Source organism: Coturnix japonica, chromosome 8 (genome assembly GCF_054131305.1).
Source record: "Coturnix japonica strain WE chromosome 8, WE-NBRP24, whole genome shotgun sequence".
In the NCBI taxonomy this organism is placed as follows: Eukaryota; Metazoa; Chordata; class Aves; order Galliformes; family Phasianidae; genus Coturnix; species Coturnix japonica.
Genome location: NC_140670.1, coordinates 24745190 through 25000046, shown reverse-complemented (window position 1 = coordinate 25000046; position 254857 = coordinate 24745190). Strand labels below are relative to the sequence as shown.

Below are 254857 nucleotides of genomic sequence, written 5' to 3'. Positions count from 1 at the left end.
ATATAACTCTTTCTTCCCCTTTCTTAATGTGTGCAATTGTGAAAGAGCAGCACTGGAGGGATTTAGTGGTTCTATCTCTTTATGAGTCTGAACTGTGACATGGAGAACTCAGTGAGTTTATTGATTTTAATTTCTTATATTTGGGATTTATCCTCTCAGTCTTTATTTAATGGCTAGGAATAATCACAGTGTTGATGTAGGACATTGGCTACCCAAGGGCAAATTTCAGAACCTCACTTCTTCACCTGCATTTGTTTGTTTGCTTCTGGATGGATACCAGCTGCCGGGCTCTGATCCAGGCTTTGATCAAGAGTGGCTAAAGGGTGCACCGTGAGAGAGCAGTCCTCATTCAGCCTCAATACCCAGAGCTGAGAGTATCAGGGCCCTTAAGTGGATTTCCCTGAGCATCAGAGTGAAAGATCAGGCATTCCCTTTGAAGATCCTTTGTTATTGAAATCTAGATTCTGATCCTTGATTTGGTCTGAAGACCCTGAGCCACAAGGCACACAGTAGGGTCTCCTAGAGTGTGGAGGGATTTGAGAAACTATGTTTGCTGTCTGTGGGTGGTTGGTTGTTTTTTTTTCCCTAGGAAAACAGTTGGAATAGCCCTGAATGCAAAGGATAAAAAGTGTGGTGAGAAAACCCACTTCTTTCTTAGGCTGTTTCATAAATACCAGCATCCTTCTTTGTAGTAGTGAGAAAAAGCTTACAGAGTTATTGGTCTAAACCAGACTCAGCATTTCTTGGGCTATTTCAGTATAGTAGGGATTGCTCAGCCAGGTTGTTTCCTTCCTGGAGCATTTAAGGACTGAGCTAATAAAGTGCTTTATGACTGAGAGTTCCTGTGGCAACACAGAGAGGATAAGCTATGAAACAAGAGATGGAGAGTATCTGTCATCCTTGGAAGAGGTGTTTTCTCCTGTGGATGCAGCACTGAACTTTGGTGCCAGGAGGATTCATCTCTGCCAACAATTTGCTGCTTCCCCTTTCCCACTTAACTGTTTTCTTTCCCATGGTACTGTTTTTATCTTCCTCAGTTTCCTTAACATAAATAAGGCAAGTATTTGTACCCTATTACGTCTCTTCTCTGCATTCCAGCATGCAGAGCTCTAGCCACAAGCTGGACATTGCTATAAGGTATTACTGGCAGAGAGAATGAATTGCCATAGGTTGCTAGGAGTAATGAACTCTCATCATGACTTTTGTGCTTGACTATGCTGCTCCAGTAATACAGGGACTGATGTAAACCTTTCATTAAAGACCGCTCTCCTTCTGCCCTTTCTTGTTTCTTTCTGTCTTTCTATCCTCTCTTCCTTTCCCTTCTTTCTCCCTGCACTCACAGGGAGCTTGTTACAGCTTCCTCCATCTTCTACCTAGAGACAGGATCAAAAATAGCCACTTAAACAGCAGGGCTATGTCCAGTGCCCATTTTCAGTTCCCCCACACATGTGAAGGGCCAGCATACATTCATGACCACTCATTCATGGACTTATTTCTTTCCACTGTGAGATTTCCTTGCTCAAGCATTCTGTTTTCCTTGGCTCGGGGCATAAGACAAGAAGGAATCTTTACATGGAAATCTCTCACCACATGTCCTAGCAAGAGATCTACTGCATCCATAATTGCAGTCAGCACTTGGAATGTGGTGACAAGTCCACATTTCATGACCAAACATAGCCTTTGCCATTGCTGAAGGATAAAATAGACTCTAACAACATTAAACTATGGCCTCTTATCTACTGCTTTCGTCAAGCTGTCCGTTTGTATGTATCTGGAGAAAAGTTTTGTTGCCTGCTTCTCATGATGCCAAGTTGCCTGGCAAAGGAGTTTCGTTGTATTTTTGGCATTTTTGCTCTTGGCCTTCCAGTTTACAATTTAGTCAGTGTTCTGCTCTTTGGTTCTCAGCTCCACAGCCCTTTTAGTCTTGGAGAATACCTTCCTAAAACCCAGAGATGCCCACTGCACACTAATCCATAAGGTGCTTGGTGTTTACTTTCTTCCAAGGAACATTTAAATGAAGACAAGGCATTGACTTGTCCAATGGCAGCATAATGCACATGGGGACAGTTCTGCCACACTTTCTTCAAGCCCAGATGTCACACCTGAGGCCTGTGTCCCCTTAAGCATCTTGTCAAAAGTGCCAGAATATGCTCTTTGAGCAGTAGCTTTGGATTAATCCTAGTATTAATTAATCCTGAAATCAACCACAGGATATTTTAATTAAACAAAGCACAAGCAGTTCTCAGAGTAGGAGGGGAAGCGATGAGGATGATTTCATCCTTTCATGTCAAATACAAATATGACAGGTGGAGGAATCAAGGGGAATACTAATGAAATGGGAAAGGATAAGATTGGTTCCTTCACTGCCTGGAATGCCAGACCACTTGGTTATCCTTCACCCCAGGTAGCCTCTCAGGCTGTTTAGCAGCACTCACTTGCTTTTGCAGCCACAACCTCAATCAGTTTCTCCCACAAACTGGTTGCATTTCCAGTATCAGACTGAACATACTCATTGCCCATGGGCTGAACTGTAGAACTGCAGTGAATACTGTCTGCTGATTAAATACTAAAAAAGTAAAGTATCCTTTTCACTCAAGGACTACAAAAATTGCAATTATAAAACAAGAGCCTTCTCTTCACTCCTGTTGTTTTGTTTTTTTCCTTAAGATTTGTCTCTGCTGATCTGTTTCTAGAAGGGGTATATTGCCCTCTCGCAGCCCCATGGTAGTTTAGCTAAACTGCTTACTGTGCTGGCTAAATTCACTTATGGTTAGTTTGATAGGACTCTGCTACACTGTGCAATGTAGATATAATTCAAGACAGTGGAGCATCATTAGCCTTTATGATTGCACTTGAATCAGATCGTAGGTGAGTTCATGGGCTGAAGTCCACAGAAAGATAAAGCAGGCAGCTGGATGGGGCAATAGGGACACACCATTCTGGGAGGGTTCTCAGAGGGGCTTCTAAAAGAACAAAGGAAGAGGTTTGGTAGCCAAGAAGAGAAACAGCTGAAGGCTGAACAAAGAGAAAACAGCCACTGTCAGGAACACTCTTATGGCTCATAAGTCAGGCATTCTTCTTGCATCAAGCCTCAGTACCTTATGTCACATTTTGATAGAATCATAAAATCATAGCATGGCTTGGATTGGAAGGGACCTCAAAGACCATTTAGTTCCAACCCCCCTACCATGGGCACCAGATGAGGTTGCCCAAGGGGCAACCCGCTTACAAGACACACCTGAGAGAAGCAGCTGTACACGTGCACCAACAGAGAATCTTCCTTAATACAGTCCTGCTGGGACATACCCAGCCCTGACTCCCCCACAGGGTTTAAGCCCCACAGCACAGCTGGGGCAGCCCAGAGCCCCCTGCCCTGCAGAGAGGACATTTCCCTGCATCAGCAGACCAGACCAGAGCAGGTCAGCAGTCATGCAGCAGGTGTATTTAAAACACTAAGCAATGACAAATAATTGCTTCAAGAAAAAGAAAGAAAACAAATAAACAAAAACAGATTAACAGATCTAGGAGATACAAAGCTAAGGCAAAACAAACAGCCCCTTGGTGCCCAACATGACAGAGTCAGATGCTATCAGGTGCATAATAATAACCAATTCCTTTATTTGACCACTGTTTTGCACTCCCCAGTATTTACATCTGTGCATTTCGTCCACCTCCCAAGCACTCTGCAGCCCAGCTCCACATCGTGCTGGGAAAGAAATATTCTTTGCAAACAAAACCAGGAGTTCTGCTTGTGAGCTAAGCTCAAAACTGACCACTTTTTTTATTTGTTTGTTGATGGTTTTTTTTTCTGATATGGTAGATTCTGGGGCAGCTTAATGAGTTGAATCAGCATAAAGGGAGTGCTACAGGTGCCAGAACTTGCACAAATAACTGGCAGCATCTTAACAGCCAGTTTAAAGATGAAGGATCAGTGAGCACCAGTGAACAAGATGATCTTACCTCATTTTATGGTACCTTTAGCCTGTAAACCTGGTGAGGCAGTGGCAGTACTTCAGCACTTCTTGACCTGAACCTGCATATATAGCAAACAGAATTCATTCATTAGCTGTAATAAATTATGATCTATGAGATGTACAAAACAGTTTCTACATACAGGAGCATAATATAATCTAGATACATATATAATGTATTGTATAATTGTATCTATATAACCTACTGTATATTATGTATGTGCATGTGTGAAGCAGCACGTGGCTGGTCACATCATGAAGCCCAGCCAGCAACCCCACGGTGCAATTAACCCTGCTAATTAAGGAGTGAGTCACAGCCTTGGCCATAGCTTCCCCTTCTTCCAGAGAACCCCACTGTGGAAGTTCAGTGCTTGCTGTCTGGATTCTTCTGGATTTTCTCCCTTTCTCAGTCTTTTCTCCTTTTTAACTACACAGCAAACCATATGGTACATCGCCATCTGATTAGCTAACAGCTTTGGAGCCTGTGGGAATTACTGCATCCAGTGCTTTTACAGCAAGTGTTTGCACTACTTTTACCTGCCATTCTCCACATTGATTAATTCCTGCCCTCGGGATTTTATTTACTTTACCTTTTAAAATAAATTTCTATTTATTTATTTATTTAAACTTTCAATCCACTCTACCTACTGGATACGTCTCAGCAAGAGAAGTGTGGGTTGTGTTGTGTTTTCTTTCACTTTTATTATATATTAAAAGAAGATTGATAATAATGGCTGTTTAAAACGGGGTGGTACAGCAAGAGGACTTTCAGTCCTCTTAAGATAACCTACTTAAGGCTACTCCCGTCATATTCTGCATTTTGCTTGCTTGTTTTCTCGTCATTTTTTCCCTTCAGCAATACATCTTTCTGAAGAAGTCTCTGCTGGGCAGCAGCTCTGGAGCCTGCAGGATAACGTCTGCAAACCAGCTCTCCCTCACTTACCTCTCAGAACGTGTCTCTGCAGGAAGGTGATTGCTGATAAGTGCCATCCTGAGGAAGAGGGCAAGGTGCCTCCCCCAGACCCAAAACTTGGTCAAAAAGAATGGTGACTTTACTCCAAGCCTGCTTCTCAGTACGTTCTAACACTGAAATGTGTAAGCTTTTCTCTTCAGCTTTTAAAAACACTAATAAAGACATGAAAGACTCATGAGCACAGCTATTACTGCTTGGCCACTCACCATTCTAGGCAGAATGTTGTTGCTCAGAAAGGAAGACTTAAGCATTGCAGTCACACTGGCAGGAGATGTTTGTCCAAGGCGTAGACCATCCTGAAGCCAACAGCAATACATCAAGGATAAATTCATCTGTTGGACAAAGAGTTTGACAGCCCTGGCAGGCTCTGGCAGGGAGCTCCCAAGGACTCAGCGCTTACCTCATTAATTGTTCTCCTCTTGGTATGAGCAGCAGTAGGCTCACCAAGCATGAAGTGGAAAAGAAAGGTTTGTAAAACACCACACTCTCCTCAAGTGGAAACATGGAAAATTGCTGGCTTGGATTCATATCAGAATGTGTGCAAAAATCTGGTGTAAGCAAGATTTCACATTCTGATGAAAAGCAAAATAAGCCAAAACATATATATATACATATATATACACACCCAGTAAAAAATAGCTTAATTTTAAAACTACATGTAAAATTTATATATGTAAAAATTGAAGTCTTGGAAATATAGTAGCTTCCAAGCCAGTTATTGCAAATAAGCCAAGTGTAATTGCCTGCAGAGTATCCAGGATATTTTGTTTTATTTGTTGATGTTAAAGAGAAAAAATCCAACAAATTGGGAGCATGGTGCAGAGAGAAACTTCCTGGGTCATAAAGTCCAGACTTCTAGTATCCCAGGCACCACATAATTGACTCCTTTTCATCTGAGTTATCTCCGGTCTACTAGATGGATGTGGAAAAAAAACACAAAACAAGTGAAGTAATACTAGCAGTCAGAAAATAAAAAATGACAAGGTTTTCTTTTTCTGTGTCATAAACAAATCAACATTAGCAGTGGGAGCAGCTGTAAACACAGCAATCTGTACGGCTCCAGTAGATAAGGCAAAGACTAAAGGATTGTGAAGGATCTGATTAATTTTTGAACAAGTGGTTGTAGTCCTAATATACCTCTTTCACAGGAGGGGCTGAGGGTCCCCACGATAGAGGCACTGATGGAAAGGGCTGCAGGCTGGGGGCTGCTGTGCTCAGGGTTTTCTCTCTCCTGCCTAATGCTATGTGAATATGATCTTGTGTTCAACCTATGGTGATAAAATTCCTAGTGCAATGCAATCAGAGTTACATTAATACAAATAGGAACACATCTGTGTCCTGCAGGGGTCAGCCATATCTGACTTTCTGATTTACAAAGCCTTTCCAGACTTATGCTCAGTCTTTAAATATAGAAAAATTCTTAAACAGATGCACACCTGGAAGAAACTGAGATTTGGAAATCACTGCTTAACTGTGGCTGCTAGCTGAAGTGTTGCTTTAGGCATTAGGAAAGCTAGAGCCCAGTTCTCTCTGCAACAAACTTTACAGGTTATTTTTGACAAATAGAGTCATTATCACTTTCTCAGACCCAAATATGTTGATGTGGGCACATAATGACCGTACTGGAGAAAAATAAGAAAAGGCACTGATCTTCCTCTTCCTTAATTTGAGCTTAGTTGCCTTCTCCTTAGTCTCTGTGCACTGCTTGGTGCTTTTGATGAGCGTTCATTTCCATAAGTTGTTCCTGTTAAGCAGGTGGGTTCATGTGGGAGCTGGCTGTGTCTCTTTTCCAGCCCACGGGGGAGATGAGAATCAGCCCCATGTCTTTTACAGGAAGGGAAAGGAAAGGAGAAGCAAACTGCACGAGGCAGAGAGAATTGATTGCAACCAACCAGATATAATTACATTGTGGAGGACATTTAATGTTTCATCTTGATCACTGCTGCATCAGGAGAGGAAAGAAAATCACAATATGAGGAAGAGAGGCTGCAACTTCTCTTAATTTGAATTGTAAATTCCCACAAGCAAACCCATGAGTTACTTTCAGACAATCTGAACAGAATGCATGTGACCCAGATTGCAGGGAGAATCAGAAAGCTACTCCACCTGCTTGGAGACAACAGTGGCACTAAGCCGTGATGGCAGGTCCCCAGCACAGCAGGTATTTAATCCAATCATACTAATGAATTTCTCTCCTCCCTTCACTCCTGGGTAGCTACAGTCATGCTGGCATAAGGCTCTTTGGTTAACCACTGCAAGGAGAAAAGAGCTTTATATCCCACAATCTTAAATAGCTCTTTCCTCAAAGCCTGACTTTTAAAAAGCACAGTATGGTTTTTGGTAATGATCAGTGTAATTGAGGTGCACACACCTATATGTAGAGACTGCAAAAAAAGAAGCGAATTTAGTGTTGAAAGAAAGGCCAACGCTTTGCTGAGCTTTACTACACAACAGAGCATCCCCTTATAACTCTGACTGGACCAACTTGTCTCCAGCAGCTCAGACATCCACCTCAATCCAGACCTTGTAGCAAAAAGGGGAAAACTGTCCCAGCAGCTCCATGTGTTTATCCTCCTGCAGCCTTAAGGTGCCAAACAGGTCTCAGTTTGCCTTGATCGCCTCCACCCTCAGCCAACTGTGATCTGGCTCTACACATTAATTATCATAAAAGAAGTGGAAGATTTGCTCATTGCTCCAGATGATTAATCAGCTAGTCAGACATAACACCACCCATGCTATTGTGATTGCAGTCAAATAATGATGTTATACACACTGTAATCATAACCACCATCAAACACCAGAGGAGCCTGGTAATACAAGCAACATGGTCTCTTCACAGTCCATACAACCAGTAATGATCTGCAGTTGGGAACAAGGCCTTAAGGACAGCTCATGAGGTGCACCCTGTATTATTTTGATCTTACACATACTGCAAGTTTGATCCAAGTCTTTGACCTTGATCTCACCACTCAAGACAAGCTACACAGAAAACATTTTGGCTATCAGCCTCATAGTGCTAATTCCCACCTCCTAGCACTGAAGCCAAAAATGATGTGGCCGGAGCCCAGAAGAAAGGATTTAACATAAAAGCAGCATGAGAACTTAAAGTCATTTTGTCAGCTGTAAAAAAGTCTTGCTTTGTTTTTTTTTCCAGAATATATTTTGCTCTATGTGGGTGGTGTTCACTTGTGGAGCAGCTCTTTAGCAGCCTGTGGGAAGCTGATCGGTATTCTCAGTAGGGCAGTTTTGGTTCAGAAGGGATAATTTAAGACAAAGGCTATCAGCCTGTTGTCCGTCCTAGGAAAAGTGGCTGAACCCTCCCAGGGGCTGCCTTCCAGTGGAATGAGAAGCTGCTTGACATAGGGATCTTTTCTTGGGTAAGTAATGAGCTGTATTGATTTTCCTCAAAAAGAAAATTGGACTTTTACAAACAACACAACAAGCTGCTCGAGTTGCTGAAGTGATCTTGTGACCACTACAGGTTCTTGTGCTTGACATGAAAGAGAAGAAAAAGTCAGTGAGGACAGGTTTATCCAACAAAAAACAACTCTCCCTTCAAATACATTTAGCAAATATGGGACTAACATGCCCTACAGAGGCAATGGACCTACCTGGGAAACAGCTGCACGGACAACCCCTGTACTTGTTCTTGTGGCTGGAGGTCTGAAGTCTGCAGCAGAAGCCCACATCTCTTCCCTCACAGTCTCTTTGAGGGGATCATATGGATGCTCTCGCTGCCATCAGATGCCAGTCCAGCAAGGTGCTCTAAGCTGTCCTTTGGCTACCCAAGGGCACCCGGTAGCTCACTGCTGTCACCCAGGGCAAAACAACCCCAGAGCAGAAAATGACTCTCCTCAATCCCAACCTGACCTCCTGAGAACGTCTCACCATGCAGCAGAGCCCGTGGGTTCTCCTGTGAGTTCTCCATTGTGGAGCTGTGGATCAAGTTCTTCAGAACTGCCTGGCAGAGGTTTAGTTCCTATGCCCTAACCTTTAAAATGATGAGATATAACCTCAATCCCAATTCCCATACCTGCTGCACATTCTTGAAGTTGACCTGACAGGAGAAAAATATTCAGCCTATTTCTAAGCACTCAGTGGAATGCAATTCCTTCCCTGACACCTCTCCAGAGGTCCTGAAGCCTGGCTTTGCTGTAGCTGGCTTGGCAAAGCTTCAGTCCTACCTGTCCCAGAGCAGTGGGGGAAGGACACAGCTCCTTCAGAGCCTCCCACACTGCTCTGCAAGAAGAGGAGCCTCCAAAAGCCGGGTCTAGCACCTTGACTGGCAAAGATGGGTCAACAGCAAAGGCAAATTTTCATTCTGTAGTCAAAATGGACCATGGCAGAGCATCTGAAAGTAGAAACCTAACCATGATGCCCCCAGAAACCCAGCTCTAGAACAGTCTGTGCTGAGCCCCAGCCCCCTGGAGGCATCCAGCTCCCCAGTCAGCAGCGTCATTCCCAGCTACACACTGCAAATCCCATCTGGAGCCCCACCAGCACCACAGCAGACCCAGTGCTGGAGGTGTTGCTCCCTTGATGCACCACTCCCAAGGCTTTGCCGTGCCCCAAAAGGCAACTGACACCCACACTACCACCAGCTCTCCAGCAAAGCAAGAGCATCCCAGACCTCGCACTGCAATATCTAAGAGTCTGACTGCTAAATGCGATCACATCCTATTACTCTTGATAGCTCGATTCAGAGATCAAAAGATCTTTGTCTCTATTTTCAGTGAGATTGTGGACTCTGGTACGAAGCAGTTATGGGCAATAATTTCTCACCACGCTCGAACTCTGGCCACCGTTTGCAAGATTAGAAAACTGGAGGGGGAAAAAAAATCAACAGCAGTAAGCTCAGCAGGGATGAGGAGTGTTAATTTTGTGTTGGTAAATGTGAATTATCAGAAATGGAAAATAAATGCAAATTGAAAGTAATAAAAAAAAACACAATTAAAAAAAAAAAAAAGCAGCCAATGTAATTTTCTGAATCAGAAAGAAATGCAATTATGATCATGGAATGGGATTTTCTAATATTTTTCATATCAGTCATTTCTGTGTTTTATTTAGCGCATTATAAAATTGGGAGAAATGTGACAACCTCTCCAGTAAGCCAATGTTTCATTATTTAACTTAAAGAGTGGTGAGGCACCAGCACAGGTTGCCCAGAGGGGTGGTGGTGCCCCATCCCTGGAGACACCCAAGGTCAGGATGGAGGGGCCCTGAGCACTGATGGAGCTGTTGGTGTCCCTGTTCAGTGCAGGGGGTTGGACCTGACAGCCTTTTAAGGTCCCTTCCAAATCAAAGGATTCTATGATTTAATGTTATAGCTGAACTAGGTTTACACAAATTAGACTTGGGGATGGGTGTAAGGAAGAGGGGCACTCGAAGTTCCTCAGCTGTGTCCAGCATATCAGCCCAAAGTAAAGCAGCACTGAGTGCAAAAAGTGCATGCCAAGGGTAAGACTTCTGTAGAAGCTAATAGGAGCAGAGAGCCTGGTTCTTTCCCTCCCAGACCTCTCAGCCCCTCATGGGCAGGTCTGCAAGGGTCAGGGATCCCCCTCTGCCTTCCCCATGGTGTCTGAGATTTGCATCACCACAAACACTAAATGAATAAAATGAAAGAAAGAAAAAAAAGATCAATGACAAATTTTACTCTCTGCATGAGATGCCTACCGTCACCCAGCCATGTTCGTACAACATCCGACCTCCTTCCTAAAGAGGGATAAAATAAGAAAAATCTCTTCTTTTCCCCCTGCTCTCATCCCTTTAATAATTTGACAGAATTAAGCTGAATGTGCTGATTATTTTCCACGTGCATTAATCATGGGCAAATCATGTTAGAGAGGAAAATGCACAGCCTGCTGTTCCCTCTCAGCACCCTCCTCTCACCCTGCTCCCAGAATAGCCTTCAGCCTGGAGGGCATCCTGCCGGTGCAATTAGCAATGTGAAATGGGGAAGAGAAGAAGATGGGAAGATGCAGGAAAAGGAACTTTTCTCAGAACTTAGACGTGGCTTTTAGCTTATCAGAGCAAGCAAGAAAAAACTGAAGAGCACAGTATACTTGCACACTTGAGCTCATGAAAATTCAGACAAGTGATGAGCAACTGCTGTCATCTTCTGTGGTCTTATTCTAGTCCCTGGCCAGAGCTCCACTCCTGACCGCTCCCCATCAAGCTGGCCAGGAGGTTTCCTTCACCACCTGCCAACACGGAGTGCTCCAAGTGATTCAGCTTGCCTTCCTGCTGACAGCTAAGGCTGAATCCCTCAAGCCCTGGATCAACCCATCACGTCACCGAGGAGGTTTCTTGAAAGAGCATCATCCGCTTGGCCAGGATTCTAGAGGCAAAGTGAAACTGCATGAGTCTAATTTAAAGCTGTGAATGTCACATTTCAGGCTTGATTTGGCCATCACCATAGGGAGGCAGCTTGTGCTACCAAGCATGGGTAGAAGCACAAGCTCTGATCCTCAGCCTACAGACTCCTCCAGAGAGAAGCCCTGCTGTGAGCTCTCCTCTCCAGCAGCTGCTACATCTCACGAAAGGATTCTGCCAGGAAGACTTTTCCTTTCTTATTTCATTTTGCCAAAATCCATGAGGGTACTGTCACTTTAAAAAAAAAAAATTCCTCCAGAAGGAAGCAGATACAAAGCAGAAATGACCTGGCAGAAGGGATTTGGTGACAAGGCCAGGAAGCAAGCAGTTAGAGCTGGGCTGTTTCCAGAAGCACTGTGGCCATGCCATACATTAATAATCTGTGACATGCATAAAGATGGGCGAGCATCTGAAGCCAGCTGCTTCATGCATGGATACAGCCACTGAGAACCTCAGGAGCACATTTCTATCCCCTGCCTTTGCAGAACAGAACCACAAGGGGGGAAACCCAGAGCTCAAGTAAGAAAACCCCAAGGCTCCTAAAGCAGCTGAGCACACACATTCCATACGGAAGGGGACAAGGATTAAGATGTCAGCATGTGAGGAGAACTGAGTACACAACACTCTGTCCTACCCAGGTAAGTGCAGAAGCCTCTTCTCCTGCAGTCAGAGTCTGAGAAAGGCCAGGCTTCGGGGATGTTTTTGCTGAAGGATGTTTCTCTCCCTCCCACCTGGAAATCCATATCTCATAAGGATCAGGCCAGCATCAGGTAAGCAACACAACCTGACATCTCAGATGTGCAGCTTTGGTTTTCTGGGCAAACAGAAGCACACGGCAATCTGCTGTGACAGCAGGTGGCTCAATGAGTATTTACTGAAAGATGGATTTTCCTCCCCGTCATGCCCCAAACAAGGCACAACAAAGCCATCACAAAAATTACACCCAGCGACAAGACCAAAACATGTCACAAGAAAAATGCCTTCTGGCACTGTTTTGTTGGTTTAGTGAGGGTTAGCCCAGCTGGGCTCTGAGAGTCTCCCAGCACTTCCATCAGTTATTCGATCTGTTTAAGACAGCTTAAAGGAATATTGCAGCTTTCTCCCTACGATCAGGCGCGGTTTTGGCTGAACTGACTCTTCTCCACAGGAATGAGAATTTCTCCGAGGACATCCAGCTCAAAGGATGTGGGATGTTCCAGGGTCTACTTAAGTCCCATGCAGGCGCACCTGGGCCAGTCACCTGGGGACCAGTATGGCAGGCAATGACATGGAGCATGCTCTGAGCTGCCAAGTGAGAATGTACTTTGCTTACCAACCTCAGCCCAAGGAACTGGGTAAATATGGCAGCACAGTCATTCCCTTTCCACCTTACATCTCTCTTGCTCTGATGCATGTTACCAAAGGATTTGTGTAACGGTCTAACCAAGGTGAGACCCTGATAAAGCCCCTTGGGAAATGCAGCTGACACCTACAGACCTCCTCCATTAGATTATATATTACTGACTCTTGATGCCATCTGGACCACTCAGTCCCATCATGACATCACCTAAGTTTTCACACAGGCAGAAGCAGATAATTTAATTCCATCAATCAGGACTAAGAGAATATCCTCCCTCTGGAGCCATACTCTGCTCCAAGTCACTTAGGAAAGCCCGCAGTGCCATGATGTGTGTGCTCTATGGGCTTGTGGCCTCAATTTCACCTTGTCACCATGTTCTCCTGCTGTAAAGGCAGCAGGCAGGACTTTCCCTGACACACAGAAGATGAAATGGAGCCATCAGGGAGGGTTGAAGAAGTGTGCGCTTCATAGGGTGTGTTTTTCTGCCCTGCTCAGAGTGCTCAGTACATTTCAAATAAAACACACTCACATTTGTCAGCTCCAAAGGAAAAAAAAATCCCCTGTAAGATTTTAGGAGACCCACAGGACTTCTGGATCACTGCTTGGAAAGGGCAAAACTGTAGCAGAGATTAATATTGTATTAGTGAGAACTTCAGACGGAAGACACTCCAAGCCCACTTGTACACTCTCTGAGTTAATACCAAAGGGTACCCTGCAGGTTTCAATCATTCGCAGGGCTTTAGCACCAGCATCTGTGTTTGCAACCTGAATTCACATTGAACACTGTGTTGGCAGCACTGCTGCAGCTACCAGCTTAGGAAGGAAATTGCTTGGGAAGCTGAGGCAAAGAAATATATGAAAAGGATGAAAAAACCTACCTTGTTGCTTCTGCAAGTCTCAGGCAGGGCACAGAGAGGGAAGGATGGCAAAAAGGAGATAAGTGGTTGTGAAGAAAGACAGCTCTTGCAAGGATCATTCCTTCTTCTCCCCCATCCACTGATATTGCTTCTGCTTTAAAAATAATAATAATTAAACAGAATTGAACAGTGTGACTGCTCTTCTTGAGTAAGCAGAAATCATTGTCTATGGGAACCCATAGCTATCCACATGCCATTCTCCTGATTCTGAGACACTCTTACATATACTCCAGATGGTTCCACCTCACAAAGTGGGAGCCTGCACTTCTGCTGCCTGTGCTCGCATCCCCGTTTCTCTCTGAAGCTGACAGCCTTGGGCTGTGCCCACCCATGGCTCTGGGTGCCCATAAGCACATCTTCTGCCACAGTGAGGTCCCCCATCTCCTCCTCATCTGAAGTGGCAGCTAAGTGGCAGCTGTGTTAGACTGTTCAGAATCACATTTGGTTCACATTCTCTAGCAGGCATTCAAGATAATATTTTTAGAAGAAGCTATACTGCATCTCTGAAGGTTCACACACACATGCTGCAGTGTGGAAATGCCCACAGGCCCATCAACTCCTCCGGTGATGTTGTAAGCCTTGGGATCACCCCTGCTACACCATCTCCTTGGCCCCAGTGTCAGGGATGGCACTGAAACTCCCTTAGGAGCTCAGACAGCTCCCACAAGCTAATCACATCCTATTACTTCTGTGCCTTGCATGCTCTTTTAACATCAGTCTGTGAGGATCAACCTGCTATGGCATGTAAAGGGACACTTCCATCTGATGTGTGACAAGGAGTGAGACCTCACAGGCCCAGCGTTACCCCTGTGTCAGCCACATGCAGGTGGCATGACCCCATGGCACGAAGCACAGTCAGACATCATCCAGCAGAAGGTAAGGGTGACTGTGGGACATAAAACCTATATATCTTCCTCTACGTTCTAAGTGGCTGAAGAGAGGCCATGGCTGCCCATCCAGCATGCTGTAACTTGCATGAAAAATTCTAAATAATTTAACTAAGTACCCTTGTGCTAACAAACGAAACCATATCTACTCCTGCAGGAACAGAGTGGATTTGTCACTCTAGGTTATAAAGCAATGCCAGGCTCTTACAGATAAAGCAAGGTGCTGCAATATTTATAAGATATTTTAATTCAGTTTATGTGGAGTATGACATTAATTCCTCTCTCTTCCATAGTGAACTTCAGTCAGCATGGAGGTGGGCAGCACCCTCAGATCCATACAGACCTTTGGTTTGACCAAACCATGGGCTCTCTATCAGCCTCCTCTCACCAGCAGGTATATTTTAGCTTCCCTGTAGGCCCAGCAGCTGATTTCTGATAGTGACATACAAAGGTCTGGGCAGGGTGAAGGTAGAGATCATGGTCCTAATTCTTCCAAAGGCAATAAAGTATCACAATGCAAGTCAATAAATAAACAACCCAACCAGCATCAACTAACCAGCACAAAAGGTACAAGAACACTCTCCAAGGGGCCCATGCCTAATTCACAAGACCATTCTCACAGTTCATTATGAATTGCCAGATACTCTGGTTTACCACTGGCCTTTTCAAACTGTGCTGCAAACAAAAAGCCAATGTCTGAGAGCTTGGTTTTGCTGTGGTTTTCTTTCCCAGGTCTGACAATGAGGGAAATGCCAACTACATTAAGTTTTATTGTTTTCTTCCCCAATTAAGCCACAGCCACCCACGCAGGCCATTCCTGGGGACCTGCTGGCTGGCAGCAGTGCCACCAAGAGCAACGCAGCTATTCACATGACCACATTCACAGTCATGCACTGAGATCACCAGCAGCCACAGGGGAAACAAAGCACAATGCATGCTGCAGGATTTCCTATCACAAGGAGAAAGCCCATTCCCACCACGAAGCCTTGCAGCTGGTGCAAGAGGGACATGGCAGAAGAGCAGAGGGACAAGCACTCATATGGGACCTGAGGTCCCACTGTGACAGAGCTCCATAAGGACAGCCATATTCCCATGCAGACTGATAAGGATCCCAGAGTAATGTAATTTCCATCTGCAGGTGATGCTCCCTTGCAGGGTCTTTAACACTCCCCAGTACTCAGAAGATGCCCACACAAACATCCCCTGAGACTGCAGTCTGGGGGGGAAGAGGGAGCTAAATATTTAATTTCAGGCTCTTTCATCAAATATTTAATCTATTTAATATTAATTAAATCTTGGTCTGAATAAACAACAGTTAAAACCTCACCTCTTCCTCCAATCATTTGATAACTTGAACATGACAGCTTACAACATCCCAACTGAGATGGCAATGAATAAGGGCTTTTTTCCACCTTCAAGATCTTAACAGAAACAGCAGATACCTAATCTCCTTGTTGGCCCCCTCTAGCCCTCCAAGGCAGGATCTTTTGTGTGTGGATGTACAGTAACAGCACCTGGTTTACACCAACATTTCCCCACCCTCCTTTGTAACCTCTCATTTTTCAAGAACTCCATTTGTACCCCTCACAAACGCACACTCCCAGGCAATGCAGCAAGAATCCATAAAGCTAAGCTGGAGGAAGAGGAATTCTGGGGTGAGGTGGAGATGAGGGAGGGCTAGAATAGGAACAGATCATTTCCACCCCAGAAGATTTACACCACTTAACACCAGGCCATGAAGTCAGCTGCCACCATTGCACCTGCAGCCACAACTGCTTTATATTACAGAAGGAAACCCTATTTGGATGAAGGTCCATTCACACCAACTGCACCAAACAGAACTCATTTTCTAATTAAACCTGGTAGAGCAGCCAGTAATGAAGGATTGCCCTGCACAGAGCACTGCTTACCTTGCTTTCCTCAGCGCTCATCCCATTGAGCAGAGCAGCTTTGAGCTTCTTTTCCTCTCTGCTGCGCTGCCTCAAAGCCATCCCACTCAGATGGTGGGAAACAGCAATGAAAACATTTATACTGCTGTTCAAAAGGAATGAATGCATCTCCACCATCCCAAGACAGCAGTGCTGAAGGCCTTGATCCCAGTGGAGATAAAGCGTTTGGTGTAAACAAGCCAGGTTATTCCGCTTATACAGGTCACTTTAACTCCTCTGGCCCTATAAAAGCTGCGGTGTAAAAGTCAGTCTTTGAAAATAATAAGTGCAGGATTGGTTTTAAGTAGCTGAATGCTTTGCAGCAACTCAATGCATGCAGATGAAGGCAAGGCAGCCTCCAGCAGGCATCGCTTTCTCAGAGATGGCCATGGTGCAAAGCTCTTTCTGTTTTCCTGTAGAGAGTAATTGAAAAGCAAACAGGAAAAAGGCCATAAAGTCATGGCCCAGCAAATCACCACTGTTTCAATCAGCAAAGGAGCAATCAATTCTCCATCTAGTAGTTGATTAAAAACAAGTTTCTCATCTCTGGGAGCAAACTCTACAGCAAGTGAGTCCCACAGCTCTGAAGGACTGCAGGGCTGCCTCCTGCCAATGCCACATCCCAGCTGTGCCTGAGCCAAAGCAGGTCAGAATTGGGAAGGAGGGATGTTTAGGTCAGCTCAGCTCACCTCCCCTCTCAATGAGCCCTGCTTGCACTGTTACTCTTGCATTTGACTTAAAACACATTTCTGAGAGCCTCACCTCCTGACTGGAGCAGTGCTGAAGGGAAACACATGTTGGTGGAATTTCTCCCTCAGCACAGAAAGCAGCTCTGACCCCAGGAAGTCCCTGAACACCCAGCAGCCCCTGAGCTCCCTGGGAGGGGTCCTTGTTCCTCTGCGTTCCCTGACATCAAAGCCATGCAGGATTTCTGAGCCTTCCCATGCATATGATGTCCCCTAACCTGATCAATATGGAGTTGACCACCACACAGACAAACCCAGAGCCATCTTAAACGCTTTGAAGCCAGTAAAAGCCAGCAAGTTTATGCCTTTGCTGACAAACACTTATGCCTCTGCTCAAGTAGTGGAAAGGACTTCTTGTTCTACTTCCAGTTTATACTCACATTGCTTTGTAGAGTTTGGGTACCACACGCCCCTCACCTTTTCAGCCCCTGGCATGAGATGCTGGCTTCACACACTGGTGGTCCCATGTAGGAAATCAACACTGCTGAGGAACTGAGCAAATGCCCAAGGAAGGTCCCCTCAGAAGGAAGGGATGTTGATCAACCAGCTACATGTCAGCATCTCCATTCAACACCTGGTATCTCCACTCCAAGCAGAGGTTGAGACCAGCTGCCATGAAACAAACCTCATGTTCAAGCCAAAGCAGATCTGAAAAGCTGGGCACAGCACAAGGTGGGAGAAAACCCAGAAACCATCACTGCATCAGCAGGGCACAGTAAAATCCCTGGGCCCAGCTCCCTCCCCATGCAGAGAAAGCCAAAATCGGGGCTGTGCTGGGCACCATGGCCATCTGCTGCACAGGTCTGTGGGACCCTGGGACCAGCCAGGCTCAGGAGCCACAGCCCAACCCAAGAGAGGTGTGATTTAAGGTTTTCTCCACAGCTGCAATCTCACCTCGACTTCTGAGGCTCAGCCCGCTGCCCGTGCAGTTCACAGAGCGGTCAGCATCTGCTCCATTTGTAAGCTGAGTGCTGCTGGGCTGGGCTGTCTGCTGACCTGGCAGTAAGGCTCAGCAGCTGCACAGACCTGGCACCTCACAGAGCATCACCACAAACCAGCTGCACAGTGAGGTCTGCAGCAGGAGCAGTGCCACAGCTCCATGCACTGCCTGTAACCCAGGAGCAATCTCTGCAGACTCTGATCTTTTCCTGCAGCAAACAAGCAAGGCCACAAGGAGAGCTTCCCAGGCTGCTTCCCAGCCACCCGACCCAAGAGGAACACTATGGGGCACCAGCGAGCCCTGGAACAGGAGATGCTGCATGGGGAGGGGCGCTCGTGGCACAGCACGGTTGAGGGGCATGGGCTGAAACCCACAGGAGCTCTCTCAGGCCTGAAAAATGCATGATTTGCAAGTAGAGTGATTGGGACCAAGTTCAACTCTCCTTGAATCGCCACGGAAAGGCTCCTCAGTACCCCTTGTGCCTCAGCAAATATGGGCAAAACCCCACAGCAATAAGTGTAAGTGCCAGAAGAGAGAGGGGTCAGGGACAGGATCTGGGCAGGCTGTCAGCTGGCTCTGCAGCTCACCCATAGGGACATCCTGGAGCTGGCATTACCAGCTCCAGTGCCTCAGGACCATTCCTCATCCACCACAACACCTTCATGACACAGCCTGCAAAGCCCTGCAGCTTGGACACATCCCCCCAGCCAACAAAATGGGCTCAAGACATACCTGAAAATAACTGTCAAGCAGCTCAGGGAAATGAAGCATAAAGGAATCAGCAGGTGGCAAAGGCAGCGGGATGGTGGATACCGAGACACCAGCCACAGGGATGGTCAGACTCATGGCATGGCAGGTGATGGAGTCACTGCCTGCACCCACTGCAGCTCCTGGGGTGTTTTAATTGGCTGGGCTGAACCACAAGGGATCAGGAAGTACATAACCCCAAAAGCACCTTGCTTTTGCATTCGATGGAAAACTGGGAGCAAGCAGCCATATTTTAGCTGTTCACAGTGACAGCTCATCAAAGCCCCGGCCCAAAACCCACCAAGACACTGGCTCTGTTAGAGACTTGGCCAGGAAGCCAGCAGACAGACAGAAGAATGGGGAAGCGTGACTGATGACCACTCAATTGCCAACCCCTACATCTCCCCTGGGGTCTGCTTGGGAAAACCTGCCAAAGCCAACAGGTGTACCTGCAAGCCAGAGCGGACAGCAGGACACCTGCCTCCATCACACCCTCCAGGCCTGTGAACCACTCTGGCCACGTGGGCACTCCTGCATACATGCAGAAATATCTCCTTCCAGCCCAATCACTTCTAATCCCATCTGTGACCTCATTATTACAAACCTTCTCAACCAATCAGCTATAAAGCTTCTGCAGCCAGGCAGCCCCACCGAGAGGCAAAACCAGGGCCAGGCTGCATTTCTGAGGAGCAAATCACATCTAAAATCACATCTAAGCTCTTTTCTCTAAGAAACACATGAATGCTCTTACCGTGCCATGAAAGGGGGGAGGAGGGGAAAGAACAAGAAACACCAAGGACTCATTTGTTGCTCTGCCCCTGCGCGATGAAGCGAGCCATTGTTCCCTACCTGCTGTCACAACGCCTTTCAGAAAGCACCGCTGCTTTTCCCAACGTGTTCATGTAACAGTGCAAAGCAGCCTGAGAATGGGTGAGCAGCTGGATAAAATACAACACGGCTAACAGATTATTCAGAAGGTTTTCACGCTTGATCTGTAAACACTCTTTTATTTATTAAAAAATAATCATCCATTGCAGCAACCTCTGCTTTGTGTTTTCTGCCTTGTTTTTACAGTAAAGCATGGTTTATTTGCTTTCCTCACCTTTTTGAGGATTCAACTCTGAAAATGCAAGTGAATGTAAACACTGCTGTCCAGGTCCCAGGGTGCATCCGGGCACCCTCCGAATGAATACAAAGTCAGGAGAGAGCAAAATCAACAGAACACATCCAAAAGTAAAAAGGCGCTGCTTTAAAGTCTCTTCCTGTGCACCACACAACTCTACAGAAGGCAAATCCATCCTATAGGACAGACTTAAACTTTGCTTTCTCCAAGCAGTTCCTACGATCTGTCAGCACTGAAGAGCTGTATGGGTGGCGTTAGGAGGCTTGCAGAGCCGTTTATTAAGAGAGATCAGGAAGTTTTTCCTTTCAGCATTCTCAAGGCATTTCCCCATGGCAGGAGGATGCGACGTTTGTTCTGTTCGTGTTTTTAGTTTTGTGCAGAAAAAGCCAAAAAGACATTTCAGGAGAGGAATGTAAAAGCAACATTAACTCCTGCTCCAACCTCACAATATTTACACTTTCTGATTTTGGTTTTTTTTTAATTAAAGAAAAAAAAAGAAAAAAAAAAAGCTTGCTTACGCTATAAAATACCAGGGAACCTGCCGGGAAGTTCCCCATTTCAAAGCTTTGCCCTGCGTGAGACTGAAGGAGGGTTGCTTCAGTCATTTCCTAGGACAGATGAGAGCAGCAGATCGCAAACTTAACTCTCCCTCGCTCAGAACGGCGGAACTGCTGTGTGCACAGAGCCACCAAACCTGCAGGAAACGCAGCGGGAGTTAAAACAGCAGAAAAAAATCAATAGAAACAAGACAGTGTGATGTACAGAGCGCTGACGTTTGCTCTGAAATGTTACCTATGTACAGTCAGGGGTGGGGGAACCGAGTTAGCATTGAACACACGTTGGAACTTTGATACGGTGTTATATCAGCCGAGGGGAAGTTGCTGGGAGCTTGGCTGGATCCCAAGCTCTGCACAGCATGAGAAAGAGCCCTTAGCAGCCCTTGGGTGCCCGCCTGCACAGCAACCACCCCTTGGCTCTGCTGCAACTGGTAGGGATGTGGAAATTACAGCTCTGCCTTCTTATATCATGGGCAGCGCTGAATTCAACAGAACCAGGTTAGGACAGAGAGAAAAGGGGAAAAAAACATGAAAGAAAAGCTAGCCTGGGGGGGAGCAGGATCCTCAGCTTTAGAGCCAAAAAAAAAAAAAAAAAAAGAAAGAAAAAAGAAAAAAAGGAAAAGAAATAGAAATAGAAAAAAGAACAACAACAGGACACTGGAAATGGAAATGTTGGTGATTTTACCCACTTGCCAGGCAGGAGAAACTGCTCTAACTCTTTGCTGGTTTTGAGCAAAGGGGGATTTCAGGGAGTGGGAAGAAAGGGAGTTTTCAGGTGTCAAACATAATTAAAGCATTCACAGTTTCGAAGCTGCTTGCCTTACAAAAATTAAGACGTTCAGATTCAGAGATACAACACTGTATTTTACAAGGGGGTTAAAACTAATTACATATACAACAGGAGGGGGGGGTGGGGGGGGGAGTGGGGAAGATACAACAAAACAAAAAGCCAACACCTCTGAAGGGGGCATACTCCCGCTTTGCTGTTCGCTTCACGGAGCTGTGCGTCATCTGTCTTTAAAGAGTCAAACTGAGCAGTCATGAAAACATCCACTGAGAGACTCTGTGGCAAAAGAAAGAAACCTCACAAAGTAAACCAAGCGAATCGAAAGCCATCCTCCCCTGGGAGCTGAGTGCCAGGCTCAGACCTCCACTTGCCTGCCGCTCCTCGCTGCCGCTGTTGGGCATTTCAGTGGGCTCATCTCGGGTTTGGAAGGCTTCCTGCTCAGAAGTTGAAGGAAACCATCCCATGCAAGCACAGCCCAAGGACAGTCGTGCCTTACTCTCTTGCAAAGTCTTGAATTATTAGTCCTGCCCATTCCTGTGGGTCCTTCAAACGATCCTTTTCCTCTCTATCCTGCAGAGGATCCTTTTGAAGGCCCGTCTGAAGTCATGGTTGAAAATGGTGTAGATGACGGGGTTCAAGGAGCTATTGCAGTAACCGAACCAGAAGAAGAATTTGAAGAGGGTGGGAGGCACAGAGCAGCTCTTGCAGACTGCAGTCAGTGTGTAGGTGAAGAAGAATGGGAACCAGCAGATGACAAAGACCCCAATCACCACTGCCAGCACAAAGGTGAAACGCTTCTCCCGGTTCTGCCGGCCCCTCCACCGGGACCCTTTGGTGTTCCTCTCCTCCTCTGTCTTCCTGGGCAAAGCGTCCCCAGGCTTTATCTGGCTCAGCTTAGTCTTGGTCTTTCCCCGCAGGGGTCTCTCTGCTTTCTTGGGCTGGCTGTTCTCCTGGTGCTCAGAGGAGGAGGTTTCCTCCATGTCTATGCCATTGACCTCTCCCTCCTGCCCATCACCAGCTCCGGCTGCTTTCTCCCCATTGAGCTGGGCTGAGGCTGGCAGGTCCTCCTTGTCGGCCAAGCCGTTCTGCTTTTTCTCTGGGCGCTCCGCCCTCTTGTTCAGCGGGACCCTGGTTCGTCTCTTGGCTATCTGATAGATGCGCACGTAGACCAGGATCATGATGAGGCACGGGGTGAAGAAGGAGCCGATGCTCGACGAGATGATGTACCACTTCTCGTCATTGATCTTGCACCCTGATGCCCACTGGTTCACCTTCTGCACACTTTTCTTCTCTATGGAGATGAGCGGTGGGAAGGAAATGACGGCTGAGATGACCCAGACGATGAAGATGATGCACTTGATGCGGCGCGGGGTGCGCTTGAGGTTGTACTCGATGGCTTGTGTGATGGACCAGTAACGGTCCAGGCTGATGGCGCACAAGTGCACGATGGAGGAGGTGCAGAACAGCACATCTAAGGCCAGGTAGATCTCGCACCAGACTTTGCCAAAGTACCAATAGCCCATCACCTCGTTCGCCAGGGAGAAGGGGATGACCAGTGTGGCCACCAGGATGTCGGCTGAGGCTAAGGACACCAGGAAGAGGTTCTGGGGGGCCTTGAGCGCTCGGCTGGTGAAGACGGCAATGATGACCAGGACGTTGCCGAAGACGGTGAAGAGCATGAGCAAGCCCGCCAGGCTGATGAGGGTGATGGTGGTGTGCAGGGGGTACGGCATGCTCCATCCCAGCCCGGCCGCGCTGTCGTTGAAAGTCCCGTTGGCGCCGGGAGGCGGGTAGCCCTCCTCCTCCTCCAGCTGCCGCTGGTACTCCATGGAGGAGAAGAAGTGGCCCCTCTCCGTGAACGGGCGCTCCGGGTTAAACATCAACCCCGCTGCGCGGACACCCCCCGCCCTTCGCCCCCTGCCCCACCCGGCTCTCCGCGGGGCTCCGCGCTCCTACAGCGGCGCCGCCCGGGCGGGGGCTGAGAGGCGGCGGCCGGGGGGGCGCGGGCGGGCGCGGCTCATGCCGGGCTCGGAGCGGAGCGGGGTCGGGGCTGCAGCCGGCGGAGGCTGCTCTGCTTCGCTCGTCGCTGAGCCGTTTTATAGCCCCGGATCAGGCCGGGGCTGCCGCGTCAGCCCCACGTGGGGAGCTGCCCCCGTTGCGCGCACACGCATACACACACACACACACACACACACACACACAGAGACGCACACACATATCGCAGCTTCACCTCCAGCGCCGACAGGTTCAGCCCCGTCCGCGTCCTGCACGCTGCCCCCGCAGCCCCGCGACCCCCTCGCCCCCCAGCCCCGACTCCCCCCGAGTATCGCAGCCTTACGGCGCGGTGCCACCCAATCGCGCACTGGCTCCCCTCCCCTCGCGGCCGTGTCCCGGGAAAGCTCCCCCCTCTCTTCCCCCCACCCCCGCACACACCCGGCCCTGGGGCAGCTTCAGACCGTCGCGTGTTGGGGGAACGCGAAGTGGGGGGAGCAGCCGGGCGGCGGCAGCGGCCCCAGGCAGCGCGGGGGGGCAGTGGCACCTGCTGGCCGCCGCACCGCACTGCACTGCACGCAGTGGCCCACGAGGCCGCGGCACCCACGCGAGGTCGCGGTTCGCGGCACCCGAACCTCAGCAGCCGGCACCAGGGGGTCGCCGCCCCAGCCCAGCTCCCGCAGTGCCCCCTACACGCAGGAGGATGGAAGGCGGGCGGCAGCCCCACGGAAGAGAGCAGCCTCAGACCCCCGTGACTTTGCCCCCCTGAATTGCAGCAGCATCACAGAACCTCATTAACAACAAAGAGCAGTGGTGGCACACCTGGTGACGCCCAGCTCTCAGCACGCACAGAGCGGTGACCGCTACAGCCCCTGCTTTAACTCTCGTGGGCTCTTTGCTCTCACTTTTAGATGTCCCTAAGGATGATCAGGGTTCAGGCAGCTCTCAATTAATTACCACACCAGGTGCTTGAGCTAATAAAGGCATTTGACGTGCAAGAGGGACAAAGCCCTTTTCCCTCATCCCCACACTGTGCTATAAGCAGTGACACAAAGCAGGGCCTGGGATGTGGGGTGTGGGAGCTGCTAAGTACAGCCTGCAGGGCTGACACGGGTGATAAGGCAGTGGGGGGAGATGCCCATTTTACAGATGCCATCTGCAGAGAGTGCCTTCAAGTCTCTAAACTGAGGCCACAGTGACACACACACACACACACACACTTTCCTATGCACACTGACCTCCATCAGAGTAGGTGCAATCTGTAAAATCTGACTTCACACCACAGGGCACATGGAGACAGGGTGCAGGGACTCACCTGGGGCTGCAGCAAGGCTGGGGGTGCTGTGCTGGGACCTCGTGCCTTTCTGGTGCACCCAGCGCATCTTCAGAGCCACATTCCTCAACTTAGACAGAGTGTAGATGTAAATGATGAAACCACAACAGCTGCTTTGATTTTTCTCTCTCCTTTTGTAGCTGGAAACTCCTCAGTCCATCTGAAGCTCAACCCAGCCACATCCACGCTGAACCGTGACATCAAGAAAGCAGAGCTGGAGCCCCAGCAGCACCTGTAAGCACCTCAGTAGCATCTCATCTCCCTTTCAGCCTCTGTCCAGGTCATCTCACAGCTCTGCCACGACAGTGGGAAGCACCAGGGCTGGTGCAGATCCCCAGGATAGCCCCCAAGCACACCCACTCCTGCAGGAGGGCTGTGGTAGGAGTCCATCCCACGCGTTATGGTAATGTTATAAAGCCTCAGCACTCAGAGTCCTGGGATTTGGTGAGAAATGTGCATTTGTAGTCTGTGGAAGACTGTAGAGAAAAAGCTTGAGGGGGGGGGATGGGGGGAAACAGTAAATAAAATGTTGATATCAGCCCCCTGGCGCTGGCATCCAGCTGCTCAGCATTTGGATGCTAACAAGGCTGATGAGAGCAGCCAGGGCTCTGCAGCCCCAACTCCATCAGCACGTGCCAGGGGGACAGCACAGGAAGAGGTTCACGCTCCAAGAGCTGCAGACCCCAGGGCACAGCTGAGCTACGCCACAGCAAACACTGCTTTCCCCTTTTTCCTTTGCTCTGATACCTCAGAAGGTGCCATGGAAGAGGCACAGACCTCCAGCACGCAGACCTGGTCCCGATGGTTGCATTGCTGTCCAACAACACCATCAGCCGAAGTGCTGCCCATTTCCAGGAGGCGCTGCGAGTGCTGTGATTCATCTTTTCCTTCTTTCAAAGGAAAAAGAAAACACACTTTATAATGAAAAAATCATCACAAGTGCAGCAGGCCTGGCCACCCCCTGTCCATCCCTACCAGCTGCTCGGGCGCTTTGCCATACACACACTCACAGCCTCACAGCCCTCCCCTTCCACACCCACTGCTGTGCTGCAGATGTGCATTTTGCTCTCTACCTCACAGCATTGCCTTCTGCCGAGCTTTGCAGCGGGGTTTGCACAGCCTCAGCTGTGAGCTGTGCTTCCCTGAGTTATTTGAACAAATGGGTATGGATGGAGCTGCAGGGACAGCACCCTGCTGCTGGCTGTGCCGAGCAGCATGCTGAGCATCACCAACCATAGCAGATCCTCACTGCCTCACAGCTGGCTCAAACCAGCAGGAGACAACCCGCATGCAACCACCCGCTCCTTCCATACTGTTTTGCAAACAGCTTTAAAGCCCTGCTTGCATTTCCCCATGGGTTGCCAGCCCTGTCAGGCAGGATTCTAAGCAGCAGGTCGGGTTGTGCAGCCCAGTGCTGACAGCCAAGACAAACATTGCCGTGCTACCAGCTGCAGCGTGGTGGAGCTTGGGGCACAGGCACAGTGCTCATGTGAACCTCACTTTTGTCCACTGCTCTGTCTTCCTGTAAAGTGCCCACTCAGGCACTTCATGCTGAGTGGGGAGAGTGAAGAAGAGAGGCCAGATGCCACCAGCTTTTCCTGCAGCCTTCCCTTAGTAAGAGCAATCCTGCCCCAGCAGCTCAGCAGGCCGCCTTTCACCAGCAGAGCAGCCTGTGTTTCAGTTAACACTGAGCCTAACTCTCTATAAATCCTTTTGTTTCATAACTGGGAGAGGTTCACACTCAATTACTCAGCTGAGAAGCCGTAACTCAGTCCATCAAGTTGCTCTCCCTTGGGTCCCAGCCACATCTCTACCCTTTCCCCCCCTGCTCTTCACCATCTCCATCCAAAGCCATGACAGTGATGCTCCCAGCTGCAAACAGCAGCACCCTGAGGCTGCACTGCCCACCTGGCAGGTCCCCATATCTCAGAGGTTACTGTGGAGAGGGAACTGCATCCCCCACCCCTTCACACCCCAGGTGAGCTGCAGGTGTTCAAGCACCAGCACTCCATGCACACCCATAGCAGGCAGGCTTGCTCGGTTTAACCCAGCACGGCCAAAATGAACCCAGTATAGCAGCGCTGCAGGCGGGGATCAAAGCGCTCCGGGTGGCAGCAGCAGCACTTCTCGAAGGCTGAGCCACAGTGAGATAATTGCCTGGAATTGCCAGGTTCCCAGAAAGCAGAGCACATTGGCACAGCTCCACGAGGAGGGAGGCCGCCAGGGAACACTGCGAGATTTGAGGTGCTTTCGTTTATTACTTACTTCACCATCTAGTGGCAAAAGCAAATAGCGCTGAGGTATCGTGCAGGAGCTGCAGCTGGACTTGCAGGGAAGCTTCTCTCTGTGTCAGTTTCTGTCCCTTTCCATCTCCCACCCCCTTGTATCAGAGAATGGGGACAAGGATGCAGGACAGCATCCAGAGCTGTGCTGTTCCCCCAGTCCTAAAGCACAGCCCTGCACAAAACCCCCTGTGCCCAGGCTGGCAGCCACCCCAGGACACAGTTCAGTGGGCACAGTGGCAATGGGTCAATGATTGGACTAGATGATCTCAGTGGGCTTTACCAACCGTGACCCTTCTCTCCAGAGGTGGGGGCTTCCATCCCTGTGCTTGGTTTGCGTATCCTGCGTGCAGCACACTGCAGAGGGCAATCCATCATCCTTACTGAGCCCATTCCCTCCTTGGCAACAATACAATTAACCCCATACAGATTGCAACGTATGACATTTTTCTCCTGTTAGGCTCAAATGAAGTTTAAACACCAGTGGGTGATTTATTTGCTTATTCAGCACTACGACCTGCTTTTCAGCTACACAACGTCTCTCTCTCTCTCCCCAGGAAACATTTATCCTATCTGGGAACTGCATGCTGAGGGCTGTAATGTGTAACCAGGATAAAGCTCTCAGAGAAGGCAGGCTGGTACACGAGATACAGAGAGAAGAGGTATAATGCATCTGCACTTGTACCTTTTTGATTCCAGTTTTCTTTTTCCCATGAACACCAAAGGCAGCAAGGTAAATTATCGCCACACAGAATTAAAGAGCAAAATAATCCACGAGTTGTTCAGAAACATCGCAGCAAACTCAGCACATGCAAACACTCTTCCCTGCTTTGCTGAGAAGACAGAGCAAAGGGAAAAGAGAAACCAGCCGTTCAGCCTTCAGCACGAATTAATGAAGGGCAGGATTATAGAAACATAGAATATCCCACATTCGAAGGGACCCAGCAAGGAACATCAGAGATCCAGCTCCCATCTCCACACAGGACCACCCATAAATCAGATCAGATGTCTGAGAGCGTTGCCCAGATGCCTCCTGAACTCCAGCAGCTCGGTTTCCTTGGGTGCCTGCCCTGTGTCCACCAACAGCTGGTGAAGAACCTTTTCCTGACATCCAACCTGACCCTCCTCAACACAGCTTCATGCCACCGGGTGGAAAGGGAAAGCAAATTTGAAGAGATGCTCACAATCTCCCAAGAGACGGGCAGTACCAAACCCATCCTGAACTCCAGTTTCCACTGGTTAAGCCCAAGCAGTTTGCTGGGTCACACCCACAGAGAAGTGGAAATTGCCACATGGTGCCTAAGCATTACCGGAGGCGTATCCCAACTGCACCGACAGGAAAACTGCAACCAGAACCAGGACTTCAACTCACCCTTCCAGTTCAGCCAGGTTAGAGGCAGCCCCCAGAAAGACAGCTCACTGTGCATTCCAGCTGGCTTGAACCAACAGCCCTGCATACCTCGCTTGGCCACACAGCCAAGAACTGAGCTGGGCCATCCCGGAGGGCTCTCAGGTCTCCAAGCACCTTGCAGTACAGCGTAGGCCTCAGCAGCTGAAAACCACCTCTAATCCACCGGTACCATCTGGTGTGAATTGTCCTTCAGCTGAGCTAGAGACATGGGTGGTAAGAAGCAACGCTTTCATACATATCTTGAGAAAACCTAATTTTTGAAAAATAAATATTTATGGGGAATTAAATGTCTCCATGAAATGAGGATGACATTTTCTCATTAATATTTCACTAACCGTTTAATTGTGGGAGCATGTGGGTTTTCCTAAAGCAAAAGCGATGAGCATTAAATATGGCACATATTCCAGAACTCGAGTGCTGCTTAGTGCCGTGCCATCTCAAGATCTAAGATATTCTTCCCAAAAGGTTTGGACAAAGATCAGCCACAGAATTTCTGAATCCAAACACATTCCTATCTGAGCCTCAAGAGATACCCCAGGACAAACCATCCATCCTGTAGGTGTTCAGACACCAAAACCCTCCAGCACACAGCACTGGGGAGGGCTGCCTGCATGGATCCAATGCACCACTTGGCCCAACTTTCTTCTAGGGGATTTCCTCCAGCTCCTCTCACCCCTTCTAGGCAAACTTCCAGCTGCCTGAGGCCACTGGGAAGTGCTCAGGTCCCCACACCAGCACCACGTGGGACTCCACATCCTGGCAGGCTGGTGCAGCTCAGTAGACCCAAAATGCGCTTTACTTGAAGACTAAAAAGCCTGACAACAGAGCTGCCTCTTACCAGCAGCTTCCTGACCAGCTGAACTTCTCGCCCTTTGCTTGCTGGCAAGAACAGATGACTCAAACTTCTTAGTTGTAACTTCCCACCCAGTTAACATACTTGGCAAGGACAAAAAATGAAAACAAATTGAAGGGCATCCAACAAAGCTTAGGTCATAAAGAACGAAGCTTTTGCAGCGCTGTTTGTACCATGCCTGCTTTCAAACAGTGTTTTGAGATTTTCTTTTAAAATAAGGCGTTGCCATTAAAATGGCACACACCAAGCTTGGAAATCACATAGCACAGCTGTAACAACGCAGGGCAAAAAGCAAAGCAGCCACTTGGCCAACTGAAGAAACTACCGAAGGGCAGCAAATGAAGGATTCGTTATGAGCTTTAACAAAGAAATACTTTACCAACAGAAAGAGAAGGATGGTGTTGTGGAAAGGGCTTTTAAAACGGAACACTTGTGTGCAGTTCTGCAGATAGCATCTTACTCAGAGGGAGCGGGGTAGATTGATCTCTAAAGACTCTTAAAAGGTTTTGCAGTGGAAAAATAGTTGCAAGGCATACAAGTCAGATAATTAACTGTGCAGCCCAGGCTGCCAGCTGCTCACTCAAATACTCCAGATGGCTCCTCCTCTAAAACATCATCATTTGATCTTGGTAATCAAATTATCTCCCACTCTTACAATCCTAAGTGAGGCAAGGCTGCTATGAAGAGATGATATATTTTATTCGACTGGAATGGCTTGCAAAAGCAAAATAAATGAGCTTTCGAGGCACTTTGTCTCTTCTAATCGTATCAAAGCTCACCATCTCCAGCCCTTTAACACCTTTTTGTTGTTGTTTTCCCTGGCACAGGCTGCTGTTGCCACCACAACCAACCCAATAGCACTATCTGTGTTTGCATGCCAAGCACCGAGACACAGACATCCACAGCTTCCCAGTGGTAGTTGGGACATACCACTGGACAGCCGTGTTGGGAGACTCAGTATCCTCACGCACATAGGCAGGAATCATTACCCCAAACGCAATCCATTTGTCTCACCAGTCGCTTAAACTGGTTGCTTGCATACTTCTTGAGGCCTTAATACAGACCTTAGGATACAGCGCACAGGGAGCAGAAATTTTCTTCCCTTTTTCACCCATTTGGAGCTCAAATGTGTTGCTCTTCTGAGGCCAGGCCCATCTGTGGATGCACCTGAATAGAAACTGATCGTGGCTGGCAAAGTCCCACCCTGGGATAATGGAACCCAAGCAGTGCAGTGCTGATCTACAACTGAAAGTACAAAATAAACAATGATCCCAGAAATTTCTCAGTGCTTTCAGAAAACATTGAGCTTGGACAGTTTAAAAAAGCCAGCTGGGATACTCAAAGTCGCACCTTCCCAAACAACGTTCTCTTGCTACTACAAACAGAGTTTTAAATTCCGGCAATACTGAAATCAACTCACCTGCATAAAACTTAATATCACTTTCGCCTCTCAAACCTACTTACAAGAGATGAAGAACATCAGCACTACAGCTGATCAGAGGAAACCACGTATTACAGCAGTAGGTGGTTGGCATCTGCAATCTAAACCCCAACTGGATCATTCTGTAGTAAGATTATTCCCCACTGAAATTTTGCACTAAATTTTATCACCCACTCAGTTCCAGTTTTTTCTAACAGCTGCATTTCCACGTCACAGACTGGGATGCAAAGAACAAAGCAGCTTGCTAATGACCACTAATGGGGAAAAGGAGCCAGACCTGGACTGGAAAACCATGGATGGGGTTTTGTTAGAGCATCATTATACAAAACGAGAGCCATGACTTGATGGAAAGCCACTCCCCTTCATGAAAAACCATTAAGAACAGTACGAAGCAAATGAAGAGGAAAGATCCTTCATAAACTTCTCAGAATACAAGAGCTGGGGACTCTCCAAATGCAATCAGGTGGTGTGGTTTGAAACAAACAGAAGGAAGCACTTTTTCACCCAGCACATAATTATATTGTAGAATTATTAGACGCAGGATGTTGTAGGGGCTAAAAAGTAAATAGATTTAGGGAAAAGAAAAAAAAAAAAGAAAGAAAAAAAAGCACTTCTGTGAATTTGCCAAATTTATCAAGGGCTGCTGAAGCTGATTCTTCTATTGGCAAGCTCAACCAGCTCTGGCTGGCAAGCTCTGAGCAGCATTCCAGAGGTGAGGAGAGTGCCATCACAGCCCTAACCACCACTCAGTGCTGTTAGATGGGAAGAAGTGGGACACAGCCATCACCGTGGCATGGGGCAGCCACTGCTGGGGTGCAATAGGGAACTCCTTGGATTCACCGCACTCAGATCCCTAAATCACTTACAGCAACAGGGACGTCCTCCACTTCGATGTTTCACTCTTCATGGACATGGACTGCTGGGCAGTTGGATCTTATTCCATACTACCAGAGCAAGTACTTTGGTGTCATCCTCATCACTGCTGCATCCAAAAAAACTGAAGCCTTTATATTCTGATTTCAAAGGATATCAACCTATTTTTTTGTTCACAGGACTTGACGTAGGCTTGAAACAGCACCTATCTTAGTGAGCTGTACAGAGCACAAAAATGCATTTCAGAGCTCTGTCACGTCAGCTTTGACATACCACCTTCTATTAAGCCAGAAGTTTAAATGCAGGTGGCTGCCTTGCAGATATTTTATACTTACTTCAATTTTGTCATTGCTCAAGTGCATTTTGCACTAAAACCCAAGATTTATTTCCCTTTTCAGAGAAGTTATTTTGCTTTATGCCTTCCTGTACCATAGGAGGGTAAATATTTTACCAACGCCTGCTTTGTAAGGGTGTATAATTCATATCTCTTACCAATAAAGTAGTTACTGTGAAGCAATCCGTTAAGTTTCCTCTAATTGCTAAGCATGAAAGAAAACCAAGAAACAACCTCTATTATATTTGAAAAACCACCTTGTGAAGAGTTACAAGTATTGAACGAGGAAGCATTTCTTGATCACGAGGAAGCATTTCTTGATCATTTGGGGCACTGCAAAAAGACAACACACATCCAGCTCATGTTGGACCAGAAGTACTAGAAAACTTCCAAAAGACTCAGTGGCAGCTCATTTACAAATATACTATTTATAATGAATGCATTGATACAGAATGACTCTTATAAAAAAGCAAGGCAATCTTTTATATAGACATAACAATCAACATTACAATAATTCAGATTAAAAGTACATTTTTGTAGACTGTTTACACTCTTGTTTTAGCTTTTAACCACAAAATTAGCGTGGTCTGGTATATTTCCACAGTAAAAGTCCTGTGCAGTCCTGGTTAAGACCTAAACATCAGAATATTAAACATCATTTTCTGACCTTCGCCAACATAAAAACAAAAACCACTTGTAGATACTATCAGTTGTTTGTAATTGTCCTCACCGTGCCTTGAAGTTTGTGTTGTGCAAATTACTGCCAACTGCACATCTAGTTGGAAGCTATTCTCAGCATGCCAATTGGATACAACCGAGGTGTGATCTGACCATACGAAGGTTCTTAGCCGAACCCAGATATGAAGACTCTTCAGCTAAGTCTGCGCCGATTCAGAAATTTAAATTCAAAACAAAACAAACAAAAAACACTCTGGTAAAGCTCTGTGACTTTTAAATAAAAGCTATTTTTTCCAACTCCCAGGATCAGAGATGATAACTGAATTTCATGTGATACGATGGGTGCCAGCAGACAGTTTGAATACTACTTTACTAAATCATGTACAAACACGACCTTCAAGAAGTCTGAACATGCACTTTCTCACACAACATTAGCAAAAGATGGACAAACTGCAAGGAAAAACCTAAACCCAAAAGAGGCACTGAAGCAAATATCTTACAGCGTAAATCTCTTTCCAAAAAGGGGGGAATGAATTTAGAAGTCTCCAATAGCATCTGACAAACTACCAGGTGCTGATCATTAGCTCTGCAGCCCAGTTTTACATGCAGCCCTTCTGCTGCCTTTAGACTAGAAAATTTGTTCAGGAAGTCAAACAGGGGACAAGAAGAGATAGAACTTTAATGGTCTTATACACTCTAAACTTAATGAAAACATTTTTGCAGGGAGTGATAGCTTTCTATTTAGCAAATTTAAATGCAATACAACCGAAATGAGTCATAATGGCAATAAAACCTTCTTTTTGTTATTTAACAAAGACCTAATCTGTTTTATGCCTTACCAAATTCCATTAACACTACGTATTCTATAGTACAGTAATTCAGCTTCTGCTACGTCAAGGCATGATTCAGGACAGTGTCTTTATAGAGCACGTGTATATGCACATATTTTTTATGTACATTGGTGGAGACACATTCAAAATAGATATAAAGGTCATTATTTTCACCCAAAGTAAAGATTGTCACATTTTACCCCTGTAAATTATTTGAGAGATAACAGTAGGACAAGGGAGATGAAATATTTCATGTGAGTATTTGGGAACGACCTGTTTCTGTACTGTTTTGGAAGAAGCCCTAAAGAGTTCATCTCACCACTCTGTCGATGCTTTCACACAAACATAGATACATATATACACATGTATGTATGCATACATACGCTTGTCAGGATGAAGTTATTTCCATTCATATTTTAACTGATTAGGCCCAACAAAATATTTAAAGATGTAGAAATAAACTGGCATGTGTCCAATGTCATCAGGCATTAAACATCATTTAAAACCCACACCAGTTAACAACCCAGTAGAAGTCTGTTATGATCAAAACAGCTGGATTTGTATGGCTCTATGAATAGATCTGGATATAAAACCACATGTGCACACGGAGATTTACATGTACCTACTCCCAGTCCATTCCATATGGTTAATATCTAAACTTTGGGATAATTTTAAAGAACCTTTCAAATTTTTCCCTTCAGAATGTATAAAATTAAACTTCTAAAACAGGGCTTGGGATTATCTGGCATTGCAACAACCGTACTAATACAAAGAGTTTGAAAAAATATCCTGTTTTTGATAGAGTAGTGAATTAAAACATAGCTTTATTTATCCCTATAAGTGTAATGAAAAGAATACTTTGTTTTTAAGCGAGTGTAACGAGCACTATTTCAGTAGCCAACCCATCCACAAGAATTTACGTGAGAGAGGGTGAGCTGCAATCATAGTCATGAACCATGTACCTTAACAAGGTGAATAATCAATGTATTTACAAGCTAAGCAAGTTTAATCCTGTCAGCTCTAATAAAAACGAAATTGAGGAGCAGACATGGAATGAGGCCAAGATGCCAGAAAACACAAGGGGTCGCCACTTTTGTTTCATAGAACCATATTAAACCAGTTTCCCCCAGTGACCCGAGGGCACAAATGCAGGTTTAGCAGTATATTCCCATGTTAGATTACAGTCTTGAAATTATGCATCACAGCATCTTCATATTTTAACACCTTAATGCTGAGAAAAGTTAACTTCAGGCAGAACTGTAAGAAAACAGCCTTTCATAAGCTAAATTCTAAACTGAAAAGCTACAGTAGATGTAAAAAAGACAAAAGGGGGCGAGGGGTGGGGGCAGAGAGTGATTGTGTGAGAAAGGAAAGAATATTACTTAATAAAATCCAGTGACATCTACAATAGTTTTACAGCACATTTAAGCCCTCTAAGGTTTTATATCTCCACCTGCCTTCCATTTAAAACTTACTCCTTGTTAATGAGAGACATAGGACAAAACAGAATGCAACTGCAGAAAAAAAAAACAAACAAAAAACCCACTAGATCAAGGCAGTACACATAAGTAAGCATGCCCGAAAGCCAGAAATAACATTCCCCAAGCTTCTGCACGTGGAATAAATTTCTCATAGCATCAGCTGATTTAATTTTGTTCGAAAGATAAAGCCCTCTAAACCACACTAACCCAGCAGCAACTCCAGCGAGTACAAACCGGACAGCTCTTTAGTAAACGTGGAATGCAACTGCCTCGAGCTCCTGCCCTCCTGGAAAAGGACAACAGGCCCAGCAAGTGCAGCAACAGCGTTCATTTCCCTGAAGCATCTTCTGCCTTTTGAGCAACCAAGGAAGCTGCAGTAAAACTGAACGTCCACTACTTACAGTGTTTCTCTCGAGCTATCGACAGCGATGCACAAATGAAAAAGGTGCCTCTTTTTTAACAGATCGGTTTAATACTGAAACAGATAGGATGAAGTTTAAAAAAAAAAAAAAAAAAGAATAATCAAGATACTGAACTGAATATTTTGAAGCAAGTGCCCCAGCTGTGGGGAAAAGTGCATTTAGTTCAGCAGCAAAACAGCACAGTGTGAAGATATTGTGCTTGGACACAGAAGTTCCATAATGGAAGGAGGTACAAGGCAAGTCAAGATATAAAACCATAGTACATTGTTACCAACTTTAAAACTTACATATATTGCAGTGTTCAAAAGTAAGACACATTCATTTATTGTACAAGGACTATAAGGAATCCTTAAAATTGCCTGTTGTAGTTCATGACTCAACACTGTAAGAAAAATGTACATATATATTATTTCCTTGCCACTTAACTGTACTGTTAGACCTCGTGGAATCGTTGCTTCACAAAATGAATGAAAACCGCTTCTCACTGAGTACACTCCATGTTTTTACCAATCAGAAAAGGTTTACTTGTGCTAGAAAAGACCAATCACAAAAGGCTCAGTTCAGATATGTTATGCCTGCAACTGATAATTCAGGGAAGCAAAGACTTAAAAGAATTCAAGCTTTTTTTTCTTTTTTTTTTCCTCCTTTTCTTTCATTTTGACTGCATCCTTTTCACCTGCCAGTTGTTCTGATGACTACATGTCTTTAGCATACAAACCAGTTGATAAAAACTCATCAGCAGAGGCATATAAATTCTAGATATGATTGATTAAAACAGAGCAAATCAAAACGAAACAAAATCCAGTGATTTACTCTGACTGTAAACAATATAAAGACACCATTTGCTTCAAATCTCAAAATAAGTTAAAAGAAAATCCCAACCTCAGGACACCTGACCCTTTCAGGTTTTTGACACAAAAAAAAAAGAGGGATTGAAACAGAAAAGTTCATTACATAAAGGCTATATGTTTCTCTTAACTGAAAGTAAATCTAAGCAAAACTATCTTCGTCCCTTAAATTTAACTTTGAGTTCATTGGCAATTGCTTTAAATGAACTGGCATGTCCAGATTACTCAACTTCCATCGAATTCAGCAAAGAAAACTTAGACAAGCATTTTTACAGATAAAAAAAAAAATCTAAATGGCTATGATTCCCCTATTAGCAGAAACACATAATGCAGTCTTAAATTTGCCGTTTTATATTATTTATATATTTATATATATATAATATAATATAAACCACATATATTATATTATATATACATATGCAGACAATTAAAACATTAATGCAGTTTGTATTTTGTACAGTGTATTGGACAATCCAATTAGCATCAGACCATGGCACGGTATGGTCCCTGCATCTTTAGGAACTGAATGATGAAAGAAGGTCCTCCTGCAACAATCTGAGGCGGAAGGTGGCTGAGTGGGCAGTTCTCAATACTCATTATTGACAGTTTGCTGCAAAGAGCCAGCTCAAAGGGAAGGCTGTGCAGATTGGGGTTGTCATTCAAATACAGTTCTTCCAGATTCTCCAGTGTACCTGGATAAAATAAAACAAAATACAGAGAAATATGTTTTAGTTCACACAGTTTTTAGCTATTGGACAGAAGCTTTAAGTCCACTTGGAGACCCTTCACAATATAAAACCTAGAGTCAGTTACTCATCTAAACTCCTATTTTCAAGCCTAGTAAGTTTTCTGTTTGAAAAAGAGCCACGTCTGCTCTTGTTTTCCTGTGAAAAGGGCCATTAAAACATTGCCTGTAGATGGCATTTGAAAATAAGCAGAGTAAGAGAGCAGATAGGGATTTTACCTTAACTGTTCTGCCCAGCACATTGCAAATGCAGGCAACGGTGAAGAGCTACCAAATTAGAAGGGTCTAGTAAATACTCATACTACATGGTATCTATTATCCCTAATAAAACATCTATTATCATAGCTTTCACATTTATTAGAAGCTGAAGATATAACTGTGACATGCCACAGGAAGAAAGCAGGAGAGATCAGCGGTGGATTTACTAAATGCAACCAACCCATGCAAGAAATTCCTTCTGAATTCAAATTTTACTATGCCTGTCCTACAGATACTGTAATACAGATAACCAGATGTTTGAACATGGAGTAAATTTTCTAAAGATTTCAATACCTCCACAGCAATCAATTATAAAAATAAACATACAACTTTGAAATACACTGCAAACATGGAAGTGCTCCTCACAACCTTCCCCCCGTCTTCCCATCTATCACACCATAAATGTCTTCTATGCCTTGATAGCCTATTTCATCTCCCATAAGAGAAGAGCAGAAGCCAGGGCTTGATGTCTGACTGAATAAAGCAATCCCACTCCTCCCCTTCTTTCCTTACATCTTTTTCATTCCTGGTCTTATCTCCTCAAGACAAAAAAAAAGCAGTACGGTGCTTTACAAACGGACTTGTGTGCAGAGGGACTATCAGCAGAAACATTTGCTCCAGTTGTCTACAACTTGCACAAGCTTTTTGTTTACACCATGCATTTAGAATAGGACTTGTACATTTTCCTCCTAACGCTGACCACTTTTTGAGAATAAGAATAGGCTTATGATATGATCAATACTATGTAGAAAAATGGCACCACACCAGCCCAACTTAGGTGTGTGTTTGGCAGCTCTTTGCAGAGCAGCTGAAAAAAGCTAGACCATTCATTTCAGTGCAGAGAGATAAAGATCACACACTTATAGTGCTGTATCAGAGGCACATATTTCACGTCGGGCTGTGTATATCTGGAAGTTTCACATGAATTTTGTGGTCTCTACTTGTGAGTACAATAGATGTCTATCTCCCATGCCAGTAACTGCTTTGGTTCAGCTACAATACACAAAAAGAAAAGAAACATTAAAGAAAGAAAGAAAGAAGGAAAAAAATCTTACCAATTTCCTCAGGAAGGTGTGTGAGAAGATTCTCTCCAAGCCCAAGGTGAGTCAGATTGGTAAGGTGACCAATACCTCTGGGAAGGGTGGTCAACTGATTATTAGTCAGAACCAATTTCTAAGGGAAAAAAAAACCAACGCATATTTAAAAATCAACATCTGTCTTCAAATAACAGCAAATAACAAGATATATCACTTACAAAGCGATGAGTTCTACTCTCCTGCATTTGAGCAATAACAACAAAAACTTCTGCTCTGTAATATTTCAAACCTTTTCTAAACATAAAACAGCACACAGTAAAACATACGCCTTTTATCTTACATATGTAAGTTTCATGAACATGACCGAAACCACAGAAGCTATTCCTGTGGTAGAAGTGCACTCATAGTAAAGCTTGGTTAAGCTCTTGAAAATGTGTTTGTTCAAAATTAACGGATTAATCTGTGGAAAGAATTAGTGGGGACAGACTGCAGAGGAAGTCATACAAGATTCTTAACTCTTGGTTCTATATCCAGTCCCAAATAGTTTCCCTCATCAAACTCGCTGTAATTAAGTTAGTATGGTGTAAATAAAGGACACAAGATGTTTATCTCTGCCAATTATTGTTTCACCTGCAGATCCTTGAGGTAAGCTATTTCATTTGGCAAGGATTCCAGTTTGTTTTCCTCTAGATCAAGTTCTCGGAGTTTCCGGAGATTTCCAATTCCATGGGGTAGTTTTTTAAGGAGATTATTTGACAATATAAGAACCTTAAAAAAGAGACAGAATTTCAGCAATTTCAGTAAATAAGAAGTGAGGATGTGCAGATATATAATATACACACACAATCTTTAATTGTACAAATATATAATTCTATGACATAATTCTTACAGATACTATTTTACATAATAATAATGAATGTAAGCCAAAAATAAAGTACATCTTATCTGTTCAAGGAAACTAAAACTATTTTTTCCTGTATTTCCCTATCACCTTGTTGCCCTTTCTCACAGCTCTTTCAAAGCCATATTTTACACAGTTTGTTGTGATTGCCAGGTCCTCCTTGAAAAGCACCGTGCTTCCTCTTTTCCCTGTGTCTCTTTGGGTTGGAAGAGCAACAAGTAAATGCATGGATCAGTGCAACTAAGCAGTACATTGCAAAAATATTCACTGGCTTTCTATAAAGTTCTCCTACTACACACTAGAGTATTATTTTCTCTTGTTTCTCCTTTCTAAATTGGAAATCATGTGTTCAGGAAATGTATTCTTATTTGCAATGTCAATTAACAGTTACTTATCAAGCCACAGGTCATACTATTATACAGGTTGTTTGTTTGTTTTTACCAAAGAAGTCCAGTAGTTCTCATCAAGCCTCATAACAACACAGCAAGCAAAAACATAATAAATCACTGTCTAAACAATAGTATTATCTAGTGCTCTAACAAGGCACACCTAGACACCGGTGCATGAAAAAGCACCAGTGCAGACACCCATCCTGACTAAGGCAGCCAAGGTTACAGATGCTGAGGATCTAACTATCCCAGTTCTCACTAGCTTCGTGGATACTGGAAACACTGAAAATCCAAGTGAATAGAAATAAAAAAATTAGCATTAGCAGAAGCAGTATTATGGTGGCTTTCCTTTATGTGCTAAGACAAATAACGGTTAGAATAATAATGCTATAATTGCAAATGAAGAAACAAAGGCGGGAACAAAAAATATTACCTACATGCAGCACAGCTGATTCAGCACTGCTGTGGGAACCTTCACTTTACAGCAAATATTGCCCAAATAGCTTTTTGTATTTGACTCCTTAATTACAGAGAAAGTTAGCACTAATGGCTTTGTGGACAGCACAGCTCTTCAGCTTCAGTGGCTGGCAGAGCACTTGCAAATCCAGCTGTCAGGGGTTAACACCTTCCCCATCAAATCCACCAGAGCCTTAACTTGAAGAAAGCTGAACAGCTTAATAGCTACTGTTCTGTCATATCCTTTTGCCACAACTCTAGGAATTATTAATCACTCAGAGCAGCCACTGCACTGGAAACCTGCGATTTCAAACATGATATTTGCTACTGTCCTTTAACAGACTTTTTCCAGTGACTCACAGAGGCTGTGAAGTCCCCCACTGACGCATCAGAGCTACCTGAACAAGGACCTCTGTCCTTATATCCTTCCAAGATTATTATGTTGGACTGTCCCTGCTGGTGTTACCTTGGGAAACAGGACTAAGAGACAAGAAAGGTCTAGTTCATGATTTCCACCTATAGAGCTCTTCTCTCACTAGGGTTGAGGAGATTTCCCACCCAACTGCTTACAGGGCTCACAATGCAGCCGTTTCTGACTGAGACCATTTCATTACATTTTTCTGATCCCCTTTGTTTCCATGCTGGTGTCCCCAAGAACCAAACCCAGCTCAGTGCTCTTTCACTTCCAGCACTTTTCTTTCCTCACAGTTGAAAACATGCTGGCACTTCACCCTTTGTGCACAGACATTCACTTAGAGCCTGAAGAACATTCAAAAAGCCATTCACAACAACCACAGACAGATTAAAGACATCCATTCAAATAGCATACCTGTACATGTTTTTTTTGGCCTTATTTAACTAAAAAAAAACCCACTTAAACCTAGAGTAGAAAACGCCTATTGGTAGGGATTGAAGTAGTTGTTTTTGTTCATATTCTTCTCACCTCAAGAGAAACAAGCCCAGACACATCCTCAGGGATCTTTGTGAGTTGGTTAGTCGCTAAGTTCAGTTCTACCATACTAGTCCAAGTGCCAAAGTCCAAGGGGAGAGAGGTCAGCTGATTGTCCTGCGATGTAACATAGCAAACAATTAGGGTCTGCATTTGCAAGAGAACAACAAGGCATTTAAGTGATTAAACTTCAAAACAAAATAGCAGCTAATTGCATTAGAATAAAATGGTGACAATTGGTCAAATATCTTTTAATTCCTCAGAATGTAATAAGCATTCCGAATTTACAGCTGCGGAATTAATTTTGTGTTACCAACAAGGACTGAAATGGAAAACTAAGAAGTACATAATTCAAAACATTTCATGTTCCAGTAGTTAAAACATTTTTCATTTTGTTACAGAATACAATGGAGAGAAAAAAGAACTGCAAATTCACCACAATGTACAAAGCTGCTATCGGTAATACTGAAATACTAAGAATACGAAGAGCTTGCTAGCAAAAAGAAAAATACAAAGAAATCCACCTCTTCCTATCTGTTAAAAAGATAAAAAGTAGATAAACAATATAAGCAAAGATATTACTCAAGGCTCTGATTCGGCTGAGCTGAGGCACAAGGAACAGCCAGCAATGCTTCATAGCTTAGTCTGAAAACAATTAGATACGTGGGGCTTAGGGGAGTAAAGAGAGAGAAAAAACACAAGGGAAATATACCTTAATGGCTAAAGCATCTTAAACTAAACATCCTTGTGCTCAAAATGCTGCTCTATTTGATCTAGATCAGACACCATGAAGTAATATACATGTAGGTATGCATGTCATACAGAGTCCTGGTAAATGTGAAATTACGGATGGTAATAAGGCAAACTGAGAATCCACACGTGCCAAAAAAATATATTTTAAAAAAAAAAAGTTGCTGAGCATAACTACTTCTCAAACATACTTTTTTTAATAACTTGGTTTACAAACTTAAAACAAGGCCACTCATTGAAAGATGTCACCTCTTTCTCCAGGTTCTCATCACTCTGTGCGTACACAGCACACACATAAAGGTCCTCTCTCCTATGTGCTCTACAGCTACTGCCAAAATCCTCCAAACTTAGACTTTGAAATAAAATATTCCAATGATATTTTACATGATTTTGTTTTTAGCCTAGACCACAACAGTGCAGAGGGAAGAAATGCGTTCCTCTGCATGCTCATGCCCTATTTGAACATTAGAGAACATTGCAGCCCACTTTGTTGCTGCTTGCATTCCTGCAGACATGACAACTGTGTAAGCAACAAAAATGAAGACAGACCAATAACAGTGTGACAGAACATTTCTTAAACTAATCCAGAACTGCTTCTATGTCTAAGGGCAGCAGTGTCTACTCCATCACGATAAATTCATTCCTCAAATCATTACGCTTGCCAGAATTCATGGAATAGGAAACAGTGCTTCTCATTGATTTTACAAACAGTAGCATGTTTCTGTGCCTCACCTTCATGTTCAGCTTACTTAATACTTTAGCTCTAGAGAAAATTCCAAAGGGGATTTTATTGATGCGGTTGTGCTCCATGTTGAGAGAGTAGATTGTGGAGAACTGGGACGGGCCACCCACAGGATAGGACTGGAAGCAGTTCCTGGCCAGCGTTAAACTAGTCAGCTTGACAAGGCTGGATAAAAGACCCTGTAGAGAGAAGAAAACCACCCAGGAACTTAGGACAGATTTATTTGAATACATCTCTTTTTCCTCATGGGTCTAATTAGGAATGCTATCCCCCAAGTCTAAATGAGCATTGCAACACTCAAACCACTGTTAAATCTGATAAAACTTCCAAGAGCAGCAATCTCCCCTTGCAGCTGTCAGCCTTCACCTTGTTTCCCCTGTTCTGCTTATATACTGCCAGATATAAAAAAGCAAACACACCTGAAAGCTCAGGAGGTTTTGTAACGTTCTTCTCCTCTAAATGGAATTTTTTAATAACACATTGCTACATCTTGGGTAACTCCGGAGCAGACAGGGTGGCAGGCAGGCAGCAGTGTGCCCATCCTCATATCCAGGCTCTGAAAGAGCACAGCTCACGGTGCTGCACTTTCCTTAACCTTGACATCTGCTCACAAATAACAGCAAGGCCCAAAGAACCACCAAATGCATCAAAAATCACTTCAACAAGGTGTATTTAGTACTTCAGATTCCAATCTTCATAATTTAATAACAACCCATACTGCGAATGGATCTGGCAGAGGTTTCCTTTTAGGCTACAACAGTTTCAGATAGCCAGACAGACTAGAGAAGAATGCAAAAGCCTTTGGAAATTCCCTTTTTTTTTCCCTTTCCTGTTTCCAACATGGCCCTAAATAGCTGTTACTCCACCTGCCTTGTCTTCAAAAATGAAAAAGTAAAAGCCTGGAGCCAAACTGGATAGCAATGGCTGCCCACTGAATCCACACGCTCATCGCGCCCTCTTCATAATCTAAGCAGACTCTGAAATTTCAGCAGCAAAGATCACAGAGTTTATATTAGATACGTGCCAAGCACGTTGCTGGAACCATAGGGATGAATAATGAGAGCTAAATTACTGCTGAAGTGTCACCTTGGCTTATTACTATGCCAATTTGAATTCAGCTCCATTTGCTTATGTATTACAGAAATTGGAGATTTATGCGTGGCATTACATACCATAAATAATGCAACATCTGCAATCAGGAAAGAACGGTAACAAGATAATGATTCCAACTCTATTTCCACTATCAGTATTTCTGAACTGCTCTACGTGCACTGGAAGAACTTTAAGGATATGGTTTTGTTGCTTTGATCAGGGAAGGTTGGGTAATTTTTCTGTTCCACGTTTATTAACATTACTGTAAGTAAAGTGAGATATAATAGGATTTTTCTACATGTCATGGCTAAAACATTTTAGCTCTGAAATATAATTCTGGGGGCAACTCAGTAAGCACCAATGAAGCAATTCTTCCCCAAAGACAAAATAAAGGGTTGTTAAATCAGTATTAGTCATTAAAATCTAATCATTAACTAGTATAATCTATGATTAGGAAATACTCCTTCTAGCTGTACTTTCTTTAATTAACTGATATTCTCTGTCCTAGGATTAAGCAGTCCCTGAGCTCTGTCACAAAAACATTTTATGCCTTCAGATGAATCTTGGCATTTCCAGAAACCATTTTCAAAAGCCTGCATCCATGCAAAAAAATGTTAGAAATATGTTAGCTAATACACTCTAACAGCCTAGAGTAATTAACCACATTTGAAGGAAAGTAAGAGAGCTTTGGCAGTGCAAAAAGACAGTGCTCTTATGTCTATGAAATCTGCAGTGCTGCCTTCTCCCAATCCATCCTTTTAAGATAAAATATTTATTAGGCATTGTGTCAGCAACCTCAGTTATGTTTGGAAATTCCAAAGTTTCTTTTACAAACGCAGTTCTTTATATTATAGCAAGGAATGTTTTATTTTAAACAGATTACAGTATGAATTATAGACTTCTGCAAGATAGCTGCTTAAATGTTAACATATTGTTGGCAAACACATGAAGAAGGCAGCATAGTCTCTAAGATTTTTGTATTAGGATTGAACACACTTTAAAGCAAGTAGTCACCCCCACATTATCTTTCTGTGATTATACTGTAGTTGCTTTTAAAGTATGTATGGGTGGGAAGGGATAGCTTAGCTCTCATATTAAAAGCAGCCTGGTGGCACTCACTCATTTGCATTTTCCTAGATGACAGTTTTATCCAAACACTTATTAAATTCTGTTTCTCAGTGGTGTGTTTCAGGGAATTCCTGAGGAATAAAGCACAACAAAGATGCACTCTCCACCACAGAGTAAATGTGTTGCTTGAAAATAGAGAAAATGTGGCTCCACAACTTCTAAATCTACGGTCTTTTTCTTTGCTCATGCATTAAAACAAGAGAACAAGTAAAACAACCAAGGGCAGCAACCATGAAAAGAAAAGCACATAAACTGATTGTCTTCCCCTTTCTCCTGAGATCCTTGCAGAGACACTGCAAGCTGAAAAATTGCAGCATTTTTATTTCTCATAACTGATGAGATGAGCATCAACAAGTTGCTGGATGGTATCAGATGCATGTCAACAGCATACTCCAGGTTAAAATGAGAATGCTAAATATCTGTAGCAGGCTTTATCCACTCTTTCAAAGGTCATTCTTGCCTTAACTAGATGCCAATAGAGATACCCCTTTTACTTTTCTCTACTTCTACATCTTCCCCACCTCCATGAAACACCTTGTATCCAGCTAAAACAATGGGAAGCTGGGCCCCTTATTTAAGGTTTCCTGAAGCTACTCAGGATAGGAAATACAATCACATATGCTACTCCCACTTCTGACAGAAGTTGTATTACATACTTTCTTCCACACAAGTTAGATATATCTAACATGTACAGAATTGTTATTTTTCATTTTACACATGTAGATTTAGGAGGAAGTTTTACTCTCAGAGGGTGGTGATGTACAGGAACATGTTGCCCAAAGAGGCTGTGGATGCCCCATCCCTGGTTGAATTCAAGGCCAGGCTGGACGTGGCTCTGGGCAGCCTGGTCAGGTGGTTGGCGACCCTGCCCATGGCAGGGAAGTTAAAACCAGATGGTCATTATTGTCCTTTTCAACCCAGGCCATTCTATGATTAAAACAAGTGGTATTTCTCAGAATTGCAAGGCAAGATGAAGTTATTTTATATGTTTCAATGCCTCTAAAAACACAGACCCCTTCCAACACATTCTCTCCCAAACCCACTTCATCTCTCACCTCTGGTAAAGTAGAAATATTGTTGTTCTCCAGGTTCAGTTCATCAAGTTCACTGCATTTTGCTAAAGACTTCGGAATTGCTGACAGCCTATTGTACCTCAGGCCAAGACGACTTAAACTGGATAGATTTCCTGCAGAGAGGAAGCAGCAATTAATACATCATTATATTAACACCAAGGAACAGAACAAGGTTTGATTTCTGATTCTTCTGTTGTCTCACACTCTACATTTCAAAGCTTTTCAAAGGATGAAATGGGGCTATCATTCCCAAACAGGATGCTCACAGTTTACAGTGCTTTCCAATGCTAAGATAGATGCAGTAGAATTGCATTGTTCATACCATGTATTCATAACTTGTGCATGATCTGGTAAGCAAGGAGTGCCTACATCATCTTGGAGAAGTCTACCCTCCCAATCTTTTCAGCAGCAAAGAACTCTAAATAATTTTCCAGATACCCCAAAATAACTTTACCATCCTTCAGAAGCAACAATCTTTAAGAAGTGATAGAAAAAAAATTCTTCCAAGTTTTTCAGATCATACTTCAGGAAAAGTCCGGAGGATGTCCTTAAAGTCTGGACAACAGGATATTTTTTAAAATATATTTCTGAATATGTGAGGTAAAAAAATAAATCTAAAGAAGTTTGCAACTTAAGGATGTCTTCAGCGTTTCTAGTGCTGGAGCATTTGATACCCTCCTGCAGGTAAGAAGGTGTTGAATTTCACTGAAATTCACTGAAATAGACTGAAGAACAACGCAAAGTTTTCTGGCTCAAACATATATTTAGAAAGCATTTGTGCACAAGTGCATGTTTGAGCAGCAGGAGGTTCTAAACAAATCCACATCATCAGTCCTTGCAGAACATTCCCTGTTTTATATTCTTACAGCCACTCGTGAGACAGTGTATTTCTTCCACATATTGAAGTACCAGAAAAATAACATGAGGAAAGAACTAGAAGATTTAACAGCAGCAAGAATAATCAGAAATACTTCTATAAAAATATGAAGGGAGATTTATATGTATAATTTAAGTAGTTACACATTAACTGAAGGATATACTAACATCTATACATACACACTTCTACAGAGGTTACTGGAATACAGCAAAGGAATAAACAAATGTAGCACACAAAACTTGGAAGCAGCATATTAATCTAACTATATGGGAAATAGAGAATGAAAAGTAATACAAACGATACAATGAGGAGCACTAGACAAAATATCTTTCCTGAAGTTCCCTGGACTGGTAAAAATGTACTGTAAAAAATGACCCTGCATTACTGAGTAGCAAGATTAGGAGCATAATAAGAACTGAACTGTGGGAATGTTTGCTGGTTTCACAGCTACTAGTTGTCAGTACATCTCTGATAGCGACCCAACTGGCTTCACAACAAATTTCACTTGGTATTGTCAATAATGAAACCAAAATTCAAACAGCTACCACATCAGCTGCTTACCCAGTTCTATTTCCCACTGGGATTTTCATTTTTGAGTGCTTTCTTTCTAAGCAAGAATGTAATTTGCTTTTGCAGAAGCAGCAAAGTATTCCCTTAATCAAAAAAAAAGGCATTTAAAATCCAAAGCTATCGATATTGCTCTCCAGTACACAAATATTTATCTTCTGATGTTAAGTCCTGGAGTACATATACGTACAAGAGTAATTAAGAGCCGCTTTGATCCTATAATTCACCAATATTCATATGCATATTTGTATATAAAGTAGGATATCTTATGCCATATTCAGTATGATCTGTTTGCATTGGAACTTGTCCTCACTTTGAGAGATGCACATTCTATTGTAAGGAATGGAGAACATGAGGATTCACTCATCTAGAAATGACCAAAGCCCACCTCTGAATTAGCGTCTAAAAAACACTTTGCTTACTAAAAAAGTGACAAGCTTTACACAAATAACATAATAACCTATTCTTTTTCAGCATATAAACGAGCTATGCTCTGGTATTGATTTCTCAGGCTCCCCCCAGGAGTACAAGCAGGGCTCTAGCAGCCAGCACGCTGCCAACTGTTGCTTAGCAATACAACATCGCTGTGCCGACTCCAGATTGGAGCACAGGTTGTATGGCTACAGCTCTGCTCTGTTCTACAGCAATGTGGCATTTCAGAAAAAATGCAATGAGAGGCAGCCATCACAGAGTCAGGCCCTTCACTCCTCATTGGGAATGTAGCACAGTGAGCAATCTTTTCATGTCCAGGCATTCACTTTCACTGCCCAAAATTGCACTGTTTCTAGAAGGGGCCCCAGAGGAGCTGAAGAATGCTGCCAGATCCCCTTCAGCCTGCCCTGCAGTCACATCATTGCCCCCATGCTCCTCTGCCTTCTCCAGTCAGGTTACTGATGTTTTACATGGAGCCACATTAAGCTCTCTTTCCACTGACACGCAGTCAGGTTGCATATTCTGCAGGGTTGGTAGGTAACAGCTGGTCATGATCCATTCCATCAGTTAGATGACAAGGATCTTCTGCAGTTGTGTTTCTGCTGCTGAAACCACACCTGAGTGGTTGCTCTTCAGCAGCAAGACAAAGAAATCCAAATTCCTATTTGTCCTACTACCACCTTCAAAGGAGGTAAAACATGCTCTCTTTGTTTTTCAAATTCATCATTCTTCCTCTCCCTCCCTTAGATTAAATAAATCTTCAGATTCCCTGTCCTCAGATGAAGGTTCATTACTTAGCGCAAAATACTACTGCTTCAGTAATAAAAGATGGAGTCAGCATTCTGATTTATGCAACTTAGCTCATCAAGCTAACTTGCTAGTTGCTTTTTCCTAAACTTACAGATCAATTTTAAATCTGTTCAGTAGAAAAAAAGGAAAAAAAAAACATTTTACAGGTAATGTTGACACACAAATTGGACTGACAAGAGCTTGCACCTCAAACACCCTTAAGGTTATGATAAAATGCACATCATGGAGCAGATATTCACAAGAACATACTACAAACATGGCAGCAAAAAGTACTTTTCTGATCTGATAAATATTCTTAGATTTTTATTTGACTAAACCCTGCAAACCCTAAGAAAGAGCTTACTTTCTATTACTATCTGTCATTTCATAGAGCTCAGTTGATTCCCCAAGGACTTTTTCTGCTTGGGAAGATTAATTCTTTTGCATACAAAAGGTACCAGATGTCGTTGATTAACCTTAAAACACCACATGGAATTAATTTTGTATAAAATAACTACGACGACAGTACAGAAGAAAAAGCCACAAGAGGTTCAGTGAGCATGTTAAAAGTTATTATAAAACCCAAAGCAGGTGGGAACAAGGGCCACCGAAGAACTGAAAACTTCACAGGAGAGATTGGGCATGCTAGAGATGGCCAACTGCAGACAGAGATTAAACACTGTGTTCAAATATTTCAGCAGTGCTTGGAACCTAAAGCAGCAGCAAGGCAGGCTAGAAGGTGCCTGTATCACACTTTGCACTTATTATGTATTAGTTTTTCCAGATGTCAGCCATACTCCATGACAACTGTTGAACAGTTTCACAGATTTTTAGGTGAAAGGAGCAGTTGACACGTTTAATCTAATCTCTTGTCAGAAAGCAAAACATTTCTATTGATAGCTACAGAGTAAAATGAAAGGCTTCAGATAAAACCTTTCAATCTCCACTTGAGCTCCATGAGTAAAGGCCACACCACTCGATGTCCAGCACTACTCCAGCAAGAAGCTGGCCAGATGAGATGTCCTGGATGTGAGCTCAGTAAGCACACTGCAGAGGAACACAGAACAAAATCTCATAGCTGTTCTCATCTAACCTGTGGGCAACTCCTCCCTAAACCAAAGCCCATAGATTTGTATGAATGTAAATGCACTTTACACAAGGAAGGTCAAATCCTTTCTATAACCTGCAGGGTTGGAACGTTCCTCATGTTTAAGATACCTTCTGCCTAATTACTGATGCTTTAGGAAAACTGCAGAAGCAGAACAAAGGTGATTTAAGGGGTGGGGAGGTTAGGGTAGCAGTAGTGTAGAAGAAAAGAGAATCCTTCCTAATTACTGTTGCCAATTATCAAAGACAAAGCAAGAAATGTAGTTGCATTTTTCAAAAAATGGTAGAGTGAGCTTAAGACCACTGAGCAACACACAGTTTGACTTACAGACTCTGGATTTTACTGGCTTAATAGCAACATGATTTGAATGTATTGTTATTTTTCTTTCTAGCCACCAATGTCACCTGATGCATGAGGACAGTGCAGGAGGCAGATTCAGGCTTCCAACTTACAAAGTCAATGAGGCCCACTGTTTCTTGTTCTGCTCAAACCAAAGCATATTATCCTATTTATAGGAAGCGTAGAAATTCTATAAAAAGACAATCACCTATTAAAAAAACTACCTAACATCACTTTAAAATGCATCTCTACCATCCTTATCGAGTTAAATGCCATTTGGAGGGAGCAAAGAGATTCCTGTCTACTTTCAATCTGACAGTATCCCCCGAAGACAAGTCTCCTCATTATTTCAAAAGTAAGACAAAAGCATGATCACACCACCAGATGTTTCTAAACTGTGATTCAATACCATAATCATTGCAAACTGCTTGTGTGAAGAAACCGAGTGACAAAGGCTGAAGCACTGACACGTTCCACACACAGCACCAGCATAAGGCAGAAGAACACAAATTTAGTGACATGCTTCTGGAAATTCAGCTTTCTCAGCACGTGTTCAAAATGCACTTAGCTAACAGACCTGCCTGTCTCCATTCTGATCGGCTCCTTTGAAGCACTATTCCCACACGCCTGCTTCTTACACATAAGATTATGGGCTTTTTTTTTTCCTACAGTATACAAATCACTCTGAAAACGCTGAGCTGCAGTTACAACCCATCTCTGCATACTGGTTTCTGCATCTAGCGGCTGTGTGATGGCACGTGCATTCACTAAAATAAGCATTCCCATCCTAACAGAAAATACACCTAACTAAAATACAATGTAAGAAACATCTTCATAAATACAGATCAAATCAATAATCTCAATTAATAAGCCAAAAGAAGTAAGCTTCTATTTTTTTTTATAACAGAAGGGTAGGTATGTGTCTCAGTAACTTATCTCTAATTTCATGAAAAACGTAAATCACCAAGAACAATCCATACCCAGATCACAAAAATCTTCTCTCTTAGAAGTACCCAACAGCCAATGCCAACAGAAACAGCTGAGGAAAGGGAAAGCAGCTCCTGACAGCGCTGCAGGAACCTGGGAGGATTCAGCAGCACGTGGCTCAATGACTGCCTGCATTTAGAAGCGACTGATACAGTTTTCTTCTGCAAAATTGTCAAGCTGTCCTTTGAGCTTTGGCATCCACCCCAAGCTGTGCAAATACTGACGCCCAGGCGTTACCTGCGCGCCGCATTAAGGGCAGCCTGCTCTTAATGCCCAAACAATGACGTTTTGAAGCTGCCAACTCCCAGCTCTGCTCTGTACCCTCCGGCTGTGCCATTAAAGGACGCAGTGAGCTGTCATGTCCCACCTACCACCTCGGTGCCACCCAGGATTTTCTGGGCTTTCTATTGATTAAACCTAGAAGCGAAGCTAACAAGATCCAGAAGCTCCCATTCCCTTTGTGAGAACGCTATGAAATCCAAAAAAGACATAATAACTCAAAAACTAGAACAAAAGAGTGGGAGCCATTGTTTTCAAGGAGGTAAAGAAGGGGCAAAAAGATTACTGTGATTGCCAAATAGTAACAGAATCCAATTAAAAATGCCTCATTGACAGCACAGCCCAAGAAGAGTAAAATCTGACCAGACCTCTCATTCTGAGGCTGGAAACAGGCTTGATCCTTGCTTGCATTTTAAGAATACAAACATTGCCATCAAAGCTGGAGTCTATACCCAGCTCCATCGGGTCTTCATTAAGACCAGCACACTTTTCTGAAGCTTCACAGTAAAACTTCTCAAGCTTTTGCTAAGCCTGCTATACTTAAAAGCCCATTTACAAGTAGTTCCACTTTCTACAGAAAAATCTTTATGAGGACTTGTGGGGACTTTAAGCTCTCAGCAACAATTTGTATGATCTCAGCTGTGTCAGTTGCTGATGTCCAGCCCTGCTCACAAAGGTTTCCATTTTATCAAGTATATGGCATAGAACTGCAACAGTGCTCTGAAAGGTAAATGAAGCTAAAGCAGCAGCAGCACAGTTTGTGGTGCAATGTCAACCAACGCAAATGGCAAAGCTTCCCCAGAGAACATTTGCTTACACGCAAGTTGTGATTTCAGTTTCTGAGCTCTCCAGTTGAAGCGAAGGGCATGAATTGTAGGCTCTGAATGTGCATCTCATCTTGCTAACCATCTTTTAGGAACGGTGCCATGGCAGACACTGGAAAGCGTGTCCAGTGACAGAATATTTTGTGCTTTTAAAGCATCATTTTGGAACATTTACAACTGACTATTCTTTTTCTTATTAAAACGTCTGTTGCCTTAAATGTCTATGAATATGCCACATTTGACTATAATCAAGCTGCAGACGTAAACACACAGGAGTGGAAAATTACAAAACAGTTGAAGAATCTGATTTTTTAGAAGTCAAAGTTGTGTTGTTGTTGAACTTCCCTCTCAAACAGGTGCTGCTCAGCTTTTAAATAAGGAATTGCAAACATCTATAAAGGGTGCTAAAATAAAGCTTTCAAATGTGAGAGCTCTCAATGTGCAATTTGCAGCACATTTTCTAAGCTAGCTGGTGATCCAATGAGCAGCTAACAGAAATGCTTCACTCCACCCAAAATTTCCTCTCTTTTAGAAGTCCAATAACTAATTTTAATAACTTATCTCCTTTTCTATATCTTTCGGATTTTTCTTCTTGTTAGCGTGCCAGGTAAGCACACAGAGATAAGACAACAAAAATACAAGCATACCATAATCCACACACACAGCAATCTGGAGTGACACCACTGAGAAGCTAAGATTCCAACTACGATTTTGATTCTAGACTTGAGACTCTTGGAATGTACTAAGCTGTTCCACAAAGCTCATTTTTCTTACAGGAAGTGACCTAGCATACAAAGTACTTCACGGTTTTCCATCAACAGAAATACAGATATGAATGTATTAAGCCAATATCTATAAAGCAAGACATGAGGTCACTTCCTGACAACTAATATCTAAAATCGACATTTGTTACTGCAAGAAGGCGTGCTTATGAAGTGTTAGTTGAAACAAGAACTTTGTATTTTTACAGAGTGGCTATGTTGGCTGTGCTACCTCTGTAATCATTGCTGATGCATAATCCCTTCCCTGCCACTCCCCTGCATGTCACCCTCCAACGTCCCTGCCTTCCAACACTGCCTCGTTCCAGTACAGAGCTGGGAATTAGAAAACAAGCTTTAAAAAAATAAATAAATAGAAGAATATTGTCACATTTAGAAATCTTTCAGTGGGAAAACCAAAACTTATTTAGACAGCGCAGCAGAATGTAAGCATTCTGTAAGTTTGCTTTATTTTTTCCCCTTCCAACAGCAGGGAAGGAAGGAGCTGCTGGGTTTTCATAAGAACGTGACAAAACCCCCCTCACAAGCTGAGGCTGGCCTCCAGCAAAGGTATTGGTGCAGGAGGAGGGGACAGCTCTGGTGGCAATGGAAAGTCATCTCCATTGCAGGAGGCTCACAGGCTCAGAGTAGTAAGTATTTACAACGTGCAAAAGAGTCTGGTCTCTTTTTGTACCAAGCGTGCAACCTCCACAGAGCTTGGAGTAAACTGGTGAAACACTGACAGCGCTTCTACATGCAGCACACTGAAAACTGGCAGTGCTAAGTGTTGTGAGCAATGCCAGGCTGACCTCAGTGAGAAAAGGAAAGGCCAAAACCTGAGAGGGAGTGTGAGGCTGGAAGACGTGCCAGCCCAGCCCCACGCAGCGGCAGCAGCCGTGCCCTGGGTGTTTTTCTCAGTGCTCGCATTCTCTCACTGAACAATCGTAACCACAAAGAAAGCTGTAATACAAAAATCAAGCCACAACTTGCTTTAATGTTGAACCAAAACTGTGATGACTAAGAAATAAAGCCAATGTTGCTGAACTGGCTACGACTGCCTTTTCTGTAACAGGCAGAAATGTAGGTTGATCGTTATCATTTACTCTGGAGTTCAACATTTTTCCCTTTAAGTTTCCAAGTCTGGCTGCTTGGGGACTATTTGTGGCACAAATACTGGTTTCTGACTTTAAGTTTTCACTTCAGTGTTCAGCTCCTAGGTGCATTCCTCAGTACAGACAGGGGTTCTCCAGTGGCACACACATTTAGCTGGTGTGCAGAGACAGGAGAGTGCGCTGTAATTATTCGTCTGCCTTCGGTGGTTTGCTGAGCTGCACAGCAGTGATGTTCAGCTCCGATAAGCAATGCAAAGAGACAGTGTACACATTTAAACATAATTGACTTCAAAACCTTATGAGAACATTGCGATGAGAAAACAAAACAATGAAAACATGCAGAAATCCAGTCTGACTAGGTACAAACTCAACTCAGTGCTAGGCTTACTGTAACTTCCTAGAGAAACAGAAGAGGCCAAACTTGAGAGTCAGCAACCTCCTATGTATCGCAAATGGCTCAACTGCTTAAGTAACTCTGCCTCTCTTACCCAGAAATCCTTCCTGTAAGCACAGTCACACAGCATATTATAAGCAAGATCTTTCATGTCCTCTTAGAAGCTCAGTGACTGCCAGTCACTCAGCAGCTGGGTACATCTTCCTACCAAGGAGCAACAACAGTGGTCTGTAAGCATTGACGATGGAAATCAGTTTACTCACAGAATTTTTTCCCATAATTAGCACTTTACCCAGAGAACTTTCTCCCTCAATATGAAACTGATAGTACACACAAGTGTTTTTAAAACAGTTTTCAGTAAGATTAACAAAACTGACACAAAAACAAAGGCTGTGCTTATGAAGTGTGTAAGTTAGATGCAAACTCCAGATAGAATAAGACCTCCAGGGACTAAAAATATCAACAAAGCAGGAAGGAAATTCAGATACATTGGATAGTTCATCAATTTAAACTAATCAAACTTTCTAAAGAAAAAACAGAGCAACTCCACACAGAAATTTCTATCCATAAAAGAAAACATTCAACAAAGTTCAGTATTAAATATGGTCTAAGTGATAACATACACTCTTGAGTACATTGCGGTGAAAAATAAGGGCTTAAAATTATGACTGTCTTGGTTTTTGTCTTTTCAAAACCACAGCACGCATCTTTTTCAGCCATCTGTTTAAAACAGATTAAAATTAAATAAGTCATGTTTTGTTGTTTCATCTTACATGAGATTCTGAAAATGACCAGGAACACATTTATTTCAGTCTGTTACTCCCAACCTATGTCGCAAATTCTCTACTGTATTGCAGCAGGATTACTTTATGGACAAGGAAGGTTTCCAAGTGTTTAAAGTAAGACTGTTTAAAAATGGGAGCCTTCTTTCTAATTTCAAGTGTGAAGATTCCTTGAGCAGAGCACCAATCATTCTACAGCCACCAATCAACTACTCATTCTGAAATTTGCTCCTCTTACCAAACACTTTGAATAAGCCATCTATTTTCCCTTCCCCAACCTCTTGACATACCTATGGTTTCTGGCAGGTCCAAGAGCTCATTGTGCTGCAAGTCAAGGTTGGTGATCTGCGTGCAACTTCCAATCTCTTCTGGAAGATGTTCAAGCTGATTGTGCGCTACATCCAGCGTTATGAGGTTACACAGCTCACCTGAAAGCACACAGGAAAAACCAAACATCAAGATCTCCAACATACAGGTCTAGTTCCATACAACAGTGATAGTAACAGAAGGATTTCATTATATGAAAAAACAAAAATCACCCATTGCTACCATAAATTTATAAAATAAGGCCTCAGGGAATCATAATTTTATCAGTCAGCTCTAAAACCTGATTAGCAATTTGTAAAAACTTGGATAAAGCTTTTTACTGTCTCTGAAGAAACTTCATTGTTTTTCATTTATTTATTTATTGGTCTTTTGACAGTTCAACCTGTAGGATTTAGGAACAAAAAAAATCTATACTGCACACCTTTTTCATGCTGACCAGAAATGCTGAACCTTGGAGTGAGTGGCTATATGGAATTAGAAGAAACCAAGATCTGCTCGTACAGCATATATTACTTTCAGACAGAAAATCAATACTTAAGAGACAGCAAAATTATTTGGCTGACATTTTTCATAATTTCTGGTCATCAAAAAAAGATAACTGTAAAACTAACCATACAGATTATTACACACCATATATGTAAGCATAGGTATAGCTAGTGGAAGTTTGAAACAAAAGGTATCTTCTAAGCCTTAAAAAGGTCTGGACTTGCTTAGAGATCAGAGCAGCTTTACACTGAACTGTTTCACCTCTGAATTCTATGTAACAATCAAAAAGTACAACTAGGCACAGCTCTCTAAGTACAGTATTTCCACCTGTTTTAATGACAAACACACTGCATTCTGAGCAACAGTTTGTTGGCATTAAGAAAATGTGTACATGCATGAACACGGGTGCAGCCATTTGTATTTGTTGGAGCTGACAGATGTGAAATTAATGCAAATGGTTTGAATGACTTCAACTCTATTGAGCAAAGATTAGGTCATTGTTTCTGCATATCAGAGCATCACTCAGACAGCAACAAACTTGGAAAAGCAGTAAATTCCTTTTGAGGGGCGAATGTCTATTTTTAAGTTTGATATCTTCGGCACAATCCTCTACGGATTTTCCCACAAGCCTGCAAGTTCTGGTGCATGGACTGTTCGTCCAATAGTTCAGTGTGGGATCACAAAACAGTGATTTATTAAATCATAACAGATTGATGAACTCAGACCCTGTCTGAGCTGCAAGTGGCATTTACCCACAATACTTACTACGTATAAGACAGTTAATAAAGACCAGCCAAAAAAAAAATAAAAATGTTTATGCAAAACTTATCATATTTTCTGTATTTATTGATCCAAATACAAATGTCTTTTCCAGAAATTGGGCACTTGAAAATGTAAAGGCGACACTTAAGTACCACCTCCATCACTGTGCGTGCTCACCTCTCAGGTGAGATCAGGTCCATTTAAGTGGATTTCAGGTCAGCCACAGAGTCAAAAGTCAATCCTGCTACACCCAGACATATGCAAATATAAGAAAAAGGCTGAGAAAGATTTAACGTTCTGTGGTAGCAGCATCTGCTTGATATTCATGAAAACGAGCGGGTAAAACATAGAAGGAGCAGGAAAAACTAGAGGAAGGCTTCAACTCCTCTTTACACAAACCAAAAAGAACTCGATATGTCTTTAATAACATAATCCAAACATTTTCAAAGTGTTTTCAGGCAGTAGCTTTCACACTGCAACTGCTGAATTTCAGTCCTGGCGATATTGGTTTCATTTGTTTTCACTGCAGACCTAAAGCAATGATGTCAAACTCAAGGTGTGGCACAAACTTCATTTCATCACACCGATTTCTCATTTACTCAACTCTTCCCACTCCACATCTATTGAATAAAGACATGGATTTTTCGCAGTAACATTTGCTGCACTTCCCTTTCACACTTGCTAAAAACTTTGACAACAGTGAGATACACGTTGCTACAAACAGCTCATTGCTAATGTTGGGAAGGAGGAGAAAGAAATAAAGAGACACTTGTAGGTCAGCTAACAATTTGTCTTGATTTGGACAGGCACACTTAGTATTTCCATATTGAAGATGTAGGCACGGCAAACATATTTAACAGAAGTATTAAATGTTAAAATAGTTTGGGGATTGCCCAACAAATTTTAGATTTTAAAATGTTAACCAGGGAAGAGTTAAGGCCTGATCACATTCAAGTGATACTGTATTATTGTTCAGCTTATAGTTCACATTGCTCTGTAAGGAATCTTGCTCTTGGACACAGCGATTCTTGTGGTTTGACAGCATCTCTCCAAAATGTCCTTCCTAGCCCACGGGCAGGAGAGTGGAGGGGAAGCAGAATTCTTACAATACTTTATCTGAGATTGCTGAGACAAAACTGATAATGTCCAAGTTAATAGAAAACATGCAAGGTGAATTTACCCTGTGACGTGAATTCTTACATCAAATATTCTTCTCTTAGAAAGGGTAAAAATATTTAGGCAATGTGGTAGAGGCTCACCTGCATACATAAAGGCACACAGAGATCCAGCACTGGATGGGGAAACCCAGTAGTGCTCTGTCACTTACCATGGATGCAAGGAAGAGCACGTGGGGACTGCAAGACTTACCGTGGGATCGTTAGGGGTAGGAAAAGGGAGGAGTCGGCATAGACTGGGAAAAATAAGTGTGGGAAAAAAGGAGGATAAGGAAAAAGAGTCTGCTTTTGCCCTGCACCCAAGGAGGAGAACCTGGCCAGTCTTTTAGCTGACCTCGCTTCACTCTCTATGTCAGGAATCAAAACTAAAGTTTTCCTAAAAGAATGATTATATAAGCACAAAAACCAAAACAGAACAAAAACTGCTAATGAGAGGAGCACTCCAGATATCATTCATATTTAAAAAAAAAAAACAAAACAATACAACAAATTGTTCCATTCTACTTCACAACATCGATGAACTTTGCTGAAATATGTTTGTATCTCGGTTAAGAAAAAAGTGCACTTCCCACAGCTGGAAAGAAGCCCCAGCAAGCAGCACCTTACCACCTTACCCATTCCCTGTCCCACTACAAGTAACGTCCAAAATACATGGATTTTAACCTAAAAGTAGTGAATAAAGGATTCTCCTGAGACCACTTGCAACTGCACCGTAGAACTGGAAAACAAGCTAGGGAGTTACACAGTGCTGGGGTTGGACTGTTTGTTTAATTTAGTACTATATTTTGGTGCAATTGACACATGAAAAAAAGAAAAGCTATCTAAATAAAGTCTGCCGAGACAGCAGGCAGAAACTGCACGTACTAGCTGGTTTGGTAATAAGAAGCTTTAAATTAGGGGTACTGTACAAGTGAAGCACATAAAAGAGATTGCCCTTAAATAGTCTTCACGGAATGGTTAATTACACCATATTCTGTAGTTCTTAAAATCTTCTAAGATACAAACGGCAGACAACTCACATGCACTTTTAAGAGAACGTTTTTGTAGTCTCCACTTCTGGTTAAAAACATGGCTAAAAATACAGCTAAGTGTGCAGCTCAAAAAAAACCCTCAGCAAGGTGAGATGAGCAATCACCTCACTACTACTGAGAGGTACACAGAGACAAAATGTTACAGCATGACACAGCTAAATATACCTTCTGGAAAAACACAGCCTGATGAAGAGACAGCCCGGTGTTTTCCACCCAGTGAGGCAGAACAGCAGCCCCGTAACACAGCCAGCCTCAAAAGCCTGTTGTGACAAGAGGACCGAGCTTACGTAACCCAGTGCTCCTCTTGGCCATTTAAAACCAGCGTTCAGCTGCATTAAAAAATATCAAAGGACTCACAGATTAATATTAACGTATGCAGACAGTATAGGGCAGTATCAAACAGGCTTCGGTGCCTCCAACCACCAACTCACCCAGTAGGCAATCCTCCTGGATGGCAAACGCAATTTGTAACAGAACCTGTTTTCCAGCAGATTAACTCCATGCCTGCCCATGCTTAAGCAGATTGAAAATTGTGAAATCCTTCACAACATGATAAATCCTGGGCCAGACAGCAAGAGGATAAAGGCTTGCAGAAAGCGCAAGGAAGAGGAGGACGCAGGCAGTTACGGAGGTGCACACTGGTGTGTGTCAATGCTCTGCCTGCAAGCTGGTCTGTAAGGGCAATCAGCTGCAATCAGCTGCACTGTGAACTAATTTCAAGTATTTCCCATTGCTGTGATAATTGTTCATCTCTCACTGTGATCCAGGGGGAAAAAAAAATAGACTTTCTAAGCCTGTCTATAAGTCTATTTGAAGTAAGCATTCTGATTTTAGAAACAGAAAGATTACAATTTCAGAGCCTTCTACCTCCCTACAAGGGTTGAGTGCATCACTCTGACAGACAGAATGGATGTTTTGCTGCACAGAACCTAACTGCTGTTAGGAAGTCACGGTTATTTTGCATTATTACTGACAACACAGCTTACAAAGAAGAATTAGAGAGCAGATAGAATGAAATCTTAACAAGGTCAGAAATCACATATCGAAGTCAAAATATTCGTATATATCAGTAATAAGCATGGTGAAATATTTAAACTTCGCAGAATGTGTAACAGAATCTTGCTATGGGAACCAAACAGACAGAAGCTAAGCTGAACCAAAAAGAAACCCTATAAATCTGGTCTAAAACAAGCTCTGACAAGACAACAGCAAAACCACTTCTACTTACTTTTAGTTATAAATAAAGAAATACAAATGAAAACAAGTTCAAACACCATCATGAGTGAGTGCACGAGACATGCAAGAGGGCTACAGATGGGCTTTGGGATGAGCAATATGAAGCAGCAAAGGATGATCAGAACAGCCCCAGCCCTGCAAAGTGGAGCATGAGCCTTGGAGTGCTGAGCATTCAGAGTGAGGAGCAGCACGGTGCTCTGACAAATAGTAAGGGCTAACCACGTAGCACTGCATTAGCAAGGGCAGGCATAGAGAAGTTGAATATTCCCCTCTGCTCAGCACTTAAAAAGTGTTCAATAAGTTCAAATAATTGCGGCTCTGATATTAAAAAACTTCCGGATTTCTAACAAGCTGTCAACATTCACTGGAATAACATCCAGAGCATCAAACCAATAAAGATCAAAGAGGCAAGACTACTTAATCTTCATCATAAAGCCAGTCCAAAGAAAATGCAAGAACAAATCTGACTGGCTGACAGCAACACCAAGGCCCCACAAGGGTCTGACAGGAATTGGAACCCAGACTCCAAAGCTGAAGCTAGTCAATAGCAAGTGGTTCAGCTTTCCTGCAGCTCAAGAAAGCAACCAGAACCGCATCAGTCATTTTCTGACTCCTTGGGTACACGTAGCAGTGCCTCTATTTATTACACTCTGGTTCACAGCTCCAGGCTTTAACCACATTAGAATACAAACATATGAAAATATTCTCAACCACTGCGTTCGCAGGTTTTAGCACGGCAGGCAAACCCAGGAACACAGCCAGGCATCTTTCAAACTGCTGAAACTAAAGAAGGGGCTTTTAGATAAAACCACAATAAGTATTTCTCTATATTGTCAGATCTGTGAAAACAAAAAGGGGAAATGAAATTAAGAGCATCACTGAGCAGCTCTGCAACTGAACAGCCATTGAATAAGGTGTGCGATAGATAAGATGTAACGCAGTTGCACACATCTGGTTTGCTGCCCATGCTACTGAGAACAGGTGCAAGTCTTGTGAAAGCGTTTCAAAGTAGTGAGGAAACCACAAATGATCTAAAAATTGGGTAGATGGGGGAAGGGAAGAACAGAAGAGCCTTAAGAGACATTCCAAGTCTGGTGTAGGCAGATTCCCTGAATTACAATCTAAAAATATTTCCCTTGCAGAACAGCCCTGGCCAGATTCTCCATAGAATAAAAGTTGCATTCACAGACAGAAAACACAATATTTAGAGTGTTAAGTAACTTGCAGAAGCTTTGTAGATGCAATTTCAACCCTGTTGACAACAGTATTTTTATTTGATTCCTATGTAAAAAAGGGGGGAAAAAAATCGAACACTTGTACAAGATGCAACAGCCTTTGCAAAGAAAATATCAACTTGACTATGCAAAACAAGCCTTTCAATACAGCGTGGGGGAATGCAATAAAATCTAGACACAAGAAATGCAAAATGCAAGCTCAAGTAACAGCCTGCAGATTGAAGCGTTTGCTTGGCTTCAACCCAGAGCAGTTCCTCTGGCTTTCATCCTTCTCATGCTCACTGTCTGACTCACGACAGCATTCACATTCTTCCATTCTAAACTTCAACTTTTGATCTCCCTGGAAAGGACAATTTACCAGATATGGTGATGAAGGCAGAGTCCACCTTGTGACCTCACTTCCACATTTATTCTTGGAGATTGTTTATGGCAAAGCTTCCATGTGGAATCCTTCCCATTAACACTTTTTCCTATAGATGCGACCAGATATTCAACAGCAAAGTGAACAGGTAAGTTCTGCTTTTGCACTTGGAATGTATATGTGTTCAGCAAGCATAGGGCTGAGCAGCAGAGTTAATACCAAATTATTTATGACTATAAGGACAAGAGCAAGGTCAAACACTTCAAAACTTCAACAGACAACATCACTGAGCAACCAAATGACCTACTGTAGGGAACATGCTTTAGCAGGGGAGTTGGATGTGATGATCTCCAGAGGTCCCTTCCAACCCCTACAATTCTGTGATTCTGTAAGTGCAATCAGTGTGACATCAAGTGATGCATATGGGGGACCAGGAGAAGGACACATCTAGCTTCACACATGGAGTGATCAGCTTCAAACAACCCATTCGTGGTCAGAAGCAGAACTTGGAAGAACTGTTTACAAACTGTAAATGGCATGGAGATAAGGATGACAGCTGAGCATCTCCTAATGCAAGAGTTGGAGTTCATTAAATGAAGCAATCAAAAGCTGCACCCAAAGCAAACTCGTGGACTTTGCCAGGGATGAGTTTAAAGGAAAAGAATGGTCAAGCCCCTGGACAAAGAGTCTATTGAGAATTCCTAAATAGAAAAGCTGCACCAGACTCAGGAAATCCCTGATATGAAAATAGTTTGGATCCGGGAAAGAGGTCAGGTTAAGTCTTGTATGTACACTTGCTCTGGGCTTATGCAGACATTTTATTAGGGCCACAGCTGGAGCAGGATGAACCATAAAAGAAAAAAAGCATAGCTATTGCTACAAGGATTTCCAGTGTCACACAGGATTTTCTGGATGGATGGGATGAAAAGGAAGAATAAGATTCTGAAATGATAAACTGGTGCATTTTCAATGTTTCAGTAGGCAGTAACCCATCCATCCTCAAGCCACGTGCAGTGCATCTCACCTGCTGTCATATAACCCATGCAATCCTACCTGTGAGATTTCCAAAGCTGATCTATTAGCTGAATGCCACCAGAAGCAGTGGTCCTGCTCTCCAGCCCCAGGCCATGCTGGCCCACTGCTCCTACACCAGTTCTGCTTTGAGTGAAAACTTCCTTGTGCTCAACTAAACTAACAGAAAACAAAAGTAGAGGAATTACTAGTATTTCTGTTGGTTTAGTAAGATACATCAGCTGACCAAAGAGGCAGGATTGAGCACTAATTCAGTCACTTTTCAACACAGCCTTTAGCTAAACCTGCAAAAAGAGAATGAGTTAAAGAGAATGTTCTGAACGCTTTCAGTCAAACTCACTTCAAAGCGTTTTTAGCTCTCATTCAAACAAATCCATTTATATTTTAAAAATAAAACAGTGCATAACAAGACTTCAGTTACTATGCAGCCAACCAAAATCACTTGCATTAAAAATGTAGAGGCGATATACACGCTGCTGGTAAGAGAAATCTAACAAATGACTGCTAGTGATGACTTGCTATGTACCTCAAGCCTGAATTTGCTGAGTTAGTAAAAATCTTCCAAAGTACAGAGAATATTTTTACTATTCATTGTTTTACTGTGTGAGTGAGTAGAGTAAGCTCTTATTTGAAGTTAAGAAATCTTCTGAATACTGGAAAGACTGGAAAATTTAAATCATCATCCTCTCTATTACAAAGCAACTGGATGCAAGGGACCAAACTGGTACTACATTCTGAAGGGAAAAGAGACCAGAAATGCACACATCTGTTGACTAACTACAAATGGTAACACTTCGCTTTCATATAAAGACATTTCAAATGCAACTTTTCCCCCTACTGTAGTCACCTCATTAGAGTTTGTACTGCCTAATGACTAAGGACACCTTAAAGTCCAAAACAGAACCAAATACTAGATTGTATCCCAACAGCTTGAAGGTTCATCCCTTATAGATCCTTACCAACACACTACTACACAAGCAGTCCTGTTGTTTCACAGCAGATTCCACTTCAAATCTGATGGATTATGTGTTTACAAATGTTTTGTAAAATATTTTACCTCCATTCAAGCTTTTAAGAAACACTTTAGAGTTAGTTTCAGGTTTCCCTGAAAAGAATCTCCCTCTAACAAATACCAGCACTTGCCAGCAGATGAGCATTTCTAGAACCTTATTTTGAGGTTGCATAACCAGCAGCATATTGTCAATGAGACATTTATCAAAGAAGGAGCACTACCATAGGATCAGAGAAAACTGATTCGAAGTTTAAGAACGGAGAAAAAAGAAAGGGAGACTTCAAAGGGCACCTGAGTGCTATGCAGAGCACAGAGCCCTGGCTCTCTGAGGGCACTTGTCACTACCAAACAGCCACAACCCCCCACAGGCCTTATGCTTGGGCTTTTCTGTTCATTTTTTTATTCGTTCAGAGAAACCTTTTGCAGCAGGTCTACCAGCAAAAGCAAACTATGGGTTCTTCGCACACTTTGCCAGCAAGGTGGCTAAACCAGGACATCACAGCAAAGGTGCTGCAAGACTCTTCACAGAACCACAGAATGATCTGGGTTGGAAGAGACCTCTAGGATCATGAATCTCCAACCCCCCAACAAGTCAGCAGGTCACATAATCCATGAGTTTTCAGAAATACAAAGAAGTAGACGAGCTCACCATCAGATATGTGAGCCTCGGGCCTTAGAACAATGGGGTATTTTTGTAAAGAATTTGAAATGTTCCTCGTGATATTGCTTTATAAAAGATAATGGCCTCATTTTACTTCCTGCTTTGGAGCAACAAGAGTTTCTGCGTTATTTATAAGTTGATAATACAAGAATGTTTACTGTTAAGTTCAGCTTGGCATGTAATATTTAGGAGCTGTGCTGTAAACATACAGATTAACACTGTTGGGACTGAAAAGCCCAGCAGTTTTTAAAGCATGCACACGAAACATAGAGAACTAACGAGCATTTAAAGAAACAGAGAAAGTAAGAAATACATTTCTCAGCTGTGTCCAACGCAAACATTTCTTCTTTGTACCAGAACAAAGATACATGAAAGTGAAAATCACAGAAGTGAAACCATCTTATCTGTTTTCACCACTTGAGGAAAAAAAAGTTTTCAAACACTTATTTTGTATGTTTTGGCAGCTGTCACTGTGTTGCTTAAGCTTAACAATTCTTTAATTTTTCAACCAGTTGAATTACAGGCAACCTAATCAGAGGAGTTTGCCCTGCATGAAGTCTGCAGCTGAACATGGGAATATCCCACCGAAGCTTAGGAGGGTGCCAGCTTCCTTGTATTTGTGCTTCTAAAACACCATCCATGCTGAGCTGCTGACCCATAGCAATAAAAAGTAACACACACACGCATTCATGATTCACTTATCTAAGTTCCACCACAGAACTGTTACACATCGCCTCTTTCAAGACTGCTGTGAACAAGCACATACAGAAAGGACATACCTAAATGGAAACTTAACAGATAACTCAACAAAACAGCTGAGAGACAAGGCACTCCCAGCAGCAACAGTATCTACAGTATCAAACACACCTACAAAGGGTTTTCAGAGTGCAACACCAAGCACTGGCATGCAACATTGAAAAGCTTTTTCCTCATACGCTGCTAAATTGAACTCCAGCAGAACTATCCCCGGCTGAACTTCATGGGCTCAGTCTTTGCTGGATTACATTTAATAACTGAGCCATAAAACAGACATGGGTAAAACACTGACAAATGCATAATGTAACTTAAGAAGCTAAGTCAGTCACAACTTCTCCAATGGATGTACGAACACACAGCGTGTTTTGGTTGCAAACACCAGCCCCGTGGTTTCCAGTATGATTCTTCAATTAGTGAAAGATTTGGAAGCCGTGAGGTTTAAAGCGAAGTGTCAAATAATAGATCAAAATTACCATTCCTTAGTTCTCTCAGGGGAAATTCCTAGGACTGCTGAAATGCCAGTACCAACTGAGAAATCGTTTCATCAGAAAATATACCACATTAACTATTTAAGTTCTGTCTACTAAAAAGCTGCTTCTGTGGCTGTGATAAAATCCACTCCACCAGTAACCTGCAGGGAGCCAAAGACTGACACCAGCAACATCTCATTTCTTCCTACATGCTGTACACGTTGCCTGTACTGCACATTGCTGGTCATTTGTGCTGTTTAAGAAGATCCAGGACTTTCTGCTACCCAGAAAAAGTGCTATCACCTATCTGCCAAATCAAAGTGCGGGAGGAGACAAATACTGCTGGCTTGAAAAAGATCTAAACAAAAACATTTCCCAACCTTTGTAGAAGTTAGTGAACATAGTGGCCAACTTCAGTAACATGTACCCAAGCCAGGGCAGAAGTGTTAACAGGAAGAAGTCCCACACCCACTTTAGAAATAAATAAAGAAATAAAGGCACAGGAATTTAGTCACACTGTTCCAAGGGCTAAGCATCTTGCAGGAGCTTTTTCTCCCCACTTAAAGAAGCTGTTTCAACTTTCTTCCATGCATGAAGTCCTGTGCCCCCTCCCTAACAGCACTAAGTGATGCTTGTATTGTAAAAACTGGAGCCACGCAGGAAAAAAAACCAAAAAGCTTCTGATACACCCTCCCTTTTATGAAGCACTTAAGATACTGGAATACTGCTTGAAAACACTCTGATGAAGAGACTTATCCCACGAATCTGAAGCTATTAGGAGCAACTTAGTAGTTATTGAAATACAGCCATCCCAGCACACTTTCTGTCATAAGCTATTTAAATCAATACACCACTTTTCTATCATTTCACGTAACCATCTTTCATAGTTCTGTAACAACACTTGGAAGAAACAAATATCATCCATTAAAAAGTCATAAGAATCAACGACCACGCATGCAACATTTGGCTGTATTATGCTAAGCTTCCACACATTAATATATTCAGAACTTGGAGAAAGGAGAGGCTTTCACAAATCATTAACTTGCATTATTAACTGTTTTGGCATCCAACAGCTTGCTCATGGTAATAACATGTAGCACCTTTTCTACCTTCTCTTACCATGGTCATATCCCTCCGTAACATGCCCATAATGTGTTTATATCTTGCAACAGCTCATAAATGATTTATAAAGAAATCCAGAAGTAAGAAGTGCCCTTGTATCTTTTCTTTTTCTTTCAAACCATCTGGGCTCCAAACACACAGTATGTGGAAGCACAAGGCAAAGATGAAAACAAGATTTAGCTGGTTTTAAGATGATAGATGAAGAAAAAGGAGGGTTGCTTTGTATGAAAAAATACGTCCAGGCTATTGATTACTCTCACTAGAAGCCAACATTGCAACAGTATGACCAAGGTGATAATTTTATGCAGGCTCTAAATGGAGCAGAGCACCTGAAAAAGAGGTTGTTTGCATATACCTAACTGAACTGCGAGATCAACTCAAGTACAGAATTAAGCCTTTAATCAGTGCAACTGCTTACCAATTTCAGCAGGTAGTTGCTTGATTTTGTTCTCTCGTATGCTAAGCATGGTGAGTTTTGACAAGTTTTTGATATCCTTTTCCACAGTAGTTATACGATTAAAGCGTAGGTAAAGAGTGGCGAGGGAAGTCAGTCTATACACCACGGAAGGAATCTCTCTCAGTTTGTTATGCCGCAGGTCAAGCATGCGCAGTTTCTTCAAGTTATCAAGAGAGTCAGGCAAACTGGTGAGTGAATTCTCACTCAGGGCCAGTGTCATCAGGTTCACAAGACAGCCCACCTCTGCTGGTAGAGACTGCAGTTTGTTACTGTATAAATAAAGTTCTGTTAACTGCGTTAACTCTTTGACAGCTGATGGAAGCATGTGTATAGACCTCTTGGACAAGTCCAAGCGCATTGAATTCTCTTCCCGGCATTTATTTAGCTCTTTGATCACTTCAGCATTGCTGGATTTTTTGCGGGTACCTGTGGCTGGATTAGGTCTTTTTATCGTATTGTCCACTGAAAAAGCTACCCCAGGCTGCGTGCTACTGGAGTCTTTCTTTCCATCTTTGGCATCTTTCCCTTTGGTCTTGGGCTCTTTCTCTTTGCTTTCTTTCCCAAATCCTCCAGAGGCTTTGGCCTCCTTCTCCCTTTCTTTTGACGATGGGACTTTTGGATCCTTCTCTTTACAGTCCTTTTCTTTTCCTAGATTACTGCTCATGGTGACTCAACACTTAGCAAGCACCACATGAAATCCACTTCTGAAGTTAACAAGAGCAATTCACTGCTGTGGCTACAAGGATCCTTGAAACATGCAAGTGTTGAACCAAGGGAGGAGCTTCAGAGGTGCAATACCCATTTGCTACATATTGGTTCTGAAGGCACTCTTTTCCTAATCCCAGTCTCAGGAGATTCAGCTGTTAGAGATTAGAAGGTCAAGCGCTCCGTATTAGTACTTCTGTAACACAAGAGAGAAAAGAAACCAAAGTTAGCATAAATATATAATATTTCTTCCAGTTAGAGTTGTATGTTTCTACTTGGCCCCAGCGTTCGCTCAGGTTAATATTTGTCCATCACTTAAACATCAACGAAAGAAATGAAAAACCCAGTGTTAATACAAAAATACTACACCCATGGCTCTGTGCAGTGACCCACTGCAGAAGAGCTATAGTAATTAGTATATGTGAGGAAAAAAAAACACCATAATTCTTAAACATAACATAGCCGTCAGTAGTGCATTTCAGTTGTGAGCCACTCTCTGATGTCATCGCTAGTTCTCAGCACAACACCCTGGTCATAAACATTAATGTTCTCTCTTCCATCAAGTCAATAAAGATCTGTTCTAATTTCAAGCGCCCGTCTCTTCAAACCAACCTATACAGCCCCATTCTTTCAGCACAAGAGAGCCTCGATTCAACACACAGTGAAATCTAACGCCGCACTGAAATACAACACTGTGCTTTGAGATCTGCCTTCCAACCTGCTCTGAGCCACGAGCCGTGCTCTGCTTTCAGCACGGGACAGCATGCAGCCAGCAGTCACCTGCAAAGCTGGAACATTAAAAAATACCCAAAGTTCATTTTCAAATAAACCTACTGAGAAGTCAACTGGGAGCTCTGAAGGAATGGAGCATGTTACACTTCCAGACAAGCAAAATGAGGAAGGAGTTTCTCATAAGGATAGGTTATAGCATGTCTTCTAATGGTACTTTGACCTTCCTTACCAATGGCTGCAGTGCAGACTAACTGAAGAGATGTCTGAAACCTACACAGCTCCTTTTCCCTTCCTACAAAATCATCATCACGTGTTACAAACAGTGGCATTGATTCACGTATGAATCCAGAACACTGGGCACCCCCAAGGACTTCACAATTCTGAATACTCCCAAGAGGTTTCTGAATGTATCTCCATGGAGGAAAGTAAAAAGACAATCAATCAGACAGCAGCAAGAATTTCATGTTCCCCCATCAGCCCACCATTTAGCTTGGAAATAACTTTTCTTTGCAGGGCAGCATTCAAAGAAAAGAGTTCTGCTGGCAATCCAGAAGAGCCCCTTACTTTTCCCAGGCAAAGGAGCTGCTAGAATCTCCTTAGGGCCACCACAGGAACTCTGCCTCTTCCCTGACATCCCACCCTCTGTACAAGTTCATAAAGCTGATAACCAAAATCAATTAAATAATATTTGGCATGCTTGAACCATTAGCAAGAACTAGAAATACAAAACCTTTCCCAGCCCTCCGCCCGCATTCATTCCTGTGGCAGCATCATACAGACTGTGCTACAAAGCCCAAAGCAAAACCCTGCTGCTCCCAGTAACCATATTGCAGAGCACTCTGTTATAAAGGGCTACAGCAGTCTGTGAGCAGCAGCTTTTAACCTCTCTCTAGCACAGAGATTCCCAAAGCAGCATAAGCTGGTTCCTTACTGCATACTTAAGATTTTATACCCAGCTTTTAAACCATCCATCAACCTGTCCTAATCTCAAGATTACCAGCCCCACTACATTCCAGTTTAAAACTTCTCTGTGCTGTATAATCTACGTGCTTGCAAACTTCCAGCAGTAAGAAATGCAATAGCTACATGCAAAAACCCAGCTGACAGCAGGGTAAGAGCCTCCAGAAGCTGTCAGCTGGTCTTCAGCAATAACACACTGCTTCTAAATGTTTGTAAACTCTGGTCATGTAGCAGTGCCCAACAGCTACAACACAGATCAGCCCTTGAAGTGACAAAAAAATGGAAAATATCTATTTAAGGGGAAAAAAAATAGAATTTAAAAAGGCTGCTGTTTTCTGTTCAATTGAATCTAAGAGACAACGGTGGTGAATGTCTCATGGGCAACACAGAGCAGGTTGGAAGGAGACTGAGAAAGGAGAGAGCTGGAGATTGGTGCTGGTGCAAGGAGCTCAGCGGAGCAAATAGGCTGCAGTATTTCACTGCCTTCACCAGCAACGACATGTAGTTGTATCTGGGGGGGGGGGGTGGGGGGGGGGGGAAGCATGTGTGCTACTCCCTGCCACAACACTCTGGCCTGATGTATCATTTTCTACTAACAAGCAAACAGTTTTGCCTATTCAAAAGTGTAAAAATTGAGAACGAAGGATAAAAATCATCATCCAGAAGAAAAAGACCAAATGGCAGCAATACAAATGGCCACTGCCAGACAGCTCAACCTTCTCTCCACGTTCAGGATGCCAGAAGGCAGTGCACAGAGTACAGCACGCCTCCAAACAAGGACCATGCCAAAGCCATGACAGCGGGCTGACAGCTAAATGGACTGCACCTGCAGCATTCCTCTCTCTTTTCCAAAGATTGTGATTACCACAGAACACATCCCAAATAGTCTTTCTGGTTGGTCAGGTGTGAAGCCAGGAGATGGACTCGATGATGTTCACGGGTCCCTTCCATCTTGGGGTATTCACACAGGCACTGCCACAAAACTTCACTGCTGCTGCTGATCCTTGGAGCCCACGGGGTTATATATACATGCACCAAAGGTAAGCGCCTATGGAAGGGGCTATGTAAGCTCACCCATGTGAGCTCCGGGAGGACACAAGCACTACCATGAACTGCACAGAGGAAGCTGAGTGTATTTCAAAAGGTTATTCACATTTTTCAAGCCCATTTCATTAAAGGACAAGAGTCCCCATCAATTCCAAACTACAGCCAAACAAGCACTCATTGTATTTCCAAAGGAGGGCTTTTTTTAAAGATATTTTTAGCAAAAGGAAACACAGTGAAATTAGCCAGTTCTGCCAACCACTTCCATTTTCCAATGCTGCTCAAACTGACTTCCTGTCAATATTAATTGACATAAAACTATTCAACTATGATGTGCAGGAGAACTTAGAAAATGGAGTAAGGCCCCTGTGTGGTGCAGCACATAAAGGAAAAAGCAACTTTTAGAGAAGTTAGAGAATATAATCCCTTCCTGAATATCTTTTTTAATGTATAAATCTTTGTAAATAGATACAAATAACCAGACCCACAGTTTTGACTCATACCCCCTTGGCCTGGCACACAGAACCCCAAGTACTGCTATTCTGCTCACAACTGTAACTGCTGATGTTACAGAAACAACTGACTGTAGCCTGAACTGTCTCACCCTCCTCAGCTGCATGAAACAGTAACACACCCACCCTGTATGTACTGAAATATACAAGTAACTGAAAACAGGTTTCTGTATCTCTGAAAAACACAACCTGAAACATTCAAGCAGTAATTGCTTTATAAGAAGCACACTAAAGTAGGAACAGTAACATAAGGAATCATAGGAGAAGGACTAAACCAGCAAACACCTGCAACCTAGTAAATAAATACTGTTTCCTGAACCTTATCTCATTCAACATGCCTGAGCAAAAGGATCTCACCCAGTTGCTATTCAAGCCATATATACATACTGCTAATATATATACACATACTGCTAATATCACCTCCCAGGTCAGCAAAGATTTCCCTCCCTCTTTTAAATCTGTGTTTATGTGAATAACAAAAAGCAATTTCTAGTTTTAACAAGGTATTTAAAGGCAAAGCTCCGGTCCTAACAGCTAACGACAGACCCCTCAACAATTCCTTAGGTTTCGCAGATCTCCAGGAAGCTTCATTCATACATTATAAAAGCCAAGACCTCAAGAGGAAGAAATAGAAATGAGAAATACATATATAAAATGAGGAATTATTCATGTAATATTGAATTTATCTCAGAGAACAGGAATGATTTTTCTCTTTGTTCCAGTTGTACTCAACCAGTCCCAAGGAGGCACATGCCACAGCTTTGGCTTCTCAACTCAAAGATCTCTGAATATTGAACATGCCAAAGAAATAAGGAAACAGCAAAAACAGAGCTGGCAAACACCGACTGCATTACACAGCAATTAAAAAAAGAAATAAAAAGTAAATTTGAGGTGGCAACTCTGCTCTAGGATATTCTGATCAGCCGGAATGAGTGGCTTCTACCAACAAGACAGAGCTCCCAATGCTATCGAGTAATTGGAGCCATACCTGTTCACATACAGTCAGTGCACTGAAGAAAATCTCTTCCTTCAGATACAGATTCAGATCCTTTCACTTCAAAAGCGTATTGGAAGCATTGCATCGCGTGCTACACCACAAGCACAAATAAGCCCTGGATGAAACTTTACACTTAGCCAAAGTGGCTACAAAGACTTTCCATTCCCCATACCGCATACGCAAAAGAAATGATGGCCACTACTTTCACTTCTAAACCCCAAAAGCCAAAGCCAACTGGCCCCTTGCAAACAAAGCAAATTCCCCTCCTACGATTTATGAGCTTCAAAGATCTGACCTACAGAGTTTTCATCTGTGTCAGTGCATTTGAGCTCTGCTGCTGCAGCCGCACAGACCAGCCAGGAGCAAAGTGCTGACTCAGTGAGCAAGCGGTTGCACTGCTCCTTGCACACAAAACCTCATTTCAAGGTACACAGACAGCAGAACAAGTCAGCATGCAGCCACAGATCAGAAAGCAGCCCAATCAGTATCAACAAAAGGAGAGTTCCTGAGAGATGCTGGCCAGACACTGCTTTGTTTTTCTTCTTTGGATAGAAATCTCTTTTATGTCAGAGCACGGGACTGACAACAGCAGCAGCACAACACTGCAGCAGTTACCTTATCCTACAGAGAAAGGAAACTATTAAACTCACGTCCATCTCCCAGGACATCCTGCCCCAGAGTCCTACCCAGCCCAGCCTTGCAGCAAGCACCCAGGCACACGGATGGTGGTGTCGCTTACAAAGCTTCTGAGCTCACCTGTTCACTCACTGTGTGCTCGCACTCAGTGCCATGTCACATACCAAAGTCCAGATCTATCACGACAAAAAAAGGATCGAAAACCATCCACACCTTATGTTCCTAGGGATAATCTTTTGTGCGCTGCCTTTGGATACATCTAGCTAGTACAAAAATATACATACCGTGATTCATGCTGAATGCTCCAACACTACTTTTAATGAAGCATTTGCTCTTTTTCTCCTTTACAGGAAAAAAAAAAAACACTAGTTGTTAGCCAAGTTATAAAACGCCATTTCATGTTTGCAGAAATAGATTCCAAGAGCAAGTACAAAGCATTCTGCTAATGCCATGAGGCAGCTTATTTTAAAAAGCAAAGAGGTGCCAGTCCCCCCGCATAGACCTTTGGGGCCACATGTCCTATTTCCAGGGGAACTCGTGGTGCCAGCAGGCAGTGCAACCCTGCAGAGGATGAGGAACGTGAACATCAGAACTTGTTCAATAAAGCACCCTTTCTGGTCTTAGCACATGTCCTGAAAACTAGACATGCCTAAAAAGTTATCCAAAATGGTCATCAGACCAGGAAAATCCAAGAGCAAAACAGGAATGACTTCAGTTAACATAAATCAAGACTGAGATACATCTAAGGATAAGCAATAACCAGCATCTCCTTTACCTGTAGGTTATTTCATTTCTGCAACCATACAAATTCTGCACCTGCAGTCGTACACTACCTTCCATAAAAGCGAATGGTAGAATGTACACACTACTCTTGTTTGATCAAAGGTTACTTTGTTGTGGCAGAAGCTGACATCTCCCCACAGAAAGCTCTGTTGTTACCATCCTGCAGCTCACAGACACAGTCATTTCTCAGTGGCAACTGGTGGTACTTAAAAGGCAGAGTGGTCCGTCACAACCCCTCATCAAATCCTACGAACAGGACCAAGTCTGTCACTCGCTGCTTTCTTACAAACAGCACAGAAAATGCCATTGGTGTCTCCAGAGGGGATGGTGCAAGCTTTAAGCCAGCATTGAAGATCTTTTCTTCTATTCATCATCTCCTCTTTGCAATCAAGATGACACATCAAAATAAAACCAAACAGGAGACAAAACAAGAATGATGGGCAGGAGAGAAAGTAAACACACGATGCAACAAAGGGGTAATGTATTCTGTATGAACTTACATTACGTTATCTTGCAGAAATAGGAACAAACCACAAATCTCAGCTCAGCTAAATCAGCACTTCTCTATTACTACCTAGGGTAGCATCCTACCCAAGTTTCTACCAGCAACACAATTACCTTACAAAAAAGCTAAATTATTGGTTTTGTTACCATTTCTCCTCATTTCTTTGTCTCTGAATTTGATCCAGTAAGTTTGCTCATCTTTTTCAACATGCTTTTATGTAATAATTATGACCATTTTGCAAAGTTCAGTGCTGGATGACTCTCAGTTTTCTGACCATAATTAGTGACTGTGTAAGTCACAAGATCCCTTTGCAGAGGGTTACCAAGCTAGGAAAAGAGCCTATCTGAAAATCTACTTAAAAGGCACTTTTAACGTAATTCTGAAGATGAAAAGGAATGAAATCTGCAAGAATACAGAACATGAAAAGCCAAAGCCACAATAAGTACATATGGCAGTTCGTTACTGCACGCTGTCTGGCCCTCGTTAAATTTTTTTCTGGCTAAGATAATTTGCAGTTCTTGATGTTCAACTAAGCGAAAAGCCTGGATCTGTTTGAACACCTTGTATACATATAACTCGTGTAGAGAAAAGGACACACACAGTACGATTCACTTTCCAACCAACATACATGAGTTAGGAAGACAAGCAAGTGTCTGGTAGAGCCCAAGAAGTACATATTTACCTACAAGATTCCAATTATAAATCTCCTCGCTTTTAGAAGTCATTAGCACATTTTGCAGCTAACTTGCTCTCAGAAAATAGAACTCTCTGAAAAAATCTGCATTCTTCCCATAGAGAAGGGAACAACCATTACTGGAAACAAATCGACTCCCATTTAAATGTACATTTCCACTTCATTTACAACGAAATGAAATAAAAATTACTTGAAAACTGCTTAATAATGAGCTGGAGCTGTTTCCTTCAGAATGACATTTCTCAAAAGTTCACATTACTTAAAATTACAGGGAAAAAAAACAGTCCAAAATTCAGAAGTTTAAACAAAAAAGATCTTCCCCCGCTCCTGTTCAATCAATGTCTTCGCAGTGAGATTTTTCTGTTTGCTTTTGTTATCTGACCATGTCAGACAAATGTACTGGTCAAAGCAGAGCGATTCAGGCTAACTTTTGTACTCTCCTTCTATCTACATTCTAAGAGAATGTTGTGCCTCAAATGTCATTTGTAATACTCTCCTCTCTTTTTCCAGCAAACACTTGCCCTGTCATGATGCGATGGACCACTTCTACTTTCCAAGTATTCATACTAGGCTGTAAGAACCACTGATTGCCAAAGACAATGACATTTTTCCCCTGTTGTACGTGTGCCTGCTCCAGCTAAGTTCTCACTTGCAGCCGCTCCCTGTATTTCCACCATGTGTATTCTGCTCACCCAGATGCCCCACAACCTCTGCTGGATGCTGCACTATACCCCTCCTGTCCCTACCCCATGTTGCACAGCTCCAAGACTAAACCACTTCCACATTCCAAGGGACAGACCGGCATCCTGTGACACTGCTGGGAATGGAACTCAGCCACAGCTGCAGAAACACAGCAACTCCAAGATACCCTGGGGAACCCGGTGAATTAGCAGCACCACACAAACGTAGGCTCATTACACATCACGATAAGGTGATGCAGAATAAAATTGCTCCCAAGGCTTTTCCAAAGCTTTCAAACGTTTACCCCCCCCATGAGCAAAGCAAAATTAAATATAATGGCATAAAGCAGCAAAAGACTATTTAAGCAAATAGATGTATATTATGGGTGGTTCAGGTAGTACCATGTGGAGCTACACATAGCCAGTGCTCTCTGTGGTGAAAACTCTTGTAAGTGCATTGACTTAGACTTGATTTAGACTTCACTCCTCAAAGCAGATGCTCACCAGTAGCTGTCTGCCACCCCTTGGGGCTTTGGACTGATTGTTTTACAGTTCTGGCTTTTTCACTGTTTGGGGGAAAAGATGACAGAGGGACATTACTTGGGTCAGGGGGTTATAAGACCAAGGGCTGCTAAAAGCACGGTGTTCCTACTGAACATAATGTTAAAATGATTTCACAAAACCCTACAGTTGTTTTACATCAGGGACTTGCAATCTGCTAAGAAGTCACCTTGTGCCATGCTGAATTTCACCACGTTCACTTCTGGCCACTTCAAAACCTGTAATAAGAAAGCTGCAAGGAATTCCTCTGGCAACAAAGGACTGAATATTTCATAAACCCTGAGCCTGTTTCACCTCCTCAACTCCTACACACCTATTTCTTTTGGTATAGGGCATTCCCACAGAGCAAGTCAAAGGCACAGTGGCTGATCAGGCCCTTCCTATATGGCTGATAAGTGCTCTTCTACAGCCTTCCAGGCTTTTTGTGGGGTCACAGCAGCTGTGTCAAGGAAAAAAAGCACCAACAGCCTTCCTGGAGAGGCAGGATGAAAGGTAACAGCCTCAAGCTGAGATGGGGGAGGTTCAGGTTGGATATTAGGAACAATTTCTTCACAGAAAGAGCAGTGAGGATCTGGCATAGGCTGCTCAGGGAAGGGGGGAGTCACTGTCCCTGGGGGTGTTCAAGAACTGTGGAGATGTGGCACTGAGGGACATGGTCTGTGGGCATGATGGGGGTAGGCTGATGGTTGGACTGGATGATCGTAATGGTCTTTTCCAACCTTAAAGATTCTATGAATGTGGAGCAGGAGCATGCTATAAAACATAGGCCTGGAAGCAGCACACGGGAGCTGGAGCAGGGATAGGGCATGAAAGGGGCCTAAAAGGGTATCACAGATATAAAATTATCGAGACATCAATCATCCCACAAGCGTCATTCCTGCTCCTGCACAACACCTGAAGGAGTCTTACAGAAGGCAGGTGCATGCAGTAACTGCAGAGCATTGAACACACACTCCGACAAGCACAGGCACCTACAGCGCCAGAGGCCATCTTGCTCACACCTGGTTAACTTTAACTAATTCACACTGCCAACCTAATTGTCATAACTTCTTAGAAACAGTAATTTGATTCAGTTTTTACTTAAATAGATAAATAAATAAAATCAACATTAACACTAGCATCATAAAAACAAAGATAACATTTGAATATATATATGTGGGATTTAGGTTTTAGCTGCTATTTTTTGTCTGATGATCAGGACATCTATCAGCTAATGAGCTGAATTCTGTTCTGCTCATAACAAGCAGCCTGGCTAAAAGATTATTTCACACACTATCAATTCTGGAAAACACGATAAATTGGGTATCTTCACAGGAACAAGATGTTTTCCTTCAAAAGGAAACAAAAAAAGAGAGAGAGAGAGAGAGAGAAGTAAACCACTGCGATCCCTTCCAAACAGATTCTTCAAAATCTGTTCAGATGAGGCATGTCTTCAGTGACATTTTTATTAGAAATAGTGAAAAACAGGATTTCTGCTTGCCAAAAATCAACTGCATGACACTGTCTTTAGCATGCTTGAAAGCTCTGTCTATTGCAAAAGCAGAAAGTAGCAGCAACGTTCATCTAAAAAAAGTCAAGGGAAAAAAGTCAGACAAACTGAATTAATACTACAGATATTATGCAATAATAAGCTTCATCACTTTCTAATGAATTAAATAAGATAATGGAAATTAGAAAAAATTGATGAAAAGGCAGCCAGACTGAGAGCTGCTACAGCAGAATGGAAAGCACAAACCTTGTTCTGCAAGCCTATTTATACCAGATGACATCCTTGCACCTTATTGCCCTTCATAATAGCAAACAGATGTCATTGACAGAGGTCTAAATAACTCACCGAGAAATCAGCTGATCTGTTTGTGAGCATTTTAAAGTTGCAAAGCAAAGGAGTGAGGCAAACGCAACCCTCACAGCTCCTCAGGCACAATGCAACATCACCAGACATGCTTGTCTCTGCTATCCACATCCCGTGATCACTATGAGAACGCAAAGAGAACACCTGGAGATGCAAAAAAGAGCTCCCCGACAGAACGACAAGGAACCTGAACCTCAAAAAATATGAATACATTAATATACTGATTGATTTTAATAAATACTTGATACCTGCGTGTTCCCTTTTTACTTATCCATTCCCCAAATAGTTGGAACAGAAGAGAAAAAGACACAGAGCGCCACTTCCAAGGAAGATGGAGAGGGCAGTTCCCTACAGCAAGAAATAAACTTATCTGGGTTTCCCTTCTGGAAACAGAAGTAATTGCAAGTAGTAATTGTGTTTGACTACCATTGCAGGGACCCTAGTTTCAGGTGCTGAACGAAAAGGCAGAGAGAAAGAGCAACTTAACCAGCAGTGATTATTTGAGTGATTTAACTGACATTTAACTATTAATAATCTCATAGCTACGATGTTTTCATAGGAAAACTAAAGCAAGTAGAAGCTGCGGCCATAACCCAACACCTACCCAACATCTCCTGGAGCTTCCTTTTTGCTTTGTTTAAGTACCAGGTCAACAGCATCAGGCCAAGCGAGCGCTGCTTAGCTGCTTAGCTTAGGGGATGGATCAGGCACAGAGAAAAAAGAAAAGTGAGAGGGAAAAAAAAGAAAAACAAACCAGTCCCAACCACAGGGAAAGTTTCAGATGGTTCCAGAGAGCAAGTTACAGTGAACGTGCTTAAGTCTTCAAGTTCTTATTTCTAATAAATAGAGATAAAGGAGCAAATCTCAGCGGTGCTAAAAAATGCCATTTGTTTCAACTATAATTTCCTTCCTTGGATGCTTTCATTTCATTAGTCAACATTTCTAGATATTCCTTCAAATACTAAAAGACCTTCACAAAAGGCACCTTAATTCTTCAGAAATCACTAAGTTCCATCATTAAAATAAGAAAGTAAACTCAAGGAACAACCCACAAGTGAATCTGGCAAGCGGCACAGCCCAGTACGTTGCAAAATCACCTTCTTTTCTCCCCTCCTCCTTTTCCTTTTTTAATTACAACAGTGTCAGCATATGAGAACACCTCACACTAAAGAACAAACTGACAAACAAAAAGCTTGATTTAAAAGAATCAAATGAGATTCCCAATGACTGTGCCCTGTGATCACGTGGTTAAACTTTCATAGAAAGAAAAAAGATTCCACTACTTTTCAAGGTTAGGCACCTTATTTACACCAGGCTCGAGCACTACACAGCACTTCAAACTGTGTACTGCCAACACCCAAAGCCAGACAGTACTCTCAGATATACAGTGCCCCAATCAGTTTAGACGAAGGATGGTACAGCTGTCCCTTTAATCTGACTGATGACAGAACACGGTGCTCAGGAGAAGGTAGTTAGAGTTTGACAGCAAGAAAAATCAGAGTTTGAATGAATATGACAAATTGGAGCGGTTGAATTACCATCTCTATTATGGTAAATCTTTTATGAGAGCAGCCACCTTAAAAGCAGTCAAAATCTGAGCAAAAAGGAACGTTTCCAGTGTTAAACTCTGGCCATTTGCTTCTGGGAAGTGAAAAGCAGCACATGTTTGTAGTGAATGAACACATGCACACACCTGCAGCACACATGGAACAGCCAACAATGTGCAACTGTAAAAATATAAACTTGTTAACAAGTTCCATAGTCTCTCATCTAGTCCATAAAACAGTTTATACAACAGTAAGTTTAAATTAAAATAACAAAAATAGATAGGCAAGGCTGTCGCCCTCCTCATCCCGCACTGCTAGAACTATGTGATCAGATGGTAAACCTGCTGCTGACAGGGAGACAAAGGTCTGAACGCTCACTTCACACTCTGCACTGAAATAGGCAGCAACCTGAAAGTCAGCCCTCAAACTCCTACAGCCACGCACAGCCTGTGCACATCCCTGCAGCATCCCTGCTTGCCAACTGTGACAAAGCCACAGCTTTGCCAGTGAAAAAATCACAAAAGAGAAGTTCACATCATTATTTAATGCCTTCTCTAAACAGCGGGTTAATAATCAGCAGGATTTTGAAGCCAGCACTCACATACAACCCTCTCCTTACTTCTGTTTGAAAACTACCAGCCCGACAGGCTCGCAGACAATAACTTCATGGCTGAGGGCTCCAGCTGCCCAGTTACCTGCAGAAAGTTGGGTCATGCATCCACTCATTTACTTCCGAAGAAAATGAGGTGGGTTGTATTTGAGGGCAATCTTGGCAGGAAACATTCTGGGCTACAACGAGAGTGAAGTACAAGAAACAGAAAGAGCTCAAGAAACAAGAGGTCACTTACACATGCACTACAACCACTTCAGGATCCTTGCAGCCAACACGACCACTTGTTATCCACACCACGCGCTGGGAGAGGCTTTAATTGCTGATAAGATCTGGCAGCAGTAACCGCTGTGCACCCACCAGCTTTGCTCTGAGGCCGCAGCAGGAGCTCCCTGCTCACCAGGACACAGCTGCACTCCGGCACTCAGCTCCACCAGCTCCCAGCAGGAAAACCACAGTATCCCATCTCCATTTCTGCCTGGCAGAATCTTCCCTCTAATTGCTGTGTCTTCTCAGTGCCAGAGGGACAGTGAGCATCGCCAAATGGCCAGAAGGTGAATTCAAAGCTCTGAAAGTCTACAAGATGTCTTTGAAACTGTAACAGCAAGTTTAGAAAGTATTCTGATATTTTTAGTGCTTTTGACACAGAAGGCTTCAAAAAAAACAAACGTGTATCTTCAGAGAGAAGCTGCTATAGAAGAAACAAACCAGTTCCTTATTCTCAGGTTTTTTTTTTGTTGCTGTTTATTTTTATTTTTACACAACGTGATTTTGAGCAAAATCTTCACATTTTCATCGCCACAGGAGGGCAGGAGCATGGAATGCAGCTCCTGATTTCTCTGAGCAGAGCAAGCAGCAGCAGCAGGAGTAAAGGAAGAGCCAAGGCAGAGAGCGGAGCAAAGGGAGCTGCAGCCCCAGCAGTAGGGCAAACTGCTCACTAACAACGGTGTGCGCCCCATCTGCTTGCTGCAGAGGAGCTGAAGTCGATTAAGAAACATTCCAACAGAGGTATGACTTCAGATGGGTGATGCAAACGTGTGATCTACGCTCAGAAGCGAACCCCGATGGCTTCAAGAGAACCAAGCACACATACACCACGGCTGTGGGATGCAAACCCTATCACTGTCACTGCCTGTTAAGAAGGGAAATCTCCCCAGTCTGATTTGTTTATTCATTAATTCTGATTTCAGGAGAAAGTTCTGGCCTGCACCCAGCAGCTAATTGGTTCAATAAAGAGAATCTTGGTTTAGAAGAAGAAAACCTAACGCTGAAACCTCTCTGCCTGCTGGGATGGGAGCAGGGCTGCTCCCAAGAGCCGGACACAGAACAGCACTTCTGGGAGGGAAGGCTGCAGACAGCCTGAGTGCAGGGAACGGCTCTGATACTTCTGTGAAGACTCCTTTCAGAGATGGGCTGAGAAATTACTGTTGTAAAGATGTACTTAATAACAGCCTAAAGCAGAGAAAATAAATCCATGGATGAAGTCATGACAAAAGAAAAAAAAAATAGGTTGTTGTATCTATTATGTGAATTTCAGCTCATGGTTCTAATATTTAAACTGCTGTTTCCTTCCTAACAAGGCTCTGCCACACACAATATGCTGTCAAGAAAGCTGCCAAACAATTGTTTGAATATTCCAAAAAGCAAACACGGAGCTCACCACAGAAAAACAAATCCGATAGCCTGAGATCTGCCCCAAACTGCACTGCACAGGAGTTCAAAGGGACGGGGGGGACTTACCAGAACAAAACTCTGCTGCGCAACCACAAGTTCCCATGCATTGTCATTAGTTTTGTGGGCTTTTTTTTTACCAACAGATTTCCCTTTAGGAAAACCGACCCCCAAACTTCTTAAATTCACTGTGATCCATGGGGCTGCCTGCGTTACACAAGTATCTTTAATAGAATTATTTAAGTTTTGCTAACACCATACAATACGCACAGCCACCAGAATCTTTATTGTATTAGAATGTATTAAAAATTTAATGTATTAGAAAGGTAACTGCCACAGATGAAGTCTGTTCACGTATGAGCTAAGGCTTCCTTTAACCCATTCATCCCTTCAACAAGACAACCATGCAAATTACTCCAAGCTATGCATACTTCATAGGATTTTATCTTGGCTTTAAAGCCTCTGATAGTACCATCACTGGTACAAGGAAACATAAAGACAGAAACTGAGATGTCAAGCAACCAACAGCAGGATGGGTTTCCATTACAAGTCCTTTGTATTTTGCCACTATCAGCACTTTGCAGGACTACACAGATGGATTCTCCAGTTGACTTCCTCGATTAAGAGATCACTTCTTTGCACTGTTTCTTTTTATGAGGACCCATTTCAGACCATTGTGTAATCGTGCTTACACACTTAGCCACCTGATGCCTCCAGGAGCCATAGAGTGCTTGCAAAGTCATTTTCTCTCAGCTACACTCAGTGACTCCATGCAACTCAACACTTCTGAACAGAAGTCAGCATTACGGAAATCTGAAGACGAATCCTCTCTGCGTGGTTATCCCTTAGAATTAAATGAAAGGCGCAGTTCTGCTTTTCTGCAGCAGCTGACTCAAGGCAGGGGGAAGGGAATAAAGAGCACCATCCAGAAAGCACACAACTACCATCGCAAGTTCAGAAACACAACTGCTCATCAACGGAGGAGCAAGAATTACTCATTGATTGGGGTTGTTCACTGCTGAGTTGGGGAGGAGGAAGAGAGAGTTTATAGGCTATAGAGTTTTTATTATTGCTTTCTTTTAAATGAGGATGGAATGAACTCCAGTAATTCAGGCTGGACCAGGCTCTGAGCTGGGGCTGTAGCTGATCCTGCTCCTTGCAGGCGAGCTGGATCAGATGACATTTAGATGTCCCTACCAACTCTAATGGTTCTATGATAGTCATGCATTAGATACAACATGAACATAAAGCAAGATGGAAGCTCAGTTAAGAATCTGAACATTCCCACAGCACTGCACGCTGCTTGGTACCTCCATTTGCACTGTATGGCAATTAGTACAACTTTACTAAGACTTCCAGTGCAGTGCTATACAAACTTTAAACCATAGCAACATATTGAATCTTCCTCTCTTGTTCAACTATAAAGATATATATATATATATATATATATATATATATATATATATATGCATACACACACATGCAAAGTTAAAGCAGTAATATTTTTTTAACTGTTTTTTTCCTTTGCATGTTTTGCTGCAATATGAATATTTGCAGTCAGGACAACGATCAATAAACATGATTAATGCTGCACGTTACAAAATAGATCATAACCAAACTTCCAACAACAACAAAAAAAACCACAACAGTGACCGTCTCATTCCCCAGCAGAGCAGACAGCTCACGTGCTGTGGCACACAGGCTGCCATCAGTGCCAGGCACTGCAGGGAAGCCTTGCAGAGAGCCAAACCCTGCCTGCCAACACTGAGACGACAGGACACAGATGAGAGGAAGGAAAAGGAAAAAGTCGGAGTCTCCATGAGCACTGCTACACCTTCCCTACGAATAAATATCAGGCCTTAGTCTTCTTGGCTGCCAGTCAAGTAATTCTTTGTAAAAGTAATAAATACGCTTATTTTTTCTTCCTCGTCAACACGCAACATCCCGATGGCTTCTTCTGGCCATTTAAACTGTCACGAACCACCCCTTCAATTTCTTGGTTTAATGCTAGTTCCTATTAAAACGGAGACAATGAAAGCGTAGATCTGAACTCACATCTGCATAATGCTCCTGAACTTGAAGCAGACAAAGCTCTTGGCAGCGTGTGAAAACTGCTGTGTTGCAGTAATATTGTTTGCAGCACCACGCAGTGACACCTGAGAAGTCGAGCAGATCTGTGGTTTCTTGCAATAGTATCAGTGTTTCAGGAAACTGCATTTTCTTAACTATAGTTCCAACAAGGTCACTCATCATATCATTACCTCTGCTTCAATACTTGCTAACGAGAGACAGACTAAGATCAGAGCCACGCACGCACAAGACACAACCACGTCTGATTTAAACACATCTTGCTGCAGCTTTCACCAACTGCACCACATCAGACAGCTGTGATTGGCTCACTTTCACTAGTCAAAAATACAAACAGTAGCAGAAAACACTGCCCTTCCCTCCGTTTGACACCTAATACATTAACAACCAGGTGGCAGAGACATGAAGTGAATCCAAACCTTTAAAAGATGCTATTGTACAATGATAATATGGTCTCTAGGCACCTAGTGATCAGTAAGAGTTGGGTGTCACTAATCACTGCCTGCTTAACAACTCCAAGGCAAACTCATGACGGAGAGGTGGTGGCAATTTGCCACCAGTTCCCAAAACCAGACTCTGGTTTCAGTCACATCACTGTGTCGACACTTTCCAAGGAAATTCAGGCTGCTTTTGGTGACGTTACTCATAAGCCACTGAGCGTTTCAGCACCAAAACAACGATGGCACAATATTCTGTATTCCTTACACATCAAATATTCCCACAGACATCCAGAGGAGTTCAGCAGATAGAACACGTGCAAACCAAGTCTCAAGCAAGCATGCTCTGTGACCCCAAATACAGCCCGTTTAGCAATAGCTGGTGAGAAGTGGCCCAACTGCTTGGGGTTACACTTTGTTGGCGGTGGGTTTTTGCCTCCCAGTGCCTGTCCCAGCCATTGGGCTGCAGGAGTGGGAGACCAGAACACGGGCAAGTGAAAACCACATCTCACTGCAAACGCATTTCAGCGTTTAATAAAGATGCGCTTTAGAACCTCTCTGCAAAGCAATCCCAGCCACGAACAGGATCCAGAGCTCCAGAAAGAGCCTATTTTAAAGCCCAGCAGTCAAAGCTGAGAGCGAACCGAGACGTGCTGCAGTATTTACGCAGCAATTATAATGCAAATACGGAAGGTATTAGAAAGGCCATTTGCATTGGTGCCCAGCCCTTCAGCGCAGCACAATGCCAACAGAAGAACAATTAGGATGCATGCCTAACACAAAGCCTCCGACCACGGGGGAGGCAGGTCCGGATACAGTATGTACGGCATCGTCGGGCTCCGTGGAAATGGTGCCTTCTGCAGCCATTCAGCGTCTCACTTCTACATGCAAGGTGGGAAGGCAGGAGGGCACGTGGAGGGTGAGCATGGGAAGGTAAGAACGAGCCCAGCTCGCTGCGAGAGCAGCCGGGATGAGCCGGGCCTGCACACACACACACACACAGACACACAGAGACACGCCATAGCTGTGTGCTTTCCCAGCACAATCATTTTTGTAACAATAAGGGAGGCGGGTATGCGAATCAGGCTTAACATCCACGGAGACACAGACATCCTTACAGAGGGGAGCCTAAAAGCAAACCATTATGTTCAAGTCCCTCAGGTCCTGTTGGTTTATTTTACACGTCCAGCTCAACAGCAAAGCAACACTAATGTATATACACGTGCCAGGTTGGTTTAAGAAGTTCTCTGGCCACTCATTGCAGTGGGTGCCTGCACCAACCCACAGCCCCTCACCACTATCAGCCCATCCACCATCAGCTCTGTCACACTCCGTATTTATCCCACACAGCAACACAGTCCAAGGGCTTCACACAGCTTCAAACAGGCCAACATTAACCACGTGCTACCCAACTATTTAAAAAGAAATCAACACTGCCCAATTACAAAGCGTATCCATTACCTGGAGGTTAAGGGGGGAAAAATTTGTAGTAATTAAAGTCCCCTTTTTACCGAGGGATCATTGTTTCACTGTACCCAAACTGCCTTTACTGAACAAAACTTTGTGTCAGGCAACGCTCAGATTTAATAGCGCATTATTTGCATTTCACAATACAGTCAAGCCCAAGCAATGCAGTAAAAACAAAAGGCAGGCAAATTAAGGTCAATGGCTAATACTGCAAACATTACCTTCTTGCTATACGGTTTATCTGGGTGGGTTTTGTAACATACCAGGACTACTGTATCAAACCAACTACAATATGTCAGCAGTAGGATTTTAGTGTAAACAAGGGCTCTTCTTATCTCCACAATCTAGCTACAACTGGCTGCTTAATCTTCACTGCCGTGTCCTCCCCAGCCCTCTCTCACACAAACAAACCCACCAGGGAAAAAAAAAAAGGCAGAAATATCTCTGCCAATATGCAGAGCTGCATTCAGTGCAAGGAAACACAAGATATTATTACAGCAACAGAGGAAAGCAAGCAGCGCTTCCATTAAAAGAGCATCCAAAAAGCTTTGCTACAAAATATATATGTGTGTATATATTATAATAAAAAGCAAGGAACGAGCTTCGGAGCACTCTGGGTGGAAGGGAAAGCTGAACAGTGGGAATAGCCATGGGCTGGGGGCTGCCTGAGCACCAGTCCTCACCACTCACCCACCCGAAGCCGAATGGGGAGCTCACAGTGATCCCTGAGTGCTGGAGGCAGAGCGTGGGCCCAGGAGCACAGCACAGTCCTGAGCTGAGGGCTAGAAGGGCACAGGGCTGCATGCAGAGCGGGTGAGGCGGCTCCTGTCCTCCACACACACAGCAACATAGGAGTTTTCCTCTTCAGCTACAAAGGGAAGCTGCCAGAAGAGAGAAGCATCTCGTGTTCAGCACCTACCCAAATTCTGTACGGCGATGTGATGGAAACATCTGAAATCTCTTCGTGCAGTCTCATCTCCTTATCGCCCAGCAAAATCCTCCCAAAAGGGAGTGCAGCTATTTGCACAGCTTCCTCAGCCTTGTCAAGCACAGATCACTCACAGCAGAACAAACAGGAGATACTTTGACACAATTAACATGCACAAGCATTATGTATGCATCCAAGCACAGGCATCCACCTATTTCACTGGCATTACACAGCACCGGGAGCAGCTGGCCATGGTGACAAGCAGGGATCACCATACAGAAACACACATTTCTAGAAAGCCACAGCCAAGAAACAATGAATCCAAGGGTTTCCTAAAAGGAACACATACAATAATCTTCAGAGAAATTCATTTCTGTCTGTGAGCTAAGAGCACGTGAAGAAAAAACATCCATAGGCTGAAGGAATCCCCAGTGCTACGCACAATCCCTTGAGCAGAACACGCCGTCAGGGCGATCTCAGTGTCACACAACAAAGAACGTCCCCTCCCGCATCTCCCACCCCAGAGGTGGCAGACAAGGAAGGGAAGGGAAGCTCCCAGCAGACTCTGCCTGCATGGCCCCAGGATCACTCTGTGTTTCCAGAAAGAGCAGAAGAGGGGCATGGCAGAAGGCAGCATCCTCACTGGGAATGTGTTTCTCAACGGCGCCGGGTACAAGGAGAGCTTTGTCTGGAAGCATCGTGCTGTGCTACAAGGTTAGATAACAAATTAGTTCTGCCTGATGTACACGTTTTGCTTCGCCACACGTACACAAGTCCTGATGGCCGGCAAATATTAGCCTAACATTAAAAGGTAGCCAGCCTCATAATATGAAAACAGCCTTCGTTTTCCCTACCCAGAACAAAGAACAACTGCACAGAAAACCAAAACAGCCACGCTCAAATCATTCCAAAGGAACTAAGAGGATAAAAGGTGCTACTAAAATTAAAACGTATGCACAACAGTGTAATAATAAATTCATAGGATACAGCAAATCTGCCCCAAAACCAGCCTAGGATTACATCGAGATCACCATACAACATATGTCTGAGATACAGCTGTAAATAAGCGGGATCTGACCACCACTTACTTTAAGTAAGTCCTCAATTTTATAAATAGAAGCATTCAATAATGCTGGGTGATTAAAAAGAAAAAGCAGTTCAGAAGGCAAAAGGAAAACAACAAGTAGAAAGTCAAACGTGAAAACAAGCAGACGGGAGAAAACCAAGAGCCTGAATCTAATTATTAAAGGCAACAGTCCAAAAATGAAGAGTGAGTGCCGCAGCAATGACACCACACATCATCACAACTCCTTATCACTAATGTTCTGCCTTTGTGTACGTACATGTGCACACAGAGCTCCCACAGCCCCCATCCCATACACATCCATCAGCAATCACTGCTGACGCCGCAGCCCTTCGTGACAGCTTTGTCACACGCCGCGATTTTTGTACCATTTCCCCCCGTCCCGTTCTCTCATCCTGCCCAACAGCAGCACTTCGCGGAACTTCACGTTTCTGCACCGCACCGCTGGGCACCAACGCGGCCCCTTCGCCTTCCCCACGGCTCCCTCCACTCGGCACAAGAACCGCCGGGCAAAAAGCGGCTCGGAACGGCTGGGCAAGCTGTCAGCGAGCCCTCGGTGCCATCCACACGTACTACGCCCGGCCACACGGGAGGGCGAAGACTTGAGAGGGATGCCACCGCCACGAGCGATAGCCAGGAGCGTGAAGCACGACGAGGACCCCGCGGCCGCACCGGAGCGACACCCGGCCCGGAGCCCCGAGCTTCTCCGTCCCCGCAGCCCCCGATACCGGCAGGAGCAGAGGTGAGGCTGTGCCGCTCGGCTTCCTCCTTTCTTCTTCCTACGCCTCCTTCGGGGCGATGCCTCCCCTCGGCGGCACGGCGGAGCGGAGCCCCCCCCCCCTGCCCAACACCCCTCCCGTGCCGGTAACCCTCCGCCCGGGCCCTCCCCGCCTTTGTGCCCGCGGCCTCCCGCCGCCAGGCCCGCCCCGCCCGCTGTCAGCCGCCACCGCCTCGGCGCGGCCCCGAGGCTCAGCGGCGAGATCCCCGGCCCCGCCGCGATAACCCCGGCCCCGCCGCCCTCCTACCGTGCGGCTCCGCCATCGTCCTGCGGCTCGCCCGGCCCGGCCCCCCCCTCCCCGCCCGACCCGGCCGCCCCTGCCGGCCACCGTCTGTGCGCACCGAGCCGTCACGGGACTCCCCGCCCACGGCCCTCCCGCCGCACCGTGGGGGCGGGTCCGCCGAGGCACGGAGCGGCCGACTACTTCCGTGTCGCGGCGCCGCCGCCATCTTGGCCGCGGGCGGATGTGGCCCGGTCGCCCCTGGCGACGCCGAGGCGCTGTCGGGCCGTTCCGGGGCTCGGTACATCACGGGGGGGACCTGGAGGAACCGAGCAACGTTAGTTACGGCTCCATTAGCATCACGTTATACACACTGACCCGTGTTTTGAATCCGGTAGCGCTTATGAGGCTGAGTACCTCCCCTTAAGGCAGACCCACACACAGCAAGGCAAACTCAGCCTCTAGTTCTACAGGGAAACCTACAGGACTGGGAGAGGCTCCTGAATTGCTGCCATTCACTGTGATGAACAGCAGCGCAAATATCATTAACACGCATTTCATAACTGTGTGTGGACACAGCCTGAATTCAGGTTTCAGTGCTGTTTCATTTGTACGTTGCCTCACCTTTAAACGCTTGGCTTTGCAACCATAATAATGTTCTTTTAATGCATGTAGCTTTCACTGTGCTCTAAAAGGAGCTGTGGTGCAGATCACAAGCACTTCACAGAATCACACAATGACCCGGGTTGGAAGGGACCTCAAGGATCATGTAGTTCCAACCCCCTGCCTGGCAGGGCCACCAAACATACACCTTTACTAGATCAGGTTGCCCAGGGCCCCGTCCAACCTGGCCTTGAACACCTCCAAGGACGGGGCATCCACAACCTCACTGGGCAGCCTGTTCCAGGGCCCAACCACTCTCCTAGTGAAGAACTTCCCCCTAACATCCAACCTAAATCTTCCCTCTTTTAACTTAAAACCATTTCCCCATGTCCTGCTATTGTCAGCCCTTTCCAAGAGTTTACTCCTCCTGGGAGTAAGTTCCCTTCAGGTACTGAAAGGCTGCAATGAGGTCACCCCGCAACCTTCTCTTCTCCAGGCTGAACAAACCCAACTCCCTCAGCCTGTCCTCATAGGGGAGGTGCTCCAGCCCCCTGATCATCTTCCTGTCCCTCCTCTGGACCCTTTCCAAAATCTCCATATCTTTTTTGTACTGAGGGCTCCACACCCGGACACAGTACAACAGATGGGGCCTCACAAGAGCAGAGTAGAGAGGGACGATCACCTCCCTATCCCTGCTGACCACCCCTCTCCTGATGGAGCCCAGGATCCCATTTGCTTTCCGGGCTGCCAGAGCGCACTGCTGGCTCATGTTGAGTCTTTACCCCCAGGTCCTTCTCTGCCGAGCTGCTCTCAAGGACCACTCCTCCCAGCCTTCTGGGTTCAGACTTCCCTGAGTCCCCAGCAGTTCTGGTACTTACACGTGTCTGACACAGAGCTCTGCCCCCTGCCAGGAGCAGATAAGAGCAGTGACTGTTATCCTACATCTAGACCAGCAGTGGAGGGGGAGGAGGGCTGGAATTTGGATTATTCCGTGGATTCATAAGACCGTTCCTAAGGCTATTTAGTATTTACACAGTTGTTTCAAGCATGTTCCTACAAAGCACTGTGATTTATTAGCTAGCTCTTACACAACAAACTAAAACACTGTCATTAATTTGTTAAGCTTGCTTAAGCTGACCACAAGATCAATCCAGCGACTTCAGAATCATCTTTGACTGAACTCAGATACCTCTGATATTAGAGCCCCACTTGCCTTTTCTTAATTTAGTGGCTGCTGGACTGATGAATTGACCTTTTCTCTCTTGTTCATGTGGCCTTTTCACTGTCTCCTCCCAACTGTAGTTTTATGTTTTCATCTAACTACAAGCAAGGCCTTTCCTCCCCCAGGCAGGCAGCTGCTGCTGCCTCATCCCAGGGCACTAAATTCTCGCTGTGTCTGGGGCAGACCAACAAGAGGCAAATTCTTTGTCGGCTGAGCCACACTGAAGGCCAGACTCGGGTAAGCCCTGCTTGGCTGCCAGCCTGGAGAGCAGAGATGGCCCAGTCAGCACATCCCCCTCATCCCGCAGCCTTCCCCGCTGCCCAGCCCCAGCTCCCCCCGGTACTGCACTCCCTTCCCCTCTGCCTATGCCCAGCTAATACCTTCAGATATCCACCACCTGCCTCTCCTTTCTTAGCATCCATCGGTGCTTCCAGCTCCAGTTCCCTACGCCAGCTCTTCATCCAGTCTCCTTTGTCCAGTTCTTCTTCTAACTTCCCATGCCCTGTGACTTTCTCTGCACCAAGTTCTGCTGACTTCTGTCCCTCCCCTGCTACTGGTTCCTTGCACAGATGTCTTCAGCATAAAACTCCTCTAATTCCTGATTACACTTTCTTTGTGAATCTCAGCCTCCCTCCATCTCATCTCAAACCTCCAAATTCCCAGTTTAAGGTTTTACCTTCCTCTCATCTCCATCTCACCCTGCCCAGACCTTCCCATCTTATCCTATTCCTTTTCCTGAATTGTCAGTTTATGAGAAAGTTGGCCTCAGTCTCTGAGCCAAGGATTGCAGCATGTTCATTTGTTCCATGGGAAAGAAGAAAGCTTTGAAGGCTGATGGCATGACTAACACCTTTTCATTTTTGTGAGCATCATAAGCATCATATCCATCATGGAAATAGCATAAGCCTTCATCATGGTTTTTCTGTCTTCACTTTAGATGTAATCCTGGCTGTACTGCCATGGTCACAGGTACACGGAAAGTGGGGAGGCTGGAAGAGCTGGTACAACCTAAAAGGGGAGAGAGGCAGAGTATGAGGCACAGAAAATGTACCTGGGGGATGCACATACAAATCCAGAACCACTGACAATGCATAGAAACCAGCACTGGGACAGAGTGGCCAACAACAAGATCCAACACACTGAAGAGAAAGACCGCCCACCCGAGCGAAAGCTTCTGTTGCAATTCAAAGAAGGACACCAAGAAGGGGAACCTCAAAATGTGGTTCTCTGCTGAGGGACTACAGTACAGCAAGACGTTACTATTTTTACTCTGTTCCTTCTCTGTGCTCAGAGTCAGGTCTGCCCAACTGAGTGACATGAAATTCTTCCTACTTCTTCTTGCTGTTGGTTCTACAAACACACATGAAAGAAGGATGGAGTTTGTTTAATAGGCCTGTGTCCTCCAAACCAGGCTTCATGGTTTAGGGTTACAAAACTACCAAGTAAACAAAGGTTCAGGCCTGTCAGCTTCAACTTTAAACTCATTATCACTTATGCACGTGTGTCAGATACGCATTCTAGGTCCTACAGGGGCTCTTCCAAATGGATCAATCCTTAAGCATCCAGGATGTCACGCATGAGATCATTTTCTCCCATTTACTAGTAAAAGTGACAGTCTTTCTTCAAGTATGTGCTGTGTCCTAACTGCCTCAGGACTAGCAGTTCTGCTGCTTACTTGGTGCGAGGAAAAACTGCAGATCCATCAGGCTATCAAGCAAGTTAATCTTCAGGTATACAAATGAAGAGTCAACTAGTTCAAACAATTTATCCTTCACAGTCAACACCACAAATGAGAGAAAACAGCAAGAGCTTTTTCATTCATAATAGACAATAAATTGTACTTTTTTTAGTATAGATATTCTAGGTGGGATGGTATTAGCTGTCAGAAACTTCTACTTTTCTCTACAGTAAAAGACGGGGCAAATTAAAGGCCTCAGTTGTCTGTACTTTGAAAACGCAAAAAAAAGCTGGAATGAAAACTCATTTAAATTGAAACTGATGCTGATGATTCTAGCCCAGTCAGGCTATCCAGAAAGAAACCAACATTTCTTGACTTCATTTGATTTCTCTGGTACCTGCTAACCTAATCCAGGATAAGCCAAAAGGATAAAGCAGGATGCTACAGGACACTCTGTGCGCTGGTGGACAAGCTTCTCTCAGCTTGGGTCTGCAGCACCTGAACCACAGCAGGCAATGTGCCTACCAGGGGCAGCATAACTCTCAAAGCTAAGGAGCAGGAAGGGTTTAGTACTCACAAAAGCAGGTTTAAAACTACAGAGGCTAAGTTTGCTCCGTAGTCGAAATGATAAGAGTTTGTCAAGGCATTCTGGAACTTATGAAATCACTCTTTCCATTGACCTCATAGGGACCCTGGGGATTTGAGCTTTCCAAGGGAAAAGCCACTTCCTCCCAAGGAAAGTGCATTCAAGCCAAACATGGCCGTGGGTTCCCCAGCTTCTTACATGCCACTCATTGCGGTTGGACTTGGATGCTGTAGCAGCACTGCAGATCTACATGCCTGCAGGTGATACATGGCACCTCCTGCCATGGTACCTGCTCCACCTGACTCTCACATCAGACTTCTAAACTTGGCTGGCACCAGTGCTCTTGTGCAGCAAGGCTTACATTTCATTCATACTGCGTGTTGTTTCTTGCCTTCAAAGGTCCAGGAACATTAGTACCAGGCTGACTGGTATGGCACGGTGTGCAGGAAAGCCCAAGTTTTTCTTTGCTGAACTACATAAAAGGCTGTATCCTGCCCCTGCACTGTGTACAAGAGGGAGCAGCCTTCCATTTCCCCCTCGTCCTCTGCAATCTTCCAGTCCTCAATAGGCACAAACATAGCCTGTCCCACAAAAAAGAGAGCCTGAAGCCAACCAGTTCTGTAGTTTATCATTTCTAGCTGATAAAGGTGCAGAGCCAAAGGAAAGTAGTTATTGCAGAAGCCAAAAGGGGGAAAGGTCTCTGGGAGTGGTGGCCCCAGGAAAGCTGAACAGTTTTATTACATGTTTTTCTTAAGATTAATGGGTACAGTAATCTCAAGAAAAACAACTCAACTGTGTCCTAAAAGTGACTGGGAGTGGCAGCACGTCCATGCTGAGCTGTGTGAAAAGCCAGTTGCCCCATGCCCAGGCAAGCACCATTACCAACAGGTTAACCAAGGCCGGGGCAGAAGCAGCTTTCCTTGGGATAACATACTGTCACTGTTGTGAGCTTGCTGCTTGAAATGTGGAAGAAGATGGAGATCAGCAAGAACAGGAGAGTCTCTATGAAACAACGTCAATAACAAACCATCACCACCAAAACATCCCCCACCCCCAAAAAAAGCCCACCAGTACCCACAGCCTTCCTTCATGTTCTCTCCAACAGAAAGATTTTCTTCAAAAGGCATTTGGGAATGGAAAATTGAGTTGGAATAAAGTATGTGCCTGTTGGTCTTAATAGCTGCAGCTCTGCTATCTATTTGCTCTCCCTCTTTCAGACTGTCAGCAGGGACTGAGTGTTCTTCTAGAGCCAGGGATGGATTTCCTGAATGGTGACAAATAGCAGTAAAGCCTGAAGTCAATTCCACATTGAAATCACTGTATAAATTGCTCTTTCCTGCAGAAAAGAGATGGATGAAAAATAAATTAGAAAATAGTATGAAATGAATAATCTCACAGTTACGAGAAGCCAGAAAGTACAACCCCAAAAATGATGCTGGCTCAGTCAGGGAGCTGAGCATTACAAAGAGTACACCTGAAAATGAAAATCTCAGTTGAGGATTTATGAAAAAACCAGAATCCTGAGAGCTAAATCCATTCAGGTGTACAGTGATCTTCCAGGAGGACATTGTGAAACTCCTTCTGTTAGGACAGAGGCAAACTAGGCCAGAGAGAGTGCCAGCAACCCTAACACTTTGTGTTGGTGTAGGAGCACACAGCAGCCTCGATACTGATCTGGTGTGCTGGGTGCTGCACAAAGCATTGTTCTGGCTCGGAGACTGAAAGCTGAACTGAAGACCAGAAAAACAATGTGCATTTGTCACTGACACAGGGAAGGGGAGGAAAGAAAAGCAGCCAACATGCTGCCAAGTCTTTTAGAGGCCATACGGACAAGGGGAATGTTGGAGAGACCTCAGAAAGATTATTTTGTTTCCCAACACATTAATATTTTGTTAATTTTTTGTTAATATTTTGTTAGTTGCAAGCTTGGAACAGAAGCATAGAGGTGTCTGAAACAGTGGTAGAACTGCCAATGGGATGTTGCAGGGTAATCTTGGGACAGAACTGACATTTGATAATGCTCCAACACAGATCCATAGGGATGGGCTGGGGAAAGGAGGCTCCTGGAGCTGAATGCATTCGATGTGGAAGAAAACAAGAGCTGAGAGACAGAAGAGGAAGAAGTGGCACAGACAAAGCAACAGGCTGAGAACAGTCCTGCACTGTGAGGACAAGGGCTTGGTTATTCAAGAGTTTTCTTTCCCTTTCTTGTTTCTCAGAGGCAGAGCCAAGTTTCAAAGGATAATAATACAATCATTTGACTGTGTTAAGAGCTTTCTGGCCAGAGTTTACCATGTGTTACAATATTGATTCTATTTCTAACATACGCTTTTGACATGGGCATTTTTCTGTTTTTTTCTGTATAGAAAACTGACTTCTGCATACAAAAGCTGGGACTTCAAAGCAGGATCCAGTGATGCTGGATAAATACAAAGTGACGTAAGTGAAGCACAAGTCTCAGATTTTTTTCCACTCAATTAAATAAAGATAGCAGGAGAGACACTAAGCAGTGCGTGGCGGTGAGAAGCTGGAATAATTAAACAATGATATGACAGACGGTGCGTTTACGGGCAATTACAGCATGACTCTGCTGGCACTTCAAGGCACAAGGCCAAAGACATCAGCGACTGAAACCACACAAGTGGAACAGTAACCTCCTAGAAATGCCATTCTGGAGCACCTGGCCTAAGAGCCCAGAATGGGACTCTTGCGCAGCCATAAGACAGCAGGTAGCCTCTGCTTTCCCTGGACGTTGATGGCAGAGAGAGAACAGAGAGAGCAGCTGGTCACAAAGCCGTCTGTGCACCCTGGGGAATTATGGCCAGGCACTTGTATCCAAAGCAGGGAGAGACAGAATCTTTGAGCTGAGGAAGGATGTCTCCTCCTTGTCTTGATGTGCACAGCTTGAGAACGGCACCGCAACAAACAGCAACGGATTTAAAATGAGGATATTCAGCAGCCTGAACTAGAAGAAATCACTTATCTGTTAACAGCGTTCCAAAAACAAGGACAGGGTTAAACATCAGACTACCAAGCTTATGGCCTTGAAGGCATCTATGATTTCCTTAGGGAACCACAGAGGTTTTCTGCTCCTCCCAGGATGCCAACCCACCTCCCTCCTCCTGCTGCCCCAAGGACCGGCTCTGCACCCTCCCTCCTGCTCAGCAGCTTAAGGGGACTGCATGAAATCTGTGCGTGCATTTCTGAAAGCATTTGTATGCATAATTCAACATACGTTAGTCATGCTGGTACACTACCTTTCCGACTTCAGCAGCACATGCAGAGGTGAAACAAGCTCTAAATGTTCAGAAAAGCACAAGAGAGACCTCCCTGAAAAGCAAAGGTGTTGTTAAAATAGGTGCTGTTAAAAGCTTCTTAAACTGTCAACGAAGTATTTACTTAAATTACTTAAACTCAGAGCTGAGAACTGCTCTCAAGATGAGCGATTCTCTCCAAAGAGGCTGTATTCTTAAATGCCCTTTGTCTGGGGTTGCTGGTTATATGGGACACTCAACCAGATTTTCCTTTTTAAAGTAAGGACTCATTCCAGACTTTCTTGTTGTATGAACAAAGAAAAATGGAAGACATGAAGTTGAAAGGCTCAAGAAATCAGAATACAAATGAAAAGCATTTAAAATGTATGAAGACAAAACCCAAGACCTGTAAACAAATGGGACTGGCTTCACCTGAACGCTTTTTTCTTCTACTTAGAGAGAATGTTTCTCAATACTTAAAATAAATACTGTTTTATGTATGCAGTGGCATATGCAGCAAGCGGCTGCCACGTTATGAAACTCTGGATTCCAGAGATGTGTATTACATCTCTGCTGTCTGTCACACTCAGAATATCTGGGAAGAGGAGGAGGAAAACAAGCTTATCATTTATCCAATTATTGCTGGTTTTGTGGTCGTGAGGCTTTCTGCAGAGTACAAGAATAACTTGTTTGCAACACCAGTAAAATAAGGATGGAACCTGGAGTGCGTTGTCTCTCTCTCGGAGCCTGCTCACCCATGTCAGACCAAGGGACCATCTGGCTTCACCCCAAGGCTCAGCACACAGTGAGGGCACAGCTTCAGACTTGGGTGCCACAAAAAGCCACACACCTATTGTGCCGTCCCACTGCAAGTGCGTGTCTTGCTACCATAACAAAACGAGCGTGTATTACAGAACAACAACCCCCAGGTGCAGGAAATGGAAAAAAACAAACCCAAACCAATCTAACTATGCTTTTCTTAGCAGAACAAAACTGAGTCCTCCATATATAACTGGAAAACTCACACCTTCTGTTGTTGTTCCTCTGTGCCATGCTTTCCCCTCCTTAACTGCAGCTAATATCACTCCAGTGAACGAACATTAGTCTTACTCAAAGCCAGAACCATCACTGCTTTTCAGGCACCTTGAAAAGTATGACCCTGAGCACCTGGCAATGCCGTGCCTCTCTCATGCAGCCTTTTCAATCCTGTAGATAAGAACCGTGTTTTCCTTGACAGAAAGAAGTTTCTTAAAAGCAGACTTACCAGGGACGGCTGAGAACAGTCATCATAATCACTCTGTCTCGGTGCTACCAGCTTTCCAGATAGGCTGCCAAGCTGGCGTTTGACTAAGAAAACAGGTTTAGCACAAATCTAGATTCCTCTTCTCAAGCACTAAAATGCCTAAGTAGCACATCGAGTTGACCATTGTTTCTTATCACCAAGCAAACAAACCTCGTCGGCAGGAAAACTGCATTAACAAAGCGACTCCCTGCATGGCTGAGATGGGCTCTGGTTGCTACAAATGCCGATCCTCCTGGTCATCCACAAGGTCAAAAAACCTTCCCCATAGTTTGGCTTCCACGTCTTGCTTTCACATCATTTTGTTTCTCCACAGGCCGTATTTGTTACCACAGGAGTAACTGCTGGTTTCACAGCGCACAATATTCGTTCATAACAGGCTGCCATTTCCATTCGCTTTTAGCCAGAGTTAAGATGTAAGATGGGTCATTAAAACAAAATACCAAATCACTGATCTGCTATTTGTATGCAATGGGCCAAACGCCTCCGTTTACAAACATTCAGTCTTCATAAACCAGACCACAGCCCCTTGTCCTTTCCTTTCCAATCAGGAGGAAAAACTAATTGGCACCAAAGGGTCTGCTTTTCCCACTGAAATCAGCGAGAACACTTCTGTGCACTTCAAAGGGTACAGAAGGATGTCCAAAGCAAGCGTGTTCATTTTATAGGCTCACCAATGCCAATCTTTTGACCCGCAAGTGGAACACATGAATCACAGCAGAAACAGCCCCACTCCTGGGCTGTCAGAAACCAAACCCACAGTGTTATCTTTGGCCCACTGCACAAAAGGCAGGAAGTCAGGGACCCATTTTCAGCCTGTGCAGGTTGTTCTGCTGGCCCCCAACGCACCGAGCAGGCAGGACTTCAAGTGAAGTGGAAGCGGGCTACCTGAGGGACCGACAGCTTCCTACTGTAGGTTGCCTCAGAGGAAAAAGGAAATAACTCTGGAACAATGCAGACAGGCTTTAAATAACTGTCAGGGAGATGCTGCTTACTGGAAGGTGAAGGTTTATCCCAGGTCTTAGCATAGAATGCTTTAAGATCCCATAGCAGACAGCAGAGGGAAGCACACGGCCAACACAGGGCGATGATGAGAAGCTGTTAAGAGCTTTATTGCTGTGTATCCGGTTAGACCCGCGCATGCGTGTGCGGTCAGACGGCGCCATCATGCCGGAGGGGAAGGGAACGATCCGGGAGGTGCTGCCCAAACAAGGTCCGGCCGGGGGTGGGACGGGGCCACGGGCAATGCCTGCAGCCGGCTGATGTGTGCGGTGTGTGTGTGCTCCGCAGGGCAGCTGGCGGCGGAGGACACGGCCGGCATGGTGCTGTGCAAGCCCAAAGTGCTGCCCCTCAAGTCGGTGTCTCTGGAGAAGCTGGAGCAGCTGCAGCGCGCAGCGATGGAGGCCATGGAGGCGGCGCGGCCGCACGACGGCACTGCGGGCTCCCAACCGCGGCCATAAGTAACAGGTACGGCAGGGAGCGGGGGGACGGCAGGGAGAGGCGAGCAGCGGGCACGGCCCTGTGTGCTATTAGGAACGGCATGAACGTTGGGTGAGCGAGTGTGGAGCCGGCAGCTGCACTCACACCTTGTGAGCCACACCTTGTCTGTCATCTATTACTGCTCTTGTAACACCGAAGGGCAACCTGATCTATAAAGGTGTATGTTTGGTGGCCCTGCCAGGCAGGGGGTTGGAATCCTTGAGGTCCCTTCCAACCCGGGTCACTCTGTGATTCTGTGTCGGTACCAAGTGCTGCACAGTGCTCGTGCTTCAGACACTGGAAGAGTGTAAAAGCAAACGACAGGAAGGCCAGCTTCACAAAAAAATATTTTTAATATGCTTTTTTTTTTTTTTTTTACCAGAATTTTTCACTTTTCCAGTTACATAGAAAAAAAGGAGCGGTTTGGTACGTGCTGGCTGGAACATCTAAAAGTGACCAGTGGAACAGGTGAATTTGGCCAATGAGCCAGCGCGCTCTTCTTGGGCTCTTTAAGACAAAGAAACAGCTATTTTCCCTCCCAACGCACAGTATTTCATCAGCAGCATCTGAGGGGATGAGAGCAGCTCAACCTGAGCCCCTGCTAGAAAGCTCTGTACAGATCAGGGATTTATTTCCCATTGAAAACACTGTCCTTGAAAGAAACAGCGGCAGTCAGACGTGGATGCAAACATGGAATGATCACTTATGGCACTTATAAAAGGTAGCTTATCTGAAGGCACCGCCACAACGGAGCGGCCAGTTGGTCTGTTTGGATGCCCAAAGAAAGAACTTTTCTTTCTGAAATCTATAAAACTCTTAAAAAAAAAAAAAACAAAAAAAAACCAACTGATCTGTACCCAAAACACGTGCTCTTAAAAATATAGCAACTGTGCTAAGCAACTCGTAGAAATTTGGTATACAATACATGCATATACGTATATACAGGCACACGGACCAAACAGGCCTGTGTGTCTGTATATATCTATATAGATGCCTCTCTTTTGTCTCTTTCCCTTTCAACTTCTAAGGCTTCAGCAGTTGGTTCCGACATTCAGTAGCTTTCTAGTTTCAGCCGGCCTCCATCTCCTTCACTCACAAAGCGCTTCCTGCCCCTGGAAAACAACACAAAGTCTATTATCAGCAAGTCTGTGGTAGCATCACTTCTGTCAGTGGGAAGAATCTTCTCTTGGTCTCAGGAGTTAAATGTGAGGTGTGTGAGAGTAAACCAAAGCATCAAAATCCTACACTATATTATTCTTAAGAAGCTCTTCAGATTTCTCCTGTCCCTTTAACACTGAACGTTACCATTTGTGCTTCCAAAAGCTGCTCGCTTGAAACCCTACAAATGACATTTTTCTACCCCAGACTGAAACGCAAGCTCAAAACTCCTCTGTGTATATTCCTGAGAGCTGAAGTATAATGAAGCTTTTGTCGCAGCAATGACTTTCGGCCCTACCGAACCCTCAGTGCAAGCTGATGTCGAGATTCAAACTGGAAGATATCGAACAGACAGCATTTCTGGTGCAGAATATCATGGATAGTTTTAGCATCGACATTTACACATCAAACTGAAAGGCTGTATTCTGACCAATAATACAGAATACTGAGGAGCTACAGTTAAGCAATAATAAAGCAGAAAACTCTACAATACTGGATGTATCTCATGGTTGCCTTTTTTAGTGTATGTAGAGCTTTTGCCACAGAAATGCCTGGTTGCTTTTTGACAAAAACTATGAGAATTGGTGTCTAATCCCAGAACTCTTATTAATTCAGTTTACAATGTTTTAAAACATGTTTTTTTTTTCCCCCTCCAGGTTTGTCTGCATCATTAAAACTCCTGGATCTTCCATCTCAGCACTGCGCTGATCTCTGCCAAGTGAGCAAAACTGAGAAGAGATGCAGGCCTTCATGTGCTGCAGCAGTCAGACACGCTGCCAGGGATTCCAACAGCAGCTTCCTTCCCTCACATATGTATCAACCCTGTTCTTTTTGTTCCTCCATCTCCCCTGGTCTCTGTACCAACCCGTCACACCCAGGTTATAAGATCCTGCTTCCAAACTGAGCTCCAGCACCTCTGTAATAAAACAAGTACCTGGAAGGACAAAGGTCTCTCAGTGGTTTGGAGATGATTCCAGCCTGAAAACATTCCTCCACAAACCGCTCGAGCACAGAATAGGAGTGTGGCACATCCAGGTTAATATCTGGTATTTCACAGTAAACTCGTTCGTAGCCCTGTAGTTTAAGAAAGCAAATAATTATTTGGTTGTTCTAAAATTACAATTTTTTAACCATCTTTTTGCACTCAGATGATGGCTTTTTGAATGCAGTTTCATGTATTCTTTAAGCGGTTTCAATCAACTGAAAGCAAAACACCTGCAAATTATACCTTGCTTTGCTACTAATACCAGCCAGTTCCAAGAGCTGGTGTTGCACAACAACACATCTATATGAATACACTGGCTGAGCATTTTAGCTTCTTAAAGTCAGAAATCCAGGCAGTACAGAATGCATACGACAGCCCAGCTGCCAGTAACACAAGGAAGAAGGATTAATTGCTCTGCCCTGTAGATAGAGGGCAGGCCACAGATCTCAAGGAGAGATGCAATAAATTACAACCAGTACTTAAAAGATAGAAGCTACTTGAAGATCTTACTCAGCATTCTTTCACTGCCATACTTACTCTTTTCATTTGGTCCATAGTAATGACAGAAGACCTCGAGAGAGATTTCAGCAAATCCAGCATCATTTTAAAGGTCTTTTCTCCAGTAGACTCCAAAACCATCACAATTGCCTAAAACAAACCATGCAAGGCTTTTAATTAAAGGAAAACAGTGGTTTGAGTGCAGGTTGTGTATCAAAGTGCAAAAAAAGAGTGAATGTATTTCTGGGGAGACAAGTCCATTTGCTACAAGCAGTTCCAATTCCAGAATATTGTTATTTGAAAGGAAAGCAAAGCCTGATAAAAAGTTATTGGCATAAAGCTGAAAGGTATGAGAAAAGAAGAAGGACTGGGCAGAGTAAAGAACACTGCCTAGTTGGAGGGATACATAACTGGATCTGCACGGTTCCTGCAGCACAGATGGCAATTAATTTTGTATCCAACTATTTCAAGTACAAACCAAAACTGCCTACTAGATACAGCAAAGATATTTCTTGTATAGTCTGGTTCTGAGTTATCTCAGCCTTCTACAGAGATACTACATGGAACAATTCCAGCCTGCAAAGGAAGCTATATCTTAACAAAAACAGGCAACACCCATTAGTATGCCCAGATGTCTGAAATCTGTTGTAACACGTAATTAAAAGGAAATAAACTCCAATACAACCTAGGGCTTTTGCTGGTATTCCTTAGCAGAAAATAAGCTAAGCTCTTCTTTTTCAGGTATCAGTAATAGTCTGAACACATCTAATTACCCAGCAAACAAAATGATTTTGGATCTTCCCAGAGGGACCAGCAGCTTATTTATTACACAACATACACACAGTGAGCACATAAACCATTAACTTTACGTGAAGTAATTCAGTTACTTAAATAACATCAAAACTTGAAACTGAGCTTCAAGTTCCAGCTAAATGCATACCCACATCAAAACAAAACCCAGCAGTCATTAAAGGGACTCATTTCTCCTTACTTCATATACAAGTTCATGGTGAAAATGGGGTACTTCCAGATCCTGAAGGCAACGTTCAGCTTCCAGCAGGTCTCCAGAAAGCAAATATTCTTTCAGCAGCATATCAATCTATTGCATTTTAAAACAAACAGAAAACCCATCACTAGTTAGATACAAGATTTAAAAGCTGCCAACTGTTCTGCTGACTGGTGATCAATCTAGTATCAAGCCAGCTCCTCAAACCTGCAGCTAGAGTTCTAGTAAATGGAATTAAATTGAGATATAAGCAGGACCCTCAAACATACTGTAAGCCAGATACATCTTTCTGTAACGTAACACAGATGTGCTAGCACTAAAACTTTCTTGCCTGAACTCTTTATCATCTGCTACACTCACAGCTCAAGAGAATATAATGTGACTATGTATTTTAAACCTTCTGCCTACTTCGTAGCACAAATCTTTTAAGTTTTCACAGTCCTTCCTGACTTTTATTTTCAAGTTACTGCTGTGCTTTATTTTCTGGCATCAGTGACTAAGACTAATTTCATTTCATCTCTAATATTACTTCACCATTTTGTACTATAAACTCTCTACAAGTTAAATGCTTGAAGTTTAGCTTAAAGCAAGAACAGGTGTACACTTGCAATGCAGCATATGAGCCAGTATGTTCCCTCCACTGATCACTAGGGATATCCACCTCCATCCACAAAATGATCCACATCAATTTTCATAACCTACTTTGTATAAAGTAAACTGAAATATGAATATTTAAAAAAAAAAAAAGCAACACCAGACATCATTTAGCTGCAGGATATGTGGATATGTGCGTTTCTCTGCTCCATCCCAACCAAGATAAGCTTAAACGAGGAGCATACTCTGCAGAGAAGAGACTTGTAGAAGTCAGCTACCTCTTTAACAAGGTGTTTCACAGACTGCTGGCCACCTCCCGAGCCCCACACATTGTCTATGCGCTTTCCACCCTTTGTCACGCTCAGCAACACGGTAGCTCGGTCCAGCGCAGCTCTAGAAAGTAAAAACAGTGTTTTAGGAAGTTAGGAAACTTCATTAAAAGACACCTGGAACATCCACAACAACCCCACCATATCTATTGCTTTTCTTCAGTCAAAGTGATCCTGACTGGGAAGAGGTCACACCACCCTCACGCTCTTGGTTATACTGCACTAAGGACAGGGAACAATCCTGCAATGGCAGTAGGTCGGAATCATCAATTCAAAGGAAAGAACAGTTTCTTTTCCAGAGATGAATTGTATCCAGTCTGCTCCAAAAATGCAGCTTGGCAGGTGCATCTCAAAACAAGAGGTGTGAGTTGCTTCCATGCTCAAGAGTGGCTTTTGTACTGAAATAAATTTGCTATCTAAAGAACTGTTAGCCTTTAGAGTTCAAGGCAAAACAGCACTTCAGAAGGCAAATACGTAACTGCAAAGAGATAAGAAAACTAGAGTAGGTGAGAAAAAGAAGAAATGTCAGATCCAGTTAGGCACTATCCAGCAAGAAGGACCGGTTATCTCCCAATCCTCATATTAATGTTAGTGAAAAAACTATTCACTGAGATTTAACAAGCAGCAAAGACTGGCCATTTGTTTTGCAGTGAAATTGCAGTGGCAGCAAAACATCCCAGGTGTGCAACACACAGGCTAAGATCCTCCATACCACAGGAGAAACTGGAATAACAGACTAACAGCTTTCTCAGTGTGAACCCCCAAGTGAGGCAGCTGAGCACTGCCCTTCTTCCTAGAAGCCTTCAGCTTTAATTGTAACAATAGAGCTTTTTTAATAAGAGTTCAGCACCTCATTATTGAAGTCTGAAACACTTATGGGAGAACAAACAATAAAAGCCCCTGACTGGTTATTACAATTTCTCTTCTCTCAGACCTTCCTTCAAACATCTCACCCTGAAACTGAAAACGTGTATTGATGAATAAAGTGCCACAGTCTAGGAAAACACACTGCACAAACCTGAAACTTTTATGAAGCAAAGCACTTAATCCCTTGTGTATTTCACAACAGCTGCCCTGACGCTGTTACTCATTAGTCCCATTAAAGCCTTTTCTAAAGACAAAACCTTTTATAAGCACTTCTTGTTTCAGCTCAGGCTCCCCATTCAAAATTAAGTGGGACAACAAACCCAACAAACTGACCTAAAAGGTATCAATATGTTTTTAAGGCGCTTCAAGTGTTTCTTAGCTGACCTGAGTAAATCTGGGTTTTGTTGTTATTGCAGACTGTGCATTTCTGATCTCTTAACTCAGAATTGAACTCAGAGAACCAAATGATTTGTACCCCAAGTCCCAAATTCCTGATTTTCTTAGGCATTTGAAATAGAAAACCATAGCTGTGGACAGCAAGAAACTTACCGAGCTTGGATGCAATCCACAGTGCCTTTGTAGCCATCTATGTAAGTATTGCTCAAAATCCCATCTCCAACAGCCCTAGCAATAAACTGGCCCACCAACTAAAACAAAACAGAAGCACTTTTAAGTAGAAGTTGAATCTGAAAACAGTTTTAAGCAGACAAATACAATATGCTTGGTTTTCTGATTTTATATATTTTTATCTCAAAGTAAAAGCACAGCCTGGGAAACTGGATACAGGGACTACAAACAGGAAGATTCTCCATAGCTGTTTTTCCATATACAGTCTTACTTCATTTTGCGTGATTAATTTTAGGCACAATTTAAAAGGAAAAACTTTTGACAACCAACATAAAAATCTGCCAACCTACCTGTGGTGCCCTGGGAGAATCCAACACCAATTCAGGTAGATCTTTAAGCAGTCTGTCAAATGATTTTTCCACATCAGTTTTGCTTACTACTGTCCCACAAAGGTCAGAGATAAGCTTAGATGTCATCTCCCTGTGACTAGCCTTCCCCTCTAACGCCAAGGAAACAGCCAGCACTGGCACACTGTATTTCATTTCACCGAGGTTTAAATCCTTCAGCATCTCCTAAAATAAAATTTGTAAAACAAAACAGATTAAGATCTCACCATTTTAATACTATAGAAATGTATGTTATTAACAAATATTTACACAATACATGCTTCTACCCATGTAATGAATATAACTGCTTTGGTATTCCTATGCACATTTCTGGCACACACTCATTTACAAGCACCTGGGACTCACTTGTGCACTATAAGACTATAAGCTTGCCCCCTAAATTAAGTGTAAAGGCACATGACATACCGAAACCTCGTTAGTATCTCCATGTTCAAAATATTCCTGTATGATCGGTGTTAAAGTTTTTTCAAATGCTCTTTCATCCAGAGGTAAAACTACTGTTTCATAGACACAATTCTCCTATTTCAAAAGGAAACAAAAACATAAAGACTTTTGTAAACAAGTGCTAACAGAGTCAAAACAATCTACATCTCTAATGCTTTAGTCCTCATAGTCAGTATTCCACCAGAAAATATCAGATTATGTCTCTATGGTTGAAGTGTGCACAAGGCCAGCTAAATGTCATACTTCTTGTATTTTGAGTTTAGTGTTAATTGAGCTTACTGCTAAATGACAGTAAATACTCCTAGCATTCTTCTGACACCATGTGAACACAGAATCAAGTACCCTGGTACTCAAGGGAGGGTGATAGAAACTCCTATCCCAGCCCAGCAGAGTCATCAGTTCCACAAGATATAACTTTTAGCAACCCTCCCTACAACCAATGTTCCTGTCCCTACCAGCACGCCTGCTTGTTTTCCCTCTTCCCTGGAGGACCTTCATGATCAGACAAGTGACAGCATGCATAGATCTGCCAGACACAGCAAAGCACTTCCAGAACACCCTTAAGCCAAATTATTCCCTAACAGGAAAACATTACACAGCAACTGGTCCTGAAGAGTTCTAGCATGGCCAGGACTCCCCACTATGATTTATTTCCTCATAGACTACAGAACGTTTGGAGTAATATTAGAGATTGCTGCAGTCTCAAAGAAATTTCCAGCAAATACTTACAGAAAAGAAATATTCTAGGATCAAGAATTACAGCAGAAGCTCAAAGGCCTACTCTTCTATCATATCGCTTCATTTACAATCTTAGAAAAGCTAAGCAGGCAGGAGTTTAATGCAATTCTCAGTTTTCATACAAACTTATTTTATGCAATCACCAACTTCATTTTCAATAGCTACCTCTGCTAATCTGTGATGAACTGGTGGAAGAAGTGATTCTGAAAGAAGGTTCTGACATACCCACAGAGCATCATGTCAGCAGCTATGGCTACAAATAAAAGCTGCAGCTCAAAAGACACCACCATCACTCTGCTGTTGTTACACAAACTTTATTTATGGTCTCACAAATGCATCTGTTGCAGAGATATCAGTAATCCATGTCTGTAATCTCAGGGTTTTAATCTGACAAATTTATTTAGGAAACGCTGCTTTCTTTTTGTTGTTGTTGATAATATAGCTGTAAGGTAGAATCTTCCATAACATATCCTAAATACATGTAAATAAACAGAAAATCCAGGTCCTCAGCTTCATGGTACCTTTAACTGTTTGTACCAAGATGATATTATATCCACAGTGTTAGGGATACAAAGAAGAGAGAAATCCTTAAAAGGTAACAGATAAACTCCCAGCTGCAATCTGTGCTGCACTTTAACATGGTGCCTGCTTGCAACTCAGAGCAGCACTGCAACACTCAGCTCCATGAGAACCAGCAAGGAAAGAACACGCCTGGGAAAAACACACTGTCTAGTGTCTAGTCTATACAAAACCATGGCACTAGTCAAGTACAGAAGGAGGGCTTGGGTGTAAGACCTATGAATGCTATCTACCGCAGCACTTCTACACCAGTCATCTTTAAGACAGTAATCCATTCTTAAACAAAAAAAAAACAAGTACTTAATAGAGCCGGTCAAACACCCATTTAACCTGTGAGGTGAAACATTTATTAATATGAGCATCACAGTAATTTTAATTAATATAAAATCAAAACAAGCACTGAGCAAAGAAGTCTGTTGGCCTACCTGGTCATCATCATAATTAGGATCCTTAATATCTACTTCTTCCACATCATACACTTGACCTGGTGTTCCCCAGACTCCTTTACCACCTGCTCCACCTGGCAAAATAGAGAACAGTGAGCAACTAAGAAAGGACAGACAGTTCACAAACAAGACTTGAAGTCAACCCAACACTCACTCACACACAGCTGTGCCTGTGGCCACTGACTCCAGCAACATATGCAGAAAATGGCAAGAGAATCTGTATGACACGTTCAGCAGCTTTCTCTTCATCACTTTCCACTATGGTATTAGAAGCGGCGTGCACAGAAGTGCACAAGAATTACTGAACTTTTTAATATAGTTACTGCACTTTTAAATATAGTCAAGCCTTCGGTTTATGTTAGTAACAGTTCTGTGAACCACATGACCACAACAGTTCAGGCCCATGTATTCAATTTACTAATAAAAGACACTTAAAAGTCTGAAGTTACTTAACAATACACACAATTTTCCCCTGGTAAGATTCCTATTAGCTCCTATTGTCACTACGTAACAAAGAACCAAATGCCCGTACAAACACTGTGGGTTGCAAATACAGTTCTCAATAAAAACACCACCATTACATTCTGGACAGAATCTTTATTACAATGCTCTCATCACCAAACTACACCAACCTTTCTTTGGTAGACCTCTTCCTTTCCCAGATCGGGAGCGCCTGTCCAGGACTTTCCCCTTTGGGCTTGTTGGTACGACCAGCCCAGCCTTCTGCGTCTCACCATTCTCACTAACAGAGTCTCCTCTACCAGAATCTCTAGAAGAATTCTTCCTCAACCGCCTCTTTGCTTTAGCATTTATTTTGGCTTCAGTAATTGAAGTTGCAGGAATCCAATTGCCATTGATTTCAGTCTTTCGTTCCTCAGACCCACCATTTTCTTCATCACCGGAAAACAGAGCATCGCTCAGATTCTCGACTTCTTAAAAAGACAAAGTGAAAAATCTGTCATTGTTTTGAACTGTTTTATGTTGAAATACCACAACACGCCGCATTTAAAATGGATTACAAGATTATATAGTTGTATATATAGTTGTATATCTTATTTCCAGCAGATACATGGTGATGTTTTATTTAGATGTGTCTACACATCACAGTAATAAGGAGTTCCTTATCCCCCTAGCACATACTACCCACAATCTAAACAGAGCTTATGTTAGTAGCTAGAAATCAAACGAATAAACCATTTATAAACAGGTAAACCACAGAAGACTCCACCCTTGTTAAACAATTTATCAGAATTCCACAGTGCATAAGATCCATGGGACTGGTTATCGCTCCACCCACTCAGTTCTTGTTTTGAAAGAAAACAACTGTCAATGCAGTGAATTTTCTAACAACTCAGTGACACTGAATAGTCAGCAAAGGGACTTGTTAATTAACTTCCTAAATCACCAACCAACGTTCCTCTCATTCGAGGAATTTCAAGCACAGCTCACCATCTGGAAAATCAATGACTTAGACACACAAGAACACGTGTATGAGATTGCTTTAATTTCTCTACTTGAAGTTAAGAAAGAAAAAAAAAAAAACAAGGAAAAAAAAAAAAACTGTTTTATATAAAACTTGGAGAGTTTGAAAACAAAGACTCAGAATAAATAACATATTCTGAAACAACATGATCTCACTTCCCCAGGGACTGTTCCTTATTGTCTGCTAAGTCAAGCCTGTTTCTAAGTCACCATGGTTTATTCCTCACTGCAGTCATAGGTAACAGGTAACTAAGTAGCTCTGCCTCCTATTAAAACACCCTCTGTGTAATGAAAAATTCCCTCACAACACCCATAAATGTTTCAGGACAATGAGAAGCACAATAATGTCACTCCTTTGTGAAGTCAGATCCAAATTTTATATGCGGTCTTATTTCACAAAGAATCTTCCCACACAAACTCTGTGGATCAGCAGATGTTTTAAGTGCCAAAGTCTTTGTAATTTCTTCATCTTCCTCAACTCATGAAGATGAAAAATAAATAATAATAAAGAAAAGCAATTGAGGACCTGTTTTACATTCCACTCTGTGAGTCCTTGCGAATTAGAAGACACACAGAATCACAGAATGAGCCGGGTTGGAAGGGACCTTAAGGATCATGTAGTTCCAACCCCCTGCCTGGCAGGGCCACCAAACATACACATTTACTACATCAGGTTGCCCAGGGCCCCGTCCAACCTGGTCTTGAACACCTCCAAGGACGGGGCATCCACAACCTCCCTGGGCAGCCTGTTCAAGGGCTGAACCACTCTCCTAGTGAAGAACTTCCCCCTAACATCCAACCTAAATCTTCCCTCTTTTAACTTAAAACCATTTCCCCATGTCCTGCTAAGGACCCACACAAAGGCGACAACCTAAGCTCTGCTATGCAGCCTCCTTTTACTGTGATCAGGAGACTCACAGATATAACTCACAGCCCCAGCTCAAGGATGCACACTGATGTTACACACAGGAGCTGCTTTTCCAGCTGTGCCAAACCTGCTTCACAGAAAGGTTCACAACCATAAGCCCAGAATATGGAGAATATTTTAAACTACGATTTCAGTGTAGCTGTAATATATTACTTTACCATTCCAATACATTCTAATTAAAAATGACCATTTGACGATAGCTCCAGAATTGTATTTTTTCATTTCAAAACAGGTTTATGAAAATGGGTTTTGAAAGCAAAGTACACTAATAAAACATTTCCATCCTCAAAGTGTTTACCCATATCAAAGGGGATACTACACTACAAAATGATGGCAGCGTGACGCAACTGCCTCCTTCATGATCAAAGAACCACCATTAGGTACTGGAGAACACGGATGCGTGGCTGAGCAGTAATGCACTCACTCCTGTATAAGCCTCATCTTTCCACTCAATACTCCTACAAAAGTATTCCCTTTAAGCTTGCAGCCAGCTAAGAGAAAAACCACTCACCCTGTACAGAAAAATGTTCCCACAACAAGCCTTTTGTCTAATATTTTAATACTACAATGCAAGGTTTGCATAAAGCCAGCACAGGGCAAAAAAGCCAAGCTGAAGAGAACAGGATTCCTTCCGTTAATTCCCCAGAGAGCCTTGCTCAGAACCAGCCCATCTCAGATAACCAAACTAGAGCTCTAAACCCAGCCCAGCCTCCCATTCATTTCTCCAGTTTAGACAGCACGCTCCGCTGATCACTGAATTCTCCCTCAGTGTTCAAAGGAAATGGTCACCAATTAACCAACGCAAGTCACTCCTTGCTCTGACTCCTAAGGAGAAAAGGAAGGCTGCAGCACAGTCTCCACAAACCCTCCTCTTCTCAGGTTTGAGACCAAATGAAACGCTTCACAGCCTACGTGACTTTAAAATTGCACATTGTATTACATTTATTATTCAATATCTACAACTTGGAGCTGCAGCCTCTTTCTCCCCAACGCTGTGACCTACTACCCCCCACTATTAGTTACCTTATTACTCTGGAGAAAACGGATTAATCTTACACTAATTTTGAAATCATATATACATATATATATGTGTGTGTGTGTGTGTATAAAATATATACATAAAACTATGTGCATGTTTTCAACTTTTCACTTTTGCATCATATCACCTATGCACAGACATACAAGCAAGAACATGTCCTGTACATTTTAAGGCGTTACTTGCCATGTATTAAAAAGTTATCCATATTGTTCTTGTTAACCTGCTAGAAAGCCCAGCAGACAGTTAAAACCTGTGGTGCTGCGCAGCAAGAAGTACCAGAAAGTACTCAGGGATATGATTTAGTGTAGGGTTGTTAGAGTTAGGGTACTGGTCAGGCTGTGGTTGGACTTGATGATCTTCAAGGTCTTTTCCAACCTGGGTAATTCTATGATTTTAACATTCAGCAAGTACTTCTCTACCCATGAGTTCCATTTGACCAAATTAGATCAGTTTAAATATCTCACAGCTTCTCCTCTACTACCCAAATGTTATTCTAAAATGCTGAAAAGCAACCTACCATAGTGGAGTTCATAGGAAGAATGAAGCAACTTCAGCCATGTCACACACCATCTTAACCTATACTATACTATGGATATAATCAAGCAGGATACTGTGATACACAGATGAAATAACAACTCTGTAAACATGTGATGAAGACGTATATTATTACTATTTAAAATATTAACATGAAATGCAATTTACAACAGAAAACAGCTCAGGTTAGATAAGCAATTGTAGGTAAAACTAATACTGAATGCATAACTTACCTACTGTGCTAACGTAAACATGCTGCTTTTCTATCTCCATAGCTGCTGAACAGAACAGGCAATGAAATGTAGTCGTAACGTTTTCCCTTCAAGGCCTGAACAAAAATGGAGAAGCTCAGCGTGAAGAAAAGCACTAGACTGAATCCTGAAGGAATAAAGAGCTACAAAGGCTTCACCCACCCAAAAGTTTTTAAAGTTATAACTAACTCCCTGTATCCACTGAAAAATTCCTGGGAAGGTAAAGGATGTAACATGAGAAAGCACCACCTTTAAACACGTCTATTTAAGCCTTGATGTCTTAGCACTTGTAGGTTCGGCTGCTTATAAAGGTGGAACCAGGATAAAAGCCATTACGTTCAGGATAAAAACCTTCCATATGTTACTTTCTTAAGTTGATAATTCACCTCTATCAACTCAAGACTGTTCACTTCTGCAGAGCAGTTATCTATATAAGCACACAACATTAATGTTATAATTGCATCCATAAGACAAACAGTCTGCAGGTTGAACTATAGCGATAAAACGATCCCACTTCATCGAGTTCAGACAAACCTTTAGAAAACAAGACATTTTTAATTCCTCCCTTCGGGAACACAGCTTTTATATTTCACAGTATGACACAGAATCACAGAGTGACCTGGGTTGGAAGGAACCTCAAGGATCATGTAGTTCCAACCCCCCTGCCTGGCAGGGCCGCCAAACGTACACCTTTACTAGATCAGGTTGCCCAGGGCCCCATCCAACCTGGTCTTGAACACCTCCAAGGACGGGGCATCCACAACCTCCCTGGGCAGCCTGTTCCAGGGCCTAACCGCTCTCCTAGTGAAGAACTTCCCCCTAACATCCAACCTAAATCTTCCCTCTTTTAACTTAAAACCATTTCCCCGTGTCCTGCTATTGTCAGCCTTTTACCAAATGACCACAGGTAATTATGACAAAGCTCACCACCACCTTTACATACACAAAATCAGAGCAGCCTCATGACTCCCCACACACCTTTTTAGCAGCAAGGTTTTCACTAATCATCCTGTAGCACTGCAAATATCATCATATGTGTCCATCTCACCAGAAAGAAGTGGCACTTCTTTCAGTTTCTCACCTTTTCCTGCCCTGAAAACTGCTCACAGTTGAGCTGTCAGATTGTGACACCAAACGACATCCCTCCCTTCCGCTTTTCTTCCCTTGTTTTTCCCTCTTGTGCCCACTTTCCTACCACAGAACTATTAACTGCCCATGATTCATCACAGACCGTTGAAAACAAAGTAACCGTTTTAGGGCACAGCACTGAGCTTTCACGATCTGCTTATTTCTCAACATCTATCTCAACAACTTAATGGACTAAGAAGTCCTCCCCAGCCCACAGCTTTTATTAAGTAAATATGCTCCAGCCTTACCTCAATTGATCATTCAGGAGCTCCCAACGTTGCCAGTTACTGCTGGTTGCAGGCCTCCTCGTGCAGACTTCAGTCTAACCGGAGCAAATTACCTTGTAAGAACAGTTTTGTCCTTCCTAGTGGAATGTTCCATCTGTTGGTCCACCTCTTGCAAAAAGCAGACAAAACACAAAGCCTGCATTAAACGACAATCAAGAGGAAGGCATTCACCATTAATAACAAGGAGGCGGAGGCGCTTTTTCCTCATGGAGCCCTAACTGAAATCCTCCACATCTGGCAGCCTAACAGCCAGCACAGCCCCCATATGCCGTGCCGCGGGGACGCAGCACCCCGCTTTGTGTGTAACTAGGACGTGGAATAACCGAGTTCCACCATCCCCGTTGCTATGCCGACCGGGAGCCCTGCTCAGCCCCACAATCACAGAATGAGCCGGGTTGGAAGGGACCTCAAGGATCATGTAGTTCCAACCCCCCTGCCTGGCAGGGCCACCAAACATACACCTTTATATATCAGGTTGCCCAGGGCCCCGTCCAACCTGGCCTTGAACACCTCCAAGGACGGGGCATCCACAACCTCCCTGTGCAGCCTGTTCCAGGGCCCAACCACTCTCCTAGTGAAGAACCTCCCCCTAAGCGATGCCTCCTCCCAGCCCCGCTCTAATTCCAACCCGTCCATTTTATCACGGTGCGGCTCACTCCCTGCTCTATCTCACTGCATTACACCACACGGAGCCGCTCGGCACCTCCCTCCCTTCTCTCTCTCACACCCGCTGCCGCCTTTGGCACCACTCTGGGCCCGCCCCGCGCCTCAGGCCCAGCGCCACCACAACGCGCAGCGCCCCCTCAGGGGGTTACCTCAGCGATGGGTCCGGGGAGCCGCTCCACACCGCGGCTCAGCTCGGCCCCGGGTACCCTCAGATACCCTACGGGCAGCCTGTAGGCAGCCTACGGGCAGCCTGCCGAGCCCCTGCCGCCGAGGTGGGACCGTTACGAGCGGCAGCTCGGCCGGTTCGATTGCACTGGGCTCGGCCCGGCCCCGCCCCCAGCCCGCGCTGCGTCTCTGCTTGTTTTTGTTTTCTTCCCCCCAGCGACACGGCGCAAAGCGGAGCCAACGATTGGCTGAATCCCGCCCGCCTTAGCAGCCAATCGGAGAGCGGAGGGAGAGGAGGGTGGGCGGGGCATCGGCCTGCGGGAAAGGAAAGGGACGGCGGGGGGGGAAGGAAACATGGCGGCCGTGTCGGCGGGAAGGGGGATGGGGGTGTGCAGCGTTTCTGCGTTGCCAACTGGGGACAGGGAAGGGTCGGGCCCTGTTCGCTTCACACAGCACCCCTCTGGCCCTCCTAAGCTGTGTGGGTGTCACAGGTGCTCATGAACACACCACGACTGCCCCAAAGCAGGCGGCTTTTTGTGGGGTCTGTGAGGAAAGCTGCTCACACACGTTCCTCCACGTTGATAACCAACCCATGTGTTGATAACCAGCCCATGTGTCCATAACCAACCCATGTGTCCATAACCAACCCATGTGTCCATAACCAACCCATGTGCCCCTAACCAGCCCATGTGCCCCTAAACAGCCCATGCGTCCGTAACCAACCCATGCGTCCGTAACCAACCCATGCGTCCGTAACCAACCCATGCGTCCGTAACCAACCCATGTGTACCCATTCACTGCCTCCCAGATTTTCTGCTTCAAATCAGTGTGCACTAACCCTGTTTATTCTATACGCAGCGCCTAAGGCCAGGCACCTGATTACAGGTGACAGCCTGTTTTATTGTCAAGTGCTCTGCCTTCACTCAGCCCCTCCTCAAAGCTCTGTGAGCCGTTGTTCTTCCCTTACAGTTTGCTCCTGCTGAGAGCCCAGCAATGTTTGGTGCCCTGAGCAGCCGTTCTGCCTCAGTGCTTGAGCACTGCAGGGTTCCTCAGCTGCCAGCGAGGGAATTACAACGTTACAGCCTGACTTTTGTTGTTTCTGGGTTTTTTTTTACATATTATTCCAATGTATTTCTACCCCAGATCGGTCTGAACCGCAGCCAAACTTCCCCTTGTGTAAGAGCTGCTGAGTTCACTTATTGGCCCTGCTCGGCATGAATCATCAGAAGGAAGTTTAAGAACCAAAACAACAGTGATCTCTTAAAGGACTGTGAGCCGTGATTGCTGTGTTTTTAGTGATAAACACTTCCCCCCACCAGACACGATGGAAAGAAAATCTTTCTTGTTTGTGATAGCTCTGGGTTCCAGCCATGTTACAGGCAGGACAGCTTAGCGTGCTCACATAAGCCTTTCTTCATATAAGGGGCAGCCTCAAAGGATGTTGTTTCGCTTATCAATCAAACAATAATTCCTAATTACTCTTTGCACCTTGGCTGCCTGGCATGTGACGCTACAGTGTCATCACTGAGATGTGGAAAACAGAATCTATCCATTAACAAAGACTGTGGAATTCAGCTTCCCTGCAGCAAGACAGCAGAGGAGCTGAATGATTCTGCAGCCAGGAGAGATGACAGAAGGAGCGGTGATACAGTAACAGGAACCTGCACAAGAGAAGATGCCACAAAATAACACCTCAGTGCATCCTGCCCCTTTGCTACTACCTGTTCTAAAGCCTTCTGTAAAATTACTGGAGGATTTTATGGTGAAATTTAGGGCCCAAAAGCTGTCTGATTCAATCAGAAGAAGAGGAAAGCTCCTGAACCAACCAGCACACCTCCAGACAAGGAAACGGCATGTTTTTCCTTTCTTCTGCTGCACGTTTCTATTAGCAGCCTGACTATCAACCACTGAAAACCTTGTCTGGATTTGACAGTACAAACCTTCTGATTTCTAAAACACTAAGACCTGAAGAAGGACTGATGTGCTTGCAAGATTACTGGTGTCCTCCTGTTGTAACAAGCAGACTACTCAAATATATCATCATTTTGCCTTTTTTGCCTCAAAACTTGCATGGTAAAGAGACATGGTTCATCTCACGTTAATCTGCAGGCTGTAGGGAGCAGCTTGCTCCTTCCTACTTCCCTCCCTGGCCGTATGAACAGCACTCAATCTCCATAAAAACAAGAGGGCAGAATCTCACTCCCCCTTTCCCATCTACGGCTCAAAGTCAAGGAAAAAGAAAAAAAAAAAAAAAAAAAAGGGAAAAAAAAGACTAAAACCAACCCCAATTCCTGACCAGTGCCCAGCTCCCATGCAAGCTGCAGTGTATCCGCATGCAGCCCAGGTTACCTGCACTGGGAGCTTCGCTGTGCCACGCCGTGCCTTGCCACGCAGGAACTGCTGGGATTCCTTCCTGCCCTCCCACCTGGAGCAAACTGCTGGGAGAGAGGCGAGCAGGTCACTTCCCAGCTCTCTTCCTCCCTTAACGCTGGCTGGGTTGTTTTCAAACTCTCCCCTCCCTTTCTCACATGTTGGCCAAACCCTCCCAGAACACCCAGGGGAGGGATCCTCTGGCTGCAGTTCCCCAAAACACGTGGAGAACCCTTCCCCCAGCCCTGGGTTAGGGGCACACACACCCAGCACCCGCCTGCTGCCAGCCTTTGCTTTTCAGCCCACTTCAGCAAGATTCACACTGTTTATTTGCCCTCCAGCACCCAGAGAGCAGTGATAAGCAGAGAAGCTGTGTTTACTTCAAAACATCGCCCAGCATTTTCTTTGCACTCCTCGGTGTGAGTTTTTTCAGAGTTCTGCTTTCTGTTTTGATTGTCTTCAAAAGCCAGCACCTGTGATGCTGACACCTCAGCAGTTCTGCTTCATTACAATATGCTCTGCTGCAGTGACAGTTAGAATATAGATTTCCACACATAATGCAGACAACAAAAGCATACCGAGTCTGCTAAATCCATCTGCTCTGTTCACTTGCCTGTCTCTTGGCCTTCTGGTTTCTTTTCCTTCCTTGCACTTTCATTTGCATCTTCTGCACTGGTTTCAAGGTGCCTTCTTCAAATGAACTGCAAGCACAGCAATCCTATTCCTCACCAGTCAGCATCAGCTCCAGGTTGAAAGGATACCGAAACACGCCTTCACTTTTTTAATGCTCATTAATTAGAGTTGCTTCTGAACATCCTCCTACAGCTCCATACATGAGCTGGCAACAGCGCTGCAGCTCCATCCTGCATCTGCAGCCCCTGCCCAGGATGGGCACACAGGGGGGATGCAGGTCACATCTGTCTGGGTGTGGAAGCTCAAATGTCACTTGCTGAGATGGTTTTGGACAAACACAGCCTCTCTCTGCCATGGCTTTCCAGGACTTGTCCCTGACAGTGCACAAAAACCTTTCCCCCTTTATGTTTCTGAGAGCACCTTCTGTCAGGCAATTTGGATTCGGGTTTGCTCTGTATAACCATTTCAGACATGTCTCCTCTGTGTTACAGTTGTCATCTGTTTATTCTTGCCTTAACAAAGACAATCACGCCTGTGAAAAGACATTTTACTAGGAAGGAAGGGCTGAACTTGTGAAATGTGCAAAGAAATGGAGCATTTGATTGGCTGTAAAGAGTTCCAGATAGTGAGTTCATTTCAAAGCTAACAACCCAAAACGTGTAATAGTGTAATACTTCAGAATAATTGCCCTTTTCTTACTGGTTTACTGCAGGAGAAAATCTTCAGGAGCCCTTTATAACAAACAAGCTGTGTTATTGCCTTTTAATTATTATTTGACAAATGGAGGTACTGTGATAAATAAATCACGTGCCTGTGTTTTGTGTGTGTGTAATCACATGCTCCATACTTATATTGACAGAAGCTTACAAAATATTTACCTATGTGCATAGGACCGGCAGGAACTTTTGAGCCACCACGTCTCCTATCATGGGCAACATGTGATATAATTCCTTTCATAAACTAAACAAGTTCTGTCCTCAAAGCAATTCAATACATTGTGTGTATGACTGCAGCTGGGAGGCTGTTCCTCCCGGATCATTAGCAGTGATCAAAATGTCTAATGCATCTTTTTTGCTCACTTACTTTTCACTAACACTGGCCTTTAGCACCACTAAGTTTTTCCTCACCCTCCCTGAGAGAGATATTTCCACGATGTATTTACAGAGAGAAATCCTCCTGGTTGCAAAATCAAGCAGGCGAGCCTCTCCTTGGGTACACCCAGCTTTCACTGCAGCCTGGGCTGAACCTTTCCCACTGTGTTCTAGGATTGCAGGGCTTTTTTCATGCTTCCATGGTGTTGGCAGCTTGGTTGTTCTGTGACCGAAGTGTGAGCTGCCAGTTTGCATGTAGGAAAAGGTTCAGACCTATGACCTTCCCTTTCTGATAATTGTTCTTACAGCTGGCTATTTTTTTTCTTCTCTCTATATAACAGTTCAAGCCTCCTTTGACCCAAGGTCACTTCATATTTTCTGTCGTCAGCAATTTTCACCAGTTCTCCACCAGCATTTGTGCCAGGCTTATTCCTGAAAGCACCACAGCTCCCACAGCCTCCTGCTAGGCTGGCAGCCTCCCACCCCTCTCACAGCAAGTTTCACTGCATTTACACCTCATCCTAAATCTCATCTCCCTGTTCCTAAGAACTTTCCATGTTGCACTGCATGGAATCTAAATCCAGAGGGGTGGGATCTACCCAAGTTCCCTCACTAAGCAAATGCTTTTCCTCAGCTGAGAAGGATAAACAGCTTTGGTAAATGCACTTAATCTCATGCTGGTTAGCCCCTTTTCTTTAGTTACCCTTTCCTTTGCAGTTTGTGCTGGAGCTTTCCATACACCATTAAGCTGCAGCGTTCATGCCTGTTCTTGCCTGTGCTCATAGGCCGTGTGCTCTGCTCTGGTCCCTGGCTGCAGGGATGTGCTGGAGATGCTAGGGCCAGTTCTGCAGGAGCTCTGGCATGTGGGTGAGCCCGTTCCTCTGCCTGCAGTGCATGAGGGATCCCTGGGATTTGCTTCTATCCTGCCTGTGAACATTCCCCTTGCCTATCCCACCAGCCCGCTCATCTGCAGCCACATGATTAACATCCTCAACCCTCAGTGAAAGTTAAAATGAATTTGGGTTTTGCACATACCTAATGTATATTCACCTCTATATATTCTTAGGGAGAGCAATCTCTTTTTCCTCTTTCTCCATTTTCCTCAGCCACATGCAACTGGGAAGTGTGTTTCCCCCTTTTAATTAATGCCATTTAGAAGAGCAAACTGCCTAACTTGTGAAACACAGGTTTTATAACTGATCGGTTATTTTGCTTTTGTAAAATAATTCCTTGCAATGGCTGCTTATTTTTAATAACATGTCTACATTTGAAATGGATCTAACTGCAGCCTGTGCCTTCCAGTTTTTCCCTTTGCTGGCTTTTATCTCCAGTGAGGTAATGCACATAATGAATGCTGGTTTTGGAGCTTCATCCTGGCAGCGCTGAGACATGAAAATCCCCAGGCTCCCAGAACAGCTGATAAAATGGATTAGTTCTTGCTATTTATTTAAATACGCCCTTTGGAAAGCTGAAGCTGTACCAGCCATGCCTGTCTTCATCACAGGGATATAATATTTTAAGCAGAGCTTTGTTTATTTGAGTTTTTGTTTAAAACCTGAAGCATCCTGAGTCTTCCATTTAAAAAACAACAACAAAAACCGCAAAGCACACAAAAAGCAAACAAGCAAAAACTTGACAGAAGTGGGTATTTCTGATATTTCTAGGCTAAATATCAGCAAGACAGAACAGAAGTGCAGATGTGGATTTGTTGCTCCATTTGGAAATCAATTTTTATCTTAAAATACAGCTGTGTAGGTGGCTCTTTGTGGTAGTTCACCAAAGAGATAATTTTACTTCTGCAAGGCCTGGAGCCTCAGCTGAAGCTCACCTGTCTCATCACTTTTCCTCTCCTCATCAGCCTCTCCTTCTTAGTCCCACCGTGCTGCCCTAGAGTCCCAGCATGGAATGGGAAGATAGAGCAGGGACTGTGTATAAGGGCTTTCTCAGCTCAGCTGCTGCAAGGCACACAGGTTTGGCACCTGGTGCTCCCTCTTGGCACAGCTGCAGTCAGCGCAGTGCTGATGTAAGCAGAACCACTCCTGCTCCCCTCCAGTTCCTGCACAGCTTGTTCTGGGCCACCCAGCTCCAGGGGGCTCTGGAGAAGACACCCATGAAGGAAAAGTCCAGTAGGCTGAAGGGAGTGTGCTGGACACAGGGCTCATGCCACATCTTGCCCTTCACAGTGTATGCTTCAAGCTGTGGCTGCTGTCATTATAACAGTGATCTGGGCAACAGCCTCAAGCACAACAGGCCTTGTGGTGTGGAGCAGATGGATGCAGCCCCAGCCTCCATTAGCCCCCGAGGCAGGGTGCCCTCATGACAAGGCCTGGCACAGCACAGTCAGCACCGCGGGGCCGGGTTCCCATCTCTGACGCTGACTTACTGCATGACCTAGGGCAAGTCACTTAGCTGCTCCCCTTCATTTCCTGACTCTGCTAAATGCCAGGGATAATAAGTAACTTTGCATGAGTGCTACGAAGCTTTGAAATCTTCAGATGAAAAGATGCTGTATAATTGCAAAGCATTTTTAATAATGCTCATCATTCGCTTCCCTCTGTGCAGCCCGTCGGTCTCAGGCTGGAGTGCAGCACAAGCCACCAGCAGCAGGCTTTGGGGGAGTGCAGGATTCTCCCACATCCAGCTCCACCTGGGAATCTGAGCTGAGCCTGGGTGGGACAAAAAGCCAGAAGCTCCGGGCTCCTTGCAAACAGCTTTCTGGAAAGCACCCGGATTTGGGGGGAGGGATTTAAACAGCTGTGTTGACAACACAGACAATAGGGATCTGATTCAAGCTGAGGGGGACTATGTGAAAAGCAGCAGGGAGCCACAATTAAAGTAGTGTTGAGGAGGAAGGAGAGGGGAGAAAGGAAGGTTACACAGGCTGAAATGCTCCCTGACTGCAAGCAGCCGCAGCCACGCGTCCAGCTGGCACTGCCCTGCATCCCCTTGTGCTCTGCGTGTCCAGTGTGCTCCCCAGTGCAGCCTGCCAGGGGCCTCCTAAGGCCTTTCAGTATGAAAATTAATCTGGAGTTCTACAAAGGGAGCTGTTCTGTGCAGCACTGCAGATAAAAAGAGATGAGGTTGTCTTTGTAGCCAGGCCTGCAGAGCTTGCACTTAGCCAAGGGGTTATTTCTGTTTGACTCACTTAACACAGCAGTAGCTGGAGCCGATGCCTGCAGCTCACTGCAGCCCAATGCCTCTCCCAAACAGAAGAGACTCTGTGCACTGCTGGCAGCTCCTGTGATTTTATCACAGTTTTTGAGCTTTGGGGATTGTATCTTAAAATCCCAGCTCCTTGAAGCAAGGGAACTGTAGCTTTCATTTATAAACGTTACGTTCCTAGCCCTCAAGGAGGAAAGATTTGAAAATATGAAACTAGTGCAACTTAAAAAATTGGGAACTGAATAAAGAGATCCCGTGTTACACTGGATAATAAGATTTTCATTTATTTCTTCATTATTTATTTTTCAAAGTTGGGAAAAGAAGTAGCTGGCAAATAACTTCTTGGGAAATGGGGCAGGGCTTGGGCTGACTGCTGGCTTCTCAGGATTTGGAGGTTGCCAATCTGCCTTTGAAGTCTGCAGCCATTCATAAATCCTTGCATAACAGCAGCAGCCACAAATGCAGTGGAGCTCCAGAAATGCTGACAAGAGGAAAGTGGTGGGAAAAAAGATTATTTTAGCAATCTATGACAATGCACACTGAGGCAGCATTAATATTGAAAGACAAAAGACCTGGAGCATGAGCACCCTATGTTCTCTTAGAAAGGAGTGCCTTTTTGCTCTAGGTATTCATTTTGCACCTTGGCAAACCTCTAGTAGGCAGAGTGGAATTGAGAGGCTCCAGAAGATCACAGAAGGACACTGAATGTAACTAGATACATCTCAGTCCTTTGTATTTTAGGAAAACGATTCTTCTCATTTCAGTGGTGGCCATTGCTGAAAGCCTCCAGTACCCAACAGGAACAGATGTGAACCTCAAACACCTCATGACCGCTGCTGTGCTTTGTCCCAGCTGCATCTCCTGGTGTTTTCACACTGTCACAAGCAACAGTGATACAACAGCAGGGCAAGTGCTCAGGTACCAGCTGCCCCATGTGGTACACACCTCTCACATGCTCCTTCAGGGGTAGCACTCACTTGTTCAGACCACCTGAATGCTGGTTTAAGCAAACACAATTTGCTCTTTACTTTGCTTGGCTAATGAGAAGCAATTCATGAAAGTGAGTTTGTGAGCATGCCCGGAGTGCCAAGAGATAGAGCAGCTCTCAAGAGGAAACGTATCCAAATGGCATTTCTGACAGGTTTCTTTCACTTCATGTTTTTCATTCTCATCTCACTGGGCCCTGCATTTTCTCATGCTGCAAGGCACTGCTCGCATTTGATGCTGCATTAAATTGGTACTTACTTAATTTCAAGCCTTCAGATGGTTCTCAGTTCAACCAGACTTGCTGCTAGTTTGGGGCTCAGAGCCTGTGTAGGAGGTTTGGGAAGAGGCAGCGATGTATGCCTTTGCAGGAAGATGAAAGCAGGAGAGCAGGTGATACACAGCCTGTGAACACAGCCACAGCCAGCAGCCTGCTGCTGGGAAATGCCCATGAGCTGGGGTCCTACTGGCCTCATTCAGAGCTCTTGGGTCCACACACAACTCAGCAAGTCACCCAAGGAAAGAGATTATTTACAGCCTTTTGTTCATCAGTTGGCAGGCTATTATCCAGCATACTGTGCTTGAGTTAACCTGTCCCAATTTCAATCAGCTGGAAGCAAGCCCTGAAACAGCCCAGACAGAGCAGTGCTGATTGCTTTTAGTGTCAGGGTGGACATGGGCTGATCCTCCTGTTTGTCTCAGTGCATTTTCCTTCTGTGGACACGTCAGGTTAAGATCTGCCTTGTTTTTGAAGATCCCACACTTTTCAGTGGGGGCACCTTGGAGTACACAGGCACTGCTCCCTCATACACCTCAGTGCACACACTGCTCTCCACTGCAGTGGATCCCTGCATCAGGGAAGTAGCAGCCAACACAGTAGATAGGGATGTTAGAAACTCAATTTGGGCATGAACCAGAAGAATATGACTTGCTATTGTAATACTGGCAAAGCATGTGCCAAGTGCTTAATACTAAAGTCCAGGCAAGGCAGTGCAAGCCTTGCTCTTGCACACACATGCACACACACATAGGTACATCCCCATGCCCTGCAGTGTGCCTATGCCTTGGGAGCCGGGCGCTGCTAAGCGCTCACTAATAGCACTGCTGTGAAACTGGTTTTAGCATCACAGCAGTGGTACAAGCAGGCAAATTTCTCCTAATTTCCCAGCACAGGTGTGCACAGCATTGCCTGGCTACACCCCCTGAGCACGAGGTGAAAGTTTGCTGCCAAGAACACAGTGCTCTGTGCTGAAGATAACCCAACTGCAATGCAAACACAACCAAGCCGGAGTAGAAACCCACAAACAAAACAGGCTTCCTGTGCCCGCATAAAGACACAAAGGCTGTGTTTGAGGAAGGTGGAACTCATATACACGTCCTCAAACAATGTTATGGCAGCTTACAAACAGGAACCTTCACTGCAAAGAAACTGGGAAGAAACCAGGCTGGAAGAGCTGCTGCCAACCAGGGCTGCACGGCTGGTGCTGTCTTACCTGGAGGGATATGGGCCAGTGCTCTGCCTGGCAAAGATCTAAAAGGCTGGATACATACTGCCCTATGGAGCTTTCTAGTGCACAGAAAGCTTTTGGACATGCATACTCATTTAGATCTGACCCAGTTAATTAAAAATTGACGTATGCAGCTTATTTCAGCTTAAATGAAGCTTACTTCTGGTAGCTAAGCACTGCTCTTGATGGAGGGCTGCTTAAGCAGAGTCAGCCTGATACAAACTGAAACGAGAGCTCCCTGGCTTTAATCACCACGGGTATCTGATCAGAAATCTTGCCCTGCAGTAGGCTGATGCAATTGTGTGCAGATGAGCCTCAACAAGAAATCTTCGTGCGTGGAAAATGGGTCCTGCTGGGCCTGTAGCTCTGACGCTTGCTGCCAAGCTCGAGGTTGGTTGATGCCTGTGGGTATTTCTTTAGTGCAACGGAAAAGGATTCTTTTTGTTCCACCACTGCATTACCCCATCCGACCGAGGATGGCCCAGAGAGGGCAGGGAAGATCCCTGGGTTTGCGCAGTCCCCATCTTTTCTGCAACACGGGCACCTTACCTCCAGGGGCACACTTGCACAGCACAGCATTGCATCAGACAAGCCAAACACATGGGGAGCTCTCAGCGTGTTGACACAGATAAGCAGAGGTTGGCAGAGAGAGGTAGAAAGGCAAGCAAAGGCAAACCTGTTCTTTGGGGCTGTCCCACTGCCACCTGCACAAACACAGCCCCACTAACACTGATGTCCTCGGCAGCCTGCACCCTGCAGGTTGGATTTCTGTTAGTTAAGGACACGTGATGCCAAATAAACACTTATAAAATCGACTTTCCTGATGTTTAGAAAGAGAGATTCATAGCTGTGAAGAGATGATATCACAGTCACATGCATGAAGGTTTCAGTACATCCGCAGCAGAAGAACTGAAACCATTTGTGCTTAAAATACATTACACATGTGCTTTAGCTACAAAACACTTTTAAAATACATTTAAGTGCTGGTTTAATGAACCGGAGAGTCAGAAAACCAGAGTGCCAGCCTTATTGCCAATGACCCATTTCCCCAGCTGTTCAATGGCAGTGTGCTGAAAGAGGGAGTTTCAGCAAAAGGAGAACACAGGAGAGGGAAACAGGCAAACGGAGGGACTTTGGCTGAGATCAGGTAGGGAACACTTAAGGCATGCTTAGCTTTGCTGGGGACAATTATTTTCTATGGTACTTTCAGAAGGATGAGAAGACAGACTGGATGGAAACAGAGAAAAGCCAGTGGGGACAGCCAGCCTGCCAAATTTATTCTGAGAAAATAAAGAGAAAAAGGGAAGTGAGTGCATATCTATTAACAGCTAATAATTAATACAGCAGGTAGTAACAATTACAAATAATTACGGACTGGAACGCCAAGATGTGTTCACTTCAACTTCAGCACCTGACGACTGTATTCACTCATGGTGTGTGGCAGAAACCGCCTGCTAAGAGAATCACAACTACTAGAAATGATATTTAACAGCAAACATTTTGGCCTCCTATTTTCACCTTACTCCCCAAATCAGCTTCCATCTGTTTTGATTTGCAACACATTAGAAGCACATTGCTGATGGGACAACTGGGGACAACTGCCCACCACTAGTTAAGCTTTTTAATTCTCTTTATTAAAATCTTTCTTTTTAGGAAACACAAATTGCAATCAGTTACACAGATCAGTTAATATTGATGACAGTTCCTACATAATTAAACAAGTACTAACAAATTCCAACTGTTTACAAGCCAAAACTTAAATTAACAGGATTATATAAGCTCAATAAATAATACATCTGGTCCAGTTCAAGTATAATTCAACAAATCACAGCCTTAATCCTTAGAGAATAGAAAAACCCTGAATAGAACTAGCCTAACACTAATTTAGTGTTAAAGCCAATGTGAAACTTTGTCTAATCTTACGGGGCAAATGTTTGTTTGTTTTATTTTATACTTCAAGGAAAGTAAGTTGCAGATTGACATTAAAGACTACTGGAGATAATAGAGATTTCACAAAGATGAAAAGCACAGTCCCTATTCAAAAAGTGCAATCTTTGGTTAAGATGTGTTGAAATGGTTTGTATATATATTAAGGACGCTCTTTTATTATTATTTTTTTTTAAAATATCAATATATTTTTGGCTAGACCTGAGCCTGCTTTGTGCTATATATATAAAAAGTATATATATATATATATATGTATGTATTAATAAACAGTGTGGATTATAGTGATGATGAATTCTGCCAACAAGAAAAGTAAAGATTCAGAATCTAACAAACCAAAAGAAACAACACGTTTGTACATAAGCTGAGAAAGGCCAGCAACTGCCTACAGTGGCCTTCTTCCTCAGCACAATAGGTAGTAGAAATTGAGGAGCTGAATGCCTGTCAGCATTGCATGATGGCCTGTTGGGGAGGGAAGGAGATTATCTCTGAGATCTCAAAGTGAATCAGGCTGAAAACTGATTGTAGGGATTTGAAGGAGTTAGCTGAGACTTGAGATTGCTTTAAAGTGTTGAGTTCTAGGGTGAGAAAGGACTTCATCAGAAGGAAAACTTTCCCTTTGGCCATACCTGAGATGTTACAGGTTGCTGTTGTGTCAGGACAAAGCTCAGAGGAATGGGGCCACCAAACCATCTCTGTCAGTGTCTGGTTAGGTCACATCTGTGGGGCTGGGCATCACTCCTGCATCTCTCGCTTGAGACATCTCCAGCAGAGGAAACTAAGTAGGGTAGAAGTGCCTCACGGAGTGTCCTCCCTCTATTTCCTTCAGCTGCAATATAGTGGCTTGGGCTCAGAACTGAACAAAAGACCTGCAGCCATGACAGGCTCTTGTGATCCTTGGTCAAGACTTCTGCTCCCAGAGACTTGGATGGAGACCAAAACTTAAGCAAGCACATCTCAGTCAAGGACTGGAGGATACTGAGGTCCACTCTGTCAAGAAGGAATTCTGCATATCTAATGCAACCAGACAGGAAAAAGAAGGTTAAATACGCAAGCTATGAATAATTGGAGTGATCCTGATTAAGAATTTGAGGAGGGGTGAAAAATAACCTCCTGGGCAAACCCTCATTTTAGTAATTCTGCTCCTGTCAGTCAAAATCTCATGATTGCCTATTGCCTTCCCCGCCTGCCTGTATCCACCTGTTGTCTGTTTTCTGAAAGTTGGGTTTAGAGCTCCTTGGCCTGGGAAAGTCTTTGTTGTGGATTTGTGTTGTGCCTATAATAAAGGCAGTGGACCTGTAGCTTCTGCTGCAATACAAACAAAGAATAATAACAGCGATACTTTTCTCATTTGAGGTTACCTGGGGATAAAGTTGCTGGAGGCTTATGACTTTGATATAGACTCAGCTATGTCTCACATCCAATTAAACTTAACCACATGGTCTAACAAGCTGCCATTAGGGCAGTGAGAGCCCCAGTTTGATAGCAGAGTTAGCTTCAAAAATCTAACGCTTGCATTTGTTGTGACTTCCTTCCCTTGTGCCGAGATTGTGCTGAAGGGCATGAGGGGAGGTTCACATTCAGATGATACATGACCAGCTTGAGAGCTGTGCTTTAGAAGATGGTTGCACAATCTCTGCTGCCATTTTTGTAATCTTATAGCTTGCAATGTAAGCTCTTGCCCTAACAGCTCTGTGCTCAGATTTCACTGCTATGTGAAAAGCAAACAGCCAAAGGAAAGCCCAACCTTTAAAGGAAAAAAATCTTTGTTTGCAATTTTCTTTCTTTCTTTTTTTACTTAGGGAAAAACAAAATCTGTTTGAAATGACAGATGGACCCAAATCTTAAGAATACTTCAAGTACGGATAAAGAAGGATTTATGCTGCAATGTTTTTCATTTCCCCTTGTCGTTTGGATAGGCCACATCTGAATCTGGGATGCAAAGAATCTCTCAACTTGTGAGTAACAGGAATTCCAAATATGAAATCTGAACCCACCTCTGGTAAAAATGAGTGGAAAGCACAGGCCATGAAATAGAAGAGGGCTTCAGGCAACAACGCCAGACACCTCTAAGACACGCTGCTTGGCCACAGGATACTGCAGGGAACAAGCACGACTGCTGGCACGAGAAATAATGGAACAAATACATTGGTGGAAGTGGTTTTGGCATTTTAGCCACTCTGTAATAGTTTGCAATATCCCTGCCATTCTTAGGGATGACGGGAACCTTCTGGGAAACTATTTCCTCTGTACAACATCTAAACAGGACATCTTGCACCAGCAGCTTTTTACAGAACATACTTTGATGAGTATGAGAGTCAGGCAAAGAACGGAAACACGTCTGCAAATCCCCATCTGCCTAGATCGCGTGGTGCACTTTATAAAAGTATAACTCTGGGATCAGTTCTGGCAATGGTTTGCATACGCATTCACTATACAACACAAAGCCCCATTGAAATGAACCAGAAACTTGTACAGCGCATTTCAAAGGGACTGTGCAAAATACTAAGTAACAACAGCACAGAAACAATAGCTCATAATAATGCCAAAGCTGCTGGTGCATCCTGTTCTCAGTGTAGCACTGCGAGCTGTGAGTTGTGAAATTCACCTTAAAAAAAAAAAAAAAAAAAAAAAAGCAGGGAAATAAAATATGAAAACAATATTAAAAAGTCTGGCATCTTTCCATGAAAACCAGGAAAATTCAACATTGCCAAGCCAAGGAAAAGCAGCTCTGAAAAGAAAACAGAAAAGCAAGACTCCAAAAGCAAGAGTCCCAAGTAAAATGTCTAAAAGCAACATGGTCCAAACACATGGCACTTTAAAAAGCCTCCCATGAAAGTTTCAAGTCTGTAAGACTCAAAGTTGGCACCCTTTAGATTCATCAAAGAGAAGAGTTTCAAACACAACAGTATCTGGAGAACACCCTGATCACGCCATAGAAAACGCTGAAATCCAGAGCTGCCAGCACGCATGTTTGAATTGCTCTCGCTGTGCTGGGCTCAGGCTGTAAGGTCCCTGGGCAGAGACTGTGGCTCCCTCTGCATTCATACAACACAGTCAGTGCTTAACAATACAAATATCTATCGTTTCACCCAGCTCTAAGACCATGGAGATGGATGCTGATGGGGTATACACGATGCCATCTACAGCTTAGTTTTAGCACAATGGCTTTAGATGTCCTATGCAAATCCTACTCACTAATCCTACTCACTGGGGTAACGAGCAAAATAACTGCAGACACTTTAAGCAACATTAAAGACTATTTATAGTCACATCTCCTTTCCTTCCAGCGTCCACTGGAGGATGATGCTGAGTGCTTCTAAATACTCCGCCTGACCTGATGTGTCACATCAGAATTAAAAGCTGAAGAATCCCTGAGAATTCTGATTTAATCTAGGAAACCACTCCCAACGTGCAGAGTGTGAGAAAGAATTGCTCCACTTGGTACAGATATGCCAGCTTTGCTTCACCGTGGGAAACAGTTTCAGGCATTTTGGTTTTTAATGGCACTCTGGGCATAGGTGCATGGAAGATGCTCTTTATTTCCCCTCCTCTGTACAGTGCAAATTGACAGTTATATCAGAGAAAATAAAACTAAAAAATATATCAGCATTCACTCGTTATGGCTCTTCCAGCTCATCCACGTCATATTTTTTTCTTTGTAAAGTGAGGAACAATTCCAGTGTCATCCTGAAGCAGGTGGCTGTCTTCTTCCTTCATTTTCAGGCTCTCTTCTGCAAGCTGGGACAGATACTTCTGCAATCACAACACAAAAAACCAATCCATCTCTATTAAAACTGAAAACACTCAACACAAAATGGTCTACTCCTTTTCAGAGCTCTTATACAATCCCAGCACCTCAGAATGGAAGAATATACATAGAACCCCCCTTCTGGTGAAAATTCAAGCCAGGTAAAATGCTTAATCCATGGATTTGAAAGTTCTGTCATTTACTCTTGTGCCACAAGGGGAATTGCTGTCAGAAAGATCACAACATCCAGCAGTCTGTGTAAACAGACCTCACCACTGTTTGCAAGCAAACCCGCAGCTCCTGGGTGTTATAGCACAGGACCTAACCCCACTGAGCCAACTAAATTATACCAGGGTAAGACTGCTGCTTCAGAAAGTAGATACAGATTCTGAGTCATAATTTAAAGCATATAAGTTACATTTTCAGCACTTCCAGTTCAGACATGTATCTTGTGCACAAGAATATTTATATAAAGAGACAAATCAAACTCAATAATAATTAACAAAATTGAGTACTCTGGCTAGAGTATTTGTGCACATTGTTACCCTAAGAAAAAGCATTTCAGCGTTATTAGAAAATATGGATGTGGCCAGTGAGGCTTCCAACCTTCTGAAAGCACTATTAGTAGAAATGGAAGATGAACCAACTGATGTAGGTTGGAAGATGGTGCTCAAAGTATTTATTCACAGTCAACAGACTTAGAAAGAGACAGAAAGAAGCTTCTTCATCAGCCAGTCTACACAAATACCCACACAGTAACGTAGAGGTGGTCATACATACATCATTTAGTTGCAGGATTCCTCCAGAGTAGTTTACTCTCTGTTCTCCATGAGGACATTCCAGGAGGAATGGGAAATGAATGTAAAAAAAGAAAGGGCTATGTTCTGACTGCCAGGCTGTCTCACATAAATACACGTTGTGGATGTAAAAGGTACAGACTCAGTAAATGTAAAGAGTAGGCGCATAACTGTGAGAAAACGATGACTGCACCTCCATTAACCTGACTTGGGAGTAGAAGTTACATAACTCTTGATTGTGGCTCCCAGGTACAAAATTCCATATGGCAGAAGGCCAGAGTAAATGTTACAGGAGTGTACCAAGATATAGAATCCATAAAGATTACAAGGGATCTGTACATCATGAACTGTAACAAATCCCTAACACTTGTTGGATCAAATAACCCACGTGTTTCTGGGTTTGAATGATTATCCACCAAAATAAGACTGAGGTTTATCCTTCACCTTTAGCTGAAGCTGTCACCAGTTTTGAAGTTTTCAAATCAGGCATTCAAATTCATTTATAGGAAAATAAAAGTCTAGGAAAAAAAAAAAAAAAGACTTGTTTTCTTTAAATACAAGTTTTGATGAATACTGTATGAAGCTAGAGGTAAACAGGATAAAATGCTGCATGGAATTGCCAAAGGTAGCTTGCACCAGATGAATCTGACAGCTTGGTGTGATACTTGTAGGAGGGAAGACCAAACGTTAGATCTTTTGGACATGGAAAAAGCAGTGGATTGCAAATACAAATACCACCTGGGAAATTACGTATTAAGCCAAAGAGAACGGTACAGTACAAAAAGTGCGCAAGGCTGATAGGAAACAGCTGAAATTTGTTCATTGGTTGCTGTTCTTCAAGGGCAACACAGAGTGATATTAGGAGGTAATGGTGACTCATTTACTCATCACCTAAGTGAGGTTTTTGGAAGAAACGAACTGTGTAGTTTTGTGTTAAAATCCAAACGCTGCATATACATTCGAGACGTGGCTCCAAGAAGGTTGTATGAAAGATGACATGTGGCAAATCAACTGGAAAAGACTCATGTTCATGAAAGCATTTGGGACAATGACACTGGCATCAGACAGTGGCATCTGTCACATGGGCAAGACAACAGAATGACAGTCTGCAGAGCAGTCCCATAGCTTCAGATACAGCTAGAGCCCACAGGTCTTAAGTTGCTGGATGCACTCATTAAACTGCACCACCCTAAAAGACTGATGTTTCTTGCAGAGTACAATTAATTACTACGGTTCTAGAAACACAAAGCAAAAACTTGCTGAACTTCCATTTGAGTGCGCAGAAGTTGGATGGTTTTTTATCAGATGTATACTTCCTCCATTTAAGAAGATAAGGCTGTACAGAACATTATGTTTTCATTACCCTGTTTGCCAGTTTTCATTTTGACAGCGTTTGCTGCCTTTGTGCTTTCATCTCAAGTCAGAGTTACACACCTACTACAGTACATTTCCTGAGAAATGTATAATGGGAGAAAAAGAAGATTTTTTTCCATGCTCTCCCAAATTTGTTTGGACATTTTTTTCTATGACTTAGAATAACTTAGAAAGTGAAAATTGCTTCTTCTCCCTATTGGACTCATTATACATGGGGCTGGAGTTGCAACCTCTGCTTAAGCAAAGGTTCTTTGGGACACACCTGCACGGAATACAGGACAAGTACTGATGTGCTGCATTTGGTCAATTTCTCTGGATTTTCTTGAAAGAAGCTAAAACAGATATGTGAACTGGGCACCTGCAGAGCTCCAGTATTTGCTATGGGCAGAGGGAAGGAACAGAGAAAGAAGGGACAAATTCTTTCACACTTATTTTTTTTTTTTTTGTGAGCATGTGAGATCCAATAAAAGTGTCTAATAAGGACTCTTAACTGTCTCAAAGCTCCCTAATAAAAGTGTCTTCTGTAGTGTACACACCCCACACATGGGCATGGACTCAAAATGTGATGCAAGGCTGGCTCCTCAGTGAGTCCTTAGCATTAGGCATGATGCTTGCTCTGTCATGACTGATGCTATCAGCTGTACATGTGAAAAGTGATAAAGGCAGGAAATATTATTTAAAGGCAAGTGCCCATGGTCGCTTCATGCTATTATCAACGGCTGATGGTATACACTTATGGAAACCACACAAGTGATTACATGCCTCTGCATTTCCTTAAAGAAATAATTCAGTGGTGCCGTTCTCTGTGGCTGAACTGCCATGCTGTTCTGCAGCACAGGGAGGTGATTTCAGCAGGTCACAGCAGGAAAAGCCTGTGCATCACAGAGTACTGCGTGCTGAAACACGCTGCAGGAGCTTATGCTCATACAAAGCAAGAAAGGCAAAGTTATTAAACAAGTGGCATGTTCAGTGCTCCTGAAACTAAGAAATAATAACGGTAGCTGCTGGGCTCATCCCCAACAGCTTGAACATTTGGGACCCTTAGCAATGGGTAACTAAAGGTCTGAGTAGCTTGCTGAGCTGATGACAAGGAACCAATGTGTATGAGAAGATAAAATTACCAGCTGGCACCATTTTACTTCTGATCCATAAGTTGATGGCAGGGACCTCAAAATTTAGTCAAAAATTAGGGTGCTACATTTGGAACTACTGAAAGGTTTTGTTTACTTAAATTTCACTTTGAATTCTGCTCATGGCACAAAAACTGATTTTTACTACCATCACTATAATATACCCAGTCCATCCCAAAATCTAGTTATTGGCTATTTTCACGTGTGTTTTTACCTGAAGATTTTTATAGTGGACAGTACTTCTGCAGTGATTCGTCTTTGCCGTCTCTTCATTTGTGTAGAAGAGCCCGCAGAGCTTGCAGTAAAACCCAGTTCTAGGCACCACAAATTCCACACCTATAGAGAAATTCTGCATTACATTCACATGTCAGCTGGAAACCTTCCCCCCCAAAATAAGCTAGTTAAATGACATAGAGATGAAGACTGACCCTGGATACATAGAATGGCTTAGGTTGGAAGCTATCTTAAATATCATCGAACTCCAACACTGTGCCATAGGCAGGGCAACCAACCACCAGGACCAGGTGCCCATGGCCCCATCCAGCCTGGCTTTGAACGCCTGAGCTGCAGTATAAAATACCGTGCATTGCAAATACACCTTGCACTTCTCTCACAGATATCATACACATGGACCTTCTTCTCACAAAATCTTGGCTAGAAGTCTCACTGTGTAACCTCAAGGGCCAGAACAGCTATAGTAGTTACTACCAGCAAATTCACACTGACATCATGCAAATTGCTCTTAAAAGATGCATTCTCCCAAGTGTTTTGCTTGTGATCAGTGTTTACACAGCAAAGCGAATACTTTTTGTAATACTGAGAGTATAATCAACACTTTTATGGCAGGCACTGTTTTAAATTGCTAAGTATTTTTCATACCATATGTCTTAAGATTTCAACTCTCTAATTCCTAGAGAATTTCCTGGATGATCTTTCCGCCCTCAAGATTCCTTGACTTTGAACTGAGTTTCTACCACAGCCTCACCAGGCCCCTTATGAATGTAGTGTGCCTGTGGGGGGTACACAAGGCTAAAACATGCTAGTTTACTCTTCTTTCTGATTACTGCAGAGATTCCTTGCATCAGGCTCAGGTTTGAGACAAAGAAGCCCAAAGGAACTGATTTCATCAGTGACATTAACATCTTTTGCTATTCATCTGGAAAGAAACTGGCAAAGGTCTACCATGAAAAGCTCGTTTCTCTCAACAGCTCCCCTTCTGTCCTATACCCTGCTCCTTCGCTCTCCTCACATCTGAGAAATAAATACAGCAAGCAGCCTTAAAGTGACATCTTGTTGTAAGCTCTAGGAATTGCAGTGGGAGGCACCTCAGCCACCCTCGGCCTGAATGTCCCAACGTACCCAGGGGAATGCTGAGTTCGGTGAAGACGTCTTCTTGTTCCCAGCCTGCCGGAGAGTGCCTCCTCCTAGACTCTACTTCTGGGTATTCGAGAGATCTCATTTCCAGGTACCTAGAATTTGCTTAACAAATGAATAGATGTATTGAATGAAAACAGTTTATTAGTTTCAACAGACATCTGCAGAAGGATTCTTAGAACACTTTCTGGGTGGAGCTATGAATTAAGCTCTTCCATTCAAATAAGACCCCCACTCAGTGCTACTTCAACAATAGTTAATCCTATTTCTCCCAGATCATTTTTCTATTTTTCATATCATGTTTGCTATGTGTATTTTTTTCTTTTTAATATTTTAAATTCTAAACATATCCATAATATTACACATGCCTCTGGCCCAAGCACAGTTGAATTGCAGCCCTGTAACCACCTATGGCATCGCATGACAAGGGCTGGGGCTGGGCTGCATATGGGCAGCAGCACCTGCTGTGAGCATCTCCCCTACTGCCAACCGTCCCACAGCAGGACCCCCATGGCACTGCTGCCATATTCTTCCTGGAGCCACATCCTCAGCTCTGCAGGGGATGGGTTCTGCTTTATGGCTCTTGGCTTTTGAAAGGTTTGATTCCTACTGATCAACAGAAGTAGACTCAGACCAGATATTTCTTTTTCTTTTTCCACAGAGCAACAGAATCACAGATAAAATGGTGTGATTCCTGCTTTTCAGTCCTTACCTCAAGGAACCAGTTCCCTTAACCTGATGGCATTTCCTCTGCATTGCAAATTTCACCAAGATAAGGGCTACATTTTCTTACAAAACAAATACATTTCTGCCCAAACCAAACCTTTCCTGCCTTTCAAGTCTGCCGTTCAACATTCTGCAATTTCTGACTACAAGAATGAATTCTCCTTCATGACTCCTTCATGATTTTAAATGTGCATATTGCATGATTTAAAAGAAAAATAATAATTAAAAAAACCCGACTGATTGGCTTTCAAGTTAACTTTTAAGACCATTCCAAGTTTCCAAATGTGCTGAAGAAATCCTGAAAAACTCAAGAGCTTCAGTTGGTGTACACTTATAACACCCAGGGCCTTTCTGGCAATGTAAGTCTCACTTAGATTGATTTCTGGGCTTTAAAGCTGGCAGCTGCATATGCTGAGAGCCTAGAGCTTTGCACAGCAGCTACCACATCCACAGCAGACATCTGGGACACAAGCTCTTCTGGAGTTTCCAGGCTCTGCTACTGAAGCTTGATGTCTGTGAAGTGGGCAGCCAAGGGAGCCAAGCTTGCCATCTCCAGTTGCAGGGCATGGCATGGCAGATTATCTCCAAACATGCAAAGCCTGGAAAGCTGTCCTCAGGCCTAAAGGTAGGTACTGAAAGGTGAACAAGTTTCAAGTCTATTCAGGAAGAAAAAGTTAGGTCAAGATCAGATATTCAAACCAAATATTCTGCATGAAGGTGGCACTCATAAAACTTCTAGCAACTTCTGCTCACAAACCCTTCTCCAACACAAGGGCTCCAGTAGCAACCAAAGAAGAGCATTCCTGACCTATACGGCCTATTTCGTTTTCCACTTCCACTCCTCATTTGCTCAAATTTCATTTGAAAGTGTGACAAGGAACCAACCTCAATTTCAGACACTTAAGATCTCTTTTTTCCTGGCAGTAAAATATTAATAGACAGCTATGATTACATTTATTGGCACTATCTCACAGCATGTCCTATCAGATATATGAAAGGCAGTAGATAAGAGGAGATGGTAAGGCAAGCCCTGACAAAAGACACGTATTTGTGTGAACAGGGACTAAGAAGTAACAATCTGCGGATGATTTCCATGTTACTAATGCCTCCGTACAGTGTGCAAGAATACCCACCTTGTCCAGGAGCCAGCCAGACATTACAGATACTTTTCTGTTGACCTTCAGTGACTGTCACTCATTTCATTGACAATTCAAAATAAATTTAGCAGAGCACTGAAAGCGTTCAGTTAAACTCATGTGAACCTTGACATGACAATTATAGCAGCTTATGCCTTTCAGAAAGCTTGCAAGCTGCTTATCATATTTCATTTACACTATTCAGCTAAGAGCCTCTAATGGTTTAGCTTGGCAAAAGGCACCCGAGTTCTTTTACTGAGCTGCTCCAAGGACAAGTCTTGATACTATTAGCAACATTTACTCTTGTTAGCAATAAATTTCAGCCTACTGTCAGAGGAAACATGCAAGGCTCCCTGCAGGCTGAAAAGAAAAAAAAACAGTAGTTACCCTCTGGACACTCTTGGCTTCCATGTCTTGTTTCTTCACTAACATTTTTAACAAGCATTTCCATAACTTCTCTGCTTTCAGCCCCTTGTGATCCCATCTGTTTGTAATCATCTATAAATGCACCAGGGAGCTGGAGAGCCTCTTCTTTTAGCTGAACAGAAGGCTCTAAATGAGTGTCAGAGCCTTTATCATTTTTTACTTCTTTCTGCTGGTGGTCAGACTCCTTTGCAGACTGGTCTTCTTGTGACTCCTCTGGCTTCTGCTCAGGGTCCAGATTTAGGCTTGATGCTTCAGTTACAGCATCATCATTATCATCCTCCTCGTCATCCTGACAGATGCTAGAAGCTACACTGCCCTTTGCCGACCTGAAGTTTGTTTCTAAAGGTTTATGGGTAAATTTCTCTTCACTTCTGGTTAAGTGGCTATGATTGTTTTCCAGTTCTAACATGGTTGTCATACAGGAACACATTTCTGTAGCAGCTTTACTTTTTTGATCAACTGGTACAATTTCTTCAAGCTCAGTTATATCAGGCTCCATAATTAGATCATCTTCTCCCACTTCATCTACTGTCACTAATTCCTCCATGTTAGCAGGATACCAGGTCTCGCCTTCTATCTCACTTCCACTCTCCCAGTCTTGGTCCTGTCACAGAGATGTAAAAATATGAGAGGTCAGTGGGCTCTGAACATCAGTAACTAGGAAAAATTCCAATCTGGCTATGCCTAACTCCTCTCGTTTTTTAGTTTCAATGGATGACACGCCTCAGTGCTATGATTTTAAATGTTATACACACATACAAGTAGTATTTTTATAATAATAATATGGATTTCACTTTTAGGAGCTTCTATAGCTGCCTTGGAGACTGCAGCCCCTCCAGTCTCCCACTCCTTGCTTTTTTATAAGCAGACGAATAATGCACAGCCTGTCATACACTTTATTACATGACTGACTCTGCTACATGATCCCCAAGGAAACCAACCTCTCCCTTTCCTCTGCTTCTGTTCCAGAGCAGCCAGAAATAGGAACCACAATGAGAACACACTGAACACCACTCTAGCCCCTGTGGCTTTGACTTTTCTGGATTGAGTCCTTTAAATTCTAATGGTGACTGAGAAAATGCCTCTACCTTCTGTAGCCATTTCCTTCCTCCTGCAAGAGCCCTCTGCCAGAGACTAGAGATTGGCCTAGACCTTAAGAAAAATAACTTTTACAGTCATATTCCAAGATTTATAATCTGCTGTACTTCACATAGGAAATTATAGACGTGTAGGATGCTCAGACTCTAGTACTGGACTTAAGAAGTATCAGAATGTCCTTTTCATACATAGTTGGTGCAGTTTAGATTTCAGCTCTCAGTATCACTGTGAGCTCATAATCTGTTAATAATCTGTATTCTCCTCCTGTTTGGCCATTCGCACATTTCCTTTCCTAGAATCCTAAAACAGCAAGAAAACTCTGGGAGTTGACACTGTTCTTGCCAGGAGATCAGTTTTCTACAGCAAGAGATATCAATAGCTTCCATGTCTGATCATCAACCCATGACCCTACAGATATGAAGCTGGAGGAATTCCAAGGACATTGCTGCTCCCAACTGTGATGCTGCAGAAGGATTGTTGTGAAGACACTATTTAATTAAAACCAGAAGCAATCAGAAGAGGCTACTATGGGTAGACCATCTAAGGCCAATGTTCTGAAAAGTTTTCATCATTAGTCTCCCCTCCCCCTTCTCCACTAACTGACTGCATCTCCTATTTTTGGGCACGGTTCACAAAGTTACATGGTTCACTCAGGCATACATTACAGTTGTCAGTGCCAAGGGCTATGCATGCAAAGCAATGTACATTGGCAAAGAGCAACTAAAAAAAGAGTTCTGGAGACTTCGGGAAAAGGTCAAGACAAGGCAGGTTAAATTAGAAATCTCCCTTCTGCTGCCCCTCTATGCACCCTTCCAGAGGTCTTCAATATTTCAGTTGGGAGAATGTACCACCAAACCTGGGTCTTCACTTGTTTTATCATGGAAGCTGTACCAACAATGTGTCACCAACCTTCTCTTTTCTTGTGTTTTCCAGAGTCTCTCCAGATTCTCCTCCCTGTTTATCAGCTGAAGGTGAGCTCTTCTCTGGATCTTGCTCCTCTTTACCAAGCTAAAATAGATACAACATAAACACATATAGCAATACACAGTGGCACTCTATTATGTTTCTATTTTGGGTCTAGGGAAGCAAAGTCACTCCCAAGGTCATATTCTTTATTTCTAATATTTATGCAAGTCAACCAGACTGTGAGAAAAGACCCAAGAATTGGATTCCATTGGAAAAGCTGTACAAATAAGAATGATGAAAAAATGATGAAACAAAACTAAAGACGTGTAATGTATATCGTAGAGATGATAGTTAGAAGAGAGACTAGGAGACAGGTGGAGAAGAATGTGAATTCATTAAAATTTCCAGCCTCCATTCCACTGTTCTTTATCCACGCCTGTTATTCTTGGCTCAGATATGGTAAAGAGACCAGTAGTATTAAAAGTCTACAAACAACATTAACTGTTCTGTTTATTGATGCAGCATCAGCTGAGACTGTGACTACTTACACTGCTGATACTTTGGAAGACCAAAGCCACAATATTACCTGGCACTTATTAAAAGATGAGTAGAACATGAGTATGATAAGTTCAAGAGCATTCAAAACTATTTCTGCCCTTTCAAATACATTATTAGCAGTAGGCCCTGAGGGAGGTGTGCCTTTTACCAAGCCAGCTTAAAACGACTAGGAAATGTGCAGAGGGGTGTGCAACACTGATGATTCAGGAAGCTGCTTGACCTTTCTGGAAGTGAAAGAAATCTCCCAAGGAACCATCCATCACAGTAAAATATCAGCCACAGGAGAAAGATGACAAAAAGTGGTTACAGAAACACATTTCTATGGCATGAGCTAGTGCTGCTGCCCATTGCAGAGGCTAGCTGAGTTACAAATCCAGGTACTTTACTGACTGGGAGTATTTCTGCAGAGATCCCATAATTTTACAGATAAGCTGATTCATTGGTTCTACCATGGGAAGACAATTCTCCAGTACTCTGAAGAGAGCAGTGTGAATTATCCCTGCTGCAGATGACCTCACATTCAGTAGACACCAATTGCTCTACTGAGCTGACCAAAAGAAAATGTTCCTTATTGTTAGGCCATTCCCCATCTTATCAGCATAACAACCTATAGCAATAGCAGCATAATTACATACATTGTGCATCCCTGTAACATTACTAGACAACTTAATTCCTAGATAACTTGATTCTTAACACAGGCAGTGGAAGAAGGTAACAATGCAAAGGCAGCAGCCATGGGGGTTTAGCACGGATTTGGAAGACAGAACAGCAAACCAATTGTCTCTGCCAGGCAACCCACATGCAAACAGTAGAAGTTCATTTGGTTTTGTTTTCAGTTGTCTCTTCCCTTCCCCTCACTGTTTATCCAAAAGGTCTGCACATGGCAGTGAAAGATTATATATCCAGGTACAGCAACTACAATGGAGTAACAAATTTGCACAGACTTGGATGAGGTGACCTCCCATGATCTACTCTAGGAATATATTCCCTAACCCTGTCATGGCATAACATTGCATGTTACCATCACACACCAAAGCAACTAACCTAAAATACTTCAGAAAATGCATTACATCAGCATTTACCTATTTCTTACGTACAGTTTGGGATCTCTACCTTATTCTCAGGAGGTTTGGTTTCCTTCACATCACTGCCTTCAGCAACAGCATCTTCTTCTTGGTCTTTTTCAGCTTTCTTCATTCTATTCTTATCGCTTTGTTTCTGCCTGGAGCTCTCAGAGACCTTGTTATGCTTCTGTTCAGCCACCTCCTCCCTAGCAGTGTCCTCGCTGTAAGAATGCCTGTGTTCCCTGAACTTTGCCTCTTCTTTTCTCTTAGATCTCCCAGAAAACTCCTGCCTCTGAAATTTGTCACATTTTGACTTAGAGGCTTTTCGGTAATAGTCATCTTCCCTGCTCTTGTAGCCAGACAAAGGGTGGAGGGAGCCGGGAGAACCACTCCTTATATATTTTTCTCTGTGCCCTCTGCCTCCTTCAATCCGTTCATCCAAGTCAAATTTGTCTAGCTGTCGGGAATAATGTTTCCTCTCGTGTACCCACGTGTCAGTCCTGTCTCTCTTCTCGTCCCCATTCTCTCGCCATTCTCTGCTTTCTCTTTCTTCTTCCCGTCGAGAATATGGGGACTGATCCCATGACTCTCTTCCATTTCCCCAGTCGGTCCTGCTGGTCCCCATCGGGCTGCGGGGTGAACTGCAGGAAGTAAAGCTGGGAGTGTGGGATCGGGGCGACAAGGAACGGCTTATAGGGCTGCGAGAGCGGGGCCTCTCTGTGCCATACCTGCTGCAGAGGGAAAAGGCAGCTGTAACTTGCTGTAACAGTGGGCTGCTGAGGTCTTGTGTACTGAAAACACTCTGGGACTACCCTGGTGCCAGCACCCCTGAGACCCCAGGCCTGTCACAGACACGCACTGCACAGATTTGTATAGAATACACTCATTTTTTCTTAAAAACAAGGTGTTTAACATTGAAACTGTGTATGTTAATGCCCTTACAATAATTCTAGCATTAACTAGAGTCTAGTTATCTAGACAAAAATGAAAATGATAAATTATTTAAAATAGATGTTTTTAGGCTCTATTTCTTCTCCAGCTTTGCTGGGAGGTCCAGAAAGTACTAATGAAGCCAGACAGATCAGAAGTATACCAACTACATTTCCTCCTCTCCAGTGTCAGTGCAGCTCCAGCCTTTATGCTTTTTGCTACGGAGGGTGGAGAGGGGGATGGCTCCATTTGTGTGTTCTTCACTTGTCAGGCATATTTTCTGAGTCAGCAGCAGCAGCAGTAATGAGTTCATTTGTTTTCTTAACAAGTACAGTTTTTCCATCTGAACTCACTACGCAGGTTCTGCACTTATATTGTACCCACTTACATTTTTACGGTGATTTGGAATGCAATCCAAAATAAGAAAGGCAATGAGATATGTGAGGGAAGCACACAGACTATGCTCATTATACTTTACCTGTCTGCCTCACGCAGCAGGTCCCTCTCCCTCTGTGAGTGGATGTCCTGGATGATAGCAGCCACGTTCTTACCTGGTTTCTACATCAGACAAAGACACTGTTAGCACGCTGCACTGCTCTGCAAGCTGTTATACAAGATTTGCCCTTTAAGAAACAGCATGCACACATCATTCCGTTACACTAATGAGAAATATTTGGTTTCAGTGTTCTGGTTATAGTCTTTTCTGCAACTGGTATCTCAATAGCACGATCAAAGCAGTAAAATGATACAAATGGAAAATCTGCTTGTAGCACTGTCTGCTCATAATCGGCTTCTGGAAACTTGGCTCTGGAAAGCAGCTTGAACTTCCTTGCTATACACTCACTGCAGAGTGTATAACTGGATATAAGATGACACAAATCAGACCCTTATTCTAATACCTGAACTAAATAGATGCATCAGCCTATTGTTTCCTATCCTAGGAAGGAGCTGCCTTAATTCCATACTACAATATGGCTCTAAAAGACTGTGTTTGGACATGGGAGTCACAGAAAAGCTAAGTAAGTGCAATAAAAATGTGTGCAAGAACTGTTGATTACTTGAGGTTCAAGATCACCTCCAAAAGATGCACAACTCCAGGCTGGAGTGTGTGCAATCCATCAGCCATGTGGAGCATGCACAACTGAGCAACGTAACCATGCAGGAACTCAGAACAGTTCAGAGTGTTAAGTAATTCATGCATGTTCCCCTTTCAAATCACTGTACTTTTGTTCATTTGTTTGTTTTCAACAACAAGGAAGAGTTTTTGCTCATAAAGAGAAAACCAGTTCCATGATCTGAGAAACTGACAATGGAACTGCTGAAAATCTTCCTGAAATCCCATGCTCCTGAGTAAGTCTTCATGTTAAGATGTACAACCTCCACCACCTTACTCTGCAGTGCCTCAGTACCACAGTGAGAAAGAATACCCTGGTTTACGGGGCAGCAGTTCCTTCAGGTCTCCTTTTACTTGTCTTCCCTTAATGCTCGTAAAATGCCTTTTAACTTGGAACACTACAAAGTTGTTTTATAGAATCATTGTGCTGTGTTGGGATAATATAAGGCTTTTCAGCTCTTCACTGCTGGTTCCAGTCCAAATCTACATGCAAAAAGCCTATTCCTTTAGCATTACATACAGCAGAACAGAAGCTGCCATAAATATGCTCTCAAGAATACTGGCTTTTGGACATCACTCAGATGTCCACATCAGAAGTGTCAGAGAAAAAGTCTACAGAAAGTCCAAAGAACAAATATTGATCTGTTCTGATTCTATGTCTGTGTGTGTATATATATATATATGTATGCCAAGAAAGAAAAGCTAATCAGGATGATGCTTAGTCCTGCCATTGCTGCTCAGCACAGAGACTATATTATGTTTTGAGTGTGCAAGCAGTGAAAAGCAGTGCGCTAGTCTCAATGCTTGTCTAAAAGAATGGCACTCCCTTATTTTTACTGACATACGTTATCTTACATATAGATTTGTGCCTTAGTTCAACCAAGCAGTGTGGCTGCTCAGTTCAACCTTAGTTCAACCAGCTAACACACATTCATTAGTTTATCTTCATTTCGTTTCCCACAACATTAAAACATTAATTAGAAAACAGCAACCAGAAGGACTTTAAGATGTATCCTCATGGACAAGCAATGGTAACTCATGAATTCTTATCAGGAATCTGATCTTACCTTCAGCTGCAACTCCTTGTATCTTTTAGACATCCTAATCAGTAACTTGTCATCATTTATCATAGCGGGCTTTTCTTTGTAGTACTGCACCATGGCTTGTGCTGCTTCACTGTAAGCCATTTCCAGAAAGGCCTAGCACAGATGGGGAGAGCATTAAAATCTACTACATCATTACAAAACAAAGTATTAGAGAGAAATAGAGATTCTAAGGTGATTGCTCAGCCTCTTGTTTACTAAAAATAATGGTCACAATCCAGCTATGAAAGATGATACGCAGCTTTAAAAGCTGGTTTAAAAAACCCAAATAACTGGAATCCAGTCTTTCCTGATATACAAAAAAACTACCTTTTCCTCACTGGAGCTTCTACAGGGCAAGTAGAGTGTGAGCAACCAGAACGAAGCAAAGAACTAATGATAATAAAACAATAATATTAACTAGCATTTCTATTTGCATAAAAAACGTTACTAGATGTAACCATGGTTTAACTGTCCAAGGGGAAAAAACTCATCTGTGTACCTGACAGCATTTTGAAACGTTAATGTTGCTCACTGGCATGGATTCTACTTCCTTCTGCACTGTCTGCTATGGATACATGATTTACCAGTCTACCATGCCCATCACCACTGGTAGACATAACCCTGAAGACAGAGCTCTGCTACAGCATGGTGCAGGTTAAAAGAGTGCATGGGCACCATCTCGTTGAGCATGTCAGTATGACTTTATGCCTATTTACATCAATACTGGTGGCTCCAAAAGCACAGTACCTGATTAGTGGATTTCATGAGGATATAGTTGGTGACCTTCCCAAATGGAAGGCCCAGGTTAATGACATCGTTCTCTGTGCAGCTTCCCTCGGGGAGATTGCAGATGTGAACAACTCGACCCAGTGTAGATTTCCTTTGGGGAAACTGGAAAAAAAGCCCAACTCAAAACCATGCTTTTATCTTAGATATTCCAACCACTAGAAAAGATCTTACATTTCTGCAAAAGAAAAAAGACCTGAAACGATCTGTTCTAAGCACCTGTTTTTAAGGACAAACATCCTTAATTGAAACCATCCTGATTAAGACATTTTCTTTCCCATCATATCTACAACTGAACTGTGGTTTGCAGTGGAGTCTCCATCCCTGGATTACTGGGAGAGGATTACTAGGAGAGATGCTCTAGTTTAAATGGGAATAGTGATATGGCTGCAGAAGGTAACTTGCACATCAAATCTAAGAGAGTAAGGGACTTCAGGGCCCTGCCATGTTCTAGTAGAGGGCTGGGAGCCCAGCACAAGAGAGAGAGTTTGGAGACCCCTCAGTGCTCAGAGGTGTCTCTGCAATGGGGAGGTCTCAGTCACACCAATAAGCTCACTGCAGGTCTGGTATCTGTCTGGTACACCTGCCAGCTCCAAGGTTCTTCTGCCAAGTCACGCAGCCTTTGCTCTGTCCTTCTGCATCTGCCTGTCCCACTGATGGCTCTGTGCCTTCCCCACACGAGGGCATCACACAGTACTGAATAAAACACCCTTCACAAATACTTTGCCAGCAATGCACACACACACAAATAAAGAAGAATATTTTCAAGCAGACGTTCACTGCAGTCCCTGCTGGATTTATGAATGTTAAAAAACAGTTTAAATGACTACAGAGGTGTCCAGGATAGCAGGGATTGAAATCAAGCCCTCCTTATGCTCACATGGAACAGATCAGGCTGCTGGTAAAAACAACATTGTCCATTCTGCAAGAGGACTCAGCTGTACCTGAGGTTGGAACACCTGCTGCTTTCCACTCTCTTTGCAGCACCACATAGTCAGAGACACGTTTCTCTTGAGAGCATGCTGACCACAGGGGCACACAGAGAAGCAGAGGTCCCGGACTAAACAGGGACAGGCACATGCTGTTGGTGCAGCAGTCACTTCCCAAAGGTGGAAACCTATTCTGGGGTGCTGGGGCAGTTCCCAAAGAGCTGCCCATCTCCCTGACGTGTAAAGCAGTCTCTACACTCCTCATGCAAAGAGACATCAGCGTATACCAAGAGAGAAATACAATTTACCTCAGCTAATGACATGCAAACCCTGCTCACACAGGATTAAGTCTTCCCAGAATACTTCCCCGTTTATGACTTCCGCTGTTAGGGTTTTATTGAAGAAGTAATTCTACCTTCAGTTAAAATTGTGCCATTCAAGGGAAGATGCAAATCACGTAATGTCATGGGATCAAATTCACCAGAGCCATCACAAATGTTTGGCTTGTCAGCAAGTTCACAAGTTACAGAGCTAATGTTATCTTATTTGCACCTTCATCCTATTACCTTCCCTCCAGACTTTATCACTTAACTGCTGGTGTGTTTTTGCTGCAGTACAAACCTGCCTCATACAGCAGTCTGCTATTTAGCTCACAGAGACTGTCCAGGTGCATAAGGCAAATCAAACAAGTGCCACAGTCCAAAAGAAGGTGTTTTCTCTAGCACAAGCATAACAAAAACCTGACCCTGAAGGAAGACGAGAGAAACTCAGCTCCACCTGAATTGAAAAGCAGTGATGGCTGAGTGCATCTGCAAGGCAGCAAGTAGCACACAACCTACAGCTGGCAGGGAAAAAGGAAATCTTCCTGACAGCACAGGAACACCTCATGTCACCTGGCACCTTCTGTTTGTTTTGTCAGATCTGTTAAGAGATGGTGTGTTAAGCATATATAGGACTAGAAAAACAGCTGTTCCCTCCCTAGGCTCCAGGGCCCAGGCTCAGACATGAACTCAGCAGTACATTAAATCAGATGACTCTAAGACGTTACCACCTCCCCCAAATTGGCAATGGCTTGAATTGAAATGTCATGTCATAAATCTGCTATAATTCACGGCTAAAAAGTGGTCAGACACTCATACTGAGATCAGATGAGCTGTACCAGACAATATTCTTGTCAGCTGATTGAAGTTAAATTGGATCCATTCACTAAATGAGCTGTAAAACACAGACAGAAAAGGAATATGCAAGTTCTATATACACACTTAGGAAGTGAAAGGAGTGGTGTGTCCAAATGTGATTTTCAGTAAGACTTCACGTTAACTTTCTTTGATGTCTACAGGGATCTACCAGCACAGTCGGACAACTATTAAAAAAAAACAGTTTGTTCAAAAAATAAATGGTTGAATAAATTATTTGCTGCATAGCAGTGAAGGGCATCTCATGCAGTTTGCCACACTCTTTCATCAATGTAATTCAGATATTTTTAACTGCGTCTTTTTCCTCCCCATTTCTGGGGATCTCTTACTTTTCAAATCCTTTATCCATTTCTTGAGCTTTTCATAACTCTTTCCTCAAGAAAATAAGAAACCGACAGTCCCATCCCTTCATTGCCAGTTTCCATCCCTGAGGGAAGGCTCTTAGTGCTCTATTTGCCTTTAGAAGAGGGACTGAGTTATTTGCAGACAGAGAGCATGTATCAAGCTCTCCCAGAAATCTGAACACTTTGTTTATGATTACATGCAGGGTCAAGTATAATCTCCCACTGCTCAGTTAAATGGCAGCAGCTTAGCTGAAAGTGAATACTGCTGTGCAAAGGTGTAATAAATTATAAACCACCTGGGTTGCGGGGGGAATGACAGCTGGTAAACTCTAATTTAACACCTCTAATATAGCTCCCTGACCACCTCCCGAGCTTCTGAAGAAAAAGGGGATTTGTAGTGCCCAGGAAAGCCAAAGTTATTGGTTCTTTTATCTCTCTTAGCACCGCAGGTCATTCAGAAGGACTTCTGCAGGCAGCTTAGATGATAAATAGTGACAGATTCTGAGGAGAAATGATACTGGTATTAGCAGTAATTTCATTTGTTGTGAGGTTGACAGACATGATGAAAAGGAACATTCCTCCACAGCCGCCGCGACTCCAACCTTTGACCTTGGAGGCAGCCATCACAAGCAGCTCTGCTCTTTGCTGCCCTGCACACGTGGTGTCTGTGACAGGCAGAAGCCAAAATCCCTTCCAACAACCCCTGTCATAGCAAAACCCCACAGCACAAAATTGATTGGATCACACAAATCTGGGTGATGTTTTTGTAAGCAATACTGATGTGAAATGGAGCGGCACAGGGACGCGGCTCAGCCTGTCCTTCCGGAGTGCCTAAGCTGACATCAGGATGTGTACATAAAAGCTAACAAGGTGAAAACTTGAACCCCTGGATTACTGCTGCTATTCTATGAACAACCTAACATTACTCCTCGATGTTTCCAACTCTAATAATAGCTTTCTTATATACGTTGAGCTTCAGTTTAACCCTAACATCTTTGTATTTTTATTCTGCATATGATTTGCAGTTTCTCTTCTTTTAAAACCATTTGCTTTCTCAGTTTAAAAGCCACCTTTAATGTTAGATTTATTTATTTATGACACTTCTTGCTGATCATGATGGCAATTCAAATGCACACTAGAGGAACACAACTGGGACCTGTCCTGATCACTGGGGGGGATAATAAACTGAAACCACAGAAGGTTTATGCATACTGAAGTAAACTTGTTGAAAGGTTACCAGTGGCAGCAGGCGATATAAATAGTACACTAAAACAAACTAAGAAAAAGCTAGTCCAGTATAATGAATCAAACTGGGACGCCCAAGCGAATAAGCATTAGTGGAGCTGCAGCCACTGTCTTTCCACCACTGCTATCTGAGAGGAGGACCCCAGCAGAGAGTGATTGCTCTAGATAAATAACTGAAGAGATGCAGGCCTCTCACTGGGATCGATACTTAAGAGTAAGTAAAAATTAATCCAGCTTTTCATTCCTAGCTGAAGCTGATTTTCCTGCTTCAAAATGGCTCAGCAAATGATGGGGGGGAAGCTACGGGATACACACAAAACAATCTGCCACCCTCTCAAAATCCTTCTAACAAGCAAACAATTTCAGCACTGAAAAAAGCCCCAAACCAATAGAACTACGTCTACATTTGTTCTGATTAAAAACATAAGAGAGCTGCAGATAAATTTAAATGACTGACTGAATGATCCCATCGTAGCCTAAAAGGAAGCCTTAAAATGACACGTTTTTAATTCCAGTAAGTAGAAGAGGTTTCTGCAAGAATCTCTGCAAGGAAACCAAATTCTTAAATACTCACTCTTACCCCTGATGGAAGAGAAGGAAATGTAGCACCTGGCTGGCCGAAGGATCTCGCTGACGTAGTGATAAAAGATGAGCCGACATTTGGTGGGTAATCTAAATAATGGATTACACAGTTTTATGAAAATCTTGATTCATATTATTATCTTGACTCAGTAAGCAATGCCCCATTTACGTAACAATTCATTTCATCATTTCAACACCACTGCTTTATTGTACTGTGGAAGCAACTACTTGTTGGAAAGAAAAATAAATTCCTATTTTGAAAGGCAGGTTGTCTTTTATGTCTTTCTGAATGAGATGTATAAAAGCTATTTTTCCTGGAAACCTGTATCATACATCAATGGAAATGCCCCCTTCTCCCCACAGACTGAAACCCCCTTTCATTAAAAATAGCTTTTTAATTATTGTACATGCAACCATTCACCTTCAATACTAGATGGATTGAAAACTGCTGCACTATTTGGTGATATATGCAATGTTCCATCTGATGAACTTAACACACACCGGATACCAGTGCTGGAAAAGAAAAAAACAACTTTAGGAGCATGCATAACGTGTCATCAATATCAAAGCCTAATTATTAGAGTGTAAATTCCTGGTATAAAGCCATTGAAGTAAGGGATGCTCTATTAGAAATTCAGTTGGAAAAGCAATGCTGAAATAATACTTACTTATCTGAAAAAGCCATACATTTTTGGATGTGAAGAGTTCCCTTTACGTGCTGATCCCAGTCCTGTATTGAAACAAAGAGACGATGAGCACAGGAAAAATCCTAAGAAATCTGTGAAAGATTGCTTCTCTGTTCGGTTTACCTTATTCTAAAGCCAACACTGAGATGCTGAAGATCAGAGTGTGTGATACTGGAGCCAAGTGTACTTTTTTCCAGAGCATTGACTGATCTGTTATTTATGGACTCAGTTATCAGTTACTTAACACACGGATAGCTTCCCTGTATTAGTTTTTAAATTCTGCATTTTATTTCCATTAAATTAGGTCATTTATTTTGAAAAGCTGATCCTGAAAGGCTCTGAGCATCCTCAGCTCCTGCAATGTCCATAACAAAGCTGCTCATCACACAGGGCAGCAAAGATAGTGATCGTTCATTTCAGTTGATTAACACGTTTGTAAGAGAAGTGCATTCTGCTATTTATGGGCCATTCTGCTATTTATGGACCAAATAAGGCAGTGTATTAAACACTAACAAACAGAACAGCCAAAGCTCACTGTAATTACAATTACACCACTCTTTTAAAATATTTAATGAAAAACACGCCTGTACAGTGTGCCCCAGGTGGGGGTGAGTTCAGACCACTCCTATAGCTGCAGTAACCATAGAAAAGCCTCTTGCAAGCAGTTGCTCAAAGAATAAAAGGGAAACATGAAAGAGCAAATATATTCAAATCTCCCAAAGCCACAGGGCATGTATGTATCATGTGCTATTTCAGTTCCTGGCTACCTTCCTTTGTATACTCATGCTGTTGCAGTATTCTTGTCAGGCCAGCACTGGCATGAAAACACGTGCCTTTGCAGTGAAATGCTGGTCCAGCAATGTGATGGAAAAAGGCCACAAGGACCTGTGGGACAGAGCTCTCCTAGAGGGCAGAACAACTCCAGGCAAGGCCCACGGATGGCAGTGGGGCTCAGAGCCACACATGTGGCTCTCTCCAGAACTGGCCTATATGATCTAGCAACACAGATTCTCTGTACAAGAGGCAAGTTACTGTTCAAGGTTGAGTTTGAATTTTGGGCTCTTTTGACAGTATGAATGTGGTCAAGACAAGCTGTTAGGATCCACAGCAGATAAGATCTGGGAGCCTGGTCTGCACCCTGTATGCTGGGTAGCATCTTTCTTCCAGGGCAAAGCCACTGGGGCAGTGTGTCCTAATTCTTTTCTTTGAGTTTCTGAAAGGTGGAGGACATCCCAACAAAGCAATTATCAAAGTCATTTTATGGGAAAGTGCTATTTTGTTCAAGCAAGTTTGCACAAAGCTTCTATCAGGAAGGCTTTGGGATCAGAAACAGAGACATCCAAATGAAACTGCAGATGTGCAATTACAACACTAGCTGGAGGAGGTGGGATCAGGTTCAAGCTCCTCCTCGCCTTGATTTACACCCATCAGAGATGGGAACGACACATGCCTGGGTCTGGCATTTCTCAGGCCAGGACCACAGCCTCCCAGCAGCAGGCTGCTGCGCACACACATTGCTCTCCACATTTTCCCAGTGCAACGCGTAACAAAAACAGATCTTGAAACCTCAGCAGTTTCCACAGAACAGATTTACAGCACCCCAAGCCCTACGAAACTCTGCTTTTCAATGTGTAATAGAGACAGACCCGGCTGACAGACATGGCTGTACTAAGACAGGCAGACAGATAAATCATGTGACACATGAGCAGGGAAACCCCTCTGAACACCATGGGTGCCCCTGGGTGCATTAAAATCACTCACCTTCAGATCAAAGATCTTCTTGTCACAGAGGGAGCAGATGTGGGGGAAGTGGAGGGGAGCCACGCCATGGAGGTCATTCAGCTCGTGGGGCTGCAGTGACCTCATGGGCAGGTCGGGAGCACCGGTGCTCAGCTCCTCATTCTGCCTCAGCCGAGGGCTGCCGAAGCTCTGCTTGCTATTGTTGAGCCTGCCGAATGCTGGGGCAGCGGCTGTGCTAAACTTTGTGTCAGGTGTCGGTTCTTCGGGGTTGTACAGCTCGTTTCTTATTTCATACGGCTGCTGGCTTGCTGATGGCCACATGCTGTCACTGGGCAGGAGGTCAGACTTGTTTTGGCTGGAGAAATTCGGGATATTTTCCCACTGGTTGCTTGTACCTGTGCCATGTAAGATGGGGCTGGGATCTCCTTTTGGATGAGCACCGGTGTGTGGATCACCAGGGAAGGCTGGTGCTGCCCCATAGGTGTCTTTCTGGAACCCCGTTGGAGCATCGTGCTTTAATGGGCCGGCAGAACCAAAGGGCCCCTCGTAGCGAGCCCCAACTGCTGAAGGGAAGCCGGGCTGATCTCCATCCGAGGTATACGCCTGTGGGGCAGTGACATTTTGCTTGCTGTACTCATAAAAGCCCCCGGCGGCAGCAGCAGCAGAGGGGCCCACCTTGTTGAGTCCAACCACCACGGGCTGCTGGCTGGAGGTGGGAGCCATGACGCCTCCAAAGGGACTCATGACGATGGTATTGGGGGCCTGGGCCTGCACGGGTCCCAGGCTGCCCCCTGTGCTCTGTGCAGGAAAGGCAATGCCACCGGAGGAAAACCTTGTGCTAGTGATGCCAGGCCCTGGAGGAGGGCCACCCGCAGCATGTCCCGGAGGAGCACCCATCACAGACGGGTGCCTCAGCTGGTTGAAGAGCGGCTGGGACATGGCCACTTTGGAAAGCACCTGGTTGAGGACTGTGGCAGCAGCTGGGTTGCTGGTGACGGCGGTCTGAGCCAACTTCAGCCTGTGCAGTGTGAGCTGTGCCTGGAGCTGGGCCAGCTGCAGGCTGGCCGGAGAGGGGAGCAGGGGGCTCGGGGCACTGACGGAGAACGGGCTCTTCTCCAGGAGCTTGGCAGCGCTGCAAAGGATCGGGATCAGGTTAGCTAAATTCACTAAAATCTGACTGTGCTCACCTCCTGCTATAGCCCAGCATGAGACAAGCCGTCACTATGATAGATTTACCCTTTGAAACACAGAGGGAATAAGGTGGTGGTCATAAATGCAGTCGTAATTCAACACCTTTGCTTAAATCTCAGCTGCTATACCATTTTCAATCCAAAAGTTATGAGGGAGACAAGTACATCAGAGACCTCTCTTGAAAATCCTCATTTAACCCCTCACTGACCCTCTGTATCAGGCCTTCAGCTCCTTAAAATTCATACCCATAAAGCAGACCAGGAGAAGAGACAACACAAGCCCTCCCAGAGCGTCCCCAAATCTCTGTTTTTCCATTGTTTTATGCAACCTTTCCCCTCCCTGCTCAGGCACATGTTGTGGTGTTACCATTACATTTGGTAGGACCAGAACCACCTTCTCCCACAGAGCAGGAGGAAGCGAAGAAAGGAACATCAGATGGGACTGTAAAACCAAGCTGGTAAGAACTTCACAAATGGAATGTAAGGCAAAATTTCTGCAGCATAAGAATCAAGGTCTACCTAGAAATTAGAAGTGGATTGAGTGTTCTCCGTTAAGTCTTACATGTGGGGTAAATTCACACTAATTAAGCCTGCTCGAATTCCAGAACTAGGAATACAGGTGATGACACACTGAGGTATATGGTGGTTGGAAAGCACCTTTGGGAGATCTCCTCTGCTCATACCACCTCCCCTGCTCTCACCATATGCTGGTGGAAAAATATCACCCCAAGTGAGTTAAGTCTAATAAATCTATATAAGTGAGTGAAATGTTATAAGGGAAGAAATCAGGCAATGCTTTTCCTGCCCCCTCCCCCCCCCCCCCCATCCTTCTAGCTCCAGCATCACCAATGGCAGAGCCAGCCTGGTGCATGTGTACATACACCATCCCCTCTCTGCATGTCACACTGGATTCTATTAGCCATTTTCATGACCCCACCCGAATAATGTTAGCCATCACTTCTTCCACGCATAGAAGCCTCTGCTCACAGATGGCACAGCAACTCAACACATTACAGACGGCTGCTGGCCCTGAAAATGAGAACAGAGAGCACTCGAGCATAAGGGATGCAGTTCAAAGCTCAATTAATTTATATTGTAAAACTGTATTTAGAGTTTCAGTTCAGGCCTTTCAAAGCAGCAGGGGCTACACATCAACCGCCATGCAGCGCTCACTGTTAATAATCAGCCAATTTGCTCAACTGCATGGATGAAGTTGTAGCTAATGATAAATGTCTTGTCAGCATGCTACATTTGAAAACCACAAATTAGGGAAACATCTGCTTAAGTCCAAAGTATGACTAAGAGAAAATGAATGGGTTTCGCGTTTAACATTTCACTTCCACCAGCAACTGCAAGGCACATCTGTCTCCAAAACTACAAAACGCCGTTTGGATAAGTGCATCGTTATGTAATGACGAGACTCCCTGTCAGCACAAGCTGACACCAGCATGCTTCTGCACTGAGGTGTCTTTTGTTTTCCTGTATGGCTTCCATCCCTCTCTCTCTGACTTGCATTTATAGTAAGGTTTGCTATAAATCTGACCACAGATGAAAGTCACGATGGAAGTACAGCCAAAACAAGAGAGAGGCTGCAGGAATCCCAGCCTGCAGGATGTTGAGGGCCCATTAGGCCACCGAGAAGCCCCGTGGAGCACGAGGGGCTTAGCAAGCAGAGGATCCCACATCAGCACAGCACACATGCTGCTGTCACTGCCTGGGAACGCAGTGTGACCCCATACTGTGCCACCAGCATCTGCACTGCACGGGACTTGCCGCGCTCACAGCTACTGTTTAATTTTATTGCTGCTTGTAACTTCTGTACATTAAGCAAGCTGTAAAACTGTTTTTAAAGGTTTATAGAGCATGCAAATATGAACTGCCCGGTGACCCTAAAATAAAAAGAGGAGTTGGCAGACAGCATGTAATGCTTTCAGGCTCAGAAGCTGCAGCTACGAACCCATGGGGCAACCTGCTCATCCCTGCTCTGGTGGCTGCCTGCTGGACATGGGCATAGGTCCCTCCCTGTGAATCCAATGCTTCCACAAGACCCTGAACTCCCCCAGATTCGCTGCACAGCTTATATTTTGTCTGACCCCAGCATGCACACAGTCACTTCCAGAGTACCCTGGCTTACAAGCTTCTGCCCCAACCCTAGAGGCCGGTGGTGGGCAGGTGGGGACTGTGAGGAGCTGCCTCACCTGGGAGAAAATTAATGCTGAAAGGGGAAGCTGCACCCCTTCCCTCTCCCCCCCCGCCCCCCAGCCTCTCACAGAGGGATGGAGTTAGCAAGAAGGGTCATTCCCATGCACTCCTAGTTTTGGGAATGGCCCTGGCTTCAGCTGTCTGGTTTGCATTTCCAGATTTCAGGGTACTTCAGTTGCATGCTTTATCCTCCCGCTGCAGAAACGGAATATTTTAGCATCTAATCAAGCCAAAGAAGGAAGGGCATGGTTGTGGGGCGGTGGGAAAAGCAGATGTGCAGATGGGAGGTCAGGAAGACAGTTGTATATAGAACATCTCTTAGAGCAATGCCCAAATGTAAGGATTTCTGTTGCATTACGAAATACAGTCTGTAAGAGGCGTGCAGGACTGCCACGCACAGCTCTTACAATTTCTTTCTCTCTTTCTGTTATACAATCATTGTACTTACACACTCGATAAACAACACTTGGCAAATCATCCCACTGCAGTTTTACTAACTCATCGAAAACTGCAAACCCAATAAGAAGATGGTATTTGGCTTTGGCATTTCATGGGGCCATTTGCCTCTTGTACACGCACAGCTCCCACCCCGGCTCATTCCCAGTTTACCAACATGCAGCTCCTGGCTGCTTGGGGTGGGGGCTGCTGTTAATTGAACCTCACTCCTCACTAAGCCTGCAGAGGCCAAAGTCAGCTCTACCCTCCTTGCAAAACATTCGTCTTTGTAAGGTCAGCAATGTAAAATGTTAACAGAAGTGGTTCTCTTCGTTAACTAAAAGCCACACACCAGGCGAGTTCCTGCCTGGCTCTGGGAGCTGAGGATGTGCATTGCCTGCCGTAATATTTGTAATGAAATTGCAAGTGCTGGCAATGCTATATTGCTATAAATCAATTCTGTCCATCTGCTGCCCTCATAATCCTTATTATGCTTTTGACATCCAAGAGCACAGAGCAGCACACAGGGTCGGAGGTAAAGTATCCAGACCGCTGGATTATTGGAGTAATCCTGTCAGTGAGAGCGATGAAAAGGCCGAGCCCAGAACGCATCGATCACAACAAAAAACACCAAACAAAACTACTGAAGTTGTGATCTCTGCTACTTCCTTAGGTACTATTTCTATCCAGAAATATTTGAAGTGCAGAATAGGGAATTAATCTGAAGTCTTCCAGAACAGATTAAGTCACTGCTGTGAATACTGCACAGCTTCTAAGATTTCGTACCGCTTGCTCCACAACCCTTCTGCCTTTATGTACAGCTATACTGGCTGGTCAACAGCTCTGAAAGATAAATTTGTTATTACTTTCATTACACTGTTTCAAAATGTGCACTTTTACGAAGGCCTTCGTACTACTGTGCCTATTTCAGAACTAAAGTAGCCACGGATCCAAAGATATCTAAGGAGCCCAGATGTACGACTGCTCTTCAATAACCCGTACTATGTTTCTGACCACTTGCAACAGCATGCTACTTTCCATCCATTTAAAGTGTTTCTGAATCAATTTTCCTAACAGAAAACAGCTTTTAATTCAATACCCTTGAACACAGCAAAGAGAAACATCTTCTGATTATCCAAGCACAAAATCAACAATATACTGTTATGCAGAATCATGAATATCTCTTCCCTGTAACGCGTCATTTATTCAAGCAGCATAGGACCGTCTTCTCTAAACTCATCCAAAGCAATTCCTGCCACACTAAAAGTGAAACAAAAAATCTGAAGACAAGCAAACCACATTCTACGTAGATGAAGCTGAAAAGACATTACAGATACAACTACCTCCAAACATGAAACACTCTTTGTAAACACCTCAGGGAGAGCGCGTGTTTGTACCCCATGACAGAATTTGGACTCCTGAATTCCACAGAACTGAAAAGCCTCATTACAAATGCTGGTAGAAGAAAAGACCAAGCTCAGCTATCTCAAAAGCATGCATTAGTAAGCAGTGTAATTATCTTAGTAATATTTTACTTCATATTGTTTTGCTGATCTCACTAAGAATAGAGGTCTTACATTCGTTTTCACTTGTTGAACTAAAGCAGCACTTATATTCCCACAAAGGCTGTTGCAGTGGTTGAAAACAGCCACAGCCCTTTTCCTATACTACAGATTGCAGCTGGCTGGTAACAAATGACTGTTTTCTTTCTCTGTATCTCCACAAGAAATACTTCCTCTGGTTTCTAGTGAGATGACTTTCCCGGTCAGAAAAGATGAGGAAATCAGCTGAAAGGAGGACAGCCCTCCACTTTCATCATTTGAGCTCTGACACCATCTGCAGCAGAACTTATTTTTTGGCTGAGTTTTGGTTAGAACTGATAAAAAAAAAAATATAATATATATATATCAAATTTTGGAGTAAGTTCAGCTAATGACAAGGAGCACTAAAAGCCTTAAGCCACTTTAATATGTTTATAAGCTGCAAGTAAAACCGTTCTTATCCCAAATAACGATATTTAAAGCCCCCTATTATACTACTGAGGGACTGAGTAAAACTCCAGCCAACGTATACATGTTCTTTGCCAAGAGAATTTTGCATATTTTTGGCAATAGTAAACTCTATTATCTGGACAAACACCCAATGCAACAGTTAGCTGGAAGATGAAATATAAGATATTTTTGCAGAGCTGCTATGCTCAAGGTTTATGGAGGTGACAGGAATTAAGTGTCTGACTCCTACCAGGAGTCCTTTGTGCTCATATGGAACTTGCACATGAAATGTTATTTGCCTTTGTTTATATGCAGAGCAATCAAGACAGTTTCACTGTTTGCTAGGGGCAAACACAGCAGCTATCTCTTGGATAAAACAGTGATCAGAGACACAAAGCTGAAAGTGATGGTAGGAGGACGGCTGGACTAACTCCGAGGTGGCATCAAGCTGAACTCAGAAAGTCCTGACATACTCATTTAATCTTCTCTTAGGAGCCTTGCTGTGACTTCTCCAACCTCCTCCTTTTTCTGCACATCTCACACACTGCGTTTGTTTGTAATGCCCAACAGCCTTCCTTCACAGCAACACAACCCAACCCCTTCCCTGAAGCTGTTGCCCCAGTGACACTGGTTGGGAAGGATCACTCATGCCCTGCTGCTCTGACTTTCCACAGGGATGGCCAGTTCAGACCCTTCTAGTTTTGATCATCCAATCGATTTTTTGTCACCATTTCACATTGCCGTCATCAATATTGCATCCAGGATATGCCAGATCCGGTTTGCCAGGATTAATCTGGATTCCTATGCTGCCTCCAAAGCACTTGTAAATCCTCTCCTCTTAGCACAGCTGTAGATTTAAAGGGTGCTTTTTTCACCCAAGTCATCAATGAAAGTGTCAAATAGACTAAGGGCAGTTCCCAAGAAGGGAACCATGACACACCTTTTCATTTTTCCTCTGAGCACTAACTACTACTCCGAGGACACCTCCTCCACCTCACTGATCTGCTTTTGTGTGCTGAAGGGACCACAACCTTTTCTGCTAAAAATAATATTAAAACAATAATAATAATAACAAAAAATACAGTTCTGTCTTATTAAGAGCTGCAAGAGTGAAAGCCTGGATCAAACCACAATGAGATTTCTTATTATCATTTTCTGTGGTTCTGGCAGAGATATTCCGTACTGCTGATTAAAACAAGACTTGCATGTTTTGTTTTCTTTTCAGTAACATTTGTTTCTATTGGCTTAGCCATTTCCAAATGCCAAAGCCAACACCATAGGCAGCAATTCACACTTGCAGCATTAGAAGAATCAGGTATGCTTGAATTTCGCAGCGTTCTTTGTACTTCCCCTCCCTGTTCCTGTGTACTGTTTTTCAGTATGCTTTTTACACTGGAAATACAATTCTTACTTGCATGGAAGTTCAGATTGTATTTTACAGTTCTTTCTCCTTCCTCTCCTGCAATGCATGTCTCCGTAAATACTTAACTAAGCAAAGTTCAACTGCTTTCAAATAAAGGACGTAACCAGCAAAATACACCACCTGAACCCAAGGTTATGGGGAAGGATTTTCAGAAGCTGCTGAAGTTGCTGTTTAGTTCTAGGACATTTATATGCTGTTTGGTTCTGATGACATGGCAAGGTCTCTAAGGATTAGCGCATGCACAGCAGCACTGCTTTGTATTTTAAGCTCCTGTACATAGCCAGACAAATTCATGTAGCTATACTGTAGCCATCTATCTGCAACTGCTTCCTTGTAAGCAGTAAATAGTTGTGTAAACAGTTCCTTGTTTACTCAGGCTAAAGGAAGATATTTAAATGTGCACTAAAAATTGCCAGAAATAGCTGTAGCACCAGATCAGAGCTCCAAATCCCCCAACAGGGCAAGGTCCCTAGGCCAGATAGATGCCTAGGCCAGATAGATGCTCTCAGTCATGCTCCCATAAGGAAGGGCTCTAAGGGTCCCCATAACATTGCTGTGCCAGCGCTTGTGGCACATCTGAGAGAGGAGATGAGCAGAGCCTGGGGCTTGCTAGAGACTTAGAGTCAGGGAGTGAAGAAAAAAAAAACAAAAAAAACCAACAACAAAAAAAAAAAACACCCAAAAGAAAAGGTGGTAGTGTAAAGCTACCCAGTATCGGGGTGAGTGGCTCCAGCAGAAGCGCCTGAGCTGTGGGCAAAAGTTCTGCTGGAGCTCAGTGCTCCTAGCCGGCCCTGCAAGCAGAAGAAATGTCCTGGAAAGCTCATCATAATTAAAGGGAAAAAAGGGAAAATGCAGCCTAAAAATAAAGTAAGTAGTAATAATAACAGTCAGAAACCCCTGAAAGGTTGTTTTTTTACACAAAGACAAATGCCAAACTGGAAAATAATCCTTGACATATAGTAGTTCCTAGGAAAAATTAGGATTAGATTCCTAGAAAATATTACAGTAATATCTCACCACACTTTCTGCCAATGTGTTTTCCACATGGCTTTGTTAACCACTACAGAAATGATGAGTCTGAGTGTCTCGATATCTTGCAGTGCTTGGAAGCACAGCAGTTTCCATTCTTATGTTGAAAATAGAAAGTGTACTGTGGTAGACAGATAATTCCTCATCTGAATAAGGCCTGTCTATTTCACAGTAATAAAAGACAACATAAAAGCCCTTTTACAGAAGTAATACCTTCAGTTTGTCGACAGGAAATTGATATACAGCTGCAAAATGCTGAAGTTCTAAGAACGACTTTTAATTCTATGTAGTTTCATTTGTGCTCGGGAAAAGGACTGCCGTTTGTGGAAAAAAATAAAATATTATAAATTACCTGCTTTATCCATTCACTTTCCAGCATAAACTCCAATGACATATTTTAGAAGTTCAATGAAATACTGTGTTAGTAAATTAATCCTCAAGGTGAGCACTGGTGGGCGCTCCCAATGCTAGCAGTGCAGGCAGCAGAAGCTACGCGCGTCTGATCTCCACTCCTCAAATCCTGGGCCAGCTGAGAAGCACTGCCTGTGACTGGAAGTCATCAGGAACATAATTAACTAAGGCATCGTTTTGTAATTAACTGATATCACCGCCTCCTCTGAGCGCTGTTACATGGCATGTGTCACTGGGCACGTCGGCAAGGAGTGCGCAGGTCGGGCGACACAGACCTCACCCAGCTGGGACCAAGAGGGCTGCAAAGCTTTGCCGATCTCAGTACAGCAAGAGCACTGCTCCCACATCTCTTTTCAGTTATATTTAATTTAAACATAAAACACAAAAGAAAAATGTTCTCTTTTCATAAGGCCTTTGAAATCAGACTTTAATACTGGGCTGTAATATTTGTATCGCTACATGCAGGGAATACACGGCGCATTTTGGACTAGAAGCTTTCATTATCAGCTTTACTATGGACATCAATTGCTTTTTCTTCAACACATCCACATTTCTGTGCTAGAAAAATCTGAAAGGGAATCTTGACAGATACATGGAAGGTTTTGTTTATTTGTCTTATATTAAAACGCAACAGTTGGTATGAATCAGACCTGAGCGCGTCCCTCCAGGCAGGACACAGCCCATGTTAGAGCTGCTGGAGCCCTTTCGCTTTGCGAAGTTAAATTTATTGTCTTGAAGAATAAACAGTCACTCAATCAGCCCTCTGAAACAAAACATAAAACAGGCCAATGCTCAAAACCTTGAACAGGGACCAAAAGTGCTTCCCGCAAAGGAAACAAAATTAGGATACGCATTTTATGTTAAGTAATGGCCATTGTTTTATTCTCCCTTTCTGCCTTCCTTCGGTATTAATTAGCAGTAACTGACAGTTAATGCGTCTTGAGTGCTACACGGTAAAATTGATTAGTACACTAAGATGGAAAATAAGAATCAGTTTTTGATGAAAAATATCAGGTTTCAGAGCAGCACATGCAGCAGCTGTGAGGACAGAGAAAGTGTGAAGATATTAACCAGTCCCCTCCATTCAGCTGGCTATTTGTCCAGCTCTGCTGACCAGTGTTGAGGCAAATAGGCAGCCACTGCTCTCTTGCTCAGCAGGACATTATTTCCATTCATTTTTGCTTGCTCTTTTTTTTCCATAATGCACATGCCCTGCTCAGAGCTGTGATCTGTTCATATAGGACTAAAGTAAATCGGGTTTTAATTCATCACGCTGCCTTGCATATTCCACATAACAGTGTGTGCTACCCATTATCTTTTAATCTTATAACCCTCATAGTCAGGTTCAGTCTTGTTTAAGGGTGAAGATATCCAAGAAAGTTGTGATTACTGCTGGCTTAAAAACAAAACACACCAAAGAAGTGCTGATTTTCTTTAAAATTACCTTATATATTTCCAATGTTTTATTTCTGAAAATAAAAATCTGTCTTAGTGTACTAATCAATTGTTAATACTGGTTATTAAACATATCTATATAAAGGCATTAAAATATATGAAGCCATTAATAACACCATTAATAACGCAGTTCCAATTCTTTCCTTCTTTCTGCTCCAAGGAACTCTATTCACAGGCTACTGAACACACTTCCAAACTCAACCCTGGAAATATTTTGGTATTTTGACCCCTTTTAACTTTCAGAAATAACTGCCTGCCCACTGGTTGTAAATAACATTACTATAATTCTGCTTCTGGTCTCCTCGTAGAGATTTTGAAGCTTATTACAGGGTGGTTAACCATGGAAAATCAATAGGATACAATTAGGTATGGAATGCCTCTTAAAGTGTAAGAGCCCCGGTATTAGAAAAAGCAAAGCAACGTACGAAGCTACTGTACAAAACAGATCAGATCATTGAGTTGAAATCCAAGTTAGCTGTCATGGCCAGGGCAGCAGCCGCATGCCTGTTTCACTTTGCTACGGAAAGCGCTGTGCCTCAAAATCAAATTTTCAAGAAGATAAGAGCCCTCACTCTTAGCACACGTCACTGCTTGAGCTGGGAGCAGTTTGGGGTGCCGCACAGTCTTACCTTCCTGCAACATGTAGGGCTGCGGGCAGCCGCGAGCTGGTGCAGAAGAAGCGGGGCCGGGCGCCGATGTCTGCGTTACGCACATGCCTCCCTGTAACATCCCATTGACATTCTACCTGCTGTCTGCACGCCGGCTATTTACGAGCTTCCTTCCACAAAGTCACAACTTTAGGAATGAGGGGGGAAAAAAAAAAAAAAAAAAGGCAAGGCAACCCAGCCCAAATGAAGGAGTGGAAGGCGGTCACGTGGCCGCCGGGAGCCATTCTTGTTGCATTACACGCAGCAAGTGCGGATGGCGAACAATATCAGTTGATGTTTATGCCATATGGTCCCAGTCTCTTCACATATCAGCACCAAAATCCCACTTTTGCACAGTGTAATTCCATGGGATCCTATGGGGGACAGGGTCACAGCCTAATTAGGCGAGCTGTGGAAAACATGAGCCATGCTAACAAAAACTGAAAGATGGTGAGGGATGGACTGAAACAGAACGAGCCCTTGCTCTGGAAGGCAATGAGCATTACCCAGATAAAATTATTACAATTTCACACAATACTTCATGTTATAACCAATAAGTGGTTGGAGGCTTCCTGCCAAAAAAGGGTGGCTGAGGAAAGATTGCGGCGGTGTTTGGGATAACGTTACTGTTACACCAATATCTCAGAAACATCCAACATAAATTCTGGAATGGAAATCCACTGTCCAGTGTTAATCCAGTGCCCCAGACACACATGAATGTGGAGCTGTGCCTGCGCTCTGCAGTGACTGAAGCAAAGCAATAGCAGTGCTGAACCCACACAACCCATCTTCTCAAGGTTTTCAAGACCAAGTCTTGCACCTCCCTAACATAAATTATGCCTCAGTTTATATCTGAATGTTAGAATTATTGATCTTTCCTATATTTCATATTATTCAAGGATTACTAAAACACACGATGCGAAAACAAACAAAAAAAAAAAAAGACAGGAAAAATGCTATTATGCTATTGTAATTGAATTGTAAAATTCCATAGCGTACCCTTCAAACAAGAAACAAACTAGCTGTTCTCCCATGCCTAGAGACCGAAGTAAGTCAAATGACCTGTTTTTTTTTGCTTGGGGTGCATGGCCCCACTAGCCAGCCAGAGTTCTCTTTGCAGCAACTAATCTCATGGGACATGGCAGCAGCTCATTAACCCTGCGTGTTGCAATTAATAGCATTAGTCTTGGGAACATTTCACAGTAGCAGGGCACTTTGTATGTGACACAATCCTTGTATGGAAGATGTCGTTTCTAAAATTACTTCGCACTTAAGCAAACTGCAAACTGAATGGGACTGAGAATGTACACATCTTGCCCTTAAAAACCATAATTCTGCACTGACTCGCACAAGCTCTACTCAGGTTTTCTGACCTCCTTTCTTACCCTCTTTCTTTATTTCTTTGAGTGCTCTTCCCATGTCTCCAAACGACAAAACCACTGCCCAAGTCTCTGCCTTTTCTCCAAACAAACAAACAAAAAACTAAAACAAACAAACAAACAAAAGCCATATTTTTCAGAGATAAAAAAGACTGTCTGAGTGGGGGAAGGCGCTTAACAGGTGGCCCAAGTGTGTCCCCTCATACATATGACTTCCATCAGGAAACAGCAGAAAATTCTAGGGAAGAAGAAGGCATTAGTAAAACCTATGGGGCTTTACTAAAGCCCACAGCATCTCTGCTCTGCCACAGGCGCCCTCACTCAGTCCTCTGCATCTGTGTTGCATTAACCAGAATGAAGAAACGCAAACCAAGCGGCACTTGAAGCTGAACTCTCCATTTCACGTAACCCTGAGGATGGCCACGTGAAGCACATATGGTGAGCTCAGCCTGGGAACTGCGCGAGACCTTCCCAGCCAGGAGCAGAGCTAATCCTTACCGCTGCCGCACGTGGCTCGTACTGGCTGCAGTGCAGAGCGGCAGGCACGGCTGGTGCTCACCCTGGCAGCAGACGGGCTGGCATTTTTTCCACCATGTCTGAGCAGGAAGGAAAGCGAGGTGAGCAATGCAAGCAGTCTGCTTTCAGAAGCAGGGTGCACACTGTTGGGTCTCTCCAGAAGGGAAAATAGCTCCCTCTGATAACTCTCTGCTTTTCCCTAAACCTGCATTTTCATCTGTCATCAGATATTCGTGTTTCACTTCACACCCAGGGGAAGAACTTGCCCCAAAACAGCAGTGTTGCAGGCTGGCAAATCTCATTCCTGTTGCATACCAGAGGCAAGCCCTCCTTTTCTGCTGCAGAAAGACCGGCCAGCAAGAATAAACCAGCCAATGTTCATTAGACAGGAAGGACATGTTATTTTTGCTACCTTAACTGAAACTGACCACAAATAACAGTTACTTGTGGAATTAAATCCCACTGAGAGAGATCAGAGGTGGTGAAGGCTCTCAGCTGGTTATGCTGCAGCAGAGAGCCCCTTGTTCTGGGATAGGAACAACATGCTTCTCTCAATGCCCACATTGTAGGCACTCGTATGGGCTCCCAACCACCTGATGCCTTCTGCTGAGGTAATTCAATGCTCCCACAGTCTGGTGAGAGCAGAAAGGCTCACTGGCCATCTCGGAATATTAACGGAGAGATGAAAAGATCATTCAGACCATTTGTATCATGGGAAAAAAAAAAAAAAAAAAAAGCACAAATGAAGTAATGCAGCTGAGAACAAATTCTCGCTGAGCAGATGGCGCACATAGAGAGAGATCATCAAGTCCATGGCAATAATAGCTCCGAAGATGAGCTGTTCATACTGTAGAGCAGCTTTTCAGGAAATTTTATTCACTGACACTCCATTCGGGGGATTGCTTTTGGCACAACTTTCTAATTCAGAGGTCAATCTCTTCATATAAATCCCGTAGCATAATCTCTAGATAACTTAATGCATTTAAAAATATCTTTTTAAAAGAGAAAGTAAGCATTAAAAATAAATACATAGACTTTGTTCCTCATCTGAGGAGTTTCTGGATCATGGTATTACCGTTACAAAGCAACACCAGTGCGTCATTTGGAAAACATCCTGAAAAGTCAGATGTGTTGATGCAAGCCAAGCAGCGATGTGACAGATCAACCTGAATACTTTAACAGCAGAATTCTAGATATCTGGACAGATCTCCAGCTATGGGAGCTCAGAGAAGATTATTCAGTAAACATTACATCCCGAAATCCAGAGGGAACTTGAGTCTGAAAACCTGTTAGGAGAAGCTCCACCTACAGGGTGGAGGGAGGAAGAAACTTCTCTGTATTCCACAACAAAGCTTTGTGGACACATTTTCTGTGACACTTCATGGAGCAGGATGCTGACAAACACCACCATAGCTGGTTTCACCATTGGACCCACTATAACAGCCCCAAAAGTTCTTTTAAAGGAGCTTAAATCCAGCCTAAGATTTAAAATTAAATATATTAAATATAAATGCAGCAATAGAGCAGCATTTTCTCCTTTAAAGAAAGCAGGGGTGGAAAACAGAAAGTCTGTCTTACAGATCCATATCTCACCTAACACAGACTATGAATGCTCCGCAGAAGTTGAGCGACTCCAGAATTTTAGGGTGAACCACAAAGAAGCCACCCAAATCCATAAATACTTTTCAGTAGGATCAAGAAACAGTGACCAACCTCATTAGTCATCTAGGATTATGGGTGCAACTGCTGTTAGTAGAAGGTAAAACAGGCCCATATCAGAATTTCTAACTTATTTTTCAGTTAGTTGCTTGAATGTCTGCAAAGAGGAAGCTTCAGAGGCTGGCAGCATCCAAGGATGGCTGCTGCAACTGCCCAGACTGCACTGTGTGGGTCTCAGAACCAGTCACTGCTTTCTATTTCAGGGCCATGAATCCCAGCTTTGTGAGTGTCAAACCATCCCCTGGGTGTAGCTGGATGAGATCTCAGTGTCATACTGCTCTATGGATGTCTTGCTCCCATCTGCAGGCAGGGGACAGTGAATTGCTTTGAAGTTTGTTTTCCTTCTTTCCTCTCATTTCTTACTGGGATTCACATTGTAGCCCGCAGTGAATACAGAGTTTCATTATCACACAGGGAAGCAAACTGGTGCATGGATTAAGGGAGCACAGGTGTTGAGCACAACAGTGCATGGATCTGGAGTAGCTTCTGCAGGGGCCTGGTGCTTGAATTACCTAAGATCCTCCAGCACAACAGATCTGTTCTGAAATTTCCCTCTTGTCCAAATTATTAAGCCTTTAGGTGACTCTGGTTTCTGTGTCAGCAACACTCCTCTCATCCTGATTTGTCTATGGAAGCCAAATCAAGCATCTGGAGTTCCTTCCTTCACATTACCATCTGAAATACAGTGATTTATACAACAACCTCCACTGCCCACTCCAGTGTTAGGGTAGTCTACCTAGACACCACTAACAAACCTCATTAAGGAGCTACTTAGCTGGCTTTTGTCCCATGTAGCCACACATCACAGCTATACTCAGGCAGGCTCTCACAAACACAGGGAAGTATAATGTGAGACCTCTTTCCCTGCTCAGCCACTGATATTGCCACAGTATTGCAGAGCCACTGTTAACTTGTAACACAGGGTAGATTCCTTAGTTTTCTCCCCTAGGAATGAGCATGGCTGAACACACAGCATTGTTACTGCTGAGCCCCTCAGCAGCTCTGCTGGCTGTGCAGAGGCGCACTAAAAAGGTCTTGTATGTCCATGCTGGGGGTGTGATGGAGACAGCCAGTCCTGAGGGCCACCTGCCACGCTACATGTGAGCATCACATTCTGCTGCCAGTCTGCATGCCTGGCTGGATTAGTCGATGTCAACAAGATAGTGTCACCCTTCCTTACATGGGCACTGTGGGCGGTCGGCCCCATACGCACCATGGGGAGGGAAGGGGGCATGGGACAGGCACAGAACATGCTGTAGGGCTTGGGAAACAGCATCGACCAGCTTCTGAACTGGACCTCACCCTAGGAACAGAGCCAGCACCTTGCCCTGAGGCAGAGCGGAAAGACAACAGCCTTGAATGGCTCATTGTCTTGAACAGCCGAGGCAATGGCTTGGGTGCTGCCAGTCCTTGGGGCTTCCTGCCTCTTGTCCTCCCCAGGGTTTGTGCAGCTGGCATGGTGAATGCTGCAGCATCAGTGAGTGATGCTGAAGGAGACGGGCTTAAAGCCCTGCCCTGCTGGGGCATCTCCAGGATGTATATGCTGTGATGTACATTCATCACAGGCACACAGAGGCAGGAGGGAACACACAGGCTGTAAGGCCATTTCTCCCACCCTAGGTACACCACAACTGCCCAGGGAAAGACTGGTTAGAATGTACATTCTTCCATCTGAAAGACATACCTTAAAGGAAAACAAATGGTACTACAATATTTTCACATAAATCAGCACAACATACAGGTGAAATGTGACAGAAAAAGCCCAGGAATAAGGCTAAGGTTTGAAGACTGATCCTAACATATAGGGTGAGCCATTTAGTAACATCTTTGCCCCTGTTCTGTCCAGGAAAACATGCTGATATAGGCCAGGAAACCTGAGGAGCAGCTCATGTGATGCGGACTCCTGACATTCCCCCAGTCGTGACTAAGCTGAAACAAGTGGCATTATCTGGTGAGCTTGAAGGCAAAGCAGGAACAACACGATCATGGGGCTTTTTTTGGTACCACGCGAAATGTTCCTGTTCAGATGGTGGTTGTGAAGGGGAGGATATTAGGAACAAGTCAAAATGTGCCCATGGCTTTTATAGCCTTGCCAGACGGAACTTAGAATGAGTGTTCTGAGGGTTAATGAGATCCCAAAGAACAGCAGTTCTGTGTAAACATCTATAAGTGAGCTGCCACAGTCCCCCACTGCAGAAAACACGATTCTAGCTGGAAATAGAGCCTGAAGGCCAATTTTAAAACTTTGACATCATTATGAATATAGTGATACTCTAAAGCTCCTACTTCTAAGTGTAGAATTAAATTGCAGGTCATCACTAAGCATACTGTTCAGTCATTGAACACAAATGTGAACACTGCGGTATGAAAGATGGATGCAAGGGAAGTGAACACAAAGCTGTGATGCAGTGAAGGCTGACAGCACAATGACACAGCTCTGGTGCAGCAGCTCCTCTTACCCTCAGCACCGCTTACTCCCATACTCCATCCACAGGGCCTTGGGAAAAGCAAAATACCTCGGGATTACAAATGAAAACTTCTACTTCTGAAGAAGCCTGAGCAAGAAGGTCAGCATCTGAAAGCATAAGGCCAGGTCTGAGCTCTGGGCGCAGAATAATTCCCCTAACAGCAACAGCACTGGCTGACTGCTTACTGCAGAGCACTTTTACCTTGTTTTTTCTTTAAACATATTCAGAATATGCATCTGAACTTAAAACCTCTTAAATACAAACTGATTCATCCTTCCGTATTAAGAAACTTGTCCTTTCCAATCTCCTTTCACCCCCTCAGCCCAGCAGCTGACTGGCTAATCACTGGCTGATGCTGCCACCCGATGGCTTCTTGGTTACCAACAGCTTAAAGGGGAAAGAAGCAGAATAGAAAAAAGAAAGGAGAAAAAAACCAACAACAACAACAAAGCAGATACTCAGCAGCACAGAACCAGTTCTGCTTCTGTTGTGGGAACAGAAAGTGCCTGGGTAGGGCACTTCCACTAAGAAGAGCTTATGAAAAATGAATACGCACAGAGCACAAAAACCACTCTTTTGATGAAGGCGGAACTGCAGCGAGTTCTCAGAAATTTCACCCAAATATTTGTACTGAGAAGCAGCACGGAGTGTGTGTGTGTGTGGGGGGGTGACTGACAGTGCAGCACAGCTGCTGCAGACGGTGCATGTGCAGACATTCAAAACCAAGCGAGGTGGTCAGATGGAGCAACTCGGCGCTCAGCTTACGCAGCATGGGAGCATTGCAGGTGCATAGCAGGTCCTGAGTGCAGGAAGCTGTGAGCCCAATAGCTCCCCAGCGTGATGAGCAGCACACCCTGCCTGCCCAATGAAGGCTTTAATGCAAGAGAAGGAGAGCTTTCAGGCAACCTCATGTCTGAAAACGCGCCTACACAGGGAAATCAAAGGGCTGTCAAAGGGGAGAAGCAAAATGAGCAAGAAGACAAAGACACAGCAATCCAAGAGCCCAGCTCTGTTCCTGCTTCAGGCCCACATGGGAGGCATCTTTGCCCACAGGATTAGTGCCTGCAATGTAGCTCTGTTCACACAGATGCGACTGCATTTCTGTATGAGTCAGTAAGAAGCAAATTAACTACTTAAAGGCTGAAGATCCTAGCTCTGCCTCCACGGACTTTATCATCAATCCAAGAGCGTCCAACAGGAGGGCTGATGGCAGAGAGAGAAGCAGGAGGAGCTCCCGAAGAGGTGGGACCTCCCGGGAGCAAACAAAGCCAAACACTGTCATCATGTACCAGTGGTAAAATAATTCCCTTCGATACAACAACGAATAGAAATGGTAATCGGTCAAGAGAAAGAAAAAGGCTGATCTTCCCTTCGGGAATTCTTCTACCCAGACAGCACCGTGTGAATGAGGATGGAGTACCACTAGATGGGGATGTCCGACCTCAGAATGCCACGGCAGCAGCAGGAGCCTCACGGTCACCCTCTGATATCAAACTTCCTCAGAAGTATTGAAACAAACAGCGAAAACCCACTTGCATCCTCTCAGTCTGACTGTGGATCAAGCAAAAGACAGATGAGCCAACTGATCCTGTGCAAGGCATAAAGATATGGCAGTACAAGGGAAAACAGGTAGAAAATTGTATCAGCTCAATGTATGTATTCCCAAACTGAGCTGAATAAGTTTCAGTTAATATCCAGAGCAGGCTGCTGACCTCCGGACTGGTGCCCAGACCTCGCAGCCTCCATCTTCCTCTTTCACACCCCCCTCACGTCTGTCTGCCCTCTCCCCTGCCCTGCAGCCCTCATGCATTCTCTTCATTACTGCTCAGCATCTGGAAGCAACATTTTGCCCCTTCTCTATCAGCATTTCCTTTCAAGCTACAGCTAGAACATCAACACATATCTTCTGTCTCAGTTAATGGGACATCCACCCCTTTGTGCCCTCTGCATGGTGTCTTCCCTCTTCTACCAGCTCAGCAGCTCCTGCTCCTCCCAAGGGCAAAGATCCTCACATTGAAAGTGAAGGACTCAAGCAGGTCACTTGCCCACAGCTCCCATGGTGTCTCTGGCTGGAGAGGGGTGTTCTGCCATGAGCACCGTGCCAGCTCTGCTCAGCCCTCCCTGCAGCCACCTCTGCTGTGTAATTCCTTCCCATCAGGTATGAAGGAAATAATTCAGTGCATTATGCTCGAGTGTTCCAGCTTCCAGGTGGGCACTCCAGCTAACTAAAAGAAGAACTGAATGTGAGCATCAGAGGAGGCCTTAGCTATAGCTCCATGAAAGATCCTGCACAGAGATCTCTCGAGGAGCCGTGGACAATACTCCCAAAAGGAAACCTGAGACCATCCTCGGAATTACAACATCATCCACTACAGCAAGGAAGCATAAAACAGCTCATTAGCAGCCTTATCAAGTGACAGACCTAAAGCCAGCTCTGAAGTGCCCACACCTGTCTGCCCACAGCGCCTGCCAAAAGGCTGGATTCCACAGAGGAAAGAATCCTTATCACAGCTCTACATCTGGATGTGGCACACTGCAGAGCTCCAGGGCACTGCAGGTACATTGGGACACATGGCATGGGCCACAGTGACAGCAAGAAGGGGTCTTACCACAGGAGAACCCCTTCCAAAATGATTGTGTTTTACACAACTGATTCAAAGGGGAAAATCTAAATGCCATTAAAAGTATCACGGATAAGGAATGGTCCAGCAAAAGTTATACAGGGTCCCAAAACGAGCATTTCTAGTACATCTTGTTCTCTTCTGACCTGAATAGTCTTCCTATTATTCTGAGAGCTTACTGTCGGCACACTGAGTTGTTCCTCTGACAGAGCAAACCATTGGTGACAGGTACTGTATAACTGTATAATTCACACCTAAACCTCAATACCACAGCAAAAGGCCTTAAAGTTGACAAAGCAGAGCAGAACTCTTAGCACTGAGACAGAAAATCCGGTTTTTCACACACCATCCTTTGTGATGATCTGAACCCTTCATTAATCTCTCAGGATCTGCCCTGTAGAAATAGTGGGATTTCTGTTAAGATGCCTTACATATGCTTTATCAAAATGCTTTTTTTCCTGGGCTACAAATAGCGCAGCTACATCACGTGACACTATAAAAGGTGGGCACAGCCCCAGTTAGAAAACAGACATTTAATTGCTGTGGAAATGCTCCCTAAAGTCACAGAACTGCTGGACAAAGGATAGTATGAGAATATTTTAAAGACCAAAAGAGAAATGCAAGAGATATTTACTGCAGCTTTCCAGTAACAGAAGTGAAACTGATGCAGTAGAATTGTGGTAACATACAGTTGTACAGAACAGCACCACAGGTCCCATGTGGCAGAAAAGTACTAAACAGCAGAAAAGTCAAATTTCTCACTGCAAGGCACCATACTGAGCAATGCAGAAGTCTATGTGTAACAGTTTTTCAGAAGAAATTATAGCATTGGAAAAAGCAAAAGGCAGAAGAAGTCTTTCTAATCCTTCCCTAAATGATTCTTACCCTTCCAATGCAAGAATGTAAAACTAGGCTTTAAGTTCTGATCTGAAATGACATTGCACCTAAACAGCTGAAGACATGTGGGAAGCAGGCTGGGGGGTCTCCTCCATCATTGCACTACATTCCCTGATACTTAGAACAGCCCTTAAGCCAACTATGCATGGTTTTGACACAAAGATGCGTGAATACTGGAGGATCACTTTCTCCCTCTCTCAGATTACAAGATCTCATTCAGCAAAAGTTCCAACAAAGGAGCCCACAAGGAAAGCTGAGGAGGCAGCACCCATATCTCCTGCTTCTCTCTGCCCCTCCTGAACCCAGCCAGCAGCACAGCCATCCCGTCCAGACAGTACCCCACTGGAAGAGTAGTAGGTGTAGGGCTGGCTCCTGATCACACCTGCAGCCCTCCCTGTAGGATGTGGGTGCTGCAAAACCCCCATCAGCTATGGGCTAAGGAGTGGATATTGCAGGAACTAGTCACAGATTGTGGCTCCTCTGTGTGCGTAGGAGGGCAGGTGCAGGCAGGAACCTACTGTCCAGGTTTCCCCTCCCTCCTATAGCATTCTGATGCTTTTTCATCATTTCCCTCTCAGTGTTTCACCATTTATTGTAACAAACAGAAAATATAAGCTTTCTCCACTACTTAGAAAAAATACTATTCAGTAAAGAAACCTGCTAAAAGATCACAACCGTCTTTTCAAGATAGTTACCTTCTGAATATAATAATAACCAGAACCGTTAGCAACATCTGCACTTTACTGCAGCACTTGTAGGACAGCAGCCTTAAGGAAACCCACAGATCTGCACATCTAACGCCATGCAGGAAAGCACAGGGCTGCACCTACCTGACTGTGCACTGGCTCTGGCCCTGCACACCACGTGCCCATCACAGAGTCTGACAACCCAATGGCTCTTTGGCAGAATAACTGAAATCCTAACTAATAACCTCCTTCGAAGCAATATGCACTAACCTAACTTTCAGTTTGGTTTTGGGTTGTTTGTTGTTTTTTGTGATACAGAACCAGAGTCCAGCTGTACAGTAGATGGCAGTAAATCTGCATCTGGTTACAGCTGCAGACCCTCCTGCTTCTCTCCACAACTGAAAACATTTGTGAATGTATTTGTGGTTATCCAGTCACTTTCTCATCAACCTTTTCCTTACGTGTGTACAAATATTGCTTTATAATTTCACACCTGGCTCATTCTTCAAGTTCTTCTAGTGAGAAAAATCACTGGGATGCTCATGCAGTTGTGCACTATCAGATGAGGACCAGCTTGTTTCAATGTAATATAATCCAAAAACATATGAAACTTAAAACAGAGGATTCTTAATCACAGCTGTAAATGTGTTGACACATTCGGGGCGAGGAAGGGAAAAAATTTACTTGGTGTTGCTGACAGTATGTCAAATAGCATTACCAGAACAAGAAGCAAGCTGCAGCATGTGACTTGGACAACACTTTGGGACACAGAATTTTATCTCGACTCAGATTTTCTACCGTAGAAAAACAACCCCTTGCTGCCAAGCATGTACAGAGCTCTCAGTCTCACTTAAGCTCTGGAATGCTCATGTTTGCACACTATAGAAAGACGCTGTTTTTAAAGGTTTACAATACTCCCCATCCCAGTGCTTGTAAGGTGCATTGCTAAGTCACGTTATACCTATGGACATCAGCTCCCAGACACTTTATAGGCCTCATGCAGCCACAACAAGCTAATGGAGTTATTTTCATAAGCATTTGATCCAGAACACCAATTGGAATAAGTATTTCCAGTTCCCTGAGCTGTTCTTGGATCAGGTCCAAAGCGAATGATGTGCTAAAGCAGCATTTTGAGCAGGTTTATCATTGTTGAAGTGGCTGTAATTTCAGTGAAGTTGTGTCATCTACACATGAAGGAGTCAGCCCTGCAAGTGCCTTCTCCTCAACATCAACCACATGAACAAAGCTCCTTTTCAAACACAGGTATGTTTCAGAAACTCATAAAAAGAACAGCGGAAGCACACAACAATCTCTTTCTGTATTAGGTGGTGCTAATTAAATTAGATGAATATTGTTCTATCTTGTAACGGCACACAGAAATCTGCTTCACATCACATCTTTCTTTCAGACAGCATTCCAAAATAACTTTGCTGCCAGCTCTCACACTCCAGAAAGGGCCTTACAAACCACCCTGCAACCATCTGTAGGAGTCTCGTAACTTCCATCCTGCACTCAATCGGATCAGTATCCTGGCATCTGCACAGTGCAGTGTAGAAGTGTGAAATCATCAGGACTCAAAGCCTGACCAGAAATGTCTTCTGACTATGCTTCAATTATATAAAAGTCAATCAAACCGCTACTGCAGTTCTGTTTCTCATGAGCAGCAGCTGAATGGCTTGCAAAGAGCAATTTGCCTGCAGCGTTGCAATTGCCTCCACATTGCTCCAGAGTGTTGGATCATTAAGGGCAGTGATTTATGCTACAACCAACAAATAGCACTGCCCTTGTCACTGCTCTCTTCAAGCATATGACTTGCATGCAGGGAGTGAAAATGCTTACACACAATGCAACTTCAGCTCAGTAATGTTGTAGACTCATTTTTTGCTTTCTCACAGTTTTGGAGTGTTCTGTACACATATTTGACCCTCTTCTACTTCTAAAAAGACCCCACTTACTAGCAATTTACTGCAGAAGCAGAAGGGAAAAGACACCGCTATCTAATAACAGCAAAATATTAGCTGCCATAAAGATGGGCCAATGAAATATTTGGTCAGGTTGGATTTATTGGAGCCCAGGAAAAAAAGGTTGAGAAGAAGAGGTAGCAAAAAAGCCATACTTACTGACAACCCATCTGAGGGCAGCCAGGGCAACAATTGCTGAACAACTGCCATAACAAGAGGCCTATCTTTGGAATGGTGAAAAGAGCTGAGCCCACTTCAAGTTGATAAGAAGAGCATGCATGAAGATAAAGTGAACACTAGAAATGTACTGTAGAAGTGGAATGGAAATTGCAAAGAAGTGCCTGCAATGAAAAATACACACGTACACGGTTGTCTTTACATAAATTTAAACTACAGAGACAACACACGTATTAAACACGGCCTACAAAACACATTAAAAAGACTGCACCCTGAAAACGATGCTTACGTATGTAGGACACACGGCGTAGCTGTGGACAACACAATAATGACTACCTACAAAAGCTTCACCCGTTCTGAGGGACAATGCTCCGTAAAACCGTGATGTTCCCTGAAGGTCAGGGGATTTGCACCTTCACCGCCTAAGCCTGCTCAACCTCGGATCTAAGCCCCCTGTTACCACTGTGTTAGACACCCGTATCTTCTTCTCTTCCTTCAGATGCTTGCAGCATTGTCACAAGGAAAAAGAAGAGCATGCCTGAAGCCTGCGGATTCATTATTTATGAAAAAGGGGAGCATGCTAAAGGTCTCAATGTCTTCAAGAGGCCAAATGGGAGCACTGAGGTTGCACTTGTGAGAGGTCTGAGATCTGAATTGCAGCTCACCCACTGTGCTGACTTAGAGCCATATCTTCAAGTCTCATCCCCTGAGCCAAGCCACAACCTTCACTCTGCTTCCCAATGCCTATATCCTCAACAAAAGCTCAAACCACCCGATAGCACTGCATCAATTTCAGCCTAAAGACCCCACACAGCTCAGTTTAACTTGGTATTTCTCTTCACAAATGCTAAATGAAAGCCTAATTAGACAGATAAATTTAAGATTTCACTGTTAAATATTTTATAAAATCCCCTCACAAGATGTTCCATTATCTTCCAAGCAGCATTACCACCTTTGGCTAGAGCTGAAAACTTGCCAAAGGAAAAGCTGTGATATAGTTTAACAGAAAACCTAGTAGTTATTTGCTTCCTCACTTATCCACCCTGGGCCACTGAAGCATGTATTTACTGTTCAGTGGGCTAATGATGGGTCTAAGCCAGTGGAATAACTCAAAGAACCACTTCTAATGCTTCCAATACAAGCTACACTAGCATTCTGTAGCAGATTTAGGCCCTTGTCCCTACAAGTCAATGAAGTCTTGTAGTATGGTATTACACTTACACATCTCCTCCTGAGCAGTGTTTGTTCCACTCTCACTCTAGGATAAAGTGTTCGGGAAAAGAAAGCAGGAATCCCAGCGGTGACATGCACACATGCTCAGTTTAGAGGAGCTAATCTTCCAGCATGAACAAAATGAGCCAGATAAGCATCTCTTCACACTCCATTAAGTTATGAGCCTCCTCAATATTAAAGACAGCATACGACAGCTGAGTCGTACTCAATATTTATGTGATGTCCCCCTTGTCCAATGCAAATGCCCTTAGAGAGCCTACAGATCTCGGTCCTGAGAGGAAGCGACAGAGAAGTCTGCGGTCCTCAGGCAGCCAACACGCATGATTCAGACAAACTCACAAACCTGTGACCTTTCTAACGGCACCTCATGGCGGGCAGCTTGCTAGCATGTGGACAATTCTATTTTTGGCATTGCTGCAAGTTAGCCCCCATCGGAGAGCCTGGAAGCCAGCATATCTGAACCGTCAAATATCACTGCATTCCTCACCTAGTGCTCGCTTTGCCCTAGCAAGACAGACAAACCAGAGTCACGCCCAACCTGTCTGGGTTTTAATTACGACCCAGGTATTGGCAAAGCAAAAGGGCACCACAGAGTGGCACGAAGAGACAGCATTCAGCTCTGACTATTAGTGATTAAGCTGTTCCAATGACTTTAAAAGGAACGGAAGGAGGATTCTGTAGAGAGTCTTTGCTCACAAACAGTAATTTTAAATAGGGGATGGAGGAAAGCAGTGAGGAATAACAAGACATTTATGTCAAATTTCTCCCATTCTAAGCTTTTCACTGCCTCCCTAATTGGATAAATGTAATTTAAGTTTCTCACCTCTCCTTGAAAATCGCTTATCCAGGCTTTTTCTCCTCATTGCAAGCTTTGGCTCAGCCCCAACCCTCCACCTCATACACCTTTTTCACTCTTCTCCTGGTGCTGCACAAAATCCGTTTTGTGACGTTCGCAGCTGGGAAGATCCACTGGGTTACAGTGCATGACCCCATGCCATCACCCAGGATATGCACAGAGCTGGCCTAGCCATGCTCTTTGCCTAAACTGATCTAAGTCAGTCAAGAGGTGGAGAATTAATTGTGTTATCTCCATTTGATTTGCTGCAGTGGCTAATTACTCACGCTATCAGCAATTAAAGGTATTCCAATTTAAATATCCACTTTCAAACATATTACTGTGGACTTGGTGCTAGAACATGTTAACAAGGACCCAAATGCCATGCAAACAGAAGCTGAAGTTCTATTGTTATTTATAACAGCCATATTCTTTATGTCACCATTCATTGACTTTTATCAAACGCCACAAAAAATCTCTAAGAAAAAAAAAATATTCAGCAAACTCTCCAATGGTTTGCATTTCCTCAGCAATTCCCTGAAATTCCTTCCATAGTCAATAATCTTTGAAACTGGTAAGAGGACAAAAATCTTGACGGGACTTCAGGATCCAACTCTCATGATTCTTCAGTGCAGATAACCAGACTGGCTCATTTTTGTGCAGTTCCACTAAGATATACGTTTTAATACCCTCATTAAACACTGTCTTCAAAACACTGCATCAGCTTCATGCGATACAGCTAGGTTATACCGCCTCTTTTCAAACAAACAGAAAAAATAAATAAATATTTTAAAATACTTAGGATTTAAATAAAGACTTGTGATTTTCCAAAAACTCTAGCCACGCTTTATACTCTTTATCTGCTAGTGGATCCTACTCCTCACTAGAATCATTCTGCTCCACTTAAGCTCTGCTATCTACAATGGAATCTCTTCTTCTATTTCTACCTTCCCAACCAGAATGCTCCTGTTGATTTTTCAGTGATACTTTGCAAGGCAATCCCTATTCAATTTTACATTTCTGTTTTTCCCTCTTAATCAACTTTGCTCTAAAATTTCCCCCACAATCACAAAATCTCACCCTTCTGAAATGCCAAATCAGCGCTACCCACATAAACCAGAATATGCCTCTGCAAAGGGAAGTAGGTCATGCTCGCCAGTCCCTAGGCAACCACCAAACCTCATTCCCTTGATCAATTCATCCGTATCCCTGTTTGTGACGTCTGAAATAGATTCAGCTGGTATTGTGCGCAGTGGTTTTTGTATTAAAAGATTATTATCCATTTTTAGCAATGCTAAGTGTCTATTGGCTGCATCAGACCCGCAGAATATTGAATGGCCCATTTTTAAACATTCCATACCCAATTTCTCTCTTCCCACACACTGTCACACAATCGACTAGTTCCTACTTGTCTCTGGTTTTATTTAACGATTCTTAATGGATTATTTTCCAGAAATTGGTTATCAAATTAATCCTTATGCAGTCAAAACTCAGTAGATATGAGAAGATGAGTTACTCATTCATCCCTTAATACCATAACGTATAGCATCTTTTTTTTTTTTTATGCTTGCCTTTTTAAAATGTGTCAAAGACCATGTGAGCAGATATAGAAGTTACAGAACATACCCTGTAGCAAACTGCATTGCCTCACACACAAACAACTGAGCTCAAAGGCACAAGTAGTGAATGGACCCCCTGCTGAAAGGCAGAGACCAGCAAGCATGGTGGCAGAACCCTCACTAGGGCAGATGTACGTTTACTACCACCAGGGCTGGGTCAGCTTCCTTGTAGATCTTGCACCTCGTGCTCAAATCCACTGCTCAACCAAGGTAATGGGGCTCAGCACTAACTCAACCTTTGAAGTATTCTATGAGCATTATGATCCCAGTCATGCGAACAGTTGTTGCAAGGTTTCAGCAATACACAGCATTTCTTGAAGTTACTGAGGGTATCAGATCCCTCGTGCTCATCACCCACAAGCCCATCAGTGCTACGTAAGGAAATTCTCTTTCAATTATTTTGTAATAAGGGATCCATTTAAGCACAGCAAGACAAGCTCAGTTTGCAGCGGGGCACAGCCTCATAAATTAAATGTTGGTTCAGTGCCTTCTTCATACTTACTCCTTGCAGCATTCAAACAGGGTGTGCATCCCAGTTTCTGAGTAATATGCAGAGAGCTCTGCACCTCAGTGATCTTCCCCCTAAATGCCTTTCCACAGGACACAATTTTCTGCACGAATTTGCAAAGCCTGAACAATAACCCAGGGAGGGACTGGTTTGTGTTGTCCTCTTACTATTTATCACAGAATGAGTTTTGGTAGCTTAAGAGGAAATGGCTTATAAGTGCTGCCTCATATTGTTCTTCCCTCCTCCTGACAATTGTCTTATGGTCATAGATTGGAACTAAGAACAACAAACAGACTTTGCTATTAGCTACTTCTACAGACAACTCATGCAGACAGGAATAGAAAGAGTAGAACCTTCAAACCTAACATTAGATGATGATGGAGAGACCTAAACGGGTCACCAGCACTAAGGGATGGCTACTGACTGTACCTGTACATCATATAAGGGGATGCAAATATAAAGAAATTAACTGTATGTTTTTCTACTGACTAGAACTGTAGTTTGACTTAAAATCTGTGGAAAGCAGGAATTGAACAAAATACATGAAACATAAAGAAGAAGAATGGAAATGATGTATTTTTAAATTACACTCTTGCAGATGAGCGATGGATGTGAAACAATTTCTTATTCTTGACTGGTAAAAAGAGTCCTTTATAGGTATATGCACTAAAAGAAATAGGAATAAGGGAAAGCTTCTTCAAATTGATTAAAATCAAAGAGAAGAGCACAGTACTGCCATCTTAACATATTTGTATAAATCACACAGGACGTGTTCTGCAATACCTTAAAATAAAAACACTAGGAGCAAGTACTGTGCTGAGCAATGGACAAAATGGAGAGTACCTTGGAGGAGCACTGGCTTGGGATGACAGGACACTGATGGCATTCAGCTCCCAGAGCCTCAGAAAAGGGCTGAAACCCACCAGCAGCCACCAGCCCCAGCCCACCTCTCAGGATGAGGTGACTGACAAGCAGAACCACATGACAACAGATTACAGTTTAACCGGCAAGAAGTGAGCTAGATGCAACAAGGTCAAGAAACCTCATGATAACGGGCATTCAGGGAAAGCTGTGTTTGTTTCCCAGTGCCCCACTGGTTCCAGGGACGGGGTTTGGGGTCTTGCCTCCGCTGCATGCCTTGTGTTAACATAGCTGCAGCCTTAAAACCTGCTGGGCATGACCGCCTGCAGACACAGCAGATTTCCATCTGTCTTCATCATCAAGCTGTGGCTGTCAATCCTGCCAGCTACACGGGAAACCCTGGTGTTACCAATCAGCTTAGCCTACTGTGCACACGCCATGCAGCTATAAACCATAAAATTATTGTTTTTACAAGGGCAGAGGATTTAAAATTGCCCTCCCCCCAGTTCAGGAAGCACGAGGCCATTGGACAAAATGAAATAAATATGCAGATGGATGAAATGACGTGAGCCAGTGTCTTGGGAGGAATCTAACCCCTAAAACTACAACAGTTACAAAAGCAGAAAAAGGGTATTCTGTATTTCTTGCAGCCTGAGACACACAGCAACTGTCCTTGGAGGAGCAGTTTGCGACAGGATCTGTGAAGCCAGCGATGGCAGCAGCATCGTCTGCGTGCAGGGAGACAACAGGTGGGAGAAGCAGACGAGACGAGTTTTCTTTTAGGTGTATGAAGTTTGTATTTCATTCATGCTATTTGTGAAATGGAATAACATCAGCAAGTAGTCATGAGGCCACAAGTTAGGAAATTACATCATATATTTGGCAATAACTGCAAGATATAAATAACCTGGAACATCAAACCTTTCACAGAAACAGATGCAAAAAGGGATTCACTTGCCCCTGGGCAATTCGCAGTGTGTAACATTTACACATGGATGGGCAAGCTGTTTTTAGCTACCCAGGAGTTAAAAGCGACCCAGCAGAACTGGACTGCACATTCCCACAAGAAGGGCAGCAGGTGACTGTTACATGCTGCAGGGCATAGCAAAGGACACAATCTGGAATGCTCCGAAGGCATAAATCCAACCATAAATGTAAGGAACCTATTGCTTTCTCTTCTTTCCCCTGTTCAGAGTAGCTGTAGGAACATAAACTATCTGAGCATTGTAACAGAGTACAACCCCTTTCAAAAAATCCCTATAGCCAACTTGACAACAGAAGCAGTACAGGAATATGCAGTACATACATTTAGGTTATTTTACACCCATTTGCAATCAGCTTCTACAGACAACGCCTACAGCCTGATCCTGCAGAGGTAAAAGCATAGGAATCATTTTATTCATGCCACTTGTTTTATTTAAGGTTCTTGTCTGGAGCAGATGTGCATATACGGTATCAGAACAGCACATGGTAGAGCATATATAACCCACATTAAATTAACTCTGTACAAACTAACATTTATTGTGTCGTTTGCTTTTATGACATAATGACATAGCTCTGTGGACACAGGCAAGCAAGGATTACTGAAATCCACAGGGCATTGGACCACACACTTGTCAAGAGTGACTGGCATCCTATTTCGTTCATTAAATGGGACAGCATGGATACATTTTTCCTGGGCTCTGGAATGACAGCAGTGTAAACCTTGCAGCTACAGAATCTCCAGAATAAGGCACTGCTAGTAAACAAATCTGCCTTTGGATCAGACACTTGGGCAAGCTTCAATACAGAACAACGCGCTTCTTGCTGTACTGTTCCTGTCTGCCTTGCTACACATATCATAAGAGGTTGAGCAGTCAGTTCAGTCTGCACCTCCCACAATTAAAGATCAGCATTGCTGGCCCTAAGGTGACTCCTAAAATCATCTGCAAAGATTTTTATTTTATAACTCCAAAGCACCTTACTATTTTTGCTTAATTCCACTTTACGGTTTGGGATTGTGCAGTATTGGTGTAGGGCACTTTTAAGAGGCGAGCAGAGAAAGGGACAGTAGAGAGATGGAGGGGATCCACCACAAGCAGAACCACAACACTGCTACGTTAGGTAATCACACTCGTTAAACCAGCAGGACAAGTCTCTGAAAGGCTGTTTTAAGCACATCCATAGTGCTCCATGCAGAACTGTTCCACTACAGACAGAGGCTTCTTTAGTTATTAACTGGAATAAGTGCACATAGCAGGAAACTGCAGCTTCCAGAAACATCCCTGCTTGTTTATTCCAGTGCTGGCTGCATTTCTTTGTCTCTCATCTACAATGAATAACCATATGCAGAAGCCCTAGGACTTCAAGTAGTTAACTGAAATCGCAGTCATGTAAAAATAATCCTCCTGAAGTATAAAAATAATTTACCAAGGAACAATTTAAGCTAGATGACAGCCTCACTGATTGAAGGGAAGTGAACTGCTTCCTTGCTCCCAGCCCTGCCATCATTTTAAGATACAAATATAAACAAATCTTTATAGTGTTACCCATCACCCTTCACACACGGCTGCCGCAATCACTCTCTGCCAGGCTTTCCCAATTTTCCTCAATCATTTTGCTTATTTTGGTCTTCCACTCTTACTCATTCTTTGCTTGCAGTACAGACAGAGAATCATAAATGCTATTCAAGTACAGAAATCCTTAAAGTAGATTTCTCTGGTGTTGGTGCCTATTTTTAGCTGCGCTAGCCCAGAGATGCACTGAAGTGTTTACTAGCTTGGACATAGGTCATAAAGTCTGCATTTGTCATTACCAAAGACCACCTGCAGTTTAGATAAATTATTATCAGTGACAACTGTTTATCACTGTTCAGCAGACAAATAAACTTAACCCTTTCCTGTTCAACACAGAGTTCTGAGCACAACACACAGCAGTGATCCCTGCGGTGCCTCCCAGCCCTGCCTTTCAGTGCTTATCCCCACAGAAACACAGCAGCAATGTTGGCCCTCCATTTACAATCTCCCCAGGCTCCTCCAAGCAGGAAGCACTGATTACACACAGAGCCCCAGGGAACCTCCCAGAGATGCTCTGTAAGTTGTCCTATCAGAAGATGAAAGGAAGAAAAGAAGGCAGACCTTTGGACTGAATGTGTTGTTGAATATCCATCATTTCACATCTTGCCACTTTCAATATTAGTTCTTCTTGAATTAACCCCACAGACAATTTCATATTCCTGTGAAATGTCCAAATGCTAAACACAAAGTCATTTATTTTGCATGTTATTTTCAAATATACTTTCCGTCACCTTTATTACCCTCTATATCTGTATTAGTTTCTCATTGCCCATCACCATCTCCCCACATCAGTACTGCAAACCCCTAAATTTCCAAAAGACATCTCCTGCCCACCGCTTACGTGAGGAATGCTTTGAGCAATAGACTGAGGGCAGCAGTGGCTTGAACTCAAGAGGTTGGGCAAACACAAGAGTTTGACCATAGTTATATATGGTCAGGGCCTAATGAAAAGAATTTAACCAACCAAAAGCAGAACAGATTCCTTTTCTCTACTCTTCATAAAGAATTCATACTAAATAAATCTGACTTCCAGAGCAGAACAATCACCTCTTTTCTCAACAACTCAAATTCAGCACATAAGTAATTCTTGATGACCTCATTTTTTATTTCAGTGGACACAACTGTTCAGCAATTAATGACTAGAGAACCCTGGTTTGGTACATATGTACCACTTGTTACCCTTAAGTAATTAAGTTTAAGTACTATAGAAGTAAATATCATGACTGCTTCGACTTTATTCCTTAATTCCTCAGTTAAAAAACAGATAATCCTGACATTGTTCCCAAACCTGCTCGAGTCAAGAGGAAGATTTCTACTTATTTCTGTGGAAAATAATTATGTATTTTAATCACGTATTCATGTCCTTAAAAGTGCTGTCTGCTACCTCGCAGTCTTTCTTTATAACCAAAATACTGTGTGCAGAATTACCGGGCACAACAATGCCAGCGTGGTTCCCAGGAACAAAATGTGCCCTCACCCTGAGCTCAAAGCCAAACAGCTCAAGGGTCTCTGCAGCACCACAGTGATAGCTGCACATTTCCAAGCCGAAGGCTCCCACTGTGGATCATTTGCAAGGAAAAAATGACCAGTCAGAAATTTTATATCTGAAATGCTTGCAAGCAAAATTCCAGTTAGTTCAGATCACATAATACAAGCTGCAGTTTTTCATAGATGGGTACTGCTTTAAAAAGTAAGCTGACACATTCTGCACTGGCTCTACTTTCCAAACAAATTCAGGTTCTGCGCCAAATCCAGCACGTTACATTAATCTTACCCTGGAACACAATACAGGAGAAATTAATATATCTCATATGCTCACATATGCACACAGCACTCAAAATGACCTGATGCTTGCAGACATTAGTAGTTGGGACAATAAACACCTTAACAACTTACTGTCTCCTGTTTCTATGAAGATTATTTGTTCTCTTCCCTTTGGAAAGCACTTCGGATTGTGCAACAACATCTACGCATCATTCTCACATAATTGTGTGTTATGGAGGTCTTGTGCCTCATAATTTGTTAAAAATCCTTGAAGTGAGTGAAGTTTTAGGGTGTCTCGTTCTACTTCTTATTGACCTAGTTAAATATCTTCAAAATCCACATTCCACTCAACTTGCCTTGAAGAGGCCTTTGAAAAAGCAAGACTTGATTTGTTAATAATCCTGGAATTAACTTACGCTATTGGAACACGAACTTCAGCATGTTCATAAATATGACTGAGAAAAAAAACCAAAACAACACTGAAATGAGGGTGCCAGATTTACTGCTGGAATACACTGCTGCACTTTGGAGCAGTATATTTGCACCTGAATCACTTCGGAGGGAAAAATCAAGATCACTTTGTATTCCAAAGCACCCAAAGAAGGGTCATGGTCTCCACAAGTCTTCAGAAAACAGAGCAGAGCACACAGAAGGTAAACAGCAACAAGATGTGACAATGCACTGATGGATGCCTTCACAAAAAAAAACAAACAAAAAAAAAAAGAAAAAAAACAGAGGTATCTCAGAAAGAGGTTAAAAGCTAAAATACTTTCAAAGCTCAGATCCATTAAGAAATGAAATAACACATAATTGGTTAATTTTGTTAGAATTTGCTGGTCAATGCAACTTTCACTTAATGAACACAATTACTTTCATTCACTAAAATAACAGTTCACTTTCAGACAAACAGAATGGAGATCTCCAGCTCAAATGCAGCGGATAGGGCCCCAATTTCCACTAGTGCAGGGAGTGAGCAGAGGGCTTACAACCTTCCTTCTGAAGATCAGCACAGAATTTCCATCTTAGCTAATGTAACCACATCACCAGCCCGTCCCATCTCTTCCAGTCATCAATATCTTTTCGCATTATCATTAATAAGTCCCTAAGTCTTCGATTCCTGGGGAAGGCATCCCATTCCATTTTGGTGCACCCTTGTTAGCCCACACAGGCTCATTGTGTAACTTGCTGGCTAACTTATCCAACAGGGAATGAAAGACATAATTTATCTGGCGTTCCTGCGTTACTACCCTGGGGCAGGCACTGCAGCACAGAAGATTTTCAGATTATCAAGAGGGGATAAGAGGAATGTCACAGCCTCCACTAGTCTATGTAGGGTCATTTATCAAAAAGACAGCTGGCATTACATTGCTGTGCTCCCTTCCTCTAAAGTAACAAAGGTACTTTAAAAATATTTAAGGAGTTGTATTTATTTTCCAAAATTCAATCCAGTCTGAGCTTGCCATTCCCCCAGCTGATGAAGCTGTTCTCTTCAGGTTGAAATAGCCTCAGAAGCACACTGTTATCCACACACACACACCAGCAGACATTTGCAGGAGGTACAATGAGATGTCCAGCTCATGGAGCGCTCTGACAAAGGCCAGAATCAAGGTTTACTGCCCCACCACAATGCTGGGCTGATCCTTGGAAGAAACTGGAGTCCATTCCCTTGGAATGAAAAAGATTCCATTTCTGCCATGGGGAGATATCTGGGCTGTCTTGCGAGCAAGAGAACAGATAAATGCTGAAGGAGAAAAGTAAGCCTTGACTTGAGGAGAAGAGTTCCCAGCTCTGCATCTCAAAATGAGTGGGGCAGACAGCTGCAGAAACAGGAACAGAACTTCAGATGGCAACCTTCTGTCATTAAAAAGAACTTTCAGCTCTTACCCAAGGATAAACTAACACAACTCTTACAAGAAAGAAAAAAAAGAATGAAGTCTACATTAGAAAACAAGCAGCAATGAAGGTTCATTTTTCAAGGTTTCGCTCCTAAGATACTTATGCAGCTGGGCACAGGTAAACACCAGAAAAGAGACACAAAGGAGGATGGCTGTGAGGGACATCTGCATCAGCACAGCTCTGGAATGAATGCCGCAGCAAACACTTAAAGAAAGCCCCAGCAGGATCTGCAGGATCCACACGGCAGAGCACACACACAGTGCACAGTGCAGCATTATCCCAGCAGCCATCTGAACAAGGAAAACATCTGCATCTCCTCCTGTTTACACAGCTACAGTTTCTCCTATGCGAGGGAATTAGGTGCCCCATCCGCGTCAGTGCTGGCCAGCACACAGCCCTCCTCAGGAAGGCATTTTTTCCTCTAAGAACAAAAGCTGCTTTGAGAGCTGAACTTGAAGCCATTCTGTCCACAGCGTACTTCAGTGAGGTTTAAAAAAAAAAAAAAAGAAAAAGAAAAGAAAAAGAAAAAAAAAAAAAGGAAGAAATAAAGTCTGCTCTGCTACAGCTTTATTTCCTTATTAAAGCAGCATTTACAGATCGGTGGACGCACACCAGAGGGTGAGCAAAGCCGAGTGCGCAGCTCTAAGTACAGCTCAACAACACAAAAATAATGGTTAGCCAACGTCTAGGCACCCGCAGCACCAACACATGTTACATGCTGGTTCACCCCTTCTGCTGTGCATGACTTGGCCGCACTACACATATTTCACATCAGCTCTGCCCTGACTTTGTTCACACTGAGCCCTTGTAAGAAGATCAACAAGTTCTTAGGAGGATACAAAGTTGCTGACACAACAGAGCCCACACAAGCCACGGTTTAACTCTGTGTCCTCAGCTGGACACATTTTACTAGAGGAATTCCAGCTCCCACAAGCCTTCTGAAAAGCAGGAGACCAACACGAAAGAGTCTGCAGCGGCTCTCTCAGCGTCATGCTATTTTCTTCTATTTATTCTTTTTTCCCCCCTGTAATGTTTCCACATGACAGAATAGTTATTCTGCAACTGACACCACTGAAATACATGACTTTGCATACATTACCCGCTATGGTACAGCACAGAGATATTTCAGGCCAGCTTAAAATAAACTGGCCAGAGCACAAGCAATGGGGCTGGATGGAGCAAGGCGGAGCTCTGCCATGGCTCCATCGCCCCGGCAGGGACCAGCAGCACCTGGCACAATCTGCAGGGCCAACCGGTTGGACCCATGCCCTCTGAATCCTGCACTGCTGCTGCACTGGGTGCAGATGCAGCAGAATAAGGTTTTAATGTACCTGCTTATGTGAGGAATGTTTTCAGCAACAGACTGAGGGCAGCAAAAATTAGAGAGGGCCAGGCATGAAAGCCCTGACAGTGCAGGCAGCATCTGAGCTCCAAAGAGTTAAAAGCCTGAATGTTGAGTTTAGTTCCGAAGAAGCAGCCCACACTCAATTCCTCACTGAGCTAAGCTCTCCCCATATGCAGGATTCTGTTCTTTCTGGTTGTAAAGCACTTTCTAAGCACTGCCCTCACCACCACCTAAACAAACCACTCACTCGTGTGCTCAGTGCATGTCTTCCGATCCACAAGACCAGGATTTCCTGAAGTGTGCTCGCAAAAGAGACCATATGGGAGAGGATTTCTTTCCACATGCATGACCTAATTTAATTTTCAGTTGCTTCTGTATTTTAATAATTTTTATGCTTCAGTTCAATTTCTATTTCACTCCCTTCCCCATTCAGAAAAGGAATCTAGAAATATAAAGGGTAAGTCTAGCAAAAACTCACAATTTATTACAGAGGCTTACTTAAAAGAAAAAACAGCCTCAATGGATTAATGTATTTCCTTTCCCACAGCTTTTCCATTTAAACCATAACTGTGCATATTTACCGTGGTGTTTCCATCTGCCATTGGCACCGTGCTGATGCATCCCGCACAGGGATGGCAGCCAGGCAGGACACCCGTTCCCCATAGTGAAAAGGCACTGCTGACCAGCAGAGGAACTCAAGTCCTGGTTATCCCAGACACTTACCCCAATCGTCAGTCATTTTTTTAAACAGAAAATGCTTAGGAATAAAAACTGTAGTGACTCATTGTCAAAAGCTTCAGTCAAAGGCTATGGGTAGATTTGTTGACAAAAGCTTCAGACAAGGGTTATGGGTAGATTTGCTCTCTTCTTAGAAGTTCTTCATAGCCAGTGTGCAGTGGAAAAAGAAGTTGCACATGTAGGCATTTGTGTTGCCTTGTATGAAAGCTGTACAACCAAGGTGGAGGGACCCACTTTTGGCAAGGTCAAACTGAGTCCACATAGCTGTTAGAGTTTATCTTTTGAACCTGGTCCTTTTAGCAGAGGTATATATAAACATGCACACTTGACAAGATGGGAAGTGTTGCTGATAGGTAAGTTGAGTAAATGACACTGTATTCACCTTTAACTTACTGTTGGAGTCCAGAGATTCCTTGAAGGAATCAGTTTGCCACACTGTCACCCCAAAGTGACAAATTCATCCACTGCAGCCACACTGTTTCTCCCAATAGCTTAATGACTTCTTTGTAACCTCCTCTCCAGCTTGAGCAAACTTGTCCAAACTGAAGAAAGCTACTGCCCAAATTGAAGGAAGGATATAAAAGTCTGTAAGTTGCTTCCACATAGTTAACTTGGAGAAAAGGAGATGCTTCTCTCCTTTTTTGGGATCACAGGTCCACTTTTTTTTCTTAAATGCCACTCAACTAGAAACAAACCAAGGTGACTGCAGTTCCATCACTGACTCCAGAATTTCACTGCTTTCAATAGAGTTTCACTTCTTGTAGCTCTTCCCTACTTTCTTCCCAGCACTTTCTGCAGGGATTATGGAGAGCCCCCAAACCAGCACATGACAGGATGAGACATGCAGCATCAAAACAAAACACAGCTGTCTGAGCATCTTGAGGAGGCCACCAACATCCTGATGGCCCTGAAAGGCTGAAACAGGCCCTCAATCCACTGGGAAATAGGGCTGCTGCCACACCAACAGCAGCAATACAGGTAGGAAGGGCTAAGAAAAATCCCAGCAAAGTCCACACAAAGTGGAACGTGGACTTCTAGAGGTTCAGGTGACACTTGGTTGCCTGCCTCCGAGGCCAAAAGCCAAAGCTTTGTGAGACAAATCCTTATCCCCTTGGAAGCCCACCTAAACCTATCAGTTTGCAGTGCAGAAACCACCAGAATCACCCAACACCAAATACCATCATCAAGGCTTTGCACTCCAAGCCGTGGCTTGAACATAAGACGTTCATCCCTACCCCCAGCACCATGAGGAACCCAGACAGGTGACTTTTCTTTGGAGCTTTTCCCATCAACGACCCATATCAATTCTCTCCATGCTCATTTAGAAGGAAAATAAACGAAAAATCAAGCCTTCTTAACCCTCTGCAATAAAGCTCATTCATTCCCATCTCACACGGAGATTCCCATGTGCAGCACACTAGTCTCATCTGTCATCAAGCGGCAAGAAAAGTCCTCTGTTCTTGACAAGCTAGGAGGTAAGAAAATGACTTTTGGTCAAGAGGGTCAGATGACACAGCAATCTCATCCTGGAATCTCATAAGAAATATCAGCCATTGCTGTTCATAAACACAAGCTTGGTTTAGCTATATTCAGTTACAGGCAGAGAAGGATAATTAAACAGCTCACGATATGGAAGACCTAAAGCATGTGCAATCTTATTTATGTTCTCTGCACCTGTGTTTTCTATGGTTTAAGTTCTAATACTGATCTTTTAAGTTGCACCCAGGGAGTATCCCAGTTCATTCACATGAGAGAGAGTAATACGTTCTATTTTTAAGCAACATACAAACAAAAAGGGATGCATCGTACTGGAGAGCTTTTCCAGTAGCCAAATATTCATTGGGAAATTACTATTGAATTGTTTACAATTTAAATTGTTTAAATGGTCTGGAGGCAATCGGAGTATTCCCAAGCCTCCGTGCACGGCTGTTTGGCTTGGCAGTGTGACTCCTTTCCCTTGTTCTCCCCACATTTATTGTCCCCTCCGTCGTGCTTCAACTCGCATTACTCAGTTCACGGTATTACGGAAATCTCTCGTGCTCATCTTTCAAACCGGACTGCAAACCCACCCGGAGGAAAGAAACCACACAATCCTTATTAAAGCCCTCTAATCCTCAGCAAAGTCTTAGAGGTAGAAACAAACCCTCCCTCTCCATTTGCACGGCAGCACCAAGACCTCTCAGCTGCGGCACAACCCCAGCTACAGCAGCACCCGACAGCTCTGCGGGACGGCTGCGCTGTGCCCACCAGGGACACCCGGAGCCTTGCAGCAAGGTGGGTATGCAGAGGGGTCAGGGCAGCAGCCGTACTTCTTCCCTGTGCCGACAGATCTCTTCTGCCCTAAATAGTGCATGAGAGAGCACCCGCAGCCTCGCGCTGTCACTTAGCTCTCCTTTCACTTTGTGCGCACATTTTAGCGGCACCTAGTAACAATTAGTGCATTGTACGTCATTTCAGCCCTTATTTTGTTATCCTACACAGACCTTACAAGGGTTAATGGGTTTTTCCCAGCTATTTTTGCTTTATATATTACTGGGGGAAAAAAAGAAAAAGAAAAAACAAAACGAAACAAAAAAAACCCAAGTATCTATAATCAGTTTGGATATAGAACCCAGACTTCTCAGAAAGTTAAGTTCAAGTCACAAGCTCCAAAAATCATAGCCTACAATAAATAAATAAATAGATAAAAACCTATAGAAGGAAGATGAGACTGAATGATCTGTATCCACGTGGGGGTTTCTGAGGTATGTAACCCTTCTGTTCTTCCATTTGATTTTAAAGGGTATGTAGGACACAGCCCTGTTTGTGTCAAGAATGCTCCCCGATAAGCTTAAAGGGTGTACCTGGCTCTGTAAAAGGACAGATTTACAAACAAAAAAAAAAAGTCCTTCCCGGACAGCTCATTCAAAAGGAAACAAAAAGTTTCAGTCAACGTTTACAATTTCCATGGAGTTGGATGAGACCATTAAAGGTTATCTACTCCAACTTCTTTAATCTTTAAATGCAACACCAGAACACTACAAGAATTCAAGCCAGTCACCAGTTGACTTGAGCGTTAAAATGCATGGACTGATGATCATTAAGTTTATTTAGGTTTTATTCCCTTTCTGTATTCCCTCAACACTTTAAAATGCAAATGCATTAAATAATTATTTGACGTGAAAGGCACGTGTTTTACAACTGCTGTAGTACACTGACATTTAACTACAACATCAAAATGCTTTTGCATTTATTCCCTGTACCATTCGGACAACACTTACTGAACACAGCAAGGATTTCAATTTATGCCAGCACAAATACGAATATGCTTGCTTTGAAGAAACAGCAGCTATATCTCAGTGTAACTCCCGACAACCTCACAAACCCCTCAACCCAGTAATTCCTTGGATTTGCTTTCCCCCACCCCCTGGGCTGTCATCTTGCCCCGAGCCTCACAGGAGTACAGAATTACACATGAGAGTTACTTAAATATTTACTTTGAAAATACTTGACTGAAAGAGGATAAAAGCCTACCGATACATGCTTGGTTACTACTGATTTAATATCAAGTTGTTGCCATTGTGGGTTTGTTTATTTTTAATACAAACCATTAATTTGCTTCCACAGACATAACCCACAGAGGGCTACACAGCACGAAGACAGTCAGAAGTGAAGACAAGCTGCCATATGGATTAACACAACTGTTCTCGCCACCAGGACCTTCCTCCCACAGCCTGATTTCAGAGCCTTCTCCATCTAAAATACTCTGCTTCTTGAGAAGCAGCCCTCCAGCAGTCCTCTTTCTATTTAGGATGATGGAGTTTCACCATTTGCAAACTGCTGTTAGCTGCAGCCAGCCCCGCTGACACATCAGCTCTATTTTAGTTTGCTGCAACTTAAAGATATACTTTGAAGGAGACTTGGTACAAGAGAGGAAGAATTGCAGATTTCTTCCATAAGAATCACAGTTTAAACGTTCAGAGCACATCAGCCAAAGCTGTGCTACTGAACAAGCAAAGGAATCTCAGCTGACCACAAAAAGCCCCAAACGGCAAACATGCTCAAAGTTTGCGACTTGCCATAAAAACGAAACAAGAGCTAAAGCTCTCTGCCGCCTCCTGCTCAGCACGGCACCTCCCCAGTGCACGCTTTGCTTCCACATTGAAAACGGGCAATGCCTTGGGAAGTTTTACACGCCTTACACACCAGGAGTGCATACACAAAGCTCACCTACGAGTTTCAAGAACGCATCATTACAGCTGCAGCTGTCACCTTCCCATCTTGCAGCCTTCCCCAAAGATTTAATGTTCCAGAAGCACAGATGGCTGTAATCATTTTTTTGTTGTTGTTTTTTGTTAATTAGGACTGCATCGTAAAACACACCGTGAAACACCTTTATTTCTATATTAAAAATACTGCATATATTAACGCACAGTGAGCTGGGTGCTGATTTAAATAAAACTTGAAGGCAGAACTTTGTAACGTGTTTTTATTACCATTGCTCCTAATGCCTAGAAACAGGTAAGTCAGTGCACAGCACCCAATTGCCAACAAAACCAAAGAGATTAAGCAATAACAGATGCCCAACAAATCTTCCTGACAGGATTCGCAGAGACATAAGAAAGCTTCAATCAAATTAAGCACTGCTACTTTTTGGAAATGGATGATTGAATTCACTAACCAATATCTCTATTAGCTGAAAATGGAGGGAGAAGGAAATTAAAAAAAAAAAAAAAAAAAAAATCAATGAGAAAAAGAAATTCCTTTTGAAACCTTCCGACCAACACCGAAATTTTAGATTCTCCATTCACCAGCAGTCTGCACAGCTCAGGCGCTGCACTCTGCTAAGGGCTGGTTGGTACTGTGATGCACCTGAGGTGCTCTCATTGCACGTGGCAAGAGGAATGCACAGTTGTTTGAGGCACAACTTGTTTTTGTTTTGTGCACTCTGCCTTACCAAAATCAGCTCAACCCAAAGTCAGCTAACCAAACTAAAGGCATAAGTGTAATACACCTGCTTACAAAATCCTGACTGGATACCGAAAGGAATAAAAAAATCACAAGATTTTTGTGACCATAAATACAAAAAACAGGCTAAATAGCGTCCCAGAATTAATTACTGGAAGTGTTTTTCCTGTTTTCCAAAGGATAAGGATCCTGTTCAGCCTTTAGGGTGCAGAACCTCCCATGGATAATCAGCCCTAACGCCAGGCTCCCACGCTACTCGGAAGCTCTGACAGCACAGGACCCACCAGAAACCAGCCCAGAGAGCAGCTCCCAGAGCCTGGAACTCCCAGGTGCTCCCCCAGCCATGTCAGCCACACAGATGTGCTGCATTTTTACCCTTCTCCACATCCTGTTCTCTAAAGCAGATGTGGGGGCTCCTGGGACTCTGACAGACAAACCTTTGTTCACTCTTGACTGGAGGGCATCCAAGCATTCTTGCTGAAGAAAATGGGGTTTCTATGTTTCAATTGTGCTGCAAAGGGGAAAAGAAATCACCAATTCCCCTGGTTTTCCAGCTGCCGGAGTTACCAGCACCTCCCCAGGTCCAGCACTTGGTTTATTTTCAGGTTAGTTTGGTTTATTTTCTCTCTTAACACCAATACATTAATATAAACAAGCTTCCATCAACATAACAGCTCCAGGGTTTAAGGTCTGCTGATAAGAACTACTTGTAGAACAGTGTGAAAAGCCCAAGCACAGCTGCTATTTATACAGGACTATACAAAGCCAATAATGGATACAAAAGTTTACCCTCCTGCTCTATTAAGCCAAAATTCCCATTCCTCCTTTAGTCAGTTCATTGAGAATTTCAATATTTATTCATCTTACAGGCTGCTTAATGAGGCTTAATACTGGACAATAGTACCTCATATGCTTAAACATCAGTGGGGGACTCCCTGCCACATTTCCTCAAGGAAGAGGTCACGTGCCTTCCAAGTGTTTGGAGTAGTAAGGCAGAATACATATGTGGCTTTAATAGGATTTCTGAAATGGCACACTTTGTTCTGTGATGTACATACAGTGGAAAAAAAGCCGACTGTCAAGAACTCCTCCAGAGCGTATGATACTCAAGAAAGGTCACTGCTTCCCAAGGTGACACACGATGAGCAGAAAGTCAGGTTTTGGTGCAATTAAAAGTCACCACAACAAGCAATAACATACAAAACTCAGGTTGCTGTAGGGGCAAAGCTGCACCTACTGCCCAAACATTTTGGCTGACGATAGGTGGCTTAATGAAGAAATCCCAGCTCTCTGGTGGAAACGCACAGAGGATCTGACAGGGACCAAAGGATCTCATTGTATCGTGCACTTTTTCTTTCTTGCTTTTCCCCTACATGTGCATGACACCCTCAAGAGAGGCAAACAACACTAAGAAAGGCTAAATTCCCTTCGTATGACAACTTGGCAGATCCCTAACCAAATACAAGTCAACGTACAAACAGGCAGTACGCTTTTTAGCAGGTAAATGTTTTTGCATTTACATATGCAGCCCTAGGAGTCACTGGAAATTAATCTACACATGAAAGCCACAGAATCGGTGTTTCAGAACAGTCTCTGCTGCTAGATTTATACACTTTTGAAGGAGCATTTGACAAACCACATAGGAAGAACCATAAACATTTATAACAAGGGCTGTCCAGGTTGTGAGATTCAGTTTTATTACATTTATTGCGTAGTAGGACAGCATGTACCTAATACAAGAATAACACTCCTGGCCACGTCTGCAATAAGAAATAATGATAATAATAAACAAAACACAATGATAACATTTTCAACATTGTCACTCCAGGAACAGGGGGATTGTCAGATTGAGATTTACTTTGGGTTTTTAATATGATCCCTGTTTTTCAAGCGAATCCGTAAGTGAGAAATTACCCATACAGATTTAGATCTGTACTATAAGCGAGGAACATCATCAGCTCCCCTTACTAAACTTTAATACTCAGTGGAAAATACGTAAATTCACACATTAAGTCCTGCTGAAATTTTGCAAGTGGGTCTGTAGAGAACCACATAGGGCTTAAACACCTGTACTGGGTACAGTGATTCCTTTCCCTTCACCACCTCCCTGCCTAGCAAAGGAAACACTGTCACTGTATCAAGGAAACCAAAGGCAGAGTGAAAGCAACTGTTCCACCAAAACCACGCACCGGATTTATCCCAAGTGTTGCACATGACCCCTTAAGAGATTTAAGCTGATTCTCATACTTTGCTGCAGAAAACTGAGCACTGTTTATCGCTGTTGATTTCCTAGATTTTAACGGTTAATTTGTTTGCATTATTTTGCTCAGCTTTTAAATTCCAATATAAACAAAGTCAATGAGAACCCACAGTTTTCAGTTATGCAAACGTGCTTTACTAACTGACAAGCACAGACAGAGCAACAACTCTGCAGTTAAGCTGCTCTGCTCTTCCAGCACTGCAGGGTCCAGGAACAAGGAGCAATGCTACGCTGAGACATTAAGAAGTTAAAAAGTTGACTGAACAAAGTGAACAAAAAGCTCCATTTAATTAAAATATTCTTAAATGCAATAGAAAAAAAATATATGTACTTATCCTGAAAGTTGACCTTATAAAAATAGATAAAAGAACAAATATAAGTAATATTTAATACTTGAAAATTGTTTCTTATTATTTAACTCATGCATTGAGCACCTCCCCAATTAAAAAAGCCAAGTGAAGGTGACAGGCTTTCCCATGAGCTGCTGGTACCCCCTGGCAGAGCTGTCATCCTCGGAGCCCCAAAACTCCCTGAGCCTTGCTAGCAACTTTAACGAGCATCCTTAAAAATAGAAAGAGCATTTACGTGACTTCTCCTATCTAGGTATTTTAAATAGCAGTGCTATCAGGCAGTCACCCCAGGAGGTACAAAGATACGTTGTCAACAATGAAAAGACAGAGATAATGTCTTCAGAGCCCAACCCCTGACCTGACAAAATCCAGGGCCCGATATTGGCCTCCACGTCAAAAATAGACCATCAGAAAGCAGCAAACATTCCCCCTGTTATCTCACAGTTCCTTGTTTTGCAGACTGCATGGAGCACTTCACACAACGGCATCGGAATCTGCCGTAACCCATTTGAGAATGACTCCTGACTCCTGTGAAGCGCATGTGATATAAAGCACATTTCTCAAGGGCAATAGGAACAACGAAGAGAAACAAACTGCCTTAAGCCCTTTCTCTTGTGCCTGTGTGTTACACTTCAAACAGAGCCATAGACGTTGCCTTTACAAAGGCCACCACCACTCCGTTCACGAGAATTAAAATCAAACACTCATCTAGACCTCCATCTGCCTTTTGCTAATCCACACAATGCTATCACACTCTGGAAGCAGATATACCTATTACAGAAGACCTATTAGCCGCACACAGCAGTAACATATCCTACCGCTCCCTTCATTTTTACGGACATAAAAAAGAAGCATTATTAATTTCTAACCGCTACTCAAAGAATCACAACAAACCACCACCAGTGAATTAAACAAACACGCTACCTTTTCTGATCCATTATCTTTGCTCTCCCGTTTTGTCTTTCTCCAACCAAAGCTCAGTGGTTCCCCATTTCCTTGCTGAGTGCCCGCTGAACTCTGCAGGGTTCTGCTGAGTGCTGACCGAGCTGGGGCAGCTTTAGCCTCCGCCAGCAGGAAGCCTAGAGATAAGTGCTACCCTATGGAAAGTTTATCTTTTGAAAGGGAACAAGAGGCTGGAACCAAAGGCTGGGAGAGTCTGTAAGGTAACAATTTGGTACAGCCCGTAGATGAATTGCGTAGTAAGTGCGTTGATAAAGACAGTCACTAGATGCCACCAATTGCTAATAAACTCATTTTAACAAACAGGTATTAGACCCAAACCTCTCCACTGCAGATTTTTAGTACTTTATAACAAAACTAAATATATCAGCTTCTGAAGTACTCAGCTTCATTAACAGAAGGCAGGTATCTGCTGTTGCTGAGACACACAGCCTTCTTTGCAAAACAGTAGAACCAGTATTTTTCCTTTTTAAGGCTGTCTTGCATAAGAAACATTTTTCCCCCCTATGAAAAAACTCTGTTTTTATTTAAAAATAACACGTTCTACCTCTGGATTCCGTAAGCTGACTTTTCCCAAGATCATTCAATAAAGAATCTCCAAGATGTTTCTGAAATTCACATTCTGAAGGCAGACCCTACAGACACCCCCTGAAGTTGCAATTTGTTTAGGAATTCCATGCTGTGACAAGAGCACATGGCTGCATGAAGACCTTCTCACCCTAAAGAGTGCTGAAGGACGGTCTTGAAATCTGCACACAAGGAACAAAACAAATTAAACTCACCCATATACATTCTACTCTTCCCAAAAGGAAATAATTGATATTTAATAGAAAACCTTAGAAATAACTAATATTTATCTTTAAAAACCTTCAGGTGTAGTAGGATTCTAAGAGATTAAAGAGTGAGGCAAAAATCCTTAAATCCCAAGCTGAACACCTCTGCCCATAGTTAATGAAAGGAGAGGTATTAGCAACTCGCTATACTCACAGCTGATAACAGCCCAGTGAAAAGTATAACACACCTTAAAAATCAGCAGCTGAAAATCAGCCTTTTCCCTACAATATCTGTTCCCCAGCATGCATTCCCTCTTACTTAAAATATCATCTTCACAAATTAAAATGAATTTGTTATTTCTAAGCCTGGTTTACCAAATGAAAACACTCAACAATGAAATGCTGAAAAAAAAGTCATGTTTTTTTCTGCAAGCTGTCTGAAAAAATAATTCCAGTGAGCACTGTGGAGATTCAGAGACGCCTGAATAGCTTCATTTCATGTATGTTCAGCTTGCAGCAGCAACAAGTTTGACCTGCCGGTCCCCCATATGGAGGGTTCATTTGCCACAAAAGCAAATTCCCGCTTTAGCAACACAGTTTGTGTTTTGAGGTTGGCTTTGTTTGTTTGTTCCTTCTGCTATACAATATTCTTGATGATAGACAGAGGAAAATCTGCTTTCCTTCTGTATACATACATATAAACAACAATAAAAAAGAGCAATTTAAAATAAGAATAAGCCAATGTCCCTCAGAAAATAACAGCTACTTGAACTTATATTTCTGAACATAACATATCAGGAGAACAAGTGCAAAAACAGTTTAGCGAGCAAAAGGGAGCTCTGATATGCACCAACATGAGACTTGTGCTAAACGCTCAGCACCAAAACAGAAAATACCCAATTACAGCAAATTTCCTGCCGTGCAACAGCACACTGTTGCTGGCTGATAAATAACCATGCAGCTTTGCCCATAACATCCCCATCAGCTCTTCCTGCATCTCCTTCGCACCCAACCATCAGCCAGGAGCTCTGCACAGAGCAGTGCAGCTCAGCCGCACCGCTCGGTAACCCCATCTATGATTTCTGCCAATTTCTCTCTACAAAATGCACAAGCAATTAAGCAGATTGTGGATTGTGTTTTGGTCTTGTTCTGCCTTTTAACCCTGAAACCCTACACATTCTGTGTGCTGCAAGTTTGCTCCCACCCTCTCCTCTGCAATTTGGATCTTTGTCAAGGTAAACACGCAGAGGGGTATCAGATAATATATCTATTTGTCACATGACATCTTCATAAAAGCTTCCACTTTTAAACAGAAAAAGTGGCAGAGCAAAGCAAGAAATTTATGCAGAACTACTTCATAGTTTTCCCTGTATCCTTCCAACAGAAGTTACTGTTCAACATAACTGACTTAAATACACGCAGACCCAAGGAGACAACCACAGCGTACATTCCTACACTGCTGATTAACAAAAAACTACCTAATGGGGACTTATAAGAAACAGGGCTGACGCGAGAGGAGCAATGCAATCATTAAGAATTTTAAATGAATATTTGCAACACATATAATATATATATCTTCCTGCATATATGTATATGCATATATATTTATATCTTCCTGTACCTGAATAATTTTTAAGCTAATGCTGTAATACAATCACCTCATACTACCCTTGTAACCAGACAGTGACGTGAAGAGACTTTAACCACAAAGAACTACTTCTAAACAGCCAGATTTACCCCTACAGATCTCTCAAAATTACAAAAGGAGTGTAAATACCACAAAATACACACTAGGAGTCACATCTTTCCAACACTACTTCAAGGGTCATTTGTGCCTGCTCTGCCACTTGAAGCCGTAGTGGATTTAAAAGCTGTTCTGATGCATCAAGAACTGAACTCAGAACATCTTAATAAACTTCTCAAGTTTCTACAACAAATAGCGTCTCACAGGCTCGATAGTTACAGGCTGAGTGTAATTTGGCACTTATGATTATGAGAAACAGTCAAAAGGCAAAAACCTTTGCTTGCTTGGTGAGAAACTAAGGATCTGGGAGATTGGGATGGGAAGGAAAATCCAGGGTAAAAGAGAGACCAGGGAAGGGCAGAAGAAGTGTAAAAATGCCATCCCTTTTTACCCTCCTTTGTCCCTGTCACTGCAGAGCCTGTTTCTACACTCTCATTGCAGAAGACACCAAAAGAGGAGCCAAGCAATAACGCTGCTCCACAGACTTGGGGGAACAATGAATTAGAAACAGTAATGAGCTCTCTCCTACTCTTCAGTTTCCAAAAGCCAGTCATTAATTCTCTTTTACACAACAAGCCTTACAGATCAGACTGGCAAAGCACATTCATCACCACCAATACCACAGTGAGCAAAGATAGCCTGAGTCAGTGAACAGGGCTGGGCTGTGCAACTGTGAGCAGCCACTGGTAACTGTAAAATGAGAAATGCACCATGTAAACCTCTCCTCATTCCTTCCTCCCATACAAGAGGATGTTTTGAGGCTCAACTGCAGAATTCTCCAGTGATGTTTCTTTCAGTGATGAAAGGGAAAGCACAATACCAGCCCAGCAATGCCGTGCAGGATAAAACCATAAGACACCACTCAGTAAAACAGTATCACAAGCAAACATGGCATAACCACTGAAACAGTGGCTGCATTAGAAACTGCTCTTCTTCGCAGAATGCTGTTCAGCTCCAGTTCCAAGCGCCCTGTTCAAGAGAAGCCTTCACAGCGACCAACTGCACCCATAGCAGCCTAGGGCAGCTGCTCCATGGATAATGAGACCAATGTGCGATATTCAACCCATTTCAGGAAGTTTTCTCATCCTTTCCAAAAGCTTGTTAATACCATGTATTTCTGTCTTACTCCTCCGTCCATCCCATTTTCCTAGGCTTAACTAAAGGGTAGGACAGCTTAAAGTAGTGCCCAGAAAACCCACTCTTCAGGACAACTGCCAGTGGATCGAAACTTCCCACCACAGCCTTAATCTCCCTTAAAGACTTCTTGGACATGGGTTCAAGTAAGAAGCCCTACACAGCTGGATGCCAAGATGTACCAGGAGCCTTCACTCCCCAAATCCTGCCTCTGCACGGCAAGGCTGCACCTGTCCCAGTGCAGTACTCTGGCGCTTTTAATTAATGCTGAGAAAATCCTAAGCTAAGTACCTACTTAAATTTGATGGGTTTGCCATTCAAATGATGGTGTACAAGCCTAATAAAAGCACCAATTAGTAAACAACATTACTGCACGAACACAAGCAGAATTATGAGCATCCACAAGCTGCAATCAAGTTGAACTTCACCACCGCGCCCACGCAACTAGTGGTGCTGGTTTTATTTTAGATCACTGCAAACAAACAAACAGTCCTACTGCTTCTCCACAGAACAGGAGAGGAATCACGGAGCACTACTAGAGAAACTCACAACTGAACAGATGTAAACTACATTACAGACCTTATGAAAATGGATTTAATTTCCCTAAGCGTAGCTTGGGGTAGCTAATCCAAGTTGCATACCTAGTTCTCTAAGAGCTTTGAGAAGCAATCAATCTTCTTGTATTCACCAATGAGCTTTCTGGTAATCTGCAGTTTTCACAATGTAATAAAGAACATTGGAATTAACCAGCTATTGTCATAATAGCCTGTTGATCTTGTAATGGTCTCTTGGTTACTTATTGGGTATGACAGAGCATGCAGCACAGCAAAACCACACAGTGCTGATTGCATCACGTTCTGCCATCTGGAAAACATTACAAGATAATCGCCAACACTGTGAAGTCTCGTGAATCCATTCTTCATATACAGTATAGCCATCTGAGCTCCAGAAAGAGCGTCTGAAGAGTGATTTGCAAAATACCCTACTGAAACCCTAAGCAGGATATTGTTTTAAATAAAACCCATAACCAAGTACAAATTTCAGCTTATGTCCTTAACCAGATACATACTGATGCAAATCTCTGCTGATAAATTGTCCTGCTAAATCCATTCTTGCGGCGGATTACTTAGCTCAGGGAAACAATGCTGGGATCTGGTTTTCCAGTACTAAAGGTGATTTGAAGATCCCCCAGTGACTGGTTAGCAACTTCTATTTGGTATGAAGGGATACAAGAGCATGCTGGCATCTGAAAGCAGTGCAAGAATTTAAGGTCATCGTTCCCAGCTACTCAGAGAGTGGCGGGAGATGGCAACAAACAGAGCCCCAGGGTTTCACAGGGCTGCTAGGTGCAGGAACTGTTGCTCACAGGCAGCTGCTGAAGACAAATACTACCTAAAGAATGAAACAGAGAACCCTGCAACAGCCCAACATTGTGTTTTGCGCAGTCACAGTTGCCTCTAATATGGCCCACCTCCCCTGCCAGGAATGCCCAGCACTGCCTGTTATTTCAGGCCCACACTGAATATGCTGCAGATGAGCCAACATGCTCCTGCCAGCAGGCAACAGCACCACTTCTGTCACGTGCAGCACAGTTCACACAGCAGCACCTTGATCCATTTCTGTGAGCCTTGCTGCAGGGCTGGAAGCCAGTGTGGGTCAGTAACACACAGCAGAGAAAACCCCCTCACACACAGATCCCCTTACACTCCATGCAGTGGTGTTTTGTTTTGTTTTCTATTGAGACAACACCAAGCCTTGAAAAGGCAATTTGTGCAGAGCTCAACAAACAGCATCTCTGGACTGGCTTTCCTATACAGCCATTCCCATCTTACTTTCAAACATTTGATATACAACAGGAGTAGTATCACTTCTCAAGAAAATATTTCCATATATACATAAATACATGCAAGCCATGAATCATAGAATCCTTAAGGTTGGAAAGCTTCTAGAATCACTAAGTCCAACTGTTGTCAGTCCACTCCCACCATGCCCACTGACCATGTCCCTCAGCACTGTTATCTCTATACTTTAACACCTCCAGGGACAGTGATCTCCCCCGCTCCCCCTTGAGCAGCCTATGCCAGTGTCTCACTGCTCTTTTGGAGAAGAAACTTTTCCTAACATCCAACACGAACTTCCCCCAGCACTACTTGAAGTCTTTGCCTCTCGTCCTATTGATGTTCTCAGTGTTCTCAGGAAAAGACCACCAAGATCATTCTTTAACCTACACTGCCCCTAAGATGTGTTAAAAAACCAATGGGCCTTTTGGACAATATCAATTGCTGTATGCAATGTAATTGTAATGCAGCTCACAAACAATGGGAGAACAATTCTTGGAGGACACAGCAGCCATGCAGGAAAGCACTCCTAAGTATTTATATGTTGGAAAATGTTAGCATCTATAGCGAATGTTCTCTAAAATAGGAGTTTCTTAATAAAATCAAATTGTATACCAGTACACAAACACACCCATACAAAAAAAAAACGTGTGGGCATTAAAAATATACATTTAAATGTTACATATATCTATTAGTAATGTCCAGATGCTTTCAGTTCCATCCATGTAGTACACAACACAACCAAGTTCTTTACTCTGTTTATCCTCTCTCGCTGCTATTAGATGATGTGACAGGAATCTCTGTATTATTTTTGTACGCTTCAGTTAACACCACTTTTACGACCTGGCTCTTTAGTTTTATTATCCACTTAAATTTCACATACCGTATGTGGAAGCAAAAAAAGAGGATTATTCTTTGAAAAAAAGTCTACTATTCAAACTACCTAAAGCAACAGTATGAAGTAAGCAAGAACTTATTTTCCCCTAGATTCAAAACAAACAGTTTTGCTCAACTAATAAATGTGTTTGTTACATCTACAGCATTCAAACAAACATACAAATACTCAAATGACTAAAAAAGGAAATACAGGTCTCCATTCTCCAGTAATTCAATCCAACCTATTGAAAAGGATGCTAGGGAATTTGGTGTCTGCTTTAAAACGAGATGAAGGTTTCAAGATGTTTTTAAGCTGGTGTATCAATCACATAGCTGTTCACTTGGTATGTACTCTTGGTATGTACAGATGTACTCTTCAGGATCAGCAATTCCACCAGATTCACGCCATACCCATACATTTCTCTTTCCCTTTCAATACTCTTCAATCAATTTTAAAGGTAAAAGCTTATGTTTAACAGATGAGTGCTTCTAAATCAAAAGCCGTCCAAATTTCCTGCTGAGGATAAACATACATATAATGGCTGCTTGCCCAAGACTGGAAACCATAAGTGCTCAGTGTTGTCAGGTGTTTCCAATGACAAAAACAATGTTCCAGAGGACAAATTCTGCAGGCTCAATTTCAAGTGCAGAAATACATGAACACAGCTAAAATTCACTGATGTTGTCAGGACTTAGGCACTTCTGGAGCAACGGGGCTTCAGCAAAACAGCAGAAGAAAGGGCACTTACAAAAACAAACAAAACAAGAGAACAGAATATTGTGAACTGAGCAGAAGAAGTAGACAAAGATTAGAGCAGTAAAAGTGTTGTGGATACTGCCAATACAACGTTTGTAGCACTAGAAACACTGGACTGCAGTCTGCAGTGGGTGAACAAAAAAAGAAATCTACAAATTTAATTAACCATTAAATTAGCCAACAATGCTCATCACTGTTTAGGTTTTAACTCTTAAAACACAACTCTTCATTTCTGAAATAATCATGTAACTTGCCTGCAGGTCAGAGGACTACACATTTCTTTACAAGATGACAGGTTATCAATCAGAAGTCAAGAATGGGCAACAGGACAAGATGGAACAAGAAGGGTAATGGCCAGAAGGATTTACAAAAGAGATGGTTCTCCAGGAGTTTTACAGAGAGTGGGCGGAAGCTTGGAACAAGCTGGTGGGCCAGCTGTTCCAACACAGAGATCAGTATGGGAAGATGAGTCCAACTGACCATGGCTCCAGATCTGTGTTACTTAACATCACTGCCTAGCTATCCAATTCTACTGCCACTAAACACTGCGAATAGCAACGTTTCTCACCAGCATCACAAACATGCTGTCATCCAATGCCCACACACATGAAAACTCAGGTATTTCTGGCAGGTGAAGAGGGAGTTACAGAAGAACATCAACCAGATGAACATCACGTGGGGATTACCTGGAGAGATGTAACCACCCTTACTACTGTCCCCAGGCACCAGCTGCCCTAAGGACAGCCTGCAGCAAACCTCATCTGTCAGAGGTAAGGCTCAGTACAGATTCCCATATTCACAACCCTGGAGCATTTGGACACCAATGGTAACACCGCTCACAGCCCAACAGCTCATCTAGCTTCAGACCACTACCGACATGATAGACTGGTGCTTGATGACTGATGGCACAGCTGCTCTACTGACAACAGCAAAGAAATCAGGCAAACACTGAGAAAGACAGATCACACACCTCCCTGTTTTGAACCATCAAATTGCTATCAATGGTCCCAAAAAAGATATATGCCCCTCTCATCATGAAAAGGGACAGTTCTGAAGAAGTAACACTACTCTGGGTACACGAGAAACCCACAGGTACAGCCTGCACATCAAATACCCAGTAGTCTGAGAAATTCAGGAACATACATCACAGGGACAGACAGACGGATGCCCTTTTCCTATGTACCTCTAAGTGCAGTGACAGATTCTCAGCATAGCAGGATGATGCGTTACGGGTAACGCAGGGAATGCCTTGGAGGAGGAAAGCACACCCTCTGCAGGCTGAAACGAGTCTGGAGAACATCATTTCTGCAAGCAAAGAGCACTTGATCTCAGCACAGAGGCATTTTTGATGGATTCACTGAAAAAGGAAGATGAATTCCACATACCCCAATTAGTGCAAAAGTGTGTCAAACCCATGGTTTATAAGCAGTTCCACTGCTTGTCCTGCACTGAGGTCACATCACTCCTTCCCCCCCACACACACAAAAGAAAGGGCATACAAACAAAGTGAATAGAAGTAAGCTTGCATAGAACAAAAGGTGAAAGAACAAAAGTGGAACAAAATATTTTCAGCAGTCACATCACTACTTATTATTAAGATAAAATGAAAATTTTTTTGATGTGTAATTTTTTTTTTCAAGCCAGGGTTCTCTATGATATTTTTCCAAAAGAAAATCAAAGGACACAGAAAAGCATCGTTTACTTGCTATTCTTTTTAGCACATCCAAACAGATATCAAGCACTTACCATAAAGCTTCCATTGCCGTAAAAACTACAGAACTACAAGTTAAGCACGGCACTGACAAACATCGACTAGCTTAAGAAAAACATGCACTTTTCCTGCAAGTCCACAGAAAAGACGAATATAATTATAGCTCAGCAATTTGAGAAGAGGATATTTTGAATAAGTAGGTAATTAAGTTAAGAGAGGCCTAAAGAAAGATTTCACACTCACATTCATATGTTGAAGCAGTTTAAAAATAGAGAGCAAGAACTGCCTGACTTCACCTTTTAATTTTAGCTGGGTGATGAGCTGGGCCCAAAGACAGAAAGGCACAGCAGGATTTTTCCTCAGCAAAGTGCCCTTCGTATCTTTATGTGAAGGAAATGCAGCATGCTCTATTAATAACCAGCCATAGCCCTCGATAAGTCTAGGCAGCCTTTCAAACAGGAAAACATTCTATTTTGTTTCTCCAAACCATTCATACCCTCAAAGACATACACACAAGCTGCAGATCCTCCCAGCTGCCCTGGCTGCTTCACAGTTCGATTCTACTTGGGAAAAGACACTCTGATCTCCCATCGATCCTCTCTTCCAATTATTAAAACGGTAAGTGGGCCACTTTTTCCTCCCATTACAATATAAGAAAATGACTGAGTTTGCACCTGGATATCATTTTAAATTCATTTTTATTTTAATTAATAGATGAAAAAGAAAATGTTGATATCAACTAGACCAAAGCTACACTGAAAGGGTAAGGAGGGGAAGAGGCTGCTTGACATAATACCAGCATAACGCCCAGCATCCTTGAAGGAGTTGGAAAGAAGTACATAGACATTCCACTGCATAAAGATGGATTCTTTGGGATATGCCTCCCTCACACCTCTCACTTTCCCAACACCCCAATTAGCCAATCCCACACAGTGGCACTCCCCAGTAGCAGCTCCCAGCCCATACAACACTGCTTAAGCCTGGCAAATCACTGTGGTGGGGCAGGGCTGAAATCCCTTTTCTGGTCAATAGCATCACACAGAACTTCTCTGACCTTCAGGGAATGGTGGAAACTGCACTGGAGGACAACCAGCACTCAGATTATTTTGTCCATGTGTTCTTGCCAAAGTGACAGCTATCTCAGCAGAGGGTAAATTGTAGTTTTACAGCTAAAAGTCTATATAAGAGTCTGAGTTGATGCTGCAGGGAAAACAAGTCTACCAAACTCTCCTCTTGCCTTCCATGGTTGCATTCCCTCACTCATAGTTTAGACCAACAATTAGCAGTAGGACTTCAGATGTCTCTGTCCCTCATACAATTATGCTTATCCTTTTAATTATAGTTTCCTGTTAGGTTCCACCTGTAAATTTGTTATACGTGTCAATGTTGGTCCCTGATTCACACCAGCTGGCTCTCAGAGTAAGCATTTCCAAAATTTACTTGCCATGCAGACAGACTACAAGCTGGTTAAAGTCTGCATCAACACCCTGCAGGTCAGCAGTCACTAAGTGAGCACACCCTGCCATTCTTATCTACAGCCCATTATCTCAGCAAGCTGGCCAAATGCACAGGAGGTCCTTGTTGTCCTCTGACCACCACCCACTCATTCTGTTCTTGATATAAAACAGAGCACCTTTACATAGGTGAGCCTAAGATACAGCATTCTTTTCCCTGTATTCCTAGTGAATCTTGTTTTTAATCCTAAAACCTCTGTATTCTTTTTCCACAAGCCTACATCAATCCTAAGCCAGCCACATTAGATGTTCCACATTGTTTCAAAACCTTTTTCCATTACGAGATACAGATGAATGGCAGTGTCTTTCCTCCTGGCTGAAGCATGCTCTGAATTTCATTTCTACAGATGTAATGAGCTCATTTATCACCCTTAGCATTTCTAGCTTAGGTGTCGCATACCAGAACTGGCCCGGGCATCAGCAGCAACCCCCATCACGGGAACAACATCTCCCACTTGGCATCTTGCATCAAATGCACTAGAAAGCAAGGACCAAAGAGATGACCAGCTCTGTTTCTTTTACCGAAGACCTTTGATCACAGATGCCTCCTTGCAGGAAGGCTGTCACCTGCTATTCTTACTGTCTGTTGTCTGAGTACAACACGATGTTTGTACAACGAGATCATCATGCTGTGCATCATGACTTATAGCTGCTTACTCTACACTTACCCTAACAAGACACCAGTCAACAAAGCCTCTGCTTTCTTGCTCAAAGGAGCTTTTAATGTGAATGAAAATTCTTCTTTTCTTGCTCTAACAAGAATTATTTGAAAACATGTTTAAAAGACTGGCACTAATCCTTCCATCTTCCCTTTTCATATGTAACTCAGATAACGCCTCTCTGACACCCACCTGTGCAAAGAAATCGATTACCGGTTTCAGGTAAGAATGATTGATTTTACATTGCAGATAATCAAGAGATTTATGATCATACAGTAACTAATTTTTGTCAGGCTTTTCTAGAAAAGGAAGCAGCAGCCATTCAGAAGAGTTTGCCTATAGCCACCCCCTCCTACTACACAGCCCCTTCTCCCTTCAGCAAGGTAACACACCAGACTCCACCAAGAGACAAAAGCATCCTTGGCACATGGAGATTGCCAAAATAAACGTACGCAGTTTTCATTAATTGCCCAAACAATCAGCCAAACTAGAGCTTGTTGCCAGAGCCCATGGAGCTGTATCCAAATCCAAAGCAACAGAAACCTCTCCTCTGACTTTATTAGGCTGCATAAGAGGCATCCTCCAGAGCATCACAAAAACACAATTCAGTCCCCATGGCACTGTTTCTAATATGTGGTGATAAAGTAATGAACCTGAAGTGGACGTGGTCTCCAAGCCAGGCTCCAGCTGCTGCACTGACATCACAACCACAGTCCCAATGCACAAAAGAAACACTGCTGCTCTCCCTGCTGCTGCCCATGTTGGAGAAAAGAGTTCTTTTCTTAGAGATACGGTCACTCCCAGAACTGCCAGCTTTGCTGCAGCTAAGTAAGTAAAATTACCTCAGAGATCTTAAATTAAGAGCTGTCTGTCTCAGAGCTACATACAACTCTGTCATGTCTAAGCTTGAAGAAGCCACTTTCCCGACCCCCTGCTCCCTTACTATGAGCAGGAACAAGCGGCAGGAGTGAGAAGTGACGTGCTCCAGGTCTGCTCCAATTCCTGAAATGCCTCAGCATGGAGCTGGGGTCTGCGTGCCACGACTCACACCCCCGGGTACTCGCTGCCTTGTCCATGAGCAGTGAGCCCTCCTCCCACACTGGACTCTGTGCAAGCTGCCAGCTTGGAGTACAACATGGACTGTAGCGTTTGCTTCTAGAGAGGGCTCCCTGGCATCCCGCTAGGAGGTGAGAAAACTAAATATAACAGACTTAAAACTACAATTATTGTAGGGGAGCTTGCCAGAGCTGCTCTGAAGCTCCTAATGGTCTGCTGGGGATTTATGGATCAGCTGTGAAAATGTACCCACAGCTAAAACTTGCCAATCAAGTCCTCAGCGTCAGAGCACTGCTATCAACATCCAGACAATACAGCCTGAAACGACAGAAGCACCAGAGCCGAAGAGTAGGTTTAAAGTTTTGAAGGACATAAAAAAGAAAACATCCATTATACTACACGGATCAATAAGAACCATGGGAGGAGTCTCCCTTCCACATGTTTCTTGGTACAAAAGGGCCTTCTGTTCTACAGAGCCGGAGGAGATGACAGAGCAGTGCCAAGTACTGGAACATGCACAGGAGGCAGAATGCTGCACAGAAACAGCTACAAATGGCCATGCCTGGGGCTTGAAGGAGGCTGAACTGCTACTTACAGCCACCACTCAGAGGTTTTACACTCCAGTACTGCTTTTTTTAAACATCTCTTATCACTAAGACACTATTAAAAAGCATACAAGAGTGCAGCCCAATGCTCCACAGCTCCATGCTCTCTTTCAGAAGGAAAGCTCCAATGCGGGAACACAAAAACTGTCTTTATTATTTCCTTAGATTTGTAACATATTGGGTGTTCCCTACCAAAAGCTATTTGTGCTTAATGATTCTGTGCAAATTCCCAGTGACCTGGCAAAGAAAAACGAGGCAGTAAATATTCACGGAGACTTGGGTGATAGGATCTGATCCTCTAAAGCCTTATGCACAAAATATAATCCTCATGCGTATGAATAAGGCTTTGCAAGATCAGTTTGTAGCATGCACACTATCGAAGTATGTACACTATATCCAAAGAGGAATTTAAGTCTTATTTACCCCTGACAAGCAAAATGGATAGAAAAATGGATAGGCTGCTTATGATATTGAATTTGTTACAAGAGAGGTGCCACTTTGCACAAATACACGTTAACTGTTTATACAAAGTGAAATTAATCATCTCTAGTCCCTGAAAATTCTATTTTACTATTTCTTCCCCTTCAAGGAAATTGAATCCTTTAATACTTTGTAAAGGGAAAAAAAAAACAAAACAAAACCCTTCAAAACATAGGCTATAGAAACAACGCCCTGTCTTTTGAAGTTCTGATCTACCAAAGGTAATGCATTTAAATCTCACTGTTAGTCAGCACTTCATGAGCTGGGAAAAAAAAGGTAACATTCAAGTAACATCCAACATGGCACAGAAAAGACAAAAGATGACTTGGATGCAAATACAACAGAGCTTGTGTTGCTGTGTTTATACCACTGCAGACCCTACAGACCTGTTCATCCATTGCAGTGACTGAGGTACCTACAAGCACCATCCCAGCCAACCATTTTCCTGCATTACTTACAAATATGTTCACCCCCAGACACATCAGTGACACCCCAAGCACAACACTATCAGAACAACCTAAGGCAAATCTCTTGGGCCATCACAAGAGAGAGGCAGAGTTGCTACAGGATAGAGTAGTGACCTTGAATGAAGAGGTCAGTAAAGAGAAGAGCCCAATGGTTGGCCGTTGGTTGGTACCACAGAAGAAAGCTGTAGGTGACCTTACAAGAATGTGCCACTAGTGGGGCACAAATGGACAGTGCAGAGCACACAGCTAGCAAGGGTGTGAACATTAAGATGTGTTAATGGAAGAGCTTGGGAGATAAGAAGAACACAGCGCAGAAAAATACCTCACTCTGCTCACAGCTCTCCCCAGTATTTTAGGAGCAAAGTGCCACCTTCTCTTTAGATCCCCTTCTCACACTGAGTTGTAGGTTGTACACAACAAGGAGCTTTTGTGTGGAGGAGTGGAAGAACCACAGAACTGCAAACAGAAGAAAAAGAGAACCATAAAACTTGGTCAATGCAACGAGCTGAACACACCTCAACCTAACAAATTCACTCCCCCCAAGGAAAGAACACCTTAACTGGCAGAAGCAGAACCAGCACTTCTTACTACAGCTGTACTGCAGTCAATTGACTGCTACTTCCCAACCACACACAACACACAAGCCCACTGGAAAGTATTTATTATCTCAATAAAAGAAATTTCACCTGTCATACCCCTTTTCTTTCAGAAATGCTTAGCCTGTTCTGTATCCTGCAAATACAGACACATAAGAAAAGATGTGAGAGCAAGTGATGCACATCTGCAAGTCTCTGTGTGAAGCGGCCCTGCCACACTGACACCATTAACCCCTGCATCTCCCCGCTGCAGGAAAACAGCCACAGTGCTCAGAACTGCACTGCACAGCATCACCAACACCCAGGGCAAAGAAAGCACAGCTCAGTGCCATCCTAGTCCTGCTCACCTCCCAGCACAGACATGTAAAAACGAACATACTGGCTTCCCTGCAGTTCCCCAGATGCACAAGACAAAATACATCATTTGTGGTGCAATTAAGATATATTACAGTTACATTTCACAAGTTTGCATTAAAAAATACAAGCATCAAGCTTGCAACAAAAATAATTGTCTTTTTGCACTCATCATTAAATACCACAGAATCACAAAATTATCAAGGTTGGAAAAGACCTAGGAGATCATCCAGTCCAACCATTACCAATACTTCCCAGTTAAATCATGTCCCTCAACACAACATCCAGACATTTCTTGAACACTCCCATGGTCGGTGACTCCACCACCTCCCTGGGCAGTGCATTCCAATACCTGACTACCCTTTCCAAGAAGTAATATTTCCTAATGTCCAGCCTGAATCTGCCCTGGCGCAGCTTAAAACCATTGCCTCTAGTTCTATCACTGTCTACATGAGAGAAATGGACGACCCCTAGCTCACTACAACCTCCCTTCAGGAAGTTATAGAGAGCAATGAGGTCTCCCTTGAGCCTCCTCTTCTCCAGGCTGAACAATCCCAGCTCCCTCAGCCGCTCCTCATAAGGCCTGTGCTCCAGACCCCTCACCAGCTTCATAATCCTCCTCTGAACACATTCCAGGGCCTCAATGTCTTTCTTGCAGTGAGGGGCCCAAAACTGAACACAGTACTCAAGGTGCGGCCGCACCAGTGCCGAGTACAGGGGGACAATTACCTCCCTGTTCCTGCTAGTAACACTGTTTCTGATGCAAGCCAGGATGCCACTGGCCTTCTTGGCCACCTGGGCACACTGTCGGCTCATGTTCAGCCGAGCATCAATCTGTACCCCCAGGTCTGTTTCCTCCACACAATCCTCCAGCCACTCTGCCCCAAACCTGTAGCGCTGCCTGGGGTTGTTGTGGCCAAAGTGTAGGACTCGGCATTTGGTCTTGTTGAACCTCATCCCATTAACTTCAGCCCAGCTCTCCAGCCTGTCCAGATCCCTCTGTAGGGCCTTGCTGTGTTGCTTAGGGCTTGCTTTGATGTAACTGACCCAAGCTGCTGGTGTAGGTGACACCTGGAGCGGGTGGAAAAGAGGAGCTGAACCACAGCAGCTTTTTCATCTTGCCTTGTTCTGTGCAGCCATGAGTCATGGCAAAATGGAATTGATGGGAAGAAGTCAGGGCCTGCAGTGCCTTGCTCGCCCCTCTTTGCTTGAACCGTGGTCTTTCTTTGGTCTTCCCCCATCCCAGGTGCAGAAGGAAGGATTTAACTGCAGCTCCTGTGGCTGTTCTTACTGAGCAGGGCAGGGTGCTCCAGCTGCGTGACTAAAGCAGGTGGAAATCTTTCAGAAAGCTTGTGTTCAGTGCTAACAGAGCAGTTTGGGAGCAAATACCAATCCCTTAACAAAACAAACTTTTGCCCCCTTCGTGCCACAGAATAGGGACTTTTATTTTGCACTTATTCTAAACAGGCAAGAGGCATTAATAATGAATAGGGCAGATACTAAACACCTCCAAAATCTAAGGGGCCAGGTTTTCTGCTTTTACCCACTGTGCAAAGTGACAGCTTCACAGTGACGGGTCATTAGTGTGACAAAGAGAAAGCAGCTGGGTGTGGAGGGGCAGAGGCTAACAGAGCGATTACATCCTCACACCAACTATAAAACCCAAGGAAGAATGAGGGACAAGAGGTTGGAATTCAGGGGAATAAAGTCTGATAAAGTGTCCAGCTGCAAATGATTGAAAGATTTAGTTTAAAAATAAACCAAGACAGCACGCTCCTCAGAAAGAGCGGATTCCATCCAAAGGGGTATTTTAAAGTGGACAGAACTATTTTGCACACAAACCCATTTCTCACCTAAAGAAATTCCTGCAGCCCGCTCCAAAGCACAGATACTCTTTTCAAGATCCAATCCCTCCCACTCTGAAAGTCTCCAGAATGAAGATCTGTGCCCACCTCTGCCTTCTTTTCCTCCAGATGGGGTTGGAAAGACTTCAGCACATCTCCATGGCACAACCATACCTCGGTTGGGTGCATACAGGTCGGCACCAACAATGGCTGAACCAAGAGCCCCAGAAGAACACATTTCCCAGTCTTCCCATTGATGGGAACAGCAGGATTAAGTTTCCAACAGAAGAGCAAGATCCAGGTGACTTAATTACAGCACAGAGTTCCACTGCCATGTGCTGCATCCCACAAACCACTTACTACATGGCTTCTCATAAAAACGGGTTATTTTCCTTTTTCCCCACAGTCGGTCTCGTTGTTATCTCTGCCCCCACTGAAATATCGAAAAGAGTTTTGACATCTCTGGGCAACTGTGAGTTTATTGATAGCAGATGATAAAAGCCAGACTGCATAGAGATACTGGCACAAGTAATGGCACTTCTAGCTTATTTTTTCTGACCCATCTCTTCTTTGTACCTCTTCAACCCCCAAATGCATTCATTGAGCTCCTGTCCCAACAGGCTGTTGGGTTAAAATAAAGAAAAAAGCGGAAAAAAATAAACAAAACAAAAAACAAAAAACAAGTTACATAAAAATATTTTTTAAAAATTAAGATTAAAAAAACTTGACACTTTCAGTCATTTTTGTTTAAAATAAAATACCCACTGAATTAATTTATCTCTGATCTTTAGGTAATGCCTTATCTAAGGGATGAGTTATACGTAAGTAGATGAGTTTTCAGGGCTCTGTCAGGCAGGGAAAGCAACTGAGACTGTGAAGATGTACTTTAAAAGGCAACCGAGTAGGGAAAGGCTGGATCAGTAACACTGAGGAGAGAAACAGTGCAAGCAGTGTTTCTCCCAGCGTCCCCTTGTTAAGTATCAGCTTTGCCTTTGCCATATATGCCAAACTATTTGCCATGACTAATGTATACAAGGGGAGTACATTCATTTTTTATCTCTCCTGAGAGACCTTGTGTTGAAAAGGCACACACAAAAAAAAAAAAAAAAAAAAAAAATAGAAGAGAAAATGAACAACCTTCGATCCTACGCAAAATGGATGCGCTTTAAATAAATAAATAAATGTTGAAGCAGGTGCTTTGGGGTGTCACAGCAGGTTTAAATTAAAGAAATAGAAAGTAATTTAAAAAGGGCTGTTGTTTTTTCCCCCCAACACGCTTCCCCTCCCAAAGTGCTGCAGGAAAGGAGAGCTCTGCCCCCAGACCTGGCACAGGATGATGACGACTCGGGCGCAGATGTTGCAAATTCCATCTTCCTTCCAGAGGAGCTCAGAAGCTCTGAGGCAAAACCCCTTGGAAGAAAAATAGTGGCTTCACTTTGTGTCTCCCTCCCCTCCACAATGTTTCAGGATGCCTTACCCAACGTGTAAAACAAATGCATCACGCTGTATCAACACAGGGAGTGCAGAAATGCTCTGTTGCTGCTGGGCACGTATTACCCATGACAAATCATTAGAACTGAAAGCAGGCAGCTAGCCACTAAAACATACAAAGGGATTGCATTTCAGTGCAATCAGGTCCCCTGTAATTACAGGGTTCACTTGCAGAATGTCTGCAGAGAGACTCTTTGCATAAGGCCCCTATTGCCAGTCCTTGCCCAGCCCTCACTCCCCTCCCAGGTACTTCCAGCCGATTGCCCCACTGCACAGCAATGAATCACACCAACAGCAGCCTCCCCTCTCCCACACACTCACAACGACACCATTATAGGTGATACATTTGCCATACACTGAGGTGTTGCATTTAGTAACACCACCTCCCAGTACTGCGCAAAGTGTTGCTCAGAAGAGCAGGATCAGGTTATGAGCATTCACCAACACTGCTCCCACTGTCATCCCCTCCTTCCCTGCCTTCTGCTTTATTTCTCATACTGGCGTATGTTTTTGGCAGTCAGACCCCAAAGTGCACAGTCCCAGCTTTTCCATAAAGCCTTACTGCAGTCAGACCTGTTAACTTGTAGAAAACATCAAGTATTTTCCACATTCAACACCACAACCCTCTCATTAAGGTTGGCCTGCTCCTCACCTCACACCTGTAACAGTTTCTAAGTAGGGGAAGAAGGGCTCTGGAAGTTTTAATGGTGCAAAGCAAAACTGTGCCAACTATTTGTTTAAAAAGAATAAGTAACAGGCCAATATTTTCTTCTCCAGTAACAGAAACACAACTTCATCTGGTGCCGAGACAGACAGATCGCTGCCCTCAGCCTCCTGAAGTACCTTATTTCATTGGGCACGCTGTGCCTGTCCCAGCACCTTCACACCATACATTCACACCAGCACCTTAAGACAAGCCCTAATGCACCCCTTCATAATAGCCATCAAACCCCAAATATCCAACTTGCATATACAGAATGCTAAATTGTATTGGTAAAGCAAGATGCAATCTGCCTGCCTTTGTAATTAAAAAGTGGGGATGTATTAAATGTAACGTAAACACAGCGGTGTAAGTAAGGTTATGTCACGGGGTTCGAAAACAGCACGATCGAGTTGCAGGGCCTTAGATGGACACAGCCCACATTCGCCGCCCAGCGCTGCATTGCCATGGCAAAGGGCGCTCAGAGCATGGGAGATCTCATAACTTTCCCCTCAAAAGAGGCCCAAAAAGAAGCTCATTTCAAGTTTTCCCACCTGGGGTTTGATAACGGGCTCAGCTGGTAGAAACGGGATGGCTCTGTGTGTAGCGTGTACGTTATAACATTAATCATGAGTTCAATGAGTTAATCATGAATCCTGAGCTCACTACACAGCCCTGCAAAGCCTTGGGAAGCATTAAGGAGTAAAGACCAATGTCAGAGCCCACGGTTTGGGCTTTCCAACCGACTGCCAGCATGCACAGAGCATACACACCAACCCTCTGTGCTGCCATTCCCATGGAGCTCCTCCAGCACTACTCACCCATGTTCCGGTTTCAGTGCAAGCTCTCCAGTCTGTATATGTGATTTTGGTATAAAGAGTGTGGATATAAACATGCCCAGGAAGGCACAGACAACAAGAATGGCTTAACATACAGACAGGACAAGCTACAACACCAGAAAAGCAAACAAGAATAAAAGGAAACACAAACATCACACACCGTACAGGCCACACTCCACAGCGACCCTAAAACTCCAGTTTCATAAATGTCTATAAGTGACAGCATAACTCCCAACCCAAAACAATACTTTGCAAAGCTAAAGCACACAGAGCATTTACACGGATGTATGTGAGTGTGCAGAAAACAAGGCCAGGACTGAAAGCACTTCCCCCCCTAAGGCTCGGGGCTGCTTTTATTGTCAAACCGATGGAGGCGATGCCCAAAGCAGCGCTCTCACAACCGGCTGCGGCCGAAGAGAAGCGCAGGGCCGGCCGAGAGCTCACGGCGGGCACGGGGACACGGGGACAGCCACAGCGCCGCAAGGCTGCGACCTTACAGCTGTAGGGCCCGGCAGCCCGGCGCTCACCCGCGGGTTTGCTGCTTGGTAGGAGACCCTCTTTTAGTGCAATCTGACTATTAGGCACAGATATCTCAATCTGCACAGCTCAAACTCGTGCGTCACACGGAACCACGGAGCGCACACCCCGGTCTCTCGTTTACCCACATTAGTGCCCCTCGCGTCACCGCACTGCGTGGCAAAAGCTCTTTGCTTTTTCTCTGTCCAGGCAGAGAACGGAACGGCAAAACACCAGCAGGACCCACCGCTCGCTGCCCCCTCGGTGCCGCTCCCCGCACTCAGGCCGGGTTTGGGGGCAGCCGCGCAGAGATGCCAGCGCTGCAGGCCCGGCAAGGACGCGCTGCCCGCGGCCCCAACACGGCGCAGGGAACTTCCCCGAGCGGCGCCGAGCCCCAGGAGCCCAGCAGCAGCAGCATGGGGGAAACGGAGCTCAAACAGAACCCGGGGAAAAACGGAGCTTAGGGACGGACAGAGCTTATCCCGGCAGGGGAGCGGTGCCGGCTGTAGGGCGCGGTTGCGCTGCCCGCCCAGGCTTGTCGGTGCGGACTCCGGGGGGCACCGGCGACGGGGAAGGAAGCGACCCCCTGCCCTGCTCTGCTCTGCCCGGCGCTGCCCTCCCGGCCCGGCGGATCGCGGGGCGGCTCTTACTTGTGGAGGAGCTGGGGCAGGCTGGGCGGCGGCGGCATCCCTCTGCCGGGGCCCCGGCTGGGGGCTCCGCTGCGGGCATCGCTCTCCGGCCGGTCGGAGCCGCGGGGGGCCGGGGCCTGGCTCATGGCAGCGGCGGGGACCATGCGGGGAGGCCGCTGCGGCGGGCGGGAGGAGCGGGGCACCGAGCGGGAGGAGGGACGGTGGCCGAGGACCGGCCCCGCAGGCGACCGCGCTCTCCCCACCGCCCCCCCCACAACAACCCACCCCGCCGGGCTGGCGACGGCGGGACAGGAGCCCTGCGGCTGAGCCCGCCCTGCGGGAGGGTGCCGCTACCGGACAGGGGCGGCCGGCGCCGCGCGGAGCCGCAGTGGAGCTGGGGGGGGCGGCGGGGGCGGCCAAGGCAACGCCCGGGAAACGGAGCCCCCCCCGCCCGCCCCACCTGGGCGTCGCGCCCGGCCCCCGCCTCCCTCCGTTGGCCGCACCTGCCGGGGGACGAGCGGCCCCGCAGCCGGACACCGAGGTTTTACCTGCTCGTGCTTTGGGCGACCATTGCGAGAGACCCGAGGAGCGGAGGTTGCGCTGCTCGTAGCAGAATCTGGGCACCTTCCTTCCAGGGCTTCGTGCTTCTTCCGTAAGGTGTCTGTGTGTCGGAGAGCGCTGCGTTAGGAACCACGGGGACGGCCGGGCTGCTTCCAAAATTCACCTTTATGCGAGGAAATGAGCGGCGCTGGAGGGGCTGGGACCTCCCTCCGCACCGGGCAGAGCCGCTTACCTGAGTACAAAACACCACCACCTGAAACGAGAATACGCGACTCGCGTTTAGCGCACACTCCGTGCGCAGGTGGGGAGCACTGAGCAGCTGCGAGGCGGTGGGAATCAACTGCTCGGTTACTTCATAGTTACACAACACCGAAGGTCCCTTTCAAGATGCCCGGCCATCAGCGCGGGTTACTGTGCATCACTTTGCACGCACCGTCACTTTGCGGTTCCGACAAACGCATCCTGAGAGATGCTGCAGTGTCTGCTCTGCGGGACACAGGGGAGCGCAGGTCAGAGCCCGCAGGCAGCCGTGAGGTGATGCACGGAAACAGTGTTGTTGCGTGATGTTTAAAGTAAGGTCTCCGTTCCCCCGATCGCCCACTAAATAATGGACTTTGTGCAGTTTTTCCTTGTCACTGGAGCACGGAGAGCCCTCAGGAGAGGCAGCCACAGCCACCATCAGCTGCCGGTAATGGCTGCAGGTGAAAGGCAGCGACTGGTGGCTCGCAGGGCAGTGGGAGCACGGCCACGGCACCGTGTGCGGCTGTGGATAGGCACAAGGATGTGTTATTTTGCACGCAGTGATATCACATCCCTTGTAAAAATGAACTGTGTTTGATGCGTACAGTGAAGAGCTCAGCAGGGAGAGCTCAGTGCTGGCTTCAGAAACTTCACAAAGGTTTGCTCTGTTTGCTCTTCTTGCAGGCACAATCCTCATTCCTGTGTCAAGCCTGTGCCTATTGCTCTAACATACTGTGGTGTTTTGCACACCTGGCCCCCCCTTACCTGAGCCTCGTCCCAGCCTCACAATATTGCAGCAGTGCCAGAAGAGAGAGGAGGGACAGCGGCTGGGCAGTAGAACTGAACAAGGGCAGACTGCTGAACAAGGGCTTCATCTCCTCCTGATGTGCAATGTGGTTATTTCTGCCTGTGGAGATAACCTATGGACTCCATGGGCACTCCTTTACAATGCTTTTTGTGGGGGATTTTATCACACAAGGAGTTTGTACACTAAAACTGATATCCTGACCTAAGTGCTGTTCTGGCTCGCCTTCCCATAAATCAGAAGCAGCTCTGGTGCACATGAACTCACAGTCCGAGCATTTATTTGTTAGGAGGGTAGATTAACAAAGGCGTGGGCAGAACCCGAGAAAGAGAAAGGGGCCATAAAGCAGAAAAGTGATGGAGCAGGCACACACAGGATACCGTGTCCCCAAATAGTTCAGCGTCAAATAACAAAAATAGCTATAACTTCATTCCCTTAATGTGCCCATTAGTCCAAGTAAGACCTTTCTTTGGTTCGTGCCTGAACCTGGCTGTTTCACTGCAACCTGCAATTTAATCCTCTGTGAATGTAATACCCTGAACATAATCATCTGTGAAATTAAAACACAATCAGCTCTCCGTTATTAGGGGAAGTGGGGAGCTGAAACATTGAAAGAAGGAAAACCTGGCTAATGGAAGTGCTTCTGGGCCCAAGCTGACCCTGGAAGAATCCCAGTCCTTTCCAGAAGTGATGTGCTCTGGCAGGAGAGTCCTCTCAGTCAGGCTGGGAGTGCAGGACTGATGTAGGCACCGCTACGTGCATAGCGTGGCTTATTCACAACGTGGGTAACGAACCCAGAAATAACAGAGAATAGATTCTGCTTTGCTTCTTTGTTTTGCTGTAACTGAAACAAAAATAGATGTTTAAACTAATGTTACTAAAATGTTTTGAAGCGAGAGTGTTACAAAGGTACTGCAAGCGGCAATAACATCATTGTGAAATGACAAACATGATTTCGTGAAGAATAAGACATCAGCTCTGAAATAGGATTGAAGCAGCAGAAAGTATCCTGTTGCAGGAATAAAAGACTTCATCTAGCAAGAATGGTAACACCGCACTCCTTAATGCACGGTGGGGGCAGGCGGGAAAGCACTCTTTCAATTCACTTTCTAAACTAATGAAGGAAAGTACCCACAAACTCCGAAGGGGGGGGAAGGATGAAAAATGGGCTGATAATTAAACACTAGCAGATCATTAAAACACTATTTTTTCTTCAAGGACATCAATCTCTATTTCCAGAGCTGGTTGTTCGTGTCTGCCTGTTCTCTCCAGTCATGGTTTGGACAGAGGAGCTGGAAGCTGAAGCACAACTTTCCAGTGCTGAGTACATGCAGTGTTGCCTCTCAGGTAAGTAAGTCGCTCTTTGCTTCTATGAGCTTTTACTATCAGCTTCTCCTGAAAATGATTTCAGCCAGTGCCACTGCTCACTAGCTCCTTCTCAGCTATTTTCTTCTTGCTGTAGCTCAGTGCTGTGAGCTGCTGGATAGGCAAACAAGTGAACAAAAAAGTCATCTGCTATTTGGAAGCACCCAAACCAATTTCCTTATAATCTGAGATCAAAATATCAGGGAGATCTAGTGCTTAAAAATATGGGGCCGTGGGGCTGATAGGAGGACAGCATCACCTGTCTAAAGCATTTGCCTGAAGATATCAGGTTAGGAGCAGAATAATCACCCTATGAACAATCAGAAAATGACCGTGTTGTTCATAAATGACACTCTGAGAAAGACAGCCTTGTTCCAGAGCTGCAGTGAGAAAGAGGAGACTCACATGCTGGACTGACTGCTGCAGTGGTGGCCACGTGCCTGCAATACACAAGCAGATCGAGGTGCAGAAATGCAGCCTTTGGAGACAAGCTGGGTACAGTCAGCCATGGGTAGCTGAGACTTCCAAAAGTGCCAGGGCATCCAACTAACTAAATGTAAATGCTGCAACATTTCAGCCCTGCTGCAGTGACGTTTGAGAAATAGATGCCATCCTTTGCATTTGCTTTGAAACGCTGCATGCTGCCTCATCACCTCAAGCCGGTGACAGCGTAATCCTCAATTCACATCTTGTAAATTTAGAAAAGATGAGAATGTGCAAGCAATCATAGCTGGGATGTTTACACACGCTGTTTGATCCCAAAATACTGGCTTATGTCATTGATGGTTTGTGTCATGCTTCTTTCTAGCTTCAGAAACGGCAAATGTTTGCTATCTGAACTGCGTTAGCCCGCTACTTAAAGGAAGTGAAAAGCAAGCAAAGAAAGGCTGATGGCCACCATAAAAATGAATGTCAAATTACTTCCAAGAGTAAACGTGCTTTAAAAAAAAAATCCATTCTGTTAGTCTTGGCTTGAGATAACCAAAACATGCGTATGAATAACCCAAGTAATCCTTCCATGCCTTTACTGTTACATATTCCATCTCTTATCATGACGTAATCACTCTGCTTGCAGTCATCCTCCCTTCTGGCCCTTATCATTCACAGAATAGAGAATTTACAGTAATTGTGTATTTATTTATGAACCCCAACCCATTTTTGTGTGTGGGTGTTTGCACAGTGGATTTGTCCCTCTCATCCTCAAACGTGTAGACAATAATTAACTGCTAGCAGGCCTGTATTATTAGTGGATATAGCCATAACTAATATACATTAAAAATTACTTCAGTAATTTCACAGGTTTTTATTGCATTAGGTTAGAAATAGTTTGAAGCCTTTAAAACGAAATAATTTTCAAGACTTAAAATACCAGTTCTTCATTATGTTGAGTGCAAACTCAATTGTCGCATACAGAAGTGGAGACAAAGTCTATCCCTCAGTAGTCACCTTTTTCCACATGGAAAAATAGGGATTTTCACAGGAGCAATGAGTACCATCCAGCAGGTACTGAAGGTCAGCATAATTTGTAAAGCAAAGTAGGGCCTTTTAAAAGGTTATATGAAGACAATTAGTTTCTAAAGGTACACTGAAGTAGTTCCAAGTAGTTCCACATCAGAACGCAGCACATCTCACGTGGCTGTGGCTGCTGTTTGGCCACGCTGACAATATCAGTGCCTGGAATGGGACCTTTACTAACCAAGGAAAATATCTGTCATTGTAAGAGCCCTGAATAAATTGTGCTGCAAGTCATTTTGGTATCCAAACCAAACTAAATTATTTTCTGATGTCTCCATCTCTATGGATAAGAAACGTCTGGTGACTGATGGAGTTGTGCTTTGGTGTCCTGAGAGCTAGGCATGCAATGGGCAATGGGAAAAGGTTCGTATCACTGAAGGTAGCAGAGCTAAGAGACCTGTCCCTGTTGGAAAGGCTGGTCTGGACTAATTGACTGACACCCGCTGTCCTGGTATATGGCAGGTATCTATTTCTGGGACTTCTCACTTGCAAAGGATGCTCTACAGAGCTGATTTCTGATAGCCCTGGGAAGGTGCAGGGCCTGGCTGGTGCCAGCCCTGGGGCTGCAGTGCCTCCTGACGGAGCGAGACAGCTCACGGCCTCTCCTCTGCTGACAAATTGTGCAGCTGTGGTGTTACATGTCAGCACTTGTGCTGCGGATCTCCAGAGACAAACCAGGAATGTTCTGCATGCCGGGCAGTGGCCTGCAGCCATTGCATTGAGACGACCTTCTTGAGGGAGCCATGGTGAACAAGATAGGTGGGGAATCCACCTGCAGCCATGTAAAGATAGGCATCCTACTGCAACAAGGACAGCTGTGCAACTTAAAGAGGAGACCTCAAATGCACTAAATCCTTGCTGTGTTTGATGTGTGGATACTACACTGATTTCAAACAGTGTTGGTTGAAAGGTAAGGTAGGTGGGACTGTATGTCCCTGAAGCCTAAGGTACTTTTTCATCAACATTTGTGGTGAGCCTGAATTTGTTTGATGGTATTTATTGTCATCTGGAACATTTCCAATGGAAAACATGATCTTGCTGACCTGGAATCTAACTCAGCTCCTGTAACCCATGTATTCAGAGTAAGAGTCAACAGAGAAATTTGCATTGATACTCAATGCAGCAAAGCAAAGAACTGGAGCTACCTAAAATGAGCTGCTCGCCTCTTGAGATCATCTAAAATTAGCCTTTCATTGAGTATTGATGACTTCTTTCACTGCATTACCACAGCTGTTAACCTGTTGCCAGGTCCTTCCGCTTTAGAAAGGATAAAGGGGCTTTTGAAGTCAGGTTCCTATTGGGCATCTGCAGCATCTCTGTGGGATTATGGAAATATATTTTGTAGGTGATTACCATAGGGATGGAAAAATCAAAATGCAATCTTGAAAGACAGACAATTATGGTGGAAAAAGTGGCCATCGTGAACTTTATATGACAAAGTAGCTTCCTAAGACTCCTGGGATGGGTGGTGAATAATAACACTTGATTTTTTCCTTTTTTGTTCTGCATTCCGTTATTGGATGGGCCAGGTGACAGAATAGATGACAAATTTGAGATCTGCTTGTGGGATAAAGTGCTGTGGGAAAGAGCAGAGAAAAAGGTTTCAGATTGAACCTTGGGGTCTTCAAACTATTCCTCTGGTCTCTTTAAATCAGTTCAGCAAGAGCAGGTGCCAGGTCCTACACTTAAAAAGGGAAAATATTGCCTGGGAAAGTACAGAATGGGGAATGACTAGGCAAATAAGAGTTGTTTTGAATAGGATCTGGGGAGCGTAATGAAGAATCAAAGCTGAACATGAGTCAACAATACTGTGCTGTTGCAAAGGAGGCCTTCATCTAACTGAGCTGCACAAACAGGAGCTTCATCTGCCCGTAATGTAATCAGCACCAAAGAAAACAAGAGAATAAGGCCTCAGCAAGAGCACTACATCCAGCCTGGCAGCCGAACTTTAAGTAGTAAGAAAGAGCAGTTCATAAGAAAGGACGGGAGTAGACAAAAGCCTACAAAAGGAAAACATTGCAATCACTATGTGGCATCTCCTTAAAAGCTTCTTTTACCTGACAGTACATCTGCTGGTTTTCATCCCAGAGATGCTCATACTCTGGAGAGGGTCTCCTGGGTACCTTGTGGCAAAGCAGTGGCAATCTGTAGTTAGGGAATCTCAAGTCTTCTCAGTCTCAAGATAATTAGTGCTCATTCCCAACACCCCTGCAATGAAGCACTGTGACAGAAATGCTGCCCCAGATGTGGGATTCAACATGGGCAGGCAAGGACAGCAAAAGGCCCCAGAGCAAATAGGAAGAGAGACCTCCTTTCTTTGTTTGAGGCACTCGGGACCAGATTGGGTGAGGTGAGGCCCTTGGCAACCTGATCTGGTGGGTGACAACCAGCCTACGGCAAGGTTGGAACTGGGTGGCCTTTAAGGTCCCTTCCAACCCAACCATTCTGTGTTTCTGCGATGCTGTGATTCTATTCTTGGGGGGCATCCACAGGAAGGTATGGCTGCATGACAGCTCATAGTAAATGATACTGTAAATTGCTTAACAGTAACACATTGTTCCACTGAGGTATCTGCTTCATTATTACAGCTGGTGGTGAGTTTGTGCTCCGAAACACGAGGATTGGCGGCCCTTGACATTTTAATCCAAGCTAGTCTGACCACAGATGCTGTTCTACGTGCCCCATCCTCATTTTCAAATTATTTTTAAATTGTCTTGACATCATCCTACAACTGCAAGAGCCACGAGTTAAATGTAAGTTATTGTTTGGTTTGTATTAGCAGCTCATAACCCACTCCTGAAAAGAGCCCTGCAGCGTGAGGCTGTGTACATAGCCTTTCATGCTTCCCTCCCTTGGAGCCATCTCCTTACAATATCTGGCCCACGTTCTGGATACAGCCCTGAGCGACATCCCCTGAGCCATTCAAGACATTTGCAGCAAATCTGAGTATTGAAAGCAGCTCTCCCAAGGGCTCATCCAAAGCTTATTTAAGTCAACAGAAGTCTTTCCAATTGATTTCAATTAACTTTTGAGCAGGTTCCGAGTCTCCGGGCGCTGCCTTTGCTGTGACAGCATGCTTTTTATACCACTCATTTTATACACCTATCAGATTTCTTCCAACAATTCTTTCCAAATTAAATTGCCTTAGGGTGTAAGGGAACATTTCAGAGAGATGAGGGACTGTAAGCTATCACATACTCATTGGAAATCAATGCGGCTTGGATACCTCACAGAAATCTGTGACATTTGGAATTTTGCCGTTAATCAATCCAGCCCTTTCTGTGCAGCCCTCCCCCATTTTCTCTCTGCTCTGTGGATCACTTTGTCATTAATGCAGAGTGGGAAGATGAGAGGAGACCCTGGCACAGCTGGACATGAAGCATCTCCAAGAGGCTGGTATATATCTCAAAGGGTGCAATCCAAAAAAGGATGTATTAAAAATGGATGAAATCGGTATTACTTTAGTTGAGATCTCCTCTTATTTTATCCTCTGATTTCAGTAGTACATAAAAAAAACTGGAGTGCTGCCATGACAAACTAGGCCTATCGTTTTCAAGCGCCTTTAATATGGGTCAAAACATTTAATCAACATGTATTAATTTGTTTTAGTGTTCTCTGGGGAGTCCCAGGGTGACTTTAGCACAGAGCTCCTTCGAGCCGCTTTAACAAAGAAGAAGAAGTGGAAGGACATCCACTGTGATTTATTTTCTCTGGATGATCAGTGGGGAAATTGGATACGCATGACATGCATTCATTTAGTCCTCACTTCCCTTTGATGATTAGGGCTGAATTTTCATTCTGGTGTATGGGGATTTGTGCGTGTCACTCCAAACAACAAGTGTCATACATCTATGTCCAAATGTAACTTTCCAAGAGCGAAATTCAGAGATACAAATCTCTGGTGTAAGTAGCAAAAATAAAACAGTACAGTGGCTAACAAAAAAAATATTTATGGTACAAAATTGAAGCCTCATAGAGAGAGGCTCGATTGAGTTTGCAATTAAGATGTTTGCCCCAGATTTTATATGAAGTATATATATATATATATATATATATACTATTGGAAAGATGTGCAGGCAACAACGTAATTAAGTCAATAACAATTGAGTAGCCCTTTCAAAACATCTGTTACTTGGTCCTTTGCACACAATTATGGATAACCTCCATAAGGAGGTGTGACCAATTCTTTCATTGTGCCAGCATTGCAGCCTCGGCAAAGAAAGGCTGAAGGAAGATAGCTGTATCTCAAACAAATCCCAGTGAACTGCTTGGTCTGTGTAGCCAAGTCTTGGAATTCCATTTATTTTTAATGGCCATTTGTTTATTAATGTAACCTGTTTACAAACCATGAGAATCAGACAGAAATGCGAGCAACTGTTTTTCAGAAAAAGCCCCTTTCTTACTACAGGACGGACTGACATTCACTAGGAGAAAGGCATTCCCCATGTAAAGGCTGATGGAAGGATGAAATAAAGCTCTATAATGGATTATGAAGCTTTGTAATTGCTGCTGGCAACCCCAGCAGTGATTTGAAAGGCTCTACTATGGCGTAATATTTTCCAGTTTTCATGCATCCCAATGTTAAGTGATACAAGTAATAAAGCTCTCCCTTCCCTTCCCCTGTAAGACTATTCCATACATCACATTGTGAACAAGTTTTATTTTTGGACTGTGATGAACATCTCACAGGACCGGGCCAGTGGCAAGGCCCGGAGCACGTGGTAGTGATGGCATCACATGGAGCCAGGAACAACTGCCTTCCACTACACAGCACTGAGTGTGCTAGGGAAATGAGCAGTGAATTAAAAACAAAGCAGTGCCATCAGAGCACTGAGTAAAACCCAGCGTAGCCATGGCTAAATAATTGCATCAAACGCTAAACAGCTCAGGGGTCTGCTTTGAAAATAATCATCTGCCACCCCCCTGCACAGGTCTCAGCAACAGGGTGGGGATTCAGCCCCAAGGAATTAGATAGGAGGGCTCACATCTATGTGCACGCACTGAGAGAATGGGAAAGGCTGACCTTGGATGCACTGTGCTGTACTGCAAAGGCAGGTGGAAGCAGCGAGCATCTGAGGTTCTGCTTCCAGGAGGCAGCAGCTCCACAGCTGCTTCTGCTTCATTGGCAGAGAACTGTCCTTGATCCAGCCCAGGAAAGGATACCAGTACTCTCAGCATCTGAAACACCTCAGTCGTCTGGGTATGTGCATTTTGCATGTAAATCTGGGGAAAGATTAAAAGAAATTGGGATGTAAGTATTTTTTATTCAAGGTTTGTAACTGTCCACTTAAGAAAATAAGCTACTAAGATGGAGCAACACTATGGGCTCTGGTTCAGCTGGGCAGCTTTGAACAGAGTGCTTGATGAAAGAGAGAGAACAATGGTTTTAATAGGCATTGCCACGCAGAAGGAGTGATACAGAAAACAGTCTCTGCTGTTATGCCTCAGCAGAGAGCTCAGATTTCCTCATTTCAGGCATTGGTGTCCCAAAACCTTTGCAGTGGAATCTCCAGAGAACCTCTGTGCCAGCAGCACTGCAATGCACCGAGAAAACATAAGTCCGATAATCCTCACGCTAAATTTCCATGCTGGAGCATTTAATAGTGTAATTTCCAGTACACATGGGTAAAGCCCTGCTGGAAGGATAATACAAAACAAAACCATTCCCGCTGGACAGGCTGCTCCTGCTCTGGTTCCACATAATAGATTGCATAATAAGTTTGTGGAAGTTGGTTTTTTTTTTCAGCATCTTCACAGAACATTCCAGAAGAATCTGAGCGGAAACCTTATTACCAACAACATCCTGTGCACAAAGGCAAGAGATGAGCAATCCCATAGACCCACTACAAACACAGTCTGAGTCTTAAAACTACGTCGGATCATCTGTGACAGTATTTTTCCTGAGGGCAGTTTCTGGTGTTGTTACAAGGATGTTGACCTTGGTGGAAAGCCTGAAACACCCATGTTCCAAATCCTGAGTCAGCTCAGATATACGTCAGTAAGGATCCCACCAGTGAGCGTGATTTATGGACCATGGATACTGTTGATGTCTTACTATGGAGAGCTGCTAACCCCCACAAGTTTTATCTGGCTTAAAAATACTTTCAGATAGAGCTGATATTTTAGGTCAAGGAGTATATAAGAAAATTCTGAAACAATTTAGCCTTTCAGACCAATTATCAATAACTCCTATATAACTTTCTCTTAGATTTTGTACTGTCTTTCTCAGCAAAGTCTGCAACTAGGGGGGTAGGACAACACATTTTGTGTGGATTATGGTACTAGTGGGGGTGAAAGCACTTGCCCTCCAGCCGTGTATCCCATTGCATGCCCAAGGCCTCTGATAATCCTTTAGAAATACACTGCCTCTTGAATTCTGATGCATCATTAGGGACATCGTTTCTCTGTCTGCTTTCCAGAAGTCTTTCACATCATTCAATAGCTGCAATCAGGTGGCAGAGGACTGATAAACCAGCCTTATCAGCAAACCTCAAAGGCAGCTTGATGGCAGATTTCTGATTATTGAGTGCAATTTCTTTCCTTCTTTGGAGTCCCTCCTCCAATATCTACAACTAAAGTGGATGTGTAATTGTTAAAATATTTCCATACCATTTTTTTCCCCCATAGACAAGTAACTGCAAGTTGTTGATCAAACCTGCAAAAGATCCGGAATTGATGTCATGAATAGAAATTGTTATTGAAGTCCTCACACCCGTGGGGACGTAAACTGGAGAACGACAGCAAAGCATCCTGCGGAGTTGAACTCAGAACTGCCTGCTTATAAGATACGCTGCAGTTCCATACGAAAGCCAATCGCTGCTCTTCATACGTCGGTCTGACTGAAAGATGAGACGAGCTGAGGGATCAGAGTGAATCCAGCGCTACGAAGGGCTTTGGGAAGAAGTATGTTGTAGTGATCTCTAACCCAACTCGCACTTACGTGTCATTTCTGAATGGGCACTTGAAAAATTCTTTGCCAATTCTGCTCTCAAGAGAGAGCTGTAATTTCCCTAAATCCCCAAACTGAAAGGGGGGAAAAAAAATAGTTATTTCAAAGACCTTTGAGAAACAAGAAAAACAGGGGCGGGTTTGTTATTTGTGTTAATAACTCATCCAAATGGTTTAAAGTAAGCTAATTTATGATAATTGGAGAGTTCAATTAATTTATCATGTCAGTGCAGGTACTACTCCAACAAAATCATCTCCAGCACATTTTGAGCCCCAACACACGTAGTGCAGACAGTGGAATTAACTGACTGCATATCCCAGAGAGTTCCACTTCACAGTTCATGGTTTCAGCTTTTGTACCCTTATCCAGACACAATGCCACTCTTTGGCACCAAAGTGACCTGAAAGCAGCTGCTGGCATTATAACCACCTGTGACGATTTCCAATACATTTCTAATTAAATAAGCCCCTTTCCAGTGATTCTTTGATGTCTTCTAATTTTCTGCCATTTGGTAAAGTCGAAGAGACAGAAGTCTCAAAGTAATCTGAATTTTATGGTTCCCAACTTCTGTTCCCTACAAGGAGCAAACCGATTTCTGTTTCGGTCTTTGAGGGATTATTAAGACAGAGGAACCATTATAACAACAATGAAGGGAATGTTTGATTTTCATACAACCCGTAAGTCTGTCCCTGCTGTTGAAACTGAGATCTCTTGTGCTGTGGTATAGACTGAGAACTGAACAAAAGCTGCTGAATCTCAAAGACTCATTAACACTTCAAGAAGAAGAAGAAAAAAGAAGGAAGAACTGGGAAAATATTTACACATACATTTCTATTAGTCCCTGCCACCCCTACCCCAATGCCTTTCTCTCACAATGAGTTTATGTGCAGACCACTCACCTCATCTAGCTAAAGTCTACTCCTTAATGAAGACCACTCAGTAAAATCATACAAAGAGACAGTTCAGGGTTTCTTAAGTTAAATCCCAGCAGGAGGGACTGAAGCTGTTTCTGTTCTACATTAATGTGGAGGACCAAGGCTCCCCAGCAGTACATTTACCATTTCTTATCCTGTGATCCTTCAGGTGCCCACCAATGGCACTTTGGGCCAGGAGCGAGGCACACACCCAGCAGTTATCTTCTTCCAGACATCCTACGGCTGCTCAGTTATCAGATATGTTTTATCTGCTTAAACCTGAGTGAGAACATCACCTTCCTCACTGCTGGTCAGCTCCATGGAATCTCATCCCATCATTCCCTCCAGTAGCTCAGTGTCATCTCTTCCAAAGATGTTAATGCAAGTCTCATTATATCCTGTACCACCTATCAGCCCTCTGTGATGGAGTCATTTCCTTGTGTGAGAACTCCAGATTTCAATGAAATAGAATTTCCTGGTCTTCCTGTGTACACACAGCAGCTTTGCAGTATGCACTGCATGTACTTATAAAGGCCAAAATGGAGGCAGTAAACAAAAAGAACCCGCAGCCTTCTATTTAGAAGCAAACAAAACCCTACTATTTCCACACTCCTGTATTTTTGATAAAGTTGACTCATCATTTTGTAACATGACTGGCACAACTGCTAGATGCCCCTCGCAGTGCAGCAGCACGAGCACACATACATCCCCATGGTGGCTGCCAGCCGCAGTCAGTCAGTTTTACGTTCATGCTAAAGATGTAGATGTTTACAAAGAGCTTCCCAAGGATTCCATGCGTGCCCACAGAGACCTTTACCACAGCAGGCTGCTACATAAAGTCCTTTGTTATCTACGCACTTAATCCAAAGCCCAATAAACTCAGTAATTCAGAGCTGGAATTCCCATGAATCTCAGAAGACCTCGGATCAAGTTACTAATGCTACCTTTGTTTATAGGGGTTTATAGGGGTTCATATCTGTTTTCCTGCTGCTACTTACACCACAGTCGTATGTTTTTATTTCAGGCGAGGGGCAAAATGGAATGAGCTAAGACAAATTCACTTGACTTTCTATTTCTGTTCCATCAAAGCTTCCATCTGTCTCAGTGATGTCTAAATGTGTCTGCACCGAACATTTCCAGACCTGTGTTCAAGTCATCTGATTCCAAGTGTCTTCCTTCAGCCCCTCTTGGTGCGCATCAGCCAGCATCCCATTTATGTTTGTAAAAACTACTCCAACCCCTTCACTTTAGGGCGAACGAAAGTACCCTTTGAACACCAGCTCCACATGCAAAGGAAGTTCTTAATATTACTATAAACGAATCCCTTCTCTTCATGTGGCATCTCAGACCTGTGGGTACATGGCATACTGGAGACTTACCCCAGGAAATGCAGGCAGAGCCATTGCGACTCAGCAGCGAAGGTCGCAGATCTGCTCTCCAGACCTTGACCTCAGCTGACTGCACAAATTGCCAGCAGAAGTGGAGAGTGAGGGGGGGAAGGTTCAGCAGACATTGGAGACAGATGGCCCAATTCATCATCCACCAGAAATAAATTAAAAAATAAAAATAAAAAGCTGCTCCAAGTGTTATAAACGCAGCGGTGATTGTAAATTCCACAACTGTGGAGAGCTGCCAAGCCATTATACACATACCAACACTGCAGTCTCTGTGCATAACTCCAGAAAGGTGAAGTCAGGAGAAGCTGCAAAGTATAAAGTGTGTTTAGCTCTCAGGAAATTGGTTTGTAAAATGATTATCCAAGCCCTGGTGGAACGAAAAGCATGTAGAAGTTAGGAACTGATGGGATACTATGGCTTATACATCAACAATGCATTTGTGCAATGCGTAATTTAGTTATCCATGGATGTGACCGTTGCTATTATAGTTATTTATCTTGTTCTAACACCAGTTTTGGTTTGGTTTCACCCTGACAGTTTCCCAGTTTGAGCTGTCAGGCTGTGTGTCCTGCTAAATACAGCACTGCTCAGAAGGCAAAGTGCCTTAAGAGCCAGCAGAGCTCTGTGATGCCACTGGAGAGAAGGAAGGGTGTGCAGAGCAGGAGGTGCTTTCCCCGGATCACCTTGCTTGGTTTCTCTGCAATGAGAAAGGAGGATCTAACTTGGGTTTTTGTAAGTTCACAGAGAGCAGAGTTCCATTGGTGGTGCTGCTGGTAGCACTACTGAATGCTCTGGGTGGTTTTCCAAGCACGACTTCCCCATGGATGGAGACAACAGCAGCCATCAAATTGCTGAATGTCACAAAGCAAGCAGCCTTTTTGCGCAGCCCTTCAGCTCTCTTTCCACACAGGCCAACGTCTATGCACAACACAACAAAGAGTTATTAATACAAGCTCCACAATCAGCCAGTGTGTATCAGCCCACACGCGGAGCTCAGGGCTCCATTCAGGGATTCCTCAGGAGCACATGGTACAGAAAAAGTGCAAATTCCTGCATCGCTGGTCTGAAACTGCCATCCACTGAGCAGCCCTCTTCTTGTTTCATTGTCAGATGACCTTGAGAGGATCAGATAGAAAGAACGTGTTCTGTGTAAGAAGATGCGCTATCAAACGCAGCTGACAATCAAGGTGTCCTTATCTGTCAGTCCCAGAAAGGTCCTGGGTTGCCCTGCTAGGAACTGGTGGAACATCAGGAGCAGCAGCACAACACACCCTGCTGCTGCCGCAGAGCCCACAGGATCCCACAGAGCAGCCACTCCTCCTGAACTCCTCTGTTGCTGAGATAGAAGAGCACCCTGGAAGTCCTGGGAACCTCCCCTCCAGCTCTGTCACACCAGCTGTTCCCATCCATGCTTTGCCCTGTCTCACTGCACATTCCAGCAATGAGCCCAAGCTGCCTCACTCAGCAGCTCAGAAACGGGAGGAATTTGACAAGGAGGCAGAAGCGCACTGCAATGGGCATTACTGACCTGCCCCCTGACAGGAACGTTTCTCTCACTGCTTGAAGAACAGCCCTGCATCCAACGAGCGTCCCAGCTCCTGAGGGAGGAGGAAGCGGAGTAACAAAACAGAAAGCGAGCATTCTCTCTTTTCCTTCACTTATATTCCAGCTACACACCATGCCATTACTTCATGATAACAAAGCCCTTTTCCATCCAGTTTGTATTTTTATTTACATGGGACACTGAGGGCACATTTATATATCTACCTCGAGCACCTGATCTGAGCGTGATTCTCTTACATTTCCTAGGCAGCAGACAGAGACAGCTGGGTACCTGCCCCAAAGGGAACTGCTAAGGGCCATCAGTGCTTGGGCTGACTCACAGACACTATCATTTTACTTCCCATTCTCTTTAGCGAAGTCTTAAAGCACTTCATACATTTTTAATGGAAATGGTCAATTATCCCAGCTTTCCCCTATTTTTCCTCTCTCACAGAACTATATTTTGTTTCTCTACTTGCTCAGGGTCCTCGTGACCAACAGAATCATCTCTGGAATTCAGAGAACCTCGTAACGAAAGCTTTGATTCTGCCCTCCATTTTAGTAATAGGGCAAATACCATCGGCGTTATTTAGTCCAATTTGACTCCACCTGCTGCCCAAAGCTACAGACTGCACCCAAACCTACCACTGAAGTCACTGCCTTTAGCTATGGCTACCATCACATCCCCATCATCTTTATTCAGCAAGGAGAAAAGCATCATCAGGGGGGAAACAGCAAAGAACTGTTTTTTGTATCACTCCTGACATTAACTATGGACAAAACCTGGGCTGGGAAATCTCGTATCCTCCTCTGGGTTGTGTGCTGGCAACTTATCAGACAGCTTTTCCTCCGTTATACAAGGACTTACCTTAAAACACAGGTGAGGCTGTTTTTCATGCAGCTCTCTGAAAGTTTAGCAGCCACTTAAATAATAGCCACCATTCCCAAACCTACCCTGAAACGATTTTGGAAGTCTTGATACAATGTGCAGGCAGCAGTTCCAGACCTTGGTCTCCAACATGGAAGCATTCAGCCACTGTCCCAGTTTCTTATCTAGCCTTACCCAGCAGCCATCAACCCAGTACCTTTTCATTCTTTTCTTTAGCTCGCTAGTTACCCACGTTTCTACTCTGCTCAATAACTACCTTGGCTGTTAGACTCAATGCAGATGAAAATCTCTAACATGCTGAAACTACTGTGCATTTAGTCTTTGACACTGAGCAGCGCAGAGATTCTGCTCTACTAATCCACTTCCCATTTAATGGGATTTTAATTTGATAAACATGAAGATCAGATTGATTTAGGCTGACGTTTTTAAACAGGCAATGAATGTAATTGCTGTGCTTATCAACTGCCTGTCTCCCCATATTCAAACTAGCTGTCAAGCTGCTGTGTTGGCACCAACCAGCCTAATGACAGAACAGCCTGCCACCACCACAGGCACATTCTGTATCTGATGGTCACAGGTTACAGGCACTTAAAGTGAAGATAAAGGCAATGAACAAAACTGCAGCTATGAAGCGTGTTTCTGGATTTTGAGTGGACTTACCTTACCTGTGAGTAATTTTAGGAATGCTTTGCTTTATAACCAATCTGAATGCACAGTAAGACTTCAGTTTCTTCAAGATTACCACATACAAGTCTATTTACTGGTTAAAGATTTTGAGGGAGACTTGATACGAGTTACTTGGGATGCAAGATTTGTTTCAAGTTTTGCACCCTACCCCTTTTTCAGAGAGGTATCTGCTGTACAGCTACTGACTCCAGAGCAAAGCTGCCCACAGTTCCCACGTCAGGTACAGCACACTCAACCATCTGGCTTCCAAGATTTATTGCCAGTGGTAATTTCCTTCTGGATTATCACTCCCCAGGGAAGTCGCTCCATACCAACTTCACTTTTCTGCTCTGACCTTGCTTTGTACCATTAAGTGCATGCATTCCCTAGCTCAGGAAATTGCATTCAGTTCACACCTCCTCCTGCACTTCACGTGAAGCAGTGTCAACTGGTTCTCAGTGGGCAGCAGGGGTGCTAAGCAGCTGGTGGAAACCTACCAGAGATCACTTGCTTCTTGTTTCATTGAAGTGCCCTACAGAGCAAATGCAGTACGTTAAGTTCATTGCTTCTCACTGTAAAGTAACCTTAAGCAGTATCCTATAACTTCACATAGTACACAGAAGTGTGCTATACATAATGTGAATTGTGTACACAATTGCAACATTTCTTTTTTTTTTTTTTTTTTTTTTTTACAATGTCTTTGCTATTTTAAATCAGAAGTATCTGGCCTTAATCTAATCACTTGAAATAACAGCTCTGCCTCATACTTCTCAACAGCTCCGCTAAGACTGACAGTATTGACTGTTTCAGGGCAATTCTCAGACAGACAGCACACACCTGTACACAAGTGACAGCGATAAAACCAATCACTTTAATTGAAGACGTTAAAAAAAATTGTGAGGCAATATAAATGGTAAAAGTATACTTAGGAAGGAAGGAAGGAAGAGCTAGCACTTTCTTAAAAGCTTTAAAACAGCAACAGACGCTTTACAAAAGATCCGACGGAAGAGAATAAACTTCTGTAAACTACAGGTACTGTATAAAGGTAACATTAACAATCATCTTATAAAATACAGCAACAGAAACCATACGGATAATCAAGCTTCTTTGAAACTAAGTCTTCTGGGGACTTGGTTAAAATGTATGTTCAAAAACTATTTTAAACAAGGACTAAAAGCTTCCTATTTTTAATTTACAATTCCCTGGCATAAACATCACACTATACACATCTTCCAAACAAGCGGTAAATACAATTTTGTTTAACCATGCGTGGTGTCATCTTCTACAAAGTCTTTGGCCATTTCTGCTGTGATCACATCAATGTGACTAACCTGGTGGAACAAAATGGAGCATAGTTATTACAGTTTCTACAGAATAAAACAGAGCTTGATAAAGTTTTCAACAAACAGAAATTAAAAGGTTACCTTATTTCTGAATTTTACACCGTAGAACTTGTCAGCTGATTCCAGCAATTCAGGCCTAAACGTTGTTGTAATGAACTGAGCGTGTTCAGCTAGTTCCATAATCATATCTAAAAAGAACATAAGAAATCTTTATTAATGCCATCTTTCTAATAAAGCAAGATATATCTTAATATGAGATAGGTAAAATGAGAGTCCAGTCAATTAAAAATAAAACAGAAATCAAGAAAGAATCCACATCACATTTATATACTATAATAAATTCCAGTCTCAACCTAGACTTTTTATACCATATTAAGTCATAACTCCTTAGCTGCTGTACGTGCCAGCACTGAGTTTCTACCTAAAGCCCATCTCCAAGAGCAAAATGAGGCACAAAGTTAAATTCCAACAGGCGCTGAGACATTTCAAAGAGTGACTCGTATTTGAAATGTTCAGTACCAAAGGTCAAGACAGTCACTTCAAGCACACCTAAGGTAAGTAAGGTACCTGAAACAGCTTTCCTGTGCTGAGCATCCAAGGCTTGGTCAATTTCATCAAATAAGTAAAATGGAGCTGGATCACATTTCTGGATAGCAAATATCAGGGCTAGAGCTACCAGGGATTTCTGTCCACCTGAAAGTTGTTGCATTTCTCTCATTTCACCCTGCTTCCCTGTGAACGATACCTAAGGAAACAGCACAACAGGAAGAAGACGTCAAAATACCGCTCCACAACATCACTTGCTATTTTAGCAAATAAATAGATTGGTTCAACACTGACTTTTAAAAATAAATACTTTAATGTCAATTTAAAAAACTATTCAGAGTCTGGAACACATATTTCTCCTTACCCTTATGCCGACTCCTGTGAACTGGTCCACAGATGGCACACTGCTCTGTGATCCAGATCCTCTTTCACTCTCAGTGCTGCCCTCCCCTTCATCTTGGGACTGACTCCCTTCTACATCTCCTTTCTTCATCACTAACGTGGCCTTGCCACCAGGGACTAACTTCTGGAATACTTCACTGAAATTTTTTGACACCTTAAAGGAAACAATCATTATTACATAATGAAATCAAGTGCAAACAAGAGCAGTTTTTATGCACTTCAAGTATTTGTTTTAAAGTAAGGATATCCAAATTCAAATTTAAGCATCAGCACGAGAGAAATGTGAACACAAAGCTTGGTCTAAAAACATGATTTAAACCAACTGCTTTTCTAGTATGAGTTTTTCACGTATTTCTTCGATGGGGCAGAATTAAAACAGAAAACGGCAAAAGCAAGTTCGATTTATATTTCAGTGAGCTTCAGATGAGAAGCAAGTTAAGAGGATGAGCTTCAGAAGACAACTTTTTACTCTCTGCAGTTAAGACACTTTGCAAACATTAGAAAAGACTCAACTAAAATCTGGAAAATGGATTTAGAATAGATCATTACCAGACCTTCTACAGCATAGAGCTTTACATAGTAACAAGAGTTATCAGAAAGGAAGCATTGAAAAGGTTTAAAGAACTGCTGGAAAGGTAACATAGTCAGGATCAGCATCCATTTAAGATGTCAGCTTGTTTCTTTTGTTAGTATTAATCACACAAAACTCAAGTTCCATGGCGCTGTGTCTATTATTACACAGTAGCTCTACTTAGTTGTGTCTCTTCCCAAACAGCAGCTACATAAGGCTATTTATTTCTATCCCAGTCTTTCTACTTTTTGCCATTTTGTTACCTGCTTGAAAGTCAGCTGAATAGCCTCATATTTTCTAAGCTCTAGCACATTCATCAGCTCCATGATCGATTTGTAGCCCCGGTCCAGCTCCTCTTGTCTTTTTATTAGTTTTTCTTTCTGCTCTGAGAAATTCACAAACTGATCCAAAGCTTTTTTATTAACATGACTGTATTTCTTCAGTTCCGTATTGCACTGCTCCAATTTGCGGAATAACTGGGGGGAAAACAGATGTACATGAGTCCAATATTTCAGATTCGTTTGTTCATAAATAACTTGAAAACAAGCACATTTATTACCTGCTTTAGACTTAAAGTCTGGTATTTTTCAAAAGCCTCCTGTGGAAGTGAACCTAATTCTCGGATTTTCTTCATGCATTCCTCCTTCTTCTTGAGGAGCATGCCTTGCCTATTAGTCATCTTTTCAAGTTCTTTTGTGTCATGGTTAATGGCATCCATATGTTCCTTCTCCATGTTCTTCCAGCGTTCCATGCTCTTTTGCAGTTCTTTAATTCCTGCTTCTGTTTTGTCAATAGAGTTATCCAGATCTGAAATATTGGGGGGAAAAAGCACAAAAGCCAAAATGGTTATGCCTACAGGGCTGCACTAAGACAAAAAGCTGAAATTTTCTCTCTTCCTTCAGAGAGGTTACTTGGTTGAAGTCTAGAAAGAGAAGCAAAGGTAGTGGTTATCGATACAGATGCTATTTCCTATTTGACAGCAACTTAAGTTCCAGGCAATTCAGGAGAGTTTCAACAGCTATACCAAATCATGCTGTGCACGAATGCCTCTTCAGAATATTATGCCTGATGCCAAAACTCTGCTGGATGTCGCAATGTGCAATTGCAGACAATTTCACTTCTGTTCAATTAGTACAAAACCTTGCTTCTGTCTTTTGGACTATTCCAAAACACTTGTTACGCACTATATAACTACTACAGCATAGTCAAAATATATTGCTGCTTCTTATTTTGTGCTACATGTGAATGCTCAAAACAGTGAAGATTTTTCTTTACAAAAATAGTGTTACCAACCATCTGACCGTGCCAGCGTATCCTTCACTCGTTTGTTGATAGCCTCAAGTTCTGATGTTGTGGCAGTAAGAACTGTGCCACCTTCTGTTTCTCGTAGCTCATTCAGTTCCTATGGGACAGAGTAAATGCCATCAAGTTTCAAAAGGGAAGGGAACGAAAGTGTAAGCCAGACAGCCTCCACTGTTCTACATACAACTAACTATCTTCTAAAACTTTAAGATATTTTCATCTTTTACCAGATCACCATTGTGGTAGCCTTTTTAATACAAAAACAGTGCATACAGAGCAAGATTTTTGTTGTTGAAGTTTAAGCATAGCAAGCAATTCAGCTTGGATAAAAGGAAGCAAGACACCACAGATTACACAGAATGATGAATACATATTTATCCCATCAATAACATGTCACAGCTTTGGAAATAAACTGCAAAAACAGACTGCACCAATTCATTTAAGAGAAAATTCTTACTTGTTCCACTTGGTCTAAGCGTTTTCTCAGATTCTCATTGAGATACGTTTCAACTCTTGTAATAATACCTTCTAGTTTAATCCTCTCATTCAAAAGCTGTCTATTTTCCTGAAAAATAACAGTAATTAAGACAGGATATTCATTGCATCAACTAAAATCAAACTACCCACTGAAAATAAAGCTCACTCTTGACAGAACTCTGTACGAAAATATTATGCATCTTTGGACTGTCACTGTTCTTGTAGAAACAACCTGCTAGTAGTGAATATTTCTGCAGCTATCTCGTGTCAAGACAATCATAAAAATCTGTGACTTTCCTGAGCTGGACCAGCACGTGGATCCACAGTTCTTAAACCCAGAAGAGCTTGAAAGGGTACAGCAACACAGTGTTTTTCCAACAACACATGGCAAACACAGCAACAAACTTAGAACTGCCTCATTTAACCCAAAGGTGCTGTTTCAGTTTCCCACATCATGCATCAGACAGTATCTATTTTGAAGTTAATTACTGCAAAGTTCAAAAGTAGGAGCAAGGAAACTGACAATTCCAGCACTACAGGAGTGTAATCCTCAGCAAAATACAGCTAGTAAAATTCATCCAGAATTTGAGAAAAACAAGCAGATAAATTTTGCAAATGAGAGAACTCCAAACATCCCAGGCCACTACTGCTAAAACACTACTCAGTTATAATACCTTCATCATTACTGACTCTTCACATAAGATTAGTGGGAAGAAAAGGCATCACATACAGTTACGAAACATTTTAATTTTATCTTACTTGTTGCAGTTGTCTGATTTCATCATTAAGAGCATCCACACGCTTCTGATCTTCAAGACTAAGTTGAGACAACAGATCAGTTCCCAGCTCAGCTTTCAGTGACTCTCTGGTTGATTCCATAGCATGTAAACTTGCCTCCAAGCTCTGTAAGCTGCGTTGCTGTGAAATAAAGATTAGACAGAATAATTCTTTGGCACGACCTGCATTTATGAATATTACTTCTATATTTATGCAAGTATGAGCTGTCAGATGTCTAGTCATCTTTTCATATTTCAGTCAACCAGAAAGGAAAGCAAACTCAGAAATAATGCCAATAAAATAGTAATATAAAACCAGTAATTGATTTCAGTATCTCTTTACTGTACCTTAGGCATAAATGTCTTTTCAGATTGCTGCCTTTTCTCCTTCAGCATTTTCATTTCTGACAGAATACTGTCTCGAGAGGCTTTGAACTTTCTCTGCTGCGTCTCAATTTGCTGCATTTGGTTCATCAGCTGGTCAATCTCATTATTAATCCATACTGTGGGCTAAGGAAAACTCTTTAAAAGACATTTTATACCTACTAGTGTATTCAGCTTTTAAGTTTTTGCCATATTCTGCTGCCCTGATGAGTCAACATAGTCATCTGTACAGGAGAAATCAAGACTTCCTGACCCTTATCAATGCCAAGAGCAAAACATGAGAGATTCATTTTGTTACTTTCACAACATGGGACTCAGAATAGATGCATCTGAATTTATAAGGAAGACTCTTATCATAGAAAACATAGAAGAGTAGATGCCTTCATTAGAAAACATTAGACCGATACAAATAAACTCTTAATCAAGTCTGAGACAAAGGGGATAATTTTCCAGAACAACTGTGAAATCCTGAGTCACGCTGCAGTTCTTGTAGAGAATTTTAATTTCTGTTGAACTGTTAACACTATGTTTCTCCTACTCCAGATGCACAGTTTAACAAGACACCAATGTAGAAGCACTAAAAGCCAAACAATTCCCAAAAGCAGAGGTCACAGCCAAACATGTCACCCCATATTGAAAACACTTTTGGAAAACTGAATCAAATATAGAACAGTAAGATAGCAGTAACAGACAAATTTTACTTTCAAAGTGTCTTAGGATCCATTTGTGTTACGTTCCAAAACTCACTGTCAGATACGGAAACAACACTTATTACAACTAGTGATCTACCACAGAAATCCTTGTGTGGCATTACCCTTTAGCTATCAGTTGAATCAACACTCAACATACATCCTCTGCAGCTCCCTCCTCAGAAAGGAAAAGTTATTACTTAATATGCCTATATAGTGTCCCTACAGTAACTAACAGAACCAGCCAGCACAAAGAACAATCCAAACAAATGCCAAAGCTAATACATAACAAACATTAGGAATTCTATTTTTCACCCATTACTGTAACTGCAAAAAGAAATGTTTATCATCACACAATCTTTCCCAAAGGAAACAAAAGGATATTTTCAATGTTTCTGCGCAAGTTTTCATTGAGTTTTGCTTCAAGTTCACCAAGTTCTTCTTCTGCCTTTCTAACATCTTTTTGTAACTCAAGACGAGACTTTCTTGTGTCGTAATAACCACCAGTCAAAGCACCACGATGGCTGACTTGATCACCTAAGAGCACAACAGAACAATACTGTAAATTGCACATCATTTATTCCCTGTGATATTTGGAGCAGCTTCTATAGTACAGTTTGGTAGTATGACTATAACATTTCAGCTAACCTAAAGAAGCGCTACAACAGTATAAGAAGTTGCTATTTACAATTAAGTCTTTAAGTAAAGTTCTGTCATTAGTGACATATTTGTTTTGGTGTTCCATTTAAAGCACATTTCTTTCTTCAACACCAACACAGGTTGCTACCATCGCCTTTAAGAAAAAATAAGTAAATAGCATTGCTCTACAAGGCACAGATTCTGCTGATTATTTCTCCCTCAGACATTCCTTAGGAGACTTTTCAGATTGACTTTCAGAAAAAGAGACAAATAATAAGTCTGCAAGGAATCTGCACTGCAGGAATAGGCTACTACCAAAAGATTGCTTTAGGGAGCACAATATGCAAATGCACTCGGTACATGGAATAAACCACCTTGCACTAATGAGTAATTAAAGCCATGCATTTGCACCCTCAGTGGTGTTTTAAGTTGGTGGAATACATCATAAATACTTCAGGAGAACAAAGGTCTTTTGAATTTGAAAGAATGTGAATACCAACAATCTATTTTGCAGTTCTCAGGATAGAGATATATCTATAAATTTTTACATCATAATATATTTAAATTACTGTGAAGAAATTCTGCCTTTTCAGTACTGCACATAACCAAGTGTAGCTGTGTATGTCTCAGTTATATTATTTTGAATAGTCTTATTTTGATAACACTGACAGACTACGCATAACGATTCTCAAGCTTCAAAGGATCCCACTTTGCCAGTAAGTAATTAATCTAACTGTAGTATTTACCTTCCAGAGTAATACAATCCATAGTGAAAGCTCTGGCCAGCTGAGTAGATACTTCCATGCTACGACAAATCAGAGTCTTTCCAAACACATGTTTGAAAGCTTTGTCAAATCTTGGATTGTATCTCAGTTTACTGATCATAGGAATAGCATCCTGAAGGGACAGAGGATATAATAAGATCAGTGCAATGACACAGAGCAAGAATATTGTAACTAATTCAAGCAAGCTCTAAAAAATAAAGAAACTACATCAAAAGTAAAAACATAATACACTGCTTTATAATAGTACATTCTTGAAAGTTAAGCATATCTCAAACTCATTGAAGATGAACGCATGCGTTCACAATCAGACTTCTGGAATGAAGACTTCTGGAGCTCCATATATCACAATTTAGACAATGTCAAACTCCAAACTCGAAGCACAGCACTGCAAATCGTTACTTTGAAAATACATACGGAGATGATACTCTGATTACACAGTCAATACAAATGTACGGAAATCAAAAGCAAGGTTTTGCTATTTTAGATTTTAGAAGCTTGGCTATCTTAGATCTAAAGAATTCAAGTTCAGCAATTCATGCAATTATTATCAGATTGCAGAACTTCCTATTGTTATATTATCACCTACGTACTCTGTACGTAGAGTTTAACTTTGAAGAATAGCTTGTAGCAAAGTGTTATCCAATAAAAGGGTTTCCCATCTTGAGAAGCAATAGATTAATTGCAGTATTTAACTGCAGACATCCAACAAAAGAAAGTGGTAGGCGATATGTAATAGGCACACAGTTCAAATAACAAAGGCTTGTATCGATGGAGAAAACAGATGAAGGTTCAAAATGAACACTCACATTAGTCTCAGGATAAGCAGTATCTCGAACATCCAGCTTGTTCAATGGGAGAAATGTAACTTCACCAGGAAGGTTCATTTTGTTAAATTCCATTAAAATTTTTGTACTGACTTCATCAGAATCCACAATGTGATAAAATAACCTAATTAACAAGCCCCCCAAAAAACAAGAAAAAAAAAATAGAATATTTGAATGGGAACATTTAGCAAGCAGGTGACATTACCTGCCACTATAAAGCCAAGCTGCGTTTGCTCTACTGTTCTTAAGCACTGCTGTCAGAGCAAGCAGATGGTACTATCATGACATAGCTTTCAAATAGCAGTTGGCTATTTAGAGATTACCCTTAACATGAAAAAGCTCCCACTGTTGTTGAAACATCAGTATTACTTACTGTAGAATGCACCACACCAGATGATTCCTAGCCAAGCATCAGGAGTATCATTCTTGGGCACCTTCTACCTGCTTTCCCACTCCCTCCCCCAACTCCCTCCTGCCTTGAAACAAGATTAGGAGAAGTAAGAATAGACTCTTTAAATCTGCAGAATTCTTAGTTCCTTCTTGAAATAAAAATGTGATGAGGCCATACAACAGCACTTAATGAAATAAGGACCAGAGCTCAAGATTCAGAGGAAAGATAATATTTCAGAAGGAATCAGCACAGGCCCATTTGTAACACTGCAGCTGCACCAACTTAATGCTGAAGAGTACATAGTTACCTGTTCCCCGCAGTAACTTCAACACAAGTGTAGAAAGCTGGTTCACACTCAAAGTTGTTCATCACAATGCCATGATAGCCATTTAGAACATGCTGGTTTATTCCTTTCCGACGGAAGTGCTCCAAAACCTTGTTTATACTGTCGATACCATTCAAAATGGCCTGTTAAAGCACAGATGATTACTGCACCACTATTACAAGATCTAGAAAAAGCTATCAGCTTTATCCTCAACTTCTAGAGAGCAGTAACCATCTTTCTGGACAAACTGCAGCTGACTAATGAACATACCTAATTAAAGTTGAGTTTACCACATTGCTTTTTTTAGAAAAAATAAATACAAAAAAGAATTTGGTAAGCTTTCTATTTCTGCCTCGTCTTCCCACCTCTCCTCTAATACCTTAAGATTACAAAATGGATTTCAAAATACTTCTAGAGCTAAAAATATTTGTAGAGCAGCCTACATATTTGACTGCCCTATTTTAAGTACAGGCAGTAAGACTGCAACCAGAGGAAATAACATTAAAAGATATCTTCAGAAGAGTACTTTTCCTTTAGGAATGGGAAAGCAGAAAAGCTTATACAAGAAGTTACAACAAATACAAGGCCTCCTACCTTTCCTGTTGCTGCTCTGAGAAGCTGCTGTTTCTTTTCCAGGTCCTCCCGCTTAGCGGCAAGAGCTTGTTGCTCTGCGTTCTCCTCTCTCCACAGATAACTGCACAATAACCATAGTTCAAGTATTTTAAGGGTGAATGAAGTCCGAAGTTGTATTTTTTTTTTAATCTAACAACTGCTAATTGAACAGAAGGGCTAAGTACAGAAGTTCATACATGGCTATATTTAAAAACATACCTACATGCCATGTTAACAACTACACAGTTGGGGTCCTTCACATTAAGTGAGGTTCAGACATATTTCAATTAATTACTAACTTTCTTTCGCTCTGCAGTTCATCCTTTTTATTTTTCACTTCATAGTACTTTCTGTCCAGTTCTTCAACGCGAGCCTTCACTTCATTAAGATCTTGGTCCAGTTTCTAACATAAAGAAAAGATGACTATGAAACTGCAGCATTATTTAGTTACAATTTTTATGCTCCTCCTCACCCTCCACCCACCCGCCCAAGGAAGAAAATTAACATCAAATCTATAAAATGCTTCTTACTAAGCCATACAATATCATTACAGACAGCCTATGGTAAATGCCACTTCTTTCATAAATCAACTGATAAAATCATTACTTAGCTAATGCATACATCATTAATATAGCATATTTCACCAGAATGCTGTTTTCTTTGTACAACTACATTCCTGTGTTTTTCCCAGACAGACCTGAATTTCAGTTCATCAGACAAACACTGCAGGTGCCCATCAATCAGCACATGCAGTGTAGCAGCGCTGGCACCGGATGCTCTCCTACCCTAGGAGCACCAGCAGAAGTGATATTTCTGGATCTCCCTGCTTTATTTGAAGTTAGAGCTGCTTCTGAACACGCGAATATTAGAATCTACAAATTATGCACATAATACTGAAATCTTCTTCCACTGAAAAGGGTCTCAACTTCTTACTTCAAAACTGCAGTTGTGGTGCAGGTGAAGTGCTGGCAGTAGAGCTTAGAAGAAACTGTTCTCTCCTTTTCCCCCTAAAGAGTGGTGAAACACCCAACATTCACCTCTGTATGGAACAGCTATGTCCAAAACAGAGAAATGCAAGGCAGCTCTGTGTCTCTTCCTGAGAACGCAGGCCAAACACTTTGGGTAAAGAATCAGAAAGTAAATGTGAATAGCATAGCAATGTCTGAAGTAGTGCCAGAGGGAGCTTCTGTAGGTACTTAAAGAAAAAACACTATATACACTTTTGGTTTTATAAGAACCCACCCAAAAAGGAAGTCTTATCTTCCTTTGGGGCACTAAGTTTTATTAGTTTTTCCAAAATTAGATGGGGTGTTTATTATTTCTCACTATTTTGAGAGAAGAGTTAAAATGAAAACTTACACTGTACTGTTCCAAATTTTTCTCCTTATTTGCCTCTGTATCCTCCAAATCCTTGTGTATAGCTGCAATCTGCCGCTTCTTGTCATTGATTGCTTGATCTAGAGACTTCAGTTCTTTCTTTATCCACTTATCTCTTTCTTCTTTGGATGTGAACTGGCTTCCCCGACCCTGTTTTGCATAAAGATCGGTTCTTTCCTGCGTAGCCTGTGCAAGTCTATGTTGAGAAAGGGAAGATGCGCTGTATTATAAAGAACTCAAGAATTTATGAAGAAAAAGCACTGATAACTACCATACGAATTTTTCAGAACAGCCAAATCAGGCTCTGGCTAAAGCAGTTATAAAAAGAATCATGGCATGAACGAGACAATGGTGCAGAATTCACAGAACAGCAAGTTTATATAACTCCACAAAGAGGTTAATTAAGTTCATGAATACTTATTTCCCCACCAGTTCAATACCCAAATCGACATGAGGCTTAATCAAATAAAGAACATACATTGCCACTCCAGCCTCAAATGTTAAATAAAACCCTAAATATACTACACATCTGTTCCAATAGGATTGTGGTTCTTTCTATAATGCTTAGCTCCCCTAGTGTGGAACACTACAGACCTAGCAATTCCTCTCTCTTCTTTCTCTTTCACACTGTTGAACTTCGGCTCCGTTTCTGCTAATTCTTTCTGTTTCTCCTCAATTTTCTCAAGAAGCTTTTGCCTCTCCTTTAATAGCCTTTTCTGAAAGTGAAACAAAGCAATAATTAAAATGAGGTAATAACAGAAACTTTATTAGTATCTTTAGATAAATACACATTACTAAAGAATAATTTAATTGTAAGAGCACAAGGTAAATTTGCTAATCTGATACTACACTCTTTCAGCACTCAATAGAAGTAAATTCCTTTCCAATCAGAACAGTAAAGATGAATGAAATTAAGCATTCTTAAGCAGCTAAACTATGCAACTATGGAAGGTCCTCGTGGGCTGAACAACAGAGTCCAAGTCAATGCAATAAAGAAAAATCAACCTCTTCAACACCTGCAGCAATTGAGCACAAAAGAACTGAAACTGCTTGGTTCTGTAACTTTCAGGATGATAAATAAAGGATCAGACCATAGGACTTGGCTTACATCCCCTAGAAGCCAAAGATACCCAAGATATCTGTCCTGCTTCGCTTACAATACAATGAAAGGCTACAGTTTAAAGACAAAGAAAAATCCACCTAAAATGTAGGCCAAAAAAGCCTTCAGTGTAGAAGCAGACTTCCATGAGTCAATTACATTTTAGATTATGTCAATGTTACATACTCTTTGCTCACTGTTTCCAGCTAATTCATCCTGCAGATCTTTAGCCTTAAGTTCTAGCTTAGTCCTCTGCTTAATCTGCTCTTGTCTTTCAGCACTAAGTTGTTCTTTCTCTTCTTTCATCGCAGAAATCTTTGTCTTCAGTTCTCGAACTTGCCGCTCTATTTCCTATGCAAATTTAAGCACACAGCATTTTAATCACCATATGCAAGTGACACTATCAAACTCACAACAACCATTATATAGATCAATGTAGTATATTAATAAGTATAATTAATTTCTCCAATTCGCAAACAAGATGAAGGCATAGGTTAGAATGTAACATGGTTTTACAGCTATTTGTTAAAGCTCAAAACGTAAGAGCTCTTCTCATTTCAAGTCAATGAACTTTGGATTCTGTGTCTAAATTTAGGTTTACATTGAATGTTTACAATTTGAAAGAATTAAACAACATAAAGTAAAGGAAAAACCTTTACAAGACCCTCTTTTAAGTATTTTTACCTCCATTTTATCTCTAGCATCCTGCTGTGCATCTCTCAGTTGCCTGGACTTCTCTCCGCTTGTCTCTCGCTTGGCAGAAAGCTGTAGGAGAATATAGCAAGTAGCTTAACAAGCAAGATTCTGCTTTAGAAAACCTCTAGTTTCAGAAATGCAAAAATAACACATCGAACTGATGAAAGACAGCTACAGGATTTTAATACTGAATGCAAGCAAACATGAGTAAAAAACCAAAGAATGTCTTGTGATATATTTTGAAGTAGACAAAGTATTTTACCTCATCAAGCTTAGCTCGCGTTTCATTAAGCTCCTGATTATAAATTGTGTATTCTAATGCTCTCCTCATTTTATCCCATTTCTGGTATTGAGCCAGCTCTTCCTTCTCCTCTTCAAGTGTATGAAGTCGCTCTTCAATGTATTTCAACAACTCATTGATCTTTTCTCTCTTACCCTCTTGAAAAAACAAGACAAAAGTTCAGTTAAACATTGTAACACATTCCCACACTTTAAAACTACTCTGTCTCAGTGATTAATTATTTGTCAAGTTACAAATATGAAAAAGAGACCCATTGTTCAGAATGTATTCTTACCTGTTTCTTTCATTAGTGAAATACTTTCTTCTTTACGTTCATCATACACTCTGGTACCAGCCACTTCTCTTAGTAACTTCAGCCTTTGTGAGTCTGGAGCTGTGGCCATCTGGTTGATCTAACAATTGAAGATCTGTGATTTTAATATCCTTCTCTGATATAGCTTAGTACAACAGATCAAACACTGGACTTTGTTATTTATTTATTCTTAATTCTGCCCACTTGTCTCAGGTGTTGGAAAGATAACAGGCATCTACCATGTTGCTTTCCATTTAAGTCCGTTACTTTAGGATAGTTAGTATTCTGTTTGTAATTAGTTTTGTTGATCCTCAAATGCTACCAGTTTTTGTTGAAACACCAAGTTCCAGTATTATACAAGCTTCAGAGACTTTTACCACATCAAAAATACATTTAGAAAAGCTTAAGTGTGGCTTCTAAATCCTGATGCTGTCTCAGTTTAAATGCCTCCAAGAAAATCAAACCATTACACTAAAAATATTAGAACAATTCACATCATGGAATACTCAGGAGACACACAAAATCAAGGTAAAACTCTTTTTTTTTTTTGCCTTTTTCCCCTCAAGCTAAGAAAATATTTAAGTTGTTGATATACTGCTGCAATAACTCAACTTTGCCATTCAGAATACATATAATTTTTGACAGTTGTTTCTTCCACTATGTGAAAAAAAAATCTTACCTTCCCTTGTTTGACAATGTAATACGGATTACTGCGAGAAAATCCAGCACTTTCAAGAAGATTCATTACATCGTTTTTCCTGAAAAATTATTGTGAATCTATTAAAAACGCTTAAAGCAAAAGTGACAGTATAGTATCACAACAACAGATCACATACTGTGGTCACTGTACACAATGCACGTTGTCTTCAACAAAACCCTTTAACTGATAAGAGCTAATTCTAAAATGAAAGGGGGTGGGGGAGAACTGTCTGGAAGAGGGAAGGCAGCACCCAAAAATATGATAGCCTTGGGGAAGAAAAAAGATGTAGATAGAAATACCTCACTGCAAAGAGGAGGCAAATAAGGCAGTTAAACGTACTTTAATGAACAGATTAAACTATGAATTCAAAGAAATCTGCTCTCTTTTACACAAGGACTGATGCAAATGCTGTCAAATTACAATTACTTAGTATTATCCAACTAAGTTAGCATTATTTATTTCTGGCTAGAGATGCAGGTGTTTGATACGACTACAGAATTTTGGAGAAATACTACTCAGCTTATTTAGCTCAAGGAAAGAAGTACCTACGTCACCATTTTCTTGTCTAAGAAATATTGGTCCTTCTTGGCTCCAATGACTCTGCGAAGTGAGACTTCTTCTTTATCAATCTCAAGAAAAGAAAGACCAGTAAATTTAAGTGCTTGCAATAGGTATAACTAATCCAGAATGTTTACAGTATTTTATTTTGCCAGAGCTAACTCAAAAGCAGCTCCCACACCACCTGATTTTATAATATTAGATATGTGAATCTGAAATAATAACCCGTAACCGAAGCATTTAACTTACTGGTAACCTGTTGTCCGAATTGTCAAAAATAATTTCCACAAACGCTGAAATAACACGAGGGCCTGTACCTTCCTAAGAAACAAGATTAGTTCTGTCAGAAGAACCTTCTAAAGAGGGAATCCAGTCCACCCATCACCCCTTTCCAAAGACAACCACATTTCCCATCTCCTTTCATGCATTTCAGAGTCAGGAGTATCTCTATGTAAGGTCCACTATGTACTTTTTCATTTCTGACAATCTTGGACAGATGTTCACATACATGCATTAACCACCTACACAAGAATAATGTATTATTTTGTAATAATTTCCCTTTTACTGAAGGGAAGCAACAAACGTAACAAAAATGTTTAAAAATGCTTCCAAAGCAACTAGTCTAAAATACCTACAAGTCCAGCACTTCACTGAAATGCATTAGCTCGTTCTTTTATCTTCTTGTTATACACCTTCACTTACATGCAACAAAGCCAATCTCTGTTCAGGGCGAAGATGACTAAACTCATCACTGAGGACAAACTGAATTGCTGTAATAAAATTAAAAAATAAAAGATTTATTCTTTCCTTTAGGTAGATATGCAGCAATTTCCAACTTAAGCATATTGTTACACAGTACAAGCACGTATCTCAGTGTTCTCTTCCTCACACACACAAAAAAAATTTGTTGGATCTTTATCACTCAGCCTGCATGCTGTAATTTCAGTCTCTCATTGTCAAGAACTTATTTGTTCATTGCATGAGCATTAACAGGGCTCAATAAGGAAGGATTCATGAGCCAGGCTAAAACCAACAATAAAATACTTGACACTCAGCAATTCATACAGCCACTGCGTAGTATCTCTTGCCTCTTCGAAGCTCCACCATTGACACATCCACAAAATCCCCACCACAATCATATGTTAAAAGCTATACCATAAATTTAGCCACTAAGAATGTCCGAAGTAACTGCAAATATTACTAACAGTTTCCAGCATGGGTATTATTTGGAATCCATTTCCTCCTGTAGACCCCTTTTTGGCACTGCAAATATTAGAATGCTCTTAAGAGAAACTGACTATCATCTCTGTCAAGTCACAACCACACCTTGAAGAACATTTGGATGATCAACTTCAACACAAAACAAAAAAGAAGCCACTACTATTGCCTTTATCCTAATATTATATAAAGAAATCATTCCTTACCATAAAAGAAGTTGCTTTTTCCTGATCCATTTCTTCCCACTGAAAATTAAAACACAAAGTATATAGCCACAAATTGAAATCAATGAACAACCCACATGCTAATTCTGAAATGTTTTTTTAAAACAGACCAGAAAAATATGATCTCTATTTAAAAAAAAATAAAGGTTTAAGAATATTCTGATGTTTTAGTAAAGGCTCAGTGTCTCATCTTTAAGACCATTATTGACTGTATAAGTTCAGAACAGCTTCCCTTCTAGCAATGAAACATCCAAGGCTTTTCATGTTCTCTGCATCAATCATTGCTACCGTATTGCCTCCAAAGCCCTTCAGCTTCACACATCCCCTCACATATCTGAGATTATCAGGAGTTACTTCAAAAAGCCCAGTCTCTTAAATGAGGACTGTCCAGTATGGACATCTATACATACAAAGGTGCTCACAGTTCACTTCTCACTCAGTTCCTAAGGAATCACTCTGAGGTCACAGTAAAAATGAACACTAGATTGCTTTGCCATAAACATGCTGGAATATGCCTTGTAAAATTAACAGACAACTGTAAAAAAGCTTCCAGTGCAGAAAATACAAAGTAATCAAACGTAGGAAGAATATAAACAGTTAAGGACTCATTTGACCATGATCTGATGCAACCTTAATTAGCATGAAAAAACATATTGGAACTCACCAATGACGTTGTGTTTTGAGCTGAATGGATCCACAATGGTTTGGTCTCGGTAGCTTCGAAAGCCCTGAATGATTACCTATGGAGTAAAGCGACAGAATTACCTCTGCTCTTAAGCACTTTTTAAACCTCAAGATATTACACAACATTCATATCACTTATGATACAGAATCACAGAATGACCCGGGTTGGAAGGGACCTCAAGGATCATGTAGTTCCAACCCCCCTGCCTGGCAGGGCCACCAAACATCCACATTTACTAGATCAGGTTGCCCAGGGCCCCGTCCAACCTGGCCTTGAACACCTCCAAGACCACTTAATACACTTGATGTCTTTTCCCTAATCCTGTCAGCTCTCAAGCTCAAGACCAGTATCTTGTATTATGAGACTTGGCCTCCACCTAAGCATCATTTTATGAACTGAGATTTTTTCTCTCTGCTCAAAAAAGATACTGGCACATATCTAGGTCAAAGCAAGACCTAGGAGCAAGACAGACTTGTTTTTTCTTTAGGCTGCACAGTAACACAAAGAAAGTGAAAGGCAGAAATATTGGTTCTATTGAATTTGCTTCCTAAACAAACATATACAACCTACACAATGAATTTAGCTAAAGAGCTACACAGCAGACACTGGTCTAGAAGTACAACTATCCAATTTTAGTCTAGAATGACTTTATCTGAATACTTTAGTTCCACATAGCAGCAAAACTGATCCGGCTTCCAGCACAGCTCAGCATTAATCAGCCCTTTTCAATCATCAAAGCTGTGCTGAAAGGACTCTGCATCAGCTTTCCTCAATCTGACATATATAACAATGTGACATCTGAATAACAGCCACCTGAAAAGCTGCAGATCTTTTAGGAAGACCACTTCAAAATGGACTAGAACTGACATTCAGTCCCTGTGCCCTTCCTTTGCATTTCGCCACCAGAAGAACGTGTTAAATCCTCACTGACATTGACTCTGGACCTGCACTGTATTCATGTCTAGATCTAAGGTAACCATACTGGAAGTAATCAAGGATTTTAGCATTTAATGGATCAAAGTACAGAACACAGGTTTTGGACTGTGTACTGGCTGATGACTGCTCAAACACTGTAGCTGTTCACAGAGGATCTGACGCCTGACCCTATAAGTACTGGCTGTCTCCATCTACCAAATGGGAGATCCTCACAGTAACAGTAAGCTCTGCCTCAGTACCAATAGCTTTCAAAAACCCTGTAGATCTTTTTCTTATCCGAAGCACTGCAACATGCATCATATATTAAACGTGCATCTGAACCAGTGACACAGGTGTACTAGAACAGTACCAAAAGGCATCTGCAAATGCTCCCGTGTCGACAAACAACTGATGAAAACCTGATCTCCATGAAGAATGCGTGCTTCCAAACATAGTCTGAAGCATTATACGCAATGGGTGTCAGAAGACCTAATTAATTTTGAGTGCAGAGAGAAGTAAGAATCCTAGCAGGCTTCAGATGAACGTACAGAGATAGCAGGAAAAAAGAGGACAAAAACTTCCACGGTGATGTGCAGCATATATAACTAGTGCAGGGATACGCTAACAGTAACATCAGCAATGCGAGTCACAGCCTTAAAAACTCTTAGGAGAAGGCCCACACAAGGACTTCATTTATCTGAACATCAGCTGCTGGGTGCTTGTCAGGGGCGAAGCGCACAGCTGGAATGGTCAGTACTCGGCGGCCCAGGCTCCACCCCAGCACCAACAGCACAGTCTCCAGGCCGGCCGTGCCCTGCAGGGCCGGGACACTGTAGTCGCCCCGTCCGAAGGTCCCCAGGGCCCGCAGCGCAGCCCTCGCTCCGCAATGAATGGAAACGGCCGACGGAGCACGGGACCGCCGCCCAAGGGCCCCGCGAGCACCCGAGCAGAGGCCGCAAGGCCCCGGCACGCGCCTCCCCTCCGGGCCGGGCCCGTTCTATCTCCGGAGCGGGGCAGGCCGCAGCAGGCCCCTCCGCCGTACCTGCTTGATGTACATGGCTGCCGAGGATGGGGGAGGGAGGCAGCCGCCCCGCCGCCTCCTGCTGCCGTCTCGCAGCCCACCCGCACCGCCTCCTCCCGGTACGACGGCTCCGAGCGACTCCGGGCCCCCGTTGCCGCCTCCTCCCGCCCCGTCCGGCCGCCACACAGAGCTCGGCGCGGAGCCCCGCTCACCCCTCACGAAACAAAATGGCGGCGGAGCCACCCCTGCCCGTCCCGGCGCGAACCACTCGGCACAGTGCGGAGGGGGAGAGAGGAGAAGAGATCGCATCCCTCACTGGCCGGAGAAGGCGCCAGGCAGTAGACACTAAAAATATCGCCTTTTTTATCAGATTTCAATATCTCTTTAGCTTTTTAAGGGGCTCTAAGGCGAAGCAGCCGTCCGAAACCGCCCGTCCTCACCTACCGAATCCCCCCAGAGAGCGAGGAAATGTGGTTTCTCCCGCTGGGGGGCGGGTTGGGCGCCAAAGGCAAGTGTGAGCCGAGCGGGGCCGCAACGCCGACAGGGAGGAGTGCGGCCTCCCGCCTGCAGGGGGCGCTGCCACGGTCGGGGCCGCCTCAGAATCACAGAGTGACCCGGGTTGGAAGGGAGCTCAAGGATCATGTAGTTCCAACCCCCTGCCTGGCAGGGCCACCAAACATACACCTTTATAGATCAGGTTGCCCAGGGCCCCGTCCAACCTGGCCTTGAACACCTCCAAGGACGGGGCATCCACAACCTCCCTGGGCAGCCTGTTCCAGGGCCTCACCACTCTGCTAGTGAAGAACTTCCCCCTAACATCCAACCTAAATCTTCCCTCTTTTAACTTAAAACCATTTCCCCGTGTCCTGCTATTGTCAGCCCTTTCCAAGAGTTTACTCCCCTCCTGGGAGTAAGTTCCCTTCAGGTATTGAAAGGCTGCAATGAGGTCACCCCGCAACCTTCTCTTCTCCAGGCTGAACAAACCCAACTCCCTCAGCCTGTCCTCATAGGGGAGGTGCTCCAGCCCCCTGATCATCTTTGTGTTCCTCCTCTGGACCCTTTCCAAACTCTCCATGTCTTTTTTGTACTGAGGGCTCCACACCTGGATGCCGTTTAGGACATCCTTTGCCCAAAAGCTCATTGCAAACATGTGAAAAAAGCCATATGCATTTCTTAGACTGAGCTCTATATCACTATACCTGATAGAAGGCAGAGACATGCGGGTAAACCTGCAAGAAGGGCTTAGAAAGAAATCCAGGTCCACTCAAGCAGCAAAAGGCTTCTTGCATGAGCAGAGCCACAACAGCAAAGATCTGCTTTGTAGCAGCAGAGCTGTAACATTCTCTGCAGGAGAAATGAGCTTTGATGAGGAAAAAACAGCTCCCTGCTACAATCCTTTTATGTGTACCGTAGGGATCCTCTTGGTCAGCGTGGTCAGTTCAGGTCTCCCTCACTTTGTTACGATTTAACAAATAGTAACTGTACCAGCAGAGGTGCACAGAGCCAACTACAGCACTTGCCCTCCAAAGCCAGGGACAGAGCCCATGTCCAGCCCACAGCACCTGACCCCTGTGCTGTCTGTTAGCCATGATAATTGCTCGGGGCAACACAAACATTGCCAAGGAGACCACAGGTGGGAAGCATCTCTAGGAGATGAATGTGCACAGCTCTGCTCTATCCCAGCTAGAAATCTGCTACTTCTTGGCAAGGCTTTCTGGGCTCAGCTGGATAGCAGCTAATGGTCATGCTGGAATTCATGTCAATTGATTTTCCAGTTAACTTGACTTAACATGACTGGAGGCGTTACATTAGATAGGATATACCCGTTGTCCCAGTTTTAGTCCCGTAGACCTCAATATTCCGTTCCAGTGCAGTAGCAATTCTACCTCTAAGTAGAGCAAACAGTTCCTTAAAATACAGATATCAAATAAAAATTCATCTAGGGCTCGTTCCAGCACCCTGTGTCTGGGAGCCATCCTCCTGCTGCAGTCAATGGACTTTGGAGCAGTGCCTGCAGGCAGCTCATGATGGAGGGGCAATTTAATAAGGAGGGATGACTCACTATCAACCACTGTCTGCTCTACAAAGGAGTCTCAGAAATGGAGTATCTGTGTGACAGAAATAAACCCCCATTCATAGAGAGGGGGAGAGAGAGAGCATGAAAAACTACATGATTGGTTCACTTGGAGACTTAAATCTGATAGATGCTTACTCACATAAGTAACTTTACTAACATGAGTAGTTCAGTAAAACCCAGCCTGGAAAATGGCCCTCTTTCCTATTCCAAATTGCCAGAAGCTACAAACAAAGCCAGGGACTTCCATGAGGAAAGCTAGTACTTGAAAAGGATATCTAGAGGCCATAAATCCTCCTCAATAACAAGAGGAATCTAAAAGAATTGCCAAGCATCCCAGCTCCAACCACAGAAGCCATTTCTCTTGGTAACCTTTACATTCTACGCAAGTGCTCACAAGCAGGAGGTGAAGCAGCACCACCAGCAGCAGAAAAATGGACCCATTTGGTAAGGCTGACAGTCATGGAGATAGCAAAGTGCTTTGCATTTTAAAGCTGAAGTAAACAGATTGAAATGACTCCGTAGTTTATAATGCAAACCGTGGAGCACAGTAGGACTTTACTACTAAGGCCCTGGTGTCAAAGCTTCATTTGATTTTCTCTGATGACTCAACCTATTTCACAAGCTATTTTCATATTCCTTATTTAGAGAACTTACTCATGTCTCGATAAAAGCCTACGGTGTTATAAAGCCAGGGAACCATAATGTGTGGTGCTGGTAACACCTCCCACGCCAAAAAATCCTACTTCCATATTTATGGGGCTCTTCAAATTGGTTCCTGCTGCTTTCTT

The 254857-nt window shown here is 43.5% G+C and overlaps 7 protein-coding genes and 5 long non-coding RNA genes across 35 annotated transcripts; 5 read left to right on the top strand and 7 right to left on the bottom strand.

Annotated features, from left to right (window-relative positions):
- Positions 1 to 19807: 19807 nt before the first annotated feature.
- ADRA2A (adrenoceptor alpha 2A) lies at positions 19808 to 23353 on the bottom strand. Its single transcript, XM_032445492.2, has one exon. It carries the CDS (start codon positions 23165 to 23167, stop codon positions 21833 to 21835), a length of 1335 nt encoding a protein of 444 aa, XP_032301383.2. The 5' UTR covers positions 23168 to 23353; the 3' UTR covers positions 19808 to 21832.
- A 125-nt stretch (positions 23354 to 23478) lies between these two features.
- LOC146759995 (uncharacterized) lies at positions 23479 to 27581 on the top strand. The gene is made up of 3 exons (XR_014948749.1): positions 23479 to 23532; positions 24753 to 24846; positions 27452 to 27581. It is a non-coding gene; the product is annotated as an uncharacterized LOC146759995 (long non-coding RNA).
- A 4634-nt stretch (positions 27582 to 32215) lies between these two features.
- On the bottom strand, positions 32216 to 88630 carry SHOC2 (SHOC2 leucine rich repeat scaffold protein). Of its 3 annotated transcripts, none has more exons than XM_015867374.3 (9): positions 88569 to 88630; positions 66918 to 67857; positions 55124 to 55261; positions 45568 to 45698; positions 42283 to 42471; positions 40795 to 40917; positions 38736 to 38873; positions 38124 to 38241; positions 32216 to 36757 (listed from the first exon to the last, which is right to left on the bottom strand). In XM_015867374.3, exons 2-9 carry the CDS (start codon positions 67618 to 67620, stop codon positions 36549 to 36551), a joined length of 1749 nt encoding a protein of 582 aa, XP_015722860.1. In that variant the 5' UTR covers positions 67621 to 67857; positions 88569 to 88630; the 3' UTR covers positions 32216 to 36548. The 3 variants fall into 3 exon arrangements, with proteins under 3 accessions (XP_015722860.1, XP_015722858.1, XP_015722859.1); XM_015867372.3 differs by having other exon boundaries at positions 88475 to 88605; XM_015867373.3 differs by lacking the exon at positions 88569 to 88630 and adding an exon at positions 88178 to 88327.
- LOC146759994 (uncharacterized) lies at positions 87340 to 95093 on the top strand. Its single transcript, XM_085554712.1, has 2 exons — positions 87340 to 88191; positions 94903 to 95093. The coding sequence occupies exons 1-2, from the start codon at positions 87709 to 87711 to the stop codon at positions 94951 to 94953; spliced, it is 534 nt and encodes a 177-aa protein (XP_085410838.1). The 5' UTR covers positions 87340 to 87708; the 3' UTR covers positions 94954 to 95093.
- Positions 91108 to 98202, bottom strand: LOC116653636 (uncharacterized). Of its 3 annotated transcripts, XR_014948747.1 has the most exons (4): positions 98086 to 98202; positions 95794 to 95866; positions 93615 to 93872; positions 91108 to 91280 (listed from the first exon to the last, which is right to left on the bottom strand). It is a non-coding gene; the product is annotated as an uncharacterized LOC116653636 (long non-coding RNA). The 3 variants fall into 3 exon arrangements; XR_004307838.2 differs by lacking the exons at positions 91108 to 91280; positions 98086 to 98202 and adding an exon at positions 97055 to 97188 and having other exon boundaries at positions 93701 to 93872; XR_014948748.1 differs by lacking the exons at positions 95794 to 95866; positions 98086 to 98202 and having other exon boundaries at positions 93611 to 93740.
- Positions 98203 to 98244: 42 nt separating this feature from the next.
- On the top strand, positions 98245 to 100674 carry BBIP1 (BBSome interacting protein 1). 4 transcript variants are annotated; one of them, XR_014948746.1, is made up of 4 exons: positions 98245 to 98303; positions 98381 to 98557; positions 98952 to 99037; positions 100384 to 100674. XR_014948746.1 is itself a non-coding variant. In XM_015867379.3 (3 exons), the coding sequence occupies exons 1-2, from the start codon at positions 98258 to 98260 to the stop codon at positions 98548 to 98550; spliced, it is 216 nt and encodes a 71-aa protein (XP_015722865.2). In that variant the 5' UTR covers positions 98245 to 98257; the 3' UTR covers positions 98551 to 98557; positions 100384 to 100674. The 4 variants fall into 4 exon arrangements, 2 of the variants coding, with proteins under 2 accessions (XP_015722865.2, XP_085410839.1); XR_014948745.1 differs by having other exon boundaries at positions 98952 to 99779; positions 99935 to 100674; XM_015867379.3 differs by lacking the exon at positions 98952 to 99037.
- Positions 98904 to 116172, bottom strand: PDCD4 (programmed cell death 4). Of its 6 annotated transcripts, none has more exons than XM_015867377.3 (13): positions 116017 to 116172; positions 112798 to 112972; positions 111404 to 111498; positions 107820 to 108119; positions 107167 to 107261; positions 105386 to 105499; positions 104924 to 105145; positions 104556 to 104653; positions 103089 to 103203; positions 102202 to 102309; positions 101250 to 101360; positions 100662 to 100801; positions 98904 to 99681 (listed from the first exon to the last, which is right to left on the bottom strand). In XM_015867377.3, exons 3-13 carry the CDS (start codon positions 111441 to 111443, stop codon positions 99621 to 99623), a joined length of 1404 nt encoding a protein of 467 aa, XP_015722863.1. In that variant the 5' UTR covers positions 111444 to 111498; positions 112798 to 112972; positions 116017 to 116172; the 3' UTR covers positions 98904 to 99620. The 6 variants fall into 6 exon arrangements, with proteins under 6 accessions (XP_015722863.1, XP_015722864.1, XP_015722861.1 ...); XM_015867378.3 differs by having other exon boundaries at positions 112798 to 112944; XM_015867375.3 differs by lacking the exon at positions 116017 to 116172 and adding an exon at positions 113652 to 113840.
- A 12709-nt stretch (positions 116173 to 128881) lies between these two features.
- On the bottom strand, positions 128882 to 216827 carry RBM20 (RNA binding motif protein 20). Of its 10 annotated transcripts, none has more exons than XM_085554705.1 (14): positions 216546 to 216827; positions 150358 to 151468; positions 148579 to 148640; positions 148332 to 148423; positions 147909 to 148000; positions 143576 to 143719; positions 142811 to 142942; positions 141108 to 141187; positions 139749 to 140430; positions 138081 to 138179; positions 136035 to 136677; positions 133771 to 133890; positions 132626 to 132747; positions 128882 to 129115 (listed from the first exon to the last, which is right to left on the bottom strand). In XM_085554705.1, exons 1-14 carry the CDS (start codon positions 216566 to 216568, stop codon positions 129005 to 129007), a joined length of 3513 nt encoding a protein of 1170 aa, XP_085410831.1. In that variant the 5' UTR covers positions 216569 to 216827; the 3' UTR covers positions 128882 to 129004. The 10 variants fall into 10 exon arrangements, with proteins under 10 accessions (XP_085410831.1, XP_032301351.2, XP_085410832.1 ...); XM_032445460.2 differs by having other exon boundaries at positions 147903 to 148000; positions 216546 to 216783; XM_085554706.1 differs by having other exon boundaries at positions 139749 to 140427; positions 216546 to 216783.
- Positions 159607 to 161234, bottom strand: LOC146759993 (uncharacterized). Its single transcript, XR_014948742.1, has 2 exons — positions 161102 to 161234; positions 159607 to 159780 (listed from the first exon to the last, which is right to left on the bottom strand). It is a non-coding gene; the product is annotated as an uncharacterized LOC146759993 (long non-coding RNA).
- Positions 189031 to 191347, top strand: LOC146759992 (uncharacterized). Its single transcript, XR_014948741.1, has 2 exons — positions 189031 to 189171; positions 190504 to 191347. It is a non-coding gene; the product is annotated as an uncharacterized LOC146759992 (long non-coding RNA).
- Positions 216828 to 218522: 1695 nt separating the features above from the next.
- LOC146759991 (uncharacterized) lies at positions 218523 to 227896 on the top strand. Of its 2 annotated transcripts, none has more exons than XR_014948743.1 (3): positions 218523 to 218649; positions 218843 to 218950; positions 227111 to 227896. It is a non-coding gene; the product is annotated as an uncharacterized LOC146759991 (long non-coding RNA). The 2 variants fall into 2 exon arrangements; XR_014948744.1 differs by lacking the exon at positions 227111 to 227896 and adding an exon at positions 219777 to 219917.
- A 5792-nt stretch (positions 227897 to 233688) lies between these two features.
- SMC3 (structural maintenance of chromosomes 3) lies at positions 233689 to 252224 on the bottom strand. Of its 2 annotated transcripts, XM_015867227.3 has the most exons (29): positions 252014 to 252224; positions 250036 to 250111; positions 249354 to 249392; positions 248632 to 248699; positions 248179 to 248250; positions 247921 to 248000; positions 247351 to 247429; positions 246654 to 246771; positions 246341 to 246516; positions 246067 to 246147; positions 245569 to 245733; positions 244878 to 244999; positions 244266 to 244479; positions 243206 to 243309; positions 242889 to 242988; positions 242277 to 242437; positions 241561 to 241702; positions 240716 to 240866; positions 239715 to 239867; positions 238606 to 238757; positions 238241 to 238399; positions 237462 to 237569; positions 236996 to 237104; positions 236262 to 236509; positions 235966 to 236178; positions 235094 to 235285; positions 234751 to 234928; positions 234265 to 234371; positions 233689 to 234171 (listed from the first exon to the last, which is right to left on the bottom strand). In XM_015867227.3, exons 1-29 carry the CDS (start codon positions 252026 to 252028, stop codon positions 234100 to 234102), a joined length of 3654 nt encoding a protein of 1217 aa, XP_015722713.1. In that variant the 5' UTR covers positions 252029 to 252224; the 3' UTR covers positions 233689 to 234099. The 2 variants fall into 2 exon arrangements, with proteins under 2 accessions (XP_015722713.1, XP_085410829.1); XM_085554703.1 differs by lacking the exons at positions 244266 to 244479; positions 244878 to 244999; positions 245569 to 245733; ... (8 more) ...; positions 250036 to 250111; positions 252014 to 252224 and having other exon boundaries at positions 243126 to 243245.
- Between the last annotated feature and the right edge of the window lie 2633 nt (positions 252225 to 254857).

Bases quoted from the DNA above. Each gene is read 5' to 3' on its own strand.
- ADRA2A (XM_032445492.2), bottom strand. From the start codon at position 23,167: ATGTTTAACCCGGAGCGCCCGTTCACGGAGAGGGGCCACTTCTTCTCC.
- SHOC2 (XM_015867374.3), bottom strand. From the start codon at position 67,620: ATGAGCAGTAATCTAGGAAAAGAAAAGGACTGTAAAGAGAAGGATCCA. The intron at 55,262-66,917 runs GTAAGCAGTTGC...GTGTGCTTTCAG, and splicing joins GCAACTACCTGCTGAAATTG to GTGAGCTGTGTAACCTCATA. The intron at 45,699-55,123 runs GTATGTCAAGAG...TCCTCTCTGCAG, and splicing joins GGACCTGCCAGAAACCATAG to GAAATCTATCCAGTTTAAGT.
- LOC146759994 (XM_085554712.1), top strand. From the start codon at position 87,709: ATGTGCACACAGAGCTCCCACAGCCCCCATCCCATACACATCCATCAG. The intron at 88,192-94,902 runs GTGAGGCTGTGC...TTTTCTGTATAG, and splicing joins CGATACCGGCAGGAGCAGAG to AAAACTGACTTCTGCATACA.
- BBIP1 (XM_015867379.3), top strand. From the start codon at position 98,258: ATGCCGGAGGGGAAGGGAACGATCCGGGAGGTGCTGCCCAAACAAG. The intron at 98,304-98,380 runs GTCCGGCCGGGG...TGTGCTCCGCAG, and splicing joins GGAGGTGCTGCCCAAACAAG to GGCAGCTGGCGGCGGAGGAC.
- PDCD4 (XM_015867377.3), bottom strand. From the start codon at position 111,443: ATGGAGATAGAAAAGCAGCATGTTTACGTTAGCACAGTAG. The intron at 108,120-111,403 runs GTAAGTTATGCA...TGTCTTTTTAAG, and splicing joins TGTTTACGTTAGCACAGTAG to AAGTCGAGAATCTGAGCGAT. The intron at 100,802-101,249 runs GTAAGTATGGCA...CTTAAACTACAG, and splicing joins CTATGGACCAAATGAAAAGA to GGCTACGAACGAGTTTACTG.
- RBM20 (XM_032445457.2), bottom strand. From the start codon at position 216,161: ATGGTCCCCGCCGCTGCCATGAGCCAGGCCCCGGCCCCCCGCGGCTCC. The intron at 148,641-150,357 runs GTGAGTGATTTT...GTTTCAATACAG, and splicing joins AGAAGATCTTTGATCTGAAG to GACTGGGATCAGCACGTAAA. The intron at 138,180-139,748 runs GTAGAGATCCCA...TATCTATTTTAG, and splicing joins CCAAACCTCCTGAGAATAAG to CTTGGTAAAGAGGAGCAAGA.
- SMC3 (XM_015867227.3), bottom strand. The intron at 249,393-250,035 runs GTGAGTTCCAAT...TTTAATTTTCAG, and splicing joins CTCAAAACACAACGTCATTG to TGGGAAGAAATGGATCAGGA. The intron at 238,758-239,714 runs ATATCCTTTTGT...AGCCCACAGTAT, and splicing joins CTTGCGCAGAAACATTGAAA to GGATTAATAATGAGATTGAC.